Source organism: Punica granatum, chromosome 3 (genome assembly GCF_007655135.1).
Source record: "Punica granatum isolate Tunisia-2019 chromosome 3, ASM765513v2, whole genome shotgun sequence".
NCBI classification, from domain to species: domain Eukaryota; kingdom Viridiplantae; phylum Streptophyta; class Magnoliopsida; order Myrtales; family Lythraceae; genus Punica; species Punica granatum.
The window spans coordinates 12,741,545-12,976,294 of NC_045129.1; the positions used below are offsets into that span (position 1 = coordinate 12,741,545).

The 234,750-nt window shown below is 38.7% G+C and overlaps 28 protein-coding genes, 1 long non-coding RNA gene and 2 pseudogenes across 64 annotated transcripts; 13 read left to right on the forward strand and 18 right to left on the reverse strand.

Annotated features, from left to right (window-relative positions):
* Positions 1–1,041: 1,041 nt before the first annotated feature.
* On the forward strand, positions 1,042–2,163 carry LOC116199054 (auxin-responsive protein SAUR71-like). Its single transcript, XM_031529344.1, has one exon. The coding sequence runs from the start codon at positions 1,619–1,621 to the stop codon at positions 2,030–2,032; it is 414 nt and encodes a 137-aa protein (XP_031385204.1). The 5' UTR covers positions 1,042–1,618; the 3' UTR covers positions 2,033–2,163.
* Positions 2,164–2,682: 519 nt separating this feature from the next.
* LOC116199053 (auxin-responsive protein SAUR50-like) lies at positions 2,683–3,489 on the reverse strand. Its single transcript, XM_031529343.1, has one exon. The coding sequence runs from the start codon at positions 3,329–3,331 to the stop codon at positions 2,816–2,818; it is 516 nt and encodes a 171-aa protein (XP_031385203.1). The 5' UTR covers positions 3,332–3,489; the 3' UTR covers positions 2,683–2,815.
* Positions 3,490–5,231: 1,742 nt separating this feature from the next.
* On the reverse strand, positions 5,232–20,705 carry LOC116198670 (helicase SEN1). Of its 9 annotated transcripts, none has more exons than XM_031528881.1 (25): positions 20,293–20,705; positions 19,455–19,839; positions 18,795–18,911; positions 18,626–18,705; positions 18,306–18,452; positions 18,061–18,209; positions 17,811–17,941; positions 17,567–17,689; positions 17,355–17,428; positions 16,221–16,805; positions 16,017–16,128; positions 15,726–15,863; positions 13,959–14,288; positions 13,543–13,813; positions 12,173–13,446; positions 11,591–11,993; positions 10,586–11,502; positions 10,424–10,489; positions 10,216–10,341; positions 9,727–9,962; positions 8,375–9,597; positions 8,072–8,235; positions 7,537–7,598; positions 5,788–7,465; positions 5,232–5,600 (listed from the first exon to the last, which is right to left on the reverse strand). In XM_031528881.1, exons 1-22 carry the CDS (start codon positions 20,457–20,459, stop codon positions 8,198–8,200), a joined length of 7,092 nt encoding a protein of 2,363 aa, XP_031384741.1. In that variant the 5' UTR covers positions 20,460–20,705; the 3' UTR covers positions 5,232–5,600; positions 5,788–7,465; positions 7,537–7,598; positions 8,072–8,197. The 9 variants fall into 9 exon arrangements, with proteins under 9 accessions (XP_031384741.1, XP_031384740.1, XP_031384737.1 ...); XM_031528880.1 differs by having other exon boundaries at positions 7,529–7,598; XM_031528877.1 differs by having other exon boundaries at positions 5,788–5,861; positions 6,261–7,598.
* A 10,387-nt stretch (positions 20,706–31,092) lies between these two features.
* On the reverse strand, positions 31,093–38,864 carry LOC116200202. Of its 5 annotated transcripts, XR_004155688.1 has the most exons (14): positions 38,503–38,864; positions 37,668–37,765; positions 37,188–37,260; positions 37,023–37,103; positions 36,603–36,868; positions 35,839–35,924; positions 35,650–35,744; positions 35,284–35,550; positions 34,651–35,178; positions 33,782–34,445; positions 33,357–33,587; positions 33,147–33,271; positions 31,931–32,708; positions 31,093–31,503 (listed from the first exon to the last, which is right to left on the reverse strand). XR_004155688.1 is itself a non-coding variant. In XM_031530979.1 (13 exons), the coding sequence occupies exons 2-13, from the start codon at positions 37,668–37,670 to the stop codon at positions 32,071–32,073; spliced, it is 3,057 nt and encodes a 1,018-aa protein (XP_031386839.1). In that variant the 5' UTR covers positions 37,671–37,765; positions 38,503–38,864; the 3' UTR covers positions 31,717–32,070. The 5 variants fall into 5 exon arrangements, 4 of the variants coding, with proteins under 4 accessions (XP_031386839.1, XP_031386842.1, XP_031386841.1 ...); XM_031530979.1 differs by lacking the exon at positions 31,093–31,503 and having other exon boundaries at positions 31,717–32,708; XM_031530982.1 differs by lacking the exon at positions 31,093–31,503 and having other exon boundaries at positions 31,728–32,708; positions 34,657–35,178; positions 38,503–38,863.
* A 1,112-nt stretch (positions 38,865–39,976) lies between these two features.
* LOC116200203 lies at positions 39,977–44,504 on the reverse strand. 2 transcript variants are annotated; one of them, XM_031530984.1, is made up of 7 exons: positions 44,161–44,504; positions 42,041–43,744; positions 41,897–41,951; positions 41,452–41,600; positions 41,163–41,249; positions 40,520–40,648; positions 39,977–40,351 (listed from the first exon to the last, which is right to left on the reverse strand). In XM_031530984.1, the coding sequence occupies exons 1-7, from the start codon at positions 44,239–44,241 to the stop codon at positions 40,226–40,228; spliced, it is 2,331 nt and encodes a 776-aa protein (XP_031386844.1). In that variant the 5' UTR covers positions 44,242–44,504; the 3' UTR covers positions 39,977–40,225. The 2 variants fall into 2 exon arrangements, 1 of the variants encoding a protein (XP_031386844.1); XR_004155689.1 differs by lacking the exon at positions 39,977–40,351 and adding an exon at positions 40,889–41,022.
* A 411-nt stretch (positions 44,505–44,915) lies between these two features.
* On the reverse strand, positions 44,916–48,466 carry LOC116200204 (RNA pseudouridine synthase 3, mitochondrial). Its single transcript, XM_031530985.1, has 9 exons — positions 47,891–48,466; positions 47,689–47,760; positions 47,402–47,560; positions 47,245–47,292; positions 47,074–47,154; positions 46,619–46,735; positions 46,377–46,478; positions 46,122–46,280; positions 44,916–45,590 (listed from the first exon to the last, which is right to left on the reverse strand). The coding sequence occupies exons 1-9, from the start codon at positions 48,167–48,169 to the stop codon at positions 45,213–45,215; spliced, it is 1,395 nt and encodes a 464-aa protein (XP_031386845.1). The 5' UTR covers positions 48,170–48,466; the 3' UTR covers positions 44,916–45,212.
* A 1,240-nt stretch (positions 48,467–49,706) lies between these two features.
* On the reverse strand, positions 49,707–55,478 carry LOC116199647 (pumilio homolog 5). Of its 2 annotated transcripts, XM_031530102.1 has the most exons (10): positions 55,342–55,478; positions 53,813–54,621; positions 52,097–53,478; positions 51,869–52,010; positions 51,635–51,742; positions 51,304–51,516; positions 51,103–51,213; positions 50,427–50,621; positions 50,151–50,322; positions 49,707–50,067 (listed from the first exon to the last, which is right to left on the reverse strand). In XM_031530102.1, the coding sequence occupies exons 2-10, from the start codon at positions 54,449–54,451 to the stop codon at positions 50,036–50,038; spliced, it is 2,994 nt and encodes a 997-aa protein (XP_031385962.1). In that variant the 5' UTR covers positions 54,452–54,621; positions 55,342–55,478; the 3' UTR covers positions 49,707–50,035. The 2 variants fall into 2 exon arrangements, with proteins under 2 accessions (XP_031385962.1, XP_031385963.1); XM_031530103.1 differs by lacking the exon at positions 53,813–54,621 and having other exon boundaries at positions 55,342–55,475.
* A 7,631-nt stretch (positions 55,479–63,109) lies between these two features.
* On the reverse strand, positions 63,110–65,825 carry LOC116202068. The gene is made up of 5 exons (XM_031533582.1): positions 65,401–65,825; positions 64,830–65,076; positions 64,139–64,290; positions 63,499–63,635; positions 63,110–63,427 (listed from the first exon to the last, which is right to left on the reverse strand). Exons 2-5 carry the CDS (start codon positions 65,066–65,068, stop codon positions 63,260–63,262), a joined length of 696 nt encoding a protein of 231 aa, XP_031389442.1. The 5' UTR covers positions 65,069–65,076; positions 65,401–65,825; the 3' UTR covers positions 63,110–63,259.
* Positions 65,826–67,140: 1,315 nt separating this feature from the next.
* On the reverse strand, positions 67,141–76,214 carry LOC116198562 (TMV resistance protein N-like). 8 transcript variants are annotated; one of them, XM_031528734.1, is made up of 9 exons: positions 75,706–76,214; positions 73,798–73,944; positions 72,734–73,177; positions 70,875–71,964; positions 70,415–70,693; positions 68,570–70,300; positions 68,383–68,473; positions 68,078–68,132; positions 67,141–67,823 (listed from the first exon to the last, which is right to left on the reverse strand). In XM_031528734.1, the coding sequence occupies exons 1-6, from the start codon at positions 76,092–76,094 to the stop codon at positions 68,759–68,761; spliced, it is 3,891 nt and encodes a 1,296-aa protein (XP_031384594.1). In that variant the 5' UTR covers positions 76,095–76,214; the 3' UTR covers positions 67,141–67,823; positions 68,078–68,132; positions 68,383–68,473; positions 68,570–68,758. The 8 variants fall into 8 exon arrangements, with proteins under 8 accessions (XP_031384594.1, XP_031384595.1, XP_031384596.1 ...); XM_031528735.1 differs by having other exon boundaries at positions 68,078–68,237; XM_031528736.1 differs by having other exon boundaries at positions 68,578–70,300; positions 75,706–76,213.
* Positions 76,215–78,930: 2,716 nt separating this feature from the next.
* LOC116200136 (TMV resistance protein N-like) lies at positions 78,931–83,665 on the forward strand. Its single transcript, XM_031530852.1, has 5 exons — positions 78,931–79,529; positions 79,926–81,024; positions 81,133–81,420; positions 81,502–82,975; positions 83,191–83,665. Exons 1-5 carry the CDS (start codon positions 79,027–79,029, stop codon positions 83,289–83,291), a joined length of 3,465 nt encoding a protein of 1,154 aa, XP_031386712.1. The 5' UTR covers positions 78,931–79,026; the 3' UTR covers positions 83,292–83,665.
* Positions 83,666–89,145: 5,480 nt separating this feature from the next.
* Positions 89,146–94,868, forward strand: LOC116200849 (V-type proton ATPase catalytic subunit A). Its single transcript, XM_031531785.1, has 20 exons — positions 89,146–89,421; positions 89,866–89,992; positions 90,105–90,160; positions 90,253–90,309; positions 90,431–90,542; positions 90,653–90,690; positions 90,807–90,908; positions 91,140–91,196; positions 91,290–91,361; positions 91,450–91,551; positions 91,653–91,715; positions 91,793–91,925; positions 92,195–92,301; positions 92,440–92,634; positions 93,057–93,143; positions 93,252–93,356; positions 93,656–93,753; positions 93,838–93,916; positions 94,193–94,281; positions 94,425–94,868. The coding sequence occupies exons 1-20, from the start codon at positions 89,344–89,346 to the stop codon at positions 94,537–94,539; spliced, it is 1,872 nt and encodes a 623-aa protein (XP_031387645.1). The 5' UTR covers positions 89,146–89,343; the 3' UTR covers positions 94,540–94,868.
* Positions 94,869–96,314: 1,446 nt separating this feature from the next.
* On the reverse strand, positions 96,315–97,148 carry LOC116200850. The gene is made up of 2 exons (XR_004155743.1): positions 96,809–97,148; positions 96,315–96,678 (listed from the first exon to the last, which is right to left on the reverse strand). It is a non-coding gene; the product is annotated as an uncharacterized LOC116200850 (long non-coding RNA).
* A 2,157-nt stretch (positions 97,149–99,305) lies between these two features.
* On the reverse strand, positions 99,306–100,209 carry LOC116200769 (AAA-ATPase At3g50940-like). The gene has a single exon (XM_031531662.1). The coding sequence runs from the start codon at positions 100,112–100,114 to the stop codon at positions 99,638–99,640; it is 477 nt and encodes a 158-aa protein (XP_031387522.1). The 5' UTR covers positions 100,115–100,209; the 3' UTR covers positions 99,306–99,637.
* On the reverse strand, positions 99,370–101,202 carry LOC116200768 (AAA-ATPase At3g50940-like). Its single transcript, XM_031531661.1, has one exon. It carries the CDS (start codon positions 100,995–100,997, stop codon positions 100,206–100,208), a length of 792 nt encoding a protein of 263 aa, XP_031387521.1. The 5' UTR covers positions 100,998–101,202; the 3' UTR covers positions 99,370–100,205.
* A 142-nt stretch (positions 101,203–101,344) lies between these two features.
* On the reverse strand, positions 101,345–106,154 carry LOC116200767 (7-dehydrocholesterol reductase). Its single transcript, XM_031531660.1, has 13 exons — positions 105,938–106,154; positions 105,278–105,500; positions 104,911–104,966; positions 104,388–104,490; positions 104,237–104,302; positions 104,049–104,162; positions 103,634–103,760; positions 103,390–103,490; positions 102,842–102,967; positions 102,548–102,612; positions 102,099–102,180; positions 101,921–102,003; positions 101,345–101,793 (listed from the first exon to the last, which is right to left on the reverse strand). The coding sequence occupies exons 1-13, from the start codon at positions 106,027–106,029 to the stop codon at positions 101,727–101,729; spliced, it is 1,305 nt and encodes a 434-aa protein (XP_031387520.1). The 5' UTR covers positions 106,030–106,154; the 3' UTR covers positions 101,345–101,726.
* A 9,256-nt stretch (positions 106,155–115,410) lies between these two features.
* Positions 115,411–119,266, forward strand: LOC116200188 (putative pentatricopeptide repeat-containing protein At1g16830). 2 transcript variants are annotated; one of them, XM_031530942.1, is made up of 4 exons: positions 115,411–117,710; positions 117,895–117,976; positions 118,080–118,168; positions 118,704–119,266. In XM_031530942.1, exon 1 carries the CDS (start codon positions 115,627–115,629, stop codon positions 117,595–117,597), a length of 1,971 nt encoding a protein of 656 aa, XP_031386802.1. In that variant the 5' UTR covers positions 115,411–115,626; the 3' UTR covers positions 117,598–117,710; positions 117,895–117,976; positions 118,080–118,168; positions 118,704–119,266. The 2 variants fall into 2 exon arrangements, with proteins under 2 accessions (XP_031386802.1, XP_031386803.1); XM_031530943.1 differs by having other exon boundaries at positions 118,711–119,266.
* Positions 119,267–119,867: 601 nt separating this feature from the next.
* LOC116200190 lies at positions 119,868–121,238 on the forward strand. Its single transcript, XM_031530946.1, has 2 exons — positions 119,868–120,571; positions 120,884–121,238. The coding sequence occupies exons 1-2, from the start codon at positions 120,282–120,284 to the stop codon at positions 120,927–120,929; spliced, it is 336 nt and encodes a 111-aa protein (XP_031386806.1). The 5' UTR covers positions 119,868–120,281; the 3' UTR covers positions 120,930–121,238.
* Positions 121,239–121,395: 157 nt separating this feature from the next.
* On the reverse strand, positions 121,396–122,606 carry LOC116200189. Of its 2 annotated transcripts, none has more exons than XR_004155682.1 (2): positions 121,734–122,606; positions 121,396–121,637 (listed from the first exon to the last, which is right to left on the reverse strand). XR_004155682.1 is itself a non-coding variant. In XM_031530944.1 (2 exons), exons 1-2 carry the CDS (start codon positions 122,079–122,081, stop codon positions 121,545–121,547), a joined length of 345 nt encoding a protein of 114 aa, XP_031386804.1. In that variant the 5' UTR covers positions 122,082–122,606; the 3' UTR covers positions 121,396–121,544. The 2 variants fall into 2 exon arrangements, 1 of the variants encoding a protein (XP_031386804.1); XM_031530944.1 differs by having other exon boundaries at positions 121,830–122,606.
* A 1,136-nt stretch (positions 122,607–123,742) lies between these two features.
* On the forward strand, positions 123,743–126,091 carry LOC116200395 (annotated as a pseudogene).
* Positions 126,092–131,508: 5,417 nt separating this feature from the next.
* LOC116200166 (E3 ubiquitin-protein ligase MARCH1) lies at positions 131,509–137,142 on the forward strand. 3 transcript variants are annotated; one of them, XM_031530900.1, is made up of 9 exons: positions 131,514–131,769; positions 131,847–131,910; positions 132,053–132,417; positions 132,559–132,644; positions 132,742–132,888; positions 134,704–134,806; positions 135,521–135,633; positions 136,130–136,262; positions 136,475–137,142. In XM_031530900.1, exons 3-8 carry the CDS (start codon positions 132,147–132,149, stop codon positions 136,220–136,222), a joined length of 813 nt encoding a protein of 270 aa, XP_031386760.1. In that variant the 5' UTR covers positions 131,514–131,769; positions 131,847–131,910; positions 132,053–132,146; the 3' UTR covers positions 136,223–136,262; positions 136,475–137,142. The 3 variants fall into 3 exon arrangements, with proteins under 3 accessions (XP_031386759.1, XP_031386761.1, XP_031386760.1); XM_031530899.1 differs by having other exon boundaries at positions 131,509–131,910; XM_031530901.1 differs by having other exon boundaries at positions 131,509–131,910; positions 136,496–137,142.
* A 1,488-nt stretch (positions 137,143–138,630) lies between these two features.
* LOC116200294 lies at positions 138,631–140,586 on the forward strand. Its single transcript, XM_031531148.1, has 3 exons — positions 138,631–139,134; positions 139,303–139,416; positions 140,260–140,586. Exons 1-2 carry the CDS (start codon positions 138,738–138,740, stop codon positions 139,380–139,382), a joined length of 477 nt encoding a protein of 158 aa, XP_031387008.1. The 5' UTR covers positions 138,631–138,737; the 3' UTR covers positions 139,383–139,416; positions 140,260–140,586.
* A 19-nt stretch (positions 140,587–140,605) lies between these two features.
* On the reverse strand, positions 140,606–143,866 carry LOC116200293. Its single transcript, XM_031531147.1, has 9 exons — positions 143,490–143,866; positions 143,107–143,304; positions 142,910–143,012; positions 142,551–142,630; positions 142,396–142,473; positions 141,858–141,949; positions 141,461–141,572; positions 141,069–141,194; positions 140,606–140,988 (listed from the first exon to the last, which is right to left on the reverse strand). Exons 1-9 carry the CDS (start codon positions 143,757–143,759, stop codon positions 140,872–140,874), a joined length of 1,176 nt encoding a protein of 391 aa, XP_031387007.1. The 5' UTR covers positions 143,760–143,866; the 3' UTR covers positions 140,606–140,871.
* A 19,632-nt stretch (positions 143,867–163,498) lies between these two features.
* Positions 163,499–164,843, reverse strand: LOC116201908 (B-box zinc finger protein 32). The gene has a single exon (XM_031533363.1). The coding sequence runs from the start codon at positions 164,636–164,638 to the stop codon at positions 163,799–163,801; it is 840 nt and encodes a 279-aa protein (XP_031389223.1). The 5' UTR covers positions 164,639–164,843; the 3' UTR covers positions 163,499–163,798.
* A 4,572-nt stretch (positions 164,844–169,415) lies between these two features.
* On the forward strand, positions 169,416–173,101 carry LOC116201084 (KH domain-containing protein HEN4). 8 transcript variants are annotated; one of them, XM_031532173.1, is made up of 8 exons: positions 169,416–170,115; positions 170,485–170,898; positions 171,019–171,267; positions 171,427–171,786; positions 171,943–171,998; positions 172,376–172,483; positions 172,588–172,749; positions 172,883–173,101. In XM_031532173.1, the coding sequence occupies exons 1-8, from the start codon at positions 169,462–169,464 to the stop codon at positions 172,884–172,886; spliced, it is 2,007 nt and encodes a 668-aa protein (XP_031388033.1). In that variant the 5' UTR covers positions 169,416–169,461; the 3' UTR covers positions 172,887–173,101. The 8 variants fall into 8 exon arrangements, 5 of the variants coding, with proteins under 5 accessions (XP_031388033.1, XP_031388035.1, XP_031388037.1 ...); XR_004155799.1 differs by having other exon boundaries at positions 169,417–170,115; positions 171,427–171,484; positions 171,576–171,786; positions 172,376–172,487; positions 172,588–173,076; XR_004155801.1 differs by having other exon boundaries at positions 169,417–170,115; positions 171,427–171,484; positions 171,576–171,786; ... (1 more) ...; positions 172,376–172,487; positions 172,588–173,076.
* An 829-nt stretch (positions 173,102–173,930) lies between these two features.
* On the forward strand, positions 173,931–180,942 carry LOC116200979 (mannosyl-oligosaccharide 1,2-alpha-mannosidase MNS1-like). Of its 2 annotated transcripts, none has more exons than XM_031532012.1 (14): positions 173,931–174,431; positions 174,705–174,752; positions 175,276–175,440; positions 175,666–175,778; positions 176,225–176,290; positions 176,446–176,617; positions 178,290–178,379; positions 178,567–178,691; positions 178,859–178,924; positions 179,044–179,152; positions 179,285–179,383; positions 179,657–179,737; positions 179,815–179,985; positions 180,103–180,942. In XM_031532012.1, exons 1-14 carry the CDS (start codon positions 174,267–174,269, stop codon positions 180,472–180,474), a joined length of 1,842 nt encoding a protein of 613 aa, XP_031387872.1. In that variant the 5' UTR covers positions 173,931–174,266; the 3' UTR covers positions 180,475–180,942. The 2 variants fall into 2 exon arrangements, with proteins under 2 accessions (XP_031387872.1, XP_031387873.1); XM_031532013.1 differs by having other exon boundaries at positions 173,938–174,431; positions 180,223–180,942.
* A 566-nt stretch (positions 180,943–181,508) lies between these two features.
* Positions 181,509–186,704, forward strand: LOC116200980 (metal tolerance protein C4). The gene is made up of 13 exons (XM_031532014.1): positions 181,509–182,077; positions 182,156–182,210; positions 182,651–182,783; positions 182,915–182,970; positions 183,060–183,174; positions 183,250–183,307; positions 183,436–183,554; positions 183,803–183,922; positions 184,118–184,219; positions 184,358–184,430; positions 184,895–184,962; positions 185,881–185,941; positions 186,060–186,704. Exons 1-13 carry the CDS (start codon positions 181,783–181,785, stop codon positions 186,182–186,184), a joined length of 1,380 nt encoding a protein of 459 aa, XP_031387874.1. The 5' UTR covers positions 181,509–181,782; the 3' UTR covers positions 186,185–186,704.
* A 758-nt stretch (positions 186,705–187,462) lies between these two features.
* On the reverse strand, positions 187,463–189,795 carry LOC116200981 (60S ribosomal protein L7-3). 2 transcript variants are annotated; one of them, XM_031532015.1, is made up of 7 exons: positions 189,648–189,795; positions 188,941–189,127; positions 188,723–188,820; positions 188,581–188,638; positions 188,191–188,270; positions 188,005–188,107; positions 187,463–187,909 (listed from the first exon to the last, which is right to left on the reverse strand). In XM_031532015.1, the coding sequence occupies exons 2-7, from the start codon at positions 189,118–189,120 to the stop codon at positions 187,694–187,696; spliced, it is 735 nt and encodes a 244-aa protein (XP_031387875.1). In that variant the 5' UTR covers positions 189,121–189,127; positions 189,648–189,795; the 3' UTR covers positions 187,463–187,693. The 2 variants fall into 2 exon arrangements, with proteins under 2 accessions (XP_031387875.1, XP_031387876.1); XM_031532016.1 differs by having other exon boundaries at positions 188,941–189,150; positions 189,648–189,739.
* A 7,020-nt stretch (positions 189,796–196,815) lies between these two features.
* On the reverse strand, positions 196,816–199,121 carry LOC116200982 (60S ribosomal protein L7-3). Of its 2 annotated transcripts, XM_031532017.1 has the most exons (7): positions 198,977–199,121; positions 198,294–198,480; positions 198,076–198,173; positions 197,934–197,991; positions 197,543–197,622; positions 197,357–197,459; positions 196,816–197,262 (listed from the first exon to the last, which is right to left on the reverse strand). In XM_031532017.1, the coding sequence occupies exons 2-7, from the start codon at positions 198,471–198,473 to the stop codon at positions 197,047–197,049; spliced, it is 735 nt and encodes a 244-aa protein (XP_031387877.1). In that variant the 5' UTR covers positions 198,474–198,480; positions 198,977–199,121; the 3' UTR covers positions 196,816–197,046. The 2 variants fall into 2 exon arrangements, with proteins under 2 accessions (XP_031387877.1, XP_031387878.1); XM_031532018.1 differs by lacking the exon at positions 198,977–199,121 and having other exon boundaries at positions 198,294–198,498.
* A 5,147-nt stretch (positions 199,122–204,268) lies between these two features.
* Positions 204,269–206,778, forward strand: LOC116199088 (receptor-like protein 14). Its single transcript, XM_031529385.1, has 2 exons — positions 204,269–204,690; positions 204,813–206,778. Exons 1-2 carry the CDS (start codon positions 204,667–204,669, stop codon positions 205,812–205,814), a joined length of 1,026 nt encoding a protein of 341 aa, XP_031385245.1. The 5' UTR covers positions 204,269–204,666; the 3' UTR covers positions 205,815–206,778.
* A 7,948-nt stretch (positions 206,779–214,726) lies between these two features.
* LOC116201430 lies at positions 214,727–218,710 on the reverse strand (annotated as a pseudogene).
* A 7,154-nt stretch (positions 218,711–225,864) lies between these two features.
* LOC116200396 (receptor-like protein 1) lies at positions 225,865–228,496 on the forward strand. The gene is made up of 3 exons (XM_031531242.1): positions 225,865–226,141; positions 226,282–226,508; positions 226,603–228,496. Exons 1-3 carry the CDS (start codon positions 225,865–225,867, stop codon positions 228,454–228,456), a joined length of 2,358 nt encoding a protein of 785 aa, XP_031387102.1. The 3' UTR covers positions 228,457–228,496.
* Positions 228,497–234,750: the final 6,254 nt, after the last annotated feature.

Below are 234,750 nucleotides of genomic sequence, written 5' to 3' on the forward strand. Positions count from 1 at the left end.
ATTAATATAACTATCTCTAGATTTAACAAACAAAATTATTAGAAAATGAGTGTATTATACCTCACAATGATGTATTGAGAAAGAACCAACAAAATGAAACAATAAATAATAATTATGTAATTACGGAAGTGATTAACAATCATCCTTCATTTGTCGCAATTTGATTGACTCTTTCTTACGCCATCTGGTAAGATAGGATTATCAAAAAATTTCTCAGGGCAAAGTTACATGCCTTCTCTGGGAATCTAGTTGCATATTCGATTCCTGTCGTAGGGCTTCCATGCTTATTTATTTATTACTTTTATGGACAAACCTCCATTGTACAAAAAAAAATTTGAAGGTCTATTAATTCGTTCATACAATAAAAATTAAGAAAGGACATTTAAAACAATAAAATTCACTTTCCGTCTTGAATCAATAAGTTCGGAATTCGATTCTCATAGGTTAAACTTCTCTTGCGCTTTGGTTTCACCCTTTTCCTTATCCTGTAACCCCATGTTAGCCTCACAAATCTTCCTTACAATGGCAAATCAGTTCAAAGAATTTATCCAATTTCTAAGATATAAATGTGAGAAATTTTTGGATGATACATCGGCACGCGACTTTAAAAAAAAAAAAAAGCACCATTAGAATTGTAAGGTCAACGAGCTTATTAATACATGGGTGATAGTGGACCATGAATTTATATGATGAAATAAAAAAAAAAAAAAGATTCCTTTCATTGCCGCCATCTTTGTAAGGAAGAACCATAAAAGATTTTCTTCATATATGTTGGAGAATTGCAGAATTTAATATGTAATCTTTCTAAGTATGGTCAAAATAAATGAGAAAATCTCATCCTACCCCACCACCCCATATTGAGAATGAATTAATGAGATTACTATAGTAAGTACAGAAGACATTTTAATTGCTTTATTAATTACTCATTCATCCATTTGTGGCAATGAAATTACAATTTCACTGAAAATTTTCAAAAAAGTAAATAAATAAATAAACAGAAGAGCAGGAAAGGAACACACAGTTAAAAGGAAGGGACAGATTTTGGTCTGCAATTTGGTGGGAAATGCCACCGAAAGGAGAGCGCCTCCACACATAAACACCCAACGTGGCTGAAGAATTTGGTGGAATTCCCGACAATCTTGTTCTTGTTCTTGTTCTTTTTTTTTTTTGGTGGACTTTTTCTGTTTGATTTGATGTTCCAAATTTCGTAAAGAAAGTGGCCTAACTGATCTTTGCCGTTCCTTTGACATTCCACATCGAATCTTTTCTTTTTGATAACCTTATATCACACAAGCCATAGCCATTACCACCTTCGATCCCGAAAGGAAGACAAAACAGAGAGATCACCGATACTGGGTTCTGGTCAAAGATAACCGGGTTCCATCGCAGATATCTATCTGCGATTGGACGAATGGTTCTTTCCCTTCGAATGCTTTCATGAGAAAAATGCGGTTCCTGATTGTACATTCTTTTTTCCGGGCCGTGTCTGCTGTGTTTTAGTTCGCGATCTTGCCGGGGTTAGATTGTTTATGTGAATGCTTAGCCGTTGATTGTTCGCCGTATTGTTGTTGAAGAGGACGGGGAAAGTTTCTGATCCTAGTAGCGCTTTGGCGTATCGATGAAGCACCAGGTCTGGCGTGTAGTTGGGCTCCGGAGCATCCTCAGGCTACCGCTGACGCAGGTCCCGCATCTCCCCAAGCTGGCTCCTACCCTCTCAGGGAGCTCGAGATCGAGGCGGCTTCTAAAGAATGGAGAGAACTCGAGGGAGGCATTGCTGGGAGAGGCTGGAGAAGGGACCAACCAGAGGGTCCCGAAAGGATACTTGGCGGTCTACGTGGGGCCTGAGCTGAGGCGGTTCGTGATACCAGCGAGCTGCCTGGCGATGCCCGAGTTCAGGATGCTCATGGATATGGTGGCTGAGGAGTTCGGGTTCGAGCACCAAGGGGGGATACGCATTCCGTGCGAAGAGGCTCAATTCGAGGAAATCCTAGCGCGGTGTCTCGAACTGAAGAGCAAGAGGAAGAAACTATAAAGCCTCAAGAGGATCGTAACTCGTAAGGTCTGGTTTTAGAGAGACCGAGAGACAGACAGATTGATTCATTGATCCTTGCTCTTCTTCTCCTCTTCTGTTAATAATTTTACATAGATAGCCTCTTCTCTGCATCCTCTATCTTCTTCTCCTCTTCTGTTAATAATTTTACATAGATAGCCTCTTCTCTGCATCCTCTATCTTCTTCTCCTCTTCTGTTAATAATTTTACATAGATAGCCTCTTCTCTGCATCCTCTATCTTCTTCTCGTCTTCTGTTAATAATTTTACATAGATAGCCTCTTCTCTGCATCCTCTATCATTCATGGTTCGGGATATATACGTCAGGAAACATCCTTCTGTTCTCGTTCTTCTTCACAAGACGAGGCTAATCCCGAAAGGACGTGTACTTGCAGTATCAACAAAGGTTTTGCAATTAGTAACAACGATAGAGGAATCCACAATCAATGAGAATCATTTGACTATCTGTACATATATACACAGAATAATGAATGTTTGGTATATTGGAATGGATGCGTGTCGGTGCATAAAAGGGTCGAGTTTCATATAGAGAGATTCTATTCGTTCCGTTGCCATTCTTCAGTGCCAATAGGTTCGTCTCAGCGATAAATATTCAATGCGAGACCTTAGTCATTGTATAAGCTTCACATTATTTTCAATTATGTTTTCCTATCTCCAATGTGAACACTCTCACCTCATTACAAGTGAAGTTGTCCTAATTGCAAAAAAGGCGCGGTGAGCAAAATCAATTACATTTCACATATATCTATCTGCAGAGTGGGGAGCGATCACAAGGACTCGATGTTAGGTCACAGTCGGGCGACCGGCACCATCCCCTTGTTTCCTCGCCCGTGCCATTACAGCCGTACCCGAACTGTCCACTGGAGAAGAAGTCGAACTCCGACCTCTTATCTTCAACAGCCTCGAGGATCTTCTCAAACAGGGCCACCTCACATGGGATCTTGAGCACTCCCTCTTGCTCGAACCCGAACTCCTCCTCAGCCTCTTGGAGTAGAATCCCGAAAGCCTGGTGGCTCAGGTGGGCCATCGGGATAACGTACCTCTTCAGCTCTTTCCCCACGCACACAGCGAGGTAGCCTTTGGGCACCGGATCGTTGTTGTCGGAGAAGGAGAGGGTCCTCTTTAGGAACTTGATGCTTTTGTTGCAGTTGGTGGTTGTTGGATTGCTGTTCTTCGGGGAGACAGCGAGCTTCTTCCACTTCTTGAGGATCCTTTGGAGCCGAACGACATCGGTGATCTTGTTCGACTTCTTAGGATCCATAAGGGAGAAGCAATGAAGCTCTTGGTTGTGCTCTATAAAGGTGAGAGAGGGATGAGAGATCTAAATAAGGATGAGAAGGATTGCATGCAAAGTTTTTTTTTTTTTTTTGGGTTATTACAGTATAATATTTTAATTTCCAGTGAATTTAAGAAGCAACTGACTTTGTCATTGGTGTTAGGGCAACCTCGATTTGAATCACTATTTGACTTAGAAAGCGTTCACTAAAATTAATTAGGTATCTCAGGTCTCTCTCTCTCTCTCTCTGTCTCTTTTTTTCTTTTTCCCTTCGACCCATGAGGTTAATAAAAAATATGGGAAAAAAATTCATCCAAAAAAAATAATGGAAAAGAAAATATAAAAGATACGGGAGGTTTAATTGAATAAAATATGACCTAGAACATCTCAATTGAAATTAAGAGATTTGAGATTAGATTTTATCAGTAGAACATCCCATATTTCGTTATTTAACTTAAGATTCACATATCTCTCATAGTTGAAAAGAAAAACCTCCATTCTTCTACAGTATAAATAATGTTTATTATGTATGTAAATACCGTGTAAAGAAAATAACTTTTATCAATGCATTAAACTAAAAAAAAATAGAATAATAAAATTAGAGAGACTTTTTTTTTTCAATGTACGCCAACTAGTATTCAAACATCTAATAATTTCCAAATAATTCAAGGTTTGAGTCATGTGACACATTAAGAAATAGAATTCTCCCCAATCATGATTTTTTTTTTCAATTGACAAAATTCAAACTCAAGATCTTTCTTAAAAGAAAGAATTGTCTAAAATTCGACTAATGTACTATCAAAGGATAAGGAAAAAATTCACCGAAAGGGACAAGGAAGAAAATATAAAGAGGTGATTTCGACTAGTAACAACAGATTCTGATCAAAATCTCAATTTATACACTAAAATTCCCCTTATTATTATAGAATTGCGAAGCCATGCTGCATTGGTATTTGGAGCCTCTCTCTCTGTTTTACCGATTGACTGTCTCGACCTAGTCTAGTCTCGAGATTGAAAATCCAATCAATAATTTTGTTTTCTCTGTTCCTTCTGTTGTACTTTTTAAATAATAATAATAATAATAACAATAAAAAAAATAATTAGACAATGATTATAATGATTATAATAACGAACTAACTGCCTCACCGGTCAAAGTCATCAACGGCTATTCCCCATTGCCTTGGTATTGGTCTAAACATTGATGATTAATTCAAGGCCATTCTATGTGCTAATAATTCCATCGTTTTCTTGCGAAAGGGTGATTGGCCCATGTGGGTTTGCATCGGAAAAAAATGATAGAGATTATTCTACATAAAATCGTTTTAAAACTCATGAATCATCGAGATTGGATATTAGATGTACGAAATAAGTCCTTGAAAAATCAATGCACGTACAATGCCCTTCGTGAGATGAAGAAATGCGGGAGGCTAAGGTCAACAGACTACTTGTTTTAGAGGGATTTGCAGAGAGAGCATATTTCTCCGAATCCTTCCATTCAAATAAGGAGATTATGCGTGGAAAAGCCAATCGATAAGCAGGATCGAGCTATTAGTTCTCGACGAATATATAGTACTCTGAGTCCTTGTCGTTTATGATGCATATATCAGCTCTTGGAAAATGACAAATAATAGCAATAACTCTAAAAAAGTACGTATTTATCGGAAAAGTCGACATTATTAGTGAATCATAGAGCACTCATTAGGGTTAACATTAATAATTGGAAGAGCACATGGGTGCAATCATGGTCTGCACTCTGCATCAGTACACATCGGGGGCTGTTGACTTTATACGGAGTCTCGGATCATTTTGGTGACTCTTAATGGCACTAATCACAGTGATTTGCTTTATTATCATTAAAGCAAAGGGTGTCGGTTCAAAAATATAATTAATTAAGGTGCTCGAATACTAATATAACTTAAAAATAGTAACAAATGGGTATGCAGTCAGAGATTGACTGTCATCTCTAATTCCTTTAAGAAATCGTTCTATGTCCCTACAGATCATCATATTAACCTTTTTTTTTATAATTTGCTCTATTATATTACATTGAAGTGACTACCATTATATATTGATAATGCAAGTTCGGTATGTGATATAAAGCCGACGAGCTTAAGATCGTGCTGAAATTGGTCAGTATGATCAGTATCTATCCATGATCAAGGGCTATCTTGAGCTCCTTAATTCCCTTGTTCTTACATGCTTTTCGAGAGAGATGGAGACAGAATGAGCAAGATCTTCGTGGGGCCCCCTCTTCCTGTCCAATCATAAAACAATAATCAGATAATTATTGGAGAATATAAGGCAGGCTGTACCCTACGCACGTCTACCTCATGTTTCTTTTATATCGAAAATGGGGCTCGCGCAAACGAAGCCCGACTCCTGACTGGCCATAACAATCGTGTGGAATCATCGAACATCAGAGTGATGATGGGGGATCGAACCTGGGTCCCAGATGCAGAAAGAATGCATATCTCCCCATCACCTTCCGCTACTCCGCTTTAGATCTTATTCCGAGCTGCCAAATGGATCCGAATATGTATCATTCGCGCATGGCACAGGACGGCAGAGTATTTATGATGATGATGATATAACATTGGAGAAGGCAGAAGCATGGAGTTTCATGCATGCATGCACTGCAATGAAAACTCAGATCATCTGACTCCCCTTCCCGTCACTCATCATGTGCAGAAGCGCAGAGGCAGCACATGCTTGGCTACAAAACTGCTGATTTCAGCGGCCACATCACCATTCAATTCAATGCCAATTAATCACTAAATCATTGACAGTATTATAATGTCGTACGGCACTGTATCCTTAGCTTTTTCTATCAGAAGGAAAAAAAAATGTCATTATTTGAGCTTTCCAAATACTTAATTTGGTCAGTGACGAAGAAATCAGGTACCCCTTTTGTTACCTTCATCTCGATCGGCTCCGCTTCATTCCTGTTACGCATGGTGGTGGAGCTTTCGACCCCTATATGCTGCAGAGCAGCAGCTTGATATGAATGGCAAATAAATTCATTTCAAGTTAACCCGAACGCACCTGTTTGTCGCATCGAGGAAATGTTATCTTTATCAACAATGATCAAAAACTCAATCATGGTATCACCAATTATCCATCTGATACAACTCAATCTAACACAAACCCCAAGTACAGGGTACAGCTGTGGAAGCATATACTCTATATATATATATGTCTGCGTATATGTATGTAAAGATTTTACACTTTACAGGGATGATAACATATTATAGTTAATCCATGAATGAGTTGGCTCCGAAGGATCTTCTCTCTTTATGATGCAGGCAATAAAGGCAGCGATGATACGATAAAAAGATAGCAAATCCTTACCAGATTGAGAATGTCAGGCAGAGGGAACATGCAGCCCATCAAATTGGCTTGTCTCAGCGAAGTAATTGACTAATATGAGAAAACAAAATCGGGTTTTCTATGTAATGAGAGAGATCAAAATCGATAGTGAACAGTCACAAATGATTGAGGATGGCAAGGATGATATGTGTCGACCCTACTCACCTCCTGCCTGAGCCACAATAGCCTTAGGCTATTAGTCCAATTTGTGAGCTCGTACAATTACATGATTGTATAGTTTAAAGAGTACTGCAAGTAAATTTAAACAGAGCGACAGAGACAGTAAATTACATGATTGCTTGGTTTTGCTGAGCTTCCGGAAATTGGCTCCTTTGCCCATTCAAAATTTCCAAAAATTTACAACAGAATATTTCATGTTTTTCCAAAGTAGTTCTTCCTACAATCCAAACTACAAATCCACTCTACTCTTTTTCCTTTTCGGGCCACCAACACCAGATTTAACTATAACCAGCCTTCATAGCATTCCGCTTTCTCAATAAGTGAGGAAGACAAAACCCCTTCTACAGAAACAAGACTTCCACCTAATATCTGTACAACTAAGGTCACGACTACAACTCAAAAACTTTACACTGTCAGCGCACGGCCTGTGACTGTTTTTGAAGATGGATAAAACCCGGAAACGGAAGCCTCTGCTTACCTTCTTCAAGTGAGCAGTAAACTTAAGACCTCGAAGTCTAAAGTTCGACCATTCTATCCATTGCTCTCTGAAAGTTTAATTACTCCTAAAGCTCACTGCAACACCAAAATATGTATCAATGGCCTGTAAAAGAGGGCCAAATATTGGTACAGGAGTACCTTTAGACCTGAGTGAGTCAGCAGTCACAGCCCCAGGTGTCAAAAGACATGACCGCTGCTTGCCGCAAACCTGAAAAAGAAAGGGGAACTTCAATGATCAGAGAAGATATCGGAAAGGCCATCCAAATAGCAAAACCATCTCCCTTTTGACAGAACCCTAAAAAAAATCTTGAGCGCCCATGGCAGGAATCAATCTAATACGTAAGCAATATGTACGATCATCGGGGAAAAGGGTGCTCTGACTGGAGACACTACAAATAAATCCTTCCCCATCCTATACTCTGTTTGAACTGTTCCGAGCTTTGAACTACCTGAGATCGGCATGGACCTGTCAAAAGTGGTGGTTTTGCTAAAAAAAGTCATTTCCGTCCAGCTCTTAAAACATTGTGAACGTACTTCAGCCTCCTAAACTGGGATGTGATGAAATTCATGGGCATTGTCCAACTAACTGGGACGAATTTTAGCATCAAAAAAGGCAAATTCCAGAATAAGTGCTCCCTTATGCAAAACCAGGTGGCTGATAATCTTTTGCATGATTCATACCGCAGTTCAAGGATATGAAGAGCAAAGCTCTTGCCATAATTATATACAAAGCATTTAGACTTCATGCTTCAGCCAGCTATCTTCGGATCCTAAGAAGTGCCTCTCCTAGTACAAAAGTGATGAAGCTCAATGCCGTGATGTGTCCTTGGATGTTGCCAGAGGGACTGCGCATAGGCGAAACACAGTTATGTCAGTTACATGGCATTAGATGCTTCCAATAACACATTCCAACTATAATAATCAGTACAGTGCATGGCAAGCCAATCGACGAATCTACTAATAGAACTGCCAATTTGATCTTACCTTTTACTCTTTTCGGAGGTTGAATCTCCTGACTTGCATTTGACGTTTCAGAAAGGGACCTTTTCAGCGGCACAGCTTTTGCATTGGCTTCTCGCTTCTTCGATGGTATGAGAGCAGAAGAAAGAAGAGCATCCACAGCTTCACGCTGCTGCTTCCTCTTCGAGATTAGATCATTATTCTTTCCAACTAAACTAGGATCTTTGGCATCATCCTTTGCTGTTGTCTCCTGTTTTCGGCTTTGGGATGAAGAAACTGAAGCGGCAAGCATTTTCTTGCTTCGACTGTGCTCAGTTGATTTGGCTGCATTTTCTGAAACATTTTCATGTGAATGCTTTGAACCACTGAGGTTTTTCCCACTTTTACTGGGATCAGTTGATTTGGCTGCTTTTTGTGAAACAGGCTTCTCTAGATGCTTATGGATATCACCTGTTGCCTTTCCAGTATGAGCTGAATTACCTGCCAATTTTTCATATCTAATTGGCTTCTTCCCGCCAGAAGTACTGTCAACATGATGTTGCTCACCTCCATGCAGTCTTTTTTTAGTTTTCCCGGTCGAAGCACGCTTTTCAGAGAGCGGTGGAACAGCATTGTTTGCTGTACCAGGATCATCTGCAGCTACAGAATCGACATTCTTCTGCGATGATTGACTCTGCTTAACCTTCACTTTTCTGTGGTTGCTCAGCTCATACTCTCTAGATGAAGATCCATATTTGTCTTGACCACTCCGAGAAGTATATTTTACCCTTTTGTTATGGGTTGTCTCACTCACCTCACCACTGCAATTCTGTAATTCTGAGCTCCATAAATCATTTTCAGGCATGAACCTATATGGCATTTTTACCGGAATAACCAAGTTCCTTGCCTTAGCATCCTCTATGAGGGTAGCCCAGCTCCGGTTTGTCTGCAATGTCCTCGCATTGCCCAAAATCCAAAGTGAGAGCTTCGCCCTTGTAAGGGCAACATTCATCCTCCGTACATCAGCAACAAACCCAATAGAGCTCGAGCTAACCCCAGTAGTGGGTGGAAAAGGGTTAGCTGCCCTTACAGTTGAGAGTATTAAAATATCAACCTCTCGCCCTTGAAACCCATCAACAGTATTGAATTCCATGTCTGCAACTGCAGAAGATCCGAAAGCAGCTGAAAAACGCACACGCAGTATAGAAAGTTGGCGCTTGTATGGAGTTATGACACCAATCCTTCCGCCAAAGAATTCTGATGGATACCTTTGCACATAAACAATTGCCAAAAAAAAGCATAAAAGAAAACAAAGTCAGCAAACAAGGCAATGACATAAATCAGTTCTCAAGACATTAAAACTCATCTGTGAAATGTAGAAACGTGCAGGTGCATACCTCCTCTTGAAAAACCTTAGCAGTTCTACTGCAGCATCAGCCTCACGTTCATTACAGAGAGACATTGAACCAGAATTGTCACCGCGAAGCTCCAAACCATCAGTGATGTCATAGAATACATAGGGTCCTAGACATTTAGTATCATGAAATGGTGCTGATTTCTGACAGCCATCCAATAGCTTTCCATCGTAAAAGAACTGAGAAGGAAACCTGGAAATCTCGGGGTGCATCCTATACTGAAAATATTAAACAAACATCATCAGCTCATGCTTCTTGTAATCAAGCAGACATAGTGGAAAGAAAGGCTTCACAAATACAGGATTGGTAGAGTCATAGGCAAACAAGACAGGCAACATACAGTTTCTTCAAAATTATCCAACTGGACCTATTCAATTATAAGAAATTACACATGACAATTTTCACCACTGCATCCAACCAATCTATAGAAGCAGTTCTCACTTCAATTCAATATAAAATTCACGCACAAACCTGTTTGGTGAGCATAATAACAGGGTGCCCCGCCCTCTGTAATCGCTCAAACATGCTGCATTCATATTGGAATTTACTTGCAATATTGGAGATAACAGTCGCTGGAAGCTGCTTAGGATCACCAACCTGTGAAAGGACTTCCAAAACTGAGCAATCCCATATAAAAGCACATAATACTTCTATAATTAGAAAATCTCTCCACTCTTACCATGATACATTTGGTCCCCCTTGACTTCAAGAGTTGAAGAGGAATAAGAGTGGCGGGTTCAAGCGCCTAGAGTAGCATAAGAGAGTGCATAAGAATTAATAAGGCAAAAGGCATTGTTAACAATAGGAGGTATGAAATAAGAACCAGAAGAGGCTATGTTACCTGAGCTGCTTCATCAATAATAACAGCATCAAACAGATTATGCTCTGATGGATTTCCAAATTTATGATTTGACATATTCTCAGAGCAAACTTCATAAAGATCTCCCCCAGAGCCGCTTAAAGTTGTAACAACAATTTCAGCTTCCCTTAGCACACTCTTCCGCAATTTATGTCTAAGAGCTCTCGTTTCATCATTTGCTTTTTTCTCCCGAGACTGGGCGCTGCTAAGATCTCTATACATTTGCTTCTTTTGTTCGTAAAGTTCTTTCAGCATCTTCTCCAGCTCAGTATCAGATAATTCCTTCCTGTCATCCGATTGTTGAGTATCATCATTCATAGAATGCCCATGGTTTGTATTTCCATCTCCTAAGTTAGCCCTCCTGTCTTCATAGAACCGTATACGGTCAACTAGCTTTTCCAAATTCGCACGCAGTGCTGCAGAAGTGTCGAGGGGTATATCGCCACCAGGACCACTCAAGTTCCTCTCTTCTGCTAGGCGAAGATCAACAAGTGTGTCGATGAAACATGGCAAGGAGTTGGAATGTACTGTTTTAGCATTTCCAACCCTCACAAGATAGGGCTGGTATGCCTTTCCATCAGAGCCATAAAGACCTTCGCTGGTTATTCTTGATACCAATTCATCCACAGCAGCATTAGATTGAGCACAGATAAGGACCCTCCCTCTGGTAGAGGGCTCCATGGCTTTTGCATTATTAGTCTCCACATCCTTTTCTAATTGCTTCGCCAACGCAGCATTCTGCCATGCCCTAGCTATTGCAGTACACTCCCTGATTCTTATCCTTGACTTCACACATGAAGTACTACTCTGCCTCATATCATTCAGTCGAGAACTCTTTCTTTGCAGGGAAGCAAGCAAACCGCTGACAATGGCTACTATAGTTCGGGTCTTTCCAGTACCTACAGAGAATTCAAAAACAAATAAGGCAAAGTTATCAAATGAAGTGCATCTTTAGGCTGTCTTGATGAATTTGAGAAACATACATACCTGGAGGACCTTGAATAAGAGACATTTCAAAATCTTTCATTGAGTTCAACGATCCAATGGCAACCCTGATAGCCTGAAGTTGGCTGCCATTAAAAGACGATTCTAGGATCTGTTGCAGAGGTGGGGACAGCTGACCCGAGTCTGCTGTTTTAGCTTCACAGGAAACATGAGAACTCTCCACAGGATTTAGAATTATTGGAAGGATAGGGATATCTTTTATTGAAGATACTGCTTGAAATTCACGAAGCTGAGGGGTAATGCTCATGATGCGACTGCCATGCCACTTGCTACGTTCAATCAGGAGCTTTCTAGCTTTATTTAATCGTGAGGTACTACTTTGAAGATAGAACCGGATGGTCAATATACTTGACTTTCTCTTGTGGTCTCTCTCACGTCTCTCAACCTGCACAGTTAATTATGAGAATCCAATTCCATCCAAAAACTAAAAGTGAAGATTAAAATGATGAACTCAAGGAAGACATCTACACATATGATATTTGTGACATGAATGTACTTCAAATTAAGCAGGTTATAATGAAATAACAAGTAGCCAAAGAATTGAAGCATTAGTTTAGAGAATACCTTTCCAATCATATGAATTTCATGGGAAGGATTATGTACAGGCTCTTTTGTCAACAAAACAAGGTCATTTTCCGAGAAGCTTTTATTTGATGCAAAGTCAGATTCCTCATGCACAAAGCGGACGTGATGAAAATCATCAACCCTATCAATGGACAGAACAGAGAGACAGCCGCAATATACATCTTCCCAAGAGGACATCTCTAGATAGGAACTATGCAATTGGGCCTTAAACTCCTCCAGGACTAATGGCAGGAAAATGTCTACATACTGTTCTGGTGACTCAAAACACTGAGGAACCTCCTTCAATTTGCTAACATTATTATCACCATGTTGGGATGACTGTCCCATTAGTGCAAAGTAATCCATCTCTAGAATGGGTCTATACCAGTCATCAAGCCGCGGAGGCTTAAACCTTCTAGTAACAGTGTTCTGATGATGACCCCATCTATTTCGAACATGTGATTTAAGTTGGATTACTTGACGTTTAGGAATGACAGCAGGTGCTTTCGGAATAAATAATGGAGGTGGTTTTGCGGAATTGAGAGCTGATTCCAATGTATCATCTTTTGCATCATGTACCAACGCTTTCAACAATTCATCAGAACCTTCAGAAACTTCACTCTTCTTCTTCCTTTCAGCCACGATACTTTCACTGGGTTTCTTCAAAGCTATGTCCTGTGAGATGGAGCCACTTGAGGTAATTTGACTAGTATTAGTACCTACAGATTTTGATTTGAGGGGTACATCCAGCGGCTTGACACTATTAACATATTTTGGCTTTTGAGAAGCAAGTCTGACAGCATCCTTTTGCGAAACTGAATCATGGATATCCTTTGATGAGCTACTGCCAGAAAGTTTCTTCTTGGCAGGATGCTTTTGTGGGTGCCTATTTTCAGAAACAGAAGCAGCTTTCTTGGCATCAAAAATCAAACCATCTGACTCGGCAGCAGATAAATCAACTGCACTGGGTGGTTTGGTAGATGGGATTTCGGAGGTCATATGCTTCTCTGTTTCATCATCATCAGAAAGAAGAACAATTTCAGATGGATCCTTCTCTTTAGACTTGATTATAACATCCAAACTCTGGCCATCAGAATCCACAACACGAGAGGGCTGAACATCTGAAAGAGAATACTTCGTTGCAGATGAAGGATCTTGAGGAAGCAGCATTTTCGCATTTGAATCACTATTTAACACAGCAGAAGAAACTTCCTCACACAATGAAACAGTAAGGCGAGAAAGCTGTTCCTTTATCTCATCCAAAGGAATTTTTTCTGTTGGAAAATGCATAAAAGTGTAAGATGGCAAGTATGATAAGAAAAAAGAAGCTATCTCTGACATGCTAAGAGTAATTTCCACAGAGAGCTCACCGCATGCAATAGATTCTTCAATAGTGCCCACTGTGGACACAGATATATAACCAAAGGACTCTTTCAAAATGGCCAGCAGTGATAGGACTGTTCTTCTCCAATATACCAGCACAACATTTAGCGATGACTTTCCCCAGTCCATCAAATCCTGCATCCACCTTAAGTCTAACATGCTTTTTGCTATTTTCTTGAAATCCCCAGAAACAACAGTGGCTGGACAGAGATTTTCAACTACAACCGGGATGAGCTCAAGCACACGAACACAAGTCATCTGAAACAGCACAAAGTAAAGAAGTTAAAATGCCTACTCAAAGCATGAATTCTGCTCTAGCAATAAGATCAAGAATATCATTAATATACAATGAGGTAAACAGTTACCCATAACAACCTACAAAAATTGAAGCATGCTTCATTACCTGACAGGAACTGCAATCAATATATGTCTTCCCATCTACTAAAACCTTCTGTAGAGAAGGCCATATAGCTTCAGATAGACAGTAACTGAACTTTTCCTGCAAGTGCAAGTCCGCATCTGACACAGGTGAACAAGCATTCATAACTAAAGATTCAAGCGAAGGCTGATGCAGAAATCCGCCTTGAGAAGAGTATTTCCCCGCACGCGAGTCCATGGACGATTTTCCAGGAATCTCTGAAGTGGGCAGATTGCCTTCTTTGAGCAGCTTGCGAAGAAGGAAAAGAAAATGCTGCAACGTCTGAAACTTCACCATGGCAGGACCCAGTTCGACCTGCAGGAAGTCCAAACGTAACAGATGAGCCAAAAGGAACACAGAAGATACCAACTTCTATTTATGAGACGTCAAACTTTCTATATATATATATATATATATATAACTATGCATCCATTTGCGCTTCTATGAGGTTGGAGGTATCAGATTGCTGTATATATTTTATAATCCACATATCCTTTGGTGAGTCGTAGAAGTAATTTCCTACATCCCAAAAGAAATTGAGTTTAGGGATTAAAATACCTCTGCGAAATCCTGATGGATGTCATTTCAAAATTATTTTCTTTTCTGGGGATGTCCTGGAAAAACTGAGATTGCAGGGACCTAAAACTTCCAAGATGCCCTTCCAAACCCCTAAATCCTGAGAATCCCAAGCACGCCTAGCCCCTGGCTGTTCCAGGATATCCCGGAATTCCCAAATCCCAAGGCCCAAATGCATTAAAAAAATAAATGTAGCTAAGAGATACAAAGACGAGGCATGGTCGCCCCAACAATCAGGGATAGCTGGCATACACCAAAAATCTCCGTTATTCTTTAAAATCCCAGGATGTATAGGATCCATAGGATGCCTGAAGTCCCAGGAGTCCGCAAAAACTCATGGAACTTTCTAGTAGCACCTCAATGCCCCAGGATAACCAGAATGCCTGACACTCCAAGACATTAAGAGAGGTACGCCAGTTGTCCCAAAATGCTCTTCACCCCAAAAGCCCCCTATGATCTTCACGATGCTTTAAAATCTTTAAGATGAGCAGAAAACCCAAACTGGCCACGAACTATTGAGGCCTAACACAATCTATGGACCCCCCAAGGTCCCTGCAATTCCCAGAATGCCAATGCCCCAAGATTACCCGAGGATGCTCTGAACCCCCAACCTCCTTGACAGTGGTCTTTGATGTGTCTAGAAATCATAGGGCATCCTAGTAGGTAACAAAAGGATTTGAGGGGATTACAATGATCCTGGAGCTCTTGAGAATCCTCAAACACTCCAACAGTATTCCAGGGTGTCCGAATGGTCATAGAAGTCTTGGATCTTCTGGTGTTCCAGGGAATCAAAGGATATGTATGGAAGACTGGGTTAGGGGACTTTCTCAAAATGCAAGGCTGCAGGTATCGAAGCATTCTAGGCTGCACGAGAATCTTCCAGTATAGCAAGGTTTCAGAGCATTAGAGATGTATAAATTCCCTACTGTGACTCCAAAATAGCCGACAGGCAAGTTTTTTATTCTCTGACATCTACACACGAAAGTCCTAATAGGGGATTTTGGACTAAGGTATTTACAAAATGATGACCCCTGAAATTTGAAAACACCCTACCCAAAAGCAATCTAAAGAAGTTGCTTGTCTATTTTTGTATTCTAAGGAATGTAGATGGAAAATTTGTACAATAGATGGATCTTGTTAAACGAGAAGAGGGAGCAGAGAACAGTAGAGACCCACCAGCTTTAACCCATGTTTTAAACCCGAAAGTGCAGCAGACAAAGAAGCTTTGTAGGAGCAAAGGAACTTCAAACCATTTGAAAGACCCTGAGTGTGTGACACCTCTTCCAAGATCAACTTCCCAATTTGTCTCACATTCTGCATGTCAATTAAAAATTTCATCTCTTTGGTCAAAAAAAAATTAAAATAAAGATTCATCTCCATATTTAAAAGACAGAAAGACAACCAAGAGACTGTTGAAGAATAATTCAAACTCGTGATGTTATACACAAGGTAAACGAACAAACATACATCATTAGGATCAGCAAGCAAAAGGATGATGCTTTCACTCATTTTTGGTTCCCATAACCACTGCTTCTGAAGTTGTTGTTGCCCTATTTGAACTAAAAAATGCGCTGTCAACCTGTAATAAACCATCAATTTGTTACGAAGAGTCATATTTTTGCAAGAATCACATATTTTGAGCCAGATGACAAGTTTTAGAATAGTAATGACCTGTTGAAGGTCTTTATGAGCGGAAGATGCATTGTTAAAACTTCCATGGAGTTTTTTGATACATTACTACCTCCACCATCATCAGAACCAGTTGGAATCCTCCACCCAAATGAACTGGATATCTCTTTAGCAGATGACAATAGCCAGGTTTTAATTGGCATAGAAATGTCTGCACCTACTCCAGGTTCAATAAATGACAAACGAGATCGAGCCCAGAAAACTGCCTTGGAAAATGATGGTGGAAGAACCATAATATCAGTTTCAACCAACACATCAGTCCATAACATAGGGATGCACATCCACCCTCTATATTCCTGACAGATAACTCCAGTCTGTAAGTTGAAATCACTCCATGAACTCTCATCCTTCTCTTCATTGTGAGGCATAAATGCAGGTCCATCATCTCCGGCAAAATTCAACCCAATGGCAATGCTATCAGCACTTGGAAGTTCGTGTGAACACAATGTCGACATAACTAAAGCAGCACAATCAGACACTAAAATAATTTGAATGAGATCAAGAGCAGGCTGTCGTAGGGACGAATGAAGGGAAAAATCCTTCAGAGAAGACACAAGAGATGGGCCCCTGTCCATTCGCAATATGCCAAAATTAGTATCCATAAACTTCTCCCCCCCCCAATATGAACTCCACTATGAATTTCCACAATAATTAGCAGTTAAAGTAAGTGTCAACATTTATACATAGAAGCCTGCATAAGAGAAGAAACTACTTACTGTTTGAATTTGGTCATAAAGGAAATGGCATCAAATATGAACTTCAGCAATATATTTAAGTTTAATGTAACAATATATCCAGGAAGGGAGGACAATATTCAGTTAGGAAAAAGTAATCCTCTTCTTGTGGTCTCCATAATTGGAGAAAAACTATGTCCCCTATATACGACTTTATAATGTATTGGCTGAACCAAAATGCCAAAACCGTATCATAACTTCATCTGCAGAAACCATTATCCCTTTATTAAGCAGACAATACCAGAGATATAGAAGTTAAAACCACATAGACACTATGAACTGAGACTTCATAAAAACCAGAATAATTAAGAAAATGAACACTTGAAAAGTGATAAATACAACGAACAAACTTTGATCCAGACAGAGAGCAGAAGCAACGCACCACATGTGTGAACATTCAAAAGGGGGAGATGGTGGGTTCATCTTGTAACCCCTCATAACAATAAGAAGAGCTATCTGAACACAAAGGACGGCAAATTAACTCCTCCGACCCACAATGACCACAATATTCAAAAGGTACATGGAAAGATGACAGTCAACAGAGTCTTCTTTTAAATTTAAATAACTCAACTCATAAACAGATATGATACTCACCTGGCGGGCCTTTTGCTTCGTGAGGACGCTAAAGTTACTGCTAACGGGAACTTGATGGAGTAGAAAGTACAGAAAGTTTCTCCTTTGCTTCTCTAGCTCCCCGTCTTGCAATGCTTCTAGAGACTACATTGGTAGCGTTAAAATGCACCAGAGAATTAAAAACCTTTGCCGAAAGAACATAAGTAGATGAAAGAGAAGAAGATATGTTGATTAAAAACAGGGACAACATGGTATGCAAATTCACCTGCAAAAAGGGCTGGAAAAGGTCAAAAATGTCTTTATGGATTTTCTCACTTCGAGTATGGAAAGACTGACCCACTAGTGTACTGCGCATTGCACTAGGAGACAAGCCAGGCAATAACCAAAGCTTACAACCTTCAAGCAAGAAAGAACAAAAGAAAGTAAAACAGTGAGGAGAAATGGATGGTTATGTATAATCATGTAAGTAGAATCTCCAACTTAAATTTTTATATCAGGGAAACAGACAAACATACCAAGCTTTTCAAAGAGTGTTTTTAAACAAGAAACCGCATTAGAAAAAACGGGAGAATCGCTGCTTATCTGGTTAAGCACGATATCCAAAAAAATAGGATAGCACTCCAATATCCCTTCTTCAATTGCAGGAGGATCCATACACCCAAGCCTAAGAGTAAATGGTAATTTTTGCATTAGAATGAAAGCAATGAGGAGGAGTAGGAAAATCATCAATCATGCACGTAAATTCCAGTAACCAACCCACAATGATTTAATGCCTAGCCAAACAGTGGCGCGATCAAGCTGCAATTTTGTTTTTGAGCTTTCCTGATCTGATGGTATCACTTCTGTCTCCAAAAATCCAATAAACTTCTGGAGCAAAGGCTGCAATGGCTCCAAATCCGTTGCTCTCCTGTCAAAGTGCAGACACTGATTGGAATATGAGGACTCCAGGAAACCCTCGCAGCAAGTTTAACTTTAGCTCACCTTTGTCAATCAGAACGAAAAAAAAATGTGGAAGAACAAATATTCATCTCAAACATCTATATATCCCAGGGTAATGCAAGAATGAAGATGTGAGGTTACCTCAGATTACCCACAGCACCAGCTAACCGATGAGCAACAGCTCGAACTCTCCTTTTAAAGAAGAATAATGCATAAACACCCTAATAGTATGGTCATTTAAAATTGGTGAGATGATTATTGTAAAGTGATAATGCTGCTGAATATAACCGAGTGAAGAATAAGAAAATACTGGAAATTGTTGATTTCCATCCAGAGCCAATTCATGAATGTTGTCAACTGCTTCAATAAATGTCTCGAATTCAGTGAATAAGGACTGATCATCTAACAGGATGGGATGCATTAGAACCTACAACAATGCCATCACTATAAAAGATCAGACATATATTATATATAGACAGTCAAATCAAAGTAAATTCAAGAAAATTTCAATGGATTATTAATACAGGGACACTTTGAACTACTCCTAATTTCTCAATAGGAATCACATTGAAACATTCAACTACTATCTGTATATGGTAAATTCACAATATGTCATTTGATTGGCATAAAAAAATTATATATATAAAAGCTATAGCATCCAAAGTCATCTTTAATACTCCACCTGCATACTGGTCTAGAAGTTGTGAGCTCAAGGTCCAATTCACCTAAACAAAGGGAACAACTAGGAGGATTTATATTATGTAATCTAAGTGTGCACTGTACAGATAGCTTGCAATTTCTAAGAGAATCAGGAACAACTCCTGATGAGAAAACATAGTGATTGAGACAATGATGCATCAATTTCACAGCTGAATCAAACTATGGGGTTCTCAAGCATTTAAACTTACTTGTCGCTGTTGAAAATATTATCAGAAGGTCAAAAAGTGAAGGAAACAGCATGTAGACACACCTCATACATGACGCTAACAACTTCAGCACTTCCATTCACAGGAAGATACTCCTTCTTTGCCATCCTGCCATTTATGTCTTTCAAGCATCGAGTGACCCTGTCTTTGTCCAAGCTTCTAACCACATCAAGAAGAGGACCTACAGAACTCGACTCATACTCCATACTATACATCTCTTGGGTCTGATGATGCTGTGATACACATCGAATGCACGTCCTCATTTCCTCAGAGATCCTCCTCCACAAAAGCCTGAGAGGAGAATCTTCACGCTCGTCCTTATAGTAGTTGTAAAATGTCTCGAGCAGAGGGCTCATCAACTCCCAAGAGTCGCACCAAATGTGGTTTTCTTTCGGCAGACGGATCAAAAAATTAAACGTGTCCACAAACCTGGGGTCACATATATTGGAGATTATTGTCCTGAAAGTTCATGTGTATGCACTATGAATTCAAGCAGAGCCACAGAGGAATTGCCCATCTAATGCTCTAAAGATTGTCATGCCCATAAAATGATCTAAAGATTGTCATGCAGCTAGCAGCTGACTGGTGATTTACTGACTAATCCTTTATCACTTGTTTCATCCCAATCCTAAACGTTATTGGCAGAAGCTTCAAATGGCAGAATAATCAATGAAAGGATCGAACTTTAACTAAGACCGTGCAGACAAAAGTCGAGCTGATGACAGTGGAGTGAGACAGGTTGCTAGTCAAAAGAAAAAATTGAGGACTCTGAGCGGTGCAGAGTCATGGAATTGCTAAGGGGCTTGCTGCTGGTTGATGGGTCATGTAAAAACAACAAACGTGCAGGACAGCAGAGGTAGAGAGAGTGCGAGAGAGGGTGACCATTGCTCTTTGAGCTGGTGAAGACGGAGGGGCGTGGAGGAATCCCCACGGGCGTCATTGCCTCCTCCTCCTTCGTCTTCTACTGCTGCTGCTTCTTCTTCGTCTTCGATTGCCCTCCATCGCTCCAGCAGATCGATTCTAGTGCAATTAGCGATCCTCTTCGCCATTATTGTGGGGTTTCCGGAGTTCAATCGGAGGAGATGGAAGTGCAGTTCAAATCACACCGATCATGGTGATAGGGGGGGCAGGGGGGGTGAGGGATTGTGATTAGTTAGGGTTTAGCGGGACGGAGGGAAATGGGCGCCAATTTCAAGCAATGGACTGCTGTTTACAGCTCCCGCCCTTCGTGCGCTCATACGATACGATGCCGGGTGGGTCACCGGCTCTTCCCGCTATTTATACATAGTGGTCATCCTTTGCTTTGAGCTCACTTGATCTCGTAAATATTAAATGGCGAAATATAAATGGAATATTTGATATACAATTGAATCAATATTAGCCTGTGAAGATAGCATACAATTTTACGTCAGAGAAATATATATATATATATATATATATATATGTTTTGATATAATAAAATATATATTATAATTTTTAGGGTTAAAACAAAAGTACAAATTTTTCACATTTTAACAATTATAACACAAACTTTTTTCCTTAATCTAAAAATGCACAAACTTTCTATTTGATAACAATTTTAGGATAACGTCAAATTTTTCGTTAATTTGGACAGAATGGAGGCCACAGATAGCGCTGGCGACCCCAATCCGAGGAGGATGCCCACAATCCTAATTGGGGTGATGGCCGAGATCAAAGTTCCGCCCGTCGAAATTGAAAGAATCCCCAATTCGAGGGTTCTCCCAATTCCGATGGGTGGGGCCTCAATTCCGGTCACCACCCCCCAAGTAGAGGTAGCCAACTCCCTTTCCCCGATTAGGTCATCGACGCCCTCCCTCCAATTGGGGTCGTCGGCGCCCTTTATGGCCTCGATTCCGTCCAAATTAATGAAAAATGAGACGCCATGCTAGAATTGTTATCAAATCAAAAGTTTATACATTTTTAGGTTAAGGAAAAAGTTCGTACTAAGATTATTATATTGTGAAAAGTTTGTATGTTTTTTTTTGTTATTAACCCTAATTTTATATTGGCAGGTATATATGTGTGTGGCCGTTTAATGTGTTATGTCATTGTCAAAAAAATATAATTTCCTATAATATGCGATATATAAATATTGAGTCAAGAGTGGTTTTGGTCCCTGAAAGATCCAATAACCACGGGTTTGGTCCTTCAAAAATTTTTGCCATTGTTTTCGTCTCTCAATCTCTATTCCGTCTGATGTTTTAGTCTTGTCGTCAATCTGGCGTGTGCCAACCGTGACGGAAATCTCACGTGGCGGATGAATTGGACATAACTCCGTTAACCACCCCCCAATTGTGAGCTGAACTGAGGCGGCAATTCCATCGATCCCAAGCAACTTTCAGGCCATGCCCTGCAATCCTCTTCTGGACGACTCCATCAACATCACCACCCACTTCTCTGTGTTACGTGCTACTCCTCCTTCCTCATGCCATCCATCAGAGATCACCATATCCAACTGCAACACGGATTCCCGATCATCTCGATCTATCTTCTTCCTCTGCGTGTGGCCCTTCATTCCTCCCTGCGAAGGCCACTAGGATGCTTCAGAGCTTCTCCTAGCTTTTGCGGCAGCCAACTCCATTGTCTCTCTCTCTCTCGCTGGCTCTCTCCATCTCTCCCTCTCTAAATACTTGTAGACACGCCATCACCAGCTCACCGTCATCACAACCACCTTGCTTCTCTTCTGGCTGGTTCACCAATTCACGGACATGATCATCTCAGACTCCCTCTCTCCTTCCAAACAGCTACATTTCCCATTCAGATCTTGAGCTGGAAATCTCACAATTTGATTTCGATTTGTTGAAATTGGGCGGAGAAGATTTGTCAATCACACATTGAAGAGGCGAAAATTTCAATTGTGGCAACAGTATACTCGATTGAAGCAATTTGGGGGTGAGGGGAAGAATGGTCGAGCTTCCCACTTTCTGTCTGTTACTGCCCGAACTAGAAAAAGAGAACGAGAGAGATAGAGAGAGATGATGCAGAGATCTGAAGAAGAAGATGGTGCCAAGTGATTAATGGATGATGATATGTTCTCTAATGCTGCCGTTGTTGCGTGTTGAAGAGGGGTTGAGGAAGATGTCGCGGATTTAGGGTATGGGCATGAGCTTCGGTTGCAGGTGGCTGCAGAGTACGGGTGCCCAGTAGAGACCTCCTGCTGAAGAAGAAGAAAAAAATAGAAACGAAAGGTAGGAAGCAGAGCAAAGTTGGTTGCAGGAAGGAAGCAGAGAAAACAGGTTGCAAGCTGCGGAAGATCCAAGAAGTTGACACAAATCTCCTATTGGGCCGATTTCTCTCTCTTTTTTTTATGAGCAAAATGGTAGACAACAGTAATGGCAACCTGCTGTCCCCTGCTACACAATATTCGTGCTCTTGTGTTCAATTGTAAACATATTAAACGAGCTGAACAACCAGCACAAGCACTTTCCTTGTTGGCATACGTAACACTACCAGAGACCTAGTATAGTTTACGGAAACCGGTGGCCCCCCAAGTCCAAGCGAATAGCACAATTTTAGCAAATGTTTTAACACAAATACTTAAAAGGGATTCGAACTCAGAATCTTGAGGTCACCAAATCACATTGAAGTAAACTAGAAACCACTATGCCATCACATTTTCTCTTATAGGTGGAGAATGGTCCAAGGCCCATGTGGATTAAGACGCATGGATGGTATCGGGTTTAAAGCCTATGGTCTTTTAGAGAGCACCACTATATATGGCACCAAAATTAGGTGCCTTAAGGAGATGCCTGCAGCCTTGTTACAAAAGAAATAGGGAAAGATGCTTGTAATTTCTTGCTACAGAAGAAACAGGGATGGAGATGCTTGCTGCATGGGGTTTCTCTCAGCAGATGGAATTCGGAAGAGGCAAACAAAGGCGAAGAACAGAGACGTTGTTTCGATTCGAATATGCTCTAGAAAAGTCGCCAGGTTGAAGTTGTCTACTATTGGATAGAGCTGAAAATTTGAGAGAGATTCCAAACTTGTCATTCTACAATCTGAGCAGTGAAGGTCGATTTTGGAGCTTTGTAGCCTGCGTTTGTAGACAAAGGCGAAGAACAGAGGCATTGTTTTGGTTTGAATCTACTATGGAAAAGTCGCCAGGTTGAAGTTGTCTACTGTTGTATTGAGCTGAAAATTTGAGGAGAGATTCTGGACTTGTCATTCTACAATCTGAACGGTGGAGGTCGATTTTGAAGCTTTGTATTGTAGCATGCGTTTTCAGCCTTGTTTTTTAGTCTTATGTGTTGGTGATATTTCTCAAGTCTTAATCTTTGTCTTGTTTTTTAGTCCCATGTTTTGGTGATATTTCTCAACTCTAGTCTTAATCTTTGTGGATTAGATGTGACTGCCAAGAAGCCACAGAGGGGGATAGGTTAATCGTGTTAGTTTCCCTGTCCCGCTCAACAATTTCTCATGCTTATCTATTATAGGTATTTAAAATAGACTCATCGAGCTTGTGCGATGATGAGCCTTCATTCATGTAATGTGAGTCAGTCACGTAGGATTTTTGAGCAATTCCTCAACTTCTAGTTGAGTGTCTTTAATTTAATAACTCATTGAAAGTAACTAATAAAAAATTAAAGAATGCGAGATATGGGCATAAGTTTATTAGTATTGTTGTTGTAGAAACATGATTAGTTGTGTCAATTATCTTGTGTTTGAAACTTTTCATCCAACTTTTCTTATTTTTATTATGCTTTTTTCATATTTTATTTTTTTAAAAAAGACATTTTTAATGTGAACTTCACACCGTTACTTTTGCCTACACGATAATTTATCAGTGATTGCGAATTAATATTATTTGAAAAGTAAAAGAAAAATGAGAAATTAAAATAAAATGAATTAATTAAATCTTTAAAAAAAATAATGCCGAGGGGTTGGATGGTCGTCGAGAGGGGACCAGATCAAGGGCTCCCCCTTCTAGGCCCCTTCAAAATGACACATATATCACATTTCCAATATGTTATATGCATATGGAACTTTTAAGATAAGAGTTGCAAATATTTTACTTCTATTATTATAAAATGTACAAATTGTCCTATTTCTATAATATCGATACGCAAAATATATATTATTTAACATAACCATTCATAGGGGAAGTTGTATTGGATTTAACATTATACTGTATATTATTTCTGAATAAATTTCTATGAAAAAATAAATAAAATCATATATACAAATACATTACTAATAAATTTAAAAGTTTCCATTAAAAAAAGTGTAACTTATAATAATAACAAATCTATACTCTCAATCAATGTTACATCTACTAATATATAATACTATATATAAGTCATAAACATAATAAGTCATAGAAATATAAAGATTTTATTCATTTATTTACGACAAATTAACAAAAAAAATCACAAGCGCCAGCACAACACGTGGGCCTCAAGTCTAGTTTTCTAGTGGATTCGGTGTTCGGTTTATTATCTTATTTCCATATCTTGCTTTATAGGCATTTTTCTTCCCCAACATCTCCTAACTTTCATATCATATTAAACTTTTTAATAGACCAATAGGAGGTTGAAAGCATATTCAAACTAAAAGTTTAAGCCAATAAGTGATTGTAAGTAACCTTTTTTAAACTAAAATTTCTTCTTCTTCTTTTTTCAATGTGGGATCATACTATCCATTATACTTACTATCAACAAAATTCAGCAAATTACTCATGTGCTTACACACATTTATCCATTCGCGATAATCTTATTGTCATTTATCATTTCACACGAAAAGGTAGGATATGACCTAATAATTTTTCCGGTAAATGTCACACTCTGAAATTATACTTCATTATTCTTACCCACTTTTATCTCTCTTTTATACTTTTATTATCGTAATTACATTGAATTAAATTATTTATCAAAAAAATACAAGGAAAATTATGATTTTTTAGTTTTCTCCTAAATATATCGCAAGTTATTTAGTTTTACTATAAAATCACCAACTTTTATTTTGGTTTCATATATATCGTGTCGTTAAATCTTTCCATCAATGCTAACAGCATGGCATTAAAAACTAATGTGGCACATTGGTGGGTAGGTTCAAAAGTTCATAACATGTCATTTGCCTTGAGATCCCATTTTTTTAAAATAATTTATTAATAAATGATTCATGAATTTTCACACTACTATGGACACATGCAAATTATATACAATAACTACACAGTCAATCATAACGGAAGTGCACAAAAAGTTCGAGTGGTAATTTTCTTGCTTACAGTTCACTAAGCTAAAGTGAAGTTGAAGCCGGCCATGACCATACTGAAACACAAAGACCAATTTTATTGAGTAAACAATTAATTAACTGAATAATATCTGCATTGCGATAACAAAAACCAAGCAGAAAACCACGCTTGCACGGGGACAAAAATAAATTTTAGTTATTTTTACGACAATATATGTAAATGTATATTTCTCTGAATATGAAAAGATCACTCCCTATATTTAATAATATATACTTTTTGTGAAAATTCTATACTTATCAAAATGGAAAATATATTTAGTGCATAACTATGTTTAGCTTCCTTTTTATATTTTTTTAGTATTACTTGGGAGGTTATTATCAACTGTATAAAGCCTTCAATAATAGATTAAAATTCCCAATTAAATCATACTAAAATTGTGCCTGCGCTACGCACAGTCATAAACATACTTTTCAGAATTCTTCGATACTTTGCATTCTTAAAAAAACACTATAACTATTAGTCGAATAATTATATAATTTAGAAGGTCATAATTTCATGATAAATTGGACGAGAAGAATGAGAAAAACAAAGATGGTTTTTTCATGTATATCCGTGAGAAGAGAGAGGCGTGAAAGGAAGAGAGAGAGAGGGGATGAGGGTCGTGGGGTTAGTGTGTGGGTGGTTATCACTGCTTAATTACCATAATAACCTCATTTAGTGGTCTATAATTTATGTGACAGGGGTATTCTGGAAATTTGAAAATGAGATGAAATAAGAAGTTTTGACTTTACATAATTGCCCAATTAAATACACACAACCTTATGATAAGATCAAATTCCATTTATGGGATAATGTGCAGAAATCAATTTTGATGAGGTGGCAATGTGAGATATCAGTTTCAAATCTAACAATATATATATATATATACACACACCAAGAATTGGCAATTTTCCTGAAAATCAGAACAGTAGAAGTTAGTAGCAAGAGACAACCATGGTACCATATATTCTAGGCAAAATGCCAAAAGTGAAAGAGCCATCGTACCGTAAAAATGTTGAATCGACCAAGGAACAATATTGAGTCTCATCAATCACCTATATTTATACCGCGAGGTTTCAAAGCTGGAATAGAGTTCACTTGACATAATTCGTCAAGTATTTCTAGGTTATGCTAACAAATTCTAATACGATACTAATATGATGATGCAGACGCGGTATGCCTAGATAAGGTACTGTAAGTTAGAAACAAATAAGCTTCATACTTGTTCACGCTAAATACGCTCAACACTTAATCGGCAACACGATAGAAAGATCTAGGCGTGTCAGGAAGCGGTTCCAAGTATATTCACGTGTCACTAGCCGGCACCACCAAAACAAAGCGTGTACCACGATTTTAGAAGTCCATGATTCTCCGCCAATTTTCTATACAAGAACATGAACTCGAGCCCGAAAATGCCCAAGCGGCTACTCAGCCTGCCCAATAGGAATTTGGCCAGCACTCAGCCTCAAGAAACCAAGCCAAAAATAGAACAAGTTCACCCGTATGAGTGAACCTTGAGTAAACTTCGGGAAGTGGTGCTGAAAGAATGATAAAGTCCTCACCTTGATGATGATATTTTTGAATACGCGGAGAATCGGTTGAATGATAAATGAATGGGAATTAAAAGGTACGATAAACGAAAGTGCGCGTAAGGTAAAGTGCGATAAATAAAACATAGTATGAAAGTGTGGGTTTGATTGATTGATATATAGAGAGTTACAATGAACTAGACGACACATACATATAGGCGTGTACATTGAAACTCTAGAGAATATATCTAAATCGGATACGCCTATAATATCGAGATCAAGATGTTATCAAAATAAGAAAATGACTATCTAGCAAACCTAAATTGTCTAAAATAAGATATCAAATAAAATCGAAGGCTATCCAACCTATTCAACTTCCCAAAATAAAAGATAACACGAAATAATACGAGAATATTACGTGCTTCATCTACAAAATTAAAATCCGCCACCTAAGGAAAATCAATTCCTCGCCGCCCTCTGTTAAAAATGCGTCCATCCATGCCCATGCCATCACCATCTTGGGCTCCTTCAAAATCGGGCATGGGCTCTTTGGCTTGATCTTCAAGAACTGGACCTCCAAATCCGAACCGAAATTCGTCCAAGACTTGGGAAAAATTACTGAATCATCACACACATATCATAGCTCAGCTATTTTCACATATTATGGAAAATAGGTGTAAACAATACTTAAACCGTTAAACGGGTCAAATCTATATATTTAGACACAAAAAATTGTTACTGTGGGCATATATCCAGCATAATCCATTTAGATATATATGATGGAGTACCTCCATACGTGATACTTCAGAGCGAATTGCTTTTCATATTTAAACGGGTAAACTCAAAAAAATAATCATTTCAAGATATATATTGCCACCATAATCCATCATTTAGATACAGGGCGATGCTTATATATATATACTTACATACATGATACATTAAGCATGACAAAACAATTTCTTACACATTTATGAAAAACCAATAATATAAAGCTCTAAACTAGCCTTTGCTGATTTTCCATATATTATCATTTTTATCGTTATGCAATGAGTAGGGATTTATTATTATTATTATAACAAATGAGCGCCATGGCTAGAAGGGAAATTTATGAGGCACGGGAGTAACTGAGAGTTCTACTAGTGAGGATCGATCGACCTAGGATCTCTTATTCCCAATCAGTCGTGATTCCTCCAGAGCAAAACCCCATTTCTTCGGGTAATTCATGTTTGGAATTTTGCTTTTTTAGTCTTTGGCATCTACATATAAATATATATAATAAAAAACTATTTGCATAGCCACCTCTTAAAGATGAAACGGTGTGAAGTTACATCATCTCTTATGGGCTCTTTCGCAAAGTCACATCGTCATTTTAATTATGCAAATAATATATGGTGGAATTTTTATTTTTGATGATATATTTGAAATACAATAAATATATAGTAGAATATCTGATATACAATCTATATAATATATAAAATCGGCAACACTCTAATAAATAGGGGTAAAATAGTAAATTCATTAATAATTCATATGTCAATATACTATAAAAATTAAATGATAATTGTTAATATTATAATAAAAAACGATATATGAATGTAAAAAATATTTCAAATTTTTGATCACTTATTGTCATTTCATTAATGAATAGATATATTCAAAATTTTAAGAAAATAAAGAATCATTTATAATTATATATAATGTAAAATTAGTTCATTAAATTTAAGAGTTATAGCTAACATTATAAAATCTCAATAAAGTGAATTTCTCATTCAAGTGATCTTGTCATTTTATCTAAAAGTATTTAAATTTATAAAACTTAATATAAGGAATATCAGTTATAATAGAACACGAGCAAATAATAAAATTTAAAAGTATTGATAAGCTCTAAGAGTATTATACTTTCCTCCAATAAAATTATTGATTTAATCTAAGAGTATTCAGATTTTGAATTAATTTTCTTCGAGATTAAATTGATAATTGCAATGATATATATTACATGAATCTTTTACTTAAAAAATTTTGACGCATATTCTTCTATTAGAAATCTAAATTTATCGCATCAAAGTTTATATAATAAAAAATTTACGTGGTAATATAAATTATAAATTCATATCGGTTACTATTTTTATATTAAATTTTTTATAATAAACTTGTGTTGCATGTTTATCCTGCATCAACACCGATCTTACATCAATTTAGTCTTTTCAAAAAGATTCATTATGTTTTTCCTTTACTTACTTTATTATGATATTTTGCTTGAGTTTATTATTTTCTTTTGATTGATATGTTTGCTCACATATTTTTATTCAAATCGTTTTTCTTCACATATTTGCAAGAGTATTGTTTATTTTCTTTTGATTCTTATATTTGTTCACGTACTTTAATTCAATTCTTTTTTTCAATATTTTCATGAGAATTTTGTTATTCATCATTTTGTTTTATCTATAGCATAAATGATTTTGAGGTTCTACAATGTTTTATCATATGCTAAAAAAATTAGAATATGAAAAAGATACATATGTAAATTGTTTATATATTTCACTATCTCCTCTTTTAATTCCTCGTATGTCAATTTCTTTTCATAAGTCTTTAATTCGATTATATATTTATAATATTTTCCCACTAAGTACACTACACCACCATACCAAACCCTCTTTCTTTGGCAATCGGCTCAAATTTGTGTATCAACAATATTTTGGATTATCTTATCCATCAGCCATACATATTTACTTGTATCGACAGAATCACATCATGTATTTCGAGTTAGATGTCTCAATCTCATATGCACTCATCCAGACACCCAGCAATAAATATATCCCATGAAGTAATTAATTAACAGTAGATTGTATTCGTGTCTTGGAATTTTTCAAGATTAATAGTGGTGTCGTGTATGAAAATACAATTTATATAGGGTAAAAGTCCAAAAAAATCACAAACCTTACATTTATTTTTCTCTTATCACAAACCGTATTTTTTTGTTAAGAAATACCAAACTTTATATTTTTTTCAAAATTTTATCACAAACTATATTTTTTTGCCAAGAAATACACAAACTTCCATTTTTTCGTCCCATTTAGTATCCGTCCAAAATTCCGTCAGTTTTGCTAAGGTGGTCGTTAACGGATGACACGTGGCAAACGGTCACTAACAGCAATTGATGTGGGAAGCCACATTATCAAAAAATTATTAAATTTGAGGCTTAGGCAGCCGGATGTAGGCGATAGCCTCCATAGGTGCTACCCATGAAGCTTCATCAGAGAAGCCATCGAACACTCTGTGTGCTTCGATCAAAGCGCAAAAGTCTCAATCGAGTTCTCTAGAATTCGATCAAAACCACATAGAGCTCGATCAAAGCCTCAAAGCCATAATGGGCTCGATCAAGTCCTCTGTCGTGCACACAGAGGACTCCATCGAACCCCATGTGACTTTGGTCGAGCCCTCTAGCACTTTGTCTTTGTCATTATCTTCAATCTCTCTATTATTTTTTTCGAGCATAGCAACGTTAATGGCTCTCTGTGATGCTTCTTGAGTCCTCTGTGCATGGAGTGATCGAGCTGCGATGATCGAGCCCTTTAGGGTTTCGATCGAAGCCGAAGATCGAGCCCTATTTGGTTTTAATCGAATCTCAGAGGACTCGATTGAGATCTCTATGCTTTGATTGAAGCAGACAAAGGGTTTGATGGCTTCTCCGATGAAGCTTTATGAGCTGCAGTTACGATGGCTGCCATCTTCTTCCCAACTTTTGGCTACTCAAGCTTCAAAATTTTTAATATATTTTTATAAGTTGACTTGCAATATCAATCACGATTGGTGACAGAAATTTGGACAGATGATAAATGGAATGAAAAAAATGAAAGTTTGATCTGTTGAGATTGTTACTTCGCAATGGAACCTTAAACGCTATTGAGAATTTCGAGATAACAACAACATCATTAAATAACGTTCAGTGGATACTATCAAATTTCATAATAATAGCCCGCGTAACATGCGGTTCTCCATCTAGTTCAATAATATTAAAACAAATTATGAGTGATTCCCTCATCTGTAGGAATCTTCATTCTCACTTGCCCTAACAAGAACCAAAGGACGGCTCGAGCAATCCAACTGGGACCCGGTGGATTCTTCGGCATTCACATAATATCGTATGGAACCCAGTGGATCCTTCGGCACTCGGAGAACATCCATGAATTCCCACATGGATCCCGACGTCTGGCTAAAGCTACCAGGCCAGGGAATTCCATCATGGGCGTCCCATTTTTGAGTTGTCCGGGCAGGCCTTCTGTTCTGCCTTTTCGACGGGAATCAAGATTCATCCTGTGATAATCAACATTCCTATGAATAAAGGGAAATCAAGTATACTTACCAAAACACGATAATTCCCCAGTTCTATATGATCCCGCTTCCTGGTCATATTCCCACAATCCTTACCCGGACCCCTTCATGCCTCATGGTAACATCAGCAAGACTTGATATGGAGAATATATACAGCTAGCTTTCTATCCGAAATATTATGATGAGACATGGGAATGCCAACTTGATGCTCTACAAATTTCCTCTTTTTTCCTAGTAATAGAACAGCTTTCATCTCTAGTGTACAAATAGTCCTGCCTTCTGCAACAAAACACTAGATATGCTATAATTACTACAGAGAAAAATCGAAACCGGGAAAAAGGCAAAAAAAGTAAGAAAACTGTCGCTAAACCCTAACCAAGTTATGTACAGATGGTAAAGGGTTCCCTACAAGGCCAATTGGTGCGGTCGACATCATGTAAAGGCTCTTGCGAATTCCAAAACATCAGGATAGAACAGGGCGCCGCGAAGTCGGTCCTAAAGTATCCATCAAATGAGGCCTCTGAGGAGGAGGAGCAAAATTACAAGTATTCACAAGGTGCCTTCCTGCAGAAGCTTCTCTTTAGGTAAAGAAGGCTTGATGCTTCTTCGTTCTTCGTCTGGGAAAGGGAACGAAAGGGAGAGGGAAAGGGAGGCAGAAGGATCGTCATCCTCATTCTCCTTGGGCTCAGGAGCGGCCCTATCTGATGAAGAGGGCTTGCTCTGTTCAACCAGAAAGGATATTCCCTTACCAGGTGACTTTGTTTCTGCTCCTAATGCAAGCTCAAGGTCCGGAACAGGAAGACCACCATGACATCTGACCTCATTGTCCATTGAAGAGGCGGATTTCCAAGGAATAGAGATGTTCCCTGTCATTAGTTCCTTCGAGTCCTGAAAGCTGACAGGAAATAAGAACCTCTCAGCAGTTTCCGTGCCTTTCAGTGCTACCCCATTATCGTAGTCTCCACTTAGATTCTCCGCAACAGCTGAGCATTCATTGAGATCATGAACCTGATGAGCAAAGCCATCCCTCGATGGGCTTGCATCTCTAGGACTGTTGCATCCACTTGTTTCGTGATTATCAGTCTTTTGCTTCTTTCTAGAACCTTCACCTTCACCAAGTCCAGAGTCTAAAACATTTGCCCGACTTCCTTTAAAGACGCCCCAAAGGTAAAAAGACATATTCCAACCTGCCAAAGAGAGGAGATGGAGATTAAGTTAAGCATCTTTCTACATGGAAATGATGATTTTCAAGGGCCATCACCATATATTTTAAAACGTATATATCTAATAGCATTTTGCAGCTTGATGTAATGTACTGCTCAAGTTCCTTGTGCCATTTGAAATAGATGCTTGTTTATGACTCTGAAAATAAGTGACATCATCATCTCCTGTTCACAGGAGAACAAGAAATCCTTTTAAAAAAAATTGTATATGAAGTTTGACTGCTCCCTAGAAGATTTCTTCTGGCAGGTTTTCTTCGACCCCGTTTCTCATTTTACTGGACACAGCACTAGTTTCACATAGAGAGAGGAGAAAAAAGCAGAGCAAGTAGAGATACAGCGGATAGGATGAGCCTCTATTTGCCAGCTAAAAGCAATGAAATGGTGCTCTTATAAATGACTTACGCTGGGATTTCTCGGGAAGCTGATTAGATGGGAAAATAAGGAGTTCAGCACTGCCCAGATCTCCCTTAAGAGCCAAGTCACTATTCATCATATTCTCCAGCAAGCCCCTGTAGTTCCTTTCATAGCTGTATCACAGTAGAATTTCGTGCATAAGAACCAGAATTAGAACACACAATCAGCAGAGAGAACGGATAACATTTTGGAGGATACCTCTCGAGATCTTGAGCAAAAAAGTAGAGAGCAATATGATCCTCCTTAGTCCCAGACTCACGGAACTGAATAGGCCATGAGCTCACCCGAGGCACTTCATTCAAGGCAATTTTATCAGGAAATTTCGTAACCATTTCAAGAACCTTTGGTGATACACACGTAGATAAGTGTGCTTGAAATCCCCCATGCAAGTCGATCAGTTTACTGCCTCTATATACCTGAAATCCGCCTCTGCAAACCAGAGAGATAGCTATCGTCTAAGACATTTTGACGACACATGCCAGGTCGGCAATGAAACAAAACTAAAAAAAACCAGAAGAAAAGCATAAAAACTTGAAACAAAACCAAATTGGACAAAGAGAAAGAAACAGAATGAGAAAATGTTTAGGCCTAAACTTGAATAAGTTGGAGTCCAGGAACCGTACTGCCAGATGCAATCATGCTCTGGAATGATGGAAGCGTTCCAAAGAGCAGGCAATTCTCTAAGCACAGGCTTGGCTTTGGATTCTAAGGCCCCTGCTTTGAGAGAATGTATAGCTTCATTTACGCCATTCAACTGTGGGACATTTTCAGATTTCTTTGAGAGATCTGGAAATGTTGGTTGTTCTTGAGTAGCTGGAGCATTGGGTACTGATAAATTATCAGACCTATCCAGTGCTTTGTTCCTTCTGTATATACCAGGCTTTTTAAGCATAGCTGATGTTACTGGAACAGTAGACTTGCTTCCATAAGTCATATCCCCTCTAACAAATTTTGTGGCAGTAACATCGATGTCACAGGCTTGAGAGCTACCATGCAAGCAAACCTCAGCAGTATGACCAAATTCATCACATTTTTCACAGGGAAGAGTCCTTGAACCAGACGTAACAGCCTTCCCAAAGCGACTAGCAGAACTTTCTTGGGTTTTTTCCACATGGTTTCTGGATTCCCGAGCACGAGTTAACACATCTTGTATATTACCAGTACCACTACTACACAGTTTCTCTGATGACGAAGGTAAACCTGAAAGGTTCCCACCCTTTGGACCGATGTGATTTGACCTTTTCTTGATGGAGGTATTGCATCCACCATCACTAGAAGAAGATCCACCTGCAATGAAAATGGACAATCAACACAATTCAGTCCCACTACTTTGTGGTATAAAAAAACCAAAAATATTTCAAAGGTGAGAATTTGCTTATAATGCACTTTAGATGCAATGACTGCATATTAACATGTAAAAGAAGTTAGGCAATCATAATTTAAAATCTAGTAGATCAATGACAATATCTTCAGCAAGGAGAAGAGAACATACTCGCACCTGAACCAACAGTACCATCTGTGCCTCGACGGGCAACATAACTGGCTGATTTCGAAAGTGAAGAGCCTGGTTTGCCATCAGATTGTATAATATTGGAATCTCGGCTGTCGCTTGCAGATGAAAGTGAATGAGTATCAGATCGAGATGACGGTTTCTGGTCCAACTTAGGGGCGTATAACACAGGACTGTTTCTAGTTGTACTAGGGCGATCTTGGTCTACTCTGGGTAACCTACTCCTATCAGCTGGATTTTGCTCATCCCGGTGTTTAGATGCTCCTTTTAATTCCTGTACATTAGAAAACTTGGCCGGATATATTTTAACTTTAGAATCAGGGGAATCTGCCCTTCCTTGATTTACATGTTTAAATGACGCAGATTTTCCCAATGTTCTCAAGGGACCTATTTTGGTGTCCAATAAAGAATTGGAACGTGCTCCCCTCGGCTTCTGCGGGAAACCTTCTTCTTGTTTAACTTTTGATTTTGCAGTCAAAGCACTAAATGACTTGGACTTCAACAAAGCATCTGCAGAAGGAGAAGTTCTCAGATAAAGTACTGCTCAAAAGAATACATAGAACATGGTAACCAGGTATTTTAACAAATTCAAATACTGTATAGGTGAAAAGTTACTTTTGGAGGCTTGATTTCTTGGAGCGGTGGGGGAGAGGGGCATCTCAGAATTGTCATGGGATGCTCTTCCTTTTCCTTTGTCCATGTTTTTAAAGGAAGAATTCCGAGAAGATGCAGCTGTTCCGTTGAGATTAACCATCCTTGGAGATCTAGCATTCACCTCCAATGCCTGCTTTTTCACTGCACGTGCAACTCCAATATCTTCCGCAGGTCTTTTGCCCAAAACTTGCATAGCTTTAGTAGAACTCTTTTCCTCAAAATCAAGATCTGCCAATTAGTTTCAAACATATAAGTTTTGTGTCGTAATGCTTTTCGATTTAAAAAAAAATTGACGTTAGAGTTCGACTATACAGATTGATGTTTCACCTGACTTCTGGGCTGTACTTTCCTCAGCAAGTTTACATTCTTCACAAAGCCAGTCACCCTCTGGGACTTTCTGTAGCATTTCTCGCATGCAATAGCTGATTGGCAGCAACTATGGAAATAAGTATTTGAAATGTAGAAATAAGACAGATGGACAATATATTTGTCAAAGAGTGCAAAGGATGTCATTACGTGTGCTCAGCGCCATCAGTGCACCTACAACATATTGCAAGTAAATCTTCCCGACCTGCGTCCCCACAAATGTCACATACTTTTACCTGCATCGAAATAGAAAAATAAATATCAACAATAATTTCGTAAAAAGCAATTCACAAAAACGGAGTGTGGCTTTTCATCCCTTGCATGTTTCAAAGTACTATCCCCCCCAAGTATTCTTTGCCAGAGACTCACTCAAAGATTTTAAACTTAATCCAGACAATAATATTATAAAACTATCGCTCTCCTAGATTAGAAAATGAACCTAGGGCTGGCCTTCTTCATCATACATCAAAGCATCGGTCAATGCTGGGAAAGTAAAATCACATTATATAATTCAAGGAGGCATTCCCGACCAATGTGACCTCTTACAATCATCTTTTGACCATATAATGATTATTCAGTACTCAAGAGCCTTTTACGCATTTGTAGGAAAGATTGCCAGATGCGCTCTTATTTTAGAAATAGAATTAGACTACATATGCGCTACATCTCCAAAACGACACCCCTAAAGTTAGCACAAGAGCATGAGAGGAAAAAGTTAACTAATGTATCAACAAGCTCCCAGATTTCCCCCAATTTTGATAGCAGCGGAAAGCCCAAAAAAAAAAAAAAAGGGACTAAAAATGCCTTACAAGATAGAGCAAAGATTCAGCGGAAAAGAGAGGGGATTCAGCAGCAAAGAAAACTGCACATCTATTTGCAATTTTTAAATGGTCAGCAGAATCACCAGTACTCACATCCTGCTCCATGGCATTGGAGTCCTCGCTATCATTGCAAGGAACAGATTTGATAGGCGAGTCTTGCAAGTCAGGTCTGTCAACAGACTTCTCTTCTTTCTCATCTTCATTAGAAGAGTTAGATGTTTCACGTGCGGGATTCGTGCTATTTTTGTTAACTTCTGCACCTCGATTTGCCTTTCCATTTCCTTCTGGATGTAAACCACCATCTGAAGTTGGATCTTTGGGGAGATTCCTCTGCTTGGGACTGCCATTGCTCTTACTACCTACACAAATTCATCATTAAAAGAACTTAGTCAAGACATGTTAACATCACCCATCTCAACTCACTTGTGATTGCGAAGGCAAGCATATCAGAGATTCTCACATTTCCCACAGTAAATCATTTCAAGAAAGTAATTATGAAATATAATTACTTACTGTTTACACTGGTAGCATCCTCTTTGCGGTCATCGATGGTGCCAAGGCAGTCATTGTCCTTCTTTAAAGAATGTTCGTTTACTGCATATGAAGAAAACAAAGCTCTTTTGATCCCACAAGAATTCAAATAATATGCTCGAGTAGTTGAACAGATATTAGAGATACCTGAGTCCGCTCTCATATGAACTTCCTGACTCATAGAAGGCCTGGCGAACTTTTTGGCTGCTGGAGACAGTACCTTAAATTCAAAGAAGCAACAAACAAGGGGGATCAGTAAAACATCAGAGCCACTATGAAGAAAGAAAAGATTTGCAAATATGCATCCACAAATAAGAAATCAAGGTGTGGCAATCTACGATCCAAAACAATGAGAAGCATAAGTTGTGGTCTGGGTAAAAATCAAAGGAATGCGAAAGGACAGACTGTAAGGACAAGAAGGCTTTTGCTGTTGATTATCCAGTCACACCCAAAAAAAATAGCAACTGCTTACACATCTTATTCAGCCTTTTAGAAATGATGCACTTTTTATGTTCAAAGTTTCCAATCTCGCAGCCCACTCGTTTCCGACTTATTCCCTTAGCATAAGAAATTATGGACTCTCTTGGTTAAAACACAATAACACCAGATATAAACTATTAGGCTCACCATATTCTGCTAGAGGTCATAATCAGATTCATTTAGAAGCCTTTGCTCTCCGACATTCCTCCAAAGCACCAGCATGCATGACCAGAACGTACACCAAGCTGAAATGCAGTAAAAGGGCAGTCAGGAAAAGAAATTCAGAATCTAAGAAAACCGCTTTCTGGATAAGCAAGGGCCATTCCATGCTTATACGAAAAACTATGCCTTTGCAATGTCGCTTTTCAAGGTTTCCCCAATATCATCCCAAACCTTTCAGAACCCTCTTGACATGAAAGAATCTCCCTAGGAGGCGTCAAAAAACTTGCGGTAAAATAAAAGAATTGATAACTCAGCAATCAATTAAAAGCCATTCCATTGGACAGGGCCTGTTAGTTAAATCCAGACATCTTCAGGACATCTGTTCGCTAGCAACCAGCTACAAACCCAAAACCTTAAAAGTCCGAAGTTGCTTCAAGTGCTGGGAGAAACACTCACTAAACGTCACAAAGGTTTCTCTTGCACGTCTGAAAAGCAGAAACATAGTCCATCGTCGGCTGTATTGAATATCACCATTAAAAATAGGATCCACACACGCTCATTACGCTGTTTATTCCCCCCTCCATGGATCCAGGAGAGAATTAGGAACAGTACGTTCAACTAAAAATGCAGTCGTTCACCAAAAAATAAAATGCAGTCTTCATCTCACACTAATCAACTTGCCCGCTGCCGCACCAGATCGAATCCCCGAGAAGCCCCCAAAACCCATGACGGAAGGCACTCCATAGAATCAATTTTTAGGTTTGAGAAAGAATTCAGACAGGGCTCCATCCTCTCGGGGTCACAGTAATCGGTTACCCACCTTCAGGAACGCGCTCAAATTTCTCCACCAGACTGTGATTAGAGACCAGAAAGCGGACGTTCGTCGACTCCGATAGGTGGGGCGATGGAGAGAGCTCCGAAGGATCACATGGCTCAGGGAAGGCTGCGTCTTCACAGACCGTCTGCTCCCATAATGGCCTATCGGCTGTCGGATCCTTCCCCCGGGGGTCTGATTGAGGCTTCTCACGAGCTGCAGCTGCTGCTCCCCCCCTCGACCTTGTCCAGATTAGGGCAGATGATGACACTCCAGGAGGAACAAATTAGGGCAGATGAGCTCTCTCTCTCTCTCTCTCTCTCTCTCTCTCTCTCTCTCTCTCTTCCCCTCCCTCTCTCTTCACCCTCTATCTGGTTTTTTTTTTTTTCCTCCTGTGTTTTTTTTTCTTTGGGAGTTTCTTTTTTCAAAATTTCAAGTCTTTTTTTCTTATGCTTAGAAAAAATTTCAAAGTCCTTTTCTTCCTCCTCCTGCCATTAAAGTGCATTTTATAGACGTATGGACCATTTATTTTATTCGACCAAAATATGGACCATTTTATAGATGTATGTATGTATAGGTGTGAAGTTTGGGTTACACCAAGAAGCCCAATTACCCTACCCGTATCTTCGCGGTCGTCCGATCTTCTCAAGCGAGCGTTGGCTGTAGCAATGAGGCTCTGATTCCTTGGACCAACTTGTTTTTTTCGATTTTGTGAGGGAACGAAGGACGGGATCAGAACAATTCTCATTTCAATACGTGTTCCAAACCGAGTCAGGCAGGATCTTACTACTGTATAAACATTATGCTATCTTCTTTTCTTTTGATGAGCGATACTCGTAGAGTTCTTAAAGAGGAATCATCTTTGAACGAATACCGAGATCATTTTGTGGCAAATCTCCACCATCCTTTTGGACGTGTGAAAAACGGAAGAGAGAATGATACCGCTCCACTAGACCTAGTCTACAGACTATCCCAGGAATGCGTTAATTGTTGTGGAGACTATCATCAGAGATGATACTCTTGATGGGCTTGGGCTGATAGGGACCAAGCCTGCCTGCATCAGGCCCATACGGCAGTAAGAGTTGGATCCATACATAGTTTTCGGAATCGGATCGGTACAAGGGAGTCCAATGGACTCAACCGACGTATCTTGCGGTTGACATCTTCTGTAGTTTATTTAGAAGATCGTCAAACCCTGTTTCAGGATGGTGTGCTGGCACTCCGAACCACAACCAGTGGGAGAACGGCAACTCATACTCTCGGTCGGCAATAGGTGTGCTAGCGTGTGCCCTTTGATTAGTTAACATATGTCGATGACAATCACCGCATGCGCTATCATTTGGTATTACGACTCCCAAGATATGAAATGTGATTCCGATGACAGGTTCACTTGAACAAGGTGAAAATCACCCGCACTCTTCCAAGTTATACCCGTGGTATGACCTTATTGCGTTGTTGGAATACATCAGAGCATGTGATGTGGATCCTTCAAGGATGACTGCTCTATAAAATACCTTTTTTTGTTTCATTTCCTTATCATAAGACAGGTTCCTGCAACTGTACACATGCAAATGAGACTTGAAATCTCGTATACGTTATCTCCATCAGTAGCATATAAAAGGCTCGAAAGCAGCTATAGGATCATACCTGACATACATTAAGACGATCCATTCTAATTCTGCTAAGCAAATATATTATTAACTTGGAGAAGCTCGTACCACCTGTCTGCTCAAGGAAACCCCTCAGGGGACCACTCGAAACTGTTGGTTTCCCTTTGGCTCTCCTGAGCAAGTTTCCCGAGGTACTGCCTCACAGATTTGTTGTTCATCTCGAAAACAAATGCTATGCCCTTCACCTGCATATGATAATTAACAACATGTCAAGTGTAAGTGTTCGGGCAATGAAGATAAAAACATTATGTCCATTCATTAACATCTGTATTCATATGCAAATCTGAAAAATCAGAGTATTTGGATCCATTAATGGGCATATTCATTCATGGATGGTCGGAGTGAATTCATACTTCGATCAAGCAGCTCGGAGTAAGACGTATGGACTGGCCTTTATAGACTTCTTTTCCATTCAGAAACATCGAGCTCTTCCCCAGGTTCTTCATAGAGAAAGAACCTTCCTGTTCTAACTTGATCAGTGCCTGAGTAAAACTAATCCAATCAGTCACGTGCCACGTTCGACTTATAGCAGCAGAAGATGTGTCAGGGAAGACAAAAGGACCTATAACAATTTTATGCATCATTCTACCTTTATAAAAGCGTGCCATTACCAGCCTTATTAGAGGGGGGGGGGGGGGGGAGGAAATATAACAAAATAAGAAGTGACAGAGAAATTATACTAGCATGAGATGCAAAAGCAATAGGTAACTATCAAACCCTACCGTTGCCTGAAAGTTCAAAATGCCCATTCCTCAAATGATGGACCAACATTGTTTGAGCAAGAGCAAGAGCAAGAGAAGGAACTGATTTCTCCGGTGACATACTCTTACATGTGAATGGCGCCACTTCCCTGTCCCTTCCCATTTTTCATTACAGCAGTTTTAGGATAAATGTTTACCAAGATATTTGGTGCCACAGCAGTGATGTGTTGTTGAGTCATGAGAAAAATATTTTTTCAACCAATGATACATACAAGCTATGCCAACTATTTCTAACCTGTCGCCTAGATATTCGGTTGGTTCTTCCTTCTCCTGATAAGTCAATGTCAACTTCAAAATCATCGGTTGATCTGCCAAGTATGACCTAAAAAGAATAATATTTTTAGCACCAAGTAGAAAGAGACTATACAAGTAAGAAGATCGAAACTAAGAGTTGGCACATGAAAAGAGTTGCATGAAGAGGACAAATGTGCCAAAATCAGGATAACATTGATTTCACAGCAGACGATTGTCTCAAACTTGAAATTTTAGTACTGCATAGTCGATTCAAGTTGAGAACACAGTACCGCGACTTTCCTAATATAGTGCTTGGAATGACGCCCATGCAGAACGGCAAGCGCACCTCGGGAACCAATGGCTCTTTGTATAGAAGACCGTGCACTCTGCTCCATTCTAATGATGGCCCTCCTAGCATCCTCACGTTTATACTTTGAGACTGCAATTTAACAAAGAAATTTAAAAAAAAAATTGTGAAAAATAGGCCGCACTAGAGCATGCTACTCTTCTGCAAGATAGTCTTTCTGGAACTTTTGGTATGTGGAAATTATTATCATCACTTTTATCATGTTTACAAGAACTGTTTGACAACTTTGAAACCTGATTATCAAAGATAGGCAAGCAACCACTATCAAGACAAGTTACAGCAGAAGTAAAATCAACTTTTATGAGGAGCAAATTCATGATAAAACGGAAGCAGTCCGACTATCTATCTCACATTGTCCAGCCAATTACCTTCTTTGCTCGCAGAAGACTCCCAATCCTTTGGCCATAAATCCATGTCAAGTATCTGAAAGGAAAAGGTGCAGAAACAGAAAAGCTATTTATGATCAAGAGATGCGTAGATAATCTATCAAACTAGTTAGCACTGAGATTTACCATGGCTTCAATATCATCGAAGTTGGGAATATGGGGATCGCTCTCATTTTCTTCATAATCTATTACTGAGGGGCTTCCATCTAACTCAGAGATATTGCTCATACTAGAATTCTCAGCCGCTTTCATCAGGAAATCAGTGGCAGGAGACTTCTCTGATAATGTATAGTCTTCTGCATGACTAGAAGAATCAGCTGATTGTCTGCAGAGATTCATGTCTGCTTGATCAGCAGATTCTTTCAACAAAATACCAGCACCTTGACCATGAGAAAGCTCAAACTTGGCTCCAGAATTAACAAGATCACAGTTTGGCACAGCATCCGCCTGTATGTGTGGTTCCACGATCGTATAAACCATAGAAGCTGACTCTAGTTTCTTTTCCTCATTTTTAGAGATGCTTGGTTCTTCTGCCTTCTTTTCTTTGTTAGAGGAGGGAAAAGCATGGATGGTGGACCTATCGTGGCGCTGTTGTATTGCAGAACCGTAAAGCGCTGTCTGTGGGGTAATATCGTCATTACATGGAATTTCTGGGTCCTCAGTGTTCAATGTGCATACCATCCCTTCATCATAAGTATCTACAATAAACTTGGTACTTGACTTAGTCGCGGATCCAGAATGACAGGGGTCTGACAGGCCAGCAGCAGCATCTGATTTTTCTGCAGATGCAGAACCACAACTTGCTTGGCACATGGTTCCCTCCATCTCCTGAGCATCACTTGGAGTTAGAGCATTGTCTTCAATTTTATCATCAGGACGATTTAAGACGCATGAATCACTGATGAAAGTGACACAACTGTTCTTATCTTTTACATCGTGCCCAGCATCTATTGCACCTTTCCCATCTATGTCTATGGAAACTACGTCCTCCTCATTTGCAAAGTTTAATAAACAGTCGGAAATATCCATCATATATGGGTCTGACAGGGGAGCAGGCTCACCAATTTGCTCCCCATTATGTTCATCTGACAACACTTGCTCGGTATGCTGGGGCTCGTACTTTATTAAACTGCATTTTGCGCAGTCCATGCTGCCAGGAGGCAGCATTGCCTCTCCTACCACCTGAACTTTATTATCAAGGCTCACATTCGTTGGCATCTCATGCATTGAATTGTCCCCGGTATGTTTCCACAAAGAAAGACTAGAATGGGAACATGGGAACCTAGATAAGTGAAATGACGCACCACTATTTGGAAGAGCATTTGAGGGGCTAGTTTCCTCCCTTAGCTCAGTTCTATCTCCACATGTGCTAGGGAATTCACCATAGGCATTCTTCTGCTGAGTGGAAGCATCACCACGCCTTGCCGATTGTTTCAGCGAGAAGACTTGGACCCGTTCAGGCAGGCCGTCAAAGCAATCACCTCTCACATATCCATTGGGATTGCTTCCTTCAACAGTACTTGGATCCATAAGATAATCATTCGCATCAGATAAGTCGGGAATACTAGAGTCTCTGCAAATACGTTTCCGCATAGCATAATATAATCTGCGTACACTTTCATACTTCCTTTTCGAGGCAACTTCCAAATTCTTGTTCCCACTCCCCGATTTCTTCGCCGACAGTTCATACTCAACCATACGCAGAGAAGCTTCAGCTGATACAACCGGATCGTAAAGAAGAGAATGCCACCGGTCTCTCAGTTCCGTGACGGTGAACTTTCTCGAGAATCGAACAGCTCCTTTAGCAAGTGCTTCAAGCGAGGCACCTTCCTGCCCATGTAAAACAAAAGACCAGCATTCAGAACACACGCAAACCAATCCGACAGAATCAGACATGCACGCATTTCTCATTCAAACATTAAATTATCAAATCAAATGCGCGCAGCTCCTCAACTGGAGCTATTCTGCCAAGATTTCATGAACTTCTGACGTATGCCAGAGCAGAAGTGAAGTATTTCCTCTTCTGGAAAACTAACAGCATCAGAAATCAGGATCCAAAAGAAAGCTGCGAGCAGCTTCTTTACAGTTCGTCAATGTCGCCGAAAAACCAAAACAGCTGCACCAATTGAAGTGATCAATTGGACAAGCTGAACCTACAACCTAGGGATTCGTCAGGGGAGCAACCAAAGAGCGCTCTCCATTTCAGAGACACCTCGAATTACGACAAGCTCAGAGACGAAACAAACCTCGACGGCATTTTTCAGCAAGAGGTCGTCCTCGGGGCTCCAGGGAGGAGCTGCAGCGATGCTAGCACCGAGCGTCGCCATGTATCTCCGGCGCCAAATTCCGGACGGCAACCGCGAATGGACAGCTCCAGGGAGGAATTCGAGATTGGGGAGCCGAAGGGAGAGGAGAATTCGGACGGAGTGGGGGGAAGGGATCAGGCAGCAGAAGGAAGGAAGGGGAACATGCAGTTGAGATGAGCTCCAACTGAGCTGAGCTGTTATGCTGAAGTGAAGAGAGAGAGGGAGAGAAGCGGGTAATTGGCTGACGTTAACTCGGGATCCGTGAGCTCTGCTCCTTTTTTTTTTTCTTTTTTCTCTTTTTAATATTTTTAAACGGAGAAGAAAGTAGGAATGTTGATGTTGCCAGAGGGCAAATTGCTGCTTCCAAGGCATGGGCGGCTCGGCAGAACCGGCGTGGAGGTAGTGAAAATGAAAAATATATTGACATCATTATATTATGATATATATTTCATTTCTTATTTTCTCCCCGTTCGCCGATTGTTTATTGGACGGTTGGAGTGACGTCCGTCAGCAGACGGCCGTCACAGCATTCCACCATCCGTGCCCGGGCGGTATTACTATTCACGCGCCAGGCTTGACGGCCGTCTGGCCCATCCAGTCTACCAGTGCCGGTGACTTCGAAGCTGCACATATCCAATGTTTGTACCATTATTGCATTTGGTATGCAACTAATCGATCGTTCAACCAGCAGCCAAAGTCCGAAAAATGATTTCTTCATAGATTAGTAGACAACAAATGGAGGTAGCTCAACTTATCATATACAACACTGGTGTTCATTGGAGGAGGCTAAAAGACTGATTTGGCACCTTCACTGCTATGATACTTGACCAGAAGCATTGTGGCTGGTAGGGAATCTTATGGTCGATGGAAGCACGTACCAATGACAAACCGCCCAGCCCAACCCGGAAGTATTGAAACTGTTAAAACCTCTGTTGGACTCGCAAAGAAATGGTACGAGTCAATATTTGGTCCGGTTCAGATACTGAAGTTCTCTATACTAAATATGATGACATGAGATTCCAACTGATTCTCATATGAGAGGGCATTGATGCCACAAACCGCAGCATATCCAGCTTTGTTCCCTGCTCGGAGTTAAGGGCCCCCAGCCTCTCCCTCAGGAGCTCCTCCTGGAACCTTGCAATGTTCGGGAGTACAAGCTCCCTACAGTGAAGGTGCAGCAACGGGACCTTAGACAGCACGCTTCCCTTCTGTACATCTAGGCCATCAGGCCTTCGGAGCTTGTATGGCTTACCACTCATAGGCTCGGTGTCCACTCTTGGCATTTGCTTCCACTTCCTGTGGACGAACCAACCGTACTTGTAGTCACCCACTATTGGAGTCCCCAGCGCTTCAGCACAATGAATACGTAGCTGCAGGGAAAAAGCTACATTGATGATCACATTATTAAAAAAATAAATAAATAAATAAAAATAAGTCCACGTGTTTCCAATTGCAGGTTGGTGAGCACAGGTGTGTTCAGTGGATAGACAGAGATGGAGTAAATTGACAGTGCAGTTCGGTGATCAGTGATGAATGATTGCGCTTGCGATCCAGCACAAGCAGGATTGCTTTATGATATTCACGTCAGCATTTCTTTCTTTTGGGTACATAAGTTCTGCCTCAGAATATGAGCATCCCCACCTTTTAACAATTCGTTCCAATCAAGGGATCCGACGGAAGAACCTCCAGTTGTTTTGAAGAATTCTTTTGCAGAGGAAAGGGAATGAGATGAGAGTTCTCCCCCCCAATACTTCCCGCCAATATTAGACCATTTTCATGCTCAAAATTGGGTGTTCTTTTCCTGTCTCTTCTCCATTTCCTTTTTTATCACTTATGAACTAGAATCCAAACAGGGTTTATCAGAAAAAGGAGAATGGATGATTAAGGCAGTCCTATGCTACCTGGTGCTTGCAGCCAGTAAGAGGTCGGAGTTCAATCCAGGAACATCCATTTATTGTAGGGCCCAAAACCCGAAACTCAGTAACTGCTTCTTGAGAGGCCTCTAAACTTGACTGACGAGCCAAGATGACCCTTTCAGTTTTTCCATCATCAAGAAGCACCTAGACAATTGGACATTCAATTAAAAATTAATTCACCATACAAAATACATACCCACAAAAACACACACACACACAGATGCATATTGAGGGAGAGACCTTTGAGAGAGGAGCAGAAATCAAGCCTTCCTTTTGTCTAGGGCATCCTATGACCAAAGCCCAATGCCTCTGGTAAGTTGCTTCACATGCATCATTCCAGGCCTAAGACACATCAAGAAGTGAAAAAAAGAGATTTATGTTGAGTAAAGTTTCATGTTAGATTGCAACGAACGCAGTATTATTTGGAAGTCCTGCGGGCCACAGAGAAGTACCATCAATTGCATGGTATCTCATGTTAGTACCTTGCAAGAGGATTTCGCTCGGTTTATGTTACTGAACAGCCACTGAAGAAGCGATACACTTTCCTGCTTTCTCCCCATCAAGATGATGCCGCTGCTCTCTCTGTCAAGTCGATGTACCTGATAAAGTTTTCAAATCAGCCGTCAAATAATTTGATCCAAAAGCAAAGTAATAATTTTCAAACACTATAAACATCATGCAGGATAAATTCCATATTGGTCAAAAAAAGGGTAAATTCATCTTTGACATAATTGTAGCAGTAAACCCACTAAATTGATTGAAGTAGAAAGCAAAGAGCACAAGAAGAAGCAGAAACGTAGAGATTTTTACAAATAATTGCTTTTTCAACCCATTAACGCACAGAACACTCGGAAGAGACCAAATACAAAGTAGCGAATAATAATTTGGTGTCTATCCTAAGATAAAACCGTTATCAATGATTGAGAAGGAAGGTTACCAACTTAGGACCCTCATCATAATCATAAGATAATGCTGCAGCAGCCAATGCATCCATGCTGTTGTGAATTGGCAAGTTCCCCTAACAATATGATCATCATGAGCACATCAGCATGAGCAAAGGCACATCTTCAACAACCAAAGAGAAAATGTAAAACGGAGGAATTGTAACCTTGACTGGCAATCTTGGGGGCTTGTTAAGCACGATTATTGCAGAGTCCTGGAAACAAGCATCCAATAAATGGAAAGCAATAGTTCAGAAAATGTAAGTCCCGCAAAGTTACAGAACAAACATATAAATCCATCAAGCTATGATACGAAAGACTTGCCTTGTACATGACAAGCCTCCTCAAGTAATCGATCTCATCGGCATTGGGATAGAGCGTCCCACTCGGAATAGTGTCGAATCTCTTAGAGATCTTCGACTCAGCCACCGATACAGGAAGGTATACCCTTTGCCCTGCTTCCATAACCTCATGTGGCCTAATCTGCAAAATCGTTGCATGTTTGCAGAAAATTTAATCGACTACTGCAACAGAACACTGGTGACAGACTACCTCACACATCTTTCCAATGAAAGTTACGAAATTTCATTGTCAACTTAGACAATCAGGACCTTTCTCATGGATGCAGCCTCTCTCTCCAGCCCTGGGGATGATCGATTTGAGGTTGGGCATTCAATTTGAACCTGCGACATAAGACAGTGAAGAGATTGCACGTACCAAAGCTATAGCTTTGAACTACACCATCTTGGCTTCTACGCAAGTTCATCACAGCAAGGAAGGGAAGAAAAGGAAAAGCAGACGATATGAACTGACGAGGCCTTTGGTGAAAAGGGACTGAATGATGGAATTTTCGGCTCCATGGAAGTAGTACTTGACCCAGCTGATAGCAGTAACGTGCGATGAAGCAGAAGAAGAAGCGGGGAGAGGATGAGGAGGGAACGGGGGCAGAGACAGCAGCTGCCGAGGCTTGGGGCCCTCCTTAGGGCTGCTATCGAGGCGAGCGACGTTGTTGGAGACTCTGATGACTGTCGCCGGTGGCGGCGGATGTAACCTCGAGTAGTGCCGCCGGAAGAATCCCTTCCACCGCCACATCGCCGCCTATTCTACTATACTTCGCGGCATTTCTGTTTTACGCTTTCCAGTGACCGGCGGCAGGTTCGCTCAGATTTGCGAGCAGTGTAGCAAGTAACAACGAAGCCACCGCCGGAGTCGAAGAAGCTGCGTAGACGATGAGAGACCGCCGGAGACGAGGCGGAAGCAGTGGGAGAGACGCCAGGAGGCGAGGAGAGGGAAGGGAAAGCCCGCGAAAACGATGGGTTGGGCCCTGAAATAATTGAAAGGTGGGAGAAAACGGATTGTTTCAGCAGGGCCCTGAAAAATATCGGATCGGAACAGTTCGGTTTGGTTCGGTTGAAACGCGGTATCATCTTCGAAAAGCCGGAATAGAACCGAAAATGGATATCATCTTGGCGGGAGCTATAGACCATAGCACCATAGATTTCTACTATGTTTATTTCACTGTAATGGAATTGATACGAATGGAATGAGTATGTAATGTGAATTAGTAACGTATGAACTTATTTATTTGATTGGATGTAATAAAGAAAATAAGAATTACAATTCTTAAATTTAATGATAGAGACTTAAGATAAAAGTATAAAATTATGCTTAGGAATGCCCCATCAACGAATATTAAAAATTCTTATTCAAAAACAAATATTTAATAATATTTATTAAAGAGGCAAAAAAAATGATATTCATTAAAAAAAGAAAAAAGTAAATAAATTTTTTTAAAAAATAACTTTTTTAGTAATTTCTTTTTAAATGGTTCTCTCTTTATAGCTCGAGTGTCCCGAGCCACCCAACGCTCAGGACCCTCATGCCTGGGTTCACCTCGTCCAAGGCTCGCAACCCCCATGGCTAGTTCCGTGAGCCTCACGCGAGCCCCATGAGAGTCCCAAACCTTGGGTGGCTTAGGGACCACTGGTTCATCGAAAAGGCTTAAACCCATAGATTTTCTTCATGACGGATTTGTACCGGTGAAGTTAACTCTGGTCACAATGTGGTCATATCCAGCTTCTTCGGCTCGAGAGGAATCAAAAGAGGTAGGTTGGATCACCAAAAGAGGATGCTCGCCAGCGGCAACGGCAGAGGGATGCCAGCGGAGGGATGATGGAAGAGGTGGTGGCTAGGAGGCTAATTTTCGAAACTATGGTAAATAGATAAGGGTATACGTACCCATGATCCGCACTCCAATTATGGATACCAAAAAAGTACTAGGAAATACATACGTAATAAATACATAACGTTAATACCTATTAATTGAACCAATACCTATTACATTGAACCAACCACGCCCGGTAGGATCAACAGGGGAATGTACTGCACTGTAGATTTTACGGGGTTTTACGGGATTACACGGGAACCACCTAGTTCGGAAAACTGCAAAGTCGCATCATCAGACTGAAAACAGAGCTTCCCCGTGGGTAGAGCTCTTCCACTCCATGAGAACATCAGGCGTTCTCACCAACCCATAAGAAGTCCCCCCATCATGAACACACCAGCTAGGCTATTAACAAATTTTTCTAGAACGCCATTAGGACAACAAAATTACTTCTAAACCCCCAACTCCAAGCAATAGATATTTTTACTTCAGATGATGATAAGATGTAATAAGATACTTACCACACACATTACCCTGTACTTTACATAGATAAAACATAATAATTACAGCTCCTACCATTTATAAGAATATATACATACATGCTTTTATATTATTCACTCACTCACCTTAAAAACACCTAAGATAACATGTTTTTCTTTTTCCTAGAAATCCCATAATTTCTGCTTATAATCTAGCAAAGAATGCTTCTGGCTCGATCCCCTCCGTCCTCTCCTGTCCCAATCAGCTTGGTTTCCCCATGCAGCTATCCGATGAATCTCTCACTTGATCGCCAACTAAGCACTGTTCGTTTCCGAGGCATGAGTATCTGCAGCAAAAGACACCCAGAACCCAGCAGTTAGAATTGATAAAGTACATATTCAGGGACATTGGATCATTTTTTTCACAAACCTTCCCCTGTTAGCTGCTCGAAACGAGCAACGATGTGCTTCCCGTAAGTGTACTTCCTCAATGCGTTGAGGTGGGTTTTGATGCGTTCGAGCAGTATCTCCCGATGGTTATCGTTGCTCACTTCGAGAATCTTTTGCACCACATAGTTCGCAAACTGGTCCTTCATCATCGCCTGGACAACAAAAATGAACACACTCATAAATCAGATTAATGAGTTAATCAGGTGAAATAGTTGGAATACAAAGTAATTTCCGGTACAGGGACATTCAAACATACCAAGAGATTGTCATTTTCCTCGGAGCCCCCAATAATTTCCTCAATGAGGAGTTCCCTTTCAGCAGCATCACCGTATTCTAAGCACTTTTCAACTACATTCGAGGCATACTTGTGCTGACTCATCTGTACAATTTTCCCACTCAACTTGCTGATGATCTGAGCCCTCTCTAGAGGATTCCCCCTTTCAAGGACATGCTGCAAGAAGTGATGTCAGTCTCAGCATGCAACTAGGAAGCATAGTCCTTTGGGGAGCAAATAATCGGATAAATCACCACCAGCCACACTAGTTTTCTAATAGGGAAATGTAACCAAAGATTAAGAACGAATTTATAACAGAGGAAACAAGAGGAAAGATACACAGAAAGAATGCAACTTTACGATGACCATTAGACCACTAGACAAGAAACAGAGTGCATGAGCACAAATCTCAATACCAAGGCATATCATCATGCAACTCCTCAACAAAAGATGTTCTTTGTTCAAAGATGTTACTTGTTCACAAATAATCCACGAGAAACATTGATGGAACATTAGGAAAATGAGTACGAGGTACCTACACAACTTTCTAGGAATATACTTTTCTTTTACTACGAAGTACCAAAGGAATACCCTAAATCTGCAGGCATTTATATGCTATTATTCATAGTAAATGGATTTGTGCTAAATAAATACCAACCTGGGTCACATAATTGCCATACTGGTCTTCAGCAAGCCGACAAGCAGATTCCAATATCTCATCCACGATACACTGACTTTGGTCCTCATCAGAACAATGCTCCAGAACTCTCTGTCAAAGAACCAAAAAAATTATTTGGGACTTGTAATGAACAATGATTAAAATCTATGAAACAAGAACAAGAAAAGAATCCAGTATTACCTGAATGACACGACAACCGTAGGGATGAGTTGAAAGGGTGGCTACTTGACCACGAAAAGCTGATATGATGAAGCCAATCCTGTCACCGGGTAGACACTCTATACACTTCTGAATCACGTGATTCCCATTTTGATCCCGCACACATCTCATAACATGTCCATCTAATTCAAGTACTAGTCGCGTCTTTTGATCAAGGTCAATGACATCGAGGGCCTAAGGCATGGAGCCAGCAGTCAGAGGGTTGGTTTGCTCGTATGCATAAACACTAAACAATTGAGACTTTTGAAGGATCTGTACTAAGAAACAAAGAGATGTGCAATAATTTACATACCTTCTGAATTACCCTACAACCATACATTTGCAAACTCAAAGGCAACATCTGCCCTGCGAGTTGATCTGCAAGCTCCTTTCTCTGTGCAGCACTACCATACTCAAAAAACTGCAAACACCATAAACCGAATCATCAGGACACTCTATCAATAAATAAATAAATAAATAAATAAATAAAGCAAGATGACAGAAAATAATCCCGAGGATGAAAAAAAATAACTTTTAGAGAGCTAACCTTTTGTATAACATAATTCCCAAAGACATCAGTCATTAATTTTGATGCATGAGGAAGAACTTCTTTGAACACATCTGCTTTCTCTTCAACGGTGCAATTCTCCAATTTCTGCTGAATGAATCGACTCCCATGTTGATCCACACTGGAGAAAGACATGCAAGAAACATCATTTATGCATAAGGAATCACATTATCTGTTTCATAAAGGAAACTGGAAAGAGAAAATTGCCTGAATTCAACAATTCGTCCTGCAATATCAGAAAGCTCAAACTTGCGGGAATGGCTGGACTTAAGCTCTTCAAGAAAGGAATTTCTCTTAGGATCATCAAAGCCGCTAGCCCCCCTAGGACCTTGCCAAGGATTATACATCCCTCCATTTCTCGTAGAACCTTGGACAAACCTCATCTCATTTCGTCGACCAAAGTGGTTCATTCCACCTACTGGAGATGATGGCAACACTGGGCTAGCAAGAGGGGAGCCTGGAAATTGTGTCATTACACCCAGACTGGGGGAACTTCCATAATAGTTGCTGCCCATGACATCCCCCTTCCTTGGATTTGAAATGCCCATGCTTCCATTAGCAGGAAACTGAAATTTCTGATCACTCATGTGATTAGCAATGGGCCCTTCATTATGAGATGGAAAAGAATTCGAATGGCCCCCAACACCACCTCTAGAGAAACGACCAAACTGGGCAGAACCCCCATAACCGTCATCAAAAGGATGATGGAAATACTGCATTTGAACAGGATCCACAAAAGGAGGCTGGTAAGCTACTGGTTGCTGTCCATAAATCTTGCTTATATGTGGGATATCCCCCACACTAGGAATGCCTTGTCCAGCTGAAACATTGCCTGTTCTCCCATTAAAGCTAGGAGAAGATGTAGCATCAAATGGCATTGGGAAAGCACCATGAGGAGGGTAAGCAGCCATATAAGGCGGAAGAATTGCAGAGCCCAGAGCATAACCCCCTAAACCATATTGGTGGGCAAATACTCCTTGTGGCTGAAGATTAGGGTAATAAGGATTTGAAGTCACATAAGTAGCGGCAGAAGCATATAAGGGTGGTGCAAGTCCAGGTGAATGCATCGTGAATTGTCCCTCAGAAGAGGACTTTGGGTTCCCAGGGGGAAATCTCTCCATATGGCCTTGTGGATGATTTGATCCTTGAAAAAGCATCTGACCTTGGACTACAGGAATTTGAAGTGGAGGAGCTCGCTGTGCTGCGCTTCGATATGCTGGAAGATTTCCCCCATAAGTTTGGTGCTCTGTTTTACTAGTAAAATTGCTCTCGTCGGCTCTAGAGACATCTAGCCCAGATATAGAGGCCTCATGTCCCAGTTCAGCTTCTTTACTGCCTAGCTCATCTTCCTGTTTGTTCATTAATTTCTGACTGGATAAACTAGGAAAAGAGGTCTGGGAGGGCTCATCAACAGCAGACATCTCTGCACTTTCATCAACGGAGCCCAAACTTGATTCCGATATTTTTGGAATATCAATGGAAGAAACATTTAATGAAAGTGCATGAAGGTCGTGATCTATGCTTTCTTCGGCTGCATGGCTCGAGGAACGAGACTGATATACAGGAGAAGGTGTACGAGGGAAATCTTCCTACATCCACCAAAAGAATATTAATATGAGTGACATCCCATGACAGAACCATCCATGTTTAAGCGAATGATTGCAAGGTTTGAGAAGGAAATAAGCAAGGTTGCTGGATACACAATTCTGCCATCCCAAAGCAGACAAGTTCTTATTGATTTCTAATTTCATGCAGCAACATGTGCCTTTAAAGATGCAATTTTAAAAAGGATTCTCTTCTGTTAGATGGAACAAGACCCAAGATATTAAGGGAGAGACTGAAGGAAAGAAGCATCTACATAAAGCTAACATGAGTTGATACATATAATATATCCCAAGAACCCCAAAACTCCATGAATAATACCTGTATTAAATCAACCAAACTTTTGTGACGACCTGAAGAAATCTCGCTCTGGTCAAACATAGGCATGCAACCTTTTACCGTATTATCCGATGCTAGCGAAGGTTGTTTATCATCTTCAGGCTCCTCAACATGAGTAAACAAGTTACCTCCAGACAGATGCAAGGGTCTTTCCCCACTGTCATCGAGTGAAATTAATTTACGATTATTGCCAAAGCCACCCATGTGGTTTACCAGACGGCGATTCTCTTGTGAAATAAGAGGTGGAGGTATCCTCGGGTTGAGGTTGACATGGGAGCAATAGTAAGCAATATATGCAGGGTCAGAGCGAAGTTGCTCCTCGGACTCGCAATTCTGAAGAGCACTGCTTAGACTAGCCAAACTGGGGTCCAGGTTCACGTTCTGTTGAGCTAAAAGGTTTGCAAGAGCTGCAAATGATCCCTCCATGCTCGGTGGTGCACTTCCACTTCTATTAGGTGTAGTGCCTGCCCCATTTCCCTGCAATCTATGCCCGCCCAGCAAGAGACCCAGTTCCTCGGTTGCCATGTTATTCAGTGGAGCTCCAAGCTTTGCAGCATCAGAAGAAGGCCATTTTCTAGCACCACTGCTTTCCACCATTCTGATGGGGATATCAGTCGCCATGTTTTATCATGAAGAACAAGAACCTTCACATCTACTTGGGCAGTGCAGCCAAACAGTAGAGCCGAACAACAATTCTGTGGCCTCTCTATTCACATACCACTGAAAATGTTCAAGCGGCCGTACGACAGCCCCCAAATCAGCAAGTCTTGGCTGCTAAGGGCCAAGTGGACCTTATGTGACAAAGCAGTCTGATTAGGAAAACTGACTGCGCCGCCTTAAACAGTAAATTGATCGAAGCAAATCACATCATCCCTCCCCCAAAATGATGCAGCGAAAAGAATGATCAGAATCATGTGAATCAGCGAGCACTTCCTCAGAGATTACCGGTGGACTGTAGTTATTGATCCACAGTTTAACAGAATATTGGCCTAATGATATGACCATCAAGATTACAAACAGCAAACTTGGTGGTTACTCCCATATACAGAACAGATTAGGTTCAAAATTTGATCAAGGAAGATCCTTTTAACTCTCTATTTACACAGAACAGAGCTATAGACTGCAACAGAGAAAAAGGGTGTATGATCCTGCAAAAAAATGACTTCAATTCCCTGAACATTCGATAACCAATTAACTGGAAATCACGAGACGATCATCCCTTCAATTGATATTGCCTTGTCCAGAGAACTCATCACAGGAAGACGGCAACCCCAGAAACCTAGACTCCACGGACCCTTTGAACCAACAAAAGAACACCGAAAGAGAAAAAAACCGACAGGAATTCACCGGAACAGAGCAGACACTGATGAAAGAGAAGGCTTTTCAACGGAGAGAGAGAATAGACAGGGACATGGAAGGTGGGCAGAATTACAGGAATTTAGGAGCAGATAGTCAAGCTCAGTGAACCCTAGCGGCGAATACAAGTGTGTACACGATGAAAGTAGTCTTACCGGGGGGTGACGTCGTTCCGTAAAACCCTCTCAGAGACCCAATCGGCGGAACAGTGGCGGCGGAAGCTCCCCGAAGAGTCCTCCCAGTCCCAGCGGAGGGAGCAGCGCAGGCGAGGATAGAGAGAGGGTTCGGGTTGCAGCAGAGAGAGAGAGAGAGAGTGATGATGGTATGGTATGGTATGGTAAGCGGAGAGGAGGCTGGTCTTTCTTCTTCTCGTTTCTTTTGGGGGTTTGAAAAAACAAATGTCGCTCGCACAGGCCACCACAGTAGCAAAGCCAAAAAACCAATAACCCCCTCCCTTCCTTCCGGGGGGTTTTATGTTCTTCCCTTGGACTTTCTCTCACCTCTCTCTCTCTCTCTCTAGCATTGATTGATTATAATTTATTGTTTGTTTAATAATAAATACATAATCACGGAAAAATGAACAAAATTAAAATTAATTGTCACTGCTGGTGATCCGAAGCCTTAGTCCATAAACTTTCCGAATGAGAGGATTTCTCCCCAAGCACGATCAAATATTAAATGATAATATGATACTGTCTCCCGGGAAAGTAATGGGATTCTTCTTCATATTATGTGACGAAATGAAAATCATCCAAGAATTTCTTGCCAGCTGTCGTTTTTGTTTATGCTATCGACGTGTTGAAATAAGACTGAGGAAGAAATTAATTTCATAAACTGCTATTTCGACTTATCAATCAATAATTATCAATATTTCTTGAAACCAATAATATAGTCATAGTGAATGATGTGGTGTCCAAAAGAAGTATGGGTCAACTTTTGTTGTCGAGCAATCTCAACTACACTTGATTTATGACATGATCAAGTCTCCGGTTGAAGCTCCTAATAGGTCTATCACTGTATATCGGTGCAATTAAAATTGGGTGCTCAATCAGCGAGTAGTCAACAATTGGTCTTTGTTTTCCAAGTAAATGATAGCTTAGCCTTTTGAATAGCACAATGAGCGATTCCAAGATGAATATCTCAATCCAGCAGGTAATAACATCTATGATGAGGAGTGAGAGCTTAAGCTCACAAAAGTATTGGGGGGAACATTTTCATTTCAAAAATTGGGAGGGTGACATTTTTAAAGCCATCAAAGATCTGAAAATGAAAATTTCCCAGAAAATGAAAACGTTAATGATAAATAAATAAACCAACAAAAAGATATTATTAGAACTAGAAAAAGGAAAAGAAAGAACAAAAAGGGCAAAAAGAAAAAAGAAAAAAGACGGCTCGAAATGACGGCGTTGCCACTGAGGGAGTCAGGCTCGGCCGTTGGGGTTAGTTTGTAAATATGAAAGAAGCATTCGGACAGTATCGGGCTTACGGGACACGGACACGTGTCCCCTTCCACCTCCCGTTAAAATGGGGTTGACGCGTGTACTCCCCGTTAAATCAGCAAAGGCAGCCTAGGGCGTGTTTGGATGTAGCCTTTTTTTTATCAGCTCCGTCACACCTGCACTTCAGCTTTTGGGTGGATTTACTTAAGCTGAGGGTTAAACATGTGTCTCATTGAAATTTCAAAAATAATGACCACTTAAGAATTTTAAAATTAACTAATGACGTTTCATTAAATTAATTAATTATGGTTTACTGCATTGGACGATTCGGACTTTTGTCCTCCTAAAGTCCACAAGGAAATTCACACTAGAGGTTCAATGCTCTTTCCTTTCTTTTTCATAGGGGAGGGGTTTGGATTTCTTCCGGGTAATCCCAATAATTATTCACGTGAACACACATCTTGTAAAACTATGGGAACGAATAACTGTGACCGTAAAACCAAGCGGTTGAATATAAATTATTGTTCTGTTGGAGAAATTTTTCGATAATCGCACCTCACTGTGTGATACGAAAAAGTACTAAGTAACAGATAATTAATTACTATTACTCACTTGATTTATCACCGTATCACTTTGAGGTGGAATGCTTAAGATTTTCTCAACATGGAGGGCATGGGAGTCTGATCGTCAATACCCCTTAAGATTTTATTATTAAGATCGTTCCCTCCTTTCTCCATGCAATATTGTTAGAATAAATTACACCTAAAATCATGAAATTTCACCTCTTTTTCAAATCTATCACCAACTATATTTTCAAAATGTGAAATCGCGAACTTTCATTATGATTTCAAATGTATTGTTTCGTTTTTTTTGGAAAAAAGACAATAACAGGTTTGACCTTCAAGCAATTTTGGTCCTATAAGTTTCTTAAGCATCGAATCAATTATACACGTTTAATCCGGTACGTTCCGCAACCTATCATAACGGAATTGCTGACACCGACTTCATGCCGTTAGTCTTATCCACGTGGCAACATACTATTGGCTCAAAAATTAAAACATTTAAAAAAATTATAAAAAAAAGTTTCTCTTTTTTTTAAAGGACGGGCTGGGGCGTGAGAGATTCCTTCGAAAAATCCCATCATATCGCCTGTGCTGACCGAGTGTCCCTTCTGGAATGTGCACTAATCATTATCATTATTCGTTACGAACTTTTCTTATATTTTACCGCACATTATGTGCAGAACCTTTGTCCGTGAATGTTTACATAATTTTAAGAGTTTTATTACCTATATTTTGGTATTATTTCTCCTCTCATCAACTTAAATTTCTTGATGTCACTATTATCCCGGCAATAATTTATTTAAAGTAGAGAATAAGTATCTCTGTGTCGATTATAGTTTCATTTTTTTTTTAATCTTAGGCAGAATCTTTCTTCAATTATCCCGTTAATGAATATTTATGATTATAAACTCCTATTCCTTATCCACAAGAAGGAATTGATTCCGTCTCTTGTTTGTGCCTAAGGCTAAGGCCTGGGGTTAGATGTGGGATCTATCTGCTCTTGACCAAACCCCTCTTCACCACCTTTCTGATCTCCGAATCAAAATTCACCACCGAATAAGGAAAAAAAAAAAAATAATAATAATAATAATAATAAATAACAACGAGGATGCGTAAATTAGTAAGTATTAATTTACCTAACAAAAAAAAGAATATTCGTATGGTTGGAAATATAAAAGTCAATTGGGAATAGTTAATCTCACATCGGAAGCATAAAAGAAAATATAATGGTTTATATGGGATTGAATCTCACAACTTATTAGCTCGAACTTTTAAATTGAAAGTTGAGTCCAAATTCATGTAAGCCCGGTAGATTTTAAGATATATCAATTTCAAAATTTATTTAGCTTACAAGAGTAGCTCGTGAATCTAATCTGAAATAGCGTTAAATTGAAGGCAACGCAGAAAATTTACAATTTAAAATTGTAAACGAATAGTGCTTTGCATGGAAGTTGGACTTATCTAGACAGAGATGAGATATGTGTAAATATTTTTCTCATCTAAAGCGAGCATGTGGGAGGGTGGTGGAGGTGGCGACTAGACGAAGGAATTAATGAACGCAATTAGGAGATAATGGTATCGACATATAATAAAGTAACTAATAATATATTTGTATCGAGGGATTTTTTATTATCATCTAGATAGGTTATCTGTCCACGCACAAATTACTTACTTTTTATTAGAGGGTATTTGTTACGAAGTAATACATGTGAATTATTAGAATCTCATTTAAATTTCCCAAGTCCACTAAATTGTCGTGTTTGGGTGAGGCAACTTACTGGTAATCTGCATATCCAAAGTAATCCATTTTTTCACTCAGCTGATACTATTTTTTTCTAAGCAGGGGTGACTATCTAGAGTACTAGCAAAATTACCCGTTCATACCAAATATGATAATATACATTATCAGTAATTTTAAAAGTGCGAAATCTATCTTAGTAGGAATCTAAATTAGGAGTAATTTTAAATGGTAATGCACCAAACGCCACCTTGATTATGTGAACATCGCAGTGCTTGTATATTGGTTTATTTACATTATAATATTTGGTACATTTAATTTGAAATCCGATATATTAACAAAAGAAAGCACAAAGTGAATTGAGAGTAGTAATAATCAAATTATTGACGAAGAATTATATTAGAATTAGAAGGTTCTCTTAAGATAAAAAGTAATAATACATGTAAAAAGTAGTGATTATAATCTCAATTAATCTAAGAAGATGGGATGGAGAAGTTTTTATTGAAACATAAATCCGGGAAAAAGAAAGACCACAAGATGGAAAGAGACCCACATATTCTTCATTTTTTGCTTTTTTGTATTTTAATGAGAAGTGTAATTTGGGGTCGAGCATAAAAAAGAATATAATGACACTGATTGTTCATTTTCTTCTTTTACGAATTAAATAATATATTTATTTTAATTTTAAGTCTTTAAATTTACAAATATGTGTACTTAGAAAATCTCTTTTTTCTGTTATATTTTTGTATGCGTACTTTAGTATTCTAAAATTTAACGGATTCCAATTAATTCGACTCAAGCTTCATCGACCCATTAAGGATAAAACTCTTCCAGTATTAATTTTCTTAATTCACAAGACTCGAACCCGTCTTTTTCTCATTTTATTCGTCAAAGAATGACTAAAGTATATAATATAATAAAATAAGTTATTAAAATAACATAAACGTTTTTTATGAGTTTAAAATTAAAATAATATAAACTTTGAAAAAGCTGTGAGAGTATGAAAAATTTCACACTCTTCCTCACATTGCTCAAAAGTATGCAAATTTATATATTTTTTATACATAGATGCATAGATAAGAGATGATCGATACTTATAAAAAAAAAAAAAACATTGAGAGATGATCAAACAGCCGATGCAGAGGCACGGTGATTCCATTAATAAGTCATTACAAGAACAAATCATTCAATTATTTTTTTTCTAGTCAACAACAACTCTTTTCGTGGTTGATGAGGTGACATTTTTACATATAACGTTTAAGTAATATTTAGTTCAATCCACCAATCACGTAGTGAACTTTTGGTTAATGTAATAATTCATCGATTCTGTATATCTAGCAAGTCAATTCTTCGTAAACACTGACCGGTTTGTCGACTCTTTTTGTCCCTAGGAACTTAGGAAGTCGGATGGCTCAGATACTAAGAGTGTGTTTGGATTGAGAGTTGAGTTGAGTTTTGGTTTTAATTGGTTTGTAATGATTGTATTGTTGAATTATGAGAAAAAGTGTGAAAAAATAATAAATAATTAAGAGAAAATAATGATTAAGTAATGATTGTATTGTTGAATTGTGAAAAAGTAATGAATAATTGAGAGAATTTAATATAAAAAATTGAATTGAATGGTTAAAAATATTTAAAAAATAAAAAAGTAATGATTGTGATGTTGAATTGAAGATAAGTGGAGTTGAGTTGAGTTGAATATTATTCCGAAAACAAACACACCTAAATTAAGATGTATATGGGTTTGTTCAGACTATTCATCTTAAATAAGATTTTGTGTTCGAATCTTATTAATAGAGAAAATTCACGATTGGCAGAGTTTTACCATTTAGTGGATCGACTCGGTTCAAATATGAATTAATTGAATGTCGATGGTTTTAAACCCTCTAAGTGCACATGCTGTACAAGTAATAGAGGGATGTGTAGAGATTGTTCCCATAGAGACTCGTACTAAAAATTTTACTAGCGTTTAACGTGAGTAACCTAACTAAGGTCAAGCCAATCGAAAATTCGATTTTTAAGAAGTAAAATTTTAAAACAAGAAATAGCACGACATAAATTCAATCAGTGGAGGAGACCTAGGATTATGATTTTCTCGATATTCGATAGACTACCTAGTACTCTCTATCATTAATTCATCAAGAACTCGTTTACTAACCTTAATTGCTCTAGTATTTCCTAAGTATCTTTCAAGTTGCTTAAGAAAAATATCTAACTTAATCAATCCCCTTTATTCCTACGAGAATTGTAATTAAGCTGAATTCATTACGTGTTAACTTGAATTGATTACCTAAAGTGTGTAAGTATATTTCTATCTTACCTACTAATCGACTCGAATCCTCAAGATTGAACTTAAGCCATACCTCAGTTCTAAACCTAAAATCCATGTTCCAAGTTTAAATAGGTTAACCCATCAATACAATAGTTGGCTAGACAATTGCAAGCAAGATAGAATAAATAAACAAGATTCTCGATGCATAAATTCAAAAGAGTATCATAAGTCAAGCTACATATTGGGTTCTATCGTAACCCTAAAAAGATGAAATTAGTTCATGATTGTAAAAATAAAAGTGAAGGAGTTCATCCTAAACACGATTCTAGGATAATAGTAAAAAGAAATTGATGAAAAGAACAGACTTCCTCCGGATCTCGATCTCGATCAAAAGTCTTCTCCCTCTGCCGTCCTCCTTTTTCTTACGTTTGGTCTTCACCTTTTATTCCCCAGCCCAAAATAAATTTCCTTCTTTTTCTCACCAAAAATATTTCCTTTGATCCATACAATTTTTCATTAATATCTTCAAAATAACCTCAAGGATTCTCCTCCCAAAAATTCAGGGAAAAGATATTCCCTAAGAATAGGAGATTGCCTTCCTCTTCAGAATTCTGAGTGATTCGTGAATGCTTCTATGTCAGTGCTATAGCATCGACTCCAGTGTTACGGCATCACCTGCATCGAAATTGATTCGCATAAGATTGCTCTCTTTCAATGCCGCAGCATCCTCTGGAATGTTACAGCATCACCTGACATGCATCGCATCTTTCATCCTTGTCTATGCTATAGCATTCTCGACCTGTGCTGTAGCATCATCTGAGATCATTCGAGCCTTGTAGTGCATCGGTTGACTTCCTATAAAAATAGAACAAATGAGTTTCGAATCTACTGAAACTAAACAAAAACCTAAATTAATTCTAAAACCAACCAAATTGTGTAAATGATAGACGACTAAACACTCGAACAAACTCGACAACTAAACCCAACTTAAGGCTAAAAGACATGCTAATAAACTCTATATCCTAGAGTTATCATCGAGACATATTAGGTATCAGTATACCGGGTGATGCACGCTGTAAAAAGAAAAAAAAAAGTATATAAGGATATGTGCAGCTGCCTTAATAACAGAGCTAATGAATATGGGAGTTGGACTGAAGGAAGAGTTGACATTCACCATTGCAGGGAGATTGAAAAGAAAGTGGAAAGAAATGAAGTGAGAAAATGCAGCAGAGAGGACAGCATGTCTCATCTGCTTTCAGCAGTGTATCAAAAATGGCAGTCATGCCCGGATCAAACCGACATTCAAATCGGGATCAAGTCGATGTCTAAATAAGGAAAAAGGAAAAATTATAGTCGTCAATTGCATTCCCCTTCTTTCTAAACCCTTTCTTTTGTGCAGAAGCAGCTTATGATCGAGGAAAATCGCCATGGAGATTTCTATCGGGGACTTTCATTGTGACCGAAAGACCCATCTCGACTAGGAGAATGAACCCGGGCTTCACCATCTTTAGGAAGAGTTACCTTGCTTTATAACGACATCATTAACGCCGTTAGATCCAAAACAGAGCTTTTCTATTCGAGAAAGATAATGAATGGCCAGGCGGAGGTCGTGCTATATCCGAGTCGAGAACTTGGTCATTTTACTTTTGGAATCTAACAGCCAAGGGATTCAATTCGGTCCATTCTCCACAGTGCTTCGGGCATTACTGGAAGGTGCATTCTTAAATGAAAAACAAATTAAAGCCGTCCGGGTTTAATCCATAGTTCATAGTTTGATTTAAAAACAAAAAAACAAAACCACGTCATCAATTTTTTCTCCAAATTGAATTAATTAAATTATTTTAACAAAAAATAATATGGTTGATAAGATTTTTGTTTTTATAAGGGCTTTTTTATTCTAAAATATCGAAATTGCAAAAGTTACTTATAAATTTTTGCTACACTACGTTGTGATGCCTATTACTTTAGTTTTACATGCATCGTTATACACACCTCAGAATCGGGTTAAATTTCAGAGACAGAACAATACAGGGAGCTTTTCCTATCCTATCCTAGTATATACTAATAACCTAACCAGACAGAGGGTATTGGCTGAAACTTATTCTTGGCTATGGACAGCACATCGAAGTAATCGCCGTGCTTGAAGCAGTCGCGGAAGTCCGTGAATAGCTTCTCGAACACTCGCCACCACACTTTGATTGATATGGAGTATGGGTAGGGGAGAAAGACCTGCAGAACAGGATTTAGCAGAAAGGCATGACAGCAGAAAACATAGATTGCTCAAAGACACAGCAGCTTACGTCGGCCTCCAGCACGAGTCGCTTGAGCAAGAGAAACGTGTGCTCGTTCTCATCCAAGTTGTCGAGGACAGCGAGCCAAATCTGTGAGACGAGCTCGTGTGCTGCATCCCTCGACTTGCCACAAGCTATGAACTGATCTGCTACAACAAGAACATTCCCAGTCAAGAATTCCCTGAATCAGGTCAATCTGTTGACGACGGAAAAAGGAGGACAGTAGTTTTAGCATGGGATAACATGCCAACATTGCCAAGTAACCCAACTGTTATAGAAGGGGCATCCCATTACTATACAGACGTTGAATTGTAGGCATAAGTATCCGATAAAACATAACCTTTTAAGTGCTTAAACTGGACATCTATTAGCTTAAACAAAGGACAGACAGAAGGAGCTCAAGATGAAATTGCAGGATAGGATGAGGAAAACTCTATAAGTTGGTTTTGACTGTACACAAAGCTCTCCCCAGGAATCTTCCTGCGTAGCTTCATTACTTCTTATAATAGATATTTGACTGGCACTCAATCCGGACTAAAGGACTTATTAGGAAATGTAAAGCTGGGTAAAACTGACTATGTAGCACCTTTCTCATCATTCAAAAAGCGTGAACAGCAAACGAAGGGCTTGAGGGAGGAGAAGGCCTGACCTATCATCGTTCCATGAAGGATCCCCGAAGGAGGTGGCATGGCAGGAAGTTCAAGCCGTTCTTTAAGAAAGAGATAAGCATGACCCACAATCTCATCCACATCACCATCAAGGGCAAACATATGTTTACTAATGTATAGAGCAATGTATCTCCTGAAATGAATTGGACAGTTAGTGAGAATGCATTCTCTGTTCCCAATACAAGTTCGAAGCATAAGAATTTATAAGAACGGGAATTTTCAGAGAAATTCACATCATGATTGTGTGCTTGGACTCATTTATTTCTCATTTAAGTGCTAGGAAGTTAAAGCAGCCTTTCACTAGCCGAAGATGTATACCAAAACTCTCTCCCATAGGATGCTTAACTGCACCAGCAACTCCATTCTAAACCAACTAATTGATGTTTTTTGCATTTGTTGCAGAGAAAATATCATGTTCGACGTTACTACCGAGTCCTAGACGGAGAATGCTGACAACATTAGAACAGACAGTTGTTCAGTGTCAATGCGTTCAATCTCCGGGGATGAACATTTGTTCGAACATCAATTTTGGCTATGGAAGAACTAGGAAGCATCAGACTGCTTCGCCAATTTTCCAAGAGGCCAGTCAAGCCCTCAGAAATTCTAACCAAAATTTTCATCAAGTAAGCTCTTTCGAGAAGTATCTCAGAAACACAACCTTGAGACAGATACCTTTTACTCAAGCCTCGTGGGATTGGCCCAGGCCACCTCTTTGCGCAGCTCGCAAAAGGGTAGGACCTTGAGAGAGCAGCCTGCCACAGGCATTCCCCACGAAACAGGTCGGCCCACCGCTTCTTCACGCAGGATATCCCCGCCCATTCCGAAATGGGAACCCGAATAAAGATCTCTATCAGGAGATGATCCGGGAGCTTCCTGAAAGGGCTGCCTTCATCGCTGCTGGTGCCAGACATTCAATTTTCTGAGAAAAAGATCATTCAAGAGGTGAAAATTTACCTCAATTTCCATACATGCCCCCGACCATCGAAAGAAACGAGCAAACGTTTCATCAAACAGCTAACAGGGGCCCGAGGCAAATGGTGTAAGAGAGAACTCAAATTCATCGCTCAATCTTGGAAAGATCAGGATCGAGGCAAACGTTAAATTTCCAAATTCCTCCTTTTCTAAGTACGAAATCCAACTGAATGATCAGCAATCGCATGGAAGTACGGCAAAAAAGAAACATGACGGTCACCGGCAGAAACAGACAGCAGGAAAAGACGGGACGGTAGCGGCTGCCGGTTACCTGATTCGGAAATCGGAACAGAGCACCTCCCGGAATGTATACAGCAGCTGTCAGACGGAAGAAGAAGAAGAAGAAGACAGAAGAGGAAAAGAGGGAGAGAGGGCCGACTGCCGGCGGGGAGGGCGATGGAGGGAGAAGAGGACCGGGGAGGTGTCGTTGTGCCGATGATGGCAGCAGTGACGATGCTTCTTGGGCTGCTGCTGCAACGCTGATGTCCGACCGCTTTTGGGCCTGCGGAGGATGTTTGGTGCTGCGTTTGGCTTCCCCTGTTCGCTCACCCCACGTCCACTTACATACTACATAAGCTCCATGGTCGCAGTCGCATGCATGACAAACAAGGCACGGGGAGGGCAGGGATGAGCATGTCTGTGGTTGTTCTTTCTAGGAGCTTTTCTTTAATCCGGGCCCCGCATCCTTTCCCATGACACGATCCGATAACGTATTGTATTACCCCGACCACTAAAGTCTTTTTTTCCTTCTGCCTCGTTACCGACACAAGAAAATATTATGTGAGATTAACATGTAACTCACTGTAAGAGGGCGTTTAATTCAATATAAGGTGAGAATTTACATTTTTCTTTTCGATAAAAGAAAACTTTACATTAAAAAGTTCAAACTTTTACAACTTACTGTTTGGTTGTAAATCTAATTATTGTAATCATTTTTCCTAGATGAAATTTTACAGCCACGACCGATAAAAACGTAGCATTTGAAATGAATGAAATTGATAAATTACGATTGTGGAACTTATATCTTATCTCTGTAAAAATAAACCGAATATTACATTATCACTCACATTTTCAACAATTCAATCCAATCCAATCCAATATATTTACCAAACTCAATAACTCAAAATTCATTTTCACGATCTTAGCACTCTATTGAGGTGTCTAATTTTTATTAGAGGTATAGATATATGCATCAAAAGGGCCAGTCATACTTACTACTAAGAATGCCGTGGAGGAACTTACACCCGGCGACGCAGACTTCGCTATTAAGCCGTCTCAATTTGATCATGACCAATGCAGGTGTCGCTTATGGTGCAAATTTCAAGTTAAGTTATATCGAAATGGAATCCTGGATCCTTTACACAGGGATCCTGAATGATGCAACCGGCATTAAACTATTCCCGAGTGCAACCGACCGCGATTGCAAGGACTACTACATCTTAGCACTCCTTGTTTCTTGCATTTATCAGTGATCAGTCAAAGTTGTTCGTCCAAAAACCGTGCACACTTGCGAAAGCAACTCATGTTACATGAACAACGATAATCAAAAAGTTTGGTTGTCCATGGCTTCATTAAATGCACCTAATTCCTCTGCATTTGTCATAACATGTGATGGTACAGTAAACCGTATATCTTTTAGTTTAGTTTAGTTTAGTTTTTTTTGGGTAAAGAAAACTGCATATCTTAATTGTAAGGAAGAAACACCGTTTGATTTTACAATCAAATTTTTAAAATTTTAACTCTACTCACAACACAATAAAAATCAACAACACTATTATTACTTTTTTCTTTTCTTCAATTTTTTTAACCATTCAATTTAATTTTTAATACTATATTTTCTCAACTATCTATTACTTTTTTCACAATTCAACAACATAATCATTACTTTCTATCAACTATTCATTATTTTTTCACACTTTTTCTCATAATTCAATAACATAATCATTATAACCCAATTAAAATCAAAACTCAACTCTACTTAACTCTATAACCAAACACGCCAAATTCCACGTTGGTTGTAAATCCTTTGCAAAGGTTGGGAAGGTTAGGGCAGCTAATAGACCCGAAAAGGGATTACCTTGCCGAGCTTTGCACCCAACTGACGGTGTAAACTTGGGTGTAAAATTTGGATTTTCCCAGGAAAATCCAAACTATACACCAACCAAACACCCTTAACCAGGAAAACTTTTTTCACCAAACAAATCAGCATACAAGGTAAGATACAGATTTTCCAAGGAGAGGAGAACATCACAAATGATCCTGACATTCCTATCGATAATTGAGCTTCTCGGGTGGGCCCTCCTATTTTTTAATTTTACAAAATGGCCGAAATATATATCATAGGTATTCCAATTCTTATACTTCAAGAAACGGAGCAGAATCCTCTCTGTTTGTTCCTGACACTTTCGGGGAGCTGGACTGGACTGATGGTTTAATGCACCATACCGGCATCCGTCTACGCTAATAGTCCTAGAATTGGCATGGCCGTGGGAGCAAAACAACTTATAGTGCAGGTCGATGGAGCTAACGGTGCTCTAAGTTCTTGATCAAGGAGAAGATAAGCGATGAGGGGATGAGGCTGTTCAGTGCTCCTCAAATTATGTCTTTGATTTCACTCATCTCAACCGAGATGCCAGCTTCCGGTCCAGAGTTCCGATGCCTTTCAAAATGCCCTTCAGATCTGTTCTCTCGTAGCTAACCATAAAGATAAAGAGAGTAATCATATGGAGCATCCTCTTCTTTCTTGTAGCAGCACGAATTATACGAAAACACACGTATCAAAAAAACAAATTATACCAAACCATATGCTCTGAGTTGTAATATTCATAACTTATCAAATGCCCAGTCGATATGTAATTCAACAAACTAAACTGAAATGGGAAGACTGTTGCCTTTTGCAACGATAATGAATATATCTGATATGCACGGGCAGGCAATATCATGACTACCTTTGCTGGTGCGACTGCGCCTGCTGCAATCACCCTTCTCAGTCCGTCCAGCATTCTATAAGAAATGGAACCATTTATGGTAGTCGCCATAAGATTTTAACATGTCAGATCTGATTATGAAGGATTTGTCCTGCATAAGGACACATCCTGCCCAAAGTATCTGAATATACATAATTAAAAATCTCTCGGTATCGAAATATTTTGCCGAGTGCATAGAGGCAAAAAAGAAACCTTAACCTTCGATAGCATCTTATAAGAAACCAAACTATTTCAATTTGTAGTCACACCATAAGTTTTTAACATACCAGATGAAGGGGACAACCTGGGCCTCGTAATGAAGGAAAACTTTTATTAATTGTCCTCTGCACTTTGCAGCACTTGAAGTATCAACGACATCTGCAAACGTAAAGTACTGCCCTCAATAAGAGTTGCATGAATGCGCACACAATCGACCGAATCAAAATGTGCAAGTTACAATATCATAGGGAATACCTGCTCACCATTTTTTCTTCCTAGCATTGACCCTAACCTTAGAGCTGCAGCCAGTGACATCATCAGATCATTCGGACTTAGCAAAGTCCTTTGTTAATGGAGGCTTCGATGCCGAAAGTTGTCGCTTGCTTCAAGCTTGGCAAACTCCTTTGTTAATGGAGGCTTCAATTACATTGTTTGCAGATTAAACTAGGGTATCAATTCCTTGGGGTCATCAATGTCATGGAACATCTTGCAACTCTGGATTTTCCGAACTCTCAGTTGATGCAGCTTTATTAACGGCGGCAACCCCAAAAGGTTATCACAGCAGGACAAGGTCAAGCTCTGGAGAGATGTGAGTTTATCGAGCCCCCAGAGACTTTCCATTCCACAGTTGGAGATTCCCAAAATCTGTAAGGCACCTAGGCTATCAAGGCCATAGATCTCGCAAATGGCAGAGTCTTGGAGCTGCAACTCTGATAGAGCTTTCAATCCTGTGACATTCAATATCTCCAAAGACCAACAATGTTGCATTGATAAACTGACTAGCATTGGGGGTAAAAATTGGAGAATTTTTAGGTTCACACAAGAAAGGACAAGCTTCCTGAGAGAATGAAAAGCGACTCCATCATCAAAGCAGATACTGTTGATTTGCGGAACACACATATCTAATACCTTCAGTTCTGGAAGATCGAAATGCCCTAGCTGCTCCATCTCAAATTTATTTTGCAACAATTGTATCTTTTCTGATGGAGCGGCAGTTTCCATTGAACCTATTGTTTGGTCCAGAAGTTCCTCGAAACCACTGTCAGCTAAGACCAACTCTTTTAAACCATGCAAGCCAACCAGATGCGATATCTTCTTTATTCCTTTACAACTGAAGCGCAAACTAGTTAAACTCAAGGGAAGAGTTGGCAGCATCTCAAGGGTGTCACAACAAAGTAAGTCGAGGATTTGGAGATCGGGTAGATCACACATGCTTGATGGTAAGCCAGTAATGCATGTGTATCCCAATCGCAAGATCTTCAGAGACTTCAATTGCCCAATACTGTCAGGAATGTCCCCACCCAAACTCCTACAGTGTGAGCCATGCAGCTGTTCAAGGTTAGTAAGGCCTCCAATAGTACTGGGAATTTCTCTGATGAAACTAGACTCCATTTTCAGCACTCTCAATCTTCCAAGTTTTCCAATTGAATTAGGTAACTCCGAAATCCCTGTTCCTGACACATCCAACTCATGTAAAGATTCTCTGAAACCTCCAATAGCACTTGGAAGTTCTCCAAGCAATCGACAATTTCTCAGTGACAACTTCCGAAGCTGCACTAGCTCATCAATTGAGCTTGGAAGCTCAGTAACTTTGGAATTATCTAATGAGAGCTCCAATAGAGATTTTAGACAACCAACTGAACTGGGTATATTAATTAGTGATAAGCAATCGGAGGCGCTAAGAGTTTGAAGCATCTTAATATGACCAATGGAGGTAGGAATATCTCGTAGAGAAGTTCCATCAATGAGAAGCTCTTTTAAATCTTTTAGAAATCCCAGTTCTTTCGGCAAGGTGTGTAGTTCCTTGCAGAACTTCAAATTCAGGGAACTCAACTTCTCCAGGTGACTAATTGAAGGATCTATTTTAACCAAACGACAGCATCGCTCAAAAATCAATTTTTCCAAGCTGGGATAACCAGAGAAGTCAGGTGTCACTATCAAGTTATCACAACCTGTAAGATTCAACACTTTCAATTTACTCGCCATCTGCAAAAGATAACAATAAGATTAGGAGATCTATATAGAAAATATATGGAGAATTACAATTGTTTAAATATAGAAAATTAAATAAGCGTGGGCGAGTCTACGCTACAAGATTACCTTGATGTGCGTCCAACCCTCCCAGTTATATGTGATCTTGCTCCGGGACAGATTAAGGATTACTAAATTCTTTAGAAGAAAATTAGTTGCCTTGAATATCCGAGGGCACCCTTCCCAATGTAACCACTTCAAATTAGGGAAAACATCATGGAAGTCTCCAGTGATGTTTGCATGCTCCAGGTAGAGAAACCTTAAGCCTGGCATTTTCCGGAATTCTGTGTCTTGATATGTTGATTGGTTGTCAGAGATAAGTCTAATTGCTGCAACTCTCTCTATTTCCTAAAAATGATACATGACGAATACCTAGATGAGTAAAACAGGCTCACGAGAGAGATTAATCAAGAAATCTTCTAGAAAAAGATATCACATCAAAAAGAGACTACTCTGCTAATTATAAAGATTAAATTACACAAACATGAAACCATCTGTATAAAGTAACCTGTAAAGAAAGATATCTCACCTTCATTCTGACAAACATGCCAAAATCCCGTCCAGAAATCCATAGCTTACTAGTCATTCGAGATTTTCCATACCCGTCCTTAAAGACTAGTTGCCTACCCAACTCCTTTAGCTCATCATGCATACATAACACATAATTGTCATCAATCTTCACGAGGGACAAGTGACAAAGGCTTTCAATCACTTCATGAGGAGAGCTAGCACCATCATGCCACACATATGATGCAACTCTACAATCCTCTCCATTAAGAAAGCACGCAATATCAATAAAAATTTGTTTTTGCTGACGATTTAATGCATGATAACATATCATCAGTTTCTCATGCACTTCCTTCGACTCTTTTAGCTGTCTCAATGTATCTTCCCACACTTTCTTTGGCTTGTGGGACAAGAAGGAACCAATGACTTCAATAATTAAAGGCAAACCCCCTACAGTAGTGACTATATCCTTAGCGAATTGACAGTGCTCATCAGATGGATATGAGTGACCCCCAAAGGCATGCTTCATGAAAAGCTGAAAGGCCTCCCAGTAGGGCATATTTTTAACTTCGTAAGTGTTGGCCATTCTGGGAAGACCATCTTTGCACCTAGTGATAATAATTATCCTGCTTCCAGGACCAAAAGAGTCTAACTTCCCTATTAATTCCTCGAGCTGAAACCCTGGACCCACATTATCAAGAACAATCAGAACCCTGATGTCTGAACACATCTCTCCAATGATGGCGATTCCTTCATCGATAGAAGCAATCTTCTCACAATCTCGTTTTAGAATGTCAGATATCACCTTAGTCTGCAAAACCTGAAAGCCGTCATCCCTTTGCCCGACAGTTTCTTGGATATCTGCAAGGAAGCTAGAGCCTTCGAAACATTTGGAGATTTGGTCGAAGATAATTTTGGCCAGAGTCGTCTTCCCAACTCCACCCACTCCATGTATCGCTAACATCCGTATATCATTAACTTCAACTTGCAAGAGGTTCACTATTTCCTCCACTTTATCATTAATTCCACCCGAATGTTCAGTCGCATGAAAGTTTTTCCTGCCCAATACACTCGAAGCTTCTTCTGCAATCAAGTCTTTAATATCTTCTTCGCTGCAGAAAAGTATGTTCTGAGGTCAAAGGATGTAAAATATACTAATAAAACCAACAGGAAATGACAACTGCAATTTTAGCAAGGTGGTGTTAATACTCTAGTTTGCTGAGGCAACAGAAGATACACAAAACTGGTTTGATGCGGGAATCTGATTAAGCTTCCCACGTAGGAAGGTGAAAATAAGATAAAGAATAAGATATCAGAAGAAAAATCCCATTTTGTGCCAAAAAATAAAAAATTATAAAGCTCCCATATGATGGCCATGAACATCTTTACAATCAGATAAAGCCAAGGCCAGAGCAGCGTGCTTCAGTAATCTTGCCTGTTTGCTAGAATCAAAAATTGTTTTGTTTTGTTTTGTTTTGTTTAATACTCAAGCTCAGGCTTTGTTTGGATTGAGCATTATATTGCAATTACATCAGACTGGTGATTTGGACACAACTGAACTGAAATGCCAGCCCACCCTCCTTTGATTTGCTCCGTCGAAACAAGTGGAAGTGTTTGATGGGTTATCTTGTCACATCGCACCCCTTACTAGTGCAAACCAAACCCTCCTCATCACACCCCTTACGAATGCATATCTGTCTCTAATCACATGAAGAAAGACCCTACATACCCCATGAACTATATACCAAATTTTTTTATATTAACTTGTTAACAGGCATATGCATAATCTAACTTCTATATATATTGTTCAGAATTTAATAATAACAATTTGAATTGCTTAGTGTTGGGATTGTTCCATGTTTTAATTAATCACATCCTCACCTATGACGCATCCCGGAGGGCACCGTATCACTGAGCAAACCTACATTGGTGGGAAGGTCAGGAGGGGTTGCTCTCCGCAACTGTTGTGGTGATTGGGGCTCACCAGAAGAATGAGGTGATAGCTGGTGATTGTCTGAAGTTAGCGCTAGGCGAGGGAGAAGACTAGACGGGTGGGGAGGACTGTTAACCTCTATGGGCGAAGTGTTAAGATCAAGTACTTCTGGCAGGTTGTCCAATAGTGGGAACAATGGAGAAGCTTGCTGGGGCCCAAAGGCAGTTGCATTCTTGTTAGGGGTAAACACTCTGCGGCCACCCGGCAGGAACCCTACAGAGGGGTGGCAGTGTACGCCTTTGTACGTTGTTATTACATAAGTGGGATCTTCGGATGAGCGTTCCACACTTTTCCTCACCATACAGTTGCTGTACGTACAACGATAGTAGCTTCTGCAAAATCAATTCTAACAATCAGATACAATATTTCACACACAGGAGAGGGAAGAACAACATAATTTTCTCTAAAATTGGTAATACCACAACAAAGAAACAATTTACTCGGCTATTGTTGTCTAACTAAACAAGCCACAATATATCAGTGGAAATTGAAGCACTTCAAAGTCTTATAATTTTATGGCCACGCTCTCCATACAGAATGAGCAAAATATCCGTAATTTACTAGTCCTCCAAAAGCATGTGTAATCATCGAGTCATGTCTCGTATATCAATTGCAAGGACTAGAGACTAGCAAAAAGGCTCGAGATCTCCCCGGCTAATCTTCATACTTTGAGCAGGCTCATCACAATATATGAGGATCGGTTATGGAGCTCTCTGACCGGCATTCACATAGGTTATAGACTAACATTTGGCTCTCTTACAATTCTTCTAAATGAGGTCGAATCATCATTGAAAGTACAATCAGCATGGACAAACACTTGGTAATCAGAATCAACTAAATGATGAAAGAATGGGAACTTAATCAACTAAAATGAGTGAAGCTGATACAAACATATAAATGCAATAGGTAGTCAAACTCATAAATTATTCGAGGAGTTACTAGCAAGATATGCCTTGGATAGGGACTGTTTTTCACAATCTTTTGACCATACTTCCTCCATCTGTATCCATCGTCGAGTACATCACCGTAGCTCTTAGTCATGAACATACAACGAGGCTCCCTTATTCGCTTCTGCCCCTCTTTCTGCACCTTATTATTCCTAGAGAGAAAATCCATCCACAAAAATCAGCCTCAACCAAATACAAGTTCATCCAAACAACTAAACGAATGGATTTCAATATTAACTTGGTACTTGCAATTTCTCCAAAGTTAAACAAGTGAGCTCAAGAATTAGAACGTAAAGCCATTCAAAAACAAGCAGAGTTCTGTTACTGTCCATTTCCACTGGGTTTCCATTCCTTGCACCGGAGTTGGTCACGTAGGTTAGTTGCCAATAATTGTAAATGTACACTCAAGAGACATATATATGCAACCTATCGCATATATAATATTCGTTTTTCATTAACTAATCATGATATGCACTACCTTAAACTCATGTTCACACGAAATTATACAAACAGACAGCCAGACATAAAATAGACATTCATTTTAATTCAATAGTGTTAATTCGGCAAGAAAGACCAAATCCAGAAAGTGTTCCTTTAACTGCGCAAGGAATTTTGATGGCAATTGACGCAAAGTTGCCCAAAAAAGCAAATACTTTCTAACGACTAACCCCACAAAAACATGTAGGAAATTGTAAGATATGATTCATCAGTACATAAATTGATTGAGATGCATATCCCATGAAGCGCAATATACCAATTTTAATATAACTAGTCCTCTTGCTCGCATGGGGAGCAGGCATTTGCATCTATATATGTCTAATGAATATTTTGTGAAGTAACTTTAGAAATATAATGAAATGATGATTTTTAATACTTTTAGTTGATATCTTATGAATTACATAATTTGTTACGACTAACTTTGCATTTTAATATTTTAGTAACTATTTTATAAATTGATATTTACAAACTTTATAGTAATTATAGATTTCATGAAACGAGATAATAATTTTAATACTTATCATTTATTAAATAGCGATACAAGTTGATAATTTAATTGAAAATTCGGGATGTGGAGAGATGTGTTGATTGACATATGTTGGAATATGTGAGTTCATTATTGGATAATTGCATGAATAGATGTAAGAATAATGTAGGGAATACAAATACCCAATCAACACAAGCTAAAGGATTTACCCAAAGTGCCTATGTGGAAGCTCCATATAAAAAGAACGGAAGAATCTCATTGAAGAAGTCTAAATTAATATATATGTATATGTATAGATATAGATGGTGGCAGTGTCCAAAAGACGACCATCTAACGAATATTCGAGCACCCTTTTTCCAACATGATCGAGTTTGCAAATTACTCCCCCTCATTTTGTGCGTAAATTAGAAAGATGTCCCATCGCAAATGCCCAAATATAACGCGTTTCCAGAGCCGGACAGCTAAGGAAGCTTTGCAATGGACTTACACCCCGTTTGGAATCAATTCTTGCAAAATATGAGTTCAATTTAGTTGATTTCATTTCGATTCAATTCAATCTAATTCAATTGTAAATAAATTATGTTGTTTGGAAAACTAAAGGAATTTAACTAACATGAATTGAAATCCTGTTTGGCGTGCATTCTTAAATAAAGTAGAATTAAAAATCAAGGTTGTAAGTTTCAAATGATTTGAATTCTGGTTGTTGATTTTGGCTCGATTTGAAATCCAATGTAAAAATCTGGTCACATTTGTATTCCAACCAATTGGATTCTAGTGAAATGAATTGAATTCTCAATGTGAGATTCCAAACAGAGAGTTCAATCTGTTAGCTAATTGCTCCCCGGAAGACCGATTAAATGCGATTCAGGATACTACGAGGACAACAGTGATGCAAACCTAGATAGCTGCTAACGCTACGTCTACTCACGGTGTCTCGGCCAGCAGGTTCCCGCTGGAGACCGTGGACACGTCCGCCAGGTCGTCGCTACAGTCCGATGAGACAGAGGGGGGGCTCGACGTCGACTCCTCGAGAGCTGCTGCTGAAACTCCACCACGGGCGCCCTCCACCTCAGTAATCGTCGACGCCAGCTCTGCAAAGATACCAGCCGAATCAGCGCCGCCGGGGCCGATCTCCCCGGACACGGACTGGGACTGGGACTGCTCGTAGAGTCTCCGCCGCCGGAACGCTCTGACTGTGCTGCTGTCCAGGTCCTTGTCTGACAAGCAGACGCTGCCAGACCAGCTCGAGCTGAACTCTGCCGGGGCCAGCGGATCGCCGGGCGGCTGCTGCTGAAGGGGCTCTTTGTCGCCGTCCATAGAAGGGGAATCAAAGGACGGAGGATCTCCAAGGAAACCCCGTGCGCACAGAGAGAGAGAGAGAGAGAGAGCGGGGGAAGCTTTGGTTAGGGTTTCGTGGGACAGCGGAAATGAAGTGTAATTTTTCCCCAATTTTTATTTTAATTTATAAAAAACGCCACTTTCTAAACTATTTTCCATTGTAGTCTTCCCGATATTTCCCACAATAGTATTATGCTATCTTTCATATTTTTATAAGGCACCTTAGACCTTTTCTCTATTTTGTTTTAAGTCCTCTTAATCCTATAAAATGGAAAGTTATAGAAAACAAAAAAAAAAGGATAAAATTACAAAGAGAGATAGGGATTGTAGGGCTTAGGATTGGGCATGTTGCGGTTTGGTTCAGAATCATGCAAAAAAAAGCCTGGTGTGTTTGGTAACAGAGTATGGTTATAATTTCGTTTAATTTTAAATTTTTAAATATTAAAAATGACCCATAAATTTTTTATTTTTTCAAAAAATATCACACTCCCTCTCTCTCCACACAACTTCCTCTCACTCCTCGACTCTCTCTCATTCTCTTCCCATGTCCTTCCTCCCTCGATCCATCCATCTTCACTTCCCCATCTCTTTCATTCCTCGATCCATCCATTTTCCTCCCATCATCACGACGAATTGAGCCCTATCCCAGAGGAGAAACAAGCGCGGGTTGATCAGGATCTCGTACGCCTCGCAGAGCTGCTTGAAGTGGAGGGTCGCGTCGTCCTTGATGACCTTGGATGCTAGGAGTGCTTGTTGGGGTGGAACCTCATCTTGAGCTTCATGAACACTTCCTTGATCTCCTCCTTTGTCGCGCTTCTCTGCAACCCTAACACCTTGTAGTGATCCATCGCTGAGGCTAGGTAGAAAATGGAACCATTAAATTGCCGCTTCAACAGGGATCTTGGAGAAGATTGGCATTGAAGAGTCCGCGTAGAAGCGAGGACCATGAGTAGGAGGAGGAGGAGGAAGCGATTTGGGACCTTGTAGCACTGCCATGGTCGCTCCCATGGAAGCTGGGGCTTCCATGAATAGTGTGAGGGGCCAAAAAGAAGGACAAAGATGGTGAAGCAGATAAGAGATATGGCTGGGGCATGTTTCATAAATTGAAAAAAAAATGGATCTTTTTGAAATTTTGAAAAGTTTGTAGTGGAGTAGAGTTAAAACATGACTCTAAAATCAAACAGAGTATAAATTCACACCATAATCAAATTATGAGGAAACTCGAATCTAATATCACCGTTTTTTTATTGCATTAATCGAGCTTTTTAAAAATATATATTAAAATTTAGATTAAAATAAATGGGTTCAGCTCAATTGGACATAATTATTATGTGTCAAATAGTGAATAAATCAATTTTAGTGGGTATTAGAATTCTTTTTTCAACTTTTTTTTAGTTAGATTCGATTCGACTTGACGATTCAATTGGATTTTTTGATTTTATTTATACCCCTACAGTCCCGTCCCGATTCAACCACGACCGCTTTGTTTTTTTTTTTCCTTTTTTATTCTCCCTTTTTTCTATGTTTTTAAATTTTTAATGTTCCGATTTATAAATTTCCGGGAAGGACCAAAAATAAAACAGTAAACTTTAGGAGACATCAAAGATAAAATGAAACATTGTATACAATTATTGTGGAAAATAATTTTTGGGGAAGATTACTCTGAAAATAGTTTCAAGAGGAAGACCATTTTAAGCGTAGACTCGAGTAATTTTTCGAAACTTTTGGTTGGATGGAAAGGGAAGAGTTTTTTTATTAAAATAGTTCATAAAACATTTGTCCAAAACTCGGTACATGTCTGGGCAATTGTTCAGAAACTAGGTATATGCCTGCACTTTGTGCAGGGATATGTACCAAAATTAGTTGTATTTATCGAAATTGTTTTGAACTTACCGAAAATTTTTAGTAGTCTGTTCGCAAATCGAGAAGCTTTTTAAAATTTATTCATGATTTTTTATATAATAATTAATTGCTACAAAGAGAAACCTCAACCAATATTTGGTATCAAAATATACAAATTTCGCCTCTCGATCTAAACAAAAATAGATTTTTTGTAGCATTCTCGTTGATTAAATATATACAAAGCAAGATATACAAATTATCTGATTTCAGGAAATTATTGATGATTAGCAATTTTCTCCCATTTTCATCATTTTCCCGACCAACCAAGGAAAGAGAAAATTCCAGTAATGAGCAAGAAAAAAAGAAGTTAGTGAAAATCCCAACACCCCGTAAAAGGGAAATGGTTTTTAGACAACTAATATAAGCTGATGAACATAATAAGTTATAATTAATTCACCCAAAAAAATAAAAAAAACAACATGCATAAATATTCTTACTGGGAAACAGTCGAAGGATAATTTTGTAAATTTATCTGTCACTTCCACCTAACAACCACCGCTTGTTCCACCCACCCTCTCCCCCCCCTCTCTTCCTATTCTCTCGTTCCCCTTTCAAGTCTCTTCCTCTCCCCCATCGTAGATCCCTTTAAAACAATTATTATTTCAAAATATAACTTAAAAAATACAAATAGAATTTTCAAATCCAGCGTGCAATCTTTTTTTTTTTAATGAATATCGTACTTAATATCTGGAATCTTCTTTTAATTAATTTCGGTGCAGGCTGGTCCACGAAGAATTATAAAATTTAATTAATTTGATATTTGTTTGATTGGTTCCGTGAAAAGCGCGAATGCGCGTCTCGTATAATTAACAGCAGGTTTTTTTTTTTTCTTTCTTTCGGTCCCCCTATGTGTCGTACGAGTCTCATTCATTAATAATTAACCTTTTTTTTTTTCCTCAAACAGACAAAAGCGGCTGCCTCCAAGCAAGAGAACTCTGACGAGTCAACGTCTGAAGCTGAGGATAGGAAAGTGGGAGACGGCACTGGACTGGTTACCAGAGTACCTGGGATGGCTTCCTCCAGCAACTCCTTGCCGACGTCTCCGGCGACGACATGCGTAGAGTACGATGTTTTCTTGAACTTCAGAGGGCCGGATACTCGACCGAACTTCACTGATTGCCTCTACACGGCCCTCACCGGTGCAAGGATCTCTGTCTTCAGAGACACGGAGGAGCTCACTGTCGGAGAAAACATCAACTCTGAAATCCTTGAAAAGATCAGACGGTCGACGATCTCCATACCCATCTTCTCGGAGAACTATGCTTCCAGTAAGAGCTGCCTTATGGAGGTAGCAGAGATGGCGGAGTGCAGGCGCCGAGCGGGCCAAGTGATCATGCCCATTTTCTACGACGTCCCTCCCTGGGTGGTAAGACACCAAGGGGGTACTTTCGAACGGGATTTCCGCGAGCACGAGAGGAAAGGAATCGACCCGGAGACTATCCATACGTGGAAGCAAGCTCTCAGCGATGTCGGGGACTTGAAGGGATGGGAACTTGCCAAGATTGATAATGGGTGAGTTGAGTTCCCCTTAAAAATATCTAGACTTGCCCTTTAAGGCTTCGATTGCAGCCTTGCTGCTTCGATGTTGTCCCTCACTGATCATATGGATAGCTGTTATTGTGGGATTTTGTAGACTTAAGGGGCTTTCTAAGCTAGCTAATTGGCTAAGGACGGGGTATGGTGTGGAAGCTCTCCAAATTAGTAACTAATAGAAATCGGTCGTGCTCTGTTTATATGTATGTCTTCATTTTCTATTTCACAGCAATGCATATAGATGGTTCTCTTACTTGCGCCGTGTTTCATTGCTTATCGTAGACTCTCGATGAAGCAATAACTGTATCGAGAATGCAAACATCACCTTTTCATTATTTTTCATCTGACGCTGCTTTCTTTCCTCTTTCTCGGCAGGCATTACTCGAAAGTTATACAGCTTGTTGTTTCACATGTGGAAATAGTGTTGAAGAAGGTTCAACTAGTTATTCCTGAGTATTTAGTCGGGATAAACGACCATGCAAAACACTTAATGAGAGAGCTCGATATGGCCTCCACCGATGTGCGGATTATTGTAATTCACGGCATTGCAGGGATCGGCAAGACAACTCTTGCCAAGTTCATGTACAACCAGATTTGCAATTCCTTTGACGGCTGCTGCTTTCTTGAGAATGTCCGAGAAGCTTGTAGACAGAGCAATGGGCTCCGATGCTTGCAGAGACAATTGGTCTCAGACCTCCTAAAGCGAAGATCTGAGGAGTTCAGTACCCGTGATGAAGGTATTCAATTCATCAAACATAGATTTGGCAGTACAAAAGTTCTCATTCTCCTTGATGATGTGGATGACTGTGAACATGTCAAAGCATTGGTCGGGGAAGGCAATTGGTTCGGGCAAGGAAGCAGAATTATTATAACTACCAAAAGGGGAGATATTCTCAACATTCCTGCCACCGTTTTGAAATATGAAGTCGAGTGGATGAAAGAGTCTGAAGCTCAGAAGCTATTTAATTGGCATGCTTTTGGATCAAATATTCCTGAGGAAGGATATCATGAATTTTCGAGAGACATTGTTTCACTTATTGGAGGGCTTCCTTTAGCTCTTGAGGTTATAGCGTCAGGTTTGTTCAGAAAAGCAAAGGAGATCTGGATAGACACTATCAAGAAATTAAGAGAAACGCCAGATCCAACACTTGTGGAGAAATTGAAGATAAGCTATGAATATCTTGATGTTTCGCAGAAGGAGATATTCCTTGACATAGCATGTTTTCTCATTGGAAAAGATCAACGATTTGCATTTTACATGTGGGAAGGCTGTAATCTTTATCCTTTTATCGGAATCAACAGTCTCCTCCTCTTATCTCTGGTGAAAATTGGAGACAGTGGTGAGCTGTGGATGCACAACCAACTAAGAGATCTTGGTCGAGAAATTGTTCGGAGGGAAAATCCAGAAAGACCTAGAAAGCGCAGTAGGCTGTGGGATCATACGGATGCTTTTCGTACATTGAAGAAAATGAAGGTAAATACTTTATTGTGAGTAGCAGCTCTACTTTCTCCCAAATTAACACAATTACATTATTTTAGATCTGCTGTCTCTTTTTCTTGATGAAGTGTGAACATTTGACAGAGATCAAATAAGGTCGTAGGCCTAAGTCTTACATTTGAGGATGACTTGGACAACTGTTTCACTGGTATGGAATTTAGTTGTCTCCCAAATTTGAGGTTCCTTAGATTGGATCAGGCGGCTACTGAAGAACGTTTTGAGCATCGTCTTTCCAGTTTAAGATGGCTTGATTGGGAAGGCTGCTCTAAGATCGATGATGTTCTTGATATGCATTTGGAAAACTTGGTCGTTCTAGACCTGTCGTCTAGTAAGGTCAATCAAGATCGTGATAGTTGGAGTAAACTCATGAAGGTATGCATTTACTTATTCGTCTTCCTGTGAAGTATTAGCTAGCTATTACGAACTAATCGGGATTACCATTTCATTGTGCAGATGGCAAAGGAATTGAAAGTTTTGAACCTCCAGGGTTGCGCCAACTTGCGTGGATCCCCTTCCTTCCCCACTGAAATGACTTTGAAAATACTGATCTTGGAAGGTTGTTACCGATTGATGCGAGTTGACCCCTCCATTAGTAATCTAAAGGGTTTGAAGTCTTTAAATTTGAAGTTCTGCATTGAAGTCAAGCAGTTGCCTGAAGGACTTTGTTTCATGAAAGAGTTGAAAGAACTCTTGCTAGATGGAACCTCCATACGCAGAATTCATTTCCCAAAAGGTTCCATGGAGCAGCTTGAAGTTCTTAGTGCTTGTGGCTGTAAAAATTTGACCCTAATAACAGACTCAATCGGCAACCTGAAATCTCTCACACACCTTGCGTTGGACGATGCGATCATCGGGAAGCTTCCAAGTTCAATTGGTTCACTGGAAAGGCTCCAAAGCCTGTCTCTGAGAAACTGCTACAATATACTCCAGCTACCTCCATCTGTCGGTGATCTGAAATCACTTATGGAAATTGATTTGTCGAACACCAAGATTGCCGAATTACCTCCTTCATTCAACAACTTGAAAAACTTGAAGGTGCTGAAGATGGAGGGTTGTTTCCTGAGGGAATTTCCGGGAGCTCTTTCACATTTAAGTAAGATGGAAGAGATAGATTTCTCGCTCTGCAGAAGTTTATCTGGCGACATCTCTATTGACATCACGGCTCTGCCTGTTCTGAGAATATTAAGACTGTCACACACAGAAATTTCAAGCCTTACTGCTACCATAGCAGGACTTTCTGACCTTGAAGTGCTTGATTTGCTCGAGTGTAAGAAACTCCAGATGTTGCCGATGTTACCCTCGAGTTTGAGTAGTCTGCGGGTGGGATCCGAGATGTTGCGTGAGGTTCCAGATCTCTCCACTTTGACAAACTTAAAGGAGTTACATTTGCAGTTTGATCCTGCAGTGGCCTCTTGCGAAGTTCTTAACACCTTCGGATGGATCTTAAGCTTATCAAAATTGGAGACATTGGAAGTGTACCTGTCGAACCTCACTGAGCTAAGGCTACCACCGGGATTTGTCAGCCTTTCTCAGCTTAGGAAACTCACGTTTTCTAGGGTCGATCTGCAATACCTTCTTTACTTTCCCTCGAGCTTATCGACATTGTCTCTGCAGCATTGCAGATCATTGACGAAAGCACCAGATTTTTCGAACTTGAATGGTTTGTCAGAACTGGAGCTCCTTCACTGTAAAATGGCAGAGATTCATGGCCTTGAGCATCTAAAGGCACTGCAGGATCTGAAATTATCGCACTGCTGTGTAAAAGGGCTCGGGGGACTCAACCGATTGAGTAATTTGAGAAACCTGACATTGTTCAACTGTGAATTTCTTGAGATATTACCGGACATATCTCACTTAAAAATGTTGAGAGAACCGGAGATCGAATTTTGCCGCTTTGCGTGTGATGATAAGGACCCACGGCATTACGGTGTGCATCTTACCTACCATTGGCATGCTACCTGATAAAACTTATTTTGATGTCTCCAAATTTTTTTTTCCTGTATGTGATACGGTAATATGAAAAGATTTCGTGAAACCAGTCTTTAGATGTTCGGGCAATGAAGTCCTTCATATCAGCAAATGCTGGAAACATAATTCTTTTCGAGGACTAATGAAGATTTGTTATACTTTGGTTGTTTTCAGCCGGGCTTCGGACTGAGTCAGCTATCGCAGACCCATTCCTCGATTCTCTTTGCAACCTTAGGCACGCTGAGGACAGCGGAAAGCAGAGTTTGCTGAACTGAGGAAAGGCCAGAACAGAATTTGGCCACAGGAAGCAATCAAGATCTAAACCGGTGATAAATGTTCATTTTGGCAAATTTTAGGGCGGTTCAATTTTGCGTATGCGGTTTCAATGTTAAATTTTGACAATATTGAAGATAAAAATTCATCCTATACTCGGGCATGGGTGAAAGAAGGTTATTACTATAACAAGATTATAAATTTGTAAATTTTCGTATTCCTACGTGGGAAAATAGATGTTAATGTCGTATATTGGTTGTTTTATTTTTCTATTTTGTCTTCTAGAATATGATGTTAGGGTCCACGACTCTTATTTCGCAATACCAAGGGCTCCCATGTAAAATCACTCCGTGAAGTGAAGTGGGGTTTAGTTCCAGTATTGTTGGATTATAGGAAATTAGATTTTTTTCGGTAGATCAGGAAATTAGATTATTGAGAAAATAAATTAAAAAAATATGGGATTCATTGAAATATTATATTATTTTGTTTGGTAAGTACAATATTTTATTAGGAAATTACACGGAAATATAATATACTTCGGTGTTTGGTGTAAAAAAAATAGATTAATGGAAAAATATATATATATAAATTTACCATAATACCCCTACAAGCGTCTGGCTCGGGAATGATTAGATTATAGTGAATGTTACATTGTTGGATAAGTAAACCCCTAAATCTAAGATTTTTAGAAATGCTATATTAATATATATTATATTTAAGGCTCCTGTTCGTGTCATAAAAAAACTTTCGCGTAGGCATTTTTGAGTATTCTCTTAGTCCATGATCGATTGACTCTTCAAATGTCCATTATTAAATATTTTCAAGAATTTTGAAAATGGCCCATCAATTTTTCATGTGCATTTGGTCTAATTTTTCCGCATGTATGCATTCATTGGTATGATGATTTGGCCCGTAATAAGTTAGATTGGCCATGAGGGTTCCAGTTTGAAAGAAAATAATGCTAAAGGACGAAACAAAGATATAAATGAGGCGTTTGGTTTTAGAGTTAAAGTAACTTTGATTTTGATTGTGGAAAAAGACAAATGTTGTATAGTGTGTTGAGTTAAAGTTAAAGTTGACTTGGGAAATGTGTATTTTTGTTGTGTAGTGGGTTGAGTTAAAGTTAAAGTTAAAGTTTTTGTGATTTTAATCCTGAAAACAAACGGGCATCGTCATTACAGCAACTGATGCTCAACCACCTGTTTCTTGATCCCATACATAAATTCACCCAGCTCTTCACCATGGAGAATTTGTATACGCCATTGAAGATCACATTTTTTTAGAATTAATTATATTCGTATTATTTACCCCAAAAAAATCGCATTTCAAAAGATACTTGTGTTTACCCGTGCGTTGCACATGATTTTTGCATAAGTTATTAATCAAAATTAGGAAAACTCATTATACTGATAATATCAATATATAATTTCTATGATTAATTTCACGTATTATGTTCATAGGTCTCCGTTGTAGATAGTAACCTGGAAACTGAATTATATGTCTCGTAATTCTATTTACACTTTTTTGGCATCACTTTCTTTAGTAAAACTTATTATACTGATAATATTAATATATAATTTCTATGATTGATTTCATGTATTATATCCATAGGCCTCCCTTGTAGGTTGTAACCGAGAAGCTTGATTATATGTCTCATAATTCTATTTACACTTTTTTGACATCACTTTCTTTATATATTAACAATGAGTCATTCATGATTTAATACAAATATTTTTCAGATAAAAAATATATCACGTTTATATATTGTAATACTTTTAACATAATCAAATGTGACACCTTAATTATTTTTTAAACTTAAGCGAATGTTTTTGCAAAAGTTTTTAATAGACTGATATTCTCTTTAGTTTTTTCTGTAATTTCCCCTCAATGTCGGTCCATAGGGGGTAAAAATGTTCATAAGAGGATTTTTTTTCATAAAATATCAATAATTTCTTAATTCTGTATTTGAGATTTCAACTTTTAGTCACCCCTTTAAAGTTTTCCTTCTTTTTTTTGTTTTTGTCGAAAATCCAAACATTTCTACTGGTAAATAAGATGAGTACAAAATACTTTTGGGCCAGACTCATCTCATTATCCCAGATTAGAACCCGAGAGGGGTGAGAGATGTCAGACATTGATGGGCCCAATAGAGTTGCAGAATTTAGCCCAGGAAGCTAAACTTATGAGCCAGGAGATGGTCACTCGTGGTAACGAAACCTGCTTTCAGTGGTCAAAACACAACCATACAATAAAAGATAGTGTAGCGTAATGGTGTATGCTCTCACCTGATGATCGAAAGGTTTTAGGTTTGATATTCGATAGGACTATCTATACCATTTTATTAATTATTATGATTTCTATTTCATTATATTAAATTCACGAGTTTTCTTTATAACCGAAAAAAGGTACAACTATCAAGCAGAAATCCAAACTTCACGCGTGCAAAAGGAGGATGCTGGGAGTGAGTGGTGGTCCTTATCAGAGTTCCTGACAGGAGCATCTACAGCATCCGTCGGCATCATCATCTAGTAAATGTGAAGTGCTAAATCAAAATTCTACAGCGCGCTGGACCGTGAGGACATGAATTTCAGCTTCCTATGCAAGAGGGTCGATCGTGGAGGAGTTGAGAGTCGAAGCATGCAATAGAGCTGCCGGAGAAGATACATGTGCTACTTATCAGTTAAAAGTCCACGCATGCAAGCATAAGCAAGCTGAGTTGAGGTATATGAAATAAGCTAAATACGACATAAATGCATTTACTAGTGTAACATTAACTCTGAAAGATGACTTTTTTTTTTTGGGCAAAAACTAAAAATAGACTTTAGTCTTAGGTTATGAGAATTATTTAGCCAATATATATATATATATATATATATATATATATATATATATATGCATATTTATAAGTTCAATATCACGGACGTTGGTGGACGTGTAAGTTACATGACTAATTTGATATATAGTTTTATAATAGTGCTCTTATTATATAATATTTTTATGTGAATAAAATAATACTCACTCATCCAAGGTTTGACGACAGATATCATGTCTATCAAGTCGTTTTTAACTCTGAAAGATGACTCTTTTTTTTTTGGGCAAAAACTAAAAATAGACTTTAGTCGTAGGTTATGAGAATTACTTAACATATATATATATGCATATTTATAAGTTTAATATCCCGGACGCCCACCTAACGTGTGAATTACATGAATAGTTTGAAATGTAGTTTTATAATAGTGCTCTTATTATATAATATTTTTATGTGAATAAAATAATACTCACACATTCAGGGCTTGACGATAGATATCATGTCTATCAAGTCGCTTTTAAGTAAAAGCCGAATGTCACATGCCCTTCGGGACACCCCCTAGCCAATTCTCGTCGCGTGTGTCATTTTTGTTTTTGTTTGCTTAGGATATAAACATGTATGATAAGCAATCCCGATTCATAACCTAATAATCACATAAATCTAACAAATAACGCATTACTTGTCTGTTTTATTTTGTTTTCTAGCGGTTCGAGCCCGAGCCAATATAACACAATCAACATGAGGTCTAACGCCCCAAACCATCGATCATGGAGTCCAACGCCCCCCACACACCGAGTGCACGGGACTCGAGCGCGGTATTGGGTCTAACCTTAAGTCGCCATTTAAACCCGAATAGTATTCAAGCGGATGATGACTTGGGTTGGGATACATGAAACAAGGTCAAACAACCACTCAGGCAAGGTTGTCAGAATCAAGATTCTACCTAGAATCGGTCGAGGTTCGTAGAATCGTGAATCGTAAGATTATACCTGTAATTAAAAAAATAATATATATATATATATGTAACATACTTTTTTGAGCAAAAAAAATTAATTCTTATTCATTCAAATAAAAATACAAACCAACAAATCAACAATAAGTCATAAAAATACAAAATATCGTTACAAATTATCGAAATTCAAGGTTCAAAATCCAAATCATAACTCAAACTCCCGAAATAAAAAGTTAACAACATATATCATAACTCATAACATAAAATGCCTGCTCTGCTTAATTAATAAAAATTATGTAATCACCCTGGATTGGGTTTCAGTCTCGCATTTTCACCAAGAAGAAGAAAAAAGCGATCACCCGAATAATCTTCCATTAATAACTTTAGAAAAGGAGATTGAAAAGCCCTTGTTTTTGTAATGCCCGAGTGTGATGAGGATTTCTCAAGTTCAGTTCTGTTCTCATTGGGTTTGTTTCAGGAGAGGAAGAGTGGGAATGACAGTCTTCAGCAGCCAAGATCCGATCAAAACAATCGAACTTCTCTCTTTGAAAAAGACTTTCAATTCAAGGGGGAGCAACTGAAGAAGAAGATGATGAATTAAAGAAAGGAGAACGTGTGTATGTATGTACCCAAATGAAGGGCAACCCCAGAGAAGAAATAAAAATCTCTGGGGATTGAAGAGCCCTTCGACTTGGGATCGGTTAGTTTTCGCCCCAAGAACAAAGCCATCAAGAAATCGACCGTTGCCGGATCTCAGCTCCTTGCAGCCGAAAGGAGGGGCGTCACAAACACACCAACATGCCAACCAAACAGAAACCTTTTGATTTGCGCATTATGAACAATGAACCGACCAGCCAGAAAGAGAGACACAGAGGTAGGGCGCTAGATTTACGCACTGGTCCATGATCGCAAGCAAGCAACCTTCGTTGTACTACTTCAAGTTCAAACTCGACGATAAGTACTCGACGCTTTTCATACCTGGAAAATGCAGAGGAAGTAACCGCAACCGCAATCGAAGCTTGGACAAGCTAGCTTCTCGAAAGAAAAAGGTGGTGGACCGTCAATCGAAGCAAGTAGGTGGATCGAACTATCAAAGATTTCGTCGAAGATTTGAGGCAATGTTCGAAGATCGAATTGGAAGGACAAAGCAGGGGAGAAATTAGGGTTTCATCTAATAGGAAAGGAGGAAGAAGGGCGGACGGGAGAGGGGTCTCGGGTTCAGGCTTCGGCCAGCTTATTGGGCCCGGGCTTGGACCGAATCCGGCCTGAACTCCGATTCTGCGATTCTACGATTCAACACGTGATTCGGTTCCGATTCTACAATCCCGACTCACCTAGCTGAATCAGAATCGGTGATCCTCCTTGAATCATAGAATCGTACGATTCTACGATTCGAATCGCGATTCTGACAGCCATGCACTCAGGAGCTCGACCAATCCTGTGAAAATCTTGAGGTCTATTAGGTCCTCTTAGGACTCACTAGTTTGGTCGGATCCGACCCCCAACTCTCACGAGTCTGGGTCGTATTAATTTCAATTTCGGTCCTTCAACCTTACAGCGAGCGCGAACGAAATATTGGCCGAGCGTAGATTAACTGAGATTTGTTCGACTGGGTCTCTAAGAGACGAAATTGGAGTCCGCACAACTATTTACAAATGAAAAATTCACAATTAATGTACGTGAATGGAAGGTGCATACGCTGCGTCGATAGTCGACCGGGAACCCGCCTCTTCACGCTTAGGCTTGGCGAGTGTAATAATCGATCAAATTAAAGAAATCCACAGTTAGTGGAGACAGGCCAAAGGGGCAAAACAATAATTAGCAAACGTCAAAAATAATAGATGAGCGAACGAACGAACATATCCTCATATGAGTCACGTGGCCCCGTCTCGCTGGCTCCGATCCCGTGCGGTGGACTTTCCAGTTAAATCCCCCCGTGATCTCTCCTCTCGCCTCGGTCGGGGGATCGACCGCCCCGATTTCTCCACGTCATCAGCGTCCATCCACGTCGCAGGACCGGAAACAGACACCGCCACCTTCACTGGCGATTTCCTAATCGTCCCCTCTGCCATTTAACGACAAACCCCTCTTTCCTCTCCACCCGCTGCTCCCTCCTCCCTCCCTCCCTCCCTCTCTCTCTCTCTCTCTCTCTCTCTCTATCTATCTATCTCTCTCTCTGTGGCTTGGAGATTCGGTGCGTGGCAGCTCGATCTCGATTGGCTTCGGGAGTTCGTCGGGGCAGATCTCGGGAGTTCGGGAAGAGTGATTGGATCCTGTCTCCTGTGAATCGAAGATGCCGGCAGTGAACGGAGCTCGCCTCACCACGTTCGAGGACTCCGAGAAGGAGAGCGAGTACGGTTATGTCCGCAAGGTACTGTTCCCGATCCTCCCTGCTCTGAATTGAGAATTCAGCGTCCATTTCAGTCGATCCAATCCGTTATCGGGATCGGAGGATTGATTATAGTGCATTTGAACCGTTTTCGGATCGGTTCGGCTTGTCCATGACTTCCATCATTGCATTTTTGATTAGGGGTGCTGGATCGGATTAAGATTGAGAGAGAATTTGAACTTTAGACGGAATGATGAATGGGGATGTTATGCTATTCTGTTAGGGGATACTAATTGAATTGGTTAGATCAGTTTCAGCGAGCTGCTTCAACTCTCGATACAATTACAGACCATTTGGCGAGGAATGCTGCGTCAAGAGTGATATATTATGCTAGGAGTGGTGTTAAATTATGTGGATCCCTGTTTGTGTCTTGAAATCGTTACTTCTTGATTTTGGTTGATCGAGTAATAAAGCTTCATGTTTCAGGTGTCAGGACCTGTGGTCGTTGCTGATGGGATGGCTGGGGCAGCAATGTACGAGCTAGTCCGTGTCGGACATGATAATCTGATTGGTGAAATTATTCGTTTGGAAGGAGATTCGGCAACTATCCAAGGTTCTTTCCCATTCTAAATTTTGAAGCCCTTCCAAATTCACTGACCTTTGCTGCCTCTGATCTTAGCTCTGTTACCATTTGTGAACAATTTTGCCATGATCTTATATTCCAGTTTATGAGGAAACTGCTGGGTTGACGGTGAATGATCCCGTTCTGAGGACTCACAAGGTAGATTCTAATTCAATCATTTTCCCATTTCTTACATTTTATCAGTGTTAGTCAAATCCTTACAAATTTATTTTGGTGTGACAATCTTTCAGCCTCTGTCAGTGGAGTTGGGTCCTGGAATCTTGGGAAATATTTTTGACGGAATTCAGGTTTATCTTCGTGAGCCCATATTTTTCTTGATTTCCTTTTACTGTTTGGAGAACATTGACTGTACCGAGATGTTACTTGATGATATTCTGGCACAAATTGTCTTGTTATTCATCAATACAGAGGCCCTTGAAAACCATTGCAAAAAGATCTGGTGATGTCTATATCCCTCGCGGTGTCTCAGTCCCAGCATTAGACAAAGACATTCTCTGGGAGTTTCAACCCAAAAAGCTGGGTAAGTTTCTGATGTGGTTGAGGATTTTATATACACGAAGAGAGGATCTGATCTTGAATTAGAGCTCCAATGATTAATCACAAATTTAATGGTATTTGACATCTGTACAGGTGAAGGCGATCTTCTAACAGGGGGAGACTTGTATGCTGTAAGTTGTCAGTTTAGCTTAATTAATGGTTGTTCTTGAGCATGTAAGGTCCTTAAATTTTATTGGATATCGTGGCTTGTACCACCTAAAATTTTTTGTTATTTGTTTCATGGCAGACTGTCTTCGAGAATAGTCTTATGCAACATCATGTGGCTCTGCCTCCTGATTCTATGGGAAAAATCACTTACGTTGCACCACCTGGGCAATATTCATTGAAGGTCTTTCAGTTTTCTTTTGTGCTATTAAGATAAGATAAGATTGATTCTGCATCTTTATTGTAAAATTTGTTGTTGTATAGCTGTCATGAATTTTCATAATGTTTTGTACTAGGCTATCCGGCAAAGTGACAGTTAGGTCTAGAATCTCTTGGGAACAGTAGGATTCCTTTTCTTTTGGGAGCATTTCTTGAGATTGTTCAAGCCCTTTATATGTGTTATATATATTTGCAGGATACTGTCCTGGAGCTTGAGTTTCAAGGTGTCAAAAAGCAATTCACCATGCTTCAGGTTATCCAACTCACTTCACATGGCTTAGTTTTTAGCTTATCAATAACTTGCTTGAGAAGTTTGAAATTTATAGCATTCTTGCCCTTTTTTCAGACTTGGCCAGTACGTACACCAAGGCCAGTTGCATCGAAACTTGCCGCTGATACCCCCTTGCTTACTGGCCAGGTAATTTCTGTTCAAACCTAATGTAATTCTCAGACACTTAATTGCATCTGCAATGTATCTTCTTGATGATATTTTGTCCATCTGACAGCGTGTGCTTGATGCGCTGTTCCCTTCTGTGCTTGGTGGAACTTGTGCCATACCCGGAGCCTTTGGCTGTGGGAAAACTGTTATTAGCCAAGCCCTTTCTAAGGTGAATTTATCATTTTCTGTTCTTCTGTGTTACTTCTTAGTTTAATATATGCTTGAACTTCTAATTTATTACTGGAGTTAATTCCTTCTTGTTTTATGCAGTATTCTAATTCAGAAACTGTTGTTTATGTTGGTTGTGGGGAAAGAGGAAATGAAATGGCTGAGGTATGTCACAGTGGAAGATTGGATCTGTCTGTTGTTTATCTTGCATGGGATCTTTACTTAAATGGACCCATATCCAGGTGCTTATGGATTTCCCTCAATTGACAATGACATTGCCTGATGGCCGTGAAGAATCTGTTATGAAGCGTACCACACTTGTAGCCAACACTTCCAACATGCCTGTGGCTGCTCGTGAGGCATCAATCTATACAGGTAACCTTTTCTCAATACAGCAACTGTGCCTGCCTTATAATAATGTTGTGGATAGATCAGCCTCAATTCATGTGGTTTTCTATCTTTATGGAGTGACATTGTACTTCTTTCATTGCTTTGTAAATGAAAAATTCTAAAAAGCCATTTGTCTCGGTTTCTTCCTTAGGGTGATTGAGATTGTTTTGAAATGATATATATGGTTCTCAACTTATCTGACTTTGATTCTGGGGTCCTTATGATTTTCAATCAATGTGGATTTGCTTTGCCAGGGATCACCATTGCTGAATACTTTAGAGATATGGGCTACAATGTGAGTATGATGGCAGATTCAACTTCTCGTTGGGCAGAAGCTTTGCGTGAAATCTCTGGGCGGTTGGTAAGTTATTTTTGCACTATCCGTTTATTGGAGCTCAAGTTTGAAGTATCAATGGTCTGCCTGGAACAAGGTTTTAGCACGTGTTCCAATTTGAGTCATGAGCTTTTCATCTCTGACTATGTTGAATTGCTTTTATAGGCAGAAATGCCTGCAGATAGTGGGTATCCAGCTTATCTGGCGGCTCGTTTAGCATCTTTCTATGAACGTGCTGGTAAAGTGAAGTGTCTTGGTGGGCCAGAGCGTACAGGCAGTGTCACAATTGTTGGTGCTGTCTCTCCTCCTGGAGGAGATTTCTCGGATCCCGTCACATCTGCAACTCTTAGCATTGTGCAGGTAAGTCTGACTATCCATTTTGGTATTAAATTTTGGAAATTGTTTGCTCTTTGATCAGCAGTGCTAATTCATAAATATACAGATACTTTTGAAGATGGTGTAGTGTAACTATGTAAGAGTCGAATTTGCTTAAAGAGTAGTCTGCTTCCACTAAGTCTAGTAATTTTAATTATCCAAAATTTTGAACCATTGATTCTGACTTTTATGAAGTGATTGGTCAACTTTATTTCATAATCAACTGGAATCTAGGTCAGATGTGTAAAAGCATCTCTATAAAGAGTTAAACTTGAACATTGGTAAAAGAAAGGAGTGAAATTGAACAGCATATTTCTACAGGTTCCTCAAATGCGTCGAATGAAGCACTTTGCAGCCAAATGAAGGATTTACTAATATTTAGAGACCATTTTTCTTCTGCTTCACAGGTCTTCTGGGGTCTGGATAAGAAACTGGCCCAGAGAAAACATTTTCCTTCAGTGAACTGGCTTATATCCTATTCGAAGTACTCAACGGTGAGTTGCTATTCTATAATGTATGGAATCTCTGTGGTTCCTCTGTTGCCCCTCTGATACTTACGCTCATGTTTGTGAGGGATATTAAGACTGTGGTTTTGTTTGCAGGCATTGGAGTCTTTCTATGAGCAATTTGACCCAGATTTCATCAACATCAGGACAAAGGCTCGTGAGGTGCTGCAGAGAGAAGATGACTTAAATGAAATTGTGCAGGTATATTCTCTGTTTCATGATTCTTCTTTTTTTGGATGTTTGAGTAGTGTGTAACTTGATATAATAGATACATTTGTTTTCTGCCCTGCAAATATTAAGTTTCCACAGTTGCCTTGTATTTACTGTAGCTCTACCAGTTCCATCTAAATAATCTGCTGGATTTCCTTTTTATGGATTATTATATAGTTCTCCATTGAAATAATCTGCTGATGTCCCTTTTATTGGGGATTTCCCCATTGAATTAGTATGCTTTATATTCCTTTTATTAATTTTTTATCCATCGCTTAATAAAACTGCAGCTTGTGGGCAAAGATGCTTTAGCTGAGGCGGATAAGATTACCCTGGAAACAGCGAAGCTTTTGAGGGAGGATTATCTCGCTCAGAATGCATTTACCCCGTAAGCTCCAGAATTCCTGGTAACTCTTAACTAAATCTTGTCTTTGTTTTCAATTGTGAATGACACTTTGCATGGATTTGACAGGTACGATAAATTTTGCCCTTTCTACAAGAGTGTGTGGATGATGCGCAACATTATCCATTTCTGTAATTTGGCCAATCAGGTAAGAGCCTATATTCCACGTTCAGATGGTCATAGTTTGCAGGTTTCCGAGTCCTTGTTTTAATCTACTGAAGTTTGCTCATTGGTGAAGCAAAGTTATGGTATAAGTTACCAATAACATTTGCCTTTTACTAGTTAGATGTCTGTCCAATGCTTAAAAATCAATTTTATATTGATAAGAGTAGTCAAATTACCTGCTAGAATATTACGATTTCCTGCTGATTGATAATGCTGTAGGATAATGCCCTGAGAGAATTTTGCGCTGTTGTGTGTGCAGGCTGTTGAGAGAGGTGCTGGTATGGACGGTCAGAAGATAACATACACCCTCATTAAGCACCGCTTGGGCGATCTATTCTACCGCTTAGTGTACGGCCCTGCCCATATATTCTGTAAATACATATACGCTAAAATATAATTTATTATCTCACGACTCTAGGAGTAAGGTAATAATCTTTGCGTAAGCTAGGCATCTTCTAATCTTTTTCCGACTTGCTCTAAAACCAATGCAGGTCCCAGAAATTCGAGGACCCAGCTGAAGGAGAAGAAGCTCTCGTCGCAAAATTCAGGAAGTTACACGAGGATTTGACTGCAGGCTTCCGCAACCTTGAGGATGAAACCCGATAAGTTATTTGAGATCTTCATGGGCCAACTTCGTGAAGCCTCTTTGTGGAATTCTCTTTTTGTTGCTGCTTAAGGATTGGAGTGTCGATAGATAAATCTTTGGACATCGACTGAGTTAGAGCAGTGGTCTATAGTAGCAGTTTCTGCATGTCATGTCCTGTTTGAGCGATTCTATTTAAAATAAGATAGGTTCTTGTTGAGGTTCCTTGATGTACATGTGCGGCACGGCGTAAACGTGTTTTATCTTCCTTTGCCATCTCTTTGTTATGAATAAATTATTTTGGGCTTGCTTAATCATGTGGTTTTGCGTGGTTTTGCTCAAGTATGGGGAATTGTTGAATCTTCATTTTGCATCCTTGGGAAACCGAACCTGACTTGTAATTGACGAAATTGCCAGTGTTCTTAGCCATCCCGAAGTGGTTCTCATTTGCTCATCGTCTTTCTTTTCCTTCCCTGCCTGTTACGAACTCTCTGCTTCTCATGGTCAGAGGCTGCATCTGGTTGGGCAAGTTTGTTATAGAGGAAAATCCCTTGAAAGGATGTGGCGGATGCCTCAGCATTTCAGCTCTTCATCAGCTCCCCGGCGACCTCTGCTGGGTTGACCACGGCTTCCCCAATCACCTTCTCAATGTCGTGGAAGAGAGGATGACTCCTAACTAAGCCCCAATTAGTTGAAGGCGAGCTCCTTGGAAGTGGGAGAGGTGCAGTATGGCAGGCAGATGTGCATGTCCATTCGACCTGGTCTCAGCAGTGCTGGATCGAGCCTTTCTTTGTGATTTGTCGTGAGTATAATGATCTGTGCCTTTCCACAACTCGACGGTAGCCCCCGTTCATAGAGTTAAGGAGGCCCGAGTGTGTCACCTTATTGCGATTATGGTCGGATGATTTTGTTTCAATCTCTCGGTTATGTACATTGGTGGAACAGTCAATATCCTCTAGCTCGAGTATGGACCGTCTATACATATCGAGCATCAGGTACATGAGGTGGGTGTTTGTCTGAACATCGGATCGGACAGATCGAGGTCGTAGATGTCAAAGTTCAGGTGGTTAGCAATGGTTACTATCAGGCTAGATTTGCCAGTTTCCGGAGGCCACAGAGCAAGTACCCAAGCTTCCAGGCTTTCCCGATGCTCTGGTAATATTTCTCCCCGTTTATGAAGATGTCCAGATCTTCCAGAATCGTGGTCTTAAGCTCGGGATCAATGGTGAGGGTCCGGAATGTCATCGGGTGGTTGAGGGTGACCACATTTTTTGGTGTTCCGACCCTGATAATCAGTGGTGTAAAGCTTCACTGCTTTGAACTCTTCCTGAATCACTCTCGACTTTTTCATGAGGAAAGGCAGGTACGAGTTGAAGACCATCGGGATATGTTCTGCACGGTCGAGTCGATATACCCGGACTTCGTTGGGAAGGAAATCATTAACAATGCTACGGATTAGCATAAATGATGCTGCAAGAGTGGCCATGGTCCAGAGGACAGCCTCAGCATTCCCTGAAATCTGGTCCGGCGACATCCTTTCTCGTTGAAATTTGAATGTCGGGTATGCGGTTTGTGTTTATCTGGGGAGGAAAGGGCCGTTGCTTGGAGTTCTTGGAATGCTTCCCTCTTCGAGCTCCAATATAGAACGCATCGTTTGATATTTGCTCGGTGAAGAAGAGCAAAATTAGCCCATCCTACTCTGAGCAGCTATTGGACTAGGATTTACGAACTTTCTAAAATACCGATTAATGACACGACACCATGGAAGTTGCTACTGAAACGAAATGACTGAATCGGGTAGAAGGTCACACATCAATTATTGGATATAAACATATAACCTTGTCGACACAGGCTTGCCACTTCAATCTCTTTATCAAAGGCTTTGTACATCTTATGGATCGGCAATCCGATGAGTGCGATAGTCCACTGACACAACATAAGCCAGAGCATCTCGCAGAATGCTATAGTAGTAGAAGTTTGGCCTAGAAAGGAACCGGGGAATTGATGGACAAGCCCTTTCCAAGGTGATTGAGCAAAAGCTAGAAGCTGAGTAAGCGCAACCGAGCCCTAAATCTGAAGATCTGTGAGAAGATTTCTTCTGTGAACGTCAGGAGATCCATCAGGCATCTTCTCACCAATAGAGTTTCCAGTATCTCTAGTACCTGAAAGTAATCAGTACCCAATAAGAGCCATGGTTTCCACAAGATTTCTAGCGATTTTAGAATTATGGATGGATCTGAAAGAGAGAGTACCACATAATATGGTCAATAGAAAGCATATGCATTTGCTTACTTGGATCGGCTCCGAATGTCATCTGTTTTGGATCGGTCAAACATTAGGATGTTCAGTAATATGAGTAGAACTGCTAGGCAGAAACTGCAGAGGACAGAAAACCTTAAAAGAATTGAGATAGTTAACACGGAGAATTCATGAAAGTACTGTGGGAGAGCAGTTTAAACTACAAATGCTTAATGGTAGAAAAGGGTTGGGACGCTCTAGAAGAAGGCTCCTAATATGTCCGATACATGATAGAAATGGCGTGACAAACCCCACCTGCAGAATAGCAGAACATAGCATAATATTGGTTGGAAGTATACACTCATCAAAAAGAGGAAAAGTAAGAACAAGAGAGATAAAAATCGAGCTACTGCTTTACATTTCAAGAACTGTGATTGCACAACAGCCGGGTAATAGAGTAGCCAACTTATGCACCAAAAAGAAAGAGTTTCTACTTTCTAGTATCACTTCCATTAATTCTGGTCTCTTCCAGCCAAATGAACTATGGGCTGCTGAGATCAAACAGCCGAACAATTTGACAGCAGCCTCGAGTTCAACCAAATATTTCTTTGAAACTTTGTGGCTCATTAGGATTTAATGAGCTGTTCACAGACTGCATGCAGACGTAACAGGAAAGGAGCTATGGAACTGACCATCCTGATGTATTTTAAGCGGAGGCACGTTATTTCGGTCTCTCCTAAACTAGGCACTTTCTATTCATACAGCAGAATCCTTGCCTTTGCCTATCACAGTCGTAGTTGATGAAGATGCACAGACTGCGTGCAGCTAGTTACGCAGAGAATCGCTTTCCTTAGATACAAGATGTTTCTTCGGCTAATGGAATGACTCCTTTCCCAGATACTGATTCATTGAACTGAAGCAAAACTTCATATCCCCAAACCAACTAACTGAAAACCCATTTGACCATCTCAATGAAAAACTCAACCCTTCCACAATCGATTTTGATCAATGTGGTTAAGGGTGATTAGCCATTAACAACCTCAAAACAATCCTATTTAAGAAATCAGATATTTAAAATCGGATGACATTTAAAGAGTGTAAAGGAACCATATGGAAAGGGAAGCCACCCCTGAAAATTGTAGACACCTCAAAAGTCTATTTAAGGAGGGGAGGGGTGAGAAGCTGACAAAATTATCTTATCTCGTAATGCAAATGAACAGAAGGAAGTTCAATATCATCGACGCAATGATATTTTGCTTTGCTCTATGCCAAAAAAAGAAAAGAAGATAAAGCTTATGCTTAAACCTCGATCATATGCAATGGCCGTTGTGTTTGAGTTCTCAGCTTCCCACCAAAAGAACTTGGTGACATTTATACTGGCATTAATCTGGTATTTACAAGCATCGAGTCTGCAACTTTCCTGTACTCTTCATACTGAAACAACAAACAATGTGTATCATCTTGTACGATTTACCGAGCAAGCCAAGGAATGATTTAAGTTTACTGCCACTTAAATACAAGACCATAGTTCACAGGTACGAGAAATCAATTATCTCCATTGCAAAAGCCCGATAACTGGGCATGAAAGGAGATGACCAGACCAACATTGTCAGATGCCCCATCTAATGTTACATAGCGTGTAATTTACAAGCTACGGAAGATGAGCCCATGCAAAAATTTGCTTCCACTGCAAGCTATATGGGATGCCTGAAGAAAACGCTTTTCAGGATAGTAATTCGATTGTATCTACCTGCTTAAATGCAATAGTTGACAGCTAGAACTGGCCAAGATGTCATCCCAAATCTGCAGTTCGTGAAGAATTTTTTAAGTTGAAGTGTTTTCTGATGTGAGGATACAGCTCCATACCCTGCATAGAGGTGAACAGTCCCATTAGAAAGGGCACTTTTGCGGCCGCACCAAGATCTTATGTCACAAAACTGGCCTGATGGAAGTCTATTATTATGTTCCCCGAAGAGCCAGAGGCAGTGGAAGATGGCGCCAAGTGACCCTTCCATGCAAGAAATTGTGCCTGCCATGAGAGGCAGATGGAGGGGCAAAATTGCACAATAACAGGTCCAAATTTTCATGTTCCCTTCGAAGAAGAAATGATCACTGGCAAGTTTGAGTTTGAATACCAGTTTACTCTACATGGAAGACCAGCCGGAACGCCTCACTAACATAAAAGTAGGGAGTCAAGATAGTTGAAATGGAAAACATCGAATTTACTTCGCCCTCAATATGGCTCTCTCTTTCTACAGAAGTTCTAAAGAAAACAACACAGATAAGAAGCAGCAAGCTGAAACAGTATGCCACTCGATTCCTTTGGACAGGTTGATTTCCAACGGTTGACAGTTTTCTCTGGTAGTGGGAGCTGAAATGCGGCCTCAAAGGGAGCATATGCAGCAATAAAATTCTGCAGTTGTCTTCCTTTTCGTAACCATAGCCCCTGCCAGATCCATTCAGATAATCCGCTTGATTTCCTTTCTATTGATTATATATTTCTCTATTGAAGTAAATCTGTTGATTTCTCATTTATTGAGGATTTCGACAATGAAATAATCTGTGTTATATTCCTTTTATTGATTATTTATCCATCCGCTAAATAAAACAGCAGATTGTGGGCAATGATTCTTTAGCTCAGAATGTATTTACTCTGTAAACAAAGGTGTTCCAACTGTGTCTCAATTTACATTTTCTTGCTCAGATATGACATTTTGTCTATGGGGCATTCTTGAATCTTCATATTGCACCCTCGGGAAACCGAAGTCTGATTTACGGATTGACAAAACTGCCACTGTTCTGAGCGTCCTGAAGCGGTCCTCATTTGTTGATTGTCTTTCTTTCCCTTCCCTGCTTGTCATGGACCTTATGTTTCTTATAGCCTCATGCTGCATCACGTTGGGCAATTTTGTTATGGAGGAAGGTGACAAGGCCCTGAAGGGATGCCTCGACGTTTCGGCTCTTCATAAGCCCCCCGGCCACCTCTGCTGGGGTGACCTTAGCCTCTCCGATCACCTCCTCAATGTCGTGGAAGAGATGATGATTCCGAAGCCCCAAGTAGTTGAACGTGAGCTCCTTGAAAGTGGGAATGCTGCAGTATGACAGGCAGATGTGCATGTCCATTCGACCTGGTCTGAGCAGCGCTGGGTCGAGCCTCTCCTTGTGATTTGTGGTGAGTACAATGATCCGCGCCTCTCCGCAGCACGACAGTAGCCCGTCCATAGAGTTAAGGAGGCCCGAGAGCATCACCTTATTGCGATTAGGGTCAGATGATTCTGTTTCGGTGTCTCGGTTGTGTATGCTGGTGGAGCAGTCGATGTCTTCTATTGTTAGTATGGACCGTTTAGACATGCTGAGCATCAGTTGCTTGAGATCGATATTCGTCTGAACCGCGGACAGATCGAGGTCGTAGATGTCAAAGTTCAGGTGGTTAGCAATGGCCGCTATCAGGCTAGATTTCCCAGTACCAGGAGGGCCATACAGCAGGTATCCAGGCTTTCCCGATGCTCCGATAATATTCCTCCCCATTTATGAAGATGTCCAGATCTTCCAAAATCATCTTCTTAAGCTCGGGATCAATAGTGAGGGTTCGGAATGTCATCGGGTGGTCGAGAACGATCGCGTTGTGGGTGTTCCAACCATTATAGTCGGTCGTGTAAAGCTTCACTGCTTTGATCTCTTCCTGGATCGATCTTGACTTCTTCATGACGAAAGGCAAGTACGAGTTGAAGACCATGTCCTTGTGCTTCTTATGGAACGTCAGCTCGTACGATCTCACTTCCGACCGGAGAGCGGCATTGAGATTGCCTAGCCCTGGACCTCCTCTGAAATGGCCCATTGAAGAGGACTGTACTTCCATGGAGACCAACCCCCACCGCAGCATGACCTTCTCGAAGACATCGATCACCTCTTCATTTACGTCTACTGCCACGGCAAACGCCTTTTCCTTATCGTCCTTCCCCACTTTCACCCGGTGGAAGGACGAAGCAGCAACTCTCCCTAGGTAGAGGGTAGCAGCCTCAAACACCTCGTTCTGGGAGAACCCTCGGAACTCTTCTATGACGATCGTAATCTGAGAAGAAAGACATCGAGATATGTTCTGCACAGTCGAGCTAAAATATTCCAGGACTTCCGTGGGGAGGAATTCATTGACAAGGCTACGGATCAGCATCGACGAAGCCGCAAGAGCGGCCATAGTCGAAAGCACGGCCTTAGCATTCCCCGGACTCTGGACCATCGACATCCTTTACCGCGGAAATATAGAAGTCGGGTTTGGGACTTGTGATATCTCGGGGAGGAAGGGCTGTTGCTTGAAGTTTTCGGAATGCTTCCTTCTTCGAGCTCTGATATGGATTGCTTCGAATGAGTTCGTAATTCATAGCACCACAGAGAGAAAGACCGTTCATGCCTTTTGAATTTTCTTCAGATGACAATTCCTTTTCTCCCCCCATTCATTCACCCGTCGCCCCACAAAGGCGAACATTGACCTTTTCCAAGTAAAACTTTCCATGATATTTGCTTGGTGAACAAGGGCAAAATTAGCTATCCGACTTTGCGCAGCTACTAGACTCTTGTGCCACGGCTATCAGATCTCGGAAGCTACTAAAATACCCATTACTGGCCTAACTCTAAAATTGTTGCTGAACAAAATGACTAAATCCGAGCAAAGGTCATAATTAGTAAATAAAACATTCAACCTGATCAAAATGAGCTTGATGTTCTAATCTCATCATCAAAGGCTTAATCTCATGGTTCGGGCAACCCTACGAGAATGGTAGTCTACTGATACAACATCATCTGAAGCTAGAGCATCTTGCAAAGCGCGACGGTAGTCGTAATTTGGCCTAGAATGGAACCGGGGAACTGATGTACAATCCCTTAATAGGTGATGAGCAAAAGCTAGAAGCTGAGCTGAGTAAACGTGACCGAGCTCAAATCCTGAAGATCTGTGAGAGGACTTCTTTTGTGAGCATCAGTATATCCCAGGAATGATTCGATAAGGCACCTTCTCACAATAGAGTTTCCAGTATTTCCCGTACCTGAAAGTAATCAGTGCCCAGTTTGAGCCATCGTCACCACAAATTAATTTCGGGGGTTTTTAGAGTTGTGGATGCAGATGGATCCAAAAGGGAACGAGTATTGCATATAATATATGCATTTGCTTACTTGGATCGGCACCGATCATCATCCCTTTTGGCTCGGTCAAACAATAGGATGGTAAGGAATATGACGTAGAAGTACGGCAGAAACTGCAGATGACAGAAAACCATTAAGAATTGAGAGAGTTACCACCGATGATTCATGAAAGTACTATAGAAGAACAATTTGAGCTACAAATACTTACATGGTGGAACAGAGCTGGGACAGTCCAGAAAAAGGCTCCTAATATCTCAGGCACATAATGGAAATGGCGTGATAAACCCCACCTACAAATAGCAGAACATAGCATAATATCAGTCATCTTGTGCCCATCAAAAAGAGGAAGAGAAAGAGAAAGAAGAAAAAGAGGCAAAATCAAATTAACGTTTCACATTTTCAAGAATTGTGATTGCACGACAGACGGGTAATAGAGTATTATTATTGATTTTACGGAAAAGAGTTTCTACTTTTATAAACCCCTTTCATTCTCATCTCTTCTAGCAAAATGAAGGGCTGCTTAGATCAAACAGCTAAATCATCTGATAATAGCCTCCTTTTCTACCAAAACATGTTTCAAACTCCATGTTGCATAAGGATTTAGCAAGTTGTTGTACAGACTGCAAACAGACATGACCAGAAAAAAGATGAACTGACCATCCTGACGTTAAGAGGAGGCTAGTTTTGGTCTCTCCCGAGGTGGTAGTGTAGGAAGCCACTATCTGTCAAAGACCAATACCTCACTGTTAATTATTGAAGAAAGCGGCCTAACTTTTCCAGACCTCAGGTGAGGCTGCGGAAGATTCAGAGGATGAATCCCAACAAAAAGAAAAAGAAAAAGAAAATTATGGAGAAGAAGAAGAGAGATTGGGGGGGGGGGGGGGGGGGGGGGGGGGGGGGGGGGGGTGTTTGAGGGGTGGAGTTTGTTGGTGGGTTTGGGGGGTGGAGTACCTTTGACGGGGCTTTTCCCCAAACTAGGCACTTTCCATTCGTACGACGGAATTCTTGCCTTTGCCTATCACAGTCATAGTTGATAAAAATGCACAGAATGCCTGCAGCTAGAATAGAGAGAGCAAGCTGGAGAAAAAGTGCATGGTATCAGGAACCACCAAAAGTAAAAATTACATAGAGAATTGCTTTTGTTTGTTACAGATGAAGAATTTGTATTACAGACAAGGTGTTATTCAGCTAATCAAGTAACTTGTTTTCTCTGAATCTGTTGTCCTAAGTTATTAGCGGCAATCCCATTCTTCAAACTGAGCTTTTGCTTTGTTGGGGGTGATTAACCACAAAAATCCTACAAATAATCCTATTTATGGAGTCAAATACTTAAAATGGGACAACACTTGAACAGTGTAAAGGTTCCATATGAGAAGAGAAGCAATCTTCCAAAAATTGTTCACGTTTCAGGAATTTCTTACCAAAGAACCCTACATTTTATATTGCTTCCAGAATTGTGGTAAATCTAGTATGACTACGCAATATAGACACCGTAGTACCTGAGTTCCCAGGTTTACAGGATGATTGACAAGGTACATGCCAGGAGAAGTATATATAGATGGTACCCAGACCAAGCATCCCCAACATATGTAAAAGCCAGCTGCCAGAACAATGTGGAACACATTGATAAACCAGAAAAGAGGAGATGGATGAGGAACTGACAAAACTATCTTATAATGCAAATATCAATTATGCAACGATATTTTGTTCTATGAAAGGAAAAGGTATAGATCATGCTTAAACCTCGATCATGTGCAATGTCCATCGTGTTCCAGTACCCAGCTTCCCACCAAAAGAATTTGGTGACGTATACCAGCATTAGTATGGTATTTACGAGCATTGAGTCGGAAACTTTCCCATTCTCTTCATACTGAAACACAAAAAATGTATATCATCTTTGCAAAGTATCAAGTTGCACAATTGACCAACAAAAGGAATCATTTAAGTTTAATGCCAATTAAATACAATACATAGTTCACAGGTACAAAAGATCAAGTATCTCAACTTCAAAAGGAAACCATGCTAAATTTATGACTTATTCCAATGCAGAAACTTTACAAGCTATGGAAAAACCCAAGCAAAAATTGCTTTAACTGCAAGAGTTATATGGGATGCCAGGAGAGAACACATCTGCAGATAGTTAATCCAATGCACATACCTGCTTAATGCAATAGGTGACAGCAAGAACAGCCCAAGACATCATCCCAAATCTGCAGTTTGTGAAGACTTTGATGTCAAAGTGTTTTCCGATTCGAGGGTACAGCTCCATGCCCTGCACAGAGGTGAACATTCCCTTAGAAAGGGCGCCTTTGCAGCTGCACCAAGATCAGATATCAGAACACTCACCCAATAGAAGTCTATTATTATATTCCCAGAAGAGCCGGAGTCAGTGGAAGATGGTGCCAAGAGACCCTTCCATAGAAACAATTGTGTCAGATATGGGAATAGATGCTGCATCTAGAACTCCTAGTACTGACTAGTATTTGTCTATTCTTACTTTAATGTACAAGAAGATACAAAAGACGAAGCTTCCAAAGATGAGGGCTGAAAATATTTCTCCCAAGTGATCATACACAACCACGGGATTGAATATCCCAAACCTGAAACAAACATTATAAAGACAAATCACATACACTTGAAACAATGCGCACCGCAATATCCACATATAAAATTAATTACCCGGTAAAACTTGTTTTTTCAAAAAGAAATGCTGGAAGAAACCCATCAGAATGGGAAAAAAATTACATGCAAGACTATAGATAATGCTATGGGAAAATGCGGGAAATATTAACCCAAAGTAGCTCAGATAATAATGTTGCCGATTCATCTTGTCTGTTGTAAGCTGTAACACTTTACAGAGCTTGCAACATTAAAGATGCTCTATAGCAACCCCTCATACATATGTTTTATGATCTGAGAAAGCAAATCATTATAATTACAAAAGATAGCTGCCAGGCACATGCAGGCCTTAAGATGAATTCAAATATTCAGACTCTGCAATTGAATGGAGGAATCCTCACCACCAAAGGCTAAGGTAGGTGATTAATGTCACCGCATAAGCTGCCATGCCATTCGCCTGCATGAAGGAAAGATAGCACAATAACAGGTCATCGCATATAGATCTACCTTTCTGATTAAGCATTTTGCATGAATAAGCTTTTTGAGTTTCTTTTGAAGAATCAACGACCAGAAGCAAGTGCAACTCTCAGTTTCATACTTGGCAGACCAACTGGAAAATTTATCAACATAAAAATTGAAATCCTTGGTTGACAAGGAAAACTTCAATTTTAGTTTACTATGTAAGTACGGCTCTGTCTTTCCATAACAGTTCCGATGAAAAGAATACTAATGAGTAGCAGCAAGCTAAAATTATATGCCAAGCGATACCTTGTACACAGGTTGATGTCCAGTAGGTGATATCGGGCCCCTGACGGTCTTCCCTGGCAGAAGGAGCTGCAGCGCGGCTTCGAATGCAGCATAGACAGCAATGATCTTCCAAGCTACAGCAGTCGGCCTCGGCCATATCTCTATGAACCCCTGCAGCCCGTGCTGCCTCAAATAATCATATGTTTTCAAAACGGATCCATCGGCATGCACCATTGTATACCATCTGCAAGGAGGGGAAGAAAAAAACCAATCTTTAGCTCCAAACAGAGCGCCAGAGTACGGAATCTCTCTATGTCAAACTCTATGTTATGCCAATGAGATTGATAAGAGTGAAGAAAAATTTCCAAGTTAAGATGATGGGCAATTGATTCTCCGCGCCGTGAAATCAAAGGAGCAAACTGATCCTTCTAAAACTCAAGCTCTAAGATTGACTGATAAACAGTACACGAACAGACAGCGATTCAGATCGGCACCATCTGAAATAATGCATGCAACCCGGTTCGTAACCATTGATTGGGATCTACAACTCCAAGCTCCTCGCGAGTTGGAATCAGAACCGCATCACCCGCGGGAGCAGTAGCAGGGAAGCTCCGAATCAAAGGAGATCAGGAACAGATTGAAAGAGTAGTAGAGAAGTAATGGGGGGATAGCTTAGCTTACAGTAGGATGACGAAGGGGGGGCAGAGGGAGAGCAGAGAGAGCATGGAGAAGTAGGTGACGAGAGGGGAGTGTACGGTCTTGGATTCCGCCATTTCCGCAGGCGCTGAAGCTCCCCCGCAGCTCTTCTCTGCAACTGCAATGACCTGAGAACTGAGAAGTCTGCCTCTGCTCTGCCTGTCGAGGGAGTGACCGAAGGAAGACTGACCCGACAGGAGCTGTGGAAAATATCTATATATACGTGTGTGTGTGTATATTGATGGAAGATGGAATATTTATTTATAATTTTGTTTAATATATGTATTTGGACCAGTATACATGACAAGACGCAGTACCGTCGAAATGCGCGGTTTAACATAATCTTTTTATACTCCTTTTAAATTTTTTCAAATGTATAATTATTTTTCGTAATATTAAAAGTATATATGAATTATTTTATAGAGTTAAAAAGGAATTTTTATTAAATGAGAAATAATAAAATTAATAATTATAGAGAGGAAAGGGGTTACAGTGCAAGAGAGACAGGATGAGAAGAAAGTTGATAGAGAAAAATGGGGTAGTAGGTAATTAAGAATAATGTGAATTGATTAATTTAACCTCAACTTCCATTCAATTTAATGGTTCATAATTTTCGATCTTATTTTACTACGAGTAGTGTCGGTAAGCAAATATTACCCTAACTGGCACTCTATTCTCTCTCGTAATATAGATTGATATAGATATATAGATATAGATAATAATGATTATATAATTATATTTTTAATAAAAATTATAATATCATTGTATAAAGAAAAATAAATATTGTAATCTTAAAAAGGTCTGGTCAGGTGATTAAGTATGTTATTCCCGTAAGCAAATTTCCTTAATGTCAACATTGCACAAAGTTATGCCCATGCTAGCCGAAGCGTTGTCGATCCGTCATTAATTCATCTAGAAAGATGTACTGGTCGAGGAGTATGTACACTAGCCCGAAATCATTACTACATTCGCATGGAAAAAAATAATTATGACATGTTGCTTAGGAAGTATATATAACCGTTTCGAGAAAACTAATCTTGCGTTTGGTTTTCAAGTTGGACCATGATCTAATTCAATTTGATTTTTTGTAATGATCGCAAGTGAAAAATATATAGATTGATGAAAAGATATATATGTACGTATCTATAAATGTGAAAGTATATGTGAAATTTATTATTAAAAAATTAATTAAAAAATGATTGGGAAAAATCTGAGTAAGAAATTGTTATTAAATGGAGAAAATGATAAAATAATAATGATTATAGTATTGAATTTAGGAAAAATAAAGTTGAATTGGATAGAGTAAAATGTTTTATTCGAAAAAACGAACAAAAATTGAATGCATTCGGTCAATCGAACGTAAGGTAGTGTAGGATTTCATAAATCCTTGTCCTGTGTTTGAGGTGCGGTACTCCCCCGAAGAGTCTTAAGACTATAGTATTACATGCTCCATATTTAAAAAAGATTGGCAGCCCAATTTTTCGAGATTAGTGCGTATTATACATATTCTTATTAAATTGTAAATTTTTTTAATTTATTAACTGAAACTAACTAATATTAATTTACTTTTAAATATAAGGTGTTTTCAAATAATTTTAAATTTATATATTACTGATAAAATTCATTCATTGAAAACTCAATTTTCCGTTGATTACATCTTCGTCATTAGTGGATATTATCATGTCTTGAGTATGGGATTTACGGTTTTGCAGCCGGTTATGAGTTGAGATTTTTTTTTTTGGGTTCGGGGGGAGAGTGGTTGGTGAGTGAGCGATGGAGCGGACGGGATCCAATCTGGCTGGGAGAGTGCAGGGGGCATGTGACCACATTCCATCCTGTCAAAATGTTTTTTATTTAGCAAATTTCATAATATAATACGATATTTTGAATTTTTTTCATTAAAAAAGTAAATATCATGGCATTTTCCCTCATCGTACAATATTTTGAAAAAATTTTCTTTGCACAACACATCGTTGATTTTCCGTAAATTGGTGGATAAAAAGCTAATGTGGCACAATTTTTTGGGCCCCGTGCTTATGTGTCATTATATTTAGGGATGTTCATGAACAGGATTTGAGACAGCTAAATCCTTCCCGAATCCAAATCCTTTAGAAAGGGTTGGCCTCCAAATCCTTTTCAAACCGGTTAAGAATTTAAAGAAAAATTTCCAAACCTTTTCCACTAAATTAACGGGTTCCCACTAGAAACTCATCTTTTATCCGTAAATACACTCTCAGCCATTATAAAAAAAATATTGAATAGCAGTGACAACAAAAAAAGTATTATATCAAATGAGTTTCAAGAATAAATACATCTATTAAATTAATATCACCCTCGAAAGTGTTCACTAACATCAAGTTTTACCAATACAATAAAGAGGAAATAATAGATTTGATGGAATTGTGTGATAGCTCGAGAGGATCGATACTTGATCGAAGAGGAGAGGCTGGAATAGCACAGAGAGAGAGAGAGAGAAAGGCTAAGATGACATGCATGACTAGAAGATGTCAAGGGTGAGGGAGATGGGTGAACACTAATTGAAGGTTATTTTGTAAAATTTAATCGATATTTTATTTTTGAAACTCGTTTGATTTCCCATTAATGGGTGGATGAAAAGTTGACGTGACACAATATTTTGGACCCCGTGCTTACTTGTCACGATAATTTTGCTTTTTCTTTACGGTAGAAAATGCAAAATTATCGTGCTATATGATAAAATTTTCTGAAAATAAAGAAAGAAAACACCATAAGGAGGGGTAGCTGACGGCAATGGCCTCGATTGCACAATAATTTGGCTTTTCTTTGACTGCCTAGCAAATATCGTGACACATAGCATGAGAGTCTCAAAAAATTGCGCCACGTTAGCTTTCAGTGCACCCATTAATGGATAATTGACATGAAAAATTGATGGTGTGTTGTGCGACAAAATTTTTTCAAAATATTATATTATGCCGTAAAATTGTCATTATATTTTTTGAAATGCAGGGAAAAATCTAAAATATCATATTATATGGTTAAATTTATCTTTATTATTATTACTATTATTTTGGGCTATCCTGCCCAAGAAACATAAAGAAACACACTTCAATTCTGTATTTTTTCTACGATTATTACAAGCAAAAGTTTTCTTTGACAATTACAGCTTCAAGTCTCAACTCTGTGTTCTTTATAACCCTTCTGATCATTAGTTCCTGGTAAACATGAACTTCTGTCTTGATATAATTCGGGGGAAAATTATATGTAAAATTTTAATATTTCATATTTATCTCAAATATATAACCTAATATCTTTTTACCCATAAAACACGATATTCTAATTTCTTTACAATCTATCATACCATTAGTTATTTTAATTTTTAGCAGATATACGACCTTTGTGTTTGATTTTTAGCTTATGTGAGATCAACGCATCATATCATAAAAATAGTTAAAATTAGGAAAATTATTAAGAATCATTAAACAAATAAACAAAAAGTCAAAAAGGAAAAAAGAAAACCCAGGCAACCCATGTTGGGGATTGTCGAGGAGTGGGGGCCTCGGCGGTGACCCCTATTTCGGGGAATGAGGTCATTGTTACTTTTTGAGGTGGCAAATCACATCATTCCAAGGGGTAGGGGCCTCAGGGGCCACCAACGAGGCCCCTGCAACATAGCCAAGAGTTAGATCCAAGTCTCGACTCAATACAACCGCGGGGCTATGTGTGCAACCCCCACAGCTGGAATGAGGTTGTCAGTGACCTCAAAAGGTGTTTGCGACCTCAATCCTCGGGGTGAGAGACGCGGGTGAGGTCCTATCCCTTAAATTGAGTTGAGAATTAAGTCTTTGCTCAATTACAGGGCTGGGGCTTCGATGGGGGTCCCCCACCCTAGGGAATGAGGTCATAGGCATATTCCAAGGTTGTCGACAACCTCAGTCCAGTGGTTAGGCCTGCTAGTGAGGCCCCCATCTTAGTTATAGAGCTTGAGAGTTGAGGTCCAAGTCTAGGGCTAGTTTTGCTGAGTAGGGGGCCTCGCTAGGGGCCCTACTCTGCTAAAGCCTCAGTGTTAATAGTGGATTTTTTTTTCTAAAATTTATCTTTATTTTTATATTTATTGGTATTTTTCCTGTTTTTAAATATTTTGCACGCGCAATGTAACGCTTCATCTAGAAGATAAATAACATAGATGCCACATCATATAATTGAAATTTCTTGTATTTACATTTAAACGATATAATTTGTAATATGTTTGGCAGAAAAGTAAAGCGTCATGATTAATGGGTTGATTTAAGCGGTTTAACAATTATTTTTCTTAAATGACATCATAGATTGAGTTCTTATGATTAGAGAAAATACATGCTATGAGAGTTTTACCCCCTTAGTATACTGACCCATCTCGAACTGGATATTAATCGAGGCGCTTTGGACTTTCGGATAACATGATACATATTGAAAAAAATTACTTGATATCAATAAATGCTTCAAAAAGGAAACTTCACTCGAGGTCATTAACTGCTCCTCAAATTGGTCCGGTGTAAGGGGATAAGAAATCATTACTTCTTTAAGAAACTAGGTTATTGAACCCGTGAGTTATACGGATTTAGTAAAGAAAAATTATTATGAAACATTAGATATTAAGACAACTATTAATATATATTTATAGTTAATATTAATATATAGAAGATAGAAAAATTGATCTTACATTGTATAAACTTTAATATTATAAATTTCATACTCACGCTAGATAATATTAAATAGCTCATAAGCAAATAATTCATGTAAAATATTTCATAGAGATGATCTCAATTATCAATTCAATATATAAGAAAACAATTATAAAATCCAAAAATAATTTAGCTAGTTTGTTATCAATGAAAGATTCATAATCATAGATTTTGTAAAATTTTAACATCAAGTATTCGCAATTGTCTTTTTTTCACTCATATTTCATATATAAAGTTTTGTAAATTTGAAGAATTTTACATAAAATAATCATTTCAATGAGATATTTACTTAATTTAATTTTTACAAGGCAAATAATATTGATTAAAATTATGCATATTTATTTACTAATAAAATAGCAATTGCTTATAAAATAACAATAAGTGATTAGAATTCTTCTTTAATGTTTCTTTTGGATATATCTTTTTTATTATAATAATAATTAATATTATTCAATTTCTATATAACATACTAATTTATTAAACATTTACTATTCTACCCCTATTTAATAGGAAGGGGTAAAACTTTATACATATAGATTGTTATTTTTCATTTTATTGGGAGTTAATTTTTAGGAAAAAAAATCCTAACTTTACTCGCATACTAAATATACCCAAAATCGAAGCATGTTAGAGTAAAAGGACATTCTTTCAAAATAATTCTGTGGTGTAGCCAACATTTTAATTTTTTTAAAAAGTCCTAATAATTTATTTTTATTCCCAGCGCAACCTCTCTTTAAGATAAAAGAATATGAATTGGAATATTAATATAAAAAGAAAAAGGATAATAAGAAAGACTTGCGGTAATTAACAAATTTTATTAATTTAATTGTTTATTCTATCGAAAAGTTATATAAAATACAATAATAAGAATCTTTGTCCATAAAAAAAATCTTATATATATTGCAAAATCTATTGTCTATTATATATAGTGTTGGCAACATTTTTCAGTAATAACTATTAATAGATAGATAGAACAATTATTCTAAAATTTATCATATAAATAATATATGATTATTAAATGTGAAAATTGATATTAACTAGTTTAATATATAAAGTAAATTGACCATGTATTACAGTAATTGTTATAAATAAGTGTCATAATTATACTGAAAAATAATATATCAACAACACACAATAAATGAATGTGAAAATGGATATGGAATTATACTAAAAAATAATCAATTAAGCATTTATACGATATATCACAATTCACATGCTGCTAATTATATGAATATATGATCATATAAAAAAGAGAAGAAATTTAACGCTTAAATTTAAGAATTTTCCACAAAAATATATTGAGAAAAATATGTGAGATGACATTTTTGTATGTGGACTGAACATTATAGTTTATCTATGTATAATATTGATACGCAGTGCAATTAAACTAATTAAGTAGATAATTGCTAAGCATATTTTCATTGAAAAATAATTACTACAAGATATAAAGAGAGAATCATATAACAAATACTCATACGACGAAATTTAAGTAAGAACTTATCATATGATATCAGAAATGTTAGAAAATTATATAAAAAATTTGCAAAATCAAGATTGTATATTTGAACTTAGCGTCTATTAGGATTCCACATAACATACAATAAATATGCAATGCACTTTAAATATCAAAATCCAGGTGTAAAATTGTTACTAAACCTTTAATCGTTAGTCTAAGGTCTTATTTGCTAGAAATATTACTTGAATTAGAAATTAAATGTTGAGCAGTCTTATAATTCATAAGAAGTAGATTCATCTTTAAATATTGTGAATAATTATTACATGTAAACAAACCCGTGTAATGCGCGCACGAGATTGAAAACTAGTATCCATAAATATATATAATGTTGTATCCACCCTAATAAATGGGGGTAGAATGGTAAATGGCTTAATAAATTAATATGCAATGTAGATTCTATGTCAAAACAATAATAATAATAATAATTATTATTATTATAAAGAAATAAATATGTCCTTAATAAATTAATATAGAATATATAAAGTAAATAGTAATTACTATTGTCAATAAAGAAATAAATATATCCAAAGAAATATATCAATCACTTATCGTTATTTCATAAATAAATAAATATTCATAATTTTAAGGATTTCATTAGTAATAATTATGCATAACTTTTCGGAAATTGGAAATTATTTAAAATATACAAATAAATTTTAAAAATCATTGTTACCATTATAAAAGTTCAATTAAGAAATATCACATCGAACCTATTTTATCGAAAATTATTCAACTCAAGAAACTTAATACATGAAATGTGATTGAGAATAAAAAAAGCTCAATACTAACTTCAAAAATTTATAGATATGGTTAGTATTCTTTCATTAACTAAAGCTAAGAATTTTAAATTTTTAGATTTTAAAATTAATTTTCTATAAATTAGATTGATGATTTTGATTATACATATGAAATATTTTACATGAATTATTTGCTCCAACTCTTTGATTAATATTAATTAGTGGAGGTTTGAAATTCACTCTATTGAAGTTTATATAGTATAAAAGAATAATTTTTTATATAGTACAAAAATAATTTTTCTATACACTAATATAAATTATAAAATGATAGCAATTAGTTTCTTCATATTTAAATTATTAAAATAAAATTTTCTTTATAAAAGCCGTGCAATGCACGGGTTTAATAATCTAGTATATAAGTAAAATTGACTCCCACAATCAATGAATAAGGTTCTATTCATTTGAGAAGTTCTTGGACGATCCTACCTCGCCACGTAGTGTGAGGAAACACCAACTAGATAGCGTGAAACGGGAAAATTTGGGCTAATCACTCGAATAATTATTATAATTATTCTTCATTAAAGAAATCTTATTGGTTATTCATCGCTAGGTCAATATGAGGAAGGAGTCGAAGGACTACTTAAGATTTCCTCTATTTAATAAAATTTAGAATGTCAATTTGCTTTATCTATTAATTAATTTTGGGAAAATTTTCTTATTTTCTTATTAAATTTGAAGAATACATACAAAAAAACCTATATATTTCCATTGCCTTTGTCACTATATTTGAATTTTTTCAAATAATGGTCCATGACGCAATATAAGTTGAGATTATTTATATAATTATAAATTATAAGTGAATTCTACAATGGAATCTCAACTTGTGTCCCATAATTGAACATTAATTTAAGCCATTAGATCTTGCCAGCTTTTGATTTCATCCGTCCATTATTTATATATTTTACCCTAATATTTCTAGTCCTTTATATTTTTATTTTACAATTTTCGCCTATAATATTATACCATTGTTCTCAAATCTTCCCGTCACATATATCAATCACATCCCGCCACGTCACTCATCATGGCCACGTCATCGAACAAGACCATAAAATGAAAATGGTCTAATATCAGCCGGATACATTAGTGACATATCATCAACATAGAAGCGGGCAAGTCAACAACACGTCAACGATATGCCATCGACACGTAAGCGATCCTCCAATTTTATTGTACTTTACACGTGACCCGATAAATTTGTGACACTACTAAAAGATCTATGGGCCAGAACGTTGTCTTTAATATTAAAAGGACTAGAAAAAACTAGCGTTCTACCACGAAACATAATTTGACATTCTATTGTAGAATTTACCTAAAATATATGTTAATTTTAGTATCCTTATATCCATATCATTCTTTCTATATATAAAGTAAAATACACTATTCAATATACATATATGAAAAAGCTCTTTCAAACTAATATAATTTAGAAAATTATTTTATAAGAAGTGATAATAAATGTAGAAATTGGTTATTAATATAACATATAGATTATGACATATATATATATATATATATATATGATATAATATAATTGAGTAAGAAATTGGTTTATATAAATGACAATCGCATAATTTCATAAATATAACAAATTTAAATTTAAATTGTTTAAATTATCAACAGAATAATGCATTAATCAAATTACTTAAAATCAAGTTTTTCTCAAAAAATCTAAATAAAGTATATAATAAACCAGTGCATTGCAATTGATGGGCCACTAAAAGAAATATTTTGTCGATTGCTTGTGTAACTAGAAAAGAAAGATTATCGCAAGCCACTAATTTAATGAAATTGAGGTCATTTGAAAAATGAAAAATTTATCCCAAACCGTTAATTTTATGAACTTATGATTCAATTAAACAAAATTTGAAAATTAGAATATCACAAAAACGTTTTTGGGCAAAATCTTATTTGTGAATTAGGAAAAGTATGAACTAAATCAATATATTAAGTCGTTATATAATTCAAATTGAATAAGACAATAGTTGCAAAATTATTATTGAATTATTTATATTTAGTCTGACGATATTGAAGATTATTGTTTTGAGTTTTAAATTCATCATTTATTTTTACTAATATAAGAAAAATTGTGTTCACTTACCCAAAAATAAATTATTGTTAAAAATGCGAACAATTTTTACAAAAATGATAATAGATATACAATTACAAACCACTCTTGCAACGCATGTGGTGCAATACTAGTTTACCAAAAAAAAAATTAATTTACCGAATAATTTGATATTTATTTATATGATAATTTGACAAATTGTTGTCACTTACCAAAAATATTATTGTTAAAAATGTGAACAATTCTAAAAAAAATGATAATAGATGTACAATAACAAACCCCTCGCGCTGCGCACGTGATATAATACTAGTTTACCGGAAAAAAAAAAACTACTAGTTTACACTATCCCCGATCTTTAGGGGTAGTTGAGAAGTGCGCCTAACCTTAAAAAAATTGCACAATATCATCCGACCTTTTTTCTGGCCAAATAAAGCCACATGCATGGCACGTGACTTCAACCTCTCCCGCCGTAGGGTTTAACCGCTTCGAAACCCCCATTCGCGAGCTGCCTGCCGCAGGCAGCTCAACCCCTCTCTCAGTCTCTCTCTATCCCGTTGCCTGCTTAATGTCGTGTTTGGCAGTGATCCCTGCGAGAAATGTTATGGAGACGTAGATGCATTTCGCTGCTTCAGTCGCGACGCCGTCTCCTCCCTCCCTCTTCCTCCATTCACGACCTCCCCTCACGTCCTCAACCCACTGCTGTGGACGACTCTGAACCAGAGACCTGTCAATTCCGTCGTCAGAGCAAGCTCACTCTGACCCCTCGAGCTGTTCAATCGACCCTCTCCAGCTGCCCTTCCGATTTGATTGCTCTGAGGTTCTTCCTCTGGTGCGCGGCGCAACCGAACTACTTCCACGACCGCGCCGCGTTCCATCGCATGGTTGACGTGGCCGCCCGCCTCACTGACCGGTATAAGTCGGTGAGCGGCGTAGTTGGTGAGCTCGCGAGGGTCGGGTATGTAATAAAGGCGCAGACTTTCTTGATTCTGATGAGAATATATTGGGCTGGAGGATTGTATGAGCTGGTCCTCGAGGCTTTCGAGCAAATGGGAAGGTTTCGCTTTACCGGGAGCACATTCGCCCGCAATATGGTCATGGATGTCCTGTTCAAGATTGGCCGACCGGATTTAGCTCTTGATTTTCTGAGACAGACCCAGGTCCCGAACTTTCTAACTTTCAACATCGCGCTGTGTAATCTTTGTAGAATGAACGATTTCCTTAATGCACATGAATTGATGAGAAGCATGCTGAAGAGCGGATTTTATCCTAGTGAAGACGCATTTGAGATGTTGCTGACCAGTTTTCGCACGGTGGGAAGGTTATTGGAGGCATCCCAAGTGCTTAGTCTTATGGTTACGCTTGGAATTTCCATATCCGTGAACACTTGGAGCATTTTGATTGATGGGTATTGCTCTTTAGGGAGGTTTGATATGGCAGAATTCTTATTAAGGAAGATGGAGCAGACTGGATGTTCACCTAATGTTGTAACTTATACAACTCTAATAAAAGGATATTTAGAATCAGGAATGGTGAGTGAAGCCTTTAGATTATTAAGAGCCATGGATTTGAAGGGAATTGGGCCCGACTTGGTTCTCTGTAATGTATTGATAGATTGTCTCAGTAGAAATGCATTGTATGATCACGCACTCCGCATTTTTCTTAAGATGCCCACATGGAAAGTAGCACCTGATTCTTATACGTTTTCCTCATTGTTATCGACCATAATCCACTCGAGGAGGTTCTCCCATTTGCCCAGGTTGATAAGAGAATTTGACATCGAAGCAGACCTCGTGGTTTATAACTCTCTCTTAAGTTATTTTTGTAAAGCTGGCTTCCCTTCTGAGGCTGTAGAGTTGTACAATGATATGGTCGATAAAGGTTTGGCAGTGGATAATTATACTTTTGCTGGATTACTATATGGACTTTGTGGAGCTAGAAAAATTGACAAGGCAGTTAATGTTTACCATGGCATTGTATTGCATTATCCCAGTCTTGATGCTCATGTCCATACAACAATAGTTCATGGGCTCATAGAAGCTGGTGAATATCATGAAGCAATTGGATTGTTCAAGAAAGCCATGATAGAGAACTATGCCTTGGATGCGGTATCGTACACAATTGCAATTCATGGACTTCTCTTGGGTGGTAGAAGCAGTGAAGCTTCTGCCTTGTTCAATAAAATGAAGGAGATTGGCTTGTATCCTAATGCCCATACGTACAATGTGATGATTGACGGTTTTTGCAAGGAAAAGGATGGCGAAATGGTGATAAGGATACTTAAAGAAATGATTGATGCAAGGATTCCATTAAGACATGATAGTTTTCTTAGAGTTATCAATTTTCTTTCAAGATCATGCTATGGAAATTCAGCTTCTGGTCTGGTTGTTGAAGTGACGGATACACGGCTACTTCCTTCCAGCACAACATCATTTTCTCATGGATATTCTGAAGGTGTCCATCTAAGTGATATGTATTCTTCATATCTGGGAAATTCTTCAGAAAATAGTTCATCTTCGGACACATCCTGTTCTGAAGATATTGGTGATGTGGCTGCTTCATTGGGTTGATGGTTGAACCGGTGAAGTGGGATACTGGACATGAATAATAACTTTCCGATTTGGCATATCAAGGGGAAAAGATTTTAAAGAATTGTTCCAGTGGTGAAACCTAGATTCTAATGGTGAGATCAGTACTTCCAGTTTTCCTTATTTTGCAATTCTCAGTATAATATCTGCATTGCAATCCTAATATTTGCGACATGTTTGTATATGGATATCCAATAGCCTGTGCTATTTAGAGCTAGATTATTAGGAAACTATAGCTTCTGAGGTGTTAAGCATTTTTTCTGTTTCTTCTTGAATCAGTGACCCAGGATGGTTGCATTTGATTCATATACAAGCAGCAGTGAGTATGGAGCTAAAATGTTTTGCATCAAGGGATGACATGGTAAAAGCAGTCTGATGAAGTTTTCCCCGTATCACTTGTAAATTGCTCTCGAAGTATCCATTACATATGTAAATTAAGATCCGGTATTGTTCTTTCTTGCCAGGGGGAAACTTTTGCCTGTGAAAGAGCTGCACCTTATATGCTGCTGACCTTCTGTTGTATGTAATGAAGCCTCTCTGTCTAGAGATAGAGGTGATTATCCCTAGTCCTTTGTTGATTTATCTATTTCAGTCCAGGTTAAATTTTCATTGTTGCCTGTTCTATGTAGTGGTTGGAGTTAAGCCCTTTGTTTTTATTCTGATTGCTCGACATATTGCCATGTTATTTTACTAGATATAGGATTTAGGGGGAAGAAATCTTTGGTTGTTTGCACAAATATTATTTCAACTGTGATTGGTAATTGCTGATCTCAGAGCAACAATCTCTGCAATCACATCTAATGACAAATTTGGGGTCAGATGGCCCCTCCTGGACTTTATAAGTGGTTATATATAATATACGTGTGTGTGTGTGTGTGTGTGTACATACATACACGTGTGGCTCTAAGCTGATAACTGTCATGATTCCGTTGATTGAAAAGGCAGGCAGATGTGGAAGTATTTATTTGCATCAATAACTTCAAGGAACCAACAAGGCATTCTGCTCCTTATGTTGGCCAGCTGCTGCATAAGCTTATATCCTTATGGAATTGCAATTTGAATTGTGACCGTACTTACTTTCCACGCAGCATTTAGGTTCGGACCACCGAAGTTGAAGAACTTCCATTGGTGGTGATGATTCTCGGGTTCTCACTCTCGGATAACAAAGAAAAAGTAACAGAAGAGCGAGAACACTTGGTGCTATTGAGGGCATCCCTTTGACGAGAGTCAATGTAAATCTTGCAGGGGAGATCTTTCTCTGCAATTTTTGGTTGTGGAATCGGTCTTTTCATTCCCATCAGCAAACTGAGTGAGAGTGAACAATCCAGACCCTGCCAAGGTGCTGCGACATGTCTGGGAAAGCATGGATAAATCATCAGAAGTGTGTTAACTCAATACATGGTCCCATGGGAAGCTGACCTCAAGAATTTTAGTTGAAAGAATACTATCAATTTCTGGGGTAGAAGGTTCTGTTGTGAATTTGACGACCAAGTGCATTCTACTGTAATCTTGTTGAGAGAATAATGTTTCGTCGGATAAAATTGATTCGCCTCTAATGTGTAGATCTTTGTTTGGTACCTGCTGCTAAATGTATATCATTCTTTCTGATGTTATGAATAAGAAGAAAAGGTTATATTGTTTAGGTACTGAAGTGAGGTTGTTGCTTCAAATATGTTTTGACTCAATAAGAATGGTAGGAGAAAGACATCTGTTTGTTGATACCTACATCATGTCAATTTCATGTAAGCTTAGTAACCAAAAAAACATAAGACATTGGAATGAAATTGCAAAAGTTGGTTAATACAATACGCTCTCGACTTCTCGGATGTGATTTGGTTCGTGTTTGGATTTGATCTAGAAAGCTAAACTAGACATGATTTTTTTTCCCGGATACGAGGGAGGCCTATGCTCTAGTACAAGAATAGAAATAATAAATCTAAATAAAGGGGTACGAAAGTTTCACTGACGATGATCAAACCTGAGATCTCATGGTTTCGGGTGACGACTTGTGCTACTATACCAAATCCCCTTCCTCAACTAGACATGATTTTTTATGGATCTTGAAGAGAACTGAGAAAGAATATAACAAAGAAATCAAATCATAGGGTCGGTTCCTCACGATACTTCTATCTCCCAAAAGCACAAGTGACCATCTTAAGTATCGTGCGCTTTTACTTGACATTCAATTCCGAGTCCGACCTCTGGAGAAGCGAATCAATTTCCCAGCGAGACCGAATGTTGGCCAACCCTGCTGGCAGAATAGTTATTATTGTTTAGATCGCAGAGGATTGCGGGTTATACAAACCCGTGATCCGATCAAGCTAGGGTGGAGACGATTGTTTGGATCGCGGAAGACGGAGGGTTATACAAACCCGCGATCCGATCAAGCTAGGGTGGAGCCCATGTCGAGGAATACAAGGTAGAAGAGAACTTGGAAGGTACAGAACAGGGTAGAGCAGAGGAGAGCAGAGGAGCTGAGCTGACAGGTTGGAGGCAAAGACCGTTAGGTTCATACCTAAGATTCAAAAATACTGCCGGGAAGAAAAAATAAAACAAACGACTAAACTCTTTCGCCCCCAGCCAAGCCAATAGATCTGTTGCTGTATCTGTCCCTATTTCACAAATGTCGACTCTTTTTCCATAGAGAAGGAGGAACAAGAGAGACAATGAGGCCTTCGATGGAGGAGACGATGACTGATGATGGCTCCGTAAGTCCATCCCCGTCACCTCCGACGCCTCCCTCGCCTCTCCCCATCAGTGTGGGACCAGGCAACCACAGGTACGAGTTCTCGGCATCCCCGACCCCGTCCCCTCCGTTCTCGGCCGCGCCCTCGAGCCAGTCTTCTGCAGAGAACCTCCCCCTTCTCCAGGAGCCATCGGCTCGGCAAGCATTCTCCGTCGACATCAAGAACCAGGACGAAGAAGCCGACTCCTCGAGTTCGTGTCTCAAGGATCTGTAAGAACTCCCGCTTTGCTCCTCTGAAATTAAAAAGAAATGTTTTTGAGATCTAGTTTGGGGTTGGATGAGATTTCTCATGCACCATTGCCGTTCTTGCTGCGATAGGACTTCGTTGACTGGTAGGTTTGACTACGTAGAGCTGCATTGTATGAATTCTCATCTGTCAGTGCATCTTCAAAGCCATTTCACATGATGAGTTTACAGTTTTAGGACAGCTGAAATCGGGTTTTTTTCGATATGTCTCTGCTTTTCAGTGTATATATAGCACGACATTGTTGGATTATGGTGCTGAAATTTCTCCTAACTCAGGTTGGAGTGGCTATTGAGAAAATGTTGCACTTGTCTTCAGTCTTGATTCCCCTGAGTTGTTGGCTCGTCAACTGGTCGAGAAATCGCGGCGGGCAATACAGGATCGCATTCACCTCTACTGACAAATTCAACTAATACTGAAATCGTTAGCTGTTACTTCTCACACGGTGGTTTTAACCAATTTCCTGACCCACGAGAAGTTTTGATTTATTGATTACCGGGGATTATTTGTATAGTGAACATTGATACGTTCGGGCACAGCATCCCGATTATATGTTGTGGGAACACATTACAGTGACGGCTTCCGCATAATATTTTCTTCTTTAGTTAGTATGAATTGTTTGATTGCTGTTTTCGGGTTGGTGTGCTTTGATGTGATGGCAACTTCAATGTCGGCATAACTAACCAATTAAGAGGAAAGACTGAAACAGCTGAAACTGCTGATGATAGATGGAGACACATCGAAGCAAACTGATATGATCAGACCAAAAGATGTTCTTTGGCATGTCGACAGTGGTACATTGGGCACAGAGAGAGTTGTTTACAGGTATATATATATATCAGCATCGATAATTTACGATCGAAAGATCTATTTTGTCCAACGGAAATAGTCGGCATTGTCCCAGTGTAAAGACAGCTGCGGAAATGGAGGAGCCCCCGCTCAAATCTTCCAGTTCACCCGACAGCTTCTGAGACCGCAAAGATGACAAGCTAAGAGAGTGACCATCTTGCTGTCACACTCAACTCCTACACCCTACAGCAAATTTAAGCCAAAGCAATCCAAGGGAATTATAAGATCTTGCAAGCGATAGCAAAACTACAATAATAGCCAGTGCATAGTATTTGTCACCTCAACATGAAAGGGGCTTGCTAAGAAGAGAGGTTCCTCGTTTTTTCGGGTCGGTACATTTCCAAATTCTGGGGATACTTTCTGTCTAAAACGCACCTGAAACTGCTCGCGAAATTGGGGTTCCGACATCTGAAGTGTGGGGCCGACACTGCTCTTTTTCACCATGCTCTTCAAAAGCAATAATGAGAAAACTGAGATCCTCGGCACCATCCTTTTCTCCAAGCTCAACTTTAGACCGACCGGGTAGCTAGACATGTAATCCACAGTCCAACCCTGATCATTGACACAGATAATCCAGCATCTTCTCCATCTTCTCCGCAGATATTGCATAACTATGGGCTGCCTCATAACTATGGCGATGGCGAGGTGGCAGAGAGATATCTGACTGGTGACGGTAACGCTCTGATGACCTTATTAAGCAGAAACATTTTAACAGCTCACGGCGGACGGAGGGACAGAGCTGTGAATCGGAATTATGATGTGATCACATTTTGCAAAGTGGTATTGGAGACCGAAAACCGGAAAGCATCACCGTGCTAGATGCTACCAGTGTTCAGTGGCAACGATTGCAGAGCGTTGGACTAGGAGGTTTAGTTCAAGAATGTCGAAGTTTGACGTTTCCTAAAAGGTCTTCATGGAGTCGTTTCGCAAAAGACTCTTCAAATTATGGACATTGTTTGACGCGGTTTGGGGTGCTTTATAAGGCCCCTTTAATTCTGAATTTGAATCATCTGACCCCTTCATGCATGCTCCACTTGGCTCGGGGGGATATAGCTCAGTTGGTAGAGCTCCGCTCTTGCAATTGGGTCGTTGCGATTACGAGCTGGATGTCTAACTGTCCAGGCGGTAATGATAGTATCCTATACCTGAATCGATGGGTCACTTTCTCTGAGTAATGGGGAAGAGGACCGAAACATGCCACTAAAAGACTCTACTGAGACAAAGATGGGCTGTCAAGAACGTAGAGGAGATACGACGAGTAGTTGGTCAGATCTAGTATGAATCGTACATGGACGGTAGTTGGAGCAGGCGACTCTCTTAGGGTTCCCTCATCTGGGATCCCTAAAGAGGATCAAATTGGCTCTTGCGAACAGCTTGCTGCACTATCTTCCTTCAACCCTTTGAGCGAAATGCGGCAAAAGGAAGGAAAATCCATGGACCGACCCCATCGTCTCTACCCCGTAGGAACTACAAGATCCACCCAAGGATGCCTTCAGCATCCTGGGGTCGCAGACCGACCGTAGAATGCTGTTCAATTAGACTACAGATTATTTAATCCTTTTTTATTCCTCTTTATTAAAAAAAAAATATTTGTATTCTCATAACTCAAGTTGGATAACTATGAAATAGTTCAAAAGAAAAGCTGTAGGCATTTCATTTTTTGAGTGGTCTCTATCCCTTTTTGTCTGTCTCGTTTAGAAATATATTTGGATAAATGATGGAAGGCAAATTCTACTGTCCTCCTATTTGGCCACGTTTGGCACGGGAAATGCGATGTTTACATCTTAAAAGGCGACTTCGTTTCATCCCATTTCCTCTTCCTTCGTTCCAAACAGGGCTTACGTACATTTGAGCAAATCAATGCCCAATTATGTCCTCTGCATGAATCAATTCACCTCTGCATTAAGAACTGATGCAGGACTAGTCCGAGCATGATCATGAATGGTGGATTGATACTCTTAACATCCTGTTTGTTCTGAAGGATTAATGCGACTAAAAGAACGACGAGAAATGTTAGCTTATGTTGACCTCTTGGTTTAATAATCCCTTGTTCAGTTGTTTAACCCTCCCAGGATCTGTCTCGCAATGGACTACGGCTGAAAGTTTGAAGAAGATTTCATTAGCTGCTCAGTTCTCTATAATTGCTTCATCATGAACAATAAGAGGTGTACAGTTTGTTCGATAGGACAATCTACCTCTGAGGAAAAGTAAAGGAGGATTGAACATAGATACTATATCGATCAAAATGGGCAAACATCAGGAGGGAACAGTCATAAGCAAACAAGCAGATGGATGCAAACCCCGTCATGGTACTGGATGACATGATTCGGCTTTCCTTCTGCTATAGTTTTAAGTATTTCCATGTGTCTTTTGATTCAAGGATATAGGCGCCCTTCCCTTCGGTCTCAGGCGACTGAACCGACTATTTTCTGCATCTTTGATTGAATTTTTTTCCGTAATATATCTTTTTACGATTTTGTATGATATTGCTTCTGATTGCATTCCTCAAGTGGGGCTGAACAAATGATTAGTACAATAACTGTTTTCTTATTTTATTAACTTTGTTTTCACTCTTGACAGGAACGTATACTGCGCGATGAGAACAGTTTGCCATCGATTTTGGGTCCCACAAGTTTAACTAATCAATCGTGCTGCCTTGACAGCCTCAGCAAGAGCAGCAGTCACTCGGTCTGTTTCCGAACCAAGCTAATGAGCCTCCTCATCATCAAGCGCAAGAAGCCTCATGAAGCCCAGTCCATATTTAAAAGCTTTACCATAGAAAGCCAAAGGCCGACTCTCATAACCTACACTACCTTCCTTGCTGCTCTAGTCTTGCAGAAGCAGTACAAGTCCATTCTGTCACTTGTCTCCAATGTGGAGGAGAACAGGATGACACCGGACTTCATCTTTTTCAATGCAGTCATAAATGCATTGTCCGAGTCAGGAAAGTTCGACCAGGCAATGGAGGTGTTCCAGAAGCACAAAGAGCAAGTTCCAATACTCTGGTGAAAGGGTTCGGGATCGCAGGCAGGCCCGAGGAATCGGTAAAGCTGCTTGAACTCATGAAGAAGGAAGAGAACTTGAAGTCAAATGACCAGACATACCATATATCCTCTTCAGGGCTTGGTGCAACAAGAGGAACATCAACGAGGCATAAAAGAATGTGTACAGAATGGTAGCCTCGGGAGTGAAACCTGATGTGGTCACATTCAAGACTCTAGCAAAGGCTTAGGCCCAGAATGGGAAGACAAGCAAGGCTGAAGGAATGATACTCGAGATGCAGAGCAGAACAACCAAGTGTCCCCGAATGAGCGGGTTTGCCAGAGTATAATTAGCGGCTATTGTAAAGATGGGAATATGGCTGATGCTATGAGACTCGTGTATAGGATGAGAGATCTTGGGATGCACCAAAACCTTGTTATCTTTAACGCACTCATAAGGGGGTTTCTGGATGTTACCATACCGAGGGAATGTTGTCGTGGAAAACTGACCGATTTTTCCATTCTTCCTATCTAAAAACGGAAAATGCAGACTGTTTCTTGGAGTTCTGTTCAGCACAATAGTTTGCTAATAATCAACTGCGTTACTGCGTACTGAACATGCGCTAACTCTGATGGAAGAGTTCGGAATCAAGCCCGACGAGATAACATTCAGCACGATCATGAATGCTTGGAACTCTGCAGGGCTGACGGACAAGTGCCAGGAGATCTTCCATGACATGATACGGGTTGGGATAGAGCCTGATGTCAACGAATTCAGTATCATCGCCATGGGCTATGCCCGGGCAGGCGAGCCCAAGAATAAGGCTGAGTCTATCCTAAAGTTTAATGTCTAAAATCGGAGTCCTCTGTAGCGTTGAGATCTTCACTACATTCCTAACCGGGTGGTGCACGTACAGTGGGGAAGGTGGAGCACGCCATGAGGGTTTACCACAGCATGCTTGAGTCAGGTATCTCCCCAAACCTGAAGACCTTTGAGACGCTCATGTGGGGGTTATAGAGAGTCTAAACAACCATGGAAGGCTGAGAATCCGTTGTACGAGATGGAGAAGGGTGTGTTGCTTGGCCCAAGCAAAGCAGCATCCCCAGCCCGTGCCCGATGCATAGCGGGCCATTCGCCCAACTGGCGAGGCTAAGTGGGTCACCAATGCGTTTATAAGGAATGGCCTCGAGAGATATTCTCGATGGAGAGCCTGGAGATGATCTACTGGAAACATGACCTCCCCGATTCATACACTAGAGCGGTCTTCAATCAGAACGGGTCATCCTCCCACACAAGAGCCCAGATAGTTCTGAAGGGTCCCTTCAGTCGGTCGACACTCTGTGGGTCGGGACCAAGTTGATCCTCCTCAGTCACACTCCTATATGCTTAAGGTGCGACCGTTCTTACGTCGGACGAAGCAGCTTCTGAGCCAGATGGGGATGTGTGGCTTCCTGAAATTGGGGATAGATCATTCGATCGGTACACAACTCTACTCGAGAATTATATCGCTTTCAGTTCCATCTGTAGGCCACTGGATGCAGCATTCTGTATTTGTATACAATGACCTCTCTGCTTACACATTCACGAATTGTATGTATAATTGGTTAATCTCGTCACCCGATTCGATGGCTCATAACCAGTTTTCGAGTGATGAATTTCGGGCTTGTGCAATACATAAAACTTTCCTATTCACGGTCAATTACTCGCTATGTATGGATTCTAGTCGCGTTTGATTACGGTGAAAACTGTAGTCCTCCTTTTTCCTTTCTATTGGAAAAATGAAAATTACGTATAACCAAAGGTTGACTTTGTTGATGAGTGAATCAATGAGGGGTGTAAAACTGCAAAGGGACAAAGGATAAATTGAACGGGACAAAAAATTACGGAGTATGTAATATTCCAATCTATGATTGAGTATTTTTTATTTTCTTAATGAATAAATTGAGGGCAAATTTTGATGACACTCCTTATAATTTATTAAATGACTAGCGATACTCCCTCTTTTATTTAAAAATTAGTAACACATTATCCCTCTTTTCGCTGACGTGGCACCAAGAATATTATGGTGTGTTTGGTTTTAAAGTTAAGTAGAGTTGAGTTTTAATTTTAATTGAGTTGTAGTGATTGTGTTGTTGAATTATGAGAAAAATTGTGAAAAAGTAATAAATAGCTGAGAAAAAGTAATGATTGTATTATTGAATTGTGGAAAGAGTAATGGATAGTTGAGAGAATTTAATATTAAAAATTGAATTGAATTGTTAAAAAATTGAAGAAAAATAAAAAAGTAATAATTGTGTTGTTAGTTTTTGTTATGTAGTGAGTAGAGTTAAAGTTAAAATTAAAATTTTAAAAATGTGACTGTAAAACCAAACGGAACGTTAGCTTTCGCCACGTGGATGGCGTGTCACCGTGCTCAACAAACCGATCCGGTCATCCATTATAGGGAAAGGGTTAAATCATGTTCTATCTTTCTGTTTTCTTGATTTATGGATACATCATATTTGTCTTCTGCTTATAGGGTTTAGCGGGATGGGAGAATTGGAAGAATTCTTTGCGATTGAGAAACGGGAAGGAGCAATTCGACAGATTTTTAAACTATTTATTTCTAAGCCGGGTCAGATTTCGATTCAGATAATGAAATTCGATAACCGGGTCGGTTTGTTGAGCAAGGTGGCAGGGTATCCACATATCGAAGATTAGCACTCTTAACATCATGTCGGTGGAAAGATAGGTGGTGTGTAACTAATTTTAAAATGAGAGGCATCGTTGATTTTTTAACAAATTATAAGGGGTATTGAAATTTACCGGTAAATCTATGATGAGTATTAATAGTAGCAGGGTTGGGGGCTACTAAATTGAGAGAATATTATGAACTCTCATAGCACAAAAAATGAACTTCTCGTAGCATGTGGTTCGACCTGGCCCCTTGAAATTGCGAGCTCAGTATCCTGCAGTCATCAATCAAGGGCTGTTATAGCTTACATTTGAAGTGCCCTTTCGCTAGTCCCACTCAATGATCAAGCTATAGCATCAAAGTTCGACATAAAACATAAAAACTCTTTTAAAAAAAAAAATATATATATATATATATATATATATATAACGACGGTATCCGAGCTTTATTATAAGGTCCTTCAATAAGCTTACCTCATGGCACAAAGTTCAGCCACAGCACTTAGTTGGGGTGCAACCAAGATCCATCAAGGATCCCACAACACAATTACCCATCGTACCTCCAATGAGGCCACGAGGAGAAGGGTCCCCATCACGGAAACAATAAACCTTTGATAGAAATTACCGAGGGAAATCCCGGTAGATTTTTTTTTCGGTCGGTAATTTCCCTTGAAACTTCATCGGTAATTTTCGACAGAATTTTCCATAGAAAAGTCATCCGAAATCTGTTGATTTTCAATGGAATTCCTATACCTTTCCGATGCATTTTTCCAGCGGAAATTTACTGATTTCTTGTAGTGTTCGTTAATGAAGTGGACCGTAAGAGGAACTAAATTAATGTGGAGACTCTTAGAACTCCTAATTTTTCACATATATGTGTTTTACCCAAATTCTCACATATATGTGGTTTAAATCTATCTATATAAATTATAAAAGTCAAAACAACTCATAGAATGGTGCCATATAAAATATAGAAGTTTATGGTTGAATGATTTTTGAAATTCCTACCAATCATTATATGACAAATGACGTGCCATTATTGTGCCACATTACTCATGAAATTTGAAATAATATCAACTGTAGAAATCGAAAAGTCTTTCATGTTTTATATATAGACATATATATTACGCTAGTGTAAAAATAAATTTAATTAAATAGATTGTCACAATTAAAAAAAAATGAAAATTTTACTTCCTCATAAACAAAGATTCGTCACGATCAAATTTATACTACTTATATACCCGTTTAATTATACCATTCAATTTTGTTATTGCAAATATGCGATAACTCTAACCCGTGCATTTCGTCTAGTTCTATTTCGATTCTAGCACCGCCGTAGAAGTTCGTTACAAAAAAAATTCGTAAATTACTGATTTGGCACATTTGCTGGACCACCTCTGCACACATGGAAATTAGTTGATTTTCGGCAGACACTAGTATCCCATTTTCCCTCCAACTGGCCATCCTCTTCCCCACTATTTAACGAACAGGAAGAGCAAACCTTAGTTGCAAAATCAAATCCTTTCATCATCAAAATTGATTTTGTTTGTAAATGTGAGTGAGAACCCCAATAAGCCATATCATTTTGCAGTCAGGAAGGAAATGGATGCCGAGTAGAGGGCATTAGGCGAGTCGATTTAACTTATTAAGACGTCTAGAACATCGAACGTCTTTGGTGCTTTTGAGGAATTCCATCGTAAGGTAAAAGTTGCATTACTCACCTCATAGAGTGAAAATAATCTAGGAAGAAGGTTCACATGCTACAAATATTGGAAAGTATGATAATCCCAACCGATTATTCTAATAGTTAGGGACCACCAAGCACCACTGACAATCTCAAATGTGTGTTTTTGGAATCACAATTGCTTGTTCTTACCTTTGTCTGCCTCAATTCGAGTATGTTCTTATTTGATTGTGGAACTGCTCGGCAGAGAATGTGAGATTTTTCTCCAACGAGGGAAAATCTAGAGGATGAGGGTATAGAGAAGGAGGGAAGTGGAGAGTCTCACCGAGAAATGTAGGGAAAATGGGATTTTGGCGTTTGTTGGGCTCACACTACGTGAGTTAATGTCCGCGTGTGCAATAGTGGGTCAGTAAACACGAGACATCAGCAATTAAAGCGGTCTTTTTATGGACATTGATAGCCACGCTAGACTTTGAGTAGAGTTTTAATCACGTCTCTTCATGTAATTATATAAAATACATATTAAATGTACGGATTTGGATAACTACGTGCTTATCCATATATTATTAATCGTTTCCATATGTTCCAATACTAGTACCAAACGTGTGAAGTGAATATATCTAATTTTGGATTAACTTTTTGGGAGTTTAAATACAAAGATCTTGGAAGGGAGTTGTACCCAAAAGGTACCATTAGAAAATCCCTAATCCCAAAACACGTGCACCCACCCATATGCTCACTTCCCTGGAGTAAACTAGCAATTTCGTTCTTGACTTACGCAAATTGCATTATCTGGCTCACTGAAAAAAATGTTATATCGAATTTGTTCCTGGTCACATCGAAATTGTCCCTGTGCACATTGAAGTCGTCCCTAGTCACATCGAATTCGTCCCTACTAACATCAAGTTCGTCCATGGTCACATCAAGTTCATCCATGAGCACATCGAATTCGTCCCCGGTCACATTAATTCGGTCATCCGTTACATTAGTTTGGTCCATTGTAACATCAAATCCATCCCACGATCCTTTGCCGTTATAATTCCGTGAGAGGTCCAGATTGATGTGTATAAAAAATGTCATTATGTTATGAACCAGAGACGAGAGAGTGATAAAAGAAGGGACAGAAAAAAGGGGAATAAATTGAACAGTTACATAGAAGGATGATATTGATGAATACGATGTTTTTCGTCCAGTGTTAACAATAGATTTGACGGAGAGATAGATTTGATGTTACGAAGGACCAAACTGATGTAATGGAGGACCAAATTAATGTGATCAGGGACAAATTCGATGTGCCCATGGACGAACTTGATGTGATCAGGGACGAACTTGATGTGACCATGGACGGACTTGATGTGACCATGGACGAACTTGATGTTACCATGGACGAATTTGATGTGGCCAGAGACGAATTTGATGTTACCAGGGACGAACTTGATATTACCTGGGACGAAGTCGATGTGACTAGGAACGACTTCGATGTGACCAGGGACGAATTCGATGTAATATTTTTTTCAGGGACCCAGATAATGCAATTTGCGTAAGTCAGTGACAAAATTGCCAGTTTACTCCACTTCCCGCCACTCACTATCCATAGGATTCCGCCACGTTTCCTCTAAATAAATATAACTCGTCTGTTAATTTTTTATTTATTATTTTCTCGTTAATTCATTTTTTTACTTATTACTAGTTTTTTTTTCTACCTCATATCAAAAAATCTAATGGCCCAAACTAATCTATTTATAATATATAAAAACTAAAGCACGAGATATATTGCTCCGTTTGGTTTCACAATCGAATTTTAATGGCGCGTTTGGTTTCAGAGTTAAAATAACTTTAATTTTGATTGTGGAAAAGGACAAAATGATTGTGTAGTGTGTTGAGTTAAAGTTAAAGTTAAAATTTTTAACTTGACAAATGTGTATTTTTATTGCATAGTGTGTTGAGTTAAAGTTAAAATTAAAATTTTTGTGATTTTAACTGCGAAACCAAACGAAGCATTATTTTAACTCTAACTTTAACTCTACTCACTACACAACAAAAATCAACTCTTCAAAGTAAAAAAGGTGAGCCCCATACATAAATCCACATACAACTCCATTACACTCAATTCAATTTTTAATACTAAATTCTCTCAACTATTCATTACTTTTTTTACATTTTTTTCATTATTCAACAACACAATCATTACAACTCAATTAAAATCAAAACTCAACTCTACTCAACTCTAAAACCAAACACACTAGTTTCATTTGCTAACTCTGAATTCTTAATTGTCTTCTGAATTAATCGTGATAATTAATTTCTTCGATAAACGATTCATGTATTTGAAAATTTTAATTTTAATACAATCATAACAAGTAATTTTATATTAATATCGTAAACCTGTATTAAAACTTTTCTTTAAAACTAGTTTTTAAAATTTTCCAATAAATATTAATAAGTTTTTATTAATATAACATGATCTTGGAATATTAAATAATTTCTTCATATATATATATCTAATAATTATATTATATTAATTTTGTTAGCGCAACGCACGGGACTTACCTAGTTCAGTTCGAGTCCGGTCGTCTCTATAATAAATATAAAGCACTTTCAGTCCAGAATTCTCTATTCAGAATACTCAATTCGGGATTTTGGAATATCATTATAATTATTATCTTATTTTAGTTAAAATATATATTTTTTTTACTCATCATTTTTGGTCCCCCTATCCAGACGCCAAAATCCAGCTCCTTCCTCTCTCTCCTCTCTCACTTGCCGGCCCGCTTCTCTTCCTTCTCTTGTCTTCTCCCTCTCTGTTTCTTCCTCGAACGTCCCTCATTCCCATCGATCCCCAAAACCCTAGAAATCATCTCATCTTGTCGGAACTTCCCTTTCCCCTTGAATATTGTAATCAATCCTCTCGCTTGGCATATTACCTCCTTGCCATTCTCAGGGCCGTAAGCATCGCCCGATGTTGACGGCAATCAGGTCAGCCACTGATTTGACTCGCATTCCTTGCTCTCCCCTCTTTGCCACAACGTGCTGTAATCATTTTCTCCCCCCAGAAGCTCGGAAAAGCTCGGATTGTACTCATAATTCTGTTGCGGAGCGCCACTGCTTTGCAAACATGTAAGTCATCAATTCACTGTGTAGATGATAATTCAGATGCTATATTGATTGTACGTGCTGTTTCATTTACATTCGTGCGTTCCCTAGGGTAGCAATGTAGAAGCGGGCGTGATCTGCTCTGCTATTTCACTCTGTTTTGTAGGAGGTTTAATTTCTGCTGAGATGATCAGTGGGAGCCTGAGCTATAGCTCTGGCAATGGTAGTTGCAACGCGGCCCTGATCCAAAGATATTCGAGATGCAATTAGCAGCAAATGATAGTCATGGGGAAGACATTTCGGAACGCGAGCCTATACTGCGTCAGTTCGACACGGTCGAAAGTTCTGAAGGGTCTACATCTTCGTCTTCGTCCTCCTCCTCGTCTTCATGTGAAATTACATCCGCTGCTGAAGGAGAGCTTGCTGTGGCTATCGATGATGATGATGATCCCCGAGATCTGGAGGTGGATGAAAATAGCCATCTGGTCAATGTCGACCAACCTCAGTGCCGTATATGCCTTGACGTTGGAGGTCTTTACTCACTACTTTCCGTGGTATTTTCTGTTCAATTGTTTTGCCACTTCCCAGTATGTGTAAAGGTGGATATCTATAGTACACCGGGATACTTTGTTCAGTACCTGTTCATGATGCTGAATTCACAAATGTTTTCAGGAGAAGATCTGATCTCTCCATGCTATTGTAAGGGCACCCAAAAGTATGTACACAGATCATGTCTAGATAATTGGAGGTCCACTAAGGTGAGTTTTAAGTTTCTTTAGTCGTCATGCTCATGTTTCGACCGATCAGTATATATGAACGGCTAATACTTATGCCTTGCTCCTGAGATAATTCCAGGAGGGTTTTGCTTTTTCTCACTGTACAGAATGCAGAGCAGTTTTCCTACTACGTGCAAATGTGCCGCCTGACCGCTGGTGGCTGAGGTTGAAGTTTCAGTTCCTTGTTGCCCGGGACCATGCTCTCATTTTTATAATTGTGCAGCTGGTATGATTTCTCTCATTTATTAAGTTGATTTGTATGTCTGGATATTGAGGAGATGGTGGATGCTACCTACTGACTTATGTTGGCCATTTTTCCAAACATTTTATATTTGCATAGCTTGATTTCCATTTAACCCTGTAGTGGTTGAGTACCTCTTCTGTTGATTGGATTTCCCACATAGCGAATGAAAAATTATTCTTTAATAATTTGAAAGTCATTGTATTTCCTGAGAGAATCTGATCAAAACCAGCTATATCTACTGAAGGGCAGTGTTGTATAATCTCTCACATGAAGAGTAAAATTTAGAAACGCGCTTGGTAAAGTAGGGGACAGTTTCATTGGTATATGCTGCTAACTGAAAAGCTTAATTTTTGGCTTACTTCATGTTGAGTTTAAATACTACAAAAGTGTAACAGCCTTACGCTTGACACTGACTTTGGCTGCAGCTTGGGTTTTCAAATAGTTAAAGCCGTGCAAGATTAAAGAATTACAATGAGTGAGAAGAATGCTAGGAAAGCATCCTGCTTATATGGAATTCCATATTCAACACAAAATTTGCTGATCTATGATTTTTTTAAAAAATTTTAAATTTCTTTTAAGCCATAGTGACATAATGCCGGTTCTTATTGGGCACGTTTGTCTTTGAATTTGAAATATGTCTGTTCAATTGAATTAGTTGTACAATGACAAGCTATGCTTCTGCATCAATAGCTTATTGATGCCTGATTGGTAAAAACATGGACTGTTGAACTAGCCTTCAATCTAGTTGATGATAACTATGGGAGAGAGTCCTACCCGAAAATTTCTATGAATGCAATCTATGATAACTTCAAAGTAAGCTTCTTAGTGAATTTATTCAATCCTTGAGGTGAACTTTAGTACTCTTGTTTTCTTTTTCTACAATCTACATTGCCTTTGGTTTTTTCTGTAAAAGCAATAAATATCTTGTTCCTGCTTCGATGATAATTGCTCTCACTATTTTTTGAAGCTAATGACAATAACGAGGGGTTCCCGGCTTTGCCCTTAATCCCCACAGTCTACCATTATTTTAAAGACTTGACAGACAATGATCAGTTGGGATTCTTACAACCACCATTATTTCGGCGCTGCTTTCTATGGGAAAAAAAATCGAATGCTTCTTAATGTGGAAATCTAAGCAGCCAACTGTAGGTTTTGCTAGGAATAGCTAATCCATAATGTTTATGTGGTAATGCCAATTTTCTTGCTTTTATATCTTATAGACGTGCATTTCTGTCACCACTAGATGAGGTTAAAGACTCATGATATCTTGTTTGCGTAAATCACCTTGGTAATGATCCCCTAATTTGGATTTCTTGAGCTCTCTGAGTTTGGGAATGTGTGGGCTTCAAGCAGATTCATAAAGTTAAATGGAAGACTGCTGCGGTGTTTTAGGTGTTTATGTGTGACAGTTAGAAGCTGCTATTGGCATTGCTTAAAAGCAGCAGCTTCATTCACATGCACCTGAGTTTAAAAGACATCATACATGTTTAGGCAGATGGGATGTTTAGAAAGCACAGTATGGAAAGCAAGACATGTATCACTAGAATTGACTATCTACAACTCTTTCCCACGGAAGAAAACTCTTGCAATTCTCAGCTAATATTGATGATGTTCTCTGCTTAGTTAATTTGTTGACCATGGCTTCAATTGGACCTGCCCCTGCAAGTCAACAAGTAATCGGGTTTTTTCATTGACAGCTCTGGCGGACTTGTTTCAAATGTGTTCTCTCTTTTCAGCGAACTATAATTGTCAAGCCAACTAGAGAACACATATATAATAACTCTGTTTGTTTGGCAGATTGTTGCATCTCTGGGTGTGATAGTGTACAAGTTTTATGGTGAAGAGCTAAGGGAAATGTTTGGTTATGAGGAACATCCATATGGCTTTTATACAATGGCTGGTATGCAAGCTTTATGATCATGTCCGCATCCCTCCTTTTTACATCTGCCACCATGCATGCTCAAACATAACCACAACAATGTCGTTTGAAGATTTCCCTCTCTCTTTACACACTATTGAAACCTTTTCTGCAGAGCTACTTGCTGGCTCTTACATATAGTAACTCCTTAACTGCTACTGCTTCTATCCCTTTCTGTTTAAACGAATTCAGTCGCTGTTTCTTAGAACTTCCTGTTGGTTAAGAAATCAATGAAAATTAGTGAACTTTTATAAAAATTTGGATCAAAACCTGAAGACTAGATTCTTTTAAGCAATTCTATGGTGGAATCAAAATGAACAATGCTCTCTGTGTTGTTTGCATGCTCCTGTAGTTTGAATATACGAAGATTATAATGTTGAAGTATGTCACATTCTAGAAAAACAAGAGGAACTAAATTTTGTAACTGCATCTTTGTCGAATTGTGTGATCTTGCTCAATTAGTAATATGGAACACTAACTTATGAGAGAATTGACTAATTTATAAGGAAAACATGGAAGTCTGAGTTTTGTGTGTTTGATCTTGTCTAGAAGGAAAAACCTTTTTTTTTTGGTTTAATATTGATTTACTGGTATAAGTTTATCTTCATTTTACAAAGCAACCATCCAGACACATGGAATTGACATTTTGGAATTTGCTGTGTTCTGACTGACTCACTCCTGTGTGATGTGATGCAGTTTTGGCCATTGTTCTGGTGGGTTTGCTTTATGGCTTCTTTATTGCCATAATATGTGGACAGAGGATCAATGAAAGGCATTATCACGTTCTTGCAAAACAAGAGCTGACAAAGGTATGCTATCTGACCCCATTAGTATATTGGCAATATGTTAATACCAAAGTGATGTTATGGTAATTCCTTGTTTGATCCTTATGGATGCCAGAGCAACCTAGTCTTTTCAAACTCCCCAGTGCATCATCAAATATATTTGAGATTATTCTCTTGCAATTTCTTCATCCTTTGTTTTTTTCTCAGTGCCATCTGTTTGAGTAGCCACATATGTTCTTCTATGGCTAATAATGGATCAAAGAAGTGAAGGAAATCATAGGTTGACTCTGATCAGTCTGTTACTTCTGTTACCATGGCAATTTAGAAAGCACAAGTTAGTGATCAGCCTAAGAAACATTCTTTGTATTTAGTCCTTATAAAAGTTCCTCGATGAGCTTCTCTACTTGCTGGTCATTTGAAATGTGATTTTCACTCTCCTGATTCTCTCCAGCAAAGATTCCGCTTTATATAGCTAGAATAAATTCTCTCTATATTGTTTCTGATGTCTTTGTTCTATCAGGAATATGTTGTGGAAGACCGTGAAAAAATGAAAAGTGTACCTGAGCTCGACCCAAGCCATGTTACAGAGCTGAGAATGTTGGGCCTTTATTAGCTCGAGGACAAAGTTTCACCTCACATGCATTAGATTCTTGGTAAGCAGTTCCATCTCTTTAAAAAGAGACATCTGTTATGCTGCTGTGTTCGCTCTGTAACTTTGAGGCAGCATGTCTGGTTCTTTTAGTTAAATGGCCCGTGGCCTTTATGGTTAAAAAGAAAAAAAATTGTTCGACTTCATCCAACATCAATTCAGCTACAAATTTCTTGAAAACTAATTTTTGTGAAATGGGACTTACATTCTATTCAGGTTCTTCCTGGTTTCATGCAGCTCGGTTATCATTATAAATTTTTTAATGTGGAGTTACACGAAAGTTTGACGTGGTGAAATGGGACTTACATTCCACTGGGATTATCTCTGGCTTCATGTTGTGAGCTGTACCACATTGTCACAAGAAGTGCCCGCTTAGACTGCAATATTCTGTACGCCCTTTGGTATACGTGGACGGTGCCAGTTTCCTGCTGACTGCCCGAGAATTTCTTGGACACCAAATCTGTCACAACTTTCTATCATGCTGACCATGATGATGAACACCAATCAACCGTGTTCACCCCGTCGAAGTGAAGAAATTGTTTTACATCCATCCAGACGAGTCTTCGGACTTAGTTGCTCATATAACCTGGAATGGGATTCTTTCAGTATGCCACCTTTCGAGCGTGCAATATGGAACTGTTGTCTGTTGGTGTATATTACGTAATGGAATTGTATTGCATTCATTTTCACTTTTATTTTATTATTATTATTTTTTGGGGAACTCTGCACAAAGAATTGTATCAGTTTTCGTAAAGAAACTTCATACAAGGGAAGGGGGAAAACACTTATGAGAGTTCATTGAATGGGGAAGTTGAGTTGTATATCTTGACGAGGTTGTTCCTTGATGTTCGACATGTATGTCAAATCTGAGAATTATCGTATCAGGTTATCGTTTTGTATATCTTAGCTGGGATTGATCTCACTGCCGTTTCTTCAACTATGATATATCAGACTTTCCGGAAACATACATGGCTAGTTTGGGTTGAAAGAACTGGGTAACCGAAACCCGAACTTGAACCAGGGCATGGAGCCGGACTTTAGGAGAGTCGAATAATAAAAACAGATTTTCAGTCGTAACACGTGATCGATCTTATTGTTTTTCCAAATACCATGAAAGTGACGATCGATGGCCTGTTTAAGAGGATTTCCTATGCTTGCTGTTTGGATTTAAAACGACGAAGCACAAATTTTGATGTTCGATTACTTATCCAAAAAAAAAATGATGTTCGGTTGAGCCTCAGGCCCTCAGACGAGTGATGGGCCGAGAAACCTGGGCCTGTTGGGCCTGAAGACAAACTGGCCCAACTCTTTAATATCTCGGCCCGTTCGCTCCGGGGCTGAAGTCAAATGTCAAATTCAACCGCCAATAGGGCAGACAGGTCGGCGAGTCCAAACGCGAGGGCGGGATACTTAAAAAAGGAAGGCAAGTAAATATAAATAAAGACAAAAAATAGGAATACATATAAAAAGGAGGGATACTATTTTTAAGTACAGCCTACTAAATTTGGTCTTAGCTTTTGGGGAATTTCATTCGTGCACCCTTAAGTTTCAACCGGCATTCAAGTCAGACCGCGACCCCAGCGCTGTCCATCTATTGCTATCATGGAGGAAGTCATATCATGTGAACCATCATAAATATTTGCAACATTTCGAGGGCAAGAAGGGGAATATGTTGATCAGTTCTAATGAGTTTTCGATAGAAGCAATATGGATTATGGTAAATACAGTAGTATCAAAAAGTGAGAATAGCGAGCTTATTAATCCTAAAACCATTAGAAAAGATTCAAAAGCAAGTTAGCGAGATTCTGCAAGTATGATAAAATTCAAGCACATATATCTTAACCGGGTTATTTAGGGGCTAAACTAGGGTGGTATTCGTGTCAAATTGGCATGCTTGTCTACGCCATGTGCTACATTTTAGTAGAGAACACCTATTTTTTTGGATTTTTATTGTCAAATATATGATCTATTACGAATTAGAATACTCATGTAACTGCCTAAAAAAGTTTACGAATATCACATAGGTGTTGACCTAAGATTATTTGGACCCACATTTCGCACCTTAAAATTGGTCATGAACAATTCACTTGTGCATCTCGCGATGTGCTCAGGCACATAGCGCTACTGCTATGGTTGTGCTATAGAGAGCGAAACCAAAGCCAAAAACTTAAGGGTGCATTTTTGCATGACATAAACTCTAGGATCAAGATCGCTAATAATCAAAATTTGGGATTCAAAACCTAAATTATCATTAACTACAATCCTGATCTGGCATTTTCTTTTAGTTTTTTTCTTTAATGGAAAAAAAATTAAAAATTTGGGGGAAAAAAAAACAGATGGAGTGTACAAATAACGTACGAATAGAACAAACTGAACCTTCTCTGTTTTCCTCGACAACCCACGGAATCTCTCTCTCTCTCTCTCTCCCTGCGCTCCCACTTCTATCCACTCATCCATCTCTCTCTCTCTCTCTCTAGCGATGGTGCGCGGCCTCTCCCTCTCGCAGTCGGCCCTGATCCGCCTCCCCAACCGGCACCGCGTCCTCTCTCCGCCACCCCTGTCGCCTTCCGTCCTCGCCGTCCACGCTCGCTCCCACTCCTCCTCCTCCTCGCCTCCCTCCGACCTCGGGGACTCTCCAGATCCCCTCCTCCGCAAGCTCGAGGACGTGATCCACCACATCATCGTCCGCCGCTCGGAGCCCGAGTGGCTTCCCTTCCGCCCCGGATCCTCCTACTGGGTCCCGCCCCGCTCCAAATCCCGTGGCATCGCCCAGCTGATTGGAAAATTAGCCACCGGGAGCCCTCACCTCAACGCCGACGAGTCCATGTCCACCACCACTCCACGCGGTTGGCCCTCCTCCTCCTATTTCATCCACGGTTCGTCTCGATGTTTATCCCTCTCCTTCGATTGCATTTGGCTCTGCTCTTGAACAAAGTAGTAGTTTTGATTTCTGCTATTAATTGGAAGATTCGGTTTTTATTGGTTTTATGGATCAATTGCTGACGGGACAATCTTTTAATGTTCTATACTCCGTGTATGAATAGGCATATCTCCGGCTCCGCGGCCAGTGGAAGCAGAGAAAACTTCCGATGAAGCCTCCCAATCGGAGGATGAGGAAGAATGAACTCGTATGTTCCTTCAAAAGAAGGGCATTTGAGGTGAGTGAGGATGACCTCTTTGTCTAGCATTTTTATTGTAAAAATATTAAAGCTCCGATTTTGTCAAAGGGATGGTGGATTTTGTCGATGGCAATTGCTACATGATGGTACTGCTAATGGGATGACCCTTGATTGATGGTTCTTGGAAGGTGGTTGTGATCTAGTTAGAGCAAGGACTGCGAGGCGGAGGAGTAGGATAGCGATCGATTGGTGGACAATTTATTTAACAAATAAGATATCCAGAATTTGGGCAAATTGTTATGAAGATAGTTATATAAAGAGGATTATTGCGTCTGATGAAGAACCATATCTTTGCAGGCCATTGTTGATTAGTGTATTTTAGGAAAGTTGTCTCCATCTTCATCCATTAATGGAGCTCCCCCCGAGCACATTCACAATTTGAATCTGTAACTAAGATCACGAATTGATCTGTATTGGGGATTCTGAGGAATCATGTTTGTCTATGGAATAATGGTCTCTTAAGTTTAGCAGATTGCAAAAGATAATCACAACTCGATATCATCATGGCCAAAGTTGAATATCTAGAATTATGTTAAAGCAGGAATGTGTGCTGCTCTAATATGGAATTTGGATACTTGAAGGTTGTTTTGGGTTGGAGTTATCTGCCTCGGTGGTTTGGAAATTTGAAAAGATCAGTCTTGTTTTGGACTCTGGTGTTTTTGTTGCCTAGGGATGAGAAAAACCTATATTTCAAACTTTTACTAATTCATTACGTTTGACAATATCCAGGATTTGATTTTAATATACCAGTTTCTTCTTTTTTAGATGTTCTATTTTTCATGTCATTGATCTGTATAACGAATTCGAGCCGCTTATGTGCAGGAACTGCTAAGGAAAGCCGAAGGAAGCACTTGGGTTGTTTGACTGACTGAATGATGTTCTCATCAAAAGAGAATCTCTACCGATGCGCCCAAGTTTGCAAAGGCAGAAGTTATTTCCTCCTGTATCAGCATACAGGGGAAAGAATGTGTTTAGTTTCTTATTTTGATGATTTTTATGTTACGATGATAACAGACAATGTTTTTTGCAGTTCCTCTGTACATAATGTGAATTACTACTACTTTTGATGGCCACCTATCATGATAATGTATATGGCTTGGGTCTTCAAATAGCACATTCAACTTCTGTAAATAGTTTCCCTGTATTGTATCTTTGGTTTGCCTTCGGCTTAAGAGAACGGAATTTAATTTAGAGACTTATATGTGAATGTACAGAAAAAGGCACGCTACCTTTCACAATCCAACTAGCGAGGACTTATGGACACTTACCTGGCTTACAATTCGGCACAGCTTCTACAAACATGTCCTAGTGCTTTTACAGCTTATATCAATTTAAGATACTTGGGCAAAAAAAAAAACCTTTATTCGATTGCTCCACTGCTCCTGTTGCCTCTCGGAGAAAATGAAAACAGTGTATCCGGAATGACCTGAACTTCTAGTTATGGAATTTGGGCACTTTGCCTTGGTTTACTAGCTTCCATAGTGCGGCCTTTGCTTCCTCTAAGCTTTCAACTGCATGCCCTTCGTCAAATGATACTCTCTGTATGTTGAACTGCATAACAGAAATAAGGTTTTAAGACCAGCTATAATTGCAATCTGCCTTTCTGAAGTTTTTAAGGAACACGTATGTACCTGTGCACCTTGTCGGACCCGAACATCCGTTCCCTTGCTATCTATTGATATCAGGGCAGCATCATCTACCTCACTCTCGGCAGACAAGAGCTCTTTCAACGGCTTCGAAAATATGGAATTAAGTTCCTGCAGCCAGCAGATACAGATTTGATTACCTCATTTCATCTGAATTGATGGCTTATAATTTATAATGGAATGTAAACTAGATAACTGGGATCATCATTATCGAGAAAAAAGACGACTGGGATCATCTAACATCTCGCTATCACCTGAGAGGTAATAACATTCATGTAACAGATGGAATGATAAATATAAAGGTTTTTTTCTAGGTAACCACCATAATCTTGAAGCAAATAGCTAGGTAATAGTACAAAGCAAGTTACATGCCAAACCTTTAGACTCTGCTCGCCGCCGTTTACTGCAATCTTGTCAGGTTTCAAAGACTCATATTCCTTGACATCAACCCAGGCAACAGTACCGAATCCTCCAATAAAGTATATATCACTGGTGGTAATAAAATAGACTGGTCAAGAAATCTCAATCTGATAGATGGACCAATAAGATACATAAAGGAAAAACCACACAAAAGGTGAAGCAACTTCCATGATGTCCAAATTGATGGACAGATGAATCCTTATCCGATTAGAGTTTTTCTTTTAACTATAATAATCTGTGTAGTATACCTAATAAGGTAGTATAAAAACAAAATCTGCACCCAGGGCATACCAAAAGCACATTTTCAAAAGTTACGTTTGAGGGATAGCTAAGTCCAGTAATTTTAAGACCAACCTGATGGTTCGCATCCTGAAATAGTAGAAGTTTCCCCATTGCTGGGTAGGCCCTTGTTGATGTTTTGCCATGTATTGCTTGTGAGCCAACTCCTGACAACAAACACAAGTATAAAATGGAAAAGAAAAGTCACAGGCAACATATATTCAGTAATGAGATTGGAAAACCAAGTACCATGGCTAGTAGCTCCTCAAGAACAAACAGCATTGTTATTCATGCAAGCACCAGGAATTTTCTACAACCATCACATTTTCTTAAAAATACTAGCAGGATATCAACATAGTTTGCACCAATAAAGATCCTTTTCTACCCTTCAAACTCAGTCTCAAAAGAATTGCATCCAACGGGATCTTTTTAGAGAAGTAGCATCATTGAATTGAATAGAACCAGTAGTATGGCCAGAATAGAAATTTCGGCCATGGATAAACGGAAATTATGTTAGAGACTGTGTACTAGGTCTTTAGAAGCGATGCAAAGCCAGAAGACGATTGTAAAATGTAAACTCAGTAAAGTCACTTGTTGAGGAAAATAAAACTACCTGTTCATGTTCTGGAAGAGGATAGACATCACCAAAGATTGTCACTCTTGCATTTGATAAGCCACTCCATCCAGGTATCTACAAAAGCTATCAAATCAAAAAGAGAGGAAGCAAGCATCGAATACAAACAAAAAAGTGGAAAGTTATTTCTTTACCTGCACGACCAATGTGCATCTCGGGTCAGCCAACAAATTTCGGGTATGGATTGCCAACGGGGAAAGTGAAAATATGGGGTCTGTAAACAAAAAAGAGCTTCGATCTAATGAATCAGTTTGCACTTAAGGTAGGAAGAAGTATAAATATGAAAATGACACAAGGCTGATCACATGCCAAACTTGTATAAACGATAAATATGCAGCCTGAATTTCAAACTGAAAAACGAATTCCCGTAAATGCATCACACCAAAAGAAAGCACCACTGCTGGTTACCAACTGTGTGTATCAGCAAGATTGCGTTCATCAAACAAAATCCAAACAGTATCCTCTAAATACTAAAGGGTTTTCAGTGACTCACGTCCCATGGCATCAGCAGCGAAATCAACTAGCGAACCAAAGGGATATCCTTCTCGCCTGTGGTGCATCCGAGACATTACCGTGCACAAATGAGCAAATCTGGCCTTGAATCACAACGAAACTATTATTAAGAAATTAATAATATAGTCATGATATATAGACCTGTTGGCTGAGCCCAAAGAAGATACTGGTCTTTACCTGCTCCATCAGATTTCGAACTGCGAGGGCAGGCCGGGGTAAACCGTGAGCCGAAGTTGCACTCTGGACCCCACCGGAAATAGGTGTCCTGAAGAGGCCAGCTCTTGTTCCACTCCCATAGGGCACCGCCAAGGGCATTTCCATCTTTAATGTTTCATCGACATCGGTCTCGCTACTTCGATTCTGATCCAAATCGCCCTTCAGAACAAGAGAAGCCAATCATCACAACTAATCACAATCTGATGAATACATAACCAACAATTGCCGATAAGCCCATGTAATGCAGCCAATCAAAGCTGCATCGAAACAGTATATCAGCACAATCGCCCATTTCAATAGCCTGATATCGCTGGAGCTAAAGAAGAAGGAAGAAGCTAGATAACCTCGGACTTGGGGGAAGAGACGGGGTGGTCGTCAGGAACCAGATCGAGCTGGCCGTCCAGCGGTATGTCCTCCTCGCCTTCACCCGAGACCTGGGGGGTGGAGGAGGCCGGAGCTCGGAAGGCCAGGAGATGGCGGGTATCAGATGCATGGAGGGAGGCAATTGCAATTCGCCTGGTTAGGGACTTCACTGGAGCGATTGAGGTGGCTGTGGAGATGGAGCATGCGTCGGGGATCCTCGACACGAACAGCGTACCGCAGAGCGCCTCCATGTCCTCGTTAGAGAGATAGAGATAGAGATATATAGAGAGAGAGAGAGAGAGAGAGAGAGATTCAGACAGTCGGGAGAGGGTTTAGTGAGGATTTAAGGAGGGCGCCATTCTTTTCTCGGTTCCCAGCATTTACCCCCTTACCATAAGGTCGCGTTTGGTGCGTTTCTAATGAAGATTGGTAGTAATCTAGATTACCATTAATATAAAATCACTACCAATTAAATTATTGATAATATTATGAAAAGATATGTAGCGTAGTAGTGTAATTCAGATTCGATACTCAGTGGAAATACCGTGTTTCTTTATTAGCTTAGAATTTATATTTCATTGTATTACGTCTAAGGATTGCTTTGCACTCTGAAAAATAATTTTACTTACACGTACTAATAAAAAAGGTTAAACACACGACTCAAATTGCAATACCAAGACTTGCCTCAATAAAAAAAAAGGTTGAATATAGTGTTTGGCATATGATAGTGAAGATTGCCTGGTTTGATATTACAATAGGATTGGTGGATCATTAAGAAGTATAAGGCCAAATCTCTAACACTTTATTTGGATATCACTTTGCAAGGGAAAAAGGAGGAGAGGGAAGGGAAGGGAAGGGAAGGGGAGGTAAAAGGAGTATAAACTTAAAAAGACTATTCCTTACCGGAAAAAAAAAAAAGGGGACTATTTTACCTCGTTTATAAAAGACTAAATTATGAAAAAGGGACATATTAGTCAATTGATCTAAGTAAATTTTCCTTTCTCTCCTTTATTAATATCTATCCAAACAATGAAATCTTTTTTTTGCCTCGTTCTCAAGTTGGAATTATACTCCACTAATTCTTCCATCGATTAAATCAACATAATCATTACTTTTTGTGTTTTTATCTCATTTAATAATAAATTTCATACATATTTTTCCTAATCATTATTATAACTAATTTTTTAATAATAAATTTCATCATCCGCTTTTACATCTATATATATTCACATTTTTTTATCTTTTTTTTCAATTTAATAATAAATTTTAAAATATATTTTTTTCTAATTTTGTTACAATCAATATTTTAATAATAAATTTCTCACATATTATATATATAAGAACTACTTTATCTCATTAGGCTGGAGTTGAGTGGTTTAAAATTTAAACTCCATAACCAATCAGAGCATAATTTTCTTATATGTTTCCAGGATTTGTTTTTTTTTCTCTCCTTCTCTTTTCTTTTCTTGGTTCTCTTCAGCCATATATTTAGACTTTATACAGATTCATTAGCGCTACACAATGAGTTTGTCCACATGTCTAGAAATCTATTTAAGTTTGTTCTAACGATTCTCCATGTATATGTCGGATTTACTTATAAAAAAAGTGCATTTTAGAGCCAGACCTTCATTCATAAGCATTTTTGGAGTGTGACCCTTTGTTTGCATCGGGATGTCCTCGTGTAATTAATGAACACCATTGATTTTTTTTTCTTCTCCTTAACCTACATATCATAAAGAAACCTTTTTACTCTATTTTTTCCATGTTAGATAATAACTATAACAAAATGTAACTATACCAAAGAAATAAATATAATTAAATGACTTTATTATCATTTTTTTTGCATTTAGTAAGTCGATAAAATTTTTCTTAACAAATACTCGGATAGAAGATAGGTCTATGTATTGTAACTTACAGGGGGAAAAAAAAAGTGACTCCAATATCAAAAGGATTCCAATATTAAAAAGACCAACTTCTCATACTCCAACCTCGACTACTTCATACTTTTCTATCAAAGTCTTTATCATACTCTCCTTATTTATCTCATAATAAACCTGAAAACTTACTCATAAAGTATAGTGCCATAACTACTACGGAGCCCAATTAATTCGAAAGCAGAGATTGCATTCAGAAAATTACCAATAGAAAAACAGTAGAGGAAGAGAGAAATTATCGACACTCGCAGACAAAGAAATTCCTCTTTGACTCATTATCATATACTGATTCATAGGAGAAGAGCAAGATTCAATAATTCCCGAAGGTAATCTTGCTGCTATGCTATATCACAAGGAGGAGCTGATCAATTTGAAGGCTCCAATACTTGGGCACAAGTCCTCGCTATGGCATTTCATTAGAAAAATGAGAAATGACATCCAGTTTGAAAAATGTTTTGTAAAAGAGTTTTTATTTTGTTGACAACAACAACTTTTTGCACAAAATTATTTTTAGTACACAAATTCCATTATAAACAAAACCTCTGCTGAAGAGCCCTCCAACGCACCAATTTCATTCATAACTAAAGATCTATATGTTTTACCGTGATATGTATTGCTATAATTGATTGCACTAATAATATCATTTTGGTATTTGATGATCTATTTCAAAGGACTTTCTGATCAATTGAATTGACATTGAAATGCAATGTTAGTGTTTACCTCAATTTAGCAATTCATTTAAACAATCATAGGTATCTATCAATTTTATTGTAATTTCAAATGTAATTGGTGATAGAAAAATTTTATTCAATAACACTAATATTATTTGATTGAGTTCTCCCGAGTGAATACATTTCTCTTATAAATACTATAACTATCAATTATAATCTCAAAAAAAAAAAAACCTAAAACAATAATAACGCCGCCTAATCAACATCGCAATATTATACTCCTGATCTTCTTCTCTCTTGTTTTTCTCAATTTGCAATTTCTAATGATGGATTTATTTGATGTGGAATTCCTCTATGAAGTCGATGAGCAGATGCCAACTATTACTGTCGTAAACACTAACAAGGTCAGTTTTCATTAAAGAGTTATAATATTCAATTTTTCTTCTTGAAGATATATGCCATGTTACTGCCCTTCTAACACATTTGAACCTTATTCTCCTGTAAGAGATGTAAATGGGTCACCCGGCATGGCTCGTAAATACGTATTTTCCCGACAAGATGGCATAATAAGGCATGGAAGCACGAAAAGGCAAAGTAGCATGATAAACCTTATCGGGCTACTGTGTCGTGCTGGGCCTGGTCCATCCACCACGACACGGTAGATTTTTGGGCTATATTGAGCCGGTCCGATAACGGCAGATTGAGGTGCTTGTTAAGATGGGGTTTGCCTCGGGGATCCCCAGCACAAAGCAGACGAGGATAGTTTTCTCAAGTCTAGGAAACCGTTCAGGAATAATATCTTGATGAGTGAAAATAAACCATCAATCTTGGAGCCGGTTTCTCAATGTAAAACTTACATGTAAATTAAAAAAAAGAAAATCTTAACTGAATTAGTCGAGACCCATTAGACTTCTGGATACTATAGTACATACCGAAAGAAAAAGTAAAAGTAAATGATTCGAGAGATGTTATAGACAAATACTTGAGAGGAAAGGATGAACAACAGCAGGGAGGCAAGAGAGATCGAGTCAATACCCTATTCAGAAACTCAATTGAAAACACAACTAATTACTTTTGACTACTTATTTTACTAAACAATTTCGACTTAATCAATTAAGCACTTATCCATTAAGTGATTAAATTTTCGAACACTTAATTTTAGTTTTAATGGCCTGGAAATATATACATTTTCCCCAATTTCCCATATCTACCAATTCTATTCTATTTTGACATGTAAATTCACAAAATTTCACTATGTTTTCACATATACCAAAACATCAATGCTTCCGTTAAAAATGCTGACGTGGATGATAACAGTCTTGAAAAATGAAATCTGACCTAGCATTTCTTCTTTTTGTTTCCATAAAATCACAAACTTTTAAATATTTCTCAAATATATCAATTTTTTGTTTTCATAAAATCAAAAACTTTTAAGTTTTTTCCCAAGTCTACCGGTTTTATTTTATTTTTTTCATTATTTAATAAATAAACCAATCTATTCCTTTTCATAATGAGATTTTTTAATTCTTAGATTAATCAATCTTATTTGAAAATAAAATATTGGGGTAAATCTGTTTTATAAATATCAATCATCGAATCGTTTGAATTTTAAAATAGTTTTTATATGGTACCGTACGTGACAGTTCATTGTTGAATGGAGTTTCCATTGCTTAGAAAGGGACATGTCAATGTAATGCATATAATGCAATGATAGGTAATAGCTGATCTACCTACTGGTAAAACCTTTTTCCTAGTTCCTTCTAACTAAGCAAACAAAAATATTCAAATGGGATGGAGTTTGCCTTGCTTAGTAGAGTGTAGGTTTATCTAATGGAATTCACTATAGCATCCTAATTACCAATATAATTTTTCCTATCTCTTACTTTCCATATAAATAAAAGAAAAAACAGTCAAGTAAATCGATGTGCTTCTTATTTAATCATGTGGTACTATTACTGTATTTCGTTTTAGCATAATAAATTATAAGGGTTTCCAGTACTATTCTGGATTCTTTTCTAGGCCATTCTCATACTTAGGGGGGGTGAAGAATTCGGCAAGCTAATGAGTCAGTTGACCATAGCTACTTTCCATTATTAGATTAGATTGACTTGTCCCCTAATGAGCAAGTCAAGCTTCCCACTTACTTGAATTTCTCTTTTTGTTTTCATGAGAAGCATAATATAGGAAAATTTCACCGGTAGCCAAGTGTAGAGAGTTACTTCTCACTTTTGGACTAAATTGACTTGCCCCTACTAAGCAAGGCATACTCCATCCCACTTTTTTTTTTGTTATTATTATTATTATTATTATTATTATTATTGTTATTGTTATTATTCTCATTATTATTATTGTTATTGTTATTGTTATTATTCTCATTATTATTATTGTTATTGTTATTGTTATTATAAAAAACAGAAATTAGGAAAAAAAATTATACTGGTAGCTAGAGCGCTAGACTTATTTCCTACTGCTGAATTAGACTGACCTACCTCCAGTAAGCGAGGTAGGCTCCAACCATCGCTTAAGGACTGTTAGCTACAATACGATATGATATAATAGAAGTTTTCAAAACTAGATAGTTCATAATCTTTCATGGAGTTACTTTGTTGAAATTATACTCTAGTGCAGAATTGCTCAATGCAACCACAAGTGTGTCCCAGTTATCCGGTAGAGTCCCTAAAAGTGGACAAGCCTGCAACTCATCGGGTAATATTATCTCAAAGTTCGTCAACCGGTTAACGATATCTTGAAAATCACTCATGTGCACAAACATATCAGCTCCATCCCGGTAAAAAAAAAAATAAACAAGCTTCTTCATGAGAAAGGCCTTATTTTGCGGAGTCTTCCTTGCGTAAAGATTTGTCAATTTATCCCACAAAACTTTCGCATTTGTCTCCTGAGCAACATGATGATAAATACTATATCTATCCACTGCCAAATCAAACAATAGTCTTCCGATTTGTGCATTCCCAAGCATTGTCATCCTTATCTTTTGGTTTCGCGGAATCCCCTTCAATGGGATCGTACAAGTCTATGCAAAATAGAAGATCCTCCATCCGAGACTTCCATATAGAGTAGTTGGTTGCATTCAACTTGAACATAGATCTTGTAGACTCCTCCATCTCGAAAACACCGAAAAACTCAAACTTCTCTAACCCGAGGCTCTGATACCATTTGTTGGGAAGGGGTGTGCTCAACCAAACAATAACGCAGCGATTAATCTTCCTCCCCTATTAGTGTAATTGAGATAAGAACCAATCAAATCAACCAACAAGTGGTAAATAAAATAACACCAAGAATTTTACTTGGAAAACCCCGATGTAGGGAAAAACCACGGGACCAATTCCGAATCAACGATCCACTATCAATGAAGGTTATACAATGTTTTTTATCAAGGGTAAACCCTTAGATCACCAAACTCAAGAGAAATAATCTCTTGGATCACCAAAACATCAAATTCGTCACTCATGCTGTGTGGTTTACAAAGTCAGCTGAAACAGCACCTAGAGAGCTCGAATAAGAATTCTGACCGTTCAGAACTTAGCCCTACGTGTTGTGAAGTCACTGTCAAAATTTCTTCCCAATCGGAGTTTGTTCGACTTCCCGATCGAGGTTTGATCTTTAGCTGGTCGAACTGAAAAATAGCTCTGCTACTCTCTGTATTTTGCTGCTCTGTACTGCTGATCTAATCTCAATTCTGCCACCTCTTGCTGAAAAATAAACCCTAATGAAAGTGGGTTCTTGAGCCTATTAAATCTCGATAAAAGCCCAACATAATTTGAGCCTAACTTATTCTAAATTTGAGGGATACCCAACATATATATATATATAGAGAGAGAGAGAGAAGCTATTCATCAAAAAACTGTACAGAGAAGCTAAAATGATGAAGGGGACGTAATTTTCGAAAAAATGAAATATTGGCGGGGCATCGCGATACGTGAACCTCAGTAAACATATGACTAATGTTTCTCAAATGTCTCTTAAATGGAGGAGTTGAGAAGATGCCTTTTCAGGAGTGAAGACTTTTTGAACCGGCTCATTCTAACTTTTAATGATATTAAATTAAGAGTCGATGGTTTTCAAACGAAATATTATATTCTGCACTTCAGCTTTTATATATTAGGAAAAATAGCGTAAAAATTTAATTAATTTTCTTAAAATTTTCCATTTATTAACTTTTTTAAATTTTGATATGAAGAATCAAAATGTTTTCTTTTATTAATTGAATTTAAGAGAAGGAAACATTACGGTGGTAGATGGGAAAAGAGAAGGTAACATTTTGATTTTTCAGGTCAAAATTTAAAATTTTGATATATTGAAATTTTTTAAAGAGCTAGTTGAATTTTTAGGCTATTTTCTTTATATATATATATCGATGCGGAAGAACTTGGGATTGGAAATTGAGTAACAAAGACACTGTTGTCATCCGAATTTGGTTCATGGCATTCTGTTACTATCTGGGAAAGAATTTAAAGGATAAGTAAGCGCCTAAGGTTTCTTAAGATCTTTCTGTTAAAATTAATATTTTATCCTCCACCGAAAGAAATATCTTATCCTCCACCGAAAAAAAAAATATATTTTATCCTCTACCGGAAAAATTAATATTTTACAAAAATGAATATTTTATCCGGTAAAATATCCCTTGATATTTTATCCTCTAGCAGAAATAGTGTTTTCTCGGGACTCCTGGATGCCAATACCAACCAGGAAAATATATCTATTTAATTCAACACCTGACAAATATTTAAATTTTATGTAATCCGTTATGTAACGTTTGGACAAAGATTATGATCCCTCAAATTCATATTACGGTAATAATCTATTCTTGAAAATTAATTTAGATGAATAACACTTGGTTTCTTATTCTTGGTAGGTAGGACTCAAATTGAATTCACATATACAACTAGTCAAAAAATGCGTATTAAATTAATTGATTTTATCTTCGCATGTTTTCTTGCAGTTTACATATCACAATAATTTATATTTCCCCCTCCATACAGAGGTTGAATGCGAGTATCTCCATAGTACAATCAAGCAAATCACAAAAAAAAAAAAAACTTTGAAGAATAAAAATGGCAAATAGAAACTTGCCTTCACTACTCATTGAGGTTGGATCAGGTAGAAAATCCACGGTATAATATCTTCAACTATAGTAAGAGTCCTCTCCATTTTATTTTATTTTTAACTAGGTAACGTGTTAACATCTTTCTTTTGAAATTCTATCATAGATACTTTAATTTTGTGAAAAAAGTTTCTATAAGTAAACAGTTCGGAGACAATAATATCCAAACGAAGTTCGAACTCATTTCCGACCCCGCAAGTTTCTCTGCTAGTACGTCTACTGATTCTTATGTCTAAACGATGCTGTGTGTCGGCATCATTAACAGGCGAGACACTGATAGGAGCCAACCAAGCCGAACTGAAAGATGGAAATACATGTTCATGAGTATTTCTAAAACCCTTGGTATACTCTGTTTCTTTATTCCTTCTTTTTTGGGTCAAAAGTCCCGGCTCAAAGCAGGTGTTTGATTCGAGACAAGAATGGACATTGTGTTGGGGATAGGGATGTACTCAACCAAATAATAACGCAGCGATTAATCTTCCTCCCCTTCTAGTGTAATCGAGATAGGAACTAATCAAATCAACCAACAAGCAGTAAAGTAAAACAACACCAAGAATTTTACGTGGAAAACCCCAATGTGGGGAAAAACCACGGGACCAACTCCGAATCAACGATCCACTATGAAGGTTATACAATGTCTTTCATCAAGGGTAAACCCTTGGATCACCAAACTCAAGAGAAACACTCTCTTGGATCACCCAAATACTAAATTCGTCACCCACACCGGGTGGTTCACAAAATCAGCTGAAACAGCACCTACAGAGCTCGAATAGAAATTCTGACCGTTCAGAAGTTAGCCCCACGTGTTGTGAAGCTGCTGTCAAAATTTCGTCCCAATCGGAGTTCGTTTGATATACCGATCGAGGTTTGATCTCCAGCTGCGCGCTGCCCCTTTGCTGCTGCTGTGCTGCCGCCTTTGCTGCTGCTGTTCTGCCGCCTCTTCAAATCTGCAGCTCTGTTATTCTTCTGTTCTCTGCTGCCATATATATATATATATATATGCTGAAATATAAACCCTAAAAACTGGGTTCTTGGGCCTATTAAAGCCCGATAAAAGCCCAATACAATTTGAGCCCAACTTCCTCCAAATTGGAGGGAAGCCCAACAAACTCCCCCTCCCGACTATTTGGAGGCTTCAAGCATACCGGCTATACTTCGGCAAACATGAAATTTCTCCCTAGCGAGAGGTTTTGTCATCATATCAGCTCCATTCTCATCGGTGTGCACTTTGTCTAGCTTCACCAGCTTGGACTCCAACACATCTCTAATCCAATGAAGCTTGATATCGATATGCTTCGACCTCGAATGGAAAGTGGGATTCTTGCAAAGATGAATTGCGCTTTGACTATCACAGTGTAGAACATACCTTTCTTGCTTCAAGCTCAACTCCTGCAAAAACTTTTGCAACCACAACATCTCCTTGCAACCTTCGGTCACCGCAATGTATTCGGCTTCCGTTGTAGACAAAGCGATGCACTTTTGAAGCCTTGATTGCCATGAGATAGCTCCCCCTGCAAAAGTCATCAAGTATCCCGAAGTGGATTTCCGGGAATCGATATCTCCTGCCATATCTGCATCCGTATAGCCCACTAACTCCGGCTTACCAGTGCCAAAGTGTAAACACACCTTGGATGTTCCTCTGAGATACCTCAGGATCCATTTAACCGCATTCCAATGCTCTTTCCCCGGATTGGAGAGAAAACGACTTACCACACCAACAGAATGAGCAATATCTGGCCTTGTACAGACCATGGCATACATTAAACTTCCTACAGCTGATGAGTAAGGAACTTTCTTCATCTCTTCTTTCTCCTTCTCACTTGTAGGACATTGCTTCGAGCTAAGTTTGAAATGAGAAGCAAGTGGTGATGAAACTGGTTTAGCATTAACCATGTTGAACCGATCCAAAATCTTCTCGATGTACTTCTCTTGAGAAAGCCAAAGTTTTCCACTTGATCTGTCACGAGAAATATGCATCCCAAGGATCTGCTTTGCCGGTCCCAAATCCTTCATGGCAAAGGACTTGTTGAGCTCCTTCTTCAACTCTGTAATCTTGCTCATATCATGACCAACAAGTAGCATATCATCCACATATAACAGTAAAATGATAAAATCACCATTCGAGAATTGTTTCACGAACACACAATGATCTGAAGTTGTCCGTGTGTAGCCATGGCTCAACATGAAAGAGTCAAACTTTTTATACCACTGCCGAGGTGCTTGCTTAAGCCCATACAAGCTCTTCCTCAGCCTGCACACCAAATGCTCCTTACCTTTAACTCGGAATCCTTCAGGCTGCTCCATATATATTTCTTCCTCCAAGTCACCATGTAGGAAAGCTGTTTTTACATCGAGCTGCTCGATCTCCAAGTTCAGACTAGCTGCCAGTGCGAGAACAACTCGGATCGATGACATCTTGACAACAGGCGAGAAGATCTCCTCGAAGTCAACTCCTTTCTTCTGGTTGAAACCTTTCACTACCAGTCGAGCTTTGTATCGAGGTCGCGAGTTCTCTGTCTTCAACCTGTAGACCCATTTGTTCTTCAATGCTCTCTTACCTTGCGGTAGCTTCACTAGGTCATACGTGTGATTTTCAGACAAGGAGTTCATCTCCTCATTCATCGCCTTCAACCAGTGCTCCTTGTGCTCATGTGCCACAGCTTCATCATAGCACTCAGGTTCTCCCCCGTCAGTCAGTAGCACATATTCATGAGGCGGATATCTTGTAGATGATCGTCTTATTCTATCAGATTGTCTAGGTAGATCTGCAGGCTCTAACTGTAACTGCGAGCCTGTATCATCCGTAGTCACATCATCATCTACCTGAGGAATCTCACCCCCAGTCGTGGTTTCTTCATACTCACCAGGTACCTCTTCCATTGGATGCTCTACATCAACCGGTACAGGAATAGAGATCTCGTGAGGATTGCCTACACTGGCCTTCTCTAACTTTTGCAAATCCTCGATTGTCTGGTCCTCAAAGAAGACAACATCCCTGCTCCTGATGATCTTCTTGCTATCAGGGTCCCAAAGCCTGTACCCGAACTCTTCATGTGCATAACCCAAGAAGATGCACTGTTTTGCCTTGGCATCAAGTTTTGATCTTTCATCTCGAGGAATGTGAACAGATGCCCTGCACCCGAATACTCTGAGATGCTTGTATGATACTTTCTTGCCGGTCCACACCTGCTGGGGTACATCTCCATCAAGTGCAACTGACGGTGTAAGATTAATAAGATCAACCGCTGACCTCATTGCCTCGCCCCAGAAAGGCTTAGACAGTTTCGCTTGAGAAAGCATACAACGAACTCTCTCAACAATTGTGCGGTTCATCCTCTCTGCAAGCCCGTTCTGTTGTGGTGTCTTCGGTACCGTCTTCTCAAGTTTGATACTGTGAGTCCTGCAATAGTTCTCGAAAGGACCTCTATACTCACCACCATTATCAGCTCTGACACATTTCAGCTTCATGCCTGTTTCTCTTTCCACTGCTACATGGAAGTTCTTGAAAATCTCAGTCACCTGATCTTTAGTTCTTATAGGGTAAGCCCAAACTTTCCTGGTGTGATCATCTATAAATGTCACAAAATAGAGAGCACCACCAAGAGATCTATCCGACATAAAACAAACATCTGTATGCACAAGATCAAGTATATGATGGCATCTAGAGGGACGACTTCTAACAAAAGAAACTCTCCTCTGCTTACCAGCTAAACAGTGATCACAAGTGCTCAAGTGCATACCTTTAACGGGCAAAGACTGCTTTCTAGCAAGAATTTGAATACCTTTCTCGCTGATATGTCCGAGTCTCCTGTGCCATAGCTCGATAGGATAATCCTCAGCAACATTAATTTGACCGGAATTGTGTCTGGCACGCAGTCTATAGAGAGTGTCGGTCTTCTGACCCCGTGCCACAATCAACGAACCCTTGGAGAGCTTCCATCTCCCATTGCTGAATTCATTACTGTAGCCTTCATCATCAAGTTGACCCGTCGAGATTAGGTTAAGGCGAATTTCTGGAACATGCCTCACCTTCTTCAAAAACAACTTGCAGCCAAGCTCGGTCTCTAGACAGACATCACCAATACCGACAATCTTGCATGATTGTCCATTCCCCATTCTCACATAACCATAGTCCCCGGTAGTGTAAGATGAAAAGAAATCCCGATGAGGAGTGACATGAAACGAGGCACCTGTATCTGCAACCCAGGTAGAGTCCTGACATGTGAAATTCACATAAGCTTCATCACAAATGATGTAGGTCTCTCCATCACATGCCACTGCTGTAGTGACTTCTTCCTTCTTGCTCTCACCGTTGCCATTCTGATTTTTCTTCAGAGCTCTACACTCCCTTTTGTAGTGTCCCTCTTTTCCACAGTGATAGCAAGTGACCACTTTCCTCGTCTTTGACTTTGATCTCCCCCGTTGTTCAGTAACCAAAGCTTCAGACTGAATGGAAATTCCCGTGCCTTTCCTTCTAGTCTCCTCATTAAATAAACTGTCTGTCACCGTAGCCAACGATAGCTTCCCGTTTGGCGCAGAATTGCTTAATGCAACCACAAGTGTGTCCCAATTATCCGGTAGAGTCCCTAAAAGTAGACAGGCCTGCAACTCATCGGGTAATATTATCTCCAGGTTCGTCAACTGGTTAATAATATCCTGGAAATTACTCATGTGCGCAGCCATATCACCTCCATCCTGGAAACGAAGATGAACCAGCTTCTTTACGAGGAATGCCTTATTTTGTGGTGTCTTCCTCGCATAGAGATTTGTCAATTTATCCCACAAAGCTTTCGCATTTGTCTCCTGAGCAACATGATGGTAAATACTATTGTCTATCCACTGCCGAATCAAACCAATAGTCTTCCGATTTGTGCGTTCCCAAGCCTTGTCATCCTTATCTTTGGGTTTCGCGGAATCCCCTTCAATAGGATCGTACAAATCCCTGCAAAATAGAAGATCCTCCATCCGAGACTTCCATATAGAGTAGTTGGTTGCATTCAACTTGAACATGGATCCTGTAGACTCCTCCATCTCGAAAACACCGAAAAAAAAAACTCAAACTTCTCTAACCCGAAGCTCTGATACCACTTGTTGGGGTTAGGGATGTACTCAACCAAACAATAACGCAGCGATTAATCTTCCTCCCCTTCTAGTGTAATCGAGATAGGAACTAATCAAATCAACCAACAAGCAGTAAAGTAAAACAACACCAAGAATTTTACGTGGAAAACCCCAATGTGGGGAAAAACCACGGGACCAACTCCGAATCAACGATCCACTATGAAGGTTATACAATGTCTTTCATCAAGGGTAAACCCTTGGATCACCAAACTCAAGAGAAACACTCTCTTGGATCACCCAAATACTAAATTCGTCACCCACACCGGGTGGTTCACAAAATCAGCTGAAACAGCACCTACAGAGCTCGAATAGAAATTCTGACCGTTCAGAAGTTAGCCCCACGTGTTCTGCCGCCTCTTCAAATCTGCAGCTCTGTTATTCTTCTGTTCTCTGCTGCCATATATATATATATATATATGCTGAAATATAAACCCTAAAAACTGGGTTCTTGGGCCTATTAAAGCCCGATAAAAGCCCAATACAATTTGAGCCCAACTTCCTCCAAATTGGAGGGAAGCCCAACAAGTTTTTTTACTTCCGAACTCGGATACCAATTATTAGGCCCTTACCATTCTCCATATAGGAGAGAATGGGGGGGAATTGTTGGGCCGGTTTCTCTCCTATATGGAGAATGATGAGGGCGGGTGATGGAAGTAATCCCACATGGAAAAATTGAGAGGAAATCCATAGGTTTATAAGAGATAATGGTCTAGCAACCCATTGGCTTAAGTTTTTGGGTTGCGGATGGGCCCGAGTCTCAAGTAAGCCCTGTGGATTTTTCCTAACACATTGGTGTCTGGCTTTGCTCATAATATTGGCATAGTCTCTCAGCATCTGTGGCTGAGTTGCGGAGCGTGTTGACAGGACTAGATCGTTCGTGAGGCTGAGGGTTCGGCCGGTAATTCTTGAAGTCGATTCCGTTAGTTTGTGACCTTATCACGAGCCCTGGCCGATCGAAGTGTTCCACACATATCTCACCGATTGTCGAGGCAATTAAAGGCCCTCTCGAGAAAGAGGACCGTCAAGGTTGTTCACACGTATCATAAAAGGAAATTCGTATATAAATTGGTTGGTGCAAATTTCTCTGCGACATCAATTGCACCTTCTATTGGCAGCTAAGAGTGCCATTGTTTACCAAAATTATTGAGGTATTTATACTTGTCTTTGTATTTCTTACTTTTCTATTGTATTGGGCTTAGGGTCCGTTTCAGTCTACCCAAAAAAAAGAAAAAAAAAACTCATTGAACCAATACCAAATCTAGAAATTCTTGTGCTCTTGACGGATATGCTCTTTTTTTTCCCCCACTAATCCTCCTATTATATTCAACTCCACAATTGTTTCTCAGCTGTAATATCAACAGACTTAGAAAAAATAATTTCTACCTCCTTTTCTTATTTTTAATTTTTTTACTTTTGTTTTATAATTTAATCCTTGAAGTTCATATGTATTTGATAAAATTTCAATTCGAAAATTTCAACAAGTATTGAAATTTGACTTGTCAAAAAGCTCAACGTGATATTTTATCAGTAATTCATTATAATTTATTTATGTAAACCCACATTTACACAAGTACAATTCCATATAATTTTATTTATTGCATTTTTAAATGGTTTTGTTTTTACTAAATTTCTAATTTTTATATATTATAGTTGTAATCAATCAATATATATTATATATATAAAGTTGTATCCCACCCTATTAAATAAGGGTGCTATCATAAATGTCTAATAAATTAGTATGTTATATAGAAATTGAATAATATTAATTATTATTATAATTAAATAAAATAATCCGAAAGAAACATTAAAGAAGAATTCTAATCACTTATTGTTATTTTATTAGTAAATAAATATACATAATTTTAAAGGCATTAAGAATTATTAGACTTTACTTAATTAATTTTAATAATCATTATGAGCCTTATAAAAGTTAAATTAGGTGAATCTCTCATCAAAGTGATTAGTCATTTTATCTAAAATAATTCAAATTTATCAAACTTAATACATGAAGTATGAGTGAGAAAAAGACAATTCCAATTGCTTAATTTTAAAAGTTTTTAGACTCTATAATTATTAATCTTTCATTAATATAATAAACTTAGCTAGGAGTTTTGTTTTTGTTTTCTAGATTTTATAATTATTTTCTTATAAATTGAATTGATAATTGAGATCATATCTATAAAATATTTTGCATGAATTATTTGCTTATGAGTTGTTCAATTAATATTATCTAGCGTGTATATGAAATTTATCGTATTATAGTTTATACAGTATAAGAATAATGTTTCTATTTTATTATTAATATAAACTATAAATCAATATTAATAATTGTCTTAATGTCTATATATATATATATATATATATTTGTAAAATTCGTGCAATGCACGGGTTCAATAGCCTAATATATACATAAAGTTGACACCGCCCTAATAAATAGGGGCAAAATAGTAAATATGTTACTTAATTTATATGTTAATATACTATATAGAAATAACACAATAACAATATATGAATATAAACAAAATATCCAAAGAAGAAAATATTTCAAATTTTCGATCAGTTATTGTTATTTCATTAATTGGTAAATAAATATACTCATAATTAAGAAAACAAAGAATCATTTATAATTATATAAACCTAAAGTCAATCTAAAAATTCTAAGAATAATAGCTAATTTTATAAAAAGGTCAATTAAGTAAAACTTTCATATAAGTGATTGGGTCAATTTATCTTAAAGTATTCAAATTTATAAAAATTAATATATGAAATATCGGTTATAATAAAGAACAAGCAAATAATTAAATTTAAAAATTTTAATAAACTCAAATTTCAAATAAATTTTCCTAGAAATTAAATTGATAATTGTAATGATATATATATTACATGAGTTCCTTATTTAAGAACTTTATATATATATATATATATATATATATATATTCTATTCTATCACAAATTTGAATGTGCCGATTTAAATTTTAAACAATATAAAAAATAAACTTTACATGTTGACATAAACTATGAATTTATACAAATTATTGTTTACATATTCAAATTTTTGTAATAAAATTTCTTTACAAAATTCGTGCAATACGAGTCCAATAAACTAGTATATATATATATATATATAAACAAACTTGACTACGATACAATAAATAGGGGTATAACTACAAATATATAAACTTAATTGACGTTAACTAAATATTTTATAGATAAATTACCAAATATTTTATAAATAATTAATAATTATTTATGGTATTCTAACTTTTCTCGATTAGTACAATTTTTTTATTATGGGTAAAGTCATGTAGCATATCAGTTCGTCAAACAAAGTCATGGGCAATTTATGTTTCTATATTTTGTTACGTTGCATATGATATTAAGAGTTGATCCCTTCAAAAATTCCTCTTCTTTTCTAGAGTTGCAGGTTCTATTATCAAATTTATAAAGAAACAAAATTTTGATATTTATTTCGATAGAATTATATTATGGATTGTAAGTTGGGATTTTCCTCTTCAAAATGCAATTAGATGGCATTTACTTTCATACGTCTACCCAACATCATCTTTGATTGATTTCTTAGAAGAGGCGCTTGAGTGTACATGAATGATCCGACCTTTCTAGGTGAATACAAATTCAATCTTCTATTGATTCAAACAAATAGCTAAGTAGCAAGTACATTTTAAATTTAGTGTGGGTGTGCAAGTTGCAAAGTAGTAAAATTTAGATATATGCTAATCTATTTAGATATCTATAAATATATATAAACTTGACTACAAACTAATAAATATGGTAGAATTCTAAAATAAGTGATATTTTATGATCAAATTATGAAATGTGTGAAATTAAATTAATGTAAATATTCATACAATTAATTCATATACACATAATTAAATTTATTTCAATATGTGCACAATCAACCATGAATATTTTAATTCTACAAATATCTACTCAATTAATTAATATAAGCATATTTTAAATAGATAATTTTCAGCGTGATGAATAAATTCTTTTAAACAACAAATTACTACTAAATTCATATAATCTTTATGTATGTATAAAACTTGACTACAAACTAATAAATTGGGGTAGAATCATAAAATAAGTAATATCTTATGGCTAAATTATGAAATGTGTGAAATTAAATTAATGTAAATATTTATACAACTAATTGATATAAACATAATTACATTTATTAATATTTTAATTCTACGCAATAAGTAGAATTATAATATCTACTCAAATAATTAATATAAGCATATTTTAAATGGATAATTTTCAATATGATAAATAAATTATTTTAAACAACAAATTAGTACTAAATAGATATAAATATAAGTATATATATTTCAATATATACAAAAATAATTATAAATTATGATAATCTTAAAGGATAAATAGAAGTATATATTTATATAACATATGATTGTCTCATATGTAAATAATTCATGGATAATTTTTATAATATTTCGTTTAAAAACTTATAAAGTCCATTATGTGATATAAACATACATACATATATATATATATATATTAAAGAATCTCCATTAGAAAGTTGTTGTTCTAATTTACTAAAATAACTAATATGAATACTAGGATTGACGTGGACATACATAAATTTCTATAAAATGAGAAATAATTCATAAAATCTAATGAGATTAATGTTTTCTCCAGAATTTATATACCTTTAAAAACATATTCTATTAACTTTCAATTCTAGCGATTAATTTGAAAATATTTGTCAAGCCAATAATTACTATTAAAATATGTGAAACAAACATTAAAAAAAAAAACTCGTGCAAGGCGCGAGCAAAAAATTAGTAATATGATATAGTTCACATGCAGGATGATGATAATAAGTAGTATATTACGAAGAGTTCTGCTACAAATACAAAGATGATAAAATGTATGAAAAATTATAATGATTTTGAACATCGTAATTAAGTTACGAATTTATAAGATAAACTCGCAGCAAAATGCAGATCGTTTTCCTTTTAAAAAAGATAAAAGTTGAGGATGAATTGACCTATACTAAAGTTGAGGATCGGAATAGAAAATTGCTTACAGATCGTGAGGACTTTTTTGCCGAAATGTTAAGTAGGTTTATTAGAAATCAACAAAAAAAAAAATGGATACAGGGGAAACGCCCAATCGAATGTTACAAAATCAAAATAAACAATTTATCTGCGAGGCAAATAACAAAAAAAAATTTAGTGAAAAATCACTTCGAAGAAAACAAATACAACTGCTACTAGTCATCTTGAATTCGTAATTTCGATTGCGACCTGTTAAGCTACATTTCATCATGGACCGCAGTCGATGCCGGGAAGGGGATGGTCGTCCTAAATCTAGGATGAAATTTCACTTCTCTGCAGAAATTGCATGACAAAGTAGTAGTCAAGATGTATTTCTGCAGAAATACAGAGAGAGGACTTTGTACTTGTTCCTTTAGCTTGTTTATATTTAGCTTTCTTTTTTAAAAAAATATATTTCTATTTCTACTTTATTCTAAAGAAGACTTGTGCGACTAAAATTCCTAGTGCAGGAGGAGTTGATCGATGACGCATGTTCAATTTTAAGCTGGACCTGATCGAACAACTCTCTTCTTTATTAATATGGAGGTTTCTGCTTGGATTGGCTTAATTTAAATATCAAATCAGAATATTATGAATAATCCGAAACAATTAAAAAGGAGTTCCATATAAACCGCACAATACCCATACGTCTTGTACGATAATGAAGTAGGAACAACCGATGTCGTGACCGAAAGCCGGGATCATCGAGGTATGAGATCCCCCGGCCCTACCAACCACAAGTTTCATAAACATCCTATCCCCATCAAGCATTAGCTGATAATAAAGGACAGAATAAATCTTACCATCAGCCTCTCGATTTAAATTGGTAAAAAAGAAAAGGCCACGGTAGCAAAGGCTCCTGAAATTCATGGTCCTGATTACTCCTAGCTTCAGTTCAAATAAATAATATCTCAACCATTCAATTCGATTCTCTTCGAGGCCACCTCAAACTATCTACAGACATTTTTCTTTTTGATAGGTGTAAACTATCTATAGACATCGACAGCCACAACTTCCATTACCGTAGCTTACTAAAAATTTGAATGACCACCACAGATCTACCGTGAAAGGGAGTCAATTTTAAAATTATTTTATTACCTAATTTTGTCGTCCATCACTTGCATATTGATAAGTCAATACATACGTTTGTTATAAATTTATTGATACTTTTCTCATGCTACCAATTGCAGCGCAATTAATAAAGTAAGTTATGCATTAGTCTCAAGTTTAGACTTTTTTTTTTTTTCATTATCTAGTATTTGAAAGTCTAGATGGTTACCGACTAATTTAAGTTTGAGTCGGGTCGACTTATTATTGATAAAACTCTCCTAACCGTGAATTTTATTAATGAAAAACACAGCTGAATCATTTGAATCATTTGTCCATCTCCTTCCTTCCATATATGTCTTGTTTATGTACTGACTCCACGGGTTCATTTAACATAACAATGAGTCATAACAACACATTTCATATTTTTAATTCAAATATTTAATACTTATAACACCCGTAATTAATAGAAGTGATTTTTATTTCTATTTTCCGTTTAAATACATAATACTTCGGTTTCAACTGTTTAATATTTTATACCGTTTACACAAATACTAAAAGAATTAAACATTTGAATTAAATACTAAATACTTAAACTGAAATGCTAAACATATCCCCTTCATACCATGTCGTGAGAATTTCCTCTTAATTACCACCACGATCTCCTACGCGCTCCTGCTTTTTTTTGGTCAGATTATTATTATTTTTTTGGGTACGCGAATTGGGTAAAGATTATTACTCCAAAAATACGTCTGGGGCTAATATAAAATGAAGGACTCGGACTCACCACATGGATTATATTTCTAAAATATATCACCGTCCTCCTAATCTAATTTCACTATCACATCTCTTGATATTTTCATTTTATTTATTATATTCAATGGTTCAGTGTTAGCCAAAAAATAAATCCATTAATCTGTCAGTATCACGTTAAGATATTTGGGGAAAAAAAAGTAATCAAACACAACATAATCTTCATAGACAATTTCAATAGAAAAAGAAACAGATCATACCCGTATAGCATGGATAAATCGAAAAAGTGATTTGTTTCTTTACCATTTCGTATAGGTTCGACACGAGAAATGTACACATACAATGTTACCGCAAATACATTCCTCGTACTAATTAATACATTAAAACCCGATAAAACAACAATCGTATCCCCTTTACAACCAACACAATCAAAATGTTATTTCAAGCATGCTTGCAACAGTCAAAAATTTCTTATCATCTCCATGGAACCAACCTAAAATGTTGACGTACAACAAATCTCATTTGATTAATGCGTCCACCACAAGTATTTGGCAAGGCGCGATCAGTTCATCACACGGAGCACTCCGCGCAGCCTTCTTCGGGGTCGTCACCGCCCAGTTTCCGCCTGGCCCGGCACGCACGCGCGAGCTTGGCCGCAGCGGCCACTATCAGCTTGGCCGGAACCCCGGAGACTTCCTCCAGCCTCCTGATCAGCACCTGCCACGTGGCATCCTTCCTGGCCCTGGACATCCTCAGCCCGAGCCAAAACGCTGCCGCCAGCAGGACCCTCAGCGGCAGGGCCGTCATTTCACCCCCGCATAAGCCAAGGGCTCGGGAGGCCCGGTCCACGACCGAGCCGTCGCTCAGACCTAGCCTCTGCCGCCAAATCCCCAAAATGCCCTCCGCCCTGGCGTCTATCCGTGCCACGGCCAGCGACGATTTCCTCCCGATCCTCGCCGCGGGGGAGCTAACCTCACCGGAGGGCAACCTCGCCGAGTCGTCCTTCCCGGACGTCTCCGTCAGCGAGCTCGAGAAGGAGACTCTCTCCAACTCGCGCCTACGGTTACAGCCCGGCCGACGGATCTTCGCAGGAGCAGCCGCGGCGGCGGATCCGGTCCACGAGACACAGTCCGACTCCGACGAGAGACAGTCGGAGTCATCCGCCGGAGGGAGTGGGCGCTCGCCGGAGCAGGACTTGCAGACGATTGTCCGATGAGCGACGCCGGAGCCGGAGAATCGGGTTTCGGCGAGGGACCCGCAGGAGGAGCAGACAGAGTGGCGGATGTGGCGGGCGACGAGGAAGTTGGCGCCGTGGACGTCGGCGTCGCAGCGGAAGCAGAGGAAGGCGGAGTCCGAGGAGCAGTAGAGCGAGGCGTCGGCTCCGCAGAGCTCGCAGACTCTGCCTTTCATGGCGATGAAGAAGAAGTATTACCAGGAAGAAGAACAGAGAACCAATCAAGCAAAGCTGCTTAGAGAGAGAGAGAGAGAGAGAGAGGGAGGAGGCGTGAGAGGCAGGCCAAGAGATTTCAAGGAATGAGAGGGAGCGGATGGTTTTAGAGAAAGAGATTTAGAGAGAGAAAGTGTGGGGTTGTAGAGAGAGAGAGAGAGGAATGAGGCGGTGGGTGGCGAGTGTGATAAGTGTGAGGTCCAAAATTGATATATGGAAACGAGGGACGGTGGAAGGAAAGGTCAATTTAAATTCTCATATAATTTTTTTTTAAAATTATTTCAATCAAATTAAATTAGTTTAAGTGACTCTGCCATTATTCTAATTAAATAAATTCTTATATTCGAATATCGTGGATATAAAAAATATATATATATTAAGAAAGTTTTATCCTATGGTGAATCGAATCGATTAGACTCGAATTGAATTAGTTGGGGCTCGTTAAACTTTTAAATATCAGAATTCACACTAAGAAAATGAAAATTTTATTTATATGGCTGAAAATCAGTTTTGTGGTAAATGTCTGCTCCATCGACAGACAAAGAAAAATAGAAAAAAACAAAATAACAAAACATTAAAAAAAGTATGTGGTAATTAAAATATAATATAGCGTAATAGAGCAATTCTCGTCTAGTGATTAAAACGTCTCATATCCGACATTTAGTGGAACTATCCGTATCTCTTTATTAAATATTTCAAATTTTTATTTTAATGTATTAAACTTATCAACTCCTCTTGTTAAAAAAAAATGTGATAGTGAAAGGGAAAGCAAGGGGACAGAGAGAAGGAAAAAAAAAACTTTTAATTATTTATTTTATTATTTGAGAAAAAGGAGGGATGGATTTGTTTATTGCCACGCCACTTCCGCTGTCTACGTAAACCTCGTTATTCTCGAACAGCAAACTGCTGTCTCTCGGGGGGGTTTGTTTTTTTTTTTTCTATCGGGTCCCCCATTTGTTTCGTTATTGCCATCGAATCCTTCATCATCAGTCATTTGATCCGCCGTCTGAGGTTCCGCATTCAGCCACGAAGCTTCATCTCCCTTCGGTGGTGACAATAAGCCGGGAGGGGATGGCCGTCAAAGACCAACGTGCAATATTTTGTGTGGATAATAGGAGAGAAGCGGAAAATGGATATTTTCTCCGAGCCGGATGCGGAGGTCGGGGGTGGGGCCAATTTAAAGAATTCCAAATTAGGATTCGAGTGAACAGAACCAACGTTGTTAAAGTCAGTGAAGTTTGGCAGTCTCTTGGAAATGCCGAGAAAGCATTAATTCCGTTCGTAATTTTCGGGTCAACTTGGAATACTTGATATGATATAGATAGATAGCATCACAATCGGCAAAGAAACTTGTCTCTCGAACGTTCTTGATTGCAACAACATTGGGTAGTCGGGACCATTGACGGTCAGCCACCAGCATTATAAGGTCCGTATGATCTAGCGCGGCTGCTCGTGACAGTGTATAATCTCAGTGGCTGCACTCCCTAAGGATACGATCCATGCTCGAATCGCCGAGGGCATATCCACTCACAAATCACGCCTCGATATCAAGTCTCCTTGGGTGCTTGCTTGCTTGCTTTTGACATCATTTATTAAAATAGGAAGCGGGCGGTAGCATACAACGATCCAAGGCACAGTTACGGCCTTCTAACAGACTTAGATCTACGAGGATGGATCCGGGGAATGCATGAGGTGCGATAGTTAGACTCGTGAAAAATTATGTGTATATTTTTTAATATGTGGTGCCAGATTGTTCTATATTCGTATCCCTTTGACTAAATATCAAGATTCGTTCCTGACCTCGATGACGGGTGTTTGTTTACGCTAGGGGACGAGTCACCACCAATTCAATTCAATACAGTAGGGCATCTTCATGAGGGGAGGTGCCATCATGGGAGGGCAAGGGAAAAGAATGGGTGGAGATGATTAAAGTTAAGGGGGAAGGGGAAGCTATGGAAAAGTTGATGATGGATGGACATCGGGAGGGACAAAGGACGTGGACAGTCTTCGAGCAAAGAATAAGCAATGGTGCCAGGTGGTATGGTTAGGCTTTGCCGGAAAAATATCTTGCACAGTATCTGACAGTGGGGGGCCCACATGATACAACCACCACCACAAAACTTCATTTGAAAATTCCCCACCACGCTTCATAAAGAACTCCATCCCACGACCCGACACGTGTCCGTCTCTTGTGTCTTTGAGGCCTTGACCTCAGCCAACAGGACGGTTGCTCGCTTCGAACCACCACCACCTTGTCCTCTTCCGTAATAATTAATTTAATCATTATTTTTTTTTATTTTTTAAAAAATTTGTACTTATACTTTTTTTTTCATTTATTATTAAAATTAAATTTTCAATATTAAATTTTCATACTATTCATACGTTTTTTTTTTGTAATTTTAATAATTTTTTTCAATTCAATAATATAATTATTACTTTTTTATCTTTTTTTTCAAATTAAATTAAATTAAATTTAATCTCGTTACTAAACGTTGTGTGAATATGTTTCTCTCCCTTATTTTACTTCACTTTTGTCGGTTAAGAAAACAAAGGAGATAAATATTCACCGTGCTCGATAAAAATTCAGAATTTATCTCTTTAATGGTTACCTCTCCACATTCGCCTAACTTCCTTCCCCAAAAGTTTCCCATCATAAATGCGGGACCAAGAATGGAAAAGTTATTAGGTGAATTTACCTTCTCATCTCGCACGTATGATATACAGGATCTAAGTTGGCGATGGTTCGGTACCCAACATTTGTAAATATGTATTCCATCACTTTGACACAAATTTATCATTCAAAAACATAAATTGATAAGATATTTTTGAATACATGGAAAACCGTTGATTAATTCAAATATAACGTAACAGTCTAAGTTTATTATTATTATTATTATTTTCAAATAGAGAGGGTCAGCAATATTGTATAGAGATTCTGCTGAATTACTGATTCTAATACATGTCCATGTGGATGATCTTTCTCCTGCTAATTGACGGACTCTTCGTTCTTCTACCATTGAAAGAATAAGATAAATTTGAAGAAGACAAACATGACTTTGTTACTTGAACTGTTATTCTTCTTCTCGTACACTTGCGCATGTGACCATCAAAGACCTTACTTCCATATGGTTGTCCTCCTCCGTTCTTACTCACACAATGTGGCGATCCATATAATTTTGCCACATGGTCTAATCTTGCTCACAAGTGTGGCGATTCAAATACCTTTATCACATGGAATAATCTCAAAGGACCATGCAATCGAGCCCCACAGTATGAATTCATAATGAACAATGCCTGCAAAAGATTCAGCTCTATAATGAAGCCTAGCCACCACTGGAACCTAATGAAACATCAGGGCATTGATTAGAAGCTCGGAGCTTCAAACTGAAACTCCCATACTTCGATCCGAAGCTCTATCGCCTATTAAACCTATTGGTTATTCCTGTGACATATTGAAGCGTGATGTCTCGATGGATGTATTTTTGGAATTAGATTTGATACAGTAGTATTGCCAACATAAAAATTATTCGCAGAACCAATACACGTGGCATCGTATGATCAACATACGTGTTTGGGGCATCTCCGTAAATATATAAAGTTGGAGGAATTTTTAGGCCGTTTGGATTCATAGTTAAAGTTACTTTGATTTTGACTTTAATTTTGATTGTGGAAAATGACAAATGAGATGTGATTATAAATTTGACTTGAGAAACGTGTGTTTTTGTTTTGTAATGTGTTGAGTTAAAGTTAAAGTTAAAATTTTTGAATTGAGAAATGTGTATTTTTGTTGTGTAGTGTGTTGAGTTAAAGTTAAAGTTAAAGTTAAAATTAACGAACTCTGAATCCAAACGGGGCATTAAATTCTGATCCGGAGCGAAGATGGAATCTAAGACACATGGCGTGCATGGCTCAGACTCTGAGCCGGGCAGATTCTGGAAGCGAGCTTTGGGTGACACCGTTTTAGAGTAGGGAGCAAAGAGAGGATAAAGCTTATTCAGAAGATTCCTCCAATTGAACTCGATAATTATCACGTGGAGATAAGCACTGGCAGTTGAAGGAAGCTAGTAACTGTCTCAACCCACGTTCTCAAGGCTGAGGAATTTAGTAATTGGCAAACGATAGATGAAATCTATAAATACTAGAAGATCTCGCTAAAAAAAGGACACTTGGTCAACTCAAAAAATCGTATCTTTACAGTTTTTCATACCTTAGCTTTTAAGCTATTTATCTATAGGAGTAGGTGTAATTTAGATATTCCGAGCTTATAACGGCATGGTCGATCCCTCAACTATTCATGTTCAAAGTCAGTGACAGCTGGACACGTCCTCAACAACACGATCACGACTCCATCAAACTGTAGTTAGAAGATTTCGCACTCATCCCGTGGCTATTTGCCATGAGAGAAGTCCTCTAGTTTTCCTGAAAATAAAAAATTGAAAACCGCCTTTCTTCCTTCATAAAAATCCAGAAACAAGTGGCATCGATGTTGACTTGAATTAAGAGATCCTAAATTCAATTCTCATGAGTGAGACTCCTTGTACTGCTTTATTTCCCCTTCTTCGATCTCCTTTGTTGTCATTGGTCCTCGTTCGTAACCCAAAGAAAAGTTGATAATATCATCATCTTACAAAAAGCGGGCTCGACCCAATTTAGCCCACCAAGTGGGCCCAAGTAGAAGCCCACTTCGGCCCAACTGCAGGAGAAGTCGCACTGGTAGCAAGTCGAACTCCTTACTCCCGCATCCCAATTTGCAGTCTGCGCTTGCTCAGGCTCACTGCCACTGCACATGGAGGCTTCCCCCGCCCCCGCCGGCCCACCACCGCCCAACCCATCGCCACCGCCGCCGCCACAACCACCACCACCGGCAGGACCTGTCCCTTCTACTTCCTTCGCTCCGGCATCCGCCTCCAGCACCACTAAGCCCACTGAAGCCTCGTTTAGAATTCTCTGCCCGGCAACTAAGACCGCCAAGGTCCCGCGCGACATCCCTGGTGCCAAAATCCGCGTCCTCGACGAACCTGCCTCTGGTTCCTCCTGCGAGGAGCGTGTAATCCTCGTTTACTCGCACTCAGCACCCATTGAAGCTAAGGAAGATACCAACGTCGACTTGAATTCAAGTTCGAGTCCGAGCTCGAGTGCGAGCACTGGAGTCCAATGGGGGTTGTCCTCCGCTCAGCAGGCTTTGGTGCGGGTGTTCGAGAGCGTCGTAGCAGTGGCTGAGGACACGGAGAAAGGAACTTCTCTTGGCAGTGATGAACGTGGAAATGCCGACCGGACAGTGGTCTGTCGGCTGCTGGCCGGGAGCAGTCAGGTGGGTTCTGCCGCTGGTAGGGAAGGAAGGTTACTGGAGAAGATTAGGCAGGAGAACCCAGTCTCCATTGGATTGGTCCCCAGGGATCAGCTTCCCCCCTGTGCTTCTCTTGCTGACGAGTTGATTGAGGTATATCTAGCCAATCCTTCTCCTTCGCTTGTGATGAATTTTGCCATTTCTTCTGTGCCCTAGGGTGTTGAACATCAAGCTTAGTAGCTCGGCTTATGCTTCACGTATGATATGTAAGCGAAAGTGTACAGATAGCATCAGTCATCATCTCTTGTGGCCGGAGCATAATTTTTAGACCTTTAGGTAACCCGTCTAAGATGGTGAACAATGTAAAAGCTCGTATTATCGGGATACTAAGGTTCTGACTTAGTGGCAGTTCACTCATGATCTTTTCATAGATTGTTCGTTTTTGAGGTTGAGTCCCTGAGTTTTCTCGACAGCAGGAACTGTCTGGTTAAAGCTTTTTATCATGGTTGAATCAATATGCAGATCAGTGGAAACATCTCAGCTGTGAAGCAGGCACTACTGTCTGCCTCAACTTATCTTCATGAGAACCCTGGGACAGATCCTGTCCATTCCAGCACTTCTACGTTTTTTGGGGGAATGCATAGTTCAGCGGATACGATGCCACCACAGGACCATTCTTTTCCTCATCGGGGTCATTCATCAGGGCGGTATCATGCTGATTATCACAAGAGGAATTATTCTCATGGTCCAGGGAAAATGGCTGGAGAAGAGGAGGTCCTATTCAAGTTGCTTTGTCAGCAATCTAAAGTCGGTAGTTTGATAGGAAAAGGTGGTTCAGTTGTACGAGCAATAGAAAATGACACTGGCGCTTATATCAAAATCGGCGATAATTATCCGGACTCTGATGAGCGGATTGTTACGATATCTGCACGAGAGGCACGTCAGTTACATCGCATTGTCTCGAGCATTTCATCTCTCTTTGTTGTTGGCTCATAAATATGATTGTATAGATTGATTCGCTCATTCTGTTTTCCTCCTTGTCTGTGTGAGCTTCAGAACCCAGAGCATAAAGGATCTCCTGCACAGGAGGCTGTTATGCGAGTGCATCATAGGATTGCCGAGATTGGCTTTGAACCTGGCAATCCTGTTGTTGCTAGGCTTCTTGTACCTTCGCCCCAGATTCGTTATTTGCTAGGCAAGGGAGGTTCTATAATAAATGAAATGAGGAGAGGTACAGGTGCTAATATTCGGATTTCTCCAAAAGACCAGTCTCCAAGATATGCCAACATTGATGAAGTTGTTCAGGTAACTTGCAATGCTCGGATTTTATCATTCTGAAACTTACTGCTACATGGGTCTGCATAAACTCCAAAATACTCCTGTATTTTGCATCCATTACATTATGCTCTGGTCTAGTTCATGAGGCTAACTGGGATAGCTGGCGCTGACTTGGCGATTCTGCAGGTTATGGGGAATGTACAGGTAGTAGAGGATGCTTTGTTTCATATTACCAGCAGAATTCGTGAGTACATGTTACCGAAACCTCCCCACTCAGGTTTTGCTGGCCCACCGTACAAGCCTCCTTTCTCTGACATGCCACCTCCCCATTTTAGGCCGAGGCATAACCCTCACTCGCCTGGTCCTTATCCTCCACCACCGCCAGGTTCAATCCCTCACGGAGTTGATGGTCCTATTCCTCCACGACCTCTTGATCATCAACCTCCATTTCCTCGTCCTCCTGGTGGAAATTTTGGGAGTGACGGCCCAGGTTATGGACCTCCTCCATTTGATAGACCGCCTTCACCAAGAATGTGGGGCCCACAGGTAAGCTATCGCTGAAAGTTGTTCTGCATTAGCTTTGCAAGCTAGTTCATGATAAAATTGTTTCTAGGATCCTTATTCTTTTCTATTTGATTTATTTTATTTAACTTATTTGTTTAATATTTTTTGTGTTACTATGCTCTTACATGGGTGTGATAGCAGCAGCCTTTTGGTGGTGGTAATCCTATGGGTCCAAGAAGTGGACCTCACGGAAGGTAATGACTCTCTCCTGCTTGACCAATGATGTGTTAAGAGGGAAGGAAACTGATAGTGAAGGTCCCTTTGAAACCCCATGGACACAATCAACCATGATAACTTGGACGCTCTTCATGTTGGGTTATTGAATTACTGAATCATCATCTTACCATTGCGTGAACTTTTCTGGCAATCGGTCTTATCCTTTTGTTTAACATTGCTAGCTTAAATTCATTTAACTAGCTTGAACAATCTTTAGCAACATTTTCTGCAGATGGAGATTTGAAAATGAGTAAGAAGAGGACTCTATTGATTTAGAAACATTCTTTAGGCTCTTTCTTTCTTGTCTATTTCGACAAGGCTAATTGAACACTGTCTGGAATGTGTGTTTGGGCAGTGGGAATCAAGGCCCAATAATGCAAGGGGCATCTGTTGAGGTTGTGATCCCTCAAACTCTGCTAGGCCACGTACACGGAGAAAACGATTGCAACCTGATTGACATCAGGCAGGTAAAGCAGATTCTTTTCTCTTCTATTTCCTAATCCAATGAATCAAACTTCAGCCCGATTCCTGAGCTTTTTTTTGTCGGACACGGGCAAAAATCTTCAGATATCTGGTGCAAAGGTGGATGTTTACGGCCCGAAGCCCGGGGCTACCGAAGGCGTCGTGGTGGTGGGCGGAACTCCAGACCAAGTCCGTGCTGCCCAGAGCCTCATTCATGCATTTATCCTATGCGGGCAGGCATTTTAACTCCGACTATGTTCCTCCGAGGTAAAGTTTCTGCAGTAGGGCAAGGCTTGTAACTGCACTGTAAATTGCTCCACTGTAAATAGTACCTTTTCTTATCTTGTTTAATGTTCTTCTGAGTGCTAATGATCAGAGACAAATATGAATTGGTTGACAGCTGAAAGTGACAAGAACTTCTCGTGGAACCGATGAAGCAAATTTCTGGCCATGAATTTATTAGTTTATTAAAGAGGTTGACTTGTCACGGGTTTGATATTTTCTTATTTTGAAAGTCAAGAAGGGACCCAGTTGTTGAGTCCGTCGACCATATGTGAACAACTGAACGCAACCAATAAATGATGTGACCTGTAAGGCAAGCAATCTCTCGTTAGGGCCACGGCTAAGAGCTTGGGTTGGGTTGGTTTTGGCTAGTTTTTACTCGCCTCTGTTGGCTATCGGGACACCATAACGAAAGGACTTACCATATGTGGCTGCACCGGGAAGCTATATCTAGCATCTTGGAGTGACTCGTCGTCTTTCATTAGAGCTTTGAGGTGTTGAGACGAGGATGGAGCTAATCTGGTCCCTGGGGTAGAGACCATATTGATTTCATAGTTAGCCGGCCAGTGGCGATGCAGGGACATTTTGGTGACTTTTTGTTGAATGGCTCCGACGGGGTCGAGGAAAATTTCCGCCTGGGAACAGCATAAATTCACCATCGATCACGAGGTTGTTATGCAATGCGATTCTACTTCCTACGGGTACAGCACGGAAATACCTCTCTATCATCACAAATGCCTTTCCCAAAGTCACTATTCGTTGTCCCATTTTCACTAGCCCTCCGCATTGGTTCGGTTCTATCGCTTATTTCTTTGACCACAACCAAGGCAGAAACGACTCCTAAAATCACTAATCGGTATTCATAGATATAAGGTTTCGTTTGGTAGACCGGAATGGAATGACATAATTTGTAGGTTGGAATGGAATGAAATTGATTCACGGGAGAATTGCCATTAACTGAAGCTAATCAGAAATGGCAAAAACTTGACTTAAGAAACGGCTGGGGTCGTACACTAATGTTGGAATCGATCGGATCATTGTACCATATCGGAAGTTGGTATCAAGTCCAGGAAGAATTACTATAGAGCAAGTGCACCCGATAATTTCTACTGGGCCATAGGACATTATTAACACCATCGCAGGTCGTTGGACCGTGTCGGGAAAGGGTCGACGGAGTATGGGATGACCCGTCAAACACTTCTTCTTCGCCTGCAGTAACCCTTCTCTCTCTCTCTCTCTCTCTCTCTCTCTCTCTTGTCTCTCTGTGGAAATTTAGGAAATTGGAAAAGAATCTCCGCCCACAGTCGACGGTCCGAACAAACAAAGTTCAACTTTCCTCTTGATTTGTTGCTTACTCCGTCTTCGTCCCTTTACTCTCTCTCTCTCTCTCTCTTTCGCGGACCCAGTCGATACGTTTCGGCCTTCGGATCGGATGGTTTGATGATCTGAAACGTGGTGGAGCTCACTGGGCCGAAAGGGTGTCGGAGGAGATCTAATCCGCAATGGCTCGGGGCAGATCGTCGTCGTCCTCCTCGTCCAGCAGATGGAGGTATTGCAACCCGGCCTACTACTTGAAGAGACCCAAGAGATTGGCTCTGCTCTTCATCGCCTTCGTTTGCGCCACCCTCGTAGTCTGGGATCGCCAGACCCTCGTCCGGGAGCACGAGGTACTCTTCGCCCGAGAATTCCCCTCAATTCTCAACCTTGAGCTAGTACAGTTGCTTTGCAGTGGCGTAGACTGTGGCCGGATCTTGCATTCTATGCTTAGTGCCATTGGGGTATCAATGATTTGCGAGTGAATACCCGGAGCGGCTTATGGCAGAGAGAATACATTCTGGAATTGGCCATGTTAACTTGAAAAAGATGGAATTTTGCTATGCATAATGATGTCCCTTTTTTCTTGAAGTTCTCCATTTAACGATTCTATTCTTGCCCTGCAGGTTGAACTTTCAAAATTGCAGGAAGAGGTACTGGAGTTGCGAAACGTGGTAGGTACTTCGAATTGCTCATCTGCCTTTATTGTCTAGCTCTGATGGCGCTTTTCTGCGGGGTGCCCTTTTCTTGCCCTGCCCTTTGCGACCACATCTCGTTCTTTTACTACTCGAGTGCTCACTACATACACTTTTTATATATGAATCTCTGCATTTGATACTTGGAAGTTATAGTGGACATTGATATCGTTTCTACTACAGTGGTTCTATTATTCTAAGGCAATGGGCTTAATTGGTAGAAATATCTAACTATGAAAGAACAAGTAATCTTTGTGCTGCTTGGTCTCCAGTCTCCTGTAGAAAAATGTATCCGCCGGAACAATTTTTATGTGACATCTGCTCTTTGGCCAGATGAAAGGAGGAGGGGGGGGGGGGGGGGGGGGGGGGGGGGGGGGGGGGGGGAAGGGAAAAGAAAAGAACTTTATGCTTATGATCAAAGCTGGAACATTTAATCCTACATAACCTGCTTGTTTGATTTTTGATGTGGATGTGTTGGCTGATACAAGATTTCTGAATTCAGCTTGAAGATTCCAAAGATGTGCGGAGGATTCAGCGAAGGACCAAGAGAGAGGCCCTGCCTATGGAGGATCCCATTGACCAGGAACGGAGGGAAAAAGTTAGAGAGGCCATGATACATGCGTGGAGTTCATATGAGAATTATGCATGGGGTCAAGATGAACTCCAGGTGAGAACTTTTTAGATCTTCTCTATTCTGTTGCATGGGACTGTGCTGGATATCAACGTGATCAGACTTTGCCATTCCATGGATGACGAATAACAATATTATTTTTTTAGATTGGAATCCTAGAAACTTCTGAATTTTTGTAATCAGTATGTGGCCTGATACTTATCTTGAGGTTCATATCCTTTTTGCCTTGCATGGCGATTGTATCCTCCTGAAATCCAACAGCCTCAGACAAAGAGTGGCGTTAACAGCTTTGGCGGCCTTGGTGCAACTCTTATAGATTCGCTTGACACATTGTACATTATGGGACTTGAAGAGGAATTTCAGAGAGCTAAAGAGTGAGTTCTTGTTTTCTAAATGCATTTTGTGCGTGCTCCTATTTGAGCTTGTGTGAGAATTCTTTCCCTGCAGGTTTTTCAATTCCATAATGGAAAACTCCTTCAAGATTCTTGCTGTTTTAGATTGCATCTCTCTTTTTTCTCTCATATTTTTTTCCCCTCACATTGCATCAATGATTCTATACCTCTTTAGAAGTTTCATTATTCAATTAATACATTTACCTATGCACATTAAATTTTTACTGTAAATAATCTTCTTGGGCCGTCCGCGTAATCCAGCTAGCTTCAGGACGTTCTTAGATTGCCTCTCTTGTTTAATACTCCTATTTCTCTGCACGTTTCCTAGGCTGAGGTAAACGTGGCATAGTCTGTTTCCTGTTATTGTGCATAATTCAATAGTTTTGCCCCCCCTCATTGGTTTTGACTGTGTGTTCCCCTCGTTGCAGGTGGGTTGCAAATTCATTGGATTTTAACAAGGACTATGATGCTAGTGTTTTCGAGACAACCATAAGGTTACTTTATAAGGTTTAACTTGTGGTCATTTAATAATTTTCTGTTTGTTGAGGAGAAAAAGAAAAAGGCACAAGTTGTATATTTCTGGAGGCAAAACTTGAGTGAAATAAATCATGATTTTTCTGCTTAAGTATCACCTCTTTGTGGAATGCAGGGTTGTGGGTGGACTTCTTAGTGCATATGATCTCTCCCAGGATAAGGTCTTTCTTGAAAAGGCTCAAGACATTGCTGACAGGCTTCTACCTGCATGGGATACCCCTACAGGGATTCCATATAACATCATTAACTTGGCAGGAGGAAATCCACGTAACCCTGGGTGGACTGGGGTAAGCTAGAATTTCCTTTTGATGTTGATGGAATCTCCAAGTATGTTGGATATGCATACTGTATCAGTTATATTTATGTCTTGCTGATTTGAATTTTCACAAAGACTAGCCTTTATCTGTGCGATGCATGGGTTTTTGATATGTTTGCTCTATTTAAATTTGTATTAAAAATACTTTTAGAAGTCTAAGATTAAAATTGAAGTATTTTGTTTTTTATATGGTCATTTTCCATTAAATTTAATAGCAAATTAGAATTACATGTATAGTTTAATTTCATGAAATTAATGCATGGAAAGCACATTTATGAGAAATTCTCTGGGGCTTGATATTGGAGTTTAAATATCTAGTTTGGGAAGGTGGGATGAAAAGGGGCTGAGAGATGAAAAGAAGTGCCAGGGCTCGAGTAGCAAGCATAGACTGAGGAGGTGCTGTGCTGGGGACGAAGGTAGGTCAGTTGGTCTAGGGAAGGGGAGCAGCAGCTGAAACCTTCTCTTACCTTCGAAAGGGGGAGATACCATTATCATTCATTCTTTTACTAAGTGATTATTCTGATAATCAGAGTCTTTTTAATTAGAATTAGAAATCAAATGTGTTTGCATAATTGAATCAATTACGATGTAAATCAATCATAGTATTATTATTTTGGATGAATGTCATAGGAAATGATTTCCGCTTGTGCAAAAGACATAATTAAAAGTATGACAATAGATAGATTAGATAATAGATAGAAATACGTGTAATATATAAGCATTTTTGGAGTGAACTTCCATCATTATTTGCATTATATTATGTTAACATATATGTTTTTTTAGAAATTTAAGATACGGAGATTATAATAAAATTACTAACATCTTAAATTTTTCTACAATGAAAAAGTAAAAATAAATAAATTTTAATTACAAGAAATTCTCTATTAGTACATTATTGATGTTAAATATATAAACAAATTTACCAAATTTCGCAGCAATTATAAAATAAGAGTAAAAAGACTACGTACAATATCTGTTTTTTTTTTTAAGCATGAACATCTATTATGAAAAGGTTATTATTCGGGGTTAAAAAGTCACAAGATCCTTTTATATGAAGCGTTTCCTAAAGAGTAAAAGTAAAAATAAAATTTATCAATTTTTCTAGAAAATAAAATTAAAAATTATTTTATTTATACATTTAATGCATATTAAATGTACAAATTCTACTTTGGTATATGTATATTAAAGATTACATGAGTCATGTTGTTTTACGTGAAGTTGCATGATCAGGGTTCTACTGTTCGTAGTTTTTCTTCTTCCTGGAGTATTTGATCCAGCACTTTTACATACTGCTTCAATCTGTGCAGATTCATACTATCTGCCGATTTCCCATTAGTTGCCTCAGGTGCAATTTCTGCCCTGAGCATGGGGCTTCATTTCATTGCATGCATGTGGCAGAATATAATTCATTTTCTCCTAGTTAAATGCTCAAAAGATGGGCCTGATCAATGAGGGCGGGGTGGTTATATTTTGATGTTTTGATCAACTTAATACAACTAGTAGAGGTGACTGGGGAATGTATCTAATCTAATTTGGTGATTGATGGTTTGATCTGGATCTCGTTTTGGAAACTTAAGATCTAATACTTGAGTGTAATTTATCTGATTTTGAAGTCAACAATAACGCTAATTCCCTATTTTCAGGGGAACAGTATTCTAGCAGATTCTGGCACAGAGCAACTTGAGTTTATTGCTCTTTCTCAAAGGACAGGAAATCCAAAGTATCAGCAGAAGGTATGGACCCATCAAACCTCTTGGTGAAAGCCATCATTTGAAAGTTTTTCTACATCAATATACTCTCATATTGGACTTTTGAGGAAGTCTAGTGCTGTAGATACAGGCTACTGGAAGCTAACTTTGCATCTAAAAATGTGCAATTTCTCCTTTAATAATGTTCTTATAGAAGCTGTTTAAACTTCAGGCAGAAAATGCTATCCTGGCATTAAACAAATCCTTTCCTGACAATGGTTTGCTCCCCATCTACATCAACCCTGACACTGGTTCAACATCATACTCAGCTATAACATTTGGTGCAATGGGAGACAGGTAAAGACTGCATATGGCCTGATGTGGCTGGTATTTTCTTTTAAGAATTCAAGTATTTTTTACTCAGATATTCCCTTATATGTGGTTAGTCACTCTTGATTCAAAATATATTATAGTTGCCTAATTTTCTCATTAGGTCCTTACCTTCATTATATTGCTTCCTGCAGCTTCTATGAGTACCTGCTCAAAGTTTGGATACAAGGAAATAAAACTGCAACTGTGAGGCATTATAGGTCAGAAGCTTTTGTAATTCTCACTTCAGTTGATTTAGTAAATTTCCACATGGTTACAGTTCATATCTATGGAAATATGAGATCTAAAGTCTGAAGCTCTTGGGGAAACATGGAAACAGGGAAATGTGGGAAAAATCAATGAAAGGGCTGCTGAGCCTGGTAAAGAGAACGACGCCATCATCTTTTACATACCTTTGTGAGAAGAGTGGCTATTCTCTGACTGACAAGGTCAGTTACAGTTTTTGAACTTGTATTTCGCTGCACTGGCAATGCCTCCCTCGGTACAATTCAATGATACTCGACACTGCTTGATTTCCTTGGGCTTATTTGTTCTTTCTTTTCACATCTAAAACTCTTCAGATGGATGAATTGGCATGCTTCGCCCCGGGAATGATAGCTCTAGGATCATTTGGATATGGTCCAGAGGAATCTAAAAAGTTCCTATCACTTGCAGAAGAGGTATCTTAAATTCTATATCATGTTGCACTTCTCATTTTGATGATTCATCACACCATCTATGTTACAACTAGTCAGTAGTTGTGCGCACTTAGGTTATACAAAACATATGGATAGATGATTTGAATGTCCTTCTGAACTTCAAATTGACTCTGCCGGCGCCTTCCTAATGGGATAACTAGACGTCTATGAGAAATTGAATTGAATCATAATCATGGGTCTGTTCGTTTTCTTCGTTTCTGCTGCTCTTCGTTCTGATCAGGATGTTTCATGCAGCTGGCTTGGACATGCTATAATTTCTACCAATCCACGCCCACGAAATTAGCCGGGGAAAATTACTTCTTTCATGAAGGACAGGTTTGACTAAAATTATAATGCCAGATATTTGGCTTTTCTATGGCACTCAACTGAATATCGGTGATGCCGATTTCCAGGACATGACTGTGGGTACATCCTGGAACATACTGAGACCAGAGACGGTGGAATCGCTTTTCTATCTCTCTCGTTTGACTGGCAATAAGACATACAAAGAATGGGGCTGGAATATATTTCAAGCGTTTGAGGAGAATTCTCGTGTGGAGGGAGGATATGTTGGACTCAAGGATGTAAGTGCTTCTTGACCTTTGTCAGCATCGTCGTATCTATCTTTTGTCAATATCAATAGTAAGTCCCAACTTGACCACTGGTTCCACATGTCATTTGGATGGTCCTGTCTTGACCAGTTCGATATTCTTGTAAGTCTCGATATGTCTACACTTCTATTTTATCTATTGGACAGAAAAATTGGATTATTGAAGAATGCCACAAGCTCTCTGAAATATGTATCTATTGGTTTTTATCAGGTGAATACTGGTGTAAAAGACAACATGATGCAGAGTTTCTTCCTCGCAGAAACCTTAAAATACCTGTACCTACTCTTCTCCCCACCATCTGTCATCCCATTAGACGAGTGGGTCTTCAACACAGAGGCGCACCCTCTGAGAATCGTGACCCGAAAGGAAGGAGAAGATCTCGGGAACAGAGACGCCCAGAAGAAGCCAGTCATCCTTTTCCGGAACAGGAGGGCAGGCAGATTACCGAATCGGGATAATTAGGAGTCTTTTGCTCTCATTTATTCCTGGTCGGGAGCTATGGTTCTGGGCCCACGCTCCATCCTCGGAGGGATGTTGTATTATTCAAGTCGAAAAGTAACCTCATTTGGAGGCGAGGATAGGTTATGTATAGGATATTTCCACAGAGGTCATTAATTCAAATGCATAGTGCCCTCCCTGATGAGTGAAATAGTAAACTACAATTGTAATTTTGTGGGAATAATCTGCAATTACCCTTTAGGATCTGGGGAAGAGGTTCAGTAACTTCCCTTTGATTTAGAGTTCAGATCGAGAGATTTCAGAAAAAAGAACCCTTCCCATTTTTGTCCTTAAACAATTAATGGGTTGCTGTCTTTGTCTGGATCTGCTTCGGTTTTCGTTTTACGATGTCCTGTTGAGTCATATCGTATCACCAGCCCCTCGAAACTCTTGTAATCTGCTTGGCACGTTCTGAAAGAGGGTTGGAGATATCGTAGATTTTCGTATACGGCCATTATATTCTACTCGGGTACATATCGTAGATTTTGTCTCTGAATGCTCGAGGAGTGATTGAGATAGTAGTGTTGGGACTTCTGTTCACCCTTGATGAGTAGATCTCAATTAGTAGTGATCTTGAGGTCCAGCCGGTGAGGCTCTGGTTAACTGCAGCATGAAGGGAAAGTCGAGCTGCACTGGTAAACTGCAGCATGAAGGGAAAGTCGAGCTTACAACTTACGGGTTGGGGCGTTATAACGAGAGAAAGTAATGACGGAAAAGGGAAAGAGTTAGAACAAGGTGTTCGAGTTACCGGGTGAGTGGTGCGGCTCGGTTATTTATAGGCTCACTTGGGAACGCAGCCTAGTCGATCATTCCAACTCTCAAGTTCTTAGTTGGATGTACGCAGGCTGGGGGAACTACTCCTAGTGAGTAAGTCGGTACCAGGGGGGCTATTTGATGGTGACTTTGGTACTGTCCATGTCAACCCTCGCGATGAAGTTGTCCATGGGGCGGGACTAATGGTTCGAATCTCGCATCGGTTGTGCAAGTGGGAGATCCCGCGTCGGTTGAGCTGGGCGGTCCGGGAGGGCATTCGGCTCATTATGGTTGGGCCAATAAGTTTGGGCTGAAACCTACTGCGGCCCAATTCGGGGGGACCTTCTTGTTCACGGCTACTATGGAAGTCAGTCGTGCTTTTTACTGATACTGCGTGTGGAAATGGAATCGGAATATCCTCTTCGGAGGAGCAGAGAGCTGCAGCAGCTTCCGAGCTCCGATCATTCTCCCCCGTCATCGCCATGAGAGCCGCTCCAAAATCTTAACTTTACGGCTCCAATGAGAACACCCTTCGCCTCCCTCCTCTGCCGCCTGCGCCATTGCCAGTCCCAAAGACCGCCCTCCTCCGTTTCCGTCCTCAACGATCACTCTTCCTCCCTCCTCAGCAGCTGCCGCAGCCTCTCTCATGTCTTCTCGCCTGATGATTCTTTGTTAGACTGTAGGAGTTTCTCCACGCAGAGTTTTCGGAATTTTTCGTTGATTAATCCTCTCAAGAGGCCCCTTTTATCTGGCCTGCTTCCATGTTATGTTTCTGATCGCCATCGCCAGCAGCATCAGTTATTATCTCATCGGGGTAGGCGTTCAGGATACGATTCTCGTGATAGCTGCTATGTTTGTGGTTTCGTTGATTCAGTGAAATGTTATTCTGCAGATCTTCTCACCCGAGCTAAGCCGCTCAAGAAAATCGAGGTTAATGACAAGCACAGGTGCTGTTCCTTAGCTCGTTTTGTGCCCTGTGATGTTTGTCTGCTGTTACTTGGACATTATGAAATGCTATAAGATAGGACACAGTGCTGACATTGATTGGAATGGAATTAGTTTGATTCCGGGTTTCACATGGGTGGTGATAATGCAGTTATCCCCTTTTTTCGTGGTGAATTACTTTGAGCTATTCCCAGCGGCTCTGTACATATTATCCCCCTATAACCGTATATCTGAATTAGCTTTGTTTTAACCATGGAGGTGGTGCTTCCGTTGCAAATCTCTCTTTCTAGATGAAGTCATATTAGTCGTTGCTTATTCGGTATAACCGAATATCTGAATTAGCTTTGTTTTAACCATGGAGTTGGTGCTCCCATTACAAATCTCTCATTCTTGATGAAGTCGTATTAGTCGGTGCTCATTTGGATATATTTATGTCTTTCAGTCAGCGCGCGGTCACAACTGCACTGTGGTGCAACTTTCTCGTCTTTTCGCTTAAGTTCGGTGTTTGGGTTGCGACCTCTAGCCATGTCATGTTGGCTGAAGTTGTCCACTCGGTTGCAGACTTTGCCAATCAGGTATCTGAATTTTACAAGATTCTCCATCCTCAGTTCTTGGTTGAATCTAAATACAATTAGGTTATTGGCTTTTCCCGCAGTTTGATGTGAAATTGCCAATACAAATAGACTATTTCCTGTTGACATTGTAGGCGCTTCTTGCTTATGGTCTGAGCAGCTCAAGACGTGCACCAGACGCTATTCATCCGTAAGGTTTTATTGATTAGTATGGCCATCTTTTTTTATCAAAGCATCTTGCAGTATGTTGGATGTGAACATTGTTTTGATCTTCTGCAGGTATGGTTATTCTAAAGAGAGATTTGTTTGGTCTTTGATATCTGCTGTTGGTATCTTTTGTCTTGGATCCGGTGCTACAATTGTTCATGGCATTCAAAACTTAGGGGTTACACAGGTATTTTAATTCCTAAGTTTTGGCCTGTTCATCAGTAAATGGGACTTCCAATTCTTATTTTATGTGCTTTTTCAGACCCCAGAAAATATTCAGTATGCAGCTTTAGTGATTGGTGGTTCATTTATAATTGAAGGTATAATTTGCTGTTTTACCCCTTGGTTGATGTATTATTCACTCCATATGTTTCTCTTCTGAATGATGCACTTAAAATCATACTTCTCTTGGTTATCCTTTCCCTCCAAAAAAACTGCTTTTGCTCAGGTGCTTCCCTTCTCGTTGCCATACAAGCTGTGAAGAAAGGGGCAGCTGCAGAGGGAATGAAAGTAAGAGACTATGTCTGGCGTGGTCATGACCCCACATCGGTTGCTGTCATGACAGAGGTAACAGTGTGCCTGTTCCATTTCTTTGGTATAAGTGACTTTAATGCTACTGTAACCAGGGGAAAATAATAAACGTTGACGCAGATTGTTCATTTTGGCACAACTGTGGAGTTATAAATTTGTGGCACTTAAAAAAAATGTTTCCTGGTCAATCAACTGACTTGAGAAACCTCCATCATTATTGTATCTTCCTAATTCTTAGTCACTTTGTGTCCCCGTCCTTTAGCTAAACAATCATAATTGTGCAGGATGGAGCAGCGGTGACTGGCCTTGTTATTGCGGCAGCATCGTTGGTTGCTGTAAACACCACAGGGAATGCAATCTATGATCCCATTGGTTCAATTATAGTTGGAAATTTGCTTGGAATGGTACGTAGTACATGTGACAGGCTTGTTGCACCCTGCGAATGAGTTTGGTTTGCAGTTATGTAGTTTAACAGATTAGATCCTGCTAGCTGAATGTGCGCCCAGAAAACAAGAGCGTTGCATTCTTTGGTTGTCCCTTTCTCATGGTTATATTGTTGGTTGTAAATGATGAGTCTATGCTTTTATCCTTTTCCATAGGTGGCTATATTTCTGATCCAGAGAAATCGGCATGCTTTGATAGGGAGAGCAATGGATGAACATGATATGGAAAAGGTTCTTCAGTTTTTGAAAAATGACCCGGTATGATCCTTTTAAATAATATGTTTCAATTGTCACTTAAGTGCTACAAGACATACTTTATACAAGATACAAATTTGAGAAAAATTGGAATCATCCGCATATGGAAATTATTTCCTTAACATATCTTTTGTTTGGTAGGTTGTTGATTCTTTGTATGATTGTAAAAGTGAGGTGATTGGACCTGGATTTTTCAGATTCAAGGCAGAGATAGGTAATTTTCTCCCTTTCTGCTGTTCTTTTTATATACTTAAAGCGTCAATCTTGAATAATTTGTATGCATTTCATAGTTCTGTCCATCAAGGTTATTTGGTTTACTTTCATATTTGATTACTTATTTGTCATTTTTCTCTCTTATCATCAGAGTATATTCATTGCTGAATTAAACATGTATCATGTGTCCTTTCTGATCCATGCTCCTTCAAGTGAAATTTACTGTGTTGCTTTATTGATTTAGTGATAGCGGGAACTTTGATATGATGATATACTTTTTTTCCTGTTTCATCATCATGTGCTGGGGACTTTTTATACAAAATCATGTGATCTTCATATTGAAGGAAACTTTTGATATGCAATTGCCTACTGTGGACTGGATGAATATATAGTTCAAGAATTTTAATTTTGCCTTCATACGGAATATCAATTTGGCCTCTGATGGTGGCTTCCTGCGTGCAACAGATTTTAATGGAGTGGTTGTGGTGCAAAACTACCTGCGCAGGACTGGTCGTGGCGAGTGGGCTAAACAGGTTAGGAATCTACTCACACCTCCTTCCAGAGTCCCCATCTCTGAGAAATTATCTGACTCTGGTTTTCCCTTGATCAGAACTATGTGCTAGTCCAGAATATGCTCAGCAATGCTGTTGCATGGGCAATTTACTACCTAGTACATTGCAAATGGAAGTTGAAATTACCATTCTTTTTTATTTCTTCTGGTTGACGCAACTCCTGTGTATGATTCATGCCGGTAAATGTTGATCCTTAACTGGGCCAATGGGGTAAGAAATTCCCTCCATTGGATACAAACCCTCCATTGGATACTAGAATTTTGGACTTGAACCGGATTTTGGTATCCCCAATAAACCAGTGTCTTGTAAAACCTGCATGGTGTTTCATCTAAATGAGACTAGATTTCCTATTTCTTGTCTTCTGTTCATTGTTCTTTTTCAAATATGAAGAAGATATAATAGCCTGACCAAGCTTTGTTTTATTTTTATTTCGTTTCGATTCCATTCCAGATTATGTAAACCTTCCTGTTTTCAAACTAATCGAATAAGCATCTATAAAGAATAACGATGATTATGATATCTGAAGCTTGGAGGCAGGAAGATTTGAGAGCCCAGCCTATTTATTTACAATTTGCATTGGTGCTGACCACTGGGATGTTTTACATGCTTCTCGGTTTATACTTTTAGTTATATTCTTTCAGTAAGTTAAAAGTTAACTAAGCAAAATAAACGAACAGCTATTAAATTGTTCGGTTTATGGGTCCTCCCATTCTTTCCAGTTTTTGGCACTCTTCTTTCTAGCTTCAACTGGTTGAACAAGTGTTGGACTTGTTAGTGATACATTTTTGGCCTAATACTTTGGAGCATCGACCGTGCATTCAATATCTTCCTCTCTATCTACTTGATTGCAAATTAAAGTAGCGGTGATGACTATTACAGTTCCGTGAAGCTGCAAAAGAGAAGGATGACCATGCCCTGCTGAAAGTCATGTCAAACTATGGTAAGTTCTTATCGGACTCTCTCTCGGGTTTGATCATTCTAGATGAATCATTTATTGATTTCACTAAAGCTCAGCCCACGATGTTGAGAGCTGATGAGGTCTGGTGGCAAAACTGCAGGAGAGGAAGTGGTGACAGCTCTAGGTAGCGAAGTTGATAGGTTAGAGAAGGAAATTCAGGAGCTTGTTCCTGGTATAAGGCATGTCGATATTGAGGCCCACAATCCGACTGATCTGACTTCATGATCGAAACTTCTCCCATTCATCCAATTCATGGGTCCACGAGGAGTTATACTGTATTCATCAAGAAGCCCTTTGGGATATAGCTTCTGTCCATCACCGGAAACCTGGGAATCTTCACTGTCTCCATGTCTTGGATTGGAGAAGACTGGTTAATCCTTGCAGCTTAACCCGAATTCCATCTTATTTTATATCATTCTTCCCCTTCATAAGCGACAGCCCACCAAGGGCTACATTTACTCGCTGGATCCGGATGAACTCGTGAAGTGTATGCACGTCATATTTACTTTTATACTAATCCCGTCAGCGCAAAGAGTTCGATCTTGAGTTTATCATTATGTAAATTGAATTTACTTAATATGTATGCTTTATAGAAGGTTTTATAGGGTAGTTAGCATCAGTTTTCATTATTTGCTTAGAATTTGTTTTTCTAGCATTGGAAATGGTGTCATATGTATGGTTGTAGAGTTGGATTAATTTCCTCATCATGAAGATTGGGAAGGCCGCAGCTAAAAGCAAAGCAAAACCTATGGGTGACGCTGTGTAATTTTTAAGTTCTACCATTTGTTTGAGGTACCGGACAAAATCGAACCGAACGGATCAGATCAAAACCTTATTAATTGGGAAAAGAATGGGAATCCCGTTGGTGTTCGAGGCACGAGAGAAGATAGAAGGGAAGGAGCAGGAGCAGGGGCAGGTCCGATGTGCAACGATTACGGCTTTCCGATCATTGCATGCGGGATGAATGTGCAGTTCCGCTTCCTCTGCATCCCCATCTCCCACAGGACCAAGACCAACAAGCTCTATTAGCCTCCCTCAGCTTTCCCTCCTCAAGGAAACAAATCAAATCTCCTTTTTCTCTCCGATGAACAATAAAGCCGGTCAATTAGGATAAACTTGCGTCCCTAAAGGGCCATACAATTTGATGCACACAGTTAGAAAAAAACTGCTCTCTCCTCATTTTTAGTTGTCGGCTTATGCCTTGCTAATGATTCGATTCCCCATGAGGAGAATGACTCGCACTGGAATCTCCATAGTCCCAGGAATGTCAAGTCAGGATTAAGATTGTCCGACGCACAATGTGTAACGCTATGCATAACGTATGTATATTGGATTTATGAGGGTGCAATTATTGTTATTATTATTTTGCTTTTGTCACATTTAAATATCTACTATTTTATAAAGGTCTCAGTTAGCATTGGTTCATAAATATATAGAGATTTGTTGATTATATTCACCAAAGGAAAAAAACAGAAGAAAATGGATTTTCGCAAGTCCTGAAACTAAATGATGAAGTGCCTATGCTTTGTAAAAAAGATGACATAATAGCCAGACGGCAAACTTTAGTTCCAATTAACTAACAGAACCACAACAAATTCTGCAACATCATCAAAACTTATCTCAAGAAAGAGCCAAAATTGTACCCCAACTTTGAAAAGAACCATTCAGCTTCTCTAGTCCGAGACATAATACAACTCCAACCCCCGAAATAGAAAAAGAGAATAACGTAAGGCATCAGTTCATCCTCCTAATAAGCTCGTTGATGTAGTTCTCACGGTTTCCGGCATCTCCGCCCTCCACATAGTGGTTCCTCTTCTTCTTGAGCCCACCAAGCGGAGCCTTCAGCTTAAATGGCCATAGGAAGTTGTTCGCCTCCTTGAAGTGAGGCCCAACGGTCATTATTTCATGGATTAGACCTTCCATGCAGATGATCCCGTACTTTCCCAGAGCCTGCAGATTCTCAATCCACGAAGCTTAGTTAGCAGAAAACACTCTCGAACCATGCTAAAGCTAAGAAAACAGAATTAAGGAAAAGCGAAAAGAACCTGCTCAATGACCGAGTTGTCAGTGAGGGCAATTCTCTGGTGGTTAAGCTTCCCGTATCCCCTCTTGTAGATGAGCTCCCTCACACTCTTCAAGTTGGGATAGCTGAATGATACGCGTGCATGTTTGTTAAACAGAGTCCCAGCAGGGAATGGCATTACACAGCTCCCAAGAAGAACGGCACTTACCCATAGGTAACATAGGGCTCAACCCTACGAAGCATGTTAATTGTAGCTTTGTTCACCTTAAGGAAGACACCATTGAAGATCTGTTCAAGTGAAATAGGCATAAGTCAATCGAGTTATCTTTTCAGAAGAGTGACTTTTAACAGTTTATTAATATGATAAAACAAGTGCTCCTCAAGTGATCTTTGAACAGCTTGAGGTTGAATTACTCTAATTTAACTAGGAACAATGCATCTACAGTTTTCTGCCGTCCTCACGTGTCAGGATAGCCCATTGCTATTGAATGGCACCAACATGTTGAACCATAAGGAAGCTCTTCTTGAAGTGAAACATTAAGAACTGCTATTCCGAAGTCTTACTATAAGAGCTAAGAAATTGACTGCAACAATGTACCTGTCTCAGACGCAGGAGCTGCAGGATCTTCCTTGTCTTCGGGTCCACCGCATTGATCCTAACAAGTCCAAAGATTTAAGCTATCAGAGCTAGAATAATGAATTTTGACTTAGTTGTCCATACTGCAGACACAAGAACGTACCCACGGATGCGGACAATAAACAGAAGCTTAGCTTCGGGTTCAACATAGAAACCGCCCTTCAACTTAGCTTCGCGCTTCAAGCGAATAAGCTCCTTTTCCTGCGGAACATCATCAGATGCAAGTTTAGCACACAACCAAGATTTTATAGGAGGAAGACAAACAAGGTCTGATCCACAATCAAAAAAACAGGAAAATCAGAGTTACGCAAGACAACAAACCTGCTCCTGGTATTCCGCAGCGAATTTCTCCGCTTGCTTGAAAATAACCTTCCGCTTCTCTCTGGCCTGTTTCTTGGCGGCCTCGGTCTCTTGCTTCTTAGCCAGCGCCCATTCCTCGTTTCTCTTCCTCTTCTTCAACACCGACTCTGGAATCACTGCCTTAACATCTTCTCCACCCATCTCTTACCTATAACAACATTCCCCGAGTTTCTACCCAATCATCAGACTATAGCACACAATCTCCCAAAACGAATAAACCATATGATTCAGTGCTGCCTAAGGCTCTAAGATAAAAAAACCCCAACAGCCAAACAACAGATAACAGAGGGAACGAGCTTCAAATGCCAAGCTACTCAAGTGGCTGTAAAACCTATGGATTTTCAGGCATAAAAATCCCACTTTTCGATTTATTCCATACTGTATAAGCACAATAACAAATGAAAGACTCTTCTTTTCTTCCTTCCTGGGAATCTCTCATAAGCGAAAGGGTAAGTCAGTCAATCAAATGCCAATTGCGAATCAGAGACAACCTCCATGCGATTACGAATCAGCAATACCAGCCCCCACCCCCCAAAAAAACAAAAACAAAAAAATCCTAGCAGATAATTTCCAGTACGTTGAAGGCACGGATCAGCAGATCAAGTGTACAGCTACTGAACTGAAAATGAGGATCAAAATCACATTGGACAGATGGAAAGTAAGCTTACTGGGATCGCCGGCGATCTCGGACTTTCCAATGAGCGGCGCTGGCAGGGTTTCACGGAAGAGAGTGAAAACGGAAGACGAGTAGGGTTTTTGAAGCTCCGGCTATATGCATCTCCTTAACTCATCTACGGCTGTGATTTCTAGATAGCTCAAGGGGGATCTTGACCGTCGATTGGGTATCACCTTGGGCCAATCCATCATAAGTTTTTGGACCATGGGCTCCGGAGACAAATATTGGGCCCAAAGCCAATAAAACAGGCTCAGTGTTAGCCCAGACAATTTAGCCCTTTGCCTAGTAAACTGGTCTGACAAATTTTTTGAGCTGAAAAACAAGAGGAAAATTATCCAGTCCCGGGTTGAAACCGTCCGGGATGGGATCAAATGAATATAGTCGACTCCAAATGCAGCACAATCGACTAAAATTAAGGTGCAATTGATTATGTTACAGTTTGTCGTCGACTATGTTCATTTAGAATCCCTAACGGATCTAGCCAAGAACCGGATAAGCTCCCAAAACAAAAAGGGTCTCTATTGTTTTTGTGGTCAACCAAAAGAAAAAATTCTTTTATTTCTCAAATCTTTGAAAGTCCTTTAGGGTGCGTTTAGATTTAGAGTTAAAGTAATTTTGATTTTGATTTTGATTTTGATTGTGGAAAAGGACAAATGAGATGTGATTATAAATTTGACTTGGGAAAAGTATATTTTCGTTGTGTAGTGTGTTGAGTTAAAGTTAACGTTAAAATTTTTCACTTGGAAAATGTGTGTTTTTATTGTGTAATGTGTTGAGTTAAAGTTAAAGTTTTTTGTTCCTAAATTCAAACAGGGCCTAACTGCTTATGTTTACATTTCCATTTTTCATATTATAACTTTGCATGTCTCATGCTTAATTCTATTGTTTTCTTCATTTTCCTCATGTACTTCTCCTTGCCTATCTACTTTTAGGCTTTCATTAATATTTTTTTATTTAATTTGATGACTTAATTGTCCACAAATTAAAAGTGGCTACTTGGATGATATATCATCAATTTTCTAACTTCCCCTTGAATTGAATGAAGCTTAGTCAAACCAATAATTAAAAAAAATACGATCTAATGAAAACTGAATTTTTTGTTCTAATTTGACAAAATGTTCACAAATAGTTAAAGTTGAAGAAGATAAACTATTGCTGATCAATACAAGGAGACCCAAAATAAAATCTATTAAACACAGGAGAGTGAACAAATGTGTAACAACAATTTAAAAAAGGAAAACCATATCACGATATTATTGTCATAATCGTTTTTCTAAAACGTCTGAGAAAATGTTTTAGTTGATAATAGTTTTTATTTTTATTTTTTTAACTTTTCTAAACTATTTAGTTAAATCTAGTAAAAAGAAAAAGGTAAATTTTAACACAATACAGTAACTTGTGTATCATGATAGTATGCTAGTTTTTTTAGTCCCTTTAATATGAAAAAATTATTTATATGCACAGATCTTTCAATCGCATCATTTATTTACCGGGTCGAATCCAAAATTCAACAAATTTGAAAGTTCGTTGACGTGTCCAAATAGCATTCGTCATGTGTCTGAAGAGGTCAACTGGCCACCACCATCCAGACGAACCTCGTCGGCAACCTTTGGTCTTCCATCTTGTTTGTCTTCTTTTTTTTTTTTCCTTTTTAATCTTTTTGTTTAATGTTAATTAAAAATTTTCAAAATTTATTTATTTTTTTAATTATTTAAAAATGCCACATCAGCTCCATAAAGGGAAAAAGGTAATGTTAGGACAAAAGTAGTAAAAGAGCGAAATGTTGAAAATAGGAATAGCAAAAAAAAAAAAATTTAAGACGAAATTGACAAAAAAAATATAAAGGTTGAAGATCAAAAGTCTTTTTTCCATTAATAAAACATGTTAGTTTCAGCTAGAAACAATAGTCCCACAGGGAAGTTTCAGAAGAAATTATAGAATATTTTGTTCTTTGCAGCGATTTGGTCTATCTAGTTAGCAAAAATGAGACAATCTTCGAGAGCAAAGTCTTTTCTCTTTATGATTTGATTGAAGTCATATTCCTTCATTTGTCAATTTAGATGAAGGCAATACATGAAGGCTTTGCATACTGTGCATTGGATTTATTTCACTCTTTTAATAGTATTCGTAAATGGACAAATCCGAGAAGATCCGGACCAGCAATCTCTTGGCCAGTTCCTCCTTTGGGGTGGCTGAAATGGAACACAGATGGCTCTTCACTAGGGAAGCCAGCACGCTTAGGAAATGGAGGTGTTCTTCGCAATTCAACTGGGAACTTGATCTGCCTCTTTGCTTCTCCATTCGGTATCATTGAATCCAATCTTGTTGAGTTACTTGCAATAAGGAAAGCTCTCCAACTGACTAATTTAGCTTCTTTTGGTTCTTCTCTTATTATTGAATCTGATTCATTGAATGTGATTGGTTGAATGAAAAAGAGCATTGGCTTTCATTGGAAATACAAGGAAATTTTCATAGATATCCATCTCTTTGCTTTGCACTTTAGCTCCATCAGGTACCAATACTCTTCCAGGAAGAAAATTCAAACGCTAATTGGCTTACTAAATTAGCGAGCAACAGAGAAGCCAATAATTCATAGCTTGGATGTAATTTCTTCTTTCTTTGTCTTTCCACTTTCTATTTTGTTATACCTTTCTTCATGTGAGGTTTCCTTCTTTCCTCCTCTTTTGTAATCTCATAAGAACCCTTGATCACCATGTGGCTATTGTTTCTTCCCTTGATTCGCTATTGTATTGACTCTACATGACTTTTGTAGCCATATTTTACTAATGATAAGCCCGGTTTTATCAAGAAAAAAAATTCATGTCCATTAAGCCACATATTAATACTTTCGGTCTCGTCTAAATAGATATGTAGACTATACTAAGCATGTAATTCAAAAAAAAATATTAATGTTAATTATATATATATATATATATACTCATATCACATTGCTCATTTTAGCACTAAAAAGGGAAAAAGAGATATAAGCTAAGCCAGTTAATTCATTCAGTGTTTTTTTTTTTTTTTTTTTGCATGTAAGCAAATAATCGAAGAGTAGACATGGAACCAAAATATAGGTGGTCTTTGGAGTAAAGTGGGCCTCATATCCATAAGGAGTTCTTGCAACTTCACTGGGAAACTCAGATTCATTTATAGATCTATACTAATCTATGCATATTGGAAATTAGAGATTTCTATAACATTATTTACTCGAGACCCAACCATCTCGAGGAGAACTAGGTCTCTTAGGAAGAAAGGGTTTATGGGGTTTTGACTTGAACTTGGTTGGGTCCAAAAAATTGAAATGAAAAAAAAAAGAGAGTAAAGGTCCTATTATTCTGAAGATGTATATCAAGTCTGCCATCTTTCCAGGGAATAGGTCTTGGATAAACTCGACCAGCGGTGCCGGAAGCTTAGTCCACGGTTTGTTGAACTAATCATAATAAAAGATGCAAATTGGGGTACTATTGTTAGATTAAGTTAAGTTGTCATGAGGTGCTCTACTTGCCCAAGGGGATGGCTAAAGCTCATAATTCAGATATTGATTCCGGATCCATGGAGTCAATATGAGAGTCGAGGAAGCATATTGTCTTCGAAGACCCGAAATCGTTATTTAAATAGTAAGCTTGAGTAACTCCCTTAGGCAACAAAACATCTTATGACAACTTAATAATGTATGAAATAATAGTACTCTTGATTGTATCTTTTAATGCGACCAGTTCAACAAACAATGGATTGACCTCCCAACATGTAGGTCGAGCTTATCTAGGACCTTTTTCCTGGGAAAGATGGCAGACCTGATATAAATCGGACATTTGTGCTTGATTTTGCTAGCATGATTACTTAAAATAAAAAACACATATTGTTGATTGAAAAATGAAAAATTAATGCTGGGACCAGAACTGTAAAAAAGTAAAAAATTTAGGATTAGAAGATAAATGGAAACATAATCTAGTTTTGATATCTTGTAAAATATCCATTAGGCTTATAAGCGATTGGATTCATTTTCAATCCAAAAGTTCGAGCTAATAGGTTGTGGTACTCAGTCTCAGATAAACCCATGGTTTTCTATTCCATTTTTCCATGTGGGACATAACATCTCTCAAAAAAATAACTAGGGGAAATTATTATTAAAAAATTAGTTGTAATAATGGTTAAAAAATACGTGAAATAATTTATTATAAAATTGGAGAAAATAACAAAAAAAAAGTAATGAAAATTTTGGAGAATTTAGTATTAAAATTAATTGTAATAATAGTTATGAAGAAATATATGAGAGAATTTATTATTGAGTTGAAGAAAAAGATTAAAAAAATAATGATCTTATTGTTGAAATGAGATAAGAACAAAGATTATGTAACCAAACAAATATTATTATATTAGAAGTTTCTTTGATAAGTGATAAGATTGGAACTCTCAAGCTCAACTTCATTACCATGAGAAAACGAATATTTACCTAGTGACGCCTTTACAAATGAGGAAACAAAGATCTATGGGAAATAAATATGCCACCTTCCTAATTTACTCGAATGTACATGGAAAAGTATTATACATAATAATACCAAATCTCTATCGTCCCATAATACTCCCCTCAAATTGGAGTATGAAGATCTCGAATGCCCAATTTGTTGAGGAGAAAGAGGAAGCGGTCATGACCCAGTACCTTAGTGAAAATGTATGCAATGTGAAGTCCCGTAGACACATGAGCTAGCGCTACTACACCGGATTTAAAGTGTTCACGAACAAAATGGCAATCAATCTCGATGTGTTTTATTCGCTCGTGAAAGACTGGATTTTCAACGATGTGTAGAGCAGCCTGGTTATTACAAAACAATCGAGATGGTCGCTTCATCTGTATACCGAGCGAGGCTAGTATGCTCCATAACCATGTGACTTCACTTACTACAGCTGTCATAGCTCGATATTCTACTTCTACTGAGGAGCGAGAAACTGTAATCTACTTCTTCGTCTTCCGAGAGATTAGATTGCCACCTAAAGTAATGAAATATCTTGTGACCGAACGTCTAGTCAAAGGACAACTAACCCAATCTGAATCACAATAGACTTCAATCTCCAATGAGTTAGGCTGCAGAAAAATCCCTTGTCCTGGAGACTCCTTTAGATAACGCAAAACTCTAATATCTGCATCCCAATGCTCATGTCAAGGTTCTTGCATGAACTGGGCTAACGCATTCAAGGAATAGCTAAGCTCAGGCCTAGTTGTGGTAAGATATACGAGTCTGCCAACTAGTCGTCTGTACTGAGCTGGATTGGACAATGGGGCACTGGTACTATTTGACAGACGATGATGTTGCTCCATGGGAAATTGCGAAGGTTTAGACACAAGCCTTCCACACTTCGTTAATATATCTGGCACATACTTGCGTTGACTGAGATAGAGAACATAATCCATGTGCGTAACCTCAATTTCCAAGAAATACATCAAAGGACCTAAGTCCTTTATGTGGAAGCACCGATCTAGATAATTTTTGAATGCTGCTCAATGATTCGAATTATTCTCAACTATGATTAGATCATCCACATGAACCAAGACTGCATTCAATATAATGCCTCTCCTATAAGTGACGAATGAATGGTCAGCACATGATTGATGAAAATCATAAATGAATATAGTGCCTCTCCTGTAAGTGAAGAATGAATGGTCAACACTTGATTGATGAAAATCATATCGTCGATGTGCATCCGCAAACTTCGCAAACCAGTTCTCTGATGCTTGTCGGAGTCCATCGAGAGACTTACGCAAACGACATACTTGTTCTGTCTTCAAGGAAGAAAACCCCGGTGGCAACTGCGTGTAAACCTCCTCATCTAAATCTCCATGTAAGAAGGCAATATCGAAGTCTATCTAGTGCATCTCCCAGGCTCGTGCAATTGCAATCGTCAATAAAACATCGGACTATCACCAATTTTTAGCCACTGGTGCCAAAGTCTCGTGGTAGTCGATGCCCTCTACCAGTGTAAAGCCCTTTGCTACCAATCTTGCCTTATATCTTTCAACACTCCCATCTACCTGTCGCTTCACTTTGAACACCCACTTACAATCAATCGGTCATTTATCGGGTGGGAGTTGCTCGATCGTCCAAGTACGGTTGGACTCCAAGGCCAGGATTTCTTCTACCATAGCATCTCTCCAATGTGAATAGCGCACCGCCTCTCGATAAGATTGACGTTCCCTGTTTGAATCAGTTGTTGCCAGAAAGGCCTTATGACGATCATTAAACCTAGAGTAAGTGATAAATTGCTCAATATAATGGATCGTACCTAAGGAGTCACCGGAAGTGGGTGCACGAGAGGAGGGGGGAGAACACTGAGCCGTATGAATCTTGACAACAAAGTCTTTTCAGATGCCCCGGTAGATTACTTGTTCTCTCTTACCGTCGTATATTAATATTTTCTGAATTTCCAAAACTATCCCCCTCAGTTTTGTCAGACCGACCCTGATTTGCTGGGCTGGACCGACTCTGATGAAGCCTTGTCTGAGCTATTGGTCTGATTCGGGCCGCCACTAACTCCCCCTGTCCGCTGCCCTCTAAGCTCACTGCCGTGTCAAAAAAAAATGGACCTCTAGTCCTCACACCATTTTCCTTGGTTCCAGAGTTAGCCGGATTAGGAGGAGGAAATTCGTCTTCGCAAGAGCGTACATGACGTGACACGAAGAATTCTCGTGACTAAAGATCGTAGAGTCGCCATCGAAGATTAAATCAAGGAAACAAATAAAATCTCCTCTTTCTCTTCGATGAGCAACAAAGCTGGTCAATTGGGTTAACTTGCGTCCCTAAAGGGCCATATAATTTGATGCACACAGTTAGAAAAGACATGGCTTCCCCCCACCCCCCATCTTTAGTTTTCGTCTTATGCCTTGCTAATGATTCAATTCCCTATGAGATAATCCCGATAATCCTAAGAATGTCAAGTCGGGAATAAAATTGTCCGACGCACAATGTGTAACGCTGTGCATGACGTATATATATTGGATTTATGAAGCCACAACTATTTTATTTTGCTCGTCACATATAAATATCTACTATTTTGTAAAGGTCTCAGTTAGCATTTACTCATAAATATTATAGAGATTTGTTGATTATGTTCACCAAGGAAAAAAAAAAGAGAATAAAATTAATTTTCGTTAGTCCTGAAGCTAAATGTTGAAGTGCCTATGCTTTGTAAAAAGATGACATAATAGCCAGGACGGCAAACTTCAGTTCCAGTTAACTAACAGAGCCACAACAAATTCTGCAACATCATCAAAACTCATCTTAAAAAAGAGCCAAAATTGTACCCCAACTTCGAAAAGAACCATTCAGCTTCTATAGTCTGAGACATGATATAACTCCAACTCCCGAAATAGAAAAAGAGAGTAAGGTTCGGCATCAGTTCATTCTCCTAATAAGCTCGTTGATGTAGTTCTCACGGTTTCCGGCATCTCCGCCCTCCACATAGTGGTTCCTCTTCTTCTTGAGCCCACCAAGCGGAGCCTTCAGCTTAAATGGCCATAGGAAGTTGTTCGCCTCCTTGAAGTGAGGCCCAACGGTCATTATTTCATGGATGAGACCTTCCATGCAGATGATCCCGTACTTCCCCAGAGCCTGCAGATTCTCAATCCACGAAGCTTAGTTAGCAGAAAATACTCTCGAACCATGCTAAAGCTAAGAAAACAGAATGAGGAAAAGCGAAAAGAACCTGCTCAATGACCGAGTTGTCAGTGAGGGCAATTCTCTGGTGGTTAAGCTTCCCGTATCCCCTCTTGTAGATGAGCTCCCTCACACTCTTCAAGTTGGGATAGCTGAATGACACGCGTGCATGTTTGTTAAACAGAGTCCCAGCAGGGAATGGCATTACACAGCTCCAAAGAAGAACGGCACTTACCCATAGGTAACATAGGGCTCAACCCTACGAAGCATGTTAATTGTAGCTTTGTTCACCTTAAGGAAGACACCATTGAAGATCTGTTCAAGTGAAATAGGCATAAGTCAATCGTATTATCTTTTCAGAAGAGTGACTTGTAACAGTTTTATTAATATGATAAAACAAGTGCTCCTCAAGTGATCATAGAACAGCTTGAGGTTGAATTACTCTAATTTAACCTGGAACAATGCATCTACAGTTTTCTGCCGTCCTCACGTGTCAGGACAGCTCATTGCTATTGAATGGTACCAACATGTTGAACCATAGAAAAGCTCTTCTTGAAGTGAAACATTAAGAACTACTATTCCAAAGTCTTACTATAAGAGCTAAGAAATTGACTGCAACAATGTACCTGTCTCAGACGCAGGAGCTGCAGGATCTTCCTTGTCTTCGGGTCCACCGCGTTGATCCTGACAAGTCCAAAGATTTAAGCTATCAGAGCTAGAATAATGAATTTTGACTTAGTTGTGCATACTGCAGACACAAGAACATACCCACGGATGCGGACGATAAACAGAAGCTTAGCTTCGGGTTCAACATAGAAACCGCCCTTCAACTTAGCTTCGCGCTTCAAGCGAATAAGCTCCTTTTCCTGCAGAACATCATCAGATGCAAGTTTAGCACACAACCAAGATTTTATAGGAGGAAGACAAACGAGGTCTGATCCACAATCAAAGAAACAGGAAAATCAGAGTTACGCAGGACAACAAACCTGCTCCTGGTATTCCGCAGCGAATTTCTCCGCTTGCTTGAAAATAACCTTCCGCTTCTCTCTGGCCTGTTTCTTGGCGGCCTCGGTCTCTTGCTTCTTAGCCAGCGCCCATTCCTCGTTTCTCTTCCTCTTCTTCAACACCGACTCTGGAATCACTGCCTTAACATCTTCTCCACCCATCTTTTACCTATAACAACATTCCCCGAGTTTCTACCAATCATCAGACTATAGCACACAATCTCCCAAAACGAATAAACCATATGATTCAGTGCTGCCTGAGGCTCTAAGAGAAACAAACCCCAACAACCAAACAACAGATAACAGAGGGAACAAGCTTCAAATGCCAAGCTACTCAAGTGGTTTTAAAACCTATGGATCTACAGGCATAAAAATCCCACTTTTCGATTTATTTCATACTGCATATGAACAATAACAAATGAAAGACTCTTCTTTTCTTCCTTCCTGGGAATCTCTCATAAGCGAAAGGGTGAGTAAGTCAATCAAATGCCAATTGCATCAAAGAAACCGAAACAGGCAAGTTGGAAGCTCAAAGCAGACACAGCCTCCATGAAACTACAAATCAGCAATAACCCACCCCACCACCCCCTAGCAGATCAAGTGTATAGCAACTGAACTGAAAATGAGGATCAAAATGACATTGGATTGATGGAAAATAGGCTTACTGGGATCGCCGGCGTTGTTGGGCTTTCCAGCGAGCGGCGCCGGTAGGGTTTCTCTGAAGAGACTGGAAATGGAAGACGAGTAGGGTTTTTTAAGCTCCGGCTATATGCATCTTTCTTAACTCATTTACGGCTGCGATTTCTAGGTAGCTCAAGGCCCGATCTTGACCGTCGATAGGGTATCCCCTTGGGCCAATCCATCTTAAGTTTTTGGACCATGGGCTCCGGAGATAAATATTGGGCCCAAAGTCAGTAAAACAGGCCCAGTGTCAGCCCAGACAATTTAGCACTTCGGCTAGTAAGAGGTCTTACAATTCTTTTGAGCTGAAAAACAGAACGAAAATTATCCAGTCCTGGGCGGGATCCATCCAGGATGAGCTCAAATAAATATAGTCGACTGTAAGTGCAATACAGTCGGCTAAAACTAAGGTGCACTCAATTATGTTGCACTTTGCAATCGATTATATTCATTTGGAACTCTAGACAGATCTAACTCAGAATCGGATAAGTTCCCAAAACAAAAAGGGTCTTTATTATTTTTTTTCCACATTTTCTCATAATTCAATAACACAATCATTACAACTCAATTAAATATATAAATATATATATATATACACACACAAAGTTGGAATAGGCTCAACTCTATTCCCAAACAAGACAAATTTCTTGCATTTTCATTTCCATTTTCATCTTATAACTTTGCATGTTTCACGCTTAATTCTATTGTTTTCTTCATTTTACTCATGTACTTCTCCTTCCCTATCTACTTTTAGGCTTTCATTAATACTTTTTATTTAATTTGATGACTTAATTGTTCACTTTATAAAAGTGGCTACTTGGATGATATATCATCAATTTTCTAACTCCCACTTAAATTGAATGAAGCTTATTCCAACCAATAAAATAAAATACGATCTAGATATTCACTTTCCTCTAATAAAAAACTGAATTTTTAGTTCTAATTTGACAAATTGTTCATAAATAATTAAAGTTGAAGAAGATAAACTATTGCTGATCAATACAAGGAGGCCCGAAATAAAACATATTAAGCACATGAGAGTGAACAAATGGGTAACAATTTAAAAAAGGAAAACCATATCACGAGATTATTCTCATAATCTTTTTTCTAAAACGTCTGAGAAAATGCTATAGTAGATTATAGTTTTTATTTTATTTTTTTAACTTTTCTAAACTATTTAGTTAAATCTAGTAAAAAGAAAAAGTACACAGTATAGTAATTTGTGTATCATGATAGTACGCTAATTTTTTTAGTCCCTTAAATATGAAAAATTTATTTATACCTACAAAATTTTCAATCGCGTCATTTATTTACCGGGTCGAATCCAAAATTCAACAAATTTGAAGGTTCGTTGACGTGTCCAAATAGCATTCGCCATGTGTCTAAAGAGGTCAATTGGCCACCACCGCCTAAATGAACCTCGTCGACAACCTTCGGTCTTCCATCCCGTTTCTGTCTTCTTTTTTTTCCTTTTTTAATTTTTTTGTTTAATGTTAATTAAAAATTTTGAAAATATATATTTTTTATTTTTTAAAAATGCCACATCAGCTCTGTTAAGGGAAAAAAAGTTAACGTCAGCACAAAAGTTGCAAAATAGTGAAAGGTCGAAAATAGAAATAGCAAAAAAAAAAAAAAGTTTAGGACGAAATTGACAAAAAGTGTAAAGGTCGAAGACCAAAAGTTTTTTTCCCATTAATAAAGCATGTTAGTCCCAGCCATAAACAATAATCCTACAGGGAAGTTTCAAAAGAAATTCTAGATTATTTTGTTCTTTACAGTGATTTGGTCGATCCAGTTGGCAAAAATGAGGCCATCTTCGAGAGCAAAGTGTTTTCTCTTTGTGATTTGATTGAAGTCATATTCCTTCATTTGTCAATTTTGATTAAGGCAATATGTGAAGACTTTTCATACTCTGCATTGGATTTATTTCACTTTTCTGATAGTATTCGTAAACGGACAAATTCGAGAAGATCCGGACCAGCAATCTCTTGGTCAGTTCCTCCTTTGAGGTGGTTGAAATGGAACATGGATGGCTCTTTATTAGGGAAGCCAAGACGCTCTGTCCGTTTGTTTTCAAGGTTAAAATCACAAAAATTTTAACTTTAACTTTAACTCAACTTACTACATAACAAAAATACACATTTTTCAAGTCAAAATTTTAACATTAACTTTAACTCAACACACTACACAACATTTGTCTTTTTCCACAATCAAAATTAAAATTACTTTAACTCTGAAACCAAACGCACTGTGGAATTAGAGGTGTTCTTCGCAATTCAACTGGGAACTTTATTTGCCTCTTTGCTTCTCCAGTTGTCATCATTGAATCTAATCTTGCTAAGTTAATTGCAATAAGGAAAGCTCTCCAACTGACTTTTGGCTCTTCTCTTATTATTGAATCTAATTCTCTGAATGTGATTGATTGGATGAACAAGAGCATTGAACTTCCTTCGAAATACCAGGAAATGTTCATAGACATCCATCTCTTTGCTTTGCACTTTAGCTCCATCAGGTACCAATGCTCTCCCAGGAAGAAAATTCAACCTCTAATTGGCTTACTAAATTAGCGATCAACAAAGAAGCCAATAATTCATAGCTTGGATGTAATTTCTTCTTTCTTTGTCTTTCCACTTTCTATTTTGTTACACCCTTCTTCATGTGAGGTTTCCTTCTTTCCTCCTCTTTTGTATTCTCATAAGAACTCTTGATCACCATGTGGTTATCGTTTCTTTATTAATGAAATTCATGTGAGTTATCAAAAAAAAAAAGTCTTTTCTACGTGTGCATGCAGACACATATGAAGTTTACAAATACGACGCGGCTTATTTTAGTTGTTTCGATTGTTGTGAAGAGGGAAATCAAATAAGTGCCATATAGAATTGCATGTCAATATTCCTTCTTCCGAATATCTTAAGAATAGATGATTGAGTATGAATAAATTAAAGTTCATATGACATATGCAGTCTGATAATTTTGTCAAACATTTTCGATAATTGCAAGGTTCTTGTTTGCCCACAACAACGGAGAGAGTGTCTACTTCTCGGTTAATGGCGGATCCTTAGCATCATTTTCCGAATGCTTCACTTGGAGACGCGCTCCAAACTGATCTATTCGATTATGTCAGGGTCCACAGTTCTTAGCTAATTTACCTACTATATCAAGCTACTTCATGTCTTTTTATTATGTGTATAGCACCAACCCCCGTGCACCAATAAAGCTCGGGCGGTGTGGCTCATTAGAGCATCAAATGAAGAGTAATAACAATCGATATATGAGGCTTAATTTATCATATAGTACTTGTCTTAGGTGAATTTATGTACTATATATTGACATGCTCTTTAAACTAAATCTTACTTTCCAATATTTATTTATTTCTTCTTCTATTCACCATTAGCTTGGCCTCTTATAGTTAGCAAGGATTGAAGAGTACAATGATTATTATGAAGCATAATTCATGTCAATTAAGTTCTTTGTTGTTGGCTTTACCTTTCCTAATCTACGGGAACCAAATATGCTACCTTCCTAATCTATCCGAATGTACATGGAAAAGTATTATACATGATAATACAAAATCCCTAGTATCCCGTAATAACAAACGAAATGATGAATGTGTATTGGAATCTTCTCTTATAATTCTTGAATTAAATATTTACCATTGTGAAATGAAATTTATCATATCCAAAGTTGTAGGATAAAAAATTGGATTGTAATATAATACAAACCCCACGATCCATTATTTTCATACTTAATTTCTTATAAAGTTATAATGGAATTTTCTAAACAAAATTTGCAATTCACGGACTCAACAACCTAATAAGCCATACGTGACCATTTCATTGGAGATTTGATGAAGAGTATCATTAACATAAATAAGTCGCATTTTTCTCATCTCAAATTTAATACTATACTAACATGATTTAGTTCAAATAGATCAGCATTTATTCCTCTTGAGTAAGATATCGAATTCGAGTATTGCGAATGAAGAAAATCCACGCTGGGAGATTTCTACCCCTCAGTGAGTCGACCCGACTCGGATTAGATTATTTGGGGTTCCTTCGACTTTCCGATCCAAGGGTAAAAATAAAAACTTAATATAGTACATTTGTTCTTGTAAGTGTAATCCATACCAGGTTCATTGCTATGGACAGTCGAAAGATTCTTTTATTATTGCTGTTGGAGGCGAAATTGTTTCCCAAAAAATATATTTTCTTTTTTCCTCTTATATATATTAACAACATAATGATTACTTTATCATAATTAATCATTATTTTTTTCAAAATTCAACAACACAATCATTACTTTATTTCGACTATTTATTATTTTTTCCAAAATTTAACAACAAAATCATTATTTTCTTTCAACTATTCATTACTTTTTCACATTTTTATTATAATTCAACAACACAATCATTACAATCCAATTAAAATCAAAATTCAACTCTAAAACCAAACACAACATTTTAGAATAAGATCAAAAAATTTACGCTACTACTAATTATTCTAGCTGAATATGCATTTCTTTAGAATTGTGATATTCTCATGCGGGGTGAGATCTACTGATTATTTAGATTTACTCAGTAATCGACTACTAATTAAGCAAGAAAAATATGCATTCTTTAAAAAAGAAGAATGTGGTACGTACAGGTACTTTTAGAATTGTGATATCCTCGTGCAGGAGGAAATAATCTTTCGGATTATTTAGGTTTACGTCATCGTAGAATCTATTTTATTTGCTTTATTATTTATATTTCATTTTTATCATTATCATACTAAGTTATATTTTTTAGTTTATATATTTTAATATTTTATGAATTTATACTTCATTTGCATAATGAATTATATAGGCATATCGCGTGCAATGCACGCACGTAATTACTAATCTTTGAAAGTACATACAGTGAAATGCGGTGGTTTAAATGGTTTTAGGACATTACTTACCTAAGTAAGCTGCCGAACTATCATATTTCCATGTTTGAATTTTTCATGGTTTCTGATTGGACTCGTTCCACACGTTAATACGAAACTTGACTCAAAGTCTCGAACCACGTCAACTGTCAATTAATGTGGTGGCCCGAAGACAATTCCACCGCAAACCAAAATTTGGGTCCGTTCACGGACCCAATTTTTCCAGAGACTCCCATATATGGATATAATAATGCAAGAGCTATCATTTTCCATAGACTTATAGATGGATAATAAATAAATAATTTATTGACTGCTACCCACCGAAAAAATTAATTTATTGGCTTCTGGATTGCCAGTGCTTTCTATGAGCGCTAGTGCCTGAAAGATGACCCAATATATACACTACAAACTGGTTTGAGAAGGCTATATCATGTATCATATATTCATATGGGTCTGTTCTTGGGAGAGTTCGATGAGAATGAAGTTGAGTTTAGCGCGTATATTATGTGTGAGGACTATGGGGGTGATGATGTTGCTACTATTAGGTTGTGAACTGACTGGGAAGGCATTAGGATGTAAGGAGAGTGAGAGACTGGGGCTGCTTAACGTCAAAGCCGCCTTCAACTTCCCGAATGGAACCGCTCTTCCAACATGGCGTGCTGATAAGGAAGACTGCTGCCAATGGGAGGGAATTGAGTGCAGCAACATCAGTAATACTATGCAGGTGACGAAGCTCCAACTCTCTGGACTCCCGCAGCCGAGGTCTCTTGATGCTGGTGCGCTCTTCCCCAATGGTCAGTATTATGAAGATTCTTTGTTTTAAATTGGTCAGCCCGTCATGGCATATATATATAAATAGAGGAGTTAATTCATCAGCATAAATAATTTGTGGCTTCCATTTAACTATCTCCAACAGGCTTGTGCGAATTGGCAAGCCTTGGCAAGCCTTGAGACGTTGTCTATCAGTGGGAATGAACTCGCCGGCAGCATTCCACGCTGCCTTTTCAACATGACCACCCTTCATACCCTCGACCTTTCTTATAACCATTTCGGAGGTGCCATTCCACCTTCACTCTTCTCCAGCCTCAAGCTGCTTGAATCTCTCTCTCTTTCCGGCAATGCTTTTGAAGGCTCATTTTCATTTGCTTCACTGGCAAACAGCTCTAGGCTCAAAGCGTTCGATCTCATAGACAATTACCATAGACTGAGTCTCGAAACAGAGGATGCTCCATATGCTTCGTCATGTCAGTTAGTCCTCTTTCGCTTATCAAACTGCATTCCCAGCAGCACGCATGGTTTTGTTCCCAGTTTTCTAATGGAGCAGCATGACCTGGAAATATTTGAACTCTTCAATTGTCGCTTGGAGGGAAAGTTACCAAGTTGGTTACTGGAGAACAATACAAATCTAGCTTTCTTTAATCTGATGGGTAACTCTTTCTCGGGTAACTTCAGCTTGAATTCCAGCCTCACCAATTCTAACATGCAGTTGATCGATCTGTCCTCCAATTCTTTGGAAGGAGAGCTCCCTTCCTACTTTGGCAACATCTTTCCGTATTTAGGGAATCTGAATGTATCCGGAAATTCCATGCAAGGTAGAATCCCTTCTTCAATGTGCCTCACTGGAAGGTTTTTGATGATGTTAGACTTATCGACTAACAGATTCATAGGAGAGCTACCAGAGCAGCTAATTGGCTGTGAAACACTACTATACTTGATTTTGGCAAACAATAATTTGAGTGGCCAGATACTACCAAGAGCAGCAAACATGCCAAGTTTGAATTATCTATCCTTGAGCGACAATCAGTTCTACGGGGAGATTTCAACAGGGTTGCTCAATAGCCCAGACTTCATGTTTCAACAGATTGGCATTCGCGAATTCACAAGTTCCCGATGGGACATTTACAATATCCCGCTATAGCTTTGCATGGGCGCTTGCTTCCCCATTTCCTTATGCCAGTACTCCTCGTGTGGGTGGGAATGGTGTAGAAGTGCCGTTTACATCGAAGCATAGGTTGGAACCATATGGAGGTCGAGTTTTGCCCGTGATGTCTGGGCTGGACCTCTCTCGCAATAATTTGTCCGGCTCCATTCCCCTCCAACTTGGCAATTTGAGTGATATTCGTTCACTGAACCTCTCGTACAATCATTTGAGTGGATCAATTCCGGTTACAATCTCTAAATTGGACCAAATAGAGTGTCTAGACCTCTCACACAACAACTTAAGTGGTGAGATACCACAGCGATTGATAGAGCTCTACAGGTTATCGACGTTCAGTGTGGCCTACAACAACCTGTCCGGCCGGACACCGGAGCCGAAATATCAGTTCGCGACCTTTTATAAAGAGAGTTACGAAGGTAACCCCTTTCTATGTGGGTGGCAACTGGGGAATTGCAGCACTTCGGGGGGGATCGCCAACACCGCCACCTGCAGAGCATCAAGAGGACATCTTCAGAACCGCCTTCACATGGAGCTTTGCCGGATCGTATGCCATGGCATTCGTCGGAACTGTCATCGCCCTCTGTCTCAGCTCATACTGTTGGACTGTCTTCTTTGATTTCATTTATAGGCACATCCCGTCATCCCGTACTTTTATTGATAGGCTTTTTACTATGCACTGAATAAGAAGAAGTCCCTCTATGTCCTCTAAAATATGCAATATATGTTTTTCTGATGTTATTTTTTATGGCAACTAGTAGTATAGTACGTGCGTTGCACGTGCTTCACGTAATAAAAAGTTATGCTATTCTAATCACAAGAAATAATGACAAATTTTGGTTTACGTGCTAAAAAAGCAATTATTGAAATCAAACTGAGCCTTTCGGATTAAGTTTTCTGAACATTCCAATTAGTTAAGGAGATATGTTGATATTTTTTTTTTCTTTTGGTTGGAAGGTTTGTGAAATTTCGGTTTTTGGCAACATGATGAGATGCATAGGGACACGTCAGAACCAAATGGACAAAGCACCTAATTCCTCAACAAGGAATAAGCAGGTCCCTAACCCTACAAACTAGTGGTGTTTATTTTTACTTAATAAAAAAAACTGAATAAAAGTTAGTTATGTGGGAAAGTGAATGGAAAGAAAAGGGAAAAATGAGAGATGATAGTCTAAATTATCATTTAATGATTGAGTAAAAAATTATTTAATGAATAAGTAAAAAAAATTGACTTAATACGTAACCGAAAAAATTGTTTATATGTACCAAAAAAATTTGTGTTAATAACCAACATGTATTAGTTCAAACAGTTTGATGCTTGTTCCACTTAATCAAGGTTTCGGATTTGAGTCATTGTGAATGCAGAAAATCCTCTATGTGAGAGTTTTACCCCTTAGTGGGCCGATCCTGCTCGATTGGATTAGTCAAGCCCCAATTAAGCTTTCAGCTAGTAGGATCACACCAAAAAAAAGAAGTTGAATTAATAAAATGAGTTATTTTTCATTTATTGATACCCTTAATCTCTCCTTAAACATTTTTTCATTATTATCTTTTCTTCCCTCTTCCTATACATTATTTTTTTCGGTTGAAAGAGGGGCTTAGCCCGAGTACAAACTAAAAGCACTTCCTATACATATTTTATATTAACTAATTAAGAACTTATTTTTAATCACTCAATTTATCAAAAAAATATCTAAAAATTTCGTAGGAAAATTTCATATATATATATATATATATATATATATATATATATATAGTTTTACACAACCATCGTTTGAGAGCATATAGCCTTTGCTCGCCAGCGTTGCCATCTACATTTGTCTCGATCCCGATATAGTCTCGACATGAAGAAATGTTAACAATGGGAATACTTATGCCTTAGTAATGTATTTAGTCTTAAATCTTCCTTTCTATCAAAATATTAATAATCATTCCCTCTCAACCCACAAGTTCTCATCTAGCTAGTTTATAATAATATCAAAAGTTGTACATTCTTCCTAACCGAAAAATCTCTTTAATCTATGTGTTACTCTATATAATATATAATTGCAAAATGGAAAGGGAGGATTAACGTTGTCACTTCAATCTTCATTCCCTCAGCTCCTCATGGACTGATCTATCACGTACCCCTTGACATTAATTAAGAATTTTCATTTATTACATAATTGACATTTATTAACCCATCACATTTATTAAACCAACACATTAATTGAACAAAGAAAATTCTCAAAAAGAAAAAAAAATAACATAACATTAATTAATTCATAAAATTAATTTATTTCATGCACAATTTAATAGAATTATTATCTAATGATCTATATATAAAATATATACAATGGTACAATAATCATGTGTAACATGCAGGGGAAGCGTCTATATTCACCAGAAAAGAAGCGTCTATATTCATTTATTTCATATTTGTCTTCACCATTAATTGGGCTCTTATAGTCAGCAAAAATTGAAGACCACAACGATGGTTACGGTGCGTAATTTTTGAGCTAGCATCTATCTTGAATCGAATTTTTGAGTTGCCTAGATGGCCAAGTTGACCTTGAAGCTGCCGGCGGGATCATGGTTCTATCAGTCTCATCCGAGTGGCTTCTCTTAGGAGATGCTATTGGGGCTTTCATATCCCGTCATTGTATTTTTTAGGCCTCTGGCCTCCCCACTACCGAAAGGGGAAAAAAAAATGTAAGCAATATACAGGCGGTCTTGTCGAGTCAAATGGGCCTTATAACCAAATGGAGTTCCTGCAACTTCGCTGGGAAGCTCAATATTTGCATTTACAGCTTTGTAGTCATCCATATTAAGAATTGGAGCTTATTTTTTAAATATTAGGACTCGAGCTCGACCCATACCCAACCATGGGCTGGATGTATATTACAACGTCCCTAAAATGGTCCCTCACCCCGTGGAGAAATAGGTCTCTCATGTGGGACAAATAGCGGGTCTCGACTTAAATTGGGTTGGGTCCAAAAAACTGAATTAGATTAGGTTGGGGTCAAAGATCCTTCCTCGTTTAACCCTGAAAGGGTTGCTTAGGAAGAAGCATCCTCCTGTTTCGTCAGTCAAGGCAAGATTTATATAAAGTCTGTCATCTTTCCCAGGAAAAAGCTCTTGGATGAGCTCTACCAGCGGTGCCGGGAGTTCAATCCACTGTTTGTGCTGAACCAATCATTACAAAAGGCACAATCGAGGAAACTATTGTTTGATAAGTTATTAAGTTTTCATGAGGCGTTTTGCTTGCTCAAAGAAGCAACTCAAGCTCAGAATTCAAATAATGATTCCGGATCCATGGAGTTAATATTGGGAGATGAGGAATGATACTGACTCTCATGAACCCAAAATCGTTATTTGAATATATTGTGAGCTTGAGTAACCCCTGGGGCAAACAAAACACCTTTTGACAGCTTGACGAAGTATCATACAACATGACTCTTGGATTGCATCTTTTGTTGCGACCAGTTCAACAAACAATGGACTGACCTCTGGATATCTGAAGAATAGATGATGGAGTATGAAGAAAGTTCAAATGACATGTGCAGTCTAATAATTTTGTCAAACATTAATTTCCATTGAATTACAAGGTTCTTGTTTGCGCACAACAACGGAGAGAGTAATGGCATATCCTTAGCATCACTTTCTGAATGCTTCACTTGGAGGTGCACTCCAAAAGGATCTATTCGATTATGTTAGGTTCCACAGTTCTTAGCTCAATTTACCTATTACATCAAGCCACTTCATGTCTTTTTATTATGTGTACAGCACCAACCCCTGGGTACCAATAAAGCTTGAGCGGTGTGGCTCATTAGCGCATCAAATGAAGATATGTACTATGCTCTTTAAACTAAATCTTACTTTCCAATATTTATTTATTTCTTATTCTATTCACTATTAGCTTGGGCGCTTACAGTTAGCAATGATTGAAGAGTACAGTGATTATTATGGTGCGTTATCATGTCCATTAAGTCACATGTCTATCCTTTTGGTCTCATCTAAATAGATATGTAGCCTATAATAAGCATGTAATTCAAAAGAAAATATTAGTATTAATGTTAATTAAATAGTGTGTGTATATATATATATATATATATCACGTTGCTCATCCCAATTTTTAGCACTAAAAAGGAAAAAGACATATAAGCAGAGCCAGTTGATTCATTATTTTTTTCCTTTTTTATTTTTATTTTTGCAGGTAAGCAAATAATTGAAGAGTAGACATGGAAGCAAAATATAGACGGTCTTTGGAGGAAAGTGGGCCTCATATCCATAAGGAGTTCTTGCTACTTCGCTGGGAAATTCAAGATTTCCATTTATAGATCTATACTGATCCATGCATATTGGAAATTAGAGCTTCCTATAGCATTACTTAGCCCAGACCCAACCATGGGTTGGATGTATATTTCAACCTTAAAATGGTCCACCATCCCGAGCAGAAATAGGTCTCTTACAAGGGACGGGTTTAATGGGGTCCTGACGTGGATTTGGTTGGGTCCAAAAACTTGAAATGAAAAAAAAAAAAAGAGGAAAAAGTAAAGGTACTATTATTCTGAAGATTTTATATCAAGTCTGCCATCTTTCCCGGAAAATAGGTCTTGGATAAACTCGACTAGCAGTGCCAGAAGCTTAGTCCACTGTTTGTTGAACTAATCTCAATAAAAGATGCAATATGGGGTATTATTATTAGATTAAGTTAAGTTGTCATGAGGTGCTCTACTTTCCCAGGGGGCTAGCTAAAGCTCATAATTCAGATATTATTCCGAATACATGGAAGACCCGAAATCGTTATTTGAATAGTAAGCTTGAGTAACTCCCTTAGGCAGACAAAACACCTTGTGACAACTTAATTATGTATCAAACAAAAGTACTCCTGATTGTCTATTTCAGTGCGACCAGTTCACCTTATGACAAAAGCATCTTGTTGATTGACAATTTAAAAATTAACATCGGGACCAAGATGGTGAAAAAGCAAAAGATTGACGATTAGATAGATAAAAAAAAATCAAAATAGTAATTTCATGGGGTATGAGAAAGTATATGTTTTAGCTATTGTGAATAAACATAAACTTGCCTTTGAATCAAAATTTTCTTATGATTCAGTACTCATGTTCCACCTATTGCTTTCTATCTTCCATGTTTCTCTCTAAAGCTTAGCCTAATTGTGCTTCCACGTTTGGAACCAGTCTATGCAACGGAAGAAACTCATAAGTTCCGGTCGAGACTGATCGAAAACGTTCTTATGAAATACGAGCTTAAGAATGACACATTGAGAGGGTGTGCAGCTCCTCGTTATGATGATATAACAATGGATGAGATTATGGATAAGAATGCATTCGGTAGATAAAACTAGAGTGTCTGGTATCCATAGCATAGCAAAGCTAACAAGTACAACCATGAATGATATTGCTTTGATTTGTATAATTTTTCTAGCTGTTCCATTGAGAGTTGACTTTTCATTAGACTTATCTGATTGTTTATGGACTTATCTGATTGTTTATGGATCAGTTAGTTAGTAGAGGATCCAATTTCACGAGATATGCTCTGAAGCTTGTTTAGCAGGTGGGATTTTCTTGTAGCACTGTGCTATAAATTATGATAACCTTGATGTCACATACTGTACTTGGTTTTGCTTCGTAGTATTGGTTATCAAAATAGATATTTTCATTTGTACCTAGCAGTAATTCAGAGCTTTTCTATCCTTAACAGGCTTTTAACTTATCGACCTTTTTCAATTTTTGTCCATCATTTCTATTCATTATAAGAAAATATGAAGAAAAAAAACATGAAAAAGAAGATTGCCGTCATCAACGTGCTAGGGATAAGGCTTATAGGAATCCTTGAAACTGTTTTGAAATATCTTGCATATTAGGTGATTCTTCGAGGTCTTTTATTTATTTATTTATTTATTTATTTATAACTTTGATCCTATAAAGCCCAATTTTTCAGCATGATACTTTACTTGAGCGCTCCTAAAATTTGTCAATTATTTATTTTATTAATTTGAGTAGCTTATTTAATTGAACTTATTGCTATTTTCAATGCAAAAACTAGATCTTGAGTCTTTGGGGTAAAGATATCAGCCTTATGCTATCTCTTGCTGATCGTGGTGTTGTAACTCAGAGGATGAATAACTGTTGTGCTTCTTTGATTTGAGACATTTATAGTGTGTTTAGTTTTAGAGTTGACTAGAGTTGAGTTTTTATTTTAATTGGGTTGTAATGATTGTGTTGTTGAATTATGAAAAAAAATGTGAAAAAGTAATAAATAGTTGAGAGAATTTAGTATTAAAAATTAAATTTAATATAATAGAATTGTATGTGGGTTTATGTATGAGACTCACCTTTTTTATTTTGAAGGGTTAATTTTTATTATGTAGTGAGTAGAGTTAAAGTTAGAATTAAAATCTTAAAATTCGATTGCAAAACCAAACAAAGTATTACGCATTTCCTGATCAAAATGTGAGTCCTTTCTTAACCGTGAAATCATTATTTAATATAACAAAGAAAGAATGTGAACTAATTTCATTTCTACATTATAGAATGATTTAGGGGGTTCTAGACGGTGCGTTTGGATTCAGAGTTAAAATAACTTTGATTTTGATTGTGGAAAAGGACAAATGAGTTGGGATTATAAATTTCACTTGGCAAACGTGTGTTTTTATTGTGTAGTGTGTTGAGTTAAAGTTAAAGTTAAAATCAAAGTGATTTTAACTCCAAAAACAAGCACGCCTTAGTTTCTAGTTGTCTGGGTGATTGTTGTTGCAAATGCAATTAATCATATGGTGCTACTATTAGCTTAAGTTACGTATTTCATGTTTTGGAGGCCAAAGTATGATATATACAATGTTGTATAAATGCTGGAGTCCATATGCTAAGAAGAATGTGGAGCCTTGATGGAAAAAATAATATTGGACTTCTAAATGGAAAGAAAACGGAGGATTCTAGTGGGATGCTCTTGATCGTTGCTGATTGAGATTAAAGTGAAAGTTTTACTTGCTTTTCCATAGCACAACATGTTTTCTATTGTTGATTTTTCGCAGAGCATGCTATTCTTTTGCTTACATCGTTTAACATAGACTTTGCTTTCTCCTTCTTTCACTTCGGCTTTGGCTGTTTTCGGTCACGCATTGGTGAATTGAGAGGAAAGAATGATAAATTCTCAAACTCCAGTTTTTCCAAATAGAATAATCTCTTCCTATATATATAGGATTGTTGATATCAAAATCACCACATAATTTATAATTGCTTTTCATCTAGGTTGATTTGTCAAAATTATAAGACTCCTTGTATCTGTTATCTCAGGTAATCAACCTTGAGGAAGAAGCTAAAACATGATGATGGAAAGTTTCGATTCTCCATGATATTCTTGGTAATAAGTTGATATTGTTATCGAATGTTACATCTTCTAGTGCATTTGGTAGATCAAATACAAAGGAAAGTAAGATTTCTCAATTCCGTTGCTGTTGAAAATATAAAGTATTAAACCTATAGATCTTAATGAAGCTCTTGAAGCTGGCACACTGACTTTCTCAATGACATGGTAATTATTGTTGCATAGGATAGTGTAAGCGCGGTAAAAATGCCTTTTGAGGATGGTTGAAAGTATGCCTTCAAGAGGTGCTAGACAGCTCAAAAGCTGAGGTAAGTAATTTCTCTTTGAATTAATTAGTATTGTCTTTGCATTAGATACTGAAAGAGTTGATATTAAATTTGACCCAATTTTTAGTTTAATGAGAAAGTATTATGCTTCTAATGGAATGAGACATGGACACTTCATAGATATAATTATAATATTATGGCAACTCTTGTAAGAGGTTGGGTGATTTTGAACCATTTGATGTTTATATCTTTGCTCGTATTTTTTTATGAAGACATGGACACTTCACAGATATCATATAATTATGATATTTTTTTTATGGATGTAGATATGATATGTTATCTATATTATATTATGTATTATGAGTTATAGATAGCAAAGGTGATACATATAAATTGTGATTGATTCAACTCTGAAAAATATTATTACCATTAAAGTTCTTTTAACTTTTTGTGGGCGTGGATTTATTTCAGTGCATTTACAATTAGATTATCGAATATATGTTCTTCGAGTTTTTGCTTTTTCTCGCACATAAACTTTTGTAGAATTTTTGAGTTCTTCAAATATATATATGTGATATTAACATAAGACACGATGTAACACCGTATGAACCTTGACAATGTCGAAGTCCTGACAATGTCGAAGTCCTACTGTCATGGCTAGTAATTATCGTTTTCAATTTTTTATGTATAATCTTGGCAAAGTTTGATTTTTCAAGGTCTATATTGATTTCTCTTTTTTTATGCAATTTTTCTTATCTTATTCAAGAAATTAAATTACCACTGGCCTTATATATGTAATAATATATTGTTATTGATTATGGATTATTATTTGCAACATTTAATAACACATGCTTCATATAATAAAATTAACAAAAAAAAAAGAGATCATGCTCTATCCCATGCGTAGGACTCCACAACTAGTGAATCAAGCTTTTCTAAAATTAACCTATTGCAATCAACATAAATTATGATGTTTATAGATATGTACTTTCTATAAATTTAGAGATATCTTTAGGAAACTAAAATGAAAATCATTGTAGGAATCCAAATAATCTTCCATATAAAAATTTGCTATTAACTTTATTAATATTTTAAATTATAATTACAATAAAGACATTATCGATATAAAAGTCATATATATTAAACTGATGTAAAATTTATAAGAGCAAATCTCTTTAAAGTATTTTAGTGTATCAAGCTCTATAACAAAAACTTATATTTATTTAGTGAATAAAAATTTTAAAAAAATTTTAGTTACGAATTATTTTATGGATGATAAAATTAAAACAGCTAAACTTTTCTTTGCAAATAATATTATTTTTTATGTTAATATATTGAATGCATAATAAATATCCCACTCCTACTGTGTCTTCATCCCCAGTTTGTACATCTTCTACTGTGTCCTCTGCTTCATGAGTAGGATCGGGTTTCACGCTGACTGCTTCTGCCAAGGAAGATGCAGGATAGACGAACTACATTGCTTCAAATAACAGACATGCGATCATCAGAGAAAGATGATCTTAAGGAGGCCAGCCATGTTGCGAAACGCGAAACTTAAAGGTCAATCAGACCCAGGTATGCAAGTTCAGTAAAGTGCAGACCAGTTACATATCCGACATCATGATAAAGTCATAAATCAATCCCGTCTAGTTAATAGTGACTAGACTCGCATGATTGTAATGGTGGTTGTAGTTCCTCCTCCAGAGGAGTGAAATAGTGTTCACCAAAGCCATTGAGTCCAAATGAAGAGAGAGAATAATTAAGCATAAGAAATTGATAAAGTCGCATCTTATTTTTTAAGTGGGACACAAGTATAGCAGCAGTGACTGTAAGTAGAGAAACTAACCTTCATCAGTAAAATTGGAGTCAAATACAACAGCATTAAGATGCTGCTTATGGAAAACCTGCACCTTATTCAAGTATTTCAACACAGCTCTCATCCAGTATTAGATGCAAACAGTAACCAACAAGAATCAAATAGAAAACATTAAGTTATCAAAAGACGGAACGTCAGCGACAAAATCCAACAACTACTCTGCGTCAAGTACGCAAAATAAACAAGCCTGTCCAATAATCGGCTCATATGAATTGCAGCCATTTATAGCAACAGCAATAGAGTAATTTTGCAGCTTTTGGCATTTCAGATAGTTGACGGAGCAATACTCGATTTGCGCCACTGCTGGCTGAAAGTGACTGACTGCTCCAGGATTGTGCTAGATGCACATGAATAAAAGATTCTAAAAACAAAAGAGCTAATAAGCAACAACGTACCGCATGAAGGGGCTACCTCGACTTTATATCCCACAACCGTAAATAGCTATCGAGCCCTGGACAAATGTAAATAGCTAGATGCACATGAATAAAAGATTCAAAAAACAAAAGAGCTAATAAGCAACAACGTACTGCATGAAGGGGCTACCTTGACTTTATATCCCACAACCGTAAATAGTTATCGAGCCCTGGACAAATGTACCTATACTATTAAATTTCCAACGACTTATACGGACGTGAACCCATATCCACTTAAAAGCTAAACTGATAAGTGTCGATACCCAAGCCTCATATAACCTCATGGTTATTCTTTCATTTTCCAAGTAAGATTATACGGACTTTGGTCTATATCCACTTAAAAGCTCAAACCTCATATATGCTCATGGTTATTATTTCATTTTTTTTTCATGTAGGATTATAATTCCCAACACTTACTTCAGTGAATCACAACAGAATAAAGCTTCTTATAGTGAGAGGACAAAGTAACCATTGAATGGACTATGGACCCAGACAAATGTACCACGACAGCAAACGCCTGCTCATTATTCTAGACACATGGCTAACATTTTTTTCCTCTTTCCAAAGTAGTTCTACGAAAATCATGTATAAAGTGTCGGATCCCTTATACAGCCTATCAACAGTACAGACAAATATAAATTGCAAAATACCAACATGTATGTACGGTGTCATATCTAATGTACGTGATGCTATGATCATTGATCAATGGAAGCACACACTACAGTAGGAAGGATGGATCATGCACTCACCACATGATGCTATCACTGCTAACATGGGATGCCTAGCTATTGACCGAATGCTACCAGAACACTTCCCCAAAAAGCTTCCCAACATTTTTCCTTCAACATAATCCACCCACTGGTTCGATTACTTCAATCAAACTGAAAACCAATTTTCAACCAAATACCTGAAAAAAAGAGGAGAGAAAACAGCCTCAAGTATCACCACCATTATAAAAAAAGTTTCTACGATTGCAGAGACCTGTCCGCATGTGAAAAGAGGCAAGATCCCTGGTACCATTTCCCACATACACGGTATAACCATCCAAATCTTCACACACAGCTTTGATAGCAGTTTCCCGGAAACCAAATGATATGGCAAGTCTTCGCTGAGCAGAAATATCATAAAGGCGAACCTGAAACAGAAATGAGGCTTCCACTTTTACAGACTGAATGGGTAGAGAAAATGTGGAGATGCAATATGTACTAGTGCATGAACATCATGAAGAAACTTTCATTTACAAAAGACAAGGCACACCACCTTATACTTCTTAACAGCTGAGAGATATGACTCTGTTCCAGCCGGCAATTCATTCTTTACAAAAAGATCATTTCAAGGAGGAAATGACAAAGGCATGCGAGAGATAACGCCCCCTTTGATTTCCAAATTTACTCTTTCAGTGACAGGTCTTAAAGATGAATGAAACAGTGACAAAATGTCAGCTCTAACCAACTAGCCCATCGATTGAGATAGAAAATTAGTAGATGGTTAAGGTTTACCTGATGGCTGCCGGTGCCAGCAACAATTTTGCGATGATCATCTTTGCGCAGGAATGTTGCAGATGTAAACCAGGTTGGGGTAAAAATACCAAGGTTGTTTCTAGGAGGCTTCGCGGGCAGAAAAAAGATAAATTCCGATATCAACCTGCTGCATAAAAAAATTGATCGTCAATGTTTTATGGCTGAAGAAAAAAGTTCACAGGTTGAGCATTCCAGATCTTGGCACCCTTGCGACCATCCCAAACATTAACTTCAACTCCTGTCCTGTTTCATAACAAAAATCGCTATTGAAAAATAACGTGAAAAGAAAAAAGACATCAAGTAAAAGCTTTGAACTCCAATCAGCTACAGCATGCTCAAGATCGTGTCAAAGGACTCAACCTCCAAATACGGCATAACTTTCACTAGCATCAACTAAAGAACATAGTACATTTCCAGCATCACAGACCTTCCGTAAAGTAGCAGAGTCAGTAGAGGCGGTACGGCATAACTTTCACTAGCATCAACTTTAGAACAGAGTCCATTTTCAGCATCACAGACCCTCCATAAAGTGGCAGAGTCAGAGACCTTCCCTGTCATGGTCCAGGACAAGGCGGTACTTGTGATATTTCTGCTTGGGAATTCATGCACCCACGACTAAATCGCTATACATCTATAATTTTAATATAATTTTGTTGTCCCTGGAATAAAAAAAAATCCATAGTTACCTAAATCGTTATTTTTTCCATACGACTGAATATTCAGTCACTGAACCAAAGAACCTCTCGCTGGGGCTAGATGACGTCGAAAAAGCTGATGTCGCAGGATTCCAGCCCTCCGAGCTGCACCATCCACTTATGAGCGGCTTCACTGACGTTATCGTCGGTCCCTGCAGAAAAAACAAGGTCAGTACACCAGACTGATAAATCCATCAAAGGAACCCACACTGACCCCAGCGCCACCCACCGCTTCGCCGTCAGGTTTACTTCCACATTGGTGATGTCTCTGCCACTAGACAGAGCAGCCACGAGGTATCTGCCATTCACGTGATTGATGACCGCCAGGACGGAATGGAAACGGGCAACTATCTCATATGTACTCCGGGTGGCCTGCGTGAAGCCGGGGACAACTGAGGAGGGACAGAGTGGGGCCGAGTCAATGCTCAGGCTGACCGTCACGTGGGAGTACTTGACCCGGAATAGGCTGGCCGGGTTTCTTCCCAAGAGCGAGATGTTCCAGCTGGTGACGACGAGGGAGGAGGAGATATGAAAGGACATGGCGGAGGATTCCCCAATATCGAATTGAGGAGGCATGGTAGCAGGTATCACAAGGAAAACGATGAAGGCAAGGGATGGGAAAGAAACGATGAGCCACACCAGGAACTTGCAAAAGCAGATGTTTCCAGGCCGGGATACCTGCTCGATGCGGTCGGAATCAATATGGTCTGACATGGTTTTCCACTTGATGGATGGTGGTCGAGAACCCCACGCATGGGCTTTACTCATATATATATATATATATGTATATAAAATAATAACAATAATAATACACGGATCAAAAATCCGAACCCGGAAGGGGACGCGAATCTCTTTTTCTGCCCGTTTGTGCATAAAATCGCCAACGTTACACAACCGACATGTATATCTTTGACTTGGTCTTTATTTACGCTTTCTCCTCCTTTTTTTTTTTGCAAAATAAATAATAACGATGTTGTAAATATTCCAGGGCCACTCGTTTAGCTTCAGTCATCCCCCAGAGTGATAATTCCACATTGCACATCTCCCGAGAGGCCACAAAATAGAATCCGTTTTTTTCTGAATACTCACTCATTATTTTATGAGTTTCCTTATTTTATTAGTTAATAATACTAACGGCTCTCTACTCCCCCTTATTTTATTAGTTAATAATCCTAACAAAAAGAAAATCGACCCCCCCCCCCCCAAAAAAAAAGGGTGCAGTCAAGTGTCTCGGGTTTCTCACGTAAGGAAGTGACGTGAAGGTAACCTTAGGTAAGGAGCTGACGAGATAAAGAGGTCATACCATGCCCCCGGGAGACAAAATAGAATATTTTTTCTAATACTTTCTCCTTATTTTATCAGTTAAACAATCCTAACAGTTAGGCTAACAGTATTTGACATGACACGATAACACGATATGTATATGATACGGAGTTAAAACTGGTTCAGGTTGATTTTTTTTTATATTCGGTCTAAAAGGATTAATAAACGTGTCTTACAGGTTGAATTCGTGTAATTCGATTATACACGATTAAATATATTTATTTAGATGTATTTAATCGTGTAATCCATTTATATAATTGAATTTACCAAAATATTCTTACACTACATGGAGTCTAAAAAAAAAGAATTCAATAACTCCTTACATTGTGTTTTGTGTGTGTGCGTGTTTTTTTTTTCAATATTAGTACTCGCTTTGTTTGGTTAAAAGCATATAATTATACTCTGCTACACTTCGCTTTATTTTTTTTCTTAATTCAATAACATAATCATAACTTTTTTTATCTTATTATTCAATTTAATAATAAATTCTCTCACGCACTTTTTTTTACTATTATTACAACTAATTTTTTTTAATTTTAAATTCTTCCAATTATTTATTATTTATTATTATTTTATATAATTTTATAATGAGTTTTCTCACATATTTTTTTAATTATTACAATCAATTTTTTAATAATAATTTTTTCCAACTATTTTGTTTCCATTTCATAAAGTAAAATAGAGTATAACTATACTCCGAAACCAAATACCCACTAAGCCACCTTCTTTCATTAATAATACCAATAATTCAAGAACACATATAGACAACACATAACGCCATATAATCCACCACAAAGGACGAGTCGAACTCCAAGACAATGGACAAAACATGATACACATACTATGGGATAGGCATAAGTCGCTTGGCCAAAATATTTTGGTAAATTCGGATTATATAAAAAATCGACTCTTAAAGTTAATAGTTTGGTGTCAAACTTCCTAGAAGAAGAGAGAGAGAGTGAGAGAGAGACACAGAGTGAAGCATCGACTCAAGCTGATACACGCTCTTCTGACACGGGCAGAAACGTTGTTCTGTTCAGCATGTTTGCTCTTGTTGTCATAAGACTTCGTCACGTCGAAGAGACGAGAGAGAGAGAGAGAGAGAGAGAGAGAGAGAGATAGAGAGATAGAGAGAGAGCTGGGGGAGACCAGAGATGGGACTAAAGCATCGATTCAAGCTGATCGACGCCCTTCTAAGATCGACAGCTCCTTTGTTCTTCTCAGCGATGTCTACTTAAACTTTGGAAGTATTGTTTTTTTTTCCTGGGTTCGTAGGCAGAGTATTGAAGAAATCTTCTGAGGAAGAATGTTAGTTTGGAAAATCAGATATTCTGACTACTGAAATTAAGAAGGTTAGGAGACATGCATCGATGATGGTGAGACATTTGGGGAAAATCATGGATTTTTTTCTTTTTGTAAAAAAAATCAGAGATTTTGAGTCCATTCATAGTTTTTTTTGGGAGACCAGATGGTTAGAGCCTACTCAACAAGGACGGAAGAGAGAGAGGAGATTGAAGCCGATCGTTCCATGTTTAAGGTTTTGGGGGAAGTCACAAACTCAGGGAAGAGGCGAGCATCAATCTTATATAATCCCGAATTTGCCAAAATATCCTTACATATAACTTTTCGACCAATTTTTCTGAGATATTCTAACGGTTAATAGTTTGGTGTCAAATTTTTCCCGTCGTAAACATTCCATTCATTTTTAATGGAAATGCTGAATCTAATATCCAGTTTGGTCTGGCATGGTTTTACTCTTGCTGGATGGTGGTCGAGAACCCCACGCATGGGCTTTACTCATATATATATATATATATATATAATAATACACGGATAAAAAATCCGAATCCGGAGGGGGGACGCGAATCTCTTTTTCCGCCCGTTTGTGCATAAAATCGCCAACGTTACACAACCGACATGTATATCTTTGACTTGGTCTTTATTTACACTTTCTTCTCCTTTTTTTTTTTGCAAAATAAATAATAACGATGTTGTAAATATTCCAGGGCCACTCGTTTCTCATCTATCCTCCGACATTTGCGCCCCCGGGCCCCTTTAGCTTCAGTCATCCCCCAGAGTGATAATTCCACATTGCACATCTCCCGAGAGGCGACAAAATAGAATCCGTTTTTTCTGAATACTCACTCATTATTTTATTAGTTTCCTTATTTTATTAGTTAATAATACTAACGGCTCTCTCATCCCCTTATTTTATCAGTTAATAATCCAAAAAAAGGGTGCAGTCAAGTGTCTCGGGTTTCTCACGTCACTTCCTCAAGGAAGTGCCGTGAAAGGTAACCTTAGGTAAGGAGCTGACGAGATAAAGAGGTGATACCATGCCCCCGGGAGACAAAATAATTTTTTTTTCAATATTATTTTATTAGTTAAATAATCATAGCAGTTAGTACTGACAGCATTTGACACGACACGATAACACAATATGGTTACGACACGGAATTAAACGGGTTCGGGTTAGTTATTTTTTGATATTCGATCTAAACGGATTAATAAACGTGTTTTACCGATTGAATTCGTGTAACTCGATTATACACGATTAAACATATTTATTTAGACGTGTTTAATCGTGTAACCCGCTTATATAATTGAATTTATCAAAATATCCTTACATTATATGGAGTCTCAAAAAAAAAAGAATTCAATAACTCTTACATTGTGTTTTGTGTGTGTGTTTTTTTTTCAATATTAGTACTCGCTTTATTTGGTTAAAGCATATAATCAAACTCTACTACACTTCACTCTAATTTTCTTTTAATTTAATAACATAATCATAATTTTTTATCTTATTTTTAATTTAATAATAAATTTTCTCACGTATTTTTTTATCATTATTGCAACTAGTTTTTTTAAAAAATTTTAATTCTTCCAAATATTCATTATTTTTATTATTATTTTATTTGATTTAATAATAATTTTTTTCAAATAACTTTTTTAATTATTATAATTAATTTTTTAATAATAATTTTTTCCAATTATCCTGGCTCCATTTCATAAAGTAAAATAGAGTATAACTATACTCCGTAACCAAATACCCACTAAGCCACCTTCTTTCATTAATGATACCAATAATTCAAGAACACATATAGACAACACATAACGCCATATAATCCACCACAAAGGACGAGTCGAAGTCCAAGACAATGGACAAAACATGATACACATACTATGGGATAGGCATAAGTCGCTTGGCCAAAATATTTTGGCAAATTCGGATTATATAAAAAATCGACTCTTAAAGTTAATAGTTTGGTGTCAAACTTCCTAGAAGAAGAGAGAGAGAGTGAGAGAGAGACACAGAGTGAAGCATCGACTCAAGCTGATACACGCTCTTCTGACACGGGCAGAAACGTTGTTCTGTTCAGCATGTTTGCTCTTGCTGTCATAAGACTTCGTCACGTCGAAGAGACGAGAGAGAGAGCGAGAGAGAGACACAGAGTGAAGCATCGACTCAAGCTGATACACGCTCTTCTGACACAGGCAGAAACGTTGTTCTGTTCAGCATGTTTGCTCTTGCTGTCATAAGACTTCATCACGTCGAAGAGAGAGAGAGAGAGAGAGAGAGAGAGACCTGCATCGATGATGGTGACTACTGAAATTAAGAAGTTTAGGAGACTTGCATCGATGATGGTGAGACATTTGGGGAAAATCATGGATTTTTTTTTTTCTCTTTGTAAAAAAAATCAGAGATTTTGAGTCCATTCATAGTTTTTTTTTTGGGAAACCAGATGGTTAGAGCCTACTCAACAAGGACGGAAGAGAGAGAGGAAATTGAAGCCGATCGTTCCATGTTTAAGGTTTTGGGGGAAGTCACAAACTCAGGGAAGAGGCGAGCATCAATCTTATATAATTCCGAATTTGCCAAAATATCCTTACATATAACCCGAACTCGATTTTTCTGAGGTATTCTAACGTTAATAGTTCGGTGTCAAATCTTTCCCGTCGTAAACATTCCGTCCATTTTTAATGGAAATGCTGAATCTAATATCCAGTCATCGTTGAGCTTCACAAGATTTAGTTTGTTACCTGTAAGACGCTCATTATTGTCGTCAAGCATGCTTAAGAATTTCTGGAATGCCGAGTCAGATAACGCCTCAGTCTGTTTGATTCTGCTGGATTCCATGCCTTGGGCTGGTCTTCCTCGCCCGACTCCAGATTGCCGTGGCTGGCTTTTCCGCGGGCCCCCCTTGTTTCCACTGTCCAGGCCCGCTCTTTCCTTCATTGGACTCTCTGGCCCAGTCAGGATAACCATTGAGGGCCCAGAAATTGCTTTTCCAGTGGCCCACCTTATTGCAATGCTCAAAGATGGGCCGCTCCTCAGACGTGTATTGCTGCGTCTTTCTTGCTTGAGGAGACAGATCTCGGATTTGATCTTATAAATACGAGATAGATGGGCTTGCGAGTACCTCTCCTTCAAATCATCCCAGAGAAGCTTCGCATCTCAAGCACCAGCAATCGTCGACTGAACAATCCTCAGCCCCTGTGTTGAAAATGCACGGATGATGTGAGATAGTTGTCTCCCTTTAGAGTGCAGCCGATTAACACGACACCAGTTCCATCCAATGTTCCAAGCCAATAGACAAGCGGCAAGTCTTCTTTCTTGGCAGAGTTATGCCCTTCTCGATGCCCTTTCTCGGGCTCTTGTACGAGTCGCTAACTTCGGACATCTTCACCAATCAACCTTCGCACAGTTTAATTGGCAAAAATCTATTTGATCGTAGAGTGTCGGCGCTTTGATACCGTGGTAAGATTGGAACTCTCAAGCTCAATTTCATTTGAGAAAACGAATATGTAGACAGTGACGCCTTTACAAATGAGGAAACAAAGATCTACGGGAAACAAATATGCTACCGTCCTAATCTACCCGAATGTACATGGAAAAGTATTATACATAATGATACAAAATCCCTAATATCCCATAATAATAAGTGAAATGATGAATATGTACACGAATCTTGTCTTATAATTCTCGAATTAAATATTTACCGTTGTGATATGAAATTTATCATATCCAAAGTCGTAGGATAAAAAAATGGATTGTAATATAATACAAATCCCACGATCCATTATTTTCATACTTAATTTCTTATAATGGAATTTTCTAAACAAAATTTGCAATTCACGGACTCAACAACCTAATAAGTCATACGCGATTGTTTCATTGGTGATTTGATGAAGAGTATCATTAACATAAATAAGTCGCATTTTTCTCATCTCAAACTTAATAGTATACTTGGTTCAAATAGATCAACGTTTATTCATCTTGAGTAAGATCTCGAGATTGAGTATTACGAATGAAGAAAATTCACGCTAGGAGATTTCTACCTCTTAATGATTTGATCCGACTCTAATTGGATTATTAGGGATTTCTTGGACTTTCGGTTGCAGGGTAAAAATAGAAAGTTAATGGAGTACATTTGTTCTTGTAAGTTTAATCCATACCAAGTTCATCACTATGGACAGTCGAAAGATTCTTTTATTATTGCTGTTGTTCGAGGCGAAATTGTTTCCCAAAAAATATATTTTCTTTTTAACTCTTTTATATATCTTACATGTTATAATTATTTTCTAGAGATTTTTTTTTCTGTAACATCGCTTTTTAATCCACTTTGGATGGAATTATGGTAGTCGTCGTCATTATTATTGTCATGATTAGAAATTTAGAATGTAAAATTTTAGAATAAGATCATAAAAATTTACGCTGCTACTAATTATTCTAGATGAATATGCATTTCTTTAGAATTGTGATATTCTCGTGCGGGGTGAGATCTACTGATTATTTAGAATTGATAAGTAATCGACTACTAATTAAGCAAGAAAAATATGCATTCTTTAAAAAAGAAGAATGTGGTACGTACAGGTACTTTTAGAATTGTGATATCCTCGTTTAGGAGGAAATAATCTTTCTGATTATTTAGGTTTACGTGATCGTAGAATCAATTTTATTTGTTTTATTATTTATCATACTAAGTTATACATTTTAGTTTATGTATTTTAATATTTTATCAATTTATACTTCATTTGCATAATGAATTATATAAGCATATCGCGTGCAACGCACTCCATGTAACTACTAATCTTTGAAAGTAGATACAGTGAAATACGGTGGTTTAAATGGTCTCAGGACATTACTTACCTGTATTCCAAATAAGCTGCCGAACTATCATATTTCCATGTTTGAATTTTTCATGGTTTCCGATTGGACTCATTCTGCGCCCTAATATGAAACTTGACTCGAAGTCTCGAACCACGTCAACTGTCAGTTAATGTTCCATTAGAAGCGACCGAAGACAATTCCACCACAACTCCCGTCAACCGACCCAATTTTTCCATAGACTCATATATATGGATATAATAATGCAAGAGCTATCATTTTCCATAGACTTATATATGGATAATAAATTATAATTTATTGACTTCTGGATTGCCAGTGCTTTCTATTAGCGCTAGTGCCTGAAAGATGGCACAATATATACACTACAAACTGGTTTGAGAAGGCTATATCATGTATCATAGAATCATATGTGTCTGTTCTTGGGAGAGTTCGATCAGAATGAAGTTGAGTTTAGCGCGTATATTTTGTGTGAGGACTATGGGGGTGATGATGTTGTTACTATTAGGTTGTGAACTGACTGGGAAGGCATTAGGATGTAAGGAGGGTGAGAGACTGGGGCAGCTTAACGTCAAAGCTGCCTTCAACTTCCCGAATGGAACCGCTCTTCCAACATGGCGTGCTGATAAGGAAGACTGCTGCCAATGGGAGAGAATTAACTGCAGCAACATCCGTAATACTATGCAGGTGACGAAGCTCCAACTCTCTGGACTCCCGCAGCCGAGGTCTCTTGATGCTGGTGCGCTCTTCCCCAGTGGTCAGTATTATGAAGATTCTTTATTTTAAATTGGTCAGCCCGTCATAGTATATATATATATATATATATATATATACATATAGGACAGTTAATTCATCCGCATAAATAATTTGTGGCTTCCATTTAACTTTCTCCAACAGGCTTGTGCGAATTGGCAAGCCTTGAGACGTTGTCTATCAGTGGAAATGAACTCGCCGGCAGCATTCCACGCTGCCTTTTCAACATGACCACCCTTCATACCCTCGACCTTTCTTATAACCATTTCGGAGGTGCCATTCCACCTTCACTCTTCTCCAGCCTCAAGTTGCTTGAATCTCTCTCTCTTTCCGGCAATGCTTTTGAAGGCTCTTTTTCGTTTTCTTCACTGGCAAACAACTCTAGGCTCAAAGCGTTCGATCTCATAAACAATTACCATAGACTGTCTCGAAACAGAGGATGCTCCATATGCTTTGTCATGTCAGTTAGTCCTCTTTTGCTTATCAAACTGCATTCCCAGCAGCAGACATGGTTTTGTTCCCAGTTTTCTAATGGAGCAGCATGACCTGGAAGTATTTGAACTCTTCAATTGTCGCTTGGAGGGACAGTTACCAAGTTGGTTACTGGAGAACAATACAAATCTAGGTTACTTTAATCTGATGGGTAGCTCTTTCTCGGGTCACTTCAGCTTGAATTCCAGTCTCACCAATTATAACATGTGGTTGATCGATGTGGCCTCCAATTCTTTGGAAGGAGAGCTCCCTTCCTACTTCAGTTACGTCTTTCCGAATTTAGGGGATCTGAATGTATCCAGAAATTCCATGCAAGGTAGAATCCCTTCTTCATTGTGCCACAGCCCCACTGCAAGCAATTTGAGGATGTTGGACTTGTCGACTAACAGATTCATAGGAGAGCTACCGGAGAAGCTAATGCGTTGTGAAATACTAGGAATCTTGATTTTGGCAAACAATAATTTGAGAGGCCAGGTACTACCAAGAGTGGCAAACCTGTCACTCTTGACTTATCTATCCTTGAGCGACAATCAGTTCTACGGGGAGATTTCAACAGGGTTGCTCAATAGCCCATCCTTATCATTTTTGGACATGAGCAGTAACAACCTGTCGGGGGTCATACCCGACTGGATTGGAGATCTCCAAGAATTGTCTGTCCTTTCATTGGCGGATAATTCCATCGAGGGGACTTTGCCATTGAGCTTCTGCAAGCTGCAGAAACTTGAATTTTTGAACCTAGCTGGTAATGATATTGGTCCCAGCATACCTTCCTGCGTCAACGTTTCAGCTCTGAAACACTTGCATTTGGAAAGAATGAATCTCAAAGGATCACTACCACAGTTTCTTCAAGCTGCTTCCTCAATAGTGACGCTGAGTCTCTCCAGTAATGCGTTATCAGGTGGAATTCCTTCTTGGATTGGTTCTCTTTCGACCCTGAGGGTTCTCTTGCTGGCGGGTAATAGTTTTGAAGGTCTTATGCCTCAGGAACTATGCCAGCTCCACAACATAAGCATTATGGATCTCTCTCACAATCATCTTTCTGGAAGAATTCCTTCATATTTCAACAAATTGGCATTCGGGAGTTCACAAGTTCCTGATGGGACATTTACAATATCCGGCTATGGCTTTACATGGGCGGTTGTTTTCTCATTTCCTTACGTCAGTACTCCTCAAGAGGGTGGGGATGCTGTAGAAGTGCTGTTTACATCGAAGCATAGGTTGGAATCATATGGAGGTCGAGTTTTGCCCGTGATGTCTGGGCTGGACCTCTCTTGCAATAATTTGTCCGGCTCCATTCCCCTCCAACTTGGCAATTTGAGTGATATTCGTTCACTGAACCTCTCTTACAATCATTTGAGTGGATCAATTCCGGTTACAATCTCTAACTTGGACCAAATAGAGTGTCTAGACCTCTCGCACAACAACTTAAGTGGTGAGATACCACAGCGATTGATAGAACTCTACAGGTTATCGACGTTCAGTGTGGCCTACAACAACCTGTCTGGCCGGACACCGGAGCCGAAATATCAATTCGCGACCTTTTTTAGAGAGAGTTACGAAGGTAACTCCTTTCTCTGTGGGTGGCAATTGGGGAATTGCAGGAGTTCGGGGGGATTGCCGTTAACACCGCCACCTGCAGAGCATCAAGAGGACATATTCAGAACCGCCTTCAGATGGAGCTTTGCCGGATCGTATGCCATGGCATTCATCGGAACTGTCTTTACCCTCTGTCTCAGCTCCTACTTTTGGACTCTCTTCTTTGATTTCGTTTATAGGCACATCCCGTCATCCTGTGCTTTTATTGATAGGCTTTTTCCTATGCACTGAATAAGAAGAAATCCCTGTATGTCCTCTAAAATATCTATCTATATGCAATATATGTTTTTCTGATGTTTCTTTTTTATGGCAACTAGTAGTTTAGCCCGTGCGTTGCACGCGCTTCAAGTGATAATAAGTTATGCTATCAAATCACAAGAAATAATGACAAATTTTGGTTTACTTGCTAGAAAAGCAATTATTGGAATCAAAGTGAGCCCTCTGAATTAAGTTTTCTGAACATTCCAATCAGTTAAGGAGATACGTGGATTTTTTTTTTCTTTTGGTTGGAAGGTTTGTGAAATTTCGGTTTTTGGCAACATGATGAGATGCATAGGGACATGTTAGAACCAAATGGACAAAGCACCTAATTCCTCAACAAGGACTAAGCAGGTCCCTGACCCTACAAGCTAGTGGTGTTTATTTTTACTTAATAAAAATATGTGAATAAAAGTTAGTTGTAAGTTAGTTATGTGGAAAAATAAATGGAAAGAAAAGGAAAAAAAATGAGAGATGGTGATTTAAACTATTATTTAATGATTGAGTAAAAAATTATTTAGTGAATAAGTAAAAAAATTTGACTTACCCGAAAAGATTGTTATATGTACCAAAAAAAATTTGTGTTAATAACAAATATGAGTTGGTACAAACGGTTTGACGCTTATTCCGCTTAAGTAAGTTCTCGAGTTCGAGTCATTGCGAATGTAGAAAATCCACATTGGGAAAACTTTACCCCTTAGTGGGGCTTGGCTTAACTGGATTAGTCGGGGCTCAATTTGACTTATGGATACCAAGTTCATACCGAAAAAAAATAATTTAATAAAATGAGTTATTTTTCATTTATTGATACCCTTAATCTCTTCTTAAACATTTTTTTTCATTATTATCTTTTCTTCCCTCTTCCTACACATATTTTATATTATCTAATTAATTACTTATTTTTAATCACTTAATTTATTAAACAATATCTAAAACTTTCGTTGGAAAATCTCATAATATATGCATATAGTTAATAGTTTTACACAACCATCGTTTGAGAGCATATAGACTTAGCTCGCCAGCGATGCCATCTACATTTGTCTCGGTTCTGAGATAGTCTCGACATAAAGAAATGTTGACAACGGGAATACTTATGCCTCAGTAATGTATTTAATTTTAAATCTTACTTTCTATCAAAATATTAATAATCAGTATCTCTCAACACACAGTTCCCACCTAGCTAGTTTATAATAATATAAAAAGTTGTACATTCTTCCTAACCGAAAATCTATTTAATCTATGTGTTACTTTCCAATCTATATAATATATAATTGCAAAATGGAAAGGGAGGATTAACGGTGTCACTCCAATCTTCATACCCTCAGCTCCTCATGGGCCGATCCGTCACATATCCCTTGACATTAATTAAGAATTTTAATTTATTGGATGATTGACATTTATTAACCCATCACATTGATTAAACCAACACATTAATGGAACCATGAAAATTCTCAAAAAGAAATAAATAACATAACATTAATTAATTCATAATATTAATTTATTTCATGTACGATATAATAGAATTATTATCTAATGATCTATATATAAAATATGTACAACGGCACAATAATCATGCGCAACATGCAGGTGAAGCCTCTATATTCAGTAATTTCATATTTGTCTTCACCATTAATTGGGCTCTTATAGTCAGCAAGAATTGAAGAACACAGTAACGATTATGGTGCGTAATTTTTGAGCTAGCATCTATCGTGAAGTGAATTTTTGAACTGCCTGGATGGCCAAGTGGACCTTGAAGCTGCCGGTAGGATCACGGTTCTATCAGTCTCATCCATGTGGCTTCTCTTAGGAGATGCTACTGGGGCTTTCATATCCCGTGACCGTGTTTGTAGTTTGTATTTTTTTGGCCTCTGGCCTCCCTACTACCGAAAGAAAAAAAAAAAAAGACATGGAAGCAATATACAGGCGGTCTTGTCGAGTTAAATGGGCCTTATAACCAAATGGAGTTCCTACAACTTCGCCGGGATTTAATATTTCCATTTACAGCTTTGTAGTCATCATCCATATTGAGAATTGGAGCTTACTTTTCAAATATTAGGACTCGAGCTTGACCAATACCCAACCGTGGGCTGGATGTGTAGTACAACGTCCCTAAAATGGTTCCTCACCCCAAGGAGAAATAGGTCTCTCATGTGGGACAGATAGCGGGGTCTCGACTTAAATTGGGTTGGGTCCAAAAAACTGAATTAGATTAGGTTGGAGTCAAAGATCCTTCCTCGTTAACCCTTAAAGGGTTGCTTAGGAAGAAGCATCCCTCTGTTTCGTTAGTCAAGGCAAAATTGTTCCATAGAAGTCGTCTATAATTCCCAAGATTTATATAAAGTCTGCCATCTTTCCCAGGAAAAAGCTCTTGGATGAGCTCGACCAGCGGTGCCGGGAGTTCAATCCACTGTTTGTGTTGAACCGATCATTACAAAAGGCACAATCTAGGAAACTATTGTTTGATAAGTTATTAAGTTTTCATGCCGCGTTTTGCTTGCCCAAAGGGGCAACTCGAGCTCAGAATTCAAATAATAATTCCGGATCCATGGAGTTAATATTGGGAGATGAGGAATGATATTGACTCCCATGAACCCAAAATCGTTATTTGATTATATTGCGAGCTTGAGTAACCCTTGGGGCAAACAAAACACCTTTTGACCACTTGACGAAGTATCATACAACAGGACTCTTTAGTTTCATATTTTGTTGCGACCAGTTCAACAAACAATGGACTGACCTCTGGATATCTGAAGAATAGATGATGGAGTATGAAGAAAGTTCAAATGACATGTGCAATCTAATAATTTTGTCAAACATTAATTTCCATTGAATTACTAGGTTCTTGTTTGCGAACAATAACGGAGAGAGCGTCTACATAACGGTTAATAGCGGATCCTTAGCATCATTTTCCGAATGCTTCACTTGGGAGGTTGGTTCTAGACCGACCTATTCAATTATGTCTGGGCCCAGTTCTTAGCTCAATTTACTAACTATATCGAGCTACCCCATGTCCTCATCACCGTTAGCTTGGGCTCTTATAGTTAGCAATGACTGAAGAGTACAGTGATTATTGTGGTGCGTGATCATGCCCATTAAGGCACATGTTGTTTATTTTGGTCTCATCTAAATAGATATGTAGCCTATAAGAAGCATGTAATTCAAAAATAAATATTATCATTAATGTTGATTAAATAGTATATATATATATATATATCACATTGCTCATCACAATTTTTAGCACTAAAAAGGGAAACAGAGATATAAGCGGAGCCAGTTAATTCCATTCTTTTTTTTTTTGGCAGGTAAGCAAATAATTGGAGAGTAGACATGGAAGCAAAATATAGGCGGTGTTTGGAGTAAAGTGGGCCTCATATCCATAAGGATTTTTTGCAACTTTGCCAGGAAACTCAAGATTTCCATTTATAGATCTATACTGATCCATGCATATTGGAAATTAGAGTTTCGTATAACATTACTTACCCGAGACCTAACCATGGGCTAGATGTATATTTCAACCTCAAAATGGTCCATCATCCCCAGGAGAAATAAGTCACTTATGAGGGACGGATTTAATGGGGTTTTGACTTAAATTTGGTTGGGTCCAAAAACCTGAGAAAAAAAAAAAAAAGTAAAGGTCCTATCGTTCTGGGGTACTATTGTTAGATTAAGTTAAGTTGTCTGGGGTGCTCTCCTTGCCCAAGGGGCTGGCTAAAGCTCATAATTCAGATATTGATTCCGGATCCATAGAATCAATATGAGAGTTGAGGAAGGATATTGACTTCGAAGACCCGAAATTATTATTTGAATAGTAAGCTTGAGTAACTCCCTTAGGCAGACAAAACACCTTATGACAACTTAATAACGTATCAAACAATAGCACTCCTGATTGCATCTTTTAGTGTGACTAGTTCAACAAAAAATGGACTAACCTCCTAGCATCGTAGGTCGAGCTTAGCCAGGACCTTTTTCCTGGGAAAGATGGCGAACCTGATATAAACCTTGGGAATAATAGCACTTTTGTGCTTGATTTCTCTAGCATAATTATATCTTTTAAAAAAAACATCTTGTTGATTGATAATTTAAAAATTAACGCCAGGGCCAAGATGGTGAAAAAGCAAACGATTGACGATTAGATAGATAAAAAAAATATCAAAATAGTAAAAGCTCCAAAGATTAAGCATAAAAATTGTATATCACCGATTAAGTTTATATATATATATATATATAGATATATATACACTAGTTGGTTTGGATTTCCACAAAATTTGGCCTGTATATTAATATAGGAGATTGAGAGGGACAATCAATCATAATATGAGGAATTCCTCGAAAAAATCTACATGGAAAGCTCTCGTTGAACGACGTGAGGATCATTGTACAAACCAATTTTACTTACATATAAAATATACTACAAGCTCAATTTATACGGTTTCTCTCTCTTAGTTGAGAGCTTCTCTTTCTAACATTCCCTTTGTTGGAAGTCTCCTGCCTCTCTTCTCTTCTTCTTTGTTCTGCTCGCTTCTTCACCTTTGTGCAAGCACCTACGGACCTTCAACTACCCAACACATGGAAGGAAACACCAATCTTCTACAATACAAATGACTGTTAGCTACCTTTGCAACACGTGGAAGGAACACCAATCCTCTACGACACAAATGAATGTCAACTACCTCAACTCAACTCGCAATCGGTCTCCAAATCCTGGCAACAAGCAAATCTACATTGCCATTACTCCCCCAACAAACATTCTGTACTTAACCTTAAGAACATTTACCACCTTTCTTCCCACCGCAACACACCCTTCTTCTTCATCACAAACGGAAATCACAGACGAGCATTCACATTACACTTTTATCCCTCCCAAAGCTTTCCTGCAACAACATGATACCCTACCACTACCAATGGAAAACACTGATCTTGATGCATCTCTAGCTGAGCTCTTTTGCACTGAAATGTTCATGGACCAAAGTCAACAAATTCTAGAGCTACAAACAAACGAAGAAGAAGCACAGGAATCAATACTCTTAACACTCCTCATCAAGCCTTGTGGCTTCAATACCACCACCACCAAAAGCAATCATCCCTAGACTCCCGTAAGCATGGAACACAAAAAAGAGGTCACCATAGCATCAAAAAAATTTACAGACGATATTTTGATCTGTCTTTCCAAAGACAAGAGAGACATGATACATGTGGAGATAGACCGTGCTTGGTCGGTTCAAGGATCACACATGATGATAGCACACTGGGACAAGGGATTATCACTGGAAAAAATCAAGTTCGAGACAGTTACCTTTTGGATCCAGATCAGAGCCATACCCCCCGAAATGCTCTCAAAGCCGAATATCACCAAACTTGTTGAAAGGGCAGGCAAGGTCTTGGAGATTGACTGGAAGGACACGTCGTCTCTCCCGAAGTGGTATGTCACGTCGAGAGTCCTTGTCCAAGTCCCGATCATCAAGCCACTGTGCCTTAGATGCCGCATCAATAGAAAGAATGGAGTGCCTACCTAGGTCTTCTTCAAGTACGAGTATCTCAAGACCTTCTGCCACGACTGTGGCATTTTAGGACACGACCAAGCCCACTGCACATCAGAGACACTAGCGCCTTTGAACATGTATGGCTCGTGGCTTCGATTCGACAACCAGACATACCTCCTTCCCCCGCAGGTCACCACAACCCCACTGTCGACACCGACGACCCCATCTACTACCCACTACCCAGAATCGGAACCTCCCTCTCCAACCTCCCACAAGGGCGTAAATTCCTAAAAAACCAAGGCACAAACTCAGCCTCAATCAATCCAAAACTAAAGCTGCTCTGCCACATGACAATGACAACACAGCCCCAATCAATGCAACAAGGGGAATGTATGCGGCATAGACAAGATTGATACTTACTGTTGCAGACTCAAAAGGGAAAGAGGTTGACAGCACAAAGACGAGCTTCCAACGTTGGTCTCACGAAGGCTTCTGTGCATCAAGGAAAAAGGGAGCACGAAAAGCTTCTAGAATCTCTCTTCAACTGATACCTTATACTTGCGCTTGATTGTAGAGCAAGCCCAAGCCAAGGCCTAATTCCAAACAGAGGCCGGCCCTTACCAAAGCCCTGAATCGAACTGAGCCTACCCTACCGAAGCTCAATTCCATTCATTGGGCAGCCCATACCAAAACCCAGCTCCCTAACGAAGCCCAGTTCCCTACCACATACAAGCTGAAGCCCAATGCCAAGAAAGGCCTAGACCAAACCGAAGCCCAGCCCTATTCT

Coding starts and splice junctions, on each gene's coding strand:
- LOC116200190 (XM_031530946.1), top strand. CDS start 120,282: ATGAGGCCTTCGATGGAGGAGACGATGACTGATGATGGCTCCGTAAGT. Junction 120,572..120,883: donor AGTTCGTGTCTCAAGGATCT/GTAAGAACTCCC, acceptor CTCCTAACTCAG/GTTGGAGTGGCTATTGAGAA.
- LOC116200768 (XM_031531661.1), bottom strand. CDS start 100,997: ATGTCGATGGTCCAGAGTCCGGGGAATGCTAAGGCCGTGCTTTCGACT.
- LOC116201084 (XM_031532173.1), top strand. CDS start 169,462: ATGGAGGCTTCCCCCGCCCCCGCCGGCCCACCACCGCCCAACCCATCG. Junction 170,116..170,484: donor TTGCTGACGAGTTGATTGAG/GTATATCTAGCC, acceptor ATCAATATGCAG/ATCAGTGGAAACATCTCAGC. Junction 171,787..171,942: donor CAAGAATGTGGGGCCCACAG/GTAAGCTATCGC, acceptor TGGGTGTGATAG/CAGCAGCCTTTTGGTGGTGG.
- LOC116200767 (XM_031531660.1), bottom strand. CDS start 106,029: ATGGCGGAATCCAAGACCGTACACTCCCCTCTCGTCACCTACTTCTCC. Junction 104,163..104,236: donor TAATAATAGACTTCTATTGG/GTGAGTGTTCTG, acceptor ACCTCTGTGCAG/GGCATGGAGCTGTACCCTCG. Junction 103,761..104,048: donor TCACCTATTGCATTAAGCAG/GTATGTGCATTG, acceptor TTTGTGTTTCAG/TATGAAGAGAATGGGAAAGT.
- LOC116200204 (XM_031530985.1), bottom strand. CDS start 48,169: ATGTGGCGGTGGAAGGGATTCTTCCGGCGGCACTACTCGAGGTTACAT. Junction 47,561..47,688: donor AGGCTGCATCCATGAGAAAG/GTCCTGATTGTC, acceptor ACGATTTTGCAG/ATTAGGCCACATGAGGTTAT. Junction 46,281..46,376: donor TTTCTGCTCCTCTCTCAAAG/GTCTCTCCCTCA, acceptor CCAATTGTCTAG/GTGCTTCTTGATGATGGAAA.
- LOC116198562 (XM_031528734.1), bottom strand. CDS start 76,094: ATGGACGGCGACAAAGAGCCCCTTCAGCAGCAGCCGCCCGGCGATCCG. Junction 71,965..72,733: donor CCCTCCGGGATGCGTCATAG/GTGAGGATGTGA, acceptor ACTTTTCTGCAG/CGAAGAAGATATTAAAGACT. Junction 70,301..70,414: donor AGGGTTGGACGCACATCAAG/GTAATCTTGTAG, acceptor TATCTTTTGCAG/ATGGCGAGTAAATTGAAAGT.
- LOC116200293 (XM_031531147.1), bottom strand. CDS start 143,759: ATGGAGGCGCTCTGCGGTACGCTGTTCGTGTCGAGGATCCCCGACGCA. Junction 143,013..143,106: donor TTCGAAATCTGATGGAGCAG/GTAAAGACCAGT, acceptor TTGTGATTCAAG/GCCAGATTTGCTCATTTGTG. Junction 141,195..141,460: donor GCGGCGAGCAGAGTCTAAAG/GTTTGGCATGTA, acceptor TGCTGGCTGCAG/GAACTTAATTCCATATTTTC.
- LOC116200188 (XM_031530942.1), top strand. CDS start 115,627: ATGTTATGGAGACGTAGATGCATTTCGCTGCTTCAGTCGCGACGCCGT.
- LOC116200202 (XM_031530979.1), bottom strand. Junction 35,179..35,283: donor AAGAAATCAAGCCTCCAAAA/GTAACTTTTCAC, acceptor CTCCTTCTGCAG/ATGCTTTGTTGAAGTCCAAG. Junction 33,588..33,781: donor GAGCATGATTGCATCTGGCA/GTACGGTTCCTG, acceptor TCTGGTTTGCAG/AGGCGGATTTCAGGTATATA.
- LOC116200203 (XM_031530984.1), bottom strand. CDS start 44,241: ATGGCGACGCTCGGTGCTAGCATCGCTGCAGCTCCTCCCTGGAGCCCC. Junction 41,250..41,451: donor ACTATATTAGGAAAGTCGCG/GTACTGTGTTCT, acceptor TATTCTTTTTAG/GTCATACTTGGCAGATCAAC. Junction 40,649..41,162: donor ACCGAATATCTAGGCGACAG/GTTAGAAATAGT, acceptor AGTTTTACTCAG/GCACTGATCAAGTTAGAACA.
- LOC116200294 (XM_031531148.1), top strand. CDS start 138,738: ATGGTGCGCGGCCTCTCCCTCTCGCAGTCGGCCCTGATCCGCCTCCCC. Junction 139,135..139,302: donor CTCCTCCTATTTCATCCACG/GTTCGTCTCGAT, acceptor GTGTATGAATAG/GCATATCTCCGGCTCCGCGG.
- LOC116200982 (XM_031532017.1), bottom strand. CDS start 198,473: ATGGGTGGAGAAGATGTTAAGGCAGTGATTCCAGAGTCGGTGTTGAAG. Junction 197,992..198,075: donor TTTATCGTCCGCATCCGTGG/GTATGTTCTTGT, acceptor TGGACTTGTCAG/GATCAACGCGGTGGACCCGA. Junction 197,623..197,933: donor AGCTCCTGCGTCTGAGACAG/GTACATTGTTGC, acceptor TCACTTGAACAG/ATCTTCAATGGTGTCTTCCT.
- LOC116200980 (XM_031532014.1), top strand. CDS start 181,783: ATGAGAACACCCTTCGCCTCCCTCCTCTGCCGCCTGCGCCATTGCCAG. Junction 182,078..182,155: donor TCAGTTATTATCTCATCGGG/GTAGGCGTTCAG, acceptor GTTATTCTGCAG/ATCTTCTCACCCGAGCTAAG. Junction 183,308..183,435: donor TGGTTCATTTATAATTGAAG/GTATAATTTGCT, acceptor GCTTTTGCTCAG/GTGCTTCCCTTCTCGTTGCC.
- LOC116198670 (XM_031528881.1), bottom strand. CDS start 20,459: ATGGCGAAGAGGATCGCTAATTGCACTAGAATCGATCTGCTGGAGCGA. Junction 17,429..17,566: donor CGAAGCAAAAGGCCCGCCAG/GTGAGTATCATA, acceptor CTTTGTGTTCAG/ATAGCTCTTCTTATTGTTAT. Junction 14,289..15,725: donor TAAAACATGGGTTAAAGCTG/GTGGGTCTCTAC, acceptor GACTTCCTGCAG/GTCGAACTGGGTCCTGCCAT.
- LOC116200136 (XM_031530852.1), top strand. CDS start 79,027: ATGGCTTCCTCCAGCAACTCCTTGCCGACGTCTCCGGCGACGACATGC. Junction 79,530..79,925: donor CTTGCCAAGATTGATAATGG/GTGAGTTGAGTT, acceptor CTTTCTCGGCAG/GCATTACTCGAAAGTTATAC. Junction 82,976..83,190: donor TAAGGACCCACGGCATTACG/GTGTGCATCTTA, acceptor GGTTGTTTTCAG/CCGGGCTTCGGACTGAGTCA.
- LOC116199053 (XM_031529343.1), bottom strand. CDS start 3,331: ATGGATCCTAAGAAGTCGAACAAGATCACCGATGTCGTTCGGCTCCAA.
- LOC116200396 (XM_031531242.1), top strand. CDS start 225,865: ATGGGGGTGATGATGTTGTTACTATTAGGTTGTGAACTGACTGGGAAG. Junction 226,142..226,281: donor TGGTGCGCTCTTCCCCAGTG/GTCAGTATTATG, acceptor TTTCTCCAACAG/GCTTGTGCGAATTGGCAAGC. Junction 226,509..226,602: donor CTTTTTCGTTTTCTTCACTG/GCAAACAACTCT, acceptor TTGTCATGTCAG/TTAGTCCTCTTTTGCTTATC.
- LOC116199647 (XM_031530102.1), bottom strand. CDS start 54,451: ATGGCGACTGATATCCCCATCAGAATGGTGGAAAGCAGTGGTGCTAGA. Junction 52,011..52,096: donor GGACGAATTGTTGAATTCAG/GCAATTTTCTCT, acceptor GTCTTTCTCCAG/TGTGGATCAACATGGGAGTC. Junction 50,323..50,426: donor AGGAAAATGACAATCTCTTG/GTATGTTTGAAT, acceptor TTTGTTGTCCAG/GCGATGATGAAGGACCAGTT.
- LOC116200979 (XM_031532012.1), top strand. CDS start 174,267: ATGGCTCGGGGCAGATCGTCGTCGTCCTCCTCGTCCAGCAGATGGAGG. Junction 174,432..174,704: donor CCCTCGTCCGGGAGCACGAG/GTACTCTTCGCC, acceptor CTTGCCCTGCAG/GTTGAACTTTCAAAATTGCA. Junction 176,618..178,289: donor GTAACCCTGGGTGGACTGGG/GTAAGCTAGAAT, acceptor CCCTATTTTCAG/GGGAACAGTATTCTAGCAGA.
- LOC116200166 (XM_031530899.1), top strand. CDS start 132,147: ATGCAATTAGCAGCAAATGATAGTCATGGGGAAGACATTTCGGAACGC. Junction 132,418..132,558: donor TATATGCCTTGACGTTGGAG/GTCTTTACTCAC, acceptor AAATGTTTTCAG/GAGAAGATCTGATCTCTCCA. Junction 134,807..135,520: donor TGGCTTTTATACAATGGCTG/GTATGCAAGCTT, acceptor GATGTGATGCAG/TTTTGGCCATTGTTCTGGTG.
- LOC116200189 (XM_031530944.1), bottom strand. CDS start 122,081: ATGAGGCAGCCCATAGTTATGCAATATCTGCGGAGAAGATGGAGAAGA. Junction 121,638..121,829: donor AATTTCGCGAGCAGTTTCAG/GTGCGTTTTAGA, acceptor AATTTGCTGTAG/GGTGTAGGAGTTGAGTGTGA.
- LOC116200849 (XM_031531785.1), top strand. CDS start 89,344: ATGCCGGCAGTGAACGGAGCTCGCCTCACCACGTTCGAGGACTCCGAG. Junction 90,310..90,430: donor ATATTTTTGACGGAATTCAG/GTTTATCTTCGT, acceptor TCATCAATACAG/AGGCCCTTGAAAACCATTGC. Junction 91,362..91,449: donor CCCCCTTGCTTACTGGCCAG/GTAATTTCTGTT, acceptor TCCATCTGACAG/CGTGTGCTTGATGCGCTGTT.
- LOC116200769 (XM_031531662.1), bottom strand. CDS start 100,114: ATGCTCAGCATGTCTAAACGGTCCATACTAACAATAGAAGACATCGAC.
- LOC116200981 (XM_031532015.1), bottom strand. CDS start 189,120: ATGGGTGGAGAAGATGTTAAGGCAGTGATTCCAGAGTCGGTGTTGAAG. Junction 188,821..188,940: donor CTGCGGAATACCAGGAGCAG/GTTTGTTGTCTT, acceptor GATGTTCCGCAG/GAAAAGGAGCTTATTCGCTT. Junction 188,639..188,722: donor TTTATTGTCCGCATCCGTGG/GTACGTTCTTGT, acceptor TGGACTTGTTAG/GATCAATGCGGTGGACCCGA.
- LOC116199088 (XM_031529385.1), top strand. CDS start 204,667: ATGCTGGTGCGCTCTTCCCCAATG. Junction 204,691..204,812: donor TGGTGCGCTCTTCCCCAATG/GTCAGTATTATG, acceptor TATCTCCAACAG/GCTTGTGCGAATTGGCAAGC.
- LOC116202068 (XM_031533582.1), bottom strand. CDS start 65,068: ATGTCTGGCACCAGCAGCGATGAAGGCAGCCCTTTCAGGAAGCTCCCG. Junction 64,291..64,829: donor CCACGAGGCTTGAGTAAAAG/GTATCTGTCTCA, acceptor AATTCATTTCAG/GAGATACATTGCTCTATACA. Junction 63,636..64,138: donor CCTTCATGGAACGATGATAG/GTCAGGCCTTCT, acceptor TTGTTGTAGCAG/ATCAGTTCATAGCTTGTGGC.
- LOC116199054 (XM_031529344.1), top strand. CDS start 1,619: ATGAAGCACCAGGTCTGGCGTGTAGTTGGGCTCCGGAGCATCCTCAGG.
- LOC116201908 (XM_031533363.1), bottom strand. CDS start 164,638: ATGAAAGGCAGAGTCTGCGAGCTCTGCGGAGCCGACGCCTCGCTCTAC.